This window comes from Bubalus kerabau, chromosome 23 (assembly GCF_029407905.1).
Source record: "Bubalus kerabau isolate K-KA32 ecotype Philippines breed swamp buffalo chromosome 23, PCC_UOA_SB_1v2, whole genome shotgun sequence".
In the NCBI taxonomy this organism is placed as follows: domain Eukaryota; kingdom Metazoa; phylum Chordata; class Mammalia; order Artiodactyla; family Bovidae; genus Bubalus; species Bubalus kerabau.
In genome coordinates this window covers 14359595-14647952 of record NC_073646.1, presented here as the reverse complement: position 1 = coordinate 14647952, position 288358 = coordinate 14359595, and the positions used below count along the sequence as shown (strand labels likewise).

Genomic DNA, 288358 nt, shown 5'->3' with positions numbered 1-288358 from the left:
TCTCTTCCTGGTATGTCAATGCTGGTCCCCCTCTGATGATAAGTAAGTCTGCCTTCCCAGGTGCCAAGGTCATGCTGCCTTGCTGTGTCCTTGCTGGAATATTCTTTTGTGACCCTGAAGAAATGTATCCCTAGCTTGTTAAATGTTCTTTGTTCCAAAGATATAAAACTGCTGAAAACCCTGCTTCTCTGGAGGAGTTTCTCAGTGTAATTCTGGGCTAGTCCTCAGTTCAGTTCAATAGCTCAATCGTGTCTGACTCCCTGCTAACCCATAGACTGCAGCACACCAGGCTTCCCTGTCCATCACCAACTCCTGGAGCTTGCTCAAACTCATGTCCACCAAGTCAGTGATGTCATCCAACCATCTCATCCTCTGTTATTCCCTTCTCCTCCTGCCTTCAATCTTTCCCAGCATCAGCGTCTTTTCTAATGAGTCAGTTCTTCGCATCAGGTGGCCAAAGTATTGGAGCTTCAGCTATAGCATCAGTCCTTCCAATGAATATTCAGGACTGATATCCTTTAGGATTGACTGGTTGGATCTCCTTGCAGTCCAAGGGACTCTCAAGAGTCTTCTCCAACACCACAAACCAAAATTCTTTGGTGCTCAGCTTTCTTTATGGTTCAACTCTCACATCCATACATGACTACTGGAAAAAACAGCTTTGACTAGACGGACCATTGTCAGCAATGTCTCTGCTTTTTAATATGCTGTCTAGGTTGGTCATAGCTTTTCTTCCAAGGAGCAAGCATCTTTTAATTTCATGGCTGCAGTCACCATCTGCAGTGATTTTGGAGTCCCCCAAGATGAAATCTCTCACTGTTTCCATTGTTTCCCCATATATTTGCCATGAAGTGATGGGACCAGATGCCATGATCTTTGTTTTTTGAATGTTGACCTTTAAGCAAGGTTTTTCACTCTCCCCTTTCACTTTCATCAAGAGGCTCTTCTTTTCCTCTTTGCTTTCTGGCATAACGGTGGTGTCATTTGCATATCTGAGGTTATTGATATTTTCCCCAACAATCTTGATTCCAGCTTGTGCTTCAGCCAGCCCAGCATTTCTCATGATGTCCTCTGCATATAAGTTACATAAGCAGGGTAACAGTATACAGCCTTGATGTACTCCTTTCCCAATTTGGAACCAATCCATTCTTCCATGTCTGGTTCTAACTGTTGCTTCTTGACCTGCATACAGATTTCTCAGGAGGCAGGTCAGGTGGTCTGGTATTCCCATCTCTTAAACAGTTTTCCATAACTTGTTGTGATCCACACAGTCAAAGGCTCTGGCATAGTCAATAAAGGAGAAGTAGATGTTTTTCTGGAACTCTCTTGCTTTTTCAATGATCTGACAGATGTTGGCTATTTGATCTCTGGTTCTTCTGCCTTTTCTAAATCTACCTTGAACATCTGGAAGTTCTCGGTTCACATACTGTTGAAGCCTGGCTTGGAGAATTTTGAGCATTACTTTGCTAGCATGTGAGATGAGTGCAATTGTGTGGTAGTTTGAACATTCTTTGGCATGGCCTTTCTTTGGGATTGGAATGAAAACTGACCTTTTCCAGTCCTGTGGCCACTGCTGAGTTTTCCAAATTTGCTGGCCTACTGAGTGCAGCACTTTCACAACATCAACTTCTAGGACTTGAAATAGCTCAGCTGGAATTCCATCACCTCCACTAGCTTTGTTCATAGAGATGGTTCCTAAGGCCCACTTGACTTTGGACTCCAGGACGTCTGTCTGTAGGTGAGTGATCACACCATTGTGCGATCATTAAGGTCTTTTTTTTTGTATAGTTCTAGGTCATTAAGTTTTTGTATAGTTGTAGGTCATTAAGATCTTTTTTTGTATAGTTCTTCTGAGTATTCTGTTTATCATGTGCTAATCTCAAACTCCCAATCCTGCTCTCCTGGACCCTCCTCCCCCTTGTCAACTAGAAGTCTAAGCAGAAGGAATTTCCAATTCACATAAAGGAAATCTTAATTTCAAGAGAAAAGTAAAAACAAACAAACGTCTAAATGACATCAAAGCATTTTATATGAAATTTTGATTTCACTAACCTACTATAAAAAGTATTAATGGCTCATAGACAAAAAATTAGAAGAAATTTAAGAAACAGACCAGACCTCCTTTAACCTTCAAGACAACCTATTTCTTCAGAGAAGAAACGTTCACCTTTGCTTCACCTCTTGCCTTTTAAAATCCTGGGGATGGATTGCCATTAATTACAACAACATGGATTTCTGGAGAGAAGCACTTTTACAACTTAGATTTATGGGACTTTTTTTTCTCTCCCAATTAAGCCTGTGGTTTCATTGCTGTTCTTTAAGGAGTGGAGGGTCACAATAACAGGGACTGTGAGTAATGCTTGTGGCTATAGGGCAGTGGTTCTCAACCTTCTTGCCCAGAAGAATCAACCATCTGAGGGGCTTTTAAAAAAGCAGATACCCCTGCCCTCCCCCAAACCACATGAATGAGAATAACATCCTGCATTTGGAGAAATTAAAAGCACTCCAGTTATCTTAAAGCTCACCCCAGGTCAAAAGCTACTGCTGTATTTATGTCTCCATTGCTTCCCTGCAAATAGGTTCATCAGTAACGTCTTTCTAGATTCCATATATATGCATTAATATATGATCCTTCTTTTTCTCCTTCTGACTTATTTCACTCTGTATAACAGGCTTTAGGTTCATCCAGCTCATTAGAGGAGGTGGGAGGGAGGTTCCAGAGAGAGGGGACATATGTATACCTATGGCTGATTTATGGTGATATGTGACAGAGACCAACACAATTTTGTAAAGCAATTATCCTCCAATTAAAAATGAATACATTTTTTGGACTTCCCTCGTGGTCTAGTGGTTAAGAATCTGCCTGCCAATGCAGGGGACACAGGTTCGATCCTTGGTCCGGGAGGATTCCACATGATGCAGAGCAACTAGCCTGTGTGCCACAACTACTGAGCCCCCTCAGTGCAACTACCGAAGCTTGTGTGACTAGGGCCTGTGCTCTGATACAAGAGAAGCCACTGCGATGAGAAGCCCGTGCATCACAACAAAGAACAGCCCCAGCTCGCTCTAACTAGAAAAGGCCCGGTGCAGCAACAAAGACCCAATGCAGCCAAAAATAAATAAATGCAATTATTTTGGAAAAAAGAATACATTTTTAAAAAACTGGCGTAAAGTAACTTGAACATAATCAGAAAATAATATTAATACATTGATTTTATACTACCCTCTCTTGGAGTTAGAAACCATAAATATTTCATTTGGCTTCACCTGATGCAATTTGACACAAATGTTACTCCTAAATAAAGGCTGCGTGCGTGCTAAGCGGCTCCAGTTGTGTCCGACTCTTTGCCACCCTATGGGTGGTAGCCTGCCAGGCTCCTCTGTCCGTGGAATTCTCTAGGCAAGAATACTGAGTGGGCTGCCATGCCCTCCAGGGTATCTTCCCAACCCAGGGATCAAACCTGCTTCTCTTATGTCTCTTGCATTGGCAGGCGGGCTCTTTACCACTAGCACCACCTGGGATGCCCAGATGAAGGCTACATCTAAGCTAGGGCATTGGTTCTCAACCAGCAGCAACAGCGTTACCTGGGAACTTATTGGAAATGTAAATTGTCAAGCTCTACCTAGACTTGCTGAGTCCGGAGGGTAGAGCCCAGCAATCAGTGTTTTAATAAGCAGCTTTAATGCACCCTGAAATTTGAGAACCACCAAGTATTGTAATGCTTTAAATCTAGGGCTGCCAGGTTAGATATAGGACACAGTTAAATATGAATTTCAGATAAACACTTTTATCTGAATATTGCCTCAGTCAGTTCAGTTCAGTTGCTCAGTCGTGTCCGACTCTTTGCAACTCCATGAACCGCAGCACACCAGGCCTCCCTGTCCATCACCAACTCCAGGAGCCTACCCTAACTCATGTTCACCGAGTCGGTGATGCTATCCAACCATCTCATCCTCTGTCATCCCCTTCTCCTTCTGCCCTCAATCTTTCCCAGCATCAGGGTCTTTTCAAATGTCAGCTCTTCGAATCAGGTGGCCAAAGAATTGGAGTTTCAGCTTCAACATAATTCCTTCCAATGAAAACCCAGGACTGAACTTCTTTAGGGTGGACTGGTTGGATCTCCTTGCAGTCCAAGGGACTCTCAAGAGTCTTCTCCAGCACCACAGTTCAAAAGCATCAATTCTTCTGCGCTCAGCTTTTTTATAGTCCAACTCTCACATCCATACATGACTACTGGAAAAACCATAGCCTTGACTAGATGGACCTTTGTTGGCAAAGTAATGTCTCTGCTTTTCAATATGCTGTCCAGGTTGGTCATAACTTTCCTTCCAAGGAGTAAATGTCTTTTAATTTCATGGCTGCAATCACCATCTGCAGTGATTTTTGAAGCCCGGAAAAATAAAGTCTGACACTGTTTCCACTGTTTCCCCATCTATTTCCCATGAAGTGATGGGACTGAATATCATGATCTTCATTTTCTGAATGTTGAGCTTTAAGCCAACTTTTCAGTCTCCTCTTTCACTTTCATCAAGAGGCTTTTTAGTTCTTCTTCACATTCTGCCATAAGGGTGGTATCATCTGCATATATGAGGTTATTGATATTTCTCCCGGCAATCTTGATTCCAGCTTGTGCTCCTTCCAGCCCAGCGTTTCTCATGATATACTCTGCATATAAGTTAAATAAGCAGGGTGACAATATACAGCCTTGACGTACTCCTTGTCCTATTTGGAACCAGTCTGTTGTTCCATGTCCAGTTCTAACTGTTGCTTCCTGACCTGCATACAAATTTCTCAAGAGGCCGATCAGGTGGTCTGGTATTCCCATCTCTTTCAGAATTTTCCACAGTTTATTGTGATCCACACAGTCAAAGGCTTTGGCATAGTCCATAAAGCAGAAATAGATGTTTTTCTGGAACTCTCTTGCTTTTTCCATGATCCAGCAGATGTTGGCAATTTGGTCTCTGGTTCCTCTGCCTTTTCTAAAACCAGCTTGAACATCTGGAAGTTCACAGTTCACGTATTGCTGAAGCCTGGCTTGGAGAATTTTGAGCATTACTTTCCTAGTGTGTGAAATGAGTGCAATTGTGCGGTAGTTTGAGCATTCTTTGGCATTGCCTTTCTTTGGGATTGGAATGAAAACTGACCTTTTCCAGTCCTGTGGCCACGGCTGAGTTTTCCAAATTTGCTGGCATATTGAGTGCAGCACTTTCACAGCATCATCTTTCAGGGTATGAAATAGCTCAACTGGGATTCCATCACCTCCACTAGCTTTGTTCGTAGTGATGCTTCCTAAGGCCCACTTGACTTCACATTCCAGGATGCCTGGCTCTAGGTGAGTGATCACACCATCGTGATTAACTGGGTTGTGAAGATCTTTTTTCTACAGTTCTTCTGTGTATTCTTGCCACTTCTTCTTAATATCTTCTGCTTCTGTCAGTTCCATACAATTTCTGTCCTTTACTGAGCCCATCTTTGCATGAAATGTTTCCTTGGTATCTCTTATTTTCTTGAAGAGATCTCTAGTTTTTCCTATTCTATTGTTTTCCTCTATTTCTTTGCATTGATCACTGAGAAAGGCTTTCTTATCTCTCCTTGCTATATTTTGGAATTCTGCATTCAAATGGGTATATCTTTCCTTTTCTCCTTTGCTTTTCTCTTCTCTTATTTTCTCAGCTATTTGTAAGGGCTCCTCAGACAGCCATTTTGCTTTTTTGCATTTCTTTCTCATGAGGATGGTCTTGATCCCTGTCTCCTGTACAATGTCACGAACCTCTGTCCATAGCTCATCAGGCACTCTATCAGATCTAGTCCCTTAAATCTATTTCTCACTTCCACTGTATAATCATAAGGGATTTGATTAGGTCATATCTGAATGATTTAGTGGTTTTCCCCACTTTCTTCATTTTAAGTCTGAATTTGGGGGATTTTATTTAGGTCATATCTGAATGGTTTAGTGGTTTTCCCCCACTTTCTTCATTTTAAGTCTGAATTTGGCAATAAGGAGTTCATGATCTGAGCCACAGTCAGCTCCCGGTCTTGTTTTTGCTGACTGTATAGAGCTTCTCCATCTTTGGCTGCAAAGAATATAATCAATCTGATTTCAGTGTTGACCATCTGGTGATGTCCATATATAGAGTCTTCTCTTGTGTTGATGGAAGAGGGTGTTTGCTATGACCAGTGCATTCTCTTAGCAAAACTCTATTAGCCTTTGCCCTGCTTCATTCTGTACTCCAAGGCCAAATTTGCCTGTTACTCCTGTTGACTTCCTACTTTTGCATTTCAGTCCCCTATAATGAAAAGGACATCTTTTTGGGGTGTTAGTTCTAAAAGGTCATGTAGGTCTACATAGAACTGTTAAACTTCAGCTTCCTCAGTGTTACTGGTTGAGGCATAGACTTGGATTACCGTCACACTGAATGGTTTGCCTTGGAAATGAACAGAGATCATTCTGCCATTTTTGAGATTGCATCCAAGTACTGCATTTTAGACTTTTTTGTTGACCATGATGGCTACTCCATTTCTTCTAAGGGATTCCTGCCCACAGTAGTAGATACAATGGTCATCTGAGTTAAATTCACCCATTCCAGTCCATTTTAGTTCGCTGATTCCTAGAATGTCGATGTTCACTCTTGCCATCTCCTGTTTGACCATTTCCAGTTTGCCTTGATTCATAGACCTAACGTTCCAAGTTCCTATGCAATATTGCTCTTTACAGCATCGGACCTTGCTTCTATCACCAGTCACATCCACAACTGGGTGTTGTTTTTGCTTTGGCTCCATCCCTTCATTCTTTCTGAAGTTGTTTCTCCACTGATCTCCAGTAGCATATTGGGCACCTACCAACCTGGGGAGTTCCTCTTTCAGTATCCTATCATTTTGCCTTTTCATACTGTTCATGGGGTTCTCAAGGCAAGAATACTGACATGGTTTGCCATTCCCTTCTCCAATGGACTGCATTCTGTCAGACCTCTCCACCATGACTGGTCTGTCTTAGGTGGCCCCACATGGCATGGCTTAGTTTCATTGAGTTAGACAAGGCTGTGGTCCATGTGATCAGATTGGCTAGTTGTCTGTGATTGTGGTTTCAGTGTGTCTGCCCTCTGATGCCCTCTCTCAGTGCCTACCATCTTACTTGGGTTTCTCTTACCTTGGATGTGGGGTATCTCTTCACGGCTGCTCCAGCAAAGCACAGCCACTGCTCCGTACCTTGGACGTTGGGGTATCTCCTCTCTGACGCTCACCACTCCTGCCCCACGCAGCCGCCACTCGCTGCTTGCCTAAGACATACTAAAAATTTTTTTTTGCTTATCTGAGACTCATATTTAACTGGGCATGAAATCCCAAGGACAGAGGAGACTGGTGGGCTACAGTCCATGGGGCTGCAAAAGAGTCAGACACCACTTAGCGACTAAACAACAAAACAGCACCGTATCTTTATTTCCTAAATCTGGCAATTCTGTTTAATAAATCTTGCCCACATTGCTTTTAATTTTAGACCTGTAAAAGCAAGAGCAATGGGTCCTTTTTAGAATGAAATTTTTAAAGTAAAATTTCACAAAGAAAATGGAAAAAGATGACATAGTTGAAAGAAACAACAAAAGGAAAACATTCCATACACTGAAAACACGATGTGAAAATTACACCAAAATGTTTACAATGTCTATGATTCGCAGAATAGTATCATGAGTGACATTATTTACTTGTAGCCTTGAATTCTGAATAATTCAGAACAGTTTGAATTATTGAGAAGAATCATCTCCATTTCAATGATGGTAAAACCAAATGCAAAAGGATATTTGCAGTTGATTTAAAAAAAATAAAGCGAGCAAACAAAGTCTTACTGTATAGCACAGGGAATTATATTCAATATCCTGTGATAAAGCATGATGGGAAAGAAAATAAAAATAAATGTACAGTAGGACTTTCCTGGTGGCTCAGTGGTTAAGACTCCATGCTTCCAATCCTGGGGGTGAGGGTTCAATCCCTGGTCAGGGAACTAAGATCCTGCATGCTATGAAGTGTGGCCCAAAGAAGGAAAAAGAATCACTTTGCTGTACAGAAGAAATTAGCACAATGTTGTAAGTCAACTCTACTGCATTAAAATAAATATAAAAAAGAAAAACCAAGGTATTGCCTATTCAGAAAATCTGTAGAGAAATAGGGGGACAGTACCCTCCTGGTGCCTATTTTGATTAGACTCCATTTTTCACTGGAGAACTTCTGTGGGGAATGGTGCTGAAAGGTGGGAGAGGGAGACTGGGCATGGAGTTTGCAGGTGGAAGGGATGGTGCTTGTCTCCTGGCATTTTAAAAACATATTTAGGACTTCCTTCATGGTCCAGTGGTGACGAATCCACCTGCCAGTGCAGGGGACACGGGTTCGATCCTCGGTCCTGGAAGATCCCACATGCAGTGGGGCAACAAAGCCCTAGAGCCCACGTTCTACAAGAGAAGCCACCGCAATGAGAAGCCCAAGCACCACAGCTAGAGAGTAGCCCCCTTCCACTGCAACTAGAGCAAGCCCGGGTGCAGGAACAGAGACCCAGTGCAGCCACAAATAAATACATAAAAACGTATTTAAAAAAGACTTCTGTAACCTTTAGTCTAAGAATCAAGATAATGGTCTTGAAAATAGAATTATCGTCTTTTCTTAAAACATTTTTCTAATTAGTAAAGTAATACTTATTCTTTGTAGAAAAATTAGAAACTTATGAAAAACCACAGAGAATAGCAATCAATGGAGAAAATGTTAAAATTTGTACATAACCTTTGTAGCTTTTCCTCAATTCCCCATAGACATACGACAAATGTGGGCTGGATCACTGCACTTAGTGTTTTATAACCTAATTTCTTGCCCCAAGAACGTATTTGAATCTTTTCTTCAATCATTACATTTTTTCCCCCATATAATTTTGATGACTTAGAATTTAGTTGAGCTTCCCAGGTGGCGCTAGTGGTTAAGAACCCGCCTGCCAATGCAGAGACAGAAGAGACACGGGTTGGACCCCTGGGTTGGGAAGATCCTCTGGAGGAGGAGAGGGCAAATAGGGATGGCTACATAACAATCTAACCCCCTATTGTTGAATATGCCACTGACTAAATTTGAAGATCTAAATGACTCTGCTTTAATTTATTGTATAAAGGATTTTCACTGCCCTAAAAATCCCCTGTGCTCTGCCTGTTCATTCCGCCCCCGCCCCCACCACCACCCTTGAAATCATGCCCGTGCAATCAAGGATCATTTTGTTGTTTCCATAGTTTTGCCTTTTCCAGAATGCCATATAGTCGGAATCATTTGCTATGTAACCTTTTTAGATTGGCTTCTTTCACTTAGTGCTGCTGCTGTTTAGTCACTATAAAAGTGAAAGTCTTAGTCACTCAGTCTTGTCTGACTCTTTGTGATCCCATAGATGGTAGCCTGCCAGGTTCCTCTGTCCATGGAATTTTTCAGGCAAGAATACTGGAGTGGGTTGGCATTCCCTTCTTCAGGGAATCTTCCCAACCCAGGGATTGAAGCAGGTCTTCTGTATTGCAGGCAGATTCCTTACCATCTAAGCCACCAGGGAAGCCCTGTTTAGTTGCTAAATTGTGTGCAACTCTTTGCAATCCCATGGACTGTAGTCTGCCAGGCTCCTCTATCCATGGGATTTCCCAGGCAAGAATACTGAAGTGGGTTGCCATTTCCTTCTCCAGGGGATTTTCCTGACCCAGGAACCAAACCCACATCTCCTGCTTGACGAAGGGACTCTTTACCACTAAGCCACCTGGGAAGCACCTTTCACTTAGTGAGTGAAGTGAAGTCACTCAGTCGTGTCCGACCCTTTGTGACCCCATGGACTATAGCCTATCAGGCTCCTCCGCCCATGGGTTTTTCCAGGCAAGAATACTGGAGTGGGTTGCCATTGCCTTCTCCAGGTTCACTTAGTAGTATGCACTTATTTATGGTTTCTCCATGTTTTTTTCCTAGCTTAATAGCTTGTTTCACTTTAGCACTGAGTAATAGTCCATTGTCTGGATGTTCCACAGTTTATCAATTAACTTACTGAAAGATATTTGGTTGCCTCCAAGTTTTGGCTGGGCTGGATGAATCACAAGCTGGAATCAAGATTGCTGGGAGAAATATCGACAACCTCAGATATGCAGATGATACCACTCTAATGGCAGAAAGTGAAGCGGAACTAAAGAGCTTCTTGATGAGGGTGAAAAAGGAGAGTGAAAAAACAGGCTTAAAACTCAATGTTCAAAAAGCTAAGATCATTGCATCCAGTCCCATCACTTCATGGCAAATAGAAGAGGAAAAAGTGGAAACAGTGACAGATTTTAATTTCTTAGGCTCCAAAATCACTGTAGACAGTGACTGCAGTTATGAAATTAAGACACTTGCTCCTTGGAAGAAAAGCTATGATAAAAATAGACGACGTATTAAAAAGCAGAGACATCACTTTGCTGACAAAGGTCCATATATTCAAGGCTATGAATTTTCCAGTAGTCATGTAAGGATGTGAGAGTTGGATCATAAAGAAGGCTCAGCCTCAAAGAATGGATACTTTTGAATTGTGGTGCGGGAGAAGACTCTTGGACTGCAAGGAGATTAAACCAGTCAATCCTAAAGGAAATCAACCCTGGATATTCATTGGAAGGACTGATGCTGAAGCTGAAGCTCCGATACTTTGGCCACCTGATGCAAAGAATTGACTCATTGGAAAAGACCCTGATGCTGGGAAAGACTGAGGGCAAGCAGAGAAGGAGACGATGCAGGAAGGAATGGTTGGATAACATTACTGACTCAATGAACATGAATTTAAGCAAACCCTAAGGAGATAGTGAAGGATAGGGAAGCTTGGTGTGCTACAGTCCATGGGGCCACAAAGAGTAGGACATGACTTAGCAACTAAACAACAAGTTTTGGCAATTACAGCTAAAGCTGCTAAAAAACACCGCATGCAAATTCTTGCATGCACGGAAGCTTTCAGCTTCTTTATGTAAATGCCAAGGAGTTTAATTGCTGGATCTTACAGTAAGAGCACGTTCAGTTTTGTAACAAATTGCTGAACTGTCTTCCAAAGAGACAGTACCATTTTGCATTCCTTCTAGCAATGTATGAGAATTCCTGTTGGGGAATATCCTTACCAGCATTTGGTGTTGTCAAATTCTAGATTTGGGGCCATTCTAATAGGTGTATAATGATATTGTGTTGTATTTATTTGCACTTTTCTGATGACATATAATGTAGTGCATCTTTTCACATGCTTTTTCACCATCTGTTTATCTTTTCTGGTGAAGTGTTTGTTATGCTTCTGGGGTCATTTTTTTAAATAGGGTTGCTTGTTTTCTCATTGTTGAATTATAAGAGTTCTTAGTAAATTTTGGATAGGTGTGTGCTCAGTTGCTCAGTTGTGTTCAACTCTTTGATACCCCAGGGACTATAGCAAACCAGGCTCCTCTTTCCTTGGAATTTTCCAGGTAAGTGGGTTGCCACTTCCTACCTCAAAGGATCTTCTCCACCCAGGGATTGAACCCATGTCTCCTGCATTGGCAGGTGGGTTCTTTACCACCGTGTCACCTGGAGAGCCAAAATTTTGGATAGTAGTCTTTTATTAGATGTGCCTTTGCAAATACTTTCTCCCACTCTGTCTTATTTTCTCAGTCTCCCAAGACTGTCACACAGCAGAAGTTTTCAATTCTAAATAAGTCCAGTTTATTATTTATTTAATTCTTAGATCATGTTACATCTAAAGATTGATCATCATACCCAACGTCATCTAGATTTTCTATGCTGCCTACTGGGGTTTTATAGTGTTAAATTTTGCATTTAGGCCTCTGATTCATTTCAGTTAATTTTTGTGATCAGTGTAAAGTCTGTGTCTGATTTTTTTTTTTACACATATATGTCCAGCTGTTCCAGCATCACTTGTTGAAAAGACTGTTCCATTGTATTGACTTCACTCTTCTGTCAAAGATCAGTTGACTATAATTTTTTTAATTGGTCTATTTCTGGGGTTTCTATTTTGTTCTATTGACCTATTTGTGTATTCTTTGCCAGCATCACAGTATTTTGATTATTATAGCTTTAAAAGTCTTGAATCTGCCTGCAATGTGGGAGATCTGGGCTTGATCCCTGAGTTGGGAAGATCCCCTGAAGAAGGGAATGGCTACCCATTCCAATATTCTGGCCTGGAGAATTCCATGGGTCCATGGGATCACAAAGAGTCAGACACGACTGAGCAACTTTCACTCAAAAGTCTTGAAGTTGGGTAGGATCAGTTCTCTGACTTTGTTCTTTTTCAAAATCATGTCGGCTATTCTGGGTCTTTTGCCTCTCCACAGAAACTTTAGAAACACTTCGTTGATATCCACAAAACCACTTGGTGGGGTTTTGACTGAGACTTCATCGAATTTATGGATAAAACTGGGAAGAATAACAATGTGGCAATAGTGAGTCTTCCTATGCATGAACATGGAATATCTCCCGATTCATATAGTTCCTCTTGGATTTTGTTTATCAGGTTTGTGATTTTCATCCTATAGATCCTGTACATATTCTGTAAAATTTATACGAAGTAATTTCTGGAGTACTAATGTAAATGGTATTGTTTTTAATTTCAAAGTCTACTTGTTTAGCACTGGTATACAGGAAAATTTTTAACGTTTGTATGTTAATCTTGGATCCTACAATCTTGCTATAATTCCTTACTTGTTTAAAGATTTTCTACATAGACAATCATGTCATCTGTATACAAAGACAGTTTTATTCCTTCCCAATCTGTATACCTTTTATTTCCTTTTCTCATTTTATTTACTGGTGTCTTAGTCCATTTAGGTTGCTATAACAAATTAGCATAGATTGAGTGGCTTATATACAACAGAAATATATTTCTCACAGTCCCGGAGGCTGGGAAGTTTAAGATCAAGGTGACAGCAGATTTGGTAACTGGTGAGGCCCACTTCCTGATTCAAAGACAGCTGTATTCTTATCATGTCCTTAAATGGAGGAAGTGGATGAGGGAGTTCTCCATGGTCTCTTTTAGAAAGGTACTAATCCCATCGATGAGAGCTCTACCTTCATGACGGATTCACCCCGGGAGTCTCCACCTCCAAATACTATCACATTGCAGGTTCAGTTCAGTTCAGTTCAGTCGCTCAGTCATGTCCAACTCTTTGCGACCCCATGAACTGCAGCACGCTGGGCCTCCCTGCCCATTACCAACTTCCAGAGTTTACTCAAACTCATGTCCATTGAGTTGGTGATACCATCCAACCATCTCATCCTCTGTCGTCCCCTTCTCCTCCTGCCTTCAATCTTTCCCAGCATCAGGGTCTTTTCAAATGTCAGCTCTTCGTATCAGGTGGCCAAAGAATTGGAGTTTCAGCTTCAACATCAGTCCTTCCAATGAACACCCAGGACTGATCTCCTTTAGGATGAACTGGTTGGATCTCCTTGCAGTCCAAGGGACTCTCAAGAGTCTTCTCCAACACCACAGTTCAAAAGCATCAATTCTTCGGTGCTCAGCTTTCTTCACAGTCCAACTCTCCCATCCATACATGGCCACTGGAAAAACCATAGCCTTAACATTGTGGGTTAGATTTCAACATATGAATTTGAGGGTCTGGGAGGGGATGCAAACATTTAATCAAAGCAATTAGCTAGGACGTCCTGTATGATGTTTTAAAAAGAGTAGTGAGAGGTGACATCTTTGCCTTGCTCTTGATCTTAGCAGCGGGGTTCTAGTTTCTCATCATTCAGTTTGGTGTTAGTTGTAGACTTTTTGTAGATGTTCTTTATCAAGATGAGGAAATTTCCTCTATTCCTAGTTTGCTGTATTGATTTTATTTTAATACTTTATACCATTATCAGCATATTAAAAAGCAGAGACACTACTTTACCAACGAAGGTCCGTCTAGTCAAACTATGGTTTTTCCAGTAGTCATGAATGGATGAAAGAGTTGGACTTTAAAGAAAGCTGAGTGCTGAAGAATTGATGCTTTTGAACTGTGGTGTTGGAGAAGATTCTTGAGAGTCCCTTGGACTGCAAGGAGATCCAACCAGTCAATAGTAAAGGAAATCAGTCCTGAATATTCATTAGAAGGACTGATGCTGAAGCTGATGCTCCAATACTTTGGCAACCTGATGCAAAGAACTGACTTATTGGGAAAGACCTTGATTCTGGGAAAGATTGAAGGCAGGAGGAGAAGGGGACAACAGATGATGAGATGGTTGGATGGCATCACCGACATGATGGACATGAGTTTGGGTAAACTCTGGGAGTTGGTGATGGACAGGGAAGTCTGGCATGCTGCAGTCCATGAGGTCACAAAGAGTCGGACATGACTGAGTGACTGAATTGAACTGAACTGAACTGAACCATTATCGTTACCAAAAGCCCTTTGAACAATTTAGGATTTCTTGGTGTAGGTGTTTGTCTTTAGGATGTAAAACCAAAATATCATGTTTTAAAGTCTCTTCCTCTCTTTGTGGTTATTTACCAACTACTTATACAGACAGTCATTTGTTTCAGCTTAAAAAAAATTTTTTTAGGGATATTGTCCTTTTGATTTAATTTTATTCCTAAATTATGTAAAATTGTACTTGAATCCACAATCAAAACTTGTAAAAAAAATACATTGAGAAGTATATCATCTACTCTTTCCTAAATACACTCTCATAGTCTCCTGCAGGTAACCTAGGTAACTATTTTTATTAGCTTCCCTTGTAGCTCAGTTGGTAAAGAATCTGCCTGTGGTGCAGGAGACCCAAGTTCGATCCCTGGGTTGGGAAGATCCCCTGGAGAAGGAAATGGTGACCCACTCCAGTATCCTTGCCTGGAAAATCTCATGGACAGAGGAGCCTGGTGGGCTGCAGTCCGTGGGTTCACAAAGAGTTGGGCATGACTAAGCAACTAATACACAATTTGGTTTATCTTTTTATTGAACCAAATTCATGTCCACTTTCCAGTCACACAGCAAAGCCAGTTACGAACACCAGGTCCCTGTGAAGGAAACTATAGCATTAATTGCAGGGTACCAAGCAAGGGAGTGGGCTTCACTGGTAGCTCAGATGGTAAAGAATCCACCTGCAATGCCAGAGACCTGGGTTCAATCCCAGGATTGGGAAGATCCCCTGAAGGAGTGCATGGCAACCCACTCCAGTATTCCTGCCTGGAGAAACCCCATGGACAGAGGAGCCTGGTGTGCTGCAGTTCATGGGGTTGCAAAGAGTTGGACACAACTGAATGACTACACACTTCACAGCACAGCAAGCGAGAGAGTAGGAGACAAACATCAGATTCACTGCAATTAATCTTTGAGTTGGGGGTTGTCAAAGGTGAAGAACAATAGAAGTTGAGATTAATCATCATTTTGTGATGTTTTTCTTAATCATAGTTTCGAGAGTCAAGCTGTTTCTGGCTTTTGCATCTCTGACCAAGTGTTTCATGGTTCTTGGGTCTATGAGCTCGTCTTAGCCTGGAGAAACAATGTTGATAATAATATCTATGAGGGCAGTTTTAGTACATTAATGTTGTTATCGACAACAGCAATTTTAGTTACCTGACTCTAGTTGATTAGTGTTCAGTTAGCACAGGATTGAGGTAAAAGGGGACAAGAAAGAGAATAACGTTTTGGATTGAGAGATTAATCATAAACTCAGTAAAGGGAAGATGATTTTAGGAGGAATCAGTTTCAAAACCATCAAAGAGTATGGAGAATTTCTTGTACAGCTTATATCACCCAGCTTCCTCTGTCAATGTCTTACTTAGCCATAGTGTTGTTACTGAAAGCAAGAAATTCAAATTGATATAATGACCTAACTTACAAATCTTATTCAAATTTTTGTTTGCAAATATTTTGATAGGTCAAAATTGCTGTCCCTTGATGCCAGGGTGGTTGCTGCCATCGTATCCCCCAGCGCTAGTGAGAGACATGATGCTATATGTACATTTGCCTAGATATCTACCTTGAGGGAAAAAATAATCAGACATAGTGAGCAAACTCAGAGGCATGCTGATCTGGAAACATTTTATAGTCTATGCGTCCATGTGAGCTTGCTCAGTTGTGTTTGACCCTTTGCTACCCCAAGAGCTGCACCCCACCAGGCTCCTCTGTCCATAGGATCTTTCAGGCAAGAATGCTGGAGTGGGTTGCCATTTCCTCCTCCATTTATAGACTATACATTTAATCAATTAAACCAAATTGTCACACAAACATTGTGCCTGTTCTTTTAGTGGTAGACCTAAAACAAGCAGTGATACATGCCAGTAGTTATACTCTGTGAAAACTTCACCAGAGAATTTCTTTCTGTCTTGAATGCTGAGGGCAGCAGTTTGGTCAGAAGTAACCTAATAACTTTAAATATTGATAGGGAGACAAACATTTGGCAAACAGTTCAACTGAATTATAGCATGGGTTTTGCCTGGTCTGGATTCTTGGGTCAGTTGCCCATCACTGCTGGTGTCTTCTTCTCATCCTGGCGTGGGTGTCGTTTGGGGTCCGCAGGTCTTTCTATACAGGTCTTCAATGCAGAGGCCCTTATTAACTGGGAAATATGAATTCAAGAGTCAACTCCCTTCAGTTTCACTGTGCATGAGCTGGTTAGGAGAAGCTGCAGAGAGTCCTTTTATCTAAGTTGAAGGCAGCCCTTTAACTGATGCGTTTCCAGTGTGCACAATCTCCTGGCTGAAGGTCATGAGTCATCTGATCTTCATCCAAAGAAAAATTGCTGCGATAAGCTTCAGAAACAAACCTGGAGAGTCCTTTTAATAATTCAGTTTAACTATACTATAAGATCATGGCATCTGGTCCCATCACTTCATGGGAAATAGATGGGGAAACAGTGGAAACAGCGTCAGACTTGATTTTTCTGGGCTCCAAAATCACTGCAGATGGTGACTGCAGCCATGAAATTAAAAGACGCTTACTCCTTGGAAGGAAAGTTATGACCAACCTAGATAGCATATTCAAAACCAGAGACATTACTTTGCCAACAAAGGTCCGTCTAGTCAAGGCTATGGTTTTTCCTGTGGTCATGTATGGATGTGAGAGTTGGACTGTGAAGAAGGCTGAATGCTGAAGAATTGATGCTTTTGAACTGTGGTGTTGGAGAAGACTCTTGAGAGTCCCTTGGACTGCAAGGAGATCCAACCAGTCCATTCTGAAGGAGATCAGCCCTGGGATTTCTTTGGAAGGAATCATGCTAAAGCTGAAACTCCAGTACTTTGGTCACCTCATGCGAAGAGTTGACTCATTGGAAAAGACCCTGATGCTGGGAGGGATTGGGGGAGGAGGAGAAGGGGACGACGGAGGATGAGATGGCTGGATGGCATCATTGACTCGACGGACGTGAGTCTGAGTGAACTCCGGGAGTTGGTGATGGACAGGGAGGTCTGGCGTGCTGCAATTCATGGGGTCGCAAAGAGTCGGACACGACTGAGCGACTGATCTGATCTGATACTATAATGTAACATAACAGCAAATAGCTATCTGGGAAGTTGAGTCAATTGACAAAATTAGAATTTAATTTCCTTAGAAACATAATATTTTTCTGTCTAAAATTACCCTCATTTCTACAAATATACCTAAATGAAGACTATTTTGGGGAATTTCCTGGTTGCTTTCACTGCCAAGGCTCAGGTTCAATCCCTGGTTGGGGAACTAAGATCCCACAAGCTGTATGGTGTATCAAAAAACCCCAAAGACTAATTTGTTTGCAGCCTAAATCTGGTTTCAATTAACTTGGCCTGGTTATTTACATATGCATAAAAATATCACATAGGCTCTTTCAAGTGAACTCTGCTGGATCTTTTTATAAGGAATTTCAGATTGAACTTTGGTAGATTTATCCAGTGGAATATTAGTCAGCCACAAAAAGAATGAAATAAAGCTATTTGTAGCAACATGGATCGACCTAGAGATTATCATGCTAAGTGCAACAAACCAAACAGAAATATCATATGATATTGCTTATATATGGAACCTAAAAAATTATACAAATGAACTTCTATACAAAACAGAACTAAACTCACAGACATAAATAAACAAACTTATGGTTATGAAAGGGGAATGGATAGGGGGTGAGACAAATTAGGAGATTGGAATTAACGTAAGCACACTACTTATATATAAAATAGATAACCACCAAAAACCTACTGTATAGCACATGGAATTTTACTCAGTATTTTTTAATGACCTATAAGAGAAAAGAATCTGAAAAAAAAAAATGTATAACTGAATCATTTTGCTCTATGCCTGAAATTAACAGAACATTATAAATCAACTATACTTGAATTTTTTAAAAAAGGCCTCTCAAGGCTAGGAAAGCCATGCCAAGGTCTTACCATCAGATTCCACCTGTGATATCTATGGATTTGGGTGAATTCCTCTCTTTCCAAGTCCCAAAGTATCCTGAGATTCCTGCATCTACCAGGAGGTGGCCTTCTGTATTTACCTGGTAAGACTGCTGGGAATCTATTAAGCAGGGTACTGGGTTGTTTTTCCAAGAACTTTATGGTTTTCATAAAGTCCACATTAGCTCCATAAAACTGCCTGGTCATATTTGTTAATGATATTTGCTTATTTATTTGGCTGTGCCGGGTCTTATTTGCAGCACGCAGGCTCTTCAGTCTTCGTTGTGGCATGTGAGATCTTTAGTGGCTGCAAGCGAACTCTTAGTTGAAGTATGTGGGATTTAGTTCCCTGATCAGGAATTGAATCTAGGCCCCCTACATTGGGAGCGTGGACTTAGCCACTGGATCAACAGGGAAGTCCTGTCTGGTTATACCAAACTCTACAGTAGTACTGTTTAGTTGCTCAGTTGCTGTGTCTGACTCTTTGCAATCCCATGGACTGTGACCGGCCAGGCTCCTCTGTCCATGGGATTCTCCAGGCAAGAAAACTGAAGTCGGTTGCCATTCCCTTCTCCAGGGGATCTTTCCCACCCAGGATCAAACCAGAGTCCCCTGCATTGCAGACAAATTCTTTACCGTACTGACCAAGTCCTTTGATTCTATGCATATTCTCAAATATGTCATTCCAGTCAAAGCCATGGTAATATGACCAATGTTCACAATTCCGTACTGTTATAAGGCGAACACATTCTTATTGAACATACAAAAATAACTATATTTCCATAAAATAAGAATACTCAGTACGAGTTTCAAAATTCTGGAAGGATCTGGTAGAGAAAAAAGAGAAATGTTTCAATGGCTATTACAAAGATATAGATTACCATGTTACTATGAGCCGTGATTAGCTTGAGAAAGCTTTCCTAATAGAAAACACACATTAAATCAGTAATATTGCAGACAAAAACCATAAAAACTATAACCACATTCATCAGTGCCCTCAGCCCCACATTCTCCAATCCTTGTTGTGGTCATCTGTTAACCATTTAATCCCTTAGGGTTTCCATTAGAATTCTTTAATTTCTTACCCAGTTCAGCAGTATGACCTGAAAGTTTTCAGTAAACTGTGTACATATAAAAAACTCCTTTCTGTGAATCTTCCTGGAGATGAACTACATTTCTGCAAAAGCATCAGAGTACAGCAAGAACTACCTATAAATAATAAGACTTTAAAAGCCATGGTTCTACACCTGATTACAATGCAATTGGCAAATAGACTTGGTTACTGTGGTGGCATACAACATTTTAAGATAATAACAAGAATTATGACTGAAAAAATTCTACCAGGACATATTCAAGTCTTAGAAGTTTTGTATAATTTCTAGAACATCTATATTAATCACATTTACCCACACAGTAAGGTTTATCTCCAACCACTTGACAATGTTTCCCGTGTAATTTAACATACTTAATCATCCTAATTAGCTTAATCTTTGTCTCTGGGATGCCATACGGACATTCTGAAGCATCTCAAAGCTAGCTAGAGGTCAAAAGAACTTCAGGTAAATGTGACTGTTGGTGTGGGAAGGAGAGGGTGGAACGAATTGAGAGAGTGGCATTGACGCATAGACATTAGGCAGATTTGTTACCATTTGAGCTACCAGGTAAGCCTGTAAAATGGATAGCTAGTGGGAAGTTGCTGCATAACACAGGGAGCTCAGCCTGCCTCTCTGTGACAACCTAAAGGGGTGGGGTGGGGGGAGGGGGTTATAAGAGGGAGGGGTTATATGTATGCTTATAGCTGATCCACATTGTTGTGTGGCAGAAACCAACACAACATTGTCAAGCAATTATTCTCCAATTAAAAATAAATTAAAAAACAAAAGATTTTGACTCTTGGGAAATTTGTCAAAAATATTAAAAATTTCAAGACATTTGGTCAAAAAGGATCATAGGTCACTGTGAGACAATAGTTTTGTTGTTGTTCAGTTGCTCAGTCATGTTTGACTCTGCGACACCATGGACTGCAGCACACCAAGCCTCCCCGTCCTTCCCCATCTCCTGGAGTTTGTTCAAACTCATGTCCATTGAGTTGGTGATGCCATCCAACCATCTCATCCTCTGTCATCTCCTTATTGCACCTTCAATCTTTGCCAGCGTCAGGATCTTTTCTAATGAGTAGGCTCCTCTCATCAGGTGGCCAAGTATTGGAGCTTCAGCTTCAGCATTAGTCCTTCCAATGAATATTCAGGTTTGATTTCCTTTAGGATTGACTAGTTTGATCTCCTTGCAGTCCAAGGGATTCTCAAGAGTCTTCTCCAACACCACTGTTCAAAGGCATCAATTTTTCAGTGCTCAGCCTTCTTTATGGTTCAACTCTCACATCCATATACGACTACTGGAAAAACCATACCTTTGACTCTACAGACCTTTGTTGGCAAAGTAATGTCTCTGCTTTTTAATATACAGTCTATGTTTATCATAGCTTTTCTCCCAAGGAGCAAGCATCTTTTAATTTCATGGCTGCAGTCACCATCTGTAGTGATTTTGGAGCCCTAGAAAATAAAGTTTGTTAATGTTTCCATTGTTGCCCTAGCTATTTGCCATGAAGTGATTGGGACTGGATGCCATGATCTTCCGTTTTTGAATGCTGAATTTTAAGCCAGCCTTTTCACTCTTCTCTTTCACCTTCATCAAGAGGTTTGTTAGTTTCTCTTTACTTTCTACCGTGAGGGTGGCATCATCTGCATATCTGAGGTTGTTGATATTTCTACCAGTAATCTTGATTCTGGCTTGTGTTTCATCTAGGCCAGCGTTTCTCATGATGTACTCTGCATATATATTAACCAAGCAGGGTGACAATACCAGCCTTGACATACTCCTTTCCCAATTTGGAAACAGTCCATTGTACCATATCCAGTTCTAACTGTTGCTTCTTGACCTGCATACAGATTTCTCAGGAGGCAGGTAAGGTGGTCTGGTATTCCCATCTCTTGAAGAATTTTCCACAGTTTGTTGTGATCCACACAGTCAAAGGTTTTAGATTAGTCAATGAAGCAGAAATAAATGTTTTTCTGGAATTCTCTTGATTTTTCTAGGATCAAACAGATCTTCATAATTTGCTCTCTAGTTCCTCTAATCCAGCTTGAACATCTGGGAGTTCTTGTTTCATGTACTGTTGAAGCCTAGCTTGGAGTATTTTGAGCATTACTTTGCTAGTATGTGAAATGACTCCAATTGTTTGAACATTCTTTGGCATGGCCTTTCTTTGGGATTGGAATGAAAACTGACCTTTTCCAGTCCTGTGACCACTGCTGAATTTCCCAAATTTGCTGGTATACTGAGTGCAGCACCTTAACAGCATCACTTTTTAGGATTTTAAAAGCTCAGCTGGAATTCCATCATGTCCTCTAGCTTTCTTCATAGTGATGCTTCTTAGGGCCCACTGGACTTCACACTCCATGATGTCTAGCTCTAGGTGAGTGATCATACCATCATGGTTATCTGAGTCATGAAGATCTTTTTTTTTTTTTTTTGTATAGTTCTTCTGTGTATTCTTGCCACCTCTTTTTAATATCTTCTGCTTCTATTAGGTCCATATCATCTCTGTCCTTTATTGTGCCCATCTTTGCATGAAATGTTCCCGCGGTATCTCTAATTTTCTTGAAGAAACCTCTAGTCTTTCCCATTCTATTGTTTTCCTCTATTTCTTTGCATTGTTCACTTAGGAAGGTTTTCTTATCTCTCCTTGTTATTCTTTGGAACTCTGCATTCAGATGGGTAACTCTTTCCTTTTCTTCTTTGCCTTTTGCTTCTTTTCTCAGCTATTTGTAAGACCTCCTCAGGCAATCATTTTGCCTTTTTACATTTCTTTTTCTTTGGGATGGTTTTGATCACTGCCTCCTCTACAAGGTTATGAACCTCCATCCATAGTTCTTCAGACTCTCTATCAGGTCTAATCCCTTCAATCTATTCCTCACCTAGACTGTATAATTGTAAGGGATTTGATTTAGGTCATACTTCAGTGGCCTAGTGGTTCCCCCTATTTTCTTCAATTTATGCCAGAATTTGGAGTTCCTCATAAGGAGTTCATGATCTGAGCCACAGTCAGCTCCACGTCATGTTTTTGCTGACTATATAGAGCTTTTCCATCTTTGGCTGCAAAGAACATAATCAATCTGATTTCGGTATTGACCATCTGGTAATGTCCATGTGTAGAGTAGTCTCTTGTGTTGTTAGAAGAGGGTGTTTGCTATGACCAGTGTGTTCTCTTGGCAAAACTCTGTTAGCCTTTTGCCCTGCTTCATTTTGTACTCCAAGGCCAAACTTTTCTCCTGACTTTCTACTTTTGCATTCCATTCCCCTGTGATGAAAAGCACATTTTTTTTTTTTTTTTTGCTGTTATTTCTAGAAGGTTTTGTAGGTCTTGACAGAACCATTCAACTTCAGCTTCTTCAGCATTAGTGGTTGGGGCATAGACTTGGATTACTGCCATGTTGAATGGTTTGCCTTGGAAACAAACAGAAATCATTCTGTTGTTTTTGAGATTGCCCCCAAGTACTGCATTTTGGTCTCTTTTTTTTTTTTTTTTTTGACTATGAGGACTACTCCATTTCTACTAAGGGATTCTTGCCCACAGTACTAGATATAATGGTTGTCTGAGTAAAATCCGCCCATTCTCATCCATTTTAGTTCACAGATTCCTAAAATGTTGATGTTCACTCTTGCCATCTCCTGTTCAATTTACCTTGATTCATGGACCTATTGTTCTAGGTTCCTATGCAATATTCTTTACAGCATTGGACTTTACTTTCACAACAAGACACATCCACAACTGGGTGTTTTTTCCGCTTTGACTCAGCCTCTTCATTCTTTCTGGAGATATTTCTACACTTGTCTCCAGTAGCATATTGGGCACCTACTGTGGGGAGTTCATCTTTCACTTTTATATCTTTTTCCCTGCTCATATTGTTCATGGGGTTCTCATGATGCTTTGCCATTGCCTTCTCCAGTGGACCACGTTTTGTCAGAACTCTCCACCATGGCCCGTCCATCTTGGGTGGCCCTACACAGCATGGCTCATAGTTTCATTGAGTTAGACCAGGCTGTGATCCACATGATCAGTTTGGTTAGTTTCCTGTGACTGTGGTTTTCATTCTGTCTGCCCTCTCATGGATGAGGATAAGAGGCTTGGACAAGCTTCTTGATGGGAGGGATTGGCTGTGGGGAAAACCGGGTCTTGCTCTGGTAAGCAAGGCCATGCTCAGTAAATCTTTAATCCAATTTTCCGCTTATGGGGGGTGGGGTGCTGTGTTTCCTCCCTGTAGTTTCACCTAAGGCCAAACTACGGTAGGAGTAATGGTGACTTCCATCAAAAGGATTTATGCCAGCATGCCGCAGCTCCCAGGACTGTTGTAGTCAGTCCCCGGACCCCATGGCAGGCCACTATTGACCCACACTTCCACCGGAGACTCCCAGACACTCACAGTCAAGTCTGGCTCAGTCTCTTCTGGGGTCACTGCTCCTTTCTCCTAAGTCTTGGTGTGCACAGGGTTTTGTTTGTGCCCTCCAAGAGTCTGTTTCCCCGGTCCTGTGGAAGTTCTTTAATCAAGTCCCACTGGCCTTCATAGTCAAATTCCCTGGGGGTTCTCAGTCCCTTTGCCAACTCTTTGTGGCAAGAATACTGGAATGGGTTCCAATGCCCTCCTCCAGGGGATCTTCCCAACCCAGGGATCAAACCCAGGTCTCCTGCATTGTAGGCAATTGCTTTACTATCTGAGCCATGAAGGAAGTGAGACAATAGTTATTCACTTAATAAAAGTGACAATAAAAGATTTCAAAGCAAACACAGAAAGTTAAAATAAAGTACTTAAAGATTTTTTAAAAAGCTTACAATCTGTTATCAAAAGTAACTTGATATTAAAAAAAAAAAAATTGGTTCTCCTAACAGAGAAAAGAAGTTCAGGTTTTTCACTATCCTGCCTTTAATATTAAAATTTGTTTACTTGATTAAATTCATTCTAATCTTGGACAGTCCCGACCACACATAGAATTCCTTTCTAAAGATTCTTTTTAACCTTTTGTATACTATAACTTTCTATATTCATATTAATTTGTTCCTTATTTTCTTTCCCATTTAGAAGTAACCAGCTTTAGGGCCAAATTACTTTCTTTTCCTTAACAAAATGCATTTTTGTTCCTTATGCTTTCTCTTTCCTTGCATTCAAAGATGTCTTCTTTAGTAATTTTTAATTACATATATTAATTAGAATTCTCAACTCATAAATAAATAAACTTTTTATTTTCTAGTGAAAACTGAGAAGTAAGCATTAAAAATTTTTTAAGTAAATAAGTATACTTCAATTAAAAAAAAAAAAAGAGTAAGCAATTGTGAACTGTTTGTCATACCAACATGTCTTGACTGGAAAACTTATGAACATATTCTATAACCTCCTGAAATGTGCATTTTCTCATAGCATAATTTTTTTTCTTAATACGGTATAAGGTATGTATCTAATAAACCCAACATCTTTAATTTTTTCTTCATAAGAAGACAAAGTAAGTAAACTTATGCTTGTTCAGCAATGAATGCTTCAGCATTTTATATCTTATTTGAAATGATCTGGATAGTCAATGACTTTTCCATCATTACCTTAATTTAGCAAAACTCTAAAGTGGCTCAGATGGTAAAGAATCCTTCTGCAGTGCAGGAGACTTGGGTTCAATCCCTGGATGCAAAGGTCCCCAGGAGAAGGGAATGTCTACCTACTCCAGTATTCTTGCCTGGAGAATTCCATGGACAGAGGAGCCTGGTGGGCTATATATGGGGTTGCAAAGAGTCAGAAACCACTGAGCAACTAACACTTAAAGCGATAGACTTAAGTCTAAAGTTTTCACTTACAAAATCTGGAGAAACTATTTCTTTGGGGGGGTTTGGAAATCAGTTTGTTTTAATGAGACTTTAGCATTTTCTGTATTACTTTTAAAACAAAGGTCCGTGTGAGTCCCTGTTGTTGTTGTTGTTTAGTCAGTCAGTAATGTCCACCTCTTTAGGACCCCGTGGATTGTAGCCTGCCAGACTCCTCTGTCCATGGGATTTCCCAGGCAAGCATACTGGAGTAGGTTGCCATTTCCTTCTCCAGGGGATCTTCCTGATCCCGGGATTGAACCCACATCATCTATTTGGCAGGTGGATTCTTTACCACTGAGCCACCTGAGAAGCCTGAGTCACTTTTTAGAGAACTTAATATTAGAAAAAAAGTTTGCTTTTCTCCTCAATATTTGAAATGTTTATTTTAAAATTTATGTTATTGAAATAAAATTGATTGTGTTGTGTTAATTTCTTCTGTATAACAATGAGATTCAGTTAGACATATACCTACAATCTTTTTCATATACTTTTTAAAAAAATTATTGGTTTATAGTTGAGTCAGCAGGGTTTGATTTCAGAAATTCCAGAGGACTGGGGGAAACAGAGGCACTTGGAGGCCACAAACAAAACCTTGTGGACACCAGGAGCAGTGACCCCACAAGAGACTGAACCAGGCCTGCCTGTGAGTATTTGGGGGTTTCCTATGCAGGTGAGGCTCAACAGTGGCCTGCGGAGGGATCAGGGGCATTAGCAGCAGCTGTCTTGGGAGGTGTGGCATGTTGGCATACGTCCTCTTGGGGGAGGTTGCCATTAGCCCTACCATAGAGGCCATAGCCCTACCATAGAGAGTGCAGACTCCAGGACTGGGTCACCTCAGACCAAACAACTAACAAAGAGGGAGCACAGCCTCACCCATCAACAGAAAATTGGATTAAAGTTTTACTGAGGATGCCCCTGCCCACCAGAGCAAGACCCAGTTTTCCCAGTAGCCAGTCCCTCCCATCAGGAAGCTGGCACAAGCATCATCCATCAGAGGGCAGACAGGAGAAGCAATAACTTCAGTCTCATGGCCTTCAGAACAAAAAGCACAATCACAGAAAACTAACCAAAATGATCTCATGGATCATAGCCTTGTGTAACTCAATGAAAGCAGGAGCCAGACTGTGCAGGGCCACCCAAGATGGATGGGTCATGGTGGAGAGTTCTGACATAATGTGGTCCACTAGAGAAGGCAATGGCAAACCACTTCAGTATTTTTGCTTTGAGAACCCCATGAACAATATGAAAAGGCAAAAATAAATGACACTGAAAGATGAACTCCCCAGGTTGGAAGGTGCCCAATAGCCTCTTGGGGAAGAGTGGAGAAATAATTTCAGAAAGAATGAAGAGACGGAGCCAAAGTGGAAATGACACCCAATTGTGGATGTGTCTGGTTGTGAAAGTTAAGTCTGGTGCCTTAAACAACGATGTTGCATCAGTTCAGTTCAGTTCACTTCAGTCGCTCAGTCGTGTCCGACTCTTTGCGACCCCATGAATTGCAGCACGCCAGGCCTCCCTGTCCATCACCAACTCCCGGAGTTCACTCAGACTCACGTCCATCGAGTCAGTGATGCCATCCAGCCATCTCATCCTCTGTCGTCCCCTTCTCCTCCTGGCCCCAATCCCTCCCAGCATCAGAGTCTTTTCCAATGAGTCAACTCTTCGCATGAGGTGGCCAAAGTACTGGAGTTTCAGCTTTAGCATGATTCCTTCCAAAGAAATCCCAGGGCTGATCTCCTTCAGAATGGACTGGTTGGATCTCCTTGCAGTCCAAGGGACTCTCAAGCGTCTTCTCCAACACCACAGTTCAAAAGCATCAATTCTTTGGCGCTCAGCTTTCTTTACAGTCCAACTCTCACATCCATACATGACCACTGGAAAAACCATAGCCTTGACCAGAAGGACCTTTGTTGGCAAAGTAATGTCTCTGCTTTTCAATATGCTATCTAGGTTGGTCATTACTTTCCTTCTAAGGAGTAAGCGTCTTTTAATTACATGGCTGCAATCACCATCTGCAGTGATTTTGGAGCCCCAAAAAATAAAGTCTGACACTGTCTCCACTGTTTACCCATCTATTTCCCATGAAGTGATAGGACCGGATGCCATGATCTTCGTTTTCTGAATGTTGAGCTTTAAGCCAACTTTTCACTCTCCTCTTTCACCTTCATCAAGAGGCTTTTGAGTTCCTCTTCACTTTCTGCCATAAGGGTGGTGTCATCTGCATATCTGAGGTTGTTGATATTTCTCCTGGCAATCTTGATTCCAGCTTGTGCTTCTTCCAGCCCAGCGTTTCTCATGATGTACTCTGCATATAAGTTAAGTAAGCAGGGTGACAATATACAGCCTTGACGAACTCCTTTTCCTATTTGGAACCAGTCTGTTGTTCCATGTCCAGTTCTAACTGTTGCTTCCTGATCTGCATACAAATTTCTCAAGAGGCAGGTCAGGTGGTCTGGCATTCCCATCTCTTTCAGAATTTTCCACAGTTTATTGTGATCCACACAGTCAAAGGCTTTGGCATAGTCCATAAAGCAGAAATAGATGTTTTTCTGGAACTCTCTTGCTTTTTCCATGATCCAGCAGATGTTGGCAATTTGGTCTCTGGTTCCTCTGCCTTTTCTAAAACCAGCTTGAACATCTGGAAGTTCACAGTTCACGTATTGCTGAAGCCTGGCTTGGAGAATTTTGAGCATTACTTTACTAGTGTGTGAGATGAGTGCAATTGTGCGGTAGTTTGAGCATTCTTTGGCATTGCCTTTCTTTGGGATTGGAATAAAATCTGACCTTTTCCAGTCCTGTGGCCACGGCTGAGTTTTCCAAATTTGCTGGCATATTGAGTGCAGCACTTTCACAGCATCATCTTTCAGGATTTGAAATAGCTCAACTGGAATTCCATCACCTCCACTAGCTTTGTTCCTAGTGATGCTTTCCAAGGCCCACTTGACTTCACATTCCAGGATGTCTGGCTCTAGGTGAGTGATCACACCATCGTGATTATCTGGGTCATGAAGATCTTTTTTGTACAGTTCTTCTGGGTATTCTTGCCACCTCTTCTTAATATCTTCTGCTTCTGTTAGGACCATACCATTTCTGTCCTTTATTGAGCCCATCTTTGCATGAAATGTTCCCTTGGGATCTCTAATTTTCTTGAAGAGATCTCTAGTCTTTCCCATTCTGTTGTTTTCCTCTATTTCTTTGCATTGATCGCTGAGGAAGGCTTTCTTATCTCTTCTTGCTATTCTTTGGAGCATTCAGATGCTTATATCTTTCCTTTTGTCCTTTGCTTTTCGCTTCTCTTCTTTTCACAGCTATTTGCAAGGCACAGGAACTTAGAATGTTGCATTGGAACTTAGAATATCAGGTTCATGAATCAAGGTAAATCAGATACAGTCAAATAGGAGATGGCAAGAGTGAACATCAACATTTTAGCAATCAGTGAACTAAAATGGATGGGAATGGGCAAATTAAACTCATATGACCATTATATAAACTACTGTGGGCAAGAATCCCTGAGAAGCAATAGAGTAGCCCTCATAGTCAACAAAAGAGTCCAAAATGTAGTACTTTGGTGCAGTCTCAAAAATGACAGAATGGTCTCTGTTTGTTTCTAAGGAAAACCGTTCAGTATCACAGTAATCCAAGTTTATATCCCAACCACTAATGCTGAAAAAGCTGAATTTGAACAGTTTTATGAAGAATCAGAGGTCAAATTGCCAACATCCGCTGGATCATCAAGAAAGCAAGAGAGTTCCAGAAAAACATCTATTTCTGCTTTATGGACTATGCCAAAGCCTTTGACCGTGTGGATCACAATAAACTGTGGAAAATTCTGAAAGAGATGGGAATGCCAGACCACCTGACCTGCCTCTTGAGAAATTTGTATGCAGATCAGGAAGCAACAGTTAGAACTGGACATGGAACAACAGACTGGTTCCAAATAGGAAAAGGAGTTCGTCAAGGCTGTATATTGTCACCCTGCTTACTTAACTTATATGCAGAGTACATCATGAGAAATGCTGGGCTGGAAGAAGCACAAGCTGGAATCAAGATTGCCAGGAGAAATATCAACAACCTCAGATATGTAGATGACACCACCCTTATGGCAGAAAGTGAAGAGGAACTCAAAAGCCTCTTGATGAAGGTGAAAGAGGAGAGTGAAAAGTTGGCTTAAAGCTCAACATTCAGAAAACGAAGATCATGGCATCCGGTCCTATCACTTCATGGGAAATAGATGGGTAAACAGTGGAGACAGTGTCAGACTTTATTTTTTGGGGCTCCAAAATCACTGCAGATGGTGATTGCAGCCATGTAATTAAAAGACGCTTACTCCTTAGAAGGAAAGTAATGACCAACCTAGATAGCATATTGAAAAGCAGAGACATTACTTTGCCAACAAAGGTCCTTCTGGTCAAGGCTATGGTTTTTCCAGTGGTCATGTATGGATGTGAGAGTTGGACTGTAAAGAAAGCTGGGCGCCAAAGAATTGATGCTTTTGAACTGTGGTGTTGGAGAAGACGCTTGAGAGTCCCTTGGACTGCAAGGAGATCCAACCAGTCCATCCTAAAGGAGATCAGTCCTGGCTGTTCATTAGAAGGATTGATGTTGAAGCTGAAACTCCAATACTTTGGCCACCTCATGTGAAGAGTTGACTCATTGGAAAAGACCCTGATTCTTGGAGGGATTGGGGGCAGGAGGAGAAGGGGACGACAGAGGATGAGATGGCTGGATGGCATCACTGACTCAATGGACGTGAGTCTGAGTGAACTCCGGGAGTTGGTGATGGACAGGGAGGCCTGGCGTGCTGCAATTCATGGGGTCGCAAAGAGTCAGACATGACTGAGTGACTGGACTGAACTGAACTGATGGACACCTACAAGACCTTCTAGAACTAATGCCAAAAAAAAAAGATGTCATTTCATTCTTAGGAGATTGGGATGCAAAAGTAGGAAGTTAAGAGATACCTGGAGTTACAGGCAAGTTTGGCCTTGGAGTACAAAATGAGGCAGGGCAAAGGCTAATAGAGTTTTGCCAAGAAAACGCACTAGTTGTAGACATCACCAGATGGTCAATACTGAAATCAGATTGATTATATTCTTTTCAGCCAAAGATGGAGAAGCTCTATACAGTCAGCAAAAACAATATCAGGAGCTGACTGTGGCTTAGATCATGAGCTCTTCTATAGCCAAATTCAGATTTAAATAGAAGAAAATAGAGAAAACCACTAGGCAATTGAGGTATGACCAAAATCAAATCCCTTATGATTACATGGTGGAAGTGACAAATAGATTCGAGGGAAGTGACAAATAGATCTGATAGACAGAGTGCCTGAAGAACTATGGATGGAGGTTCATGACCTTGTACATGGGGCAGTGACCAAAACCATCCCAAATAAAAAGAAATGAGAAAAGGCAAAATGGTTGTTTGAGGAGGCCTTAAAAATAGCTGAGAAAAGAAAAGAAGCTAAAGGCAAAAGATAAAAGAAAAGATATACTCAACTGAATTCCAAAGAATAGCAAGGAGAGATAAACCTTCTTAAGTGAACAATGCAAAGAAATAGAGGAAAACAATGGAATGGGAAAAATTAAAGATCTCAAGAGAATTAGGGATATCATGGGAACATTTCATGCAAAGATGGGCAAAATAAAGACAGAAACAGCAAAGACCTAACAGAAGCAGAAGAAATTAAGAAGGGGTGGCAGGAATACATAGAAAAACTGTACAAAAAAGGTCTTAATGACCTGGATAACCATTATAGTGTGGTCACTCATCTAGAGCCAGACATCCTGGAGCATGAAGTCAAGTGGGCCTTAGGAAGCATCACTACGAGCAAAGTTAGAGGAGGTGATAGAATTCCAATTGAGCTATTTCAAATCGTAAAAGATGATACTGTTAAAGTGCTGCACTCAGTATGCCAGCGAATTTGGAAAACTCAGCCGTGGCCACAGGACTGGAAAAGGTCAGTTTTCATTCCAGTCTCAAAGAAGGGCAATGCCAAAGAATGTTCAAACTACTGTACAAATGCACTCATTTCAGATGTGAGCAAGGTAATGCTCAAAATCCTTTAAGCTAGGCTTCAGCAGCACATGAACCGAGAACGTCCAGGTGTTCAAGCTGAACTTAGAAAAGGCAGAGGAACCAGAAATCAAATTGCCAATATCCGTTGGGTTATAGAAAATGCAAGAGGGTCCCAGGAAAACATCTACTTCAGCTTCATTGATTACACTAAAGCCTTTGACTGTGTGGATCACAAAAAACTCTGAAAAATTCTTAAAGAGATGGGAATACCAGACCACCTGACATGCTTCCTGAGAAACCTGTATGCAGGTCAAGAAGCAACAGTTAGAACCAAACTTGAAACAACAGACTGTTTGAAATTTGGGAAAGGAGTATGCCAAGGCTGAATTTTGTCATCCTGCTTATTTAACTTATATGCACAGTACATCATGTGAAATGCTGGGCTGGATGAAACACAAGCTGGAATCAAGTTTACCAGGAGAAATATCAACAACCTCAGATATGCAGATAATATCACTCTAATGGCAGAAAACAAAGAGGAATTAAACTACCTCTTGATAAGAGTGAAAGAAGAGAGTGAAAAAGCTTGCTAAAAACTCAACATTAAAAAAACTAAGAACATGGCATCCAGTCCCATCATTTCAAGGCATACAGATGGGGGGAAAATGGAAACAGTGACAGATTTTATTTTTGGGGCTCCAAATTCCGTGAAATTAAAAGATGCTTGCTCCTTGGAAGAAAAGCTATGACAAATCTAGATGATGTATTAAAAAGCAGAGACATAGCTTTGTCAACAAAGTTCTGTATAATCAAAGCTATGGTTTTTCCAATAGTCATGTACAGATGTGAGAGCAGGACCATAAAGAAGGCTGAGCACCAAAGAGTCTATGCTTTCAAACTCTGGTGCTGGAGAAGACTCTTGAGAGTCCCCTGGACTACAAGGAGATCAAATCAGTCAATCTTAAGGGAAATTTACCCTGAATATTCACTGGAAGGACTGATGCTGAAGCTGAAGCTCCAATACTTTGGCCACCTGATTCAAAGAGCTCATTGGAAAAGACCCTGATGCTGGGAAAAATTGAAGGCAGAGAGGAGGGTGAGATGGTTGGATGGCATCACTGACTCAATGGCCATGAATTTGAACAAACTCCAGAAGATACTGAAGGACAGTTAAGCTTGGCATGCTTCAGTCCATGAGGATCTCAATGACTTAGCAAAGTGAACAACAGTTGATTCAGTCAGTGAAGAATCCACCTGCAATACAGAAGACACCTGTAATGCAGGAGACCTGGTTTCAATCCCTGGGTCAGAGATCCCCTGGGGAAGGAAATAGCAACTCACGCCAGCATTCTTGCCTGGGAAATCTCATGGACAGAGGAGCCTGGTGGGCTACAATCCACGGGGTTGCATAAGTCAGATGCAACTGAGCAACTAAAAACAACATACTTGACTTACAATGTTGTATTAATTTCTGCTGTATAGAAAATTGACTCCATTGTGTGTGTGTGTGTGTATTATATACATATATATTTCTTTTTATTTCCATTATGGTTTATGGCAGGATATTGAGTATAGCTCCCTGCGCTACACACTAGGACTTTGCTGTTTATCCATTCAATATATAATAGGAAATAATTTCAGAGTAGAGGTGGATCCAGTTTTCTGGCAGCGAGGTGGCTATGGGCCAGGGCAGGGATGCACTGCTGCGGGGTGGGAACTGATGTCATCCCCAAGAAGAAGCTTGCACGGCCAAGTATAGGGAGTGAGGGACTGTCTTGGCTGAGATGGATGTCCAAGCAGTTGGACATGTACAAGACCAATCTGAAAGATTACATCAGCAAGCCCAAGCAGGGGATCTGGAAGAATCCTGTGTCCCAGATGCAGTTCCAGGACTATTGGAACTGTGTGCTACTATTGGGGTGGATTCTTTGGCCTCTGGGAAAGGATTTTGGTCTGAGATGCTAGGCGTGGGAGATGTCTATTACAAGCTGGGTGTCTAGATTATCCATGTGTGCTTGGCCCTGAAGCAACAGAATGGAGACCTGATAACTCTGGAGGGACTACATGACATCAACAGGTGTTAAAAGGAAAGGTCACATTCACCCAGGATGTCAGCCAAGACGACCTGATTGGGGCCATCAAGACACTGAAGGCACTCGGCACTGGCTTTGGCGTTATCCCTGGGGGCGGCACTTACCTCCTTCGGTCTGTCCCGCTGAGCTAAATATGGATCAGGCTGTGGTGCTGCAGGTGACAGGGAAAATGGCTCTGTGACTGTCAGTGATATCAAAGTCAGTCTTTTATTTTTAAATTATTTATTTATTTTTGGCTATGCTGGTCTCTGCTGCTGCAGGAGCCACCCTCCGGTTGCAGTGTGGTGCGTGGGCTTCACGGCAGTGGCTTCTCTTGTTGCGGCTCCCAGACTCAGTAGTTGTGGTGCACAGGGGCTTAGTTGCTCCACAGCATATGGGATCTTCCCAGACCAGGAATCGAACCTATGTCTCCTGCACTGGTAGGAGAATTCTTTACCGCTGAAGCCCCTATCAAAGCCAGTCTTAAATGGGAGATGGAGCGAGCAAGGCAAGTGCTGCAACATCTGCTGAAGGAAGGGCTGGCTTGGCTGGATCTGCTGGGCACCAGGGGAGACCTACCACTGGGTGCCAGGTCTCCTCTCTGACCTCTAGACTCCCAGGAGTGTACAGCTGAGGCAACCAGAGAAGCCCACCCTTGACTGGGAATGCTCAAGGAGGGCACAGCAGTGGGCAGGGAGAAGAGAGAGGAGTTGGTGGTGAATAAAACCTGGACAACTTTGTTTTCAAAAAGAACATCCCTGACAGTCTATTGGTTAAGAGTCCGTACTTCCAAAGGAGGAGACACAGGTTCGATCCCTGGTCTGGGAAGATCCCACATGCTTCAGAGCAACAAAGCCCGTGCACTGCAACTCACAAATGAGCCCGCACTCTAGGACCTGGGAGCCACAACTATTGAAGCCCACGTGCCTTGAGTCTGTGCTCCCCAACAAGTGGAGCCCCCACAAAGAGAAGGCCACACCCCGCAACAAAGAGTAGCCCCTGCTCATTGTAACTGGAGAAAAGCCCAGGTAGCAATGGAGACCCTGCACAGCCAAAAATAAGAAAATATAGAAAATGAAAAACACTCCCTAACCCATCAGGAAAAAAAAAAAAAGAACAGGAGGACTTCCCTGATGGTCCAGTGGTTAAGATACTTTCACTGCAGGGGGTGAGGGTTCAATCTAAGAACTAAGATCTCACATGCCCTGGGATGTGCCCCCTCCAACTTTTAAAAATATACACATCTAAAACATTATTTCTAAAGAATTCATCTTAGAAGCTCTTATCTCATTTAGTCAGTTTCACTACTTATGACGTATCATCATACCAAGTTAATTTTTCTTCTCTTTGTTAAAAATTGAAGTATAGTTGATCTACAATGTTGCATTTGTTTTGGAGGTATAGCAAAGTGATTCAGATAAATATATATGATCAATGTATATATAATTTTCAGATTTTTTCCAATATAGCTCACTACAAGATAATTGATATTGTAGTAAGATAAATGATAGTGAATATAGTTCCCTATGCTATACAGTAGGACCTTGTTTATCTATTTTACATATAGTAGTTTGTATCCAGTATTTTGGTTATCTGATGTGAACAGCTGACTCATTGGAAAAGTCCCTGATGCTGGGAAAGCCTGAGGGCAGAAGGAGAAGAAGGCATCAGAGGATGAGATGTTTGGATGGCATCACTGATGCAATGGAGATGAACTTGGGCAAACTTTGGGAGATGGTGAGGCACAGGGAGGCCTGGCATGCTGCAGTCCACAGGGTGGCAGAGAGTCAGACATGACTGGATTGCTGAACAATAACAAGTTTGTACCTACTCATCCCTGCCTATGAGTAGCTATGGTTCAGACATCCAAGGAAATAACCAGGTGACACTATGGGTGTAATTTTAGACTAGTCCTTGCATTGCTAAGAACTTGAGTTTTCTGAGTTGTGTCAGACTTGGATGCCACCAGACGTTCTCAAAACAATGTCTGCCAGCAGCTAGTAACTGCAATCTTACTTTTTATAAAGCCACACAACTGGCTACTTGACTGTACGTCCAGAGTCAGTTTCAGGCCTATTCTTCTGAAAAGAAATGAGATTTATTTTGTCTATTTAGATTCCAGTTGTCACTTCCAACTATTTCTACTTGGGTCTGTTGGCCAAAAATGACAGACCAAGGGATTGAGGTTTTAATCATATAAGACTCAGGTCCAGGACTTGGTACTCAGAATCATACAAGACTCAGGTCCAGGACTTGGTACTCAGAAATACTTCCAGTTCAGTGTCCATTCTTCAAACTGAGGCAGCACTATGCCCCATTTCAACAGGAAGTTATCGGAGCCATAGTTGCCCAGTTCCCTGAATTAAAGTGAGCAGGAGTCTATGGGGTTTTGGGGTCTTTCTGTGTCTTCTGTTCTTGTTTGTAGGATACACACTTCATTCAGCCTCTTTGACATTCCCTGAGTTCCAAGGGCAGATTCAAATAGTTGCTGACCAGGGAAGGGATGGGATACAAAAACAGGAGAGGAACAGTCAAGTGAGTTTGCGTAAACTCTGGGAGTTGATGATGGACAGGGAGGCATGGCGTCCATGGGGTTGGAAAGAGTTGGACTGAACTGAACTGAACAAACAAGTGGTGGTACAGCCTTAGGGCAGGGTCCTGTTTCCTACTCAAGGAATACGCATAACAATATCTTTGAGTTCTTTGGCAGAACTGGAGCCCCACTCAGGTGGAGGATGGTAACTTCAGGCTGAGCGCAAGATTCCTGGAGCACCGCCCTGTTGCCTCACACCAAGCAATCAGAACAAAGTCACACACCCTGCAGCCCTCACCCCAGATTGTGCCTTCCTTCCCTGGGCCCTGTTTGGCCCCTGCCTATTTCAGGGTTCCATGCTAAATGGCTGTTATTAGAAGGGTGAATGCTGGTTTCAGACCCAGCTCAATTGGTAAAGAATCTGTCTGCAATGTGGGAGACCTGGGTTTGATCACTAGGTTGGGAAGGTCCCCTGGAGAAGGGAAAGGCTACCCACTCCAGTATTCTGGTCTAGAGAATTCTGGTCGCAAAGAGTTGGACATGACAAAGTGACTTTCACTTTCTTTTCTTTCTTTCATATCTAGATTTAGATTAGGTAGAGAGAGACTTTTGCTCTGCTAGGCAGGACTATGCCCATGCACAGCAGCAAGAAGTTACAGGAGAAAGGGACCTCCACCCCAATACCCAAAAAGTATCTTGAGTATGAAGTCTCAGGGGGAGTTAGGCGAAACACACTGACTGACTGCCCACCATAGCCAGGCACCATAGTAAGCATTTGCATGCGTTATTTTACAACAGGAGATCTTGCTAAAGAACACAGAACTAACAAGCCACCACCAACTGGAAGAGTTTCAGTTCAGTTCAGTCGCTGAGTCGTGTCCAGCTCTTTTCGACCCCATGTACCACAGCAGGCCAGGTCTCCCTGTCCATCACCAACTCCCGGAGTCCACCCAAACCCATGTCTATTGTGTCAGTGATACCATCCAACCATCTCATCTTCTGTCCTCCCCTTCTCCTCTGGCCCTCAATCTTTCCCAGCATCAGGGTCTTTTCAAATGAGTCAGCTCTCCGCATGAGGTGGCCAAAGTATTGGAGTTTCAGCTTCAACATCAGTCCCTCCAATGAATGCCTGGGACCGACCTCCTTTAGGATGGACTGGTTGTGTTAGGGGAAGCACACTGATTGAAACCGCCCACCCTGGCCAGGCACCATAGTAACCATTTGCATGAGTTGTTTTATGACAGGAGATCCTGATAAGGAATACATAACTAATAAGCCACCACGAACCGGAAGAGTTTGGGAAAGGTCTAAAGGAGACACCGCGTGTCAATCCACTTCCCAGAATCCCTCTCACTAGCATCCATCTTGGGTAAGCGATGCGTGCACCACCAGGAAAGACTCTGAATTAGAACGATTGGCCAAAGACCACCTGGAAACGAATCCCATCACCATAAAACCTGAGACTGCGAGCCACACGGCAGAGCAGTTCTCCTGGGTTCCCTTACCCTACTCCTCTCCACCCAGGTGCACTTTCCCAATAAAATCTCTTTCTTTGTCAGCACGTGTCTCCTCAGACAGTTCATTTCTGACTGTTAGACAAGAGCCCAGTTTTGGGCCCTGGAAGGGGGTCCCTCTTCCTGCAACAGTTGGATCTCCTTGTAGTCCAAGGGACTCTCAAGAGTCTTCTCCAACACCACAGTTCAAAAGCATCAATTCTTTGGTGCTCAGAGAAGACCACGTGTCCTACTATCTCCCAAAATCCTTCTTGCTGGCATCCATCTTGGCTGGGCAATGTCTGCATCACCAGGAAGGACCCTGAGTCAAAACAAAGACTTGGCCAAAGACAACCCAGAAACTAATCCCATCAACATAAAACCTAAGACTGTGAGCCACATGGCAGAACAGTTCTCCTGGGTTCCCCCATCCCGCTGCTGTCCACCTGGGCACCCCTTCCCAATAAAGTCTCTTGCTTTGTCAGCATGTGTGTCTCCTCAGACAATTCATTTCCGAATGTTAGACAAGAGCCCACTCTTGGTTACTGGAAGGGGTCCCTCTTCTTGCAACAAAAGTTTAAAATGAGGGTGCCATCTGCTCAGTCATGTCCAATTCTTTGCAACCTCATGGACTGTAGCCCACCAAGTTCCTTTGTCCATGGAATTTTCCAGGTAAGATTACTGGAGTATGTTGCATTTCCTCCTCCAGGGGATCTTCCCAACCCAGGGATCGAACTTGAGTCTCCGGTGTCCCTTACATTGCAGGCAGATTCTTTACCCACTGAGCCATCCATAAAGTCCAGCCTTGAACATACGCCATTTCATTTTTTTCCCAGTATATTTTTGTGATAGGTTCTTAGAATGGGATTCCTGAATCAAGAGGTACATGCATATATTTAACTATACTCATTAAACAACAACTCCTCTCTTTTTCCTCCCCATAGCCCATGGTAACAACAGGGATATAAAGTTTTTCAAAAACCACAAAACAGAAACCCAAAACTGATGGGTATCTTTATTCTTATATCTTTGGCTTTGAGTTTTCTGAATGATATCAAGATAACTTTTCAATAGACAAGCTTTCTTGAATCAAAGTTTATTAATCTTGTTTTGTTTTAATTTTTTTTTCTGAATCACAAAAGTTGAAGCTCTTATAGAAATTTGGAAAACAAAGATACAGATATAAAAGTAGGTGAGACAGTGCACTAAGTCATGTCCGACTCTTGCAACCCCATGGACTGTAGCCTGCCAGGCTCCTCTGTCTATGGGATTCCCCAGGCAAGAATACTGGAGTGGGTTGCCATTTCCTTCTCCAAGATATAAAAGTAAGAATCATGCAGTTCCACCAGCAGAAGATTACCAGTAACCATTTTGATACGTTTCATTCATTCTTCCAAATTTTCTTCTTCATTCTTTTGTTTGTTCCGGAGGAAGCTCCATGGAGTCACCAGGGAAGTCAACATGCATCAGATATGTTTATATATTGGGCTTCCCCTGTGGCTCAGCAGTAAAGAATCAGCCTGCAATGCAGGAGCCGCAGGATACATGGGTTCGCTCCCTGAATCGGGAAGATCCCCTAGAGGATAGGATGGCAACCCACTCCAGTATTCTTGCCTGGAAAATCCCCATGGACAGAGGTGTCTGGTGGGCTACAGTCCATGGGGTCACACAGAGTCAGGAATGACTGAAGCAAGTTAGCACACACACACATTTATATATGGCTCTCTGTAGTGTGATGTGTAATAATAAAGATAGGATTACACTGCCAATGCCTACTTTTTAAAGTATTTTAAAATGGCCATCACTGGCACAAAGACAGAAATATAGATCAATGGAACAAAATAGAAAGCCCAGAGATAAATCCACGCACATATAGACACCTTATCTTCGACAAAGGAGGCAAGAATATACAATGGATTAAAGACAATCTCTTTAACAAGTGGTGCTGGGAAATCTGGTCAACCACTTGTAAAAGAATGAAACTAGAACACTTTCTAACACCATACACAAAAATAAACTCAAAATGGATTAAAGATCTAAATGTAAGACCAGAAACTATAAAACTCCTAGAGGAGAACATAGGCAAAACACTCTCTGACATACATCACAGCAGGATCCTCTATGACCCACCTCCCAGAATATTGGAAATAAAAGCAAAAATAAACAAATGGGACCTAATTAACCTTAAAAGCTTCTGCACATCAAAGGAAACTATTAGCAAGGTGAAAAGACAGCCTTCAGAATGGGAGAAGATAATAGCAAATGAAGCAACTGACAAACAACTAATCTCGAGAATATACAAGCAACTCCTACAGCTCAACTCCAGAAAAATAAATGACCCAATCAAAAAATGGGCCAAAGAACTAAATAGACATTTCTCCAAAGAAGACATACAGATGGCTAACAAACACATGAAAAGATGCTCAACATCACTCATTATCAGAGAAATGCAAATCAAAACCACTATGAGGTACCATTTCACACCAGTCAGAATGGCTGCGATCCAAAAGGCTACAAGTAATAAATGCTGGAGAGGGTGTGGAGAAAAGGGAACCCTCTTACACTGTTGGTGGGAATGCAAACTAATACAGCCACTATGGAGAACAGTGTGGAGATTCCTTAAAAAACTGGAAATAGACATGCCTTATGATCCAGCAATCCCACTGCTGGGCATACACACTGAGAAAACCAGAAGGGAAAGAGACACGAGTACCCCAATGTTCATCGCAGCACTGTTTATAATAGCCAGGACATGGAAGCAACCTAGATGTCCATCAGCAGATGAATGGATAAGAAAGCTGTGGTACATATACACAATGGAGTATTATTCAGCCATTAAAAAGAATACATTTGAATCAGTTCTAATGAGGTGGATGAAACTGGAGCCTATTATCCAGAGTGAAGTAAGCCAGAAAGAAAAACACCAATACAGTATACTAACGCATATATATGGAATTTAGAAAGATGGTAACAATAACCCTGTGTACGAGACAGCAAAAGAGACACCGATGTATAGAACAGTCTTATGGACTCTGTGGGAGAGGGAGAGGGTGGGAAGATTTGGGAGAATGGCATTGAAACATGTAAAATATCATGTATGAAATGAGTTGCCAGTCCAGGTTCGATGCACGATACTGGATGCTTGGGGCTGGTGCACTGGGACGACCCAGAGGGATGGAATGGGGAGGGAGGAGGGAGGAGGGTTCAGGATGGGGAACACATGTATACCTGTGGCGGATTCATTTTGATATTTGGCAAATCTAATACAGTTATGTTAAGTTTAAAAATAAAATAAAATTTAAAAAAAAATAAAATAAAAAAAAAACAAAAACAAAACAAAAAAATAAATAAAATGGCCATCAAATATTCTTCAAAACACTATTAGAATGAACATGTATGAAAATCTTATAATGTTTTAATTGTTGTATATTTATGCTGTTTCTAGAGTTTTGTTGTTAAGGATCCATTTTGTGTATAAATCTTGTCTGAGAAATTTATTTTCTTAGTGTTCTTCCTAGAACTGGGTTTCTGGGTCAAAGGATGTACTCATCTGTATCAGGATTCACTGTTCTATTATTTGTGGTCTCACAAGTTGGAGCATGTACACAGATTCACACACTCCGCTGTATGTATAAAGTTATTTTATCTTCTGCAGTCAAATTCTCTTCCCCTGAGCTATACCTCCATTTTATCTTCTAATAGAAGAGCACTCACTTACAACACCTAAAGAAATTATTTTATTCATCAAACATTTGTAGCAATTTTTTGTCAATAGACCAGGATGAAACCTGAAGATTAGACTGAGACCAACTCTGTTGTTTAGTTGCTAAATCGTGACCAACGCTTTGCAACACCATGGACTGTAGCCCGCCAGGCTCCTCCCTCATGGGATTTCCCAGGCAAGAATACTGGAGTGGGTTGCCGTTTCCTTCTCCAGGGGATCTTCCTGACCCAGGGATCGAACCTTGTCTCCTGCTTAGCAGTGAGCCACCAGGGAAGCCCGAGGCCAACTCTAGAGTACAGTTAATTAATGTGCTTAACTCACCCTTAGGAAATGAGATGATTTGGCTCCATTCACGTTGTGGCATTTTCCCTCTCACTCAGCATGTTCAGTGGAGGCACCTCTGGACCAGACTTGTAATTTCAGTTCAGTTCAGTTGCTCAGGTGAGTCTGACTCTTTGCAACCCCATGGACTGCAGCACATCAGGCTTTCCTGTCCATCACCAACTCCTGGAGCTTACTCAAACTCTGGTCCATCAAGTTGGTGATGCCATCCAACCGTCTCATCCTCTGTCGTCCCCTTTTCTTCCCTTCTTCAATGTTTCCCAGCATCAGGGTCTTATTGAGTCAGTTCTTCGCATCAGGTGGCCAAAGTATTGGAGTTTCAGCTTCAGCATCAGTCCTTCCAATGGATATTCAGGACTGATTTCCTTTAGGATGGACTGGTTGGATCTCCTTGCAATCCAAGGGACTCTCAAGAGTCTTCTCCAACACCACAGTTCAAAAGCATCAATTCTTCGGTGCTCAGCTTTCTTTATAGTCCAACTCTCACACCCATACATGACTACTGGAAAAACCATAGCTTTGACTAGATGGACCTTTGTTGGCAAAGTAATGTCTCTAGTTTTTAGTATGCTGTCTAAGTTGGTCATAGCTTTTCTTCCAAGGAGCAAGCATCTTTTAAGTTACTTTAAATATATTAATTAAGGACAGAGTAGATCTTTAGTATATTTGGTGATGGGACTTCCCTTGAAGCTCAGCTGGTAAAGAATCCGTCTGCAATGCGGGAGACCTGGGTTTGATCCCTGGGTCGGGAAGATCCCCTGGAGAAGGGAAAGGTTACCTACTCCAGTATTCTGACCCAGAGAATAAAGAGTCGCAAAGAGTCAGACTGGACTGAGCAACATACACTCACTCACATATTTGGTGATGGTCTCGAAACTCCAGTTATTTAACATAATTGGAAACAAATTGTTTTGCAAATATTGCAGATATTGAGGATAACCAGTTAAAGCAGTAGAGTCTGAGGTGCAAAAGTTCCAATATTGAAAGCAGATTCCTAATTTCTTAATTATAATGGACCTAGCACAGATGGTAAAGAACCTGCCTGCAATGCAGGAGACCCAGGTTTGATTCCTGAGTCCAGAAGATCCCTGGAGGAGGCAACCCACTCCAGTACTCTTGCTTGGGAAGTCCCATGGACAGAGGAGCCTATTGAGCTACAGTCCATATGATAGGAAAGAGTTGGACATGACTGAGCAACTAACACTTTTAACAGTATAAATGAGTTTTCCTCCATGCATATTGATTGTGAAGCTCCTTGAAAGCAGAAGTCTTTTTCCCTAAATTTATGTGGGATATTTCATTCCCCATTGCCCATGAAGACCTTCAGAAGAAAGAAAATGTTTTTTATCCCATGTTTTGTAGAGTCTGAAACACATAATCTGTTTGGACAAGCCTTGACTGGATACCTGTTTTATGCCAGGCAGGCCAATGCTGGGTATTCAAGAGGAGAGACTTTGGTTTTGCTTTGAGAAGCTCACTCCTCAAAGCAAGGGGAGAGTGACCTCAGAGTATGGCAGGTGGATGCCCCGAGGCTCAGGTTTTCCTCGAAGGAGGCAGACAGGGGTTTGGCACCATGTAGAAATAAATGTGAACCTGGGCTCCCCAACTTCTTGGTTCTTAGCTTCTCTGAGCTTCACTTTCTTCTTGGGAAAATGAGAACATCAGGGGTCTGAAGTAAAATCGTGCACCCGACGTCCTTTCTACACTTAGCAGGTGAGAGGCGAGGTCACCTTAGTTGCCACCATTTTTCGGAGGGCTTGGGGAGGGGTTCCGCCCTCAGAACCGGTCATGACTAATTGGGTAGGGCTATCACCGGGAACAAAGGGGAACAGATGTGTGCCATCTATTTTCGACACGGAGCACCTACTGTGTACCTCTTTCGGCCTCGCGAGGCCTCTTGGAGGACTTGATGCCCTCCACCCGATGAAGAGCCTGAGGACGGGAGGGAGCTGGGGTGGGGGGTTTGCTGAGACGCAGCTGCAGCCTGGCTCCCCGTTGCCACCGCTGTTCCTCGGTCTTTTTTTTTTTTTTTTTTTTACCAGAAGCCACTCTGTGACCTTGAGCAAGTCTCGGTTCCCCTCCGTTTCCGACTGGCAGTGGGTAGTGGATTGCAGGGACAAGGGACAAGGACAGGGAGGCCAAGCTTTAGGGACATCTAAAGTTTTTAAGACCCTTCCAGTCCCTCCCCTTCCCCTACGTCTCCTCCCGTCGGACGCCCAGGTGAGCTCCGGGAGGGGAGGGGCTCGCAGGTAATGATAACAGCAACCGAGCACCTAGGGACTCCGCGACCTGACGCGCGCTAAACGCCTTTCGTCCGTAATTCTCCCCTAAGCCCGGGCCGGATTCTCCCTGGGGCCGGGCGCCCATCCGATGACCAAGACGCAGAGGTCGCGATGGCGGGCCGGCGCCTCCCCCGGCCCCTGCGGCCCCTGCGGCCCCTGCGGCTCCGCCCGGGCGCTCCGGAGACGGAGGCCGGGGGCGGGGTCGGGCGGAGCTGGGCGGGGCGTGGGGAGGGGGTTCGGCCCCGGCCGGGTGACTGCAGTGGCCCGCCAGACCGCTCCACACTTGCCTCCCTCCGACGGGTCCGATGGCTCCGCTGCCTTTGTGCCCGAAGGTAGGGCTGTTGCTGCTGCTGCTCCTGGGATCTGGACCCGGGCTCAGAGCAGGTGAGTGAAGGGACGAGCCCCCATCCGAGGACCCAGGGCTTCCTGGGACTCCTTCAGTCCTCCCCGGGATACCTGGAACCCTGCCTCCCCACCCATCCGCAAGAACCCCAACTCCCCAGCCCTTCCAGGGAACCCAGGAGCCCTACAGTCCCCGGTCCTCCTTTGTGCAGCCCACCTGCCCATTGCTTCCCGGCTTCCTGGAAGTCCTGTGTGTCGCCCCCTCCCCACCTCCACCTCTTCCCCCAAAGCCCCTGCCTCATTCACCCCTTCCAGGGACCCTGAAACCTTCTCCAGGGGGGTTCTGTGTCCTCCCCAAACATCCCCTCTGTCACCCTCTCCAGTGATCAGATCTCCCCATCACCTGACTTTTGATCCTGTGAACCCACCCTTCTCTGCGCCTGTCCCTGGGGTCTGCAGTGGGACCACCAGGGAGACACCAGAGCTTGGAAGGAACAGGGGAGAAGGGGCCTAACCCTACCTGGAGCCAGAGAAGGTGATGTCTCCTTCTCACCCACTCCTGGACATCACCCTTGGAGAGGTCCCCTTGGCAACCTCCCATTTACATGGATACCACAGGGAAATATGTGGTCATCACAAGCTCAGAGACACACAGGCATAGAACACCACCAGCAAAATCTGGGCACACAGGTGTTGGGCTCACGCATGGCCTCACACACATGCTGCATGCATGCTCAGTCACTTCAGTCGTGTCCGACTCTTTGTGACCCCAAGGACTGTAGCTCGCCAGGCTCTTCTGTCCATGGGATTCTCCAGGCAAGAACACTGGAGTGGGTTGCCATGCCCTCCTCAGGCTCACACACAGACACAGGCAAAGACACACGGAGGGGAACACACACACACACACACATTCAGGGATGCTGAGACAGCCCCATATGAGCACACACACAGACACACACACAGAATCACATGGGCACACACATGCACACACACACACATGCACACCCTCAGGCCCATAGGAAGCCTGGGCAGCCTTGGCACTCCCAGTAGAGGCTGTTGTGGGCAGACAGAGCAAACAGCCCCCAGAGTGACCTGCCCCACCTAAGTTGGCATAGAGGGAGTGTTTGCCTTGGTTACAAACCCAGCGCTGGGCATCCACCCATGCTCGGGTTCTCCTTAAGGCTGAGCCCCGGACCCTGAGATGCCAGAGTTGGGGTCAAGTCAGGGTAGGGGGACCTCTGGGGACAGCTTTGGGGTATGGGTTTGGAACGGGGGTCTTTTCAGATGTGCTTGTTATTATTTTTTTAAGTTTTTATTTATTTGTTTTTGGTGGATTCTTAAGTCCCCAGCCAGGGAATCAAACCATGCCCCCTGCAGTGAAAGCACAGAATCGTAACCTCTGGACCACCGGGAAGTCCCCAGATGTGCTTAGACTGGAAGTGTTCCATGGGGCTTGGTGGATCCAGGGGTCAAGGGACCTTTTCTGAAAGCCCACTCATGCCAGGGGATCTGGGGCTCCTAGGGCAGAGATCTGTCCAGGCTGGAGAGTCATTGCCGTGAGCAGAGAGTAGCACAGGGTGACAAGGGCCCCTGTGGTCACGTGGCAAGGAGGCAGATTCTAGAAGGAGGTGATGAGTGAGCTAAGTGAGGATGGGGTCAGGGCATTTGTTATACAGGGTGTATGTGACAGTGTGATGGGAAGTTTAATTGGAGGAATAGGAAATGATGAGTGGGGTCCATGTGGGGTCCATGTTGAGAGAGGGCGCCAGAGGCGTGAGTGAGTAAAGTTGCTCAGTCGTGTCCGACTCTTTGTGACCTCATGGACTGTAGCCCACCAGGCTCCTCCATCTATGGAATTTTCTAGGCAAGAGTAGTGGAATGGGTTGCCATTTCCTTCTTCAGGGGATCGTCCCGACCCAGGGAGAGGGTGGGCTTCTGCAGGGCCTCTGGCTCAGTGAGGAACCTGAGCTTTATCTGGTGGGGGTTGGTAGCCTGGGGAGGTTTCAGGCAGAGATGTGGTCACCTGGGCAAGTCCTGTGAGGGTGAGGGCTGGTCATCCAGAGAGGAGGGCAAAGCTTTTAACTCTAAACTCGTTGTTACATTTTGTTTCTATTTGCTGCTGCTGCTAAGTCACTTCAGTCGTGTCCGACTCTGTGCGACCCCATCGATGGCAGCCCACCAGGCTCCCCCGTCCCTGGGATTCTCCAGGCAAGAACACTGGAGTGGGTTGCCATTTCCTTCTCCTTGTTTCTATTTAGTTTATCTCTAATCCCCTAGATTGGAGAAGTCAATGGCACCCCACTCCAGTACTCTTGCCTGGAAAATCCCATGGATGGAGGAGCCTGGTGGGCTGCAGTCCATGGGGTCACTAAGAGTCGGACATGACTGAGCGACTTTACTTTGACTTTTCACTTTCATGCATTGGAGAAGGAAATGGCAACCCACTCCAGTGTTCTTGCCTGGAGAATCCCAGGGACGGGTAAGCCTGGTGGGCTGCTGTATATGGGATCGCACAGAGTTGGACACGACTGAAACGACGCAGCAGCAGCAGCAGCAGCAGCAATCCCCTAGATGAATATGCTCCTTTTCCACTGAGAAATAAGAAAATTGAGGGGACTCCCTGGCTTCCCAGTGATAAGAAAGACTCTGAGTTTCCACTGCAGTGGGTCTGGTTCAATCCCTGATCAGTGAACTAAGATCCCACATGCTGTGCCTTGCGGCCAAACAAAACCAAAAAAAAAAAAAAAAAACCAACCCAACAAAAAAAATTGAATTTGAATTTTGACCTGGATTCTTCAAAGAAAAGTCAGCATGATAAAATCTAGTTCTAGATTTTACAAATGTGAAAGGGAATCCACAAATCTCTGGATTCTCAGTCCTGGAGCCATGGGTGGAGAGTGAGCTCCCAGGAGTCAGGCCGACATGGGAACAAGTTTCTGTTCAGCAATTCACCTGCCCTGGGACCTAGGATGGGTCCTTTTGCCTCTCCTAGCCTCAATCTCTCCATCTTTGAATGGGAAACTAGCAGTCCACAAGACAAAGAGATTGACAACAGATGTCGCCTGTAGATTGGGGAACACGGTGCCTGGTGCCAGGTGAAGTTCAAGTGATAGCTTCTCCACGCTGTGGCTGATTGTGTGTGTGTGTTTTCTACTTGTTGACTGTGAGCAGCATGTGAGATCTTAGTTCCCTGACCAGTGATCGAACCCCTCCCCCTGCGCTGGAAGCACAGTGTCTTAACCACTAGACCTCCTGGGAAGTCCCTGATTGTGGTTTTTGACCAAACACCAGAGTGAACTCTTGGACCTCACCAGAAGGAGGAGTGGCTCTGGGATTCTCTGATGCCCAGTTGCAGTGGGTTTGACCACCCCTGACCGCAAGCAATGGACTCCTTGATGCCCCTTACCTCTGTCACCCCAGGCCTCCCTCTCCTGCTGCTATTGGGTGAGGAGGAACCACTGGATTGGGAGTCAGAAGCGCCCCCCCCACCCCATCCTGTGACTGTAGGAGTCGTGCTTCCCATCTGAGCTTCCTCTTTCTCCCATGTGAGATGCAGGGGTTCCGGTCGCACCAACTGTGTTCTGCTATGGTCCACAGCAACATGAGGATCCAGAGAAATGGCTGGGATGGGGTCACAGGGCCTCCCTGTGTGGCAGGAATCTGTGCCCTGGCAGTGAAAATAAGAGGTGATGCAAAGAATCTGGAAGGCAGTGGTGAGGGGGTGGGGGAGGTCCCTGTAGAAGATGGCAGGGACCCTGTTTGGTTCATCTCTGATGTCCAGTGCCCAGGACAGGCAACTAGACAGACATTAGACGTACAACCCACAATCCGACTATGTCTGAAGTTGACATTGGCAAAAGATCGAGAATGAGGGCATTCTAGGAAAAGGGACCAGCCAGTGCAAGGGCCTAGAGGTATGATTTTTTTTCAGATGCCGTGGCTCTGTGACCTGTTTTCTCCTTCACGGCTGCCTTGAAGATATTGATAATGATAGTTAGAGCTCATTGTGTGCTGGTAATTTATATGCATGATCTCATTCCATTCTGGGGAGAGATGTCCCCTTATTCCCCTGTTTTAAGATGAGGAAACCAAGGCACAGAGAGGTTGAATGGTCCAAGGTCACACAGCTAGGAAGAAGGAGAGCAGGATTCAGCCCTGAGATAGTCATCCAGAGGATGAGGTGGTTGGATAGCATCATCGACTCAATGGACATGAGTTTGAACAAGCTCCGGGAGACTGAAGGAAAGGGAAGCCTGGTGTGCTGCAGTCCACGTGGTCGAAAAGAGTCGGACACAACTGAGCGACTGAACAACAAATCATCCAGACACTTTTCAGGCTAGTGCCTGTCCCCAGGCCAGGCCAGCCCCCACCTGCAGCCTCTAACTTTTGTCCCCCTCCCCCACGCCCAGCTCCCCAGAGGTCACATGTGCACCGACGTGGGCTCATAGGACTGGCCGGGACTATTGACTGTGTTGGCCCTCGCCCTGCCTTGGTCTACGTGAAATACGGCTGCTTTTGTGGTCTGGGGGGCCATGGCCAGCCCCAGGATGCTATAGACTGGTGAGTGCATGCTGGGGGCATAAGGTCCCCACCCCCTGGGGTGGTTAAGGCTTATGAGGAAATACCCAAAACTGAGGTTGGGGTTTAGATACGAAGCCCCCAGAAAATGGTGCTCCTTGCAGGCAAAGGGTCTCCTGGGCAACATGCCCATGAGGCCAGACCTTGGTGCCAGCTGGCCCCCAGTCTGGCAGGGTGATTACTTTAGCTGAAAAAAAAAATCATACATCACTGATCAGACTTATTATGCACCAGAACTGTCCTGAGAGCCCCTTTGAGTTCTCACAACAACCCCATTTCAGAGATAAGGAAACTGAGGCCCAGAGAGATCAACTTGTCTAGAGCCACATACAGAGTGAGGGGTGGGGGCTGGGATTCGAGCCCAGGCGGCCTGGCTGGATTCATGCCCCTGATCACTGCCTTCTGCTGCTGGCTGAGAAGGGCCCGTTCTGTGCCAGGCTGTGGGCTTAGACCTTGCCACGGGCTCCTCTCATTTGTCACCACAGCCATGGCCATCCGATGGTGATCCCTATTTTACAGACCGGGTCCCACAGCCACTCATCCATTTCCAGAGTGGTCAGGGGGCAAAACGTTGATTGTCTCTTCCGGGTCTTGGAGGATATAGTTGTCACTGACAGGTCTCTATCCAGCCTCGTACCTCCAAGGCTCCTGCCACAGGCCCTGCCCTTCCTCCCACACTCTGGTTGTCTGGTTCCTGCACATCTTTCCAGATGTAGCCCCTCCAGGCATCACCCCCTCTTGGAAGTCTTCTCTGAAGCCTAGCTGGACCTGGCATCCCCTCTGGCTCCCAGAATCCCATCACTTGCATCCTAGGGTTTCTCGCCCATGCCCACTGCATCTGGAGACTTGTCTGCCTCCCCCCATCCTGGGGTTGGGGGCTGGTGCTTGGGCTGAGACCTCAAGCAGGAAGAGTGGGCAGGAAGTTTTCCCAGGCAGAGGCAGACTGGGGGCAAAGTCAGGAGGCAGGGAAGGTATGGCTGGAAGGGACCAGTGTGGCTGGAGCTCAGAGGCTCAGAGACTGAGGCAGACAAGGGCCAGACTTGAGCATGGAGGAGAGATAGAGGTAGGGCAAGACACACTGGGGTCGGTGGAATTAATTCCCAGGACAGGGATTCTCAGGAACAAAGCCTGGACCAGAAGATGCTCTCCCCTGTGGGTCTTCATTCTCCTGAAGTTATGGCACAGGAGGATGGCCAAGGGACCATCCTTGCCCTCGCTCACCCCTTGGTCTGTCCATCTGCTATCCACAGGTGCTGTCATGCGCACGACTGCTGCTATACACATGCCGAGAACTCCGGCTGCAATCCCAAGTTGCAGCCCTACTCCTGGAATTGTGTCAATCAGAGTGTCAAGTGTGGTGAGTTCCCAACATAACACCCAGCAGCAGCCATTGGCTGGAACATAGAGGGGCTTCCCGCTGTAGGTAGGGCCATTCTCTCATCTGCCCCAGTCTCCACCATGTCCTATTGTCTCTCCGACATTGTGGCCAAGGGTCAATTACCATAGTTCATTTCTCCTGTGCTGTTGATTTTGTTAAGGAAAAGGAATTTTTCTGTCAAACCTAGGAAAACAGAAGGTAGGTCCAAAGGCTGAATGATTTGAGAAAAATGAGAGTGGTGAGCGAGCCCATTTATTTATCAGAATGAAGAGTATGCTTGTGTCTAATGGATCCCCTTTGTGTTAGGACTGCCAGCTCAGGGGATGTCTGAGTTTGCAGATCCTGGCCTGTGGCTGACAGCTTGGTCTGTGATTCAGATTCTGTGACGTCACCAAGCCCTGATCTCCTGGGGCCTCAGTTTCCTCACTGGTAAACTCTGGGGTAGAAATCAAGCTGGCCTGTGGTGAGGATGAAGTGAGAGTGTCATGGCATTTCATGCCTAATAGATGTCCTTAATGGTCTTTTCAAGAAATGACCCAACACAGAACCTCCAATGAGCAAGACCAGGCACAATTTTATGGAGCCCAGGATTTAGGGAAGGACATGAACACAGTTCTGAGTAACCCTGAATGCCCTCAAGAGAAAGTGATTTCTTTCAATTTCCTTTTAATCCTTCTAATTTTGTGAAGTTAGAGTCAGTTTTAATTTAGCTAAAACATCTGTGGGACCCTCCCTGAACCTTTTGAACAGAGAGAGGAGATTTCTGGCTTATAACGTTATTCAAAAACAGTTCTATTCTTAAATTTAATTCTGGCTTTAAAAAAATCCTTCATATCTATCCATCTGTCATCTATCTGTCTGCTACTTCTCTTTAACCACAAGCAGCATGTATTTAATGAGGATAATTGTAACATAACTTGATACCACTGTACATTTTACATGACTAGCTACCTGTAAAGCTGAAAGAAAAATAAACCTGTGGTTAAAAATATTTTGTCCCTCAGGGCAATCTTACTGGTTTTCAAAACGAACCAGTAAGAAAAAGAATGAGGTATTTGTTTTTAGGATTATCTTCTGATGGATGGTGTTTTCCATTTACAGTTTCTGTTCACATAAATTTAAAAAGCCGGATCAAGGGAAGAAACAGGATGTGAATAATTGTACAGGCACGATGTAGATAAGGCTGGGATTTGGGCAGTGAGACTCCAAGTTATCTGAGGAGCTAGAAATGAAACACGCAGACAACGGACTCCATAACTATTTTTTTCTTTTTACTTTTAACTGAGCATAACTTAAAATTAGCCATTTTAAAGTGTACCTTTCAGTGATATGTAATGCATTCACGACGTCCTCCAACCATAACCTTGGTTTCCAAAACATCTTCTTTTTAATTTATTTTTGGATGCGTGGGGTCTTCTCTGACATGCGCGCTTTCTCTAGTTACAGCAAGTGGGGGCTACTCTCCAGCTGTGCACAGGCTTCTCCTTGCGGTGGGTTTTCTGGTTGTGAAGCAGGGCTCTAGGCCGTATGGGCTCAGTAGTTGTTTGACTCGGGCTTTGTGGCTCCATGACATGTGGCATCTTCCTGGACCAGTAATGTGTCCCCTGCAATTGGCAGGCAGATTGTTAACCATTGGACCACCAGGGGTTCCCAGAACATTTTCATCAACATTCCCCCCAAAATCATGTACCTGTCAAGTGCTCAGCTTCTATTCCTCCTCCTTCCAGCATCTGGCAACCACCATTTGCTTTCAATCTCTATGGATTTACCTATTCTAGGTATTTCCTATAAATGATGTCATACAATAAGCCTTTTGTGTCTGACTTCTTTCACTTAGCCTCATGTTTTCAAGGTTCATTCATGTTGTAGCATGTATCTGAACTTCATTCCTTTTTATGACTGAATAATATTCCATTGTAGGTATATACTACATTTTGTTTATCCCTTCATTCATTGTAGGACATTGTATTGTTTCTGAAACCGTTTGCCTCTGATTGGGACTTGAACCCACATGCTGGGACTTGAACCCACATGAAGTGAAATGAAGTGAAAGTTTCTCAGTTGTGTCCAACTCTTTGCGACCCCATGGACAGTCCATGGAATTCTCCAGGCCAGAATACTGGAGTGGGTAGCCTTTCCCTTCTCCAAGGGATCTTCCCAACCCAGGAATCGAACCCAGGTCTCCTGCACTGCAGGCAGATTCTTTACCAGCTGAACCACAAGGGAAGCCCAAGACTACTGGAGTGGGTGGCCTTATGCCTTCTCCAGGGGATCTTCCCGACCCAGGAATCAAACCAGGGTCTCCTGCCATGCAGGCAGATTCTTTACCAACTGAGCTCACATGGCTGGGACTCAAACCCAGCCAAAACCCATGGTACCTGGTTTCAGGACCTAATGAAGCTCAGGCTCTTGATGTCTCATTGCAGAAAGAACTCAGTGAGAGACAAAGTGATAGGTGGGAAGTGGATTTATTCAGATTCAGAGAGAAGCACACTCCACAGAGTGTGCGCCATCACAGAGGGTGAGTGTGGCCGTGAAATGTGGTGTGGTTGGTTTTTATAGGCTGGGTAATTTCACATGCTAATGAGTGGGAGGATTATTCCAACTATTTTTGGGAAGAGGTGGAGAGTTCCAGGATTTGGTCCACTGTCCACTCCTTGGTCTTTTGACAGTGCCTTGGAACTCTGATGGTACCTCTGGGTGTCATGTGTCATGACACTTGCTGATTGAGGATCAAGGTCTAGTGTTGTCTGCGATCTTGGTCCCATTTGATTCTAATCGGTTTATGTTGTGTCCTTGGGTTATGTCATTCTTTCACAAGTTGTGCCCTGCCCCTTTTCTTCCTGTTACATTCCCACCTTTTAACTACTGGGAATAGTGCTGCTGTGAACATTTGTGAACAAATATTTGTTTGAATACATGTCTTCATTTCTTTGTGGGCATATACAAAGGAGTGGAATTGTTGCATCATCTGGTAATCCCATTTTACTTTTTGAGGAACCCTTCCCTGGTGGCTCAGATGGTAAAGAATCTGTCTGCAATGCAGGAGATCTGGGTTTGATCCTTTGGTCAGGAAGATTCACTGGAGAAGAGAATGGCTATCCACTCCAATATTCTTGCCTGGAGAATTCCATGGACAGAGGAGCCTGGTGGGCTATCGTCCATAGGGTCACAAAGATTCAGACATGAGTCAGTGACTAACACTTCCACACCAATTTTTGCTATAGGAGCTGCACTGTTTTACATTCTTATCAATGTATAGGGTATTTCTCCACAGCCTTGCCAACATTTGCTATTTTTATTTATTATTTAGTGGAGATAATTAGTGTATCTCATTGTGATTTTGACTTGCCTTTTTCTCATGAGTAATGATGTTTAACATCTTTTCATGTGCTGGTTGGTCATTTTTCCATCCTCTTTGGAAAAATGTCTATTCAAGTCTTCTGCTCATTGAGTAGCTTGTCCTATTGTTGAATTGTGAGAGTGTCTTATTCTGGATACTGGACTCTATCATGTATGTGATTTGCAAAAGATTTCCTATCATTCTGTTGCCTTTTTATTTTCTTGATAATGTCTTTGGTATACAAAAGTTTTAATTTTGATAAAGCCTGACCTATCAATTTTGTCTTTTTTATTTTGGGGCTGCACTGGTCTCCGTTATGGCAAGTGGGCTTCTCCTGTTGTGGTGCCTGGGCTCCGGAATGCCCAGGCTCAGTAGTTGTGGTGTTAGGGCCCCAGAGCGCATGGTCTCTTTAGTTGGGGTGTGCAGGCTCAGTTGCTCTGCAGCATGTAGGATCTTAGTTCTCCAGTCAGGGATCACACTCACCTCCCTGCTTTGGAAGGCAGATTCTTAACCACACACAACTAGGGAAGTCCCAATTTTGTCTTTTGTTGATTGCTTTTCTGGTATCCTATCTAAGAATTTGTCACCAGATCCAAGGTCATGAAAATTTACCCCTATATTCTTCAAACAGTTTTATAGTTTGAACTCTTTTATTTTTAACATTTTATTGAAGTATTATTGATTTACAATGTTGTGTTAATTTCTGCTGAACAGTGAAGTGACTCAGTTATATATTCTTTTTCACTGAACTCTTAACTTTAGGTCATTGATCTACTTTGAGTTGGTTTTTGTCAATGGTGGGTGGTAGGAGTCCACGTTTATTCTTTGGCATATGGATATTCAGTTGTTCCAGCACCATTTGTTGAAGAGACTCTTTTGTCCCCGTTAAATTGTCTTGGTACTTTTGTTGAAAATCACTTGGCCCTTAGATTGGTGTCATCTCTGAGCCTGTTTTCCTACCTGGAAGATGGATGTTGCAAAGATGAAAAAAAAAGAGTTTATAATGTGATATCCAGATTGGATGGAGGTTGCTACTTTCTCCCCTCCTCTCTCCTCCATCCCTCACCCTTATCTGAACTTCTCTCTGATCCCCACTGCCTCCACCTCAGAGAACTGAATGTCTGGTGTGATTTTTCACTGAAACCCCAGCTTCTGCAGACTTGGTCTGCTCTAGAGGCAAGGAGGCTATACTAAGGGTTACATAGAAGGATATTGTTAGATATGCACAGATTCCTAGCCATGTCGTCTTAGTCTACATTAAGAGTTGACACAGAGCAAAGCTGAATTAATATGGAGACATTAATACGGAGTCCTTAATTCAGTCAATCAAGGACTGAAAATGTCCCAGACATCATCTCATCCAACCATCTCACTTAGAGCTGCAGGGAAATGAAGCCCAGGGAAAGAAGTGACTTGCTTAACCTGGTGATGATAAGCCCACTTCTGGGCATATTCTCTGTCCCCACACTGCCCCCTTCCATTGTGAGTGGAGAGGAGAAGTGGACCTTGAGTGGAAAATATGTTAAAGACCTTTCTCTTCTCCCTTCAACCTGCATGTTCTGCTGCCCCTAACCATGTGAAAGGGCTTCCCAGGTGGCACAAATCGTAAAGAACCTGCCTGCCGATGCAGGAGATGCAAGAGACGTGGGATCGGTCCCTCGGTGGGGAAGATCCCCTGGAGAAGGGAATGGCAACCCACTCCAGTATTCTTGCCTGGAGAATCCCGTGGACAGAGGAGCCTGGTGGGCTACAGTCCATGGAGTCACAAAGAGTCGGATACAACTGAGCGTGTGCACGCGCGTGCACACACACACACACACACACACACAACCATCTAAAAATGATATTTGTGAAATACTTATTAATGTGTCAGCTAGTGGGGCTGTGCCTATTTACAGAACTGCTTTCCCTGAACCGAATGAAGAGAACCAAAATATCTATTATGCATTTTTTTGGCTAAAAATATTCTCTTATTCTGTTTGGAGATATTCTGAACTTAGCTGTTTGCTTAATTACAGGTGTGGCCCATTTTCCATTTATGGGCTTGACAAATATATTTTTTTTTAAATGTTAAGCATATAATAATATTTACCAGCAGGCCTTTATTTTAAACTTAACCCTTGGGAGCTAGGTTTCCTTTTCAGTTTTTTATTATTCTTGAATAACATGAATCTGTTGGGCTTCTGAGGCCATAGAATAGTGAGACCAAGCCTTGTTTTTCAAAGGATTTTCTTGCTCAGGGAGAAGTGGGGAGCATAGCGGAGGGACAGACACTGGGTCAGGAGATGCTGGGCTGGAATCCTGGTATACTCTTTCCCAGATCTGTGGCCTTGGACAAGTTACTGAATCCCTCAAGCCTCACTTTCCTTTTCTTTAAATGGGAATAATAAAACTCTGGTGCTGGGTTTGTACAAGAATTGGAAATGATGTATGTTTTTTCTATATTCTCCCAACAACCATTATTGAGAATCTATTCTGTGTCAGGCTCCCTGATGGGCAAAACAGAGGAGCAAGGCTCTGTGGTCGAAAAAGAGAGCAGGAAATAGTGTCCATGCCAATTGCTTTTATAAGCGCTTGTTGGAAAAGAAATCAATGAGGTACTATGCGTGAAAATGAAAAATGAAAGTGTCAGTTGCTCAGTCATGTCCGACTCTGCGACCTCATGGACTACAGCCTGCCAGGCTCCTCTGTCCATGGAACTCTCCAGATAAGAATACTGGAATGGGTAGCCATTCCCTTCTCCAGGGGATCTTCCACTCTGGTTGCTGCAAGGAATATAGCTGGAGGGAACAAGGGTGGCAAATAGGTCCCCCTGTGAGGCTGTTGCAGGGATCTGGGTGAGAAGTGCCTTGGACAGATGACATCAGTGGAGGTAGTGGAAGGTGGAGCCGGGGGACTCCCATGGACAGGGGAGGGAAGCGGAAATGGCTGGAGTGTTTGTGCCCGTCCCCCTGTCCTTAGACAGCTGTCCTTTGGCCAACTCTGCAGGAACAGTGCAACCTTGGAGCTTCAGTGGCTCTTCCTCAGAAGTCCCTAGCCCACCAGGTCATGTTCCAAGGGTGTGGCCCGTGGAAATTTTACTGGTAAGAGTGCTGGCTCTGGTACCAGCTGGTTCATTTACCAATTTTTACGTATTAGTTTTATCTATCTGTCCATCTGTCCATCCATCTGTCTGTCCATCCATGCACATGCCTTTTCTGATTCAAACCTAATCCATGTTTGTTGTGGAAAATCAAAACATCCCAGAATCATTGTAATGTAGGAAGTTAGGCTCCATCCACCAGTGTTAACTAGCTTCTGTTGCTTGGCATGTTGTTTTCCTCCAGATTTATGCATGTGTAAACAGACAAACAGGAACAAATATCAGGACTTCCCTGGTGGTCCAGTGGTTAAGAATCTGCCTGCCAATGCAGAGGATGCAGGTTCGATCCCTGGTCCGGGAAGATCCAATATGCCCTGGAGCAGCTAAACCCGGGTGCCACAACTATGGAGCCTGTGCTCTAGAGCCCGAGAGTTGCCACAGAAGGCACCGCACTGAGAAGCCTGCACTGCAACTCGAGAGTAGCCCTGCTTGTCACAACCAAAATCCACTCACAGCAACGAAGACCCAGCACAGCCCAAAATACATAAAATAAATAATTTAAAAAAAAAAGAACAAAAATCGGATCACATTATATACATCATGTTTTTTTTTTTTCACTTAATATTGTGTCTTGGACATCTTGGAACATCTAGGTTGGCCTCATTCTTAAATATATATTTATTTTATTTATTTATTTTTGGCTGTGGTGGATCTTTGTTACTGCATGGGCTTTCTCTAGTTGCGGTGTGGAGGCTTCTCACTGCCGTGCCTTCTTTTATTGCGGACCATGGGCTCTAGGGTGCGTGGGCTCAGTAGCGGTCGCTCTTGGGCTCTAGAGCTCAGGCTCAATAGTTGTGGCTCATGGGCTTAGTTGCTGCGTGGCTTGTGGGATCTTCTCAGACCAGGGATCAAACCCGTGTTTCCTGCATTGGCAGATGGAGTCTTTACCACTGAGCCACCAGAGAAGCCCCAGCCTCATTCTTTTAAAGTCTGACAATCACCTGTGGCAGAGTGTCTCTATCTTGACACTATGGACATTTGAGGCTGGATCTCTGGTGTGGGAGCCATCCTGGGCATTGCAGATGTTTAGTAACATCCCTGGTCTCTACCAACCAGATGCCAGTAGCAAACCCCCTACGCTCTGCATGGAACAGCCAAAGATGTCTCTAGACACTACCACAAGCCCCGTGGGGGACACAATGGCCCGCAGCTGAGAATGGCCAGTCTGTGGCACCAATGTACTTCATTTTGCAGAGACTGTGGTTGTTTATCAGGCTTTGTGCACCTGTGAGAGGCTTTTGCAACATGGAGTCTTAGAATTGTAGGGTCAGATGGTGTATTTGAGGCACCCTTAGAATGAATGGACTTCCCTTGTAGCTCAGTTGGTAAAGAATCTGCCTGCAGTGCAGGAGACCCAGGTTCAATCCCTGGGTTGGGAAGATCTCCTAGAGAAAGAAATGGCAACCCACTCCAGTGTCCTTGCCTGGAAAATCTCATGGACACAGGAGCCTGGTGGGCTGCAGTCCATGGGGTCTCAAACAGTTGGGCATGACTGAGCGACTAGCCTACTTACTTACTAGAATTTATATGTAGAAAGGGCTGGCGGGCAGCCTGAAAGGGAGATTGGAGGACTTGTCCTGGAGGAGTATTTACTCTGCAAGGGCATTTAAACAATGTAAATTGTATTTATTGTAGAAGCTGGGGAGGTGCTAACTGGAGGCCTGGTGAAGATTAGGGAGGAGGAGGGCCATCAAAGACCCCACAAGCCACCTCCTTTCATCACTGAGTGGTATAGATATTTTAAGTCTAATAAGTAATGTAAACTAAATTCAAAATAGCGGCCGCTCACATTTGGTTAATTGAGATCACTTTTCCACAATGAAAGCACTGTATGGCTCAAAGTAGAAAAGTTTCAAATTATAACTTTTCCCACAAAAGTTTTGTGGGAAATAAAACTCCTATTGACATTACCCAGACCTCCATTTGATTAATTTTCTGGTGCTGTTCTTGTTTTGTCTTTTTTTGAGTGCATAATACATAAAAAATATAGCAGTGTGTTTTGTACCCCCTAAGTTTTCTTAAATGTAAGTTGCTTCCCATGTTATTAATGGCAAAAACCATCACAATATTGTAAAGTAATTATCCTCCAATTAAAATACATTGAGTAATTAAAAAAAGCTCTATTAAAAGAATAGATTGTTGTTGTTCCGTCACCAAGTCGTGTCTGACTCTCTGCGACCCCACTGAATTGCAGCACGCCAGGGTTCCCGTCCTTCACTATCTCCTGGAGTTTCCTCAAACTCATGTCCATTGAGTCAGTGATGCCATCCAACCATCTCATCCTCTGTCGTCCGCTTCTCCTCCCGCCTTCAAGGGTTCGACTCCTTGTCAGAAAACTAGATTCTACATGTCGCAATTAAGACCAGGTGCAGACAGATTCATTGATTGATTTAAAAATCCTGTCTTAAAACTTGAATTTGTAAGGGCAGATGAGTCCCCTGAGTTGACACCCTATTCCCTTCTGGCAGACAAGCCAGGAGGCCTGGGATCAGGCAGAGCTGAACTGGGGATCAGTCCCTATCCCCCTTCTCTGGATTTTTCTTCTGTAAGGTTGGGGTACTGATGCCGAAAGCTCAGCTTCTCTGTACACCGGTGCTGAATCAAATCTTGGAGGCAGAATTTTGGGCAAAGTAGAAAAGGATAGGTTTTTTGCTTTGTCAGGCAAAGTGGGGGACAGAGCAGGCTTATGCCCTCAAAACCCACTTAGGAAGATAGTGAGAAGTTTTATAGTAATTGTCCAAAGAGGGAGTGATCAGCTCGAGGACGTTCTTCTGGTGGGTTGGTGGTGAGGTAAATAGTTGTCAACATCATCAACCTTCAAGTCCAACTAGCCTGAGGCCTATGCACTTATGGGCAGCATACTTCTGATAACTTCTCCCACCTGGAAGCCTTTCAGTATCTGCAAAATATCCCAAAGACATTCTTGTGTGGATCTGTTGGTAGGAAAACAGGACCTTGCCCCAAGGCTGCTCTTGACTTTCTCCCTGGTCTCCCATCCTCTCCCTTCCCTAGATAACAACTGCTTGACTCTGCCTCCAAGTACTGCATTTCGGACTCTTTTGTTGACCATGATGGCTACTCCATTTCTTCTAAGGGGTTCCTGCCCGCAGTAGTAGATATAATGGTCATCTGAGTTAAATTCACCCGTTCCAGTCCATTTTAGTTTGCTGATTCCTAGAATGTCGACTGTGAAGAAAGCTAAGCACTGAAGAATTGATGCTTTTGAACTGTGGTGTTGGAGAAGACTCTTGAGAGTCCCTTGGACTGCAAGGAGATCCAACCAGTCCATCCTAAAGGAGATCAGTCCTGGGTGTTCTTTGTTTTTTTGTTTTTGTTTTTTTTTTAAAAAACAAGCTCTGGCCAGTTTTATTAAAGAAAAATTGTACATGATTTACTTTTCACCAGTCTGTTCTGGCATGCTTCTAATAATATCAGAATCACCTGGATCAATGATAGCCAGTGTGCATACTCTGTAGTGTTTTCCACATGCTGTGCCCAATTCAATATTATTGCCACTGTAGTGATGGACACCAGTTTTGGCCAATATGGCGCAATACTCTGTTTCAGATTTCCTCAAGGCTGGGCAGTTGTTGGCTAGGATGACCAGTTTCGCTTTGCCTTGTCTGATCATTTTGAGAGTCTGTTTGTACCCCAGCACGTACTTTCCACTTTTCATAACCAGCTGGAGCCTAGAGTTGATCGACTCCAGTGACTTTTTCGTCTTCTTTGCGGCCACCATCTTCCTGCCTTAGATGCGGGATGCCCCCAACCAAGAGCAGCCACCAAGATGGCCAGGGAGCGAGAAAGGCCTGGGTGTTCTGTGGAAGGAATGATGCTAAAGCTGAAACTCCAGTACTTTGGCCACCTCATGCAAAGAGTTGACTCATTGGAAAAGACTCTGATGCTGGGAGGGATTGGGGGCAGGAGGAGAAGGGGACGACAGAGGATGAGATGGCTGGATCGCATCACTGACTCGATGGATGTGAGTCTGAGTGAACTCCGGGAGTTGGTGATGGACAGGGAGACCTGGCGTGCTGCGATTCATGGGGTCACAAAGAGTTGGACACGACTGAGCGACTGAACTGAACTGAACTGAACTGACTCTGCCTATTGGAATTCAGGGAAGGAGTTGGAGGAACTCATGGAGAACTCATGGAGGCTGAAGGAGGGCTGTTTCCTATAGTCAAAGAAGTGAGGGGCACAAAGGCCTTGTGCCCAGGAGCCCCAGAGGGCTCTGCACGCCTCCAGTGCCAGTGGCCCTGCCCTGAGAGGACTGGGTGAGATGGGGACCAGAGAGCCAGCCCTTCACGTAACTGCACAGTTAACTCAGGCTTCCATCATCTCGACTTTTTCAAGGCAATTTTTTGTTCTGTTTTTTAAAATTTCGTTTTGTATTTTTGGCCTTGCAGCATGGCTTGGGATATTAGTGTCCTGACTAGGGATCCCGTCTATGCCCACGGCAGTGAAAGTTTGGAGTCCTAACCCCTGGACCACCAGCAAATCCCCAAGGCAGAGTGTTTAAACACAGCCTCTTGGAGTTGGAGGTGTTTGTGTTTTGCCTTCTCTCTCAATAGTTTCCCAGAGAAGCTTAATAAATGAATTTAAGTGAGAAGGATTTTCCCTTTCAGTCCTTTGTTAATTTTTCCAGTTAGGCAAGGAGGAAGTATCGACTGCATGATGGTCTGACTGCTAGAGAGGGTAAACCTCTCTTACACTTGCTAATCTTCCTTTTTTAAAACTAAGACACTCCATTCTGGGGGCTCATAGCCTTCAGGTATGTAACAGCATTTAACTAGACTTTGATATTAGAACTTTATCTTCACTGGCTTTTATTCTTAGTCAGTTTTATATATTTGTGGTCTAAGATTTTGGTTTTCCATTTATGTCAGTGATGATTTATTTAATGCAATTTAATACTATTTAATATAATTAAATCATAATTTATTTAATAATTGACTATTAAAAATAAAGGGGATTTAAAGATATCCCTGGTGGCTCAGTGGTAAAGAATCTGCCTGCAATGCAAGAGACATGAATATGGTTACCTTGGGTTGGGAAGATCCCCTGGAGAAGGAAATGGCAACTCACTCCAGTATTCTTACATGGAAAATCTCATGGATAGAGGAGCCTGGTGGGCTACAGTCCATGGGGTCACAAAAGGGTCAGACAAGACTGAGAGATTGAGCACACATAAAGCTATCATCTTGAAGGTGCCATGGGCCTGGGTTTGGAAAACCCTGTGTGCGGTCATGCTGATAAACACCTTTAATCAACTCATTACAGGGTCAGAGGGTCTCAGGCCCCCTGCCTCCTGCTTGACATCCCCCAACCCTGCCCCTGTTCATCACGCCAGGTGCTGCCAAGCTCTCTGACTGTTGCCCTGAGACAGAAGCTGAATTTTCTGACTCTCATGCTTCATCTTGCTAGGATCTCTAAGGAACCTGTGCATTTTAAGAGGAGATCTTTAAGATTAGCTGGCAGTTTAAGGTCAGCTACAGCTCATAAGCACCTGCTGTATGCCCTACATTTTACTGACTTCATCTCTTTTCATTCTCCCAACAGCCCTTAGAAGTAGGTACTTTTAGTATCCTCATGTGGATCCTGTGGAAGCAGCCTGGGAAGGATGAAGTGATGTGTCCAAAGGAACTATATCCATGGCTGAGCTGCCTACCTCCAAGCTCATGCTTTACTGTGCCTGTGGAAGAAATTTGGAAGGATTTAATAGTGGGTGTCCCCTGCCCTCCCCCCACACTGCTCACCTCCACCGCCCATTCTGTGAATAATTAAAAACTCACAAAGGCAGGTGACGTATCCAGAGCTGTTATATCTTCTAGATTAATAGATACAACTTGAAGATCACAAAATCTTTCGAACCCAAAGGAATGATTCTGTAGCAGCAAAATTCCCAAGGTAGAGGGAGATTTATCTTTGGATGGCAGCCTTTGCATCTTTGTATAAAGTAGGCCCAAGATGGAAGGGAGAGATGGAATATACAATTGTTACCTAAAACAAGCTGTTTTTTTATATGGTTATCATGTCATCTGCATATAATGACAATTTTACCTCTTCTCTTCCAATTTGGATACCCTTTATTTCTTTTTCTTATCTGATTGCTATGGCTAGGACTTCTACTACTATGCTGAATAGGAATGGCGAGAATGGGCATCCTTGTCTTGTTCCAGATTTCAGTGGAAAGTCGTTCAGCTTTTCACCACTATTATGTTGGCTATGGGAACAAGCTGTTTTCTTGAAGGAGCATCTGAAAGAGACTTGGAGAGAAAAGGTAGGGAAGTGCAGGTGGAACCAACATTGTTGGTGTGCATGCCTAGGGCCAAACCCCTGCCTGGCACTTTATATATGCTTTCTTACCCAGGCTTCATAATAAACCTGCAAAGTGGATAGTGCCCCTTTTTAAATGAGGACTTCGCTCAGAAAGTTCACAGTAAGATCACACAGAGCAGGGCTCCAAAAAAAAAAAAAAAAGCCTGGATTCCCAGGCACCTACTGCTTGTCTAACTGGATCCTCAAATGCAATAGTGTAATACTGATACAGAAGAGAAGCTTTATAAAAGGGCGTATGGACTTTGGACTTTTCCTCTGAAAATATTACCCTGGTGACTTCAACTTTGTTTTCTGTAAAATGAACTGAATATCACTTTCCTTGGGAGTTGTCATGATGAGGGAGATCACTGCGGTGAACTGTCAAAGTGTTACCCGGATGCAGTTTATGACCTTTCCTGTTTCCTGCTTTACTAGCTTCCCTTGTGTTTATCTTCAGGTCTCTGCAAATCCCTGTTCTAACCTCAGTTTCTCCACTTCTTCCAGAACCAACGGAGGACAAATGCCAAGAACTCATATGCAAGTGTGACCAGGAGTTTGCTCACTGCTTAGCCCGGGCAGAGTACAACATTAAGTACCTCTTCTATCCCCATTTCTTGTGTGGGAACTACTCACCCGAGTGTGACTGACTAGCCTGACTTGAAACGTTTTTGCACAAGGGAATAAAACTCCTTTTTGCTCATCAACAGCCTCATTCAGTTCTTTGCAGAAGGGAGCTGAGGCCAAGTGTCAAAGCAGCAACCCTGGTGTTTGCTTTCTCTCCTGTCCCGGAACTTGGGCTAGAGCCAGTTTGGTTTCCAGTTTGATTACTGTCAAAAGTCCCATGCCTGTTGAATAAAACCACAACTGTGCTTCTGACTGTATTGGGTCTGATACCATTTTTGACATTCAGCCTTTGTGAAAAAGGGCTAGGCCTTCCTTATCTTCTAACCTGCTGTTGATGGCAGGTAGTTAAAAGAGAGCAAATACATACCATGTGTCTAGATTCTGGGTAATAAAAAGCCAGCCACACGCTGCCCAAACTTGTGAAGTTCAAGTCTAGTAATTTTTAGCTCAAGTCTTCTTTCCATATCCCACTCCACTTTTAACAGTTAAAATTTATTTCCTGATTACAAAAGTATAATAGTACCTAAGCATTGCTAAAAAAACAAAAGAAAATAAGAGAAATATAGAAAGAAAAAAACCCACTCCAATTCTCACAGTCCAATATAACCACATTTAGCATTTTGGTGTGCTGCCTATCAGTCTTGTCGGCAATGTTCTAAAAATGTAATTGAGGCAGTTCCCTGGTGGTCCAGTGGTTAGGGCTCTGTGCTTTCACTGCAGGGGGTGTAGCTTCAATGCCTGATCAGGGAATTAAGATCCATTTCATGGTATGGCCAAATCAACAAATATTTAAAAACCTCACTCAATTAAAAAAAAAAAACGTAACTGAGACTCCGTACTGTATGACTTTTATAAGCTTTTTCCCATTTCTCTGTGTCTTTAAAAAAAGCTGTGAAAACTTCATTTCCAAGTGTTATTAGATACTATTTTATAGACTGCTAGCTTTCTGACATGGGCAGCATTTCCTATTCTTATCAATAACTAATGTAGCGAGGATGCTTGTGAATCTTTACCCTCTCCCACCTTTTTATTATCCCTTGAGATTTGCAGAAATGGAACTCTTGCATTAAAGGGTCTGTGCAGTATTTTAAATAGACACCTCATTTGGAGACACCTGAGCCTGCTCTGAGAGGGTGGCCCTCGCTCTGCTATGCCCGTTCCTCCCGCAGGTGATAAACAGGGAGCACCCCGCCTCTCCTGTTTGCGCTTGGCTGTCTGCCTTGTACTCCTCCCTGGAGCACATGTATTACTCATCTCTGAAGCACGATTTGGGGAGCAGGTAAGGACAGTGTGGGGAGGCCAAGGGGCACAGGTGAGAAGCACTGGACAGGGAGTCTGGCCTGGACCCCAGGTCCAGTAGTGCTACCCAGCCTCCATTTCTGCATCTAAAAATAAGAGGGACTTCCCTGGTGGTCCAGTGGTTAAGAGCTCACCTTGTAATGCAGGCAACGTGGGTCTGATCCCTGATTGGGGAACTAAGATCCCATATGCCACGGAGCAACTAACCCTGCACACCGCAACTACTGAACCCACATACCACACAACTAGAGCATCCACAAACTGCAACTAAGACCTGAGGCAGCCCAACAGATCAATATTTTAAAAGCTAAAAAAGAGAAGAGTAACCTTGTGAGGCACCAGGCCAGGGAGATGTAGACACTGCAATGTCCCTGGATCCACTGGGCTGGCAGTGTCTCTGGCGTATCAAGTCAGGCAGGAACAGGGCCTGATGAGGAAACACAGGGCTAAGGAAAACACTCTCTCCCCTTTCACTTAAGATCTCCTCAGTGGCTCCCCGGCTGTGGGGTGGGGTGGGGCGGGGACGGGTGTGGTAAGCGTGACCAGTAGGTTGTACTGGGCAACATAGATTTTCTTCATGTTTCCTAAACAGTCAATTTTTCTCTATGTAGAAGTTTTATCTGTATATATATATAAACTTTATTTTTATTTCAAGTCATTTCTTCAAACTTTCAGATGTAGTTTGAGGGAAATCTTCAAAGATACAAAGGGTTAATGAATGGTTCATAGACTTGCAAAAAAACACTTTGGATGCAAGCTGATTTCTGTATAAATATGGGGCCGATCTTCAGATTGATAGCCTTTCACACCTGCTACTGTCACACTGGCAGGAAATCAAAGGCCACAGTTCATCTCATATTTACAATTACAGCACTTGGTGTAATTACACATCATTTTATACATCAGACAGGACAATAAAGATTATACAGTGCGAGGTCGATGTACAAGGTATTTCCTTAAACAAACGGACTGGCTTGCATTTTATAGATTACATTCTTAAAAACAAAGCAAACCCCCCAAACAACAATTTTACATAGCATGGAAGCAGCTCAGCCTGATGATTAAACTGCCTGACGTCCCACTCAACAACTCCAGCAAAAAGATCCCAACTTTCAATGATTCCAAGTAGAAAACAGTGGTGGCGAGTCTAACCACCATCATTCTAACCTCAAACTGACTGCTTTCAGAGGTTTAACTCTAAACCTTCTAGCAACTCTTACACAAGACAGAATCGTCAACTAGATTGTGGTTTTTCCTCCTTATTTTTTATGTGCAACTGCCTCTGCCTATGACAACATCTTCTCCTGTTTTCCTACCCTTGACTGAGGACAGGCCTGGCCCTGGGCTCCGACCCGCCCTGGGAGCCTCTTGTCAATCACTGAGGTTAGAGCAAGCGGGGATTGTGACCCACCGTGTGTCCTCCGAAGACCCGGAGTCCCTGCCAGCCGTCACGGGCTGAGCCTCCCAAGTCCCGGCGAGGAAGGCGGCGGGTGGGAGGTGCGGCCGCCGTGTCGGCCAAGCCCTGGGGCACCAGTCCCTGCTGCTACGGGCCGAGGCAGGGGACCTGGCTGTGGCCTCTGACGGACAAAGCAGCGCCTTGTTTACTAGGGGCGGAAATAGGAAGTCCGCTTCCCCTTCTCCCCAGAGCTCGGTGGGCAGGGAGAGTGCAAGGGTCTCTCCGAACCTCGGCAGTGTCAGTCATAAGACCTGGGTTTCCAGCCGTCGGACTTCCTTGACCACGAGATCAATGTTAATAATTGGGTTAAAGTACAGGGCCCAGTAAAACAGACAGTTGCAAACAAACTGAGGGATGAGGGGCCAGAACATGGCCACAAAAAGCCCCTGTGTCGACACTTTCCAGAAATGGCTCCACATCCTCTGAGGCACGGTCCTGCAAAAGGAAGAGAGGCATGGGAGAGGTGAGACCGAGGCGCTCAGACCCTGCCTGGGCCTTTCCCCGCCACAGAGTCTGGCCGCTGGAGCCGCAGGAGACCCTGTTTCCTGTCCCCTGTGCCCAAGACACACCTTTCCTGACCATGCCACCTTCAACTCCTGGGACGGAGCCTGGAGGGGGCCTCCTCAGGGAAACGTCACCAGGTCCCCTCAGGTGAGGCCTTCCCAGCACTGCCCCAACTCCACCCGCTTCTGCGCTGAGTCACACTTGTATGTGTTTAATATAATACAGACATATTCTAACTTGTTTATTTATTTGTGGCAGTGTTGGGTCTTCGTTGCTGCGTGGGCTTTTCTCTAGCTGTGGCGAGCACGGGCTCCTCTCTGGTTGCAGTGCACAGGCTTCTCACTGCAGTGGCTTCTGGTGTTGCAGAGCATGGGCTTTAGGGCGCACGGGCTTCAGTAGTTGTGGTTCCTGGGGTCTAGATCACAGGCTCAATAGTTGTGGCCCATGGGCTTAGTTGCTGCTGGGCATGTGGGATCTTCCCGGATCAGGGATTGAACTAGTGTCTCCTGCATTGGCGGGCAGATTCTTTACCACTGGGCCACCAGGGAAGCCTCTTTAATTTAATATTAACATAATATTTTCTCTGCTAGGCTGTAGGCCTTCAGGGTATAAACTATTCTCTTGACCAACACATCTGTGCTGTCCAGCAGAGAAGCAGGGGCACAGGAGAGTTTCAATCAACTGGGCATGAATAAGCGGAGTCACTGAATTGAATAAATAATGGAGATTCCTGTCAGGTTCTCACTATTCACCTGATGGGTAAGGCTAAGAAGCCTTCGTGTCACAGGCTGTTTCAGGCTAAAAGGGGTGCAGGCGTGCTGATACATTGTGTCTGCCTGCCCAGCAGCCGTCCTGTCTCCTGGAAGCATCTTCTGAGTTTCCCTTTGGGGTGCCTCCCTCCCCTATTCTCTTCCATGTGGCCCATGTAGGGCTGAAGCCAGCCCCTGGATGGGGGTTGAGTGCATGCTTGTGTCTGGACAAGGGGAGCCCACAAAGCCCTGCACTTGTGACAGGTTCAGGGGGCCTGTGACCCAGGCTGGGTGCATCCGAGCAAAGGCATGTGAGCCCGAGGCTAGGCTTTCACAAGTGCTATAGGGAGAGAAGTGTCTCTTTCCTCTAGGGTTCCTAAGCTGTCGGTCTCTACCTGGAGGGATCAAGGGCCCCTGAACACAGGAGCTGTTGAGGTGAACAGAGGACAGCTGTGAGAGGGAGAAAGACAGTTGGCCCTAAGGACAGTGTTCGGGTCTCTGGGTCCAGCCACGCAGGAAGCCATCACTGGGCATGGCCCCTGGTACGAAAGCCAACCTAGGTTGGTTTCTGCCACTTGCAACCAAGAGTCCTGACTCAGCGATTGTCTAGTCCAACTTTTTCATCTTACACATTAATCCAGAGAAATGATTACTGTCCCAGTTGGTGGCAGAGCAGGGTAAGAACTCAGGCCTACAGAATTTCTCCTCAGATCTCTTTATGTTCTACCACACTACTTTCCATAAAGCACCCTCTTCTTCTCGCTTGTTTATTCCTCAGTTATTAAACTCCTTCATGTACACCTCACCCTCCAGGAATTATCTGGTGTATTACATGGGGAAAAGGCACCCGGAGGCGCCCTTTAACAATGAGCACCATGAGAGCCTCCCCATCCTGAAACAAAGTCGTTTTCCTGTTCGCTGCTTAAGCAGTGTTTCTAAACCAGATCGCTGGGTGTCTTACTAGAGTCTGAAAAACACGCCAGAGGACTTCTCCACTTGTTATTTCTTCCCCACTCTCTGTTGCTCCAACCATCTCCAACATAAAAACATACTTACTTCAGTTCACTTCTTGACCAGATCCTCCAGAAGGAGAATAATTCCAGAACCGAGAGTAGCATGGCATTGACGATGAGAAACCGTGATGTCCAGTAATGGACCTCCAGCCAGTCCCAAGCAAACTCAGCAATCAGCTGGTACGGAAGGAAGGAGTACTTGATGAGGAATTCTCGCCACTGCTTCCATGTGGGCTCTCTAAGATCCTTTAGGAGTAGAACACAAGTAAATAAAAGTACATAAAAACAAACACAAAAAATTATGAGGACTGACTTTTACACAAGATACTGTGATCAGCCCAGCGAGTTTTACATTTATTAACACACACACACAGACATACACATCCAACAATCTCAAATGAGATCTCCATCCATCAACTAACCTTGTAATAACTCATCTTACACTAAATAAATGTTACCAAAGAGACTGAACCTCTTACATTGTTATATGATTGTGGAAGCTCAGAAGAAAAAAAAAAAAAAAAAAAACCTAAGCATGAGATATTAATCAGAAGGTTGAAATGGATAAATATTAACCAGTTTTAAAATGTCTTCAGCACTGCAAGAGCAGCTCAAACAATTTCCCAAATTCAACCTCTCACCTGTGGTGGAATGATCACAGGTCATGGGAAAATTAAACGTGTACCTTTAAAAAGTAATTTTGGGAAAATGAAAAACTTTAATGACAAACTTAGCAGGTAATTTATAACAAGAGTTTTTAAACAACTCATAAGCATTTGGGACTTTCTTGGTAGCTCAGACTGGTAAAGAATCTGCCTGGAATGTCGAAGACCTGGGTTTGATTCTTGGGTCAGGAAGATTGCTTGCAGAAGGGAATGCCAACCCACTCCAGTATTCTTGCCTGGAGAATCCCTTGGACAGAGGAGCCTGGCGGGCTACAGTCCATGGGGTCGCAAACAGTCAGACACAACCGAGCAACCAACACTTTCACTTTCTTTCAGGCATCCAGAGGCCAATGAAAGCTGAGCAAGACTGTGTACAATGGAGCAGACACTGAGCATCCCAAGAAAAAAGCCAGCCTGATGAGCAGACAGGGATATAGACAGGGCTTATTACAATACCACGGTCAGGGGTTCTCTGTGCTCCCAGTCCAGCAAGGGCAGAGAACAGCTGAAAATTGGGTAATTGGAGAAACACTGTGCAAAGGGGCCAATGAGCAGGCTTAAAGCGACATCAAGGCTAAAGTCCGTCAGGCAGGCACTTGATCCAATTCTGCAATATCATACACAATGATTCCTATAACCATGTGACTTTTGATATAAACAGATCAGAAGGACTGCCCCCAAAAGTACCAATGTAAAGGGCAATACCCTCCAGTGACACAGAGAATCACTCTGAGTCAGTGCAATCAACTATTCTGAAGGAATACAAGAGAGCCGGGGTGGGTAACCAGCCCTGCCAAAGGCCTGGTGGTCAGCTAACAGGATGACTGCCATCCGTGAGCAGGATGGTGGCTTCCTATTCTGAGGCCCACAGGACATATACTAAACCGATTTAGAAGATCCCGTTAAGAGATCCATTACCAAGCTCGAGGGCCCATAAATCTAACCCTCGGGCAATCTGGAACTAGGCTACCTTATTTTATAACAGAAGCAATACTTTTTTTTTTCCCCCCTCTAAATATTTCAAGTCTAAAGAGTAACCCCTCTTGCTATGCAATGCAGGAAACAAACAGCCTTCTAGGAGTGGGGAAGTTCCTGCTCTGTTTTCTTGGTAAGGGCTCTCCTTGCAAGATTCCAATGAAGACTTGTGCTATTTGCTCTTCCCTGCTAGGCTACAGCCACGTATCCAAATCCATTCCACGATGGGCAGTGGTGGCGTGATGCCCCTCAAGGCCCTCTGCAGACCCACCAGGAGCTTGGATATGATGTCGTCCCCAGAGCCGTCTTCTTGCAGAGGACAGATGGTGTGAATGAAGGGCAGGAAGGTGTCGGTGTAGTCAAACAGGTAGAGGTACAGCAGACCGAGGCGCGGGGAGCTCTTGAGGGCGTACAGCAGGAACAGGGACCTCCCGGGGTTCACGGCCTGCAGAGCACAAATATTCATTACAACCACGGCTGCATTCTGCCAACTCATGCTCCTTCTGCAGTCTCACACCCTCTGCCATGTGGTTTGTGCTAACAATGAATGAATGAATGAATGAGAAGAGCAGGCCAAGCAATTCATCTGATGGGCTACATTATATAAAGATCTAGCCTCTCTCCACGGCTGGGGAGAGGAGGGGGGATGAGAAGCAAGGTCCTAGGCACAGTTAAAAGAACACAACCTTTCAGGAAAGTAGATGAGTGAGTGGGTGGGTGTGCTCAGTCCTGTCTAATTCTTTGCAACCCCATGGACAGTAGTCCATCAGGCTTCTCTGTTCATGAGATTATCCCAGCAAGAATACTAGAGTGGGTTGCCATTTCCTCCTCCATGGTACCTTTCTGATCTAGGGATTGAACCTGTGTCTTCTGCATTGGCAGGTGGATTCTTTACCACTGAGCCACATGGGAAACCCCAATTAGTGGGCACCACTTAATAAAAATAATCTGAACTACAGGTTTCATGCACAAAGTATCTTGTGTTGCACTGTATATAACAGAGAAAAAGTGAAATCTGTGACTTTTGTCCTGAAGTTACAGTAGATATTTAGCCCAGAATTCATACAGCCATTGAGGAATGCAAAGGAGGAGCTTTGGATAATGCTCACGTTAAAACATTAGGTGAAAAAAGTCAGCACTGTTGAAAGCAGGGCCTGACTCGTTCAAAGCTGAGATCCTCTTCTAAAAGATCACCTGGCTCACAAGAGATGTCAATACATATTTGTGTGTGTGTGTGTGTGTGTGTGTGTGTGTGTGCGCGCACGCACGCACATGCTCAGTCGCTCAGTCTTGTCCTACTTTTTTGCAATTCCATGGACCGTAGCCTGCCAAGCTCGTCTGTCCCTGGGATTTCCCAGACAAGAATACTGGAGTGGGTTGCTATTTTCTTCTCCAGGGGAATCTTTCCAACCCAGGGATCGAACCTGTATCTTCTGCATTGCAGATGGATTCCTTACCACTGAGCCACCTGGGGAGCCCTATAAACGTAGTCAGAATAATCAAAATGGTTGTTGAGAAGAAACCTCCCATTTAAAGATGTGTAAGTGAAAAAGAAACGAGAGTTATGATATCACCATTTGGCAACCCTTAATGAAGGCAGAGATTTAAACAATCAATGATCGTGGGACGTTATGAGCCTCCTGATGGAAGAAGAGGTGACACCACAGAGAGACAAGTGCCAAAGTTCAAGATGTCAGAAACCACAGGAGAAAATGATCTGGTTTCTACAACAACTAAGTGCAGGGTAATGAAAAGAGGGAGGCAGAATCTACAGACCGAAAGAGATGTAAGAGATGTGTGTGTGTGTGCGTGCATGCACGTGTGCTCAGGCATGTCTGACTCTTTGCAACCCCATGGACTGTAACCCGCCAGGCTCATGTGTCCATGGAATTTTCCAGGCAAGAATACTGGAGTGGGTTGGTCATTTCCTTCTCCAGGGGATCTTTCCACCCAGGGATCGAACCCATGTCTCTTGCATCTTTGACATGACAACCAACACACAACCCAATATGCAGTTCAATACCAGAAAACCAAACAACCCAATCAAAAAGTCAGAAGAAGACCTAAATAGACATTTCTCCAAAGAAGACATACAGCTGGCTAATACACACATGAAAAGATGCTCAACATTGCTCATTATCAGAGAAAAGCAAATTAAAACTATCACCTCACACGTCAGAATGGCCATCAGCAAAAAATCTACAAACAATAAATGGTAGAGGGTGTGGGGAAAAGGAGACCCTCTTGCACTTTGGTGGGAATATAAATTGATACAGCCACTGTGTAAGATAGTATGGAGACAAAACTAGGAATAAAACTACTATAGCAATCCCACCACTGGGCATATACCCTGAGGAAACCATGATTGAAAGAGACACACGTACCCCAATGTTCACTACAGCACTGCTGACAATAGCCAGGACGCGGCAGCGACCTAAACGCCTGCTGCAGGATGAATGGATCAAGGCTGTGGTACTTAGTACAACATTACGCAGCCATGATGCGACAGTGATTCAAACAAGTACAGGCACCCAGAGCCTATTACATAGAGTGAAGTCAGAAAGAGAAAAACAAGTATCATACATTAACGCATATATATTGAATCTAGAAAGATGGTACTGATGAGCCTGTTTGCAGGGCAGCAACGGGGATGCAGACACAGAGAAGAGACTTGTGGACACAGCGGGGGAAGGAGAGAGAGGGACAAATTGGAAGAGTAACATTGACACATACACATTACCATGTGTTAAATAAGACAGCCAGTGGGAATTGGTTGTGTGATGCAGGGAGCTCAACCCGGGGGCTCTGTGACAACCTACAGGGGAGGGATGGGGCGGGAGATGGGAGGGAGGTTCAAGAGGGAGGTGACATTTGTATACCTATGGCTGCTTCATGTTGATGTATGGCGGACACTAACCCAATATTGTAAAGCAATTATCCTCCAATTAAAAAAGAAAAGAATCCAGAAGACCCGAATAGACATTTTTCCAAAGGAGACATAGAGATCGCCGACATGCATGTGAAAAGGCACATCATCATCGCTAATTATCAGAAAAATGGAAATCAAAATCACAATGAGATATCACATCAACCTGTCAGAAAAACCAACATCAAAAAGATAACAAATGCTGGAGAGGGTGTGGCGACAAGGGAAGCCTTGTACATTGTTGGTGGGAATTTATATTGCTGCAACCACTGTGGAAAACAGTATGGAGGTTCCTCAAAAATCTAAAAATAGTCCTTCCATATGATCCAGCAATTGCACTCCTTGGAATATATCTGAAGAAAAAAAAACATTAATTCAGAAAGAAACAGACAACCAATGCTCATAACAGCATTATTTATGGTTGCTAACCTATGGAAACAGCCCAAGTATCCATCAACAGAAGAATAGGTAAAGATGATGATAATGATATAATATATATGGAATGGAATACTGCTCTTCCGTAAGAATGAAATTTTGCCATTTTCAACAACTTGGATGGACCTGGGGGTATTATGCTTAGTGAAAATTAAGTCAGATGCAGGAAACAAATACATATATTTTGACTTACATGTGGAATCTAAAAAATAAAACAAAGAAATGACTATAAGAAAACAGAAACCAACTCATAGGTTTAGAGAAACAACAAGTGGCTACCAAAGGGGACAAGGAAGTGGGGAGGGGCAAGATAGGGGTAGGAGATTAAGAGGTACAAAGTACTACATATAAAGTAAGTCAGCCCAAGAACATATTGTATAGCACAGGCAATATAGCTGATATTTTAATAACTTTAAGTGGGGTATAATCTACAAAAATACTGAATCACTATGTTGTACACCTGAAACTAATATAATATTGTAAATCACTTTTCCTCAATTAAAAAAAAAAGATATAACAACCAAATGTGGACTCTATTTGGACCCTGGCTGGAACATGTCAACTGGGAAAAAAAAAATATATGGGATATTGTATACTGATAGATTGTTTGATAACATCAGAGGATTATTCATTCTGGGGTGTACACTGTGATATTTTAGTTTTGTTTTTTTAAAAAGTCTTTACTTTTTAGAGATTCAGTGAAATATTTACTTCTGAAATAGAACTATCTCAGATTTTCAAGATAATCAGGAGTAGTAGGAATAGGTATTACTGTGAAGTAAACATAGCCACGAGTTACTGTCTTATGGGCGGATGGTAGTTTTGTACTATTATCTTGTCTTTGTGTGTATTCAAAATTTTCCATAGTAAAAGTTCAAAAAAAAGTTTAATTTCTGAAAAATATATCTTTATATCGTAATTTAGGTGAGACACAGAAATATGGAAGTAGTTCTTCACTTTAAAGCAGCTTTTCCCAATCTTTTTTACATTATTACCTCTTAAGGATTCTTTTAAAGACTTTCTCATAAACCTGCCCCTGCCCCAGAAAATGTTAATACCACAGAAATACTGTGTATTTGTTTATGTACTATGGTCTCTGGAGCCACAAGTCATTGCAATACGTAACGCTCTTCACCCCTCCAGAACCAACGGCCTTGGGGGCAAAAACCACTCTTTTGAGTGTGCGTTCTCTAAAAGAACACAGGTCCCAGAAACGGAGCCTGATGGTGTGCAGCCACATTGTGGTAAGGACGAGAGAAGGGACGATGACCGCGTTAATGTTTGTAGGTCTGGGGTCAGCTGGGCCAAAATATCCCAACTCTGGGCTCCTCTCTATCAGATGAGGAGGATGAACCAACCTCCCAGCGAGGGGATCATGATGGCAGGGCTACAGAGGGGAGCGAGCCGTCTCTCTCAAGTCCGCCCAGAACAGTGGCACTCAGGAGCAGCTGCACTTGGACTCCAGGGTCAAGGGAGTCCTGTCACACAGCCCATAGTGTGGGCTAAGTCACGTCAGTCGTGTCTGACTCTTTGAGACCCCATGGACTGTAGCCTGCCAGGCTCCTCTGTCCATGGGATTCTCCAGGCAAGACTACTGGAGTGGGTTGCCATGCCCTCCTCCAGGGGATCTCCCCAACCCAGGGATGGAACCTGTGTCTCCTACATCTCAGGCTTTGGCAGGCAGGTTCTTCTAGCACCACTGGGAAGCCTATATGCACAACATCAAACGACCACCCTTGAGGAGATCTGAAGGAACAAGATTCTGCTTGCCTTTTATACCAGGACCAGAATCCCAATTCCATTCACTCCAGTGAATATTAAGTTTACTTTGACAGACTCTAAATAGAGGGTCATAGGACCCAGAAAGGTTCTGTCATATATTAAAATCCACCACAGGACTAATATTGGCTACAAAAAATCCAGAGTTTGACTGCATTAACGAAACTAATAATTTATGACAAAAGAGAAGTAGGGATTTGAAAAAAATTGACAAAGGAACAACAGTAAAACAGTAAAAAAAAAAAACCACAAAAAAATAGTAAAACAATAAATCTTCTATCTTAGGACCCCTATCCCCATTCTTCAAAAAATTTGAAACTAGTGTTTTTCAGTTTTAAAGTAATACAGGCACACACTGCTATATTCAAAATGGGTAACCAACAAGGACCTACTTATGGCACATGGAACTCTGCTCAGTGCTGTGTGCCAGCCCAGAGCGCAGGGGGGTTTGGGGGAGGATGGATACATGTGTTGTGAAGGGCTGAGTCCCTCTGCTGTTCGCCTGAGACTACTGCAACATTGTTCATGGGCTATTCCCCGATACAAAATATAAAGTTTAAAGTTTGAAAAAAAAAAATAAAGTAATACATGCATATAATAAACACAATCTTCTTTTTCAAATGGCACAGAATTGAATTGAATGACAAATACAATTCAGCCTTTCACCCATGTCACAATCCCGAGATGAGAACATTGTTAGCAGTCTGTGTATCCTTCCAGAGATTCTCTATGATCCACACAAACATGAAGGTTTTCTAACGTGCTTTTTGTTTTCAGTTAACAATACCACTTGGGCGTCCTTTCTGGTTGGCGCACCCCAGTTCACCTCCTCCTTTGTAATGGCTACAAGCGGGGCTGAGCTGTATTTACTCAACTTGCTCCTAACAATGGGCATTGAGGTTGCTTTCCATGTGCGACTGCCAGTGATACTGGCGTCAAATCTTGTTTAATGGTTTCTGTGACTCGAATGTACAGCTATCACTGATTCTCTGAGGTCACTGGCTGAGAAGGAAAAGGGACCAGGAGGCCCAGGGTCGTGCTGACATCCCCAGTGTGTCCTGCAGGAGCCACAAGTCACTGCAACACATGCCTCATTTCACCCCTCAAGAACCAATGGCGAGGAGCCCAGGAGGCAGGCTCCCAGGTCAGACCACTATGCTGCCTGTGCGCTCAACGCAAAGAAGTGAAATGAAGATCAAAGAGTAAGTACCGCTTAAATTTGAATAGTTAGTGACAAACTGCTCTCCAAAGAGACAGAGCCAATTTAGGATCCGCAAATACGAGCGCCTCTTTGCTCGTGTTATGATGAAATGTTCTCATCCTTGACAATGTCAGAGTTGAGAACAACACAGGGGGTTGTCTCAGTTTGTACTAGAATTATCAGTGAGCATTACCCCCAACCCCAATCGACTTAACTGGTTATTTGTATTTAATTTTCTCCATGATGTCTTGTTTAGGGTACAGGTCTGTGTATTTCAGATATTCTATGACTAATAAAAAATAGAGTGTTCCTCCTATAGTACGGTACTCCCTACACTCTCCCTGTAAAAGAGAACGAGGTACCCAGCGAAGAACAATTTATCAGAATCGAGTAAAGTTGATGGCGTGCATTATTTGCGACCCGGTAATCCCATTCCTCAGTGTACAGCACTGAGAAGAAAGAGTGGCCATCAACGGGAGAGTGGACAGATGGTCACGCTGGTGAACAGGGGCCAGAGAGAAAAGCTACTTGCACAAGCATCAGCTTACTTCATGCCTCTTAGGTTAAGGTTCAAAATCTAGAATGTTGTTCCTACTGCTGTGGAGACACACCCGTAACACAAGTAGGAGAGCAGGCCCAGGAAGGGTTCACAGCCTGACAGGGGCTTCAGCTGTGTCTGCCATGTCTGCGAGCAGTGGGCAGACAGATAACTGCTATCTCATTCTCAATACTTTTTTTTTTTCCATTGAAGAAATTGAGTGTCCACCTTATATTCCCAGAGGTTCTGGGGGGGCTTCACGCCCAGGGCTTTCACGCGCTCCAGCTCCATGAGGATGGCTCTTCGGTGGCTGCTGCTTTCTATGGTATACGGTGCCTTAGAAAATTCTTCCTCTGTCAGAGTTAAAAGCAACCTGGGGGGATAAGGGTGGAAGCAAACTTTTCAGTCAGAATCCACCTTATCAACACAAATACACACTTTGGGCTTGAGGTAAGGCACCTAACACATGAAGTAATATGACAAACAGCAAACAAGTGAAAGCTTAAAATTTGCCAGGGACTCTCTGAAAACGCTTTGCTATACTGTCACTGACCCATCTACCAATTCTGCAAGGTAGGTGGTATCATGTCCATTTTGTGGGTGAGAAAACTGGCTTAGACAAAAAAATGACTCACCCAAGGCACACTCAGGAGGACCATTTTGCTCCTACTCTTGATCTTTCAGCTATGCACTCTGACCTTACTATTTTTCAAAGTATATGTGTATGTGTGTGTTTGTGTGTGTGTATAGGGAAAAAAAAACCTAGAAAGAAATCCAATGAAATATCATGATAATTAGAGTAGCTGTTTGGGGGTAGTGATTAAAGATGACAACAGATACATTATCTGTTCCCTTTCATCAGAAAATGTGAAATCACCGCCAGTGATTCCTCATTAAAGTACCCCATAAAGGTTTATTCTCCTTCACTCAGCAAAGCCAGTTTAGGAAGCTCTCCTCTGGAAGGAAGACAGTTATGCAAAGTACATTGTATTAATAAGGCAGAGAATTCCAGGAGGGAGCAAGGTGAGGTGGGAGGTGCTGCTGCTGCTGCTGCTAAGTCACTTCAGTCGTGTCCGACTCTGTGAGGCCCCATAGACGGCAGCCCACCAGGCTCCCCCATCCCCGGGATTCTCCAGGCAAGAATACTGGAGTGGGTTGCCATTTCCTTCTCCAAAGCATGAAAGTGAAAAGTGCAGGTGAAGTCGCTCAGTCGTGTCTGACTCTCTGCAACCCCATGGACTGCAGCCCACCAGGCCCCTCCACCCATGGGATTCTCCAGGCAAGGGTACTGGAGTGGACTGCAGCCCACCAGGCCCCTCCACCCATGGGATTCTCCAGGCAAGGGTACTGGAGTGGGCTGCCACTGGAGGTGGTGCTACTTTTTACAAAAAGCAGAGTGGGGGCATTTTGCTTCCTCAATAGAGAGTCAAGTGTTGAAAGTTCAGTTCAAGGGGAAAAACAGAGCAGGGTGCGAGGTGGGGTACCAGGTAGGTTACCTGGGGACACCAGGTAGACAGCCTAGCAGTGAGGACCACATGTCTGATTCAAATGGGTTAGAGAACAGTGGCCCGGTGGTCTAAGTACATCCCTATGTGATCCCTCCAAGGAAGGGAGGGACCCAGTAAAAATGGACAGGGCTTAGGAAGGGGCAGGGAGCTTTGCTGATAGGCAGAAGCAGCCTGCCCCATCGCTCGACAATGAGTGAGTTCTGCAAACTAATGGCTTCCTCCATTTGCACCAATGCAGTTTGGTACTATCTGGAGCAGAAAAAAAAGGACCACCACAAATGTGTGTTCGTAGAGGTTGATTAATAGACTCTAGCATATACATACACATATAAACACACACATATACATATGTATATATATACATATAAACACAGGTCTGCTTAGAACAATCATATTTTCCATTTAAATAAATAATCCACAGTTCTATGTGTAGAACTGTATAAACATCGAAAAAAATCTGGACAGCTGTCCAGCAAGTGGTTTTTTCCTCAAGAGCAGGATGATGAAGGTATTTCATTTCTAATGTCCTATAGTCCCACATTATTATTTTGAAATAAATAAACACGTTACCCTTATATTCGGGAAGCAACAAACAATTAAGATGTCAACCAATGACATAAAACGGGATGGCTGCTTTAGAAATGTTTAATGGTTCGCTAAAAGGTAAACACAGAGTTACCTTATGACCCAGCAATTCCGCTCCAAGAGTATTGAGTATTGAAAATACAAGTCCACACAAAAACCTTTATACAAGCGATCACAGCAGCAGTGTTCCTAACAGCCCCCAAATGGAATCAATCCAAATGTCCATCAACCGAAGAATGAATGAAGGAAGAACGGAAATACTCTGAACAGGCAAATCCAGGAGACAGAAAGTAGAATGGTGCTTGCCGGGGGCTGAGAGGGGGGAAAATGAGGACTGACTGCCTTTGGCAGGAGCTTTCTTTTGGGGGGTGATGAGAATGTTCTAAAGCCAGACTGTGGCCATGGCAGCACATATCTGCAAATATATTAAAAACCATGGATTATACACTTCAAATGGGTGAGTTTCAGGGTATGTGGACAGTATCTCAAAAACAGTTTCAGAAATGTCAGTGATGCAGCGGCAGATTTTGCTCCTCACCTTCCGTTTACTCTTTCAGATAAAAACCTGTCTCTGTAGAGGGAGGCCCAAGGGCCTAGCTGCTCCAGCCAGAGCACAACTTCCTCCGCTGTCCATCTGGCCACGGCCTTGTGGACCAGGAGGTGCCGCTCGGATTCTCTGCTGCTCCAGTGGTACACCAGAAGGACCACCTGGGGAAAAGCGACAAGGACCTTATCGCACAGAAAGACCAGAGATGCCAGCTTCCGAATACGCGAGCGTGGGGCCGGGGAGGGAAGATGCTGCGCTGGGAGGAAACGATGCCAAGTCTGTCAACATGGAAACCAGGCCACACCACTGCCACAGGGAGCTGAGGAGCACGACCCTCGGTGGGCTCACCTCTGCTGATTTTCGGGTTGTTGTCGGGGAACAGAGACAGAAATGGGACTCACTACAAGGCACCTGGGAGCACTGCACCCTCGACCCCATCAATTTGGCCAATGTGACTGACTCATGTGCCTTTGCTATTGGAAAATTTGTTAACAATAAGATTTTCATAGCATGGATAGAACTTCAAAAGAAAAAGAGTCTCTAAGGTTTGAAGTTAGTAAAGTGCTGTGCTCAAGACATGGCCTCGGTTCCAGCCCTAACACCTTTCTGCACCAGTTTCCTCCTCTCTAGAGCAGGAATAATGACAGTGTCTATTGCATAGGCTGTGAAGATGAAATAGGACAAAATTAACAGTTACTGGGTTCTGAATACCAGACTCTGTAGATACTTGTATAGGCAACATCCCAGGTTCCAACTTACACAGTGAATTACCATGTGCGATCACTTAGGAGTATTTCAACAGAACTGACTTCAGTGAAAACCATGGGACATCCACTTACTGCCACCCCAGTTAAAGCTGTGAGCACTCCGGAGTAGAAACCCCCTCCCCTGTGCTGGTTCCCTCGGCCGGTGTGGGGAGCTGAAGGCGTGTGATCATTCCCTAACTTCTGAAAGGCTGCAAGACTCTGGACTATGTCGTTATTCTGCTGAATGTCTTCAAATCGCATTCTAATGGCATCAGGAAATAATTTTTCAACGGCGTCCCTATGAAGAAGAGAGAGAGAGAAAAAAAAGACAGTTAACTAAATACACTTAAAATGTTTTAGAGAACAAAATAACACTGATGTCAACATTTAATAATATACCAAGGATTTCCCTGCTCGTCCAGTGGTTAAGAATCTACCTTCCAATGCGGGGGATGTAAGTTTGAGACGAGGAACTAAGATCGCGTAAGCTATGGGGCCATTAAGCCCATGTACCACAGCTAGTGAGCCCACATGTCCCAACGAAGACCCGATGCAGCCAAAAGTAAATAGATATTTTTAAAAATACATATACCAGGATTCAGAAAGAATGGACAAGAAGGTTGGTTATGGCCCTATTGCCAACAACAACAAATCAAAAACATCTACATGTCCACTGTTAGGGAAGCAGCTAAACAAAACATAGCATATTTCTACAGAGGAACAACACATTGTTTTAAAAATAAGTTTACTGGATATCACTGGGTATCAAGATAAATAAATTTAATTAAACATATTGTTTGAATGAAATAGGAAACTGCGGAAACACAGACCTTACACAACTGACATCAGAAAATATTTGCATTTCCTGTTGGCACATAAATGTATAAAAGTATCATAACTGAGACTACTCCCAGAAAAAGGAAGAACTGTAAGATGGGGGGAGGCGGAGTCGAAGGGGTCTTTATCAGCAACAATCTGATTATTAAAAATTAACTCATAAAAAAAGAAAAAAGGTGAAGTTCAGTTGTAAAAGTTAGACCAACCATCAGGCCATGCTATAGGGCTCTTTATGTTGAATTATACACAATTTGAGAACTCCCCCGCCACCCACCAAAGAGAACCCTTCTTCAATTTAAGATTAACCTGCAGATAAACCAAGACTGACAGGTCAGAGCAAAGTGTTTGTAAATACGCTTCTGTGAAAAAGAGAATGCTGGATTAATGTTTTAACCTTCCTGGTACTCTGTTTGTCAGAAAGGATTAGCCTCATAGACCTCCCAGGAACAGGATGAACATCATGAATAGAAAAAGGAAAAAACCCACCATCTGAAGGTCTTATCTGCCGTGTGATGCCACGCATGAGAAACTTTATGAATGTGGTAAGTGCAACAGAGTTTAGTCAGAGACTGTGAAAATCAGCATCATACTAGTTATTCAGAATCATACAGTTAGACCACTTCCTCTATTCTAGGGTGTTCTCAGTGAACACACATCAGTCAGAAGTATTATGTACCAAGGGTTACAGAAAATGGTCTGGTAACCAGTTTCTTTCTTTCCCTCATTTATAATAAATAGTAAACATATCACGGTCACCTGTGAGGAAGGGAGTCAGGACTGGCAGGCCCTTGAGCCCCCTGACTCACAGCGGACCAAGAGTGACCCCGAGGCAGCGGGCTCCACGTCTCTGGCCTTTCCAGACGTGGCTGCTCCCAGTAAGAGAAACCACGCTGTACAAGCCCAGTGAACTACCCGTATGGACTTGAGCATTACCTGAGGAGAATATTGACTTTGGGGAAACCTTCCCATTTTTCTCTGCATTCTGGACACTCTGTTTTCTTCGAAGAGGCCCACCACAGAGCTAGGCAGTGCCGGCAGAAGCTGTGCCCACAGTTCAAGGTGGTGGGGTTAACCAGGATGTCGTAACAGCAGTGGCAGGAGAATTCATTAATGGAAATCTGAGGGCTGGCGCTCTCGAGCGGCTCATTTTTCTCAAGGCTTGCTGCATCCAGATCATTCTGTGGAGACTCCTCCATCTCTTAGCAAATTCTGGAATCCACAGACATAGAAAATTACAGACTCAGCAGACCTATGCAAGATGACATTAAATCTAGGGGAAAAAGAGAGACAAACAAGAGAAATAGGTCAAATAATTTAGCAGGTGTTTGAGATGACAGATATTCTATTAAAGCTCTGATTTTTAAATGTGACAAATTTGGTTTCTAAAAATTTACATTTCGTAAACCACATAAACATCACTAAATTTTTCGACTTACTGTCACACTTTTGAAAATTAGGTAAAGCAAAAGAGTGCAAAGGAAAGTTCAGTGGGCTTGGGTGGGGGGAGGCTGGAGAATTCTAGATCCTTCCCTGCTAATGTCCTTGGAAAATTTAATTTCTCTGGCCTCAGTTTTCTCAATGAAATCTGTGACATCCTTTCAATGTACAAACTTTAAATAAACCAGATTCTTGGCCCACTAAAATGTCTGGAGTTGGCAATAACAGATGCACTTCATATAAACAACAGATTTTATCCAAACGAATCTGCCTTCCCCTGAGGTAATTATTTAACATCTGACTTCAGAGGCTCCCATAGGGAGGGTACCTGGAAGAGAGGCCTGGTTCTCTGAGATGCCCTATGCCAGGCTTACTCGCCTGAGGCTAAACATCTCTCCTCTCTCCCCAAATCAACCCAAACATGCACATCCTGCCTACTGGATCCCGCTAGTTTGGTGTCACAGAAACATGCTAATGTCACTAATAAGCTAATGGCAAAGGACCATTCTCTTCTCATTCTTATCTGGGTCTTAAGGGATTTTTATTGAGAAGCAGTATGATGAGGGCATGGAGTTAGAAGTTCAACTCTCCATCTCTGGGACTAAGGTACCTGGGCTCTCCCAGCCCTACTTCCTCAACTTCACAGTGTCTTATGAGGGTTGTGCTGTGCTAAGCTGCTTCCGTCTTATCCCACACTTTGCAACCCCATGGACTGGAGCCCACCAGGCTCCTCTGTCCATGGGATTCTCCAGGCAAGAATACTGGAGTGGGTTGCCATTTCCTTCTCCAGGGGATCTTTTCAACTTCAGGGATTGAATCCATGTCTCTTACGTCTCCTGCATTGGCAGGTGGGTTCTTTACCACTAGTGCCACCTAGGAAGCCCTTGTGAGGGTTAGAGATGGTGAACTAGGGTGGCAGATGGTGTACACAGGGGTGAAAGAAATTATTATTCATAATGCTACTGGAATTAGCATGCACAGACACTGGTGGGGATGTTTCTCAATCTATTATTACAGGAAAGAAAGTAAGTTGCTGTCGATCACCCACACTGGTCTCGCAGAGAAGGACTCTTTGCAGGCAGAGTGGTTGAGAACACAGGTCCCAGGGCTGGGCTGCCTGCGTTCTTACCCCCGCTCTGCCCTCTGGATTTGAGTCTCAGGTCTCTCATCTATTAATAGGGGTGGTAATAGGGGCTTCCCTGGTGGCTCAGTGGTAAAGGATTGTCTGCAATGCAGGAGATGTAGGTTCGATCCTTGGGACAGGAAAATCCCCTAGAGAAGGAAATGGCAACTCAATCCAGGATTCTTGCCTGGGAAATTCCATGGACAGAGGAGCCTGGTGAGCTAAAATCCATGGGGTCACAGAGTCAGACACGACTTAGCAACTAAACAACAACAATAATCAACAATAGTGTTTAACTCATTGGGAGGTTTTGAGAGTTAGGTAAGAGAATGCAATGAAAGTGCCTGGCATACTGTAAGTAGACCTTAAATGCTAACAATTTCTCTGATTTTCAGGGAATTGTATCACTTTTTACATGGTACAAATTTTAAATTAAGCATGATAACACTATTTTAAACAAGAAAATCTATAAACACAAGAATACAAACCATGGCCACTGTTTCGTGGTCTGCTGCCCGTCTGATCTGCTACAGCTTTCTGAATCCCTAAGAAACAATTCCATCCGAGAAGTATGCTCAGCAAATCAATGAGATGCACTGAAAGCTGCAATGCCTACAGTCAGCATTGGTCAACACAAAGGGCCCAGTTCTTCTCCATGACAACGCCCAGCAACCAAGGCTTCAAAAGTTGAACAGATTGTGCTACGAACTTCTGTCTCATTGACCATATTCACCTGAGCTCTTGCCAACCGATTACGGCTTCTTCAAGCATCTCAACAACTTTTTGCAGGGAAAACGTTTCCACAAACCAGGAGGAGGCAAAAAATGCTTTCAAAGAGTTCGTCAAATCCTGAAGCACAGATTTTTATGCTACAGGAATAAACACAGTTATTGCTCGTTGGCAAAATTGGTGTTGATTGTAATGGTTCCTATTTTGATTAATAATGATGCATTTGAGCCTAGTTATAATGATTTAAAATTCACAACTTTAATTAAACCACAATTACGTTTGCACCAACCCAATGTTAGTAGGCTATGGTCTTTCCAGTAGTCATATATGGATGTGAGAGCTGGACCATAAAGGCAGAGAGCTGAAGAGTTGATGCTTTTGAACTGCAGTGTTGGAGAAGACTCTTGAGAGTCCCTTGGACAGCAAGGAGATCAAACCAGTCAATCCTAAAAGAAATCAACTGTGAATACCTTTTGGAAGAACCGATGCTGAAGCTGAAGCTCCAATACTTTGGCCACCTGATGCAAACAGCCGACTCACTGGAAAAGACCCTGATGGAAAGACTGAGGGCAAGCAGAGAGGGGAGTGACAGAGGATGAGATGGTTGGATGGCATCACTGATTTAATGGACATGAACTTGGGCAAACTCCACGAGATGGTGAGGGACAGGGAAGCCTGGCATGCTACAGTCCATGGGGTCGAGAAGAATTAGACATGACTTGGTGACAGAACAACAATAGTAGTTGCTTTGTTGGGTGGGACGAGGATGATTTTTTTGGTTTTGGTTTTCTGTATTTACTAAGCTGTTCTTAATGAAAATGAGGTTATAACTGCAAAAATACAGAGAAAATCATAAAAATAAACCACATTTGCTGATTATTTGTATTTTTTAAAAAATTAACTGAATTTTACTTATTTTTGGCTGCACTGGGTCTGCATTGCTGTGTTTGGGCTTCCCCTAGCTGTGGCAAGAGAGGACTTCCTCGTGTGGTGTGCAGGCTTCTCCCTGTGGTAGCTTCTCTTGTTGCCAAGCTCAGGCTCAAGCTTGGCAGGTATTGTGAGTTTCAGTAGTTGAGATTCATAGGCTCAAGCTGCCCGGTGGCATGTGGAATCTTCCCAAACCAAGATCGAACTGGTGTCCCCTGCATTGGCAGGCAGATTCTTAACCACTGGACAAGGAAGTCTTATCTGTATTTTTAAGAAACATTTAAACATTTTCTGCTTTCCTCTGGGAAGTCTCTTCAAATTACTTGAGAGAGCTCATATATACAGGTTTTCAGAGAAAGGAATCATGATTTTGATAAAGCGATTCCTTTATTTGTCCAATACTAATTAAACAACTACCATGGGGACAGAGTTATACCAGGAAATAATCATTGGACCATTTTGAGCTACTGAGCATCACCAAGGAGCTGGGCACTGGTGGGCACTTGAAGTGCATTCACGAGCACATCGACATTCACTGTCGGAGGCAGGATACAGAGGCTTCTGGTGAGGGCTGCACAGGGGTGAGAAGAGATGGGCCTGATCTGGGTGCTGTTCTTGGTGCTTCCTGGGGAGCAGTGAGCGACACACCTGGAGATACAGGTCTGATACAGAGTCCTGTGTTCCATGCCTGGTTCATGACAGGTGGGCAGATGAGGGCACATAAAGGTTCTGGAGGCAAATGAAATCAGTAAAGCTGTGCTTGAGGAGTGGGCTTCCCTGGTAGTTCAGCTGGTAGAGAATCCACCTGCAATGCAGGAGACCCTGGTTAGATTCCTGGGTCGGGAAGATCCGCTGGAGAAGGGAGAGGCCACTCGTTCCAGTGCTTGAGGATGATAAATCTCATCAGGAAGGTGGGCTGGGCTGGGACAAGGTAGAAGGGAGGTGCTGTTACTTCTGCGACTATGGTGACAACCATGAAAGTGCAAAGAAAGCGATCAATCTATGCAAGAGATATTACAAGAGTTGTTTCTGAGCTTTGGTGACTAGAGAGAAGAATGATCAAAGAGGTTGTCTAGGTTCTAGAACTGGGGAAGTAGACGGGTCTGCTGATAGAAATGGGTCACAGCAGGGACTTTCCTCGTGGTCCTGTGGTTAACATTCTGCACTCCTGATGCAGAGGGCCCCGGTTCGATTCCTGGTCAGGGAACTAGATCCCACATGCTCCAACTAAGAGCCTGCATGCTGCAACTAAAGCTCTGGCACAACTGAATAAATAAATTTTTTTTTAAAAAATGAGTCCCTGTAAACTAATGCGGCCCAGCTTGAAAAGAAGGTAAGTCGAATTTTGGAAAAGTTGAGTTTGAGGTGATGACAAAATTTCCAAGAACTGCCTAGTGAGCGTGTGCAGATATGAAACTGTGGTTGTGCGGTTAGGGTGAGGCCAAGTGTATGGATCTCAAAGTCATTTGAAATGGCAACATATATGGAAATAAATCTCTCACAACCTTTTAAAACGAGAATGTACCAATAATTCTTAGTTTATCAGATCTGAAAGTTATTTCTCATGAGAGAAAATAAGGTAACAAAAGTGTATTTTAAAAGTCATGTTTGGAAAAGCTGAAGTGGCCACTAACTCTGTTTTTTAATTGTCTTCAACAAACTAGAAACTGCACGGACTTTGATTACTTCTTAGGAATTCTGTTCATTTCATTTTACTCTAAATTGAAAAACCGGAAGTTAACAGAGAAAGGGTGCACAACTTAACTGAATTCAACTGATCTTTTCTGCTATTTTTGTATAGGTATTTGGGTTTTTTTCCATTAAAGAAAGCAACAGGAAAGCAAAAGGAGGAAAGTGCCTCCTAGGTGATAAAAATGTAGCTCAGATACTAAAGTTCCAAGCTGTGGCCTTTTGACTTGGATAAACACACTGTCCTGCACTGCAAAGGCCTCTTTTGAGGATGTTTATGACGATTCTCTACAAACTCGGCAGACACAGCAAGGGGCTACAACTGAGAGCAGCTTTGCTGGCTGAGTTCCTTCACGGGGAAGTGTGTGTTAGACGCACCCACAGCCTGCTGCTCTTCCTGTCGCGGTCTCAGAGGAGTCTGGGGCATGTGGTTAGGACAGGGCAAGAAGCATTCCAGCCCCACTCCCAGTGCCCTGGCCACACGGAGACACTTAGGTTTGTGCTTAATCACTGCACGACAAGACCAGTGTTGATTACCTTGCTCAAAACAAATGGGGAAAATGCCTGAGTTGGGAAAGCCTGCAAAACTGCAAACAGAGACAAGCTAAAAACAACTGCCTGGATACCACAGAATTGAAGACCTCTGCTCTGAGTCACTCTGAAGAGCTGCGGTTTCTGGCAGTTGAAGCTGGCTCTTCAGCTGACGTCTGTGTACATTCTTCAAGGGGTCAGGGCACACTCTGAAATCATGGGCCAAGTTTGTGTTTGTCTACACAAGCGTTTTCCTGAAGGAAATCTACATTTTTATTTACTCTCTTGGGGCTTCTCAGGTAGCACTAGGGGAAAAGAACCCTCCTGCCAGTGCAGGAGACATGGGTTCCATCCTTGGGTCAGGAAGAGCCCCTGGAGAAGGAAATGGCAACCCACTCTAGTATTGTCTGGAGGGCTACAGTCCATGGGGTCGCAGAGTCAGATATGACTGCAGCGGCTCAGCATGCACACATAGCATGCAAAGCGGACCAAGACCCAGATAAGGCTAAGAACCACTGATTACCCAGAGAGATAAGGGCTTTATTAATGTGACCCCCGCTGCTCCCCAGTGACCCAGCATTACTGTCAAGAGCAGCCATCCTCCTCGACTTGGAAGTTTCAACAGTGGCACCATCTTTTTTTTTTTTTTCTTCCGGCCGCATAGCATGTGGGATGGCCAGGGATCGAATCTGTACTGGAAGTGCAGAGTCAACCACTGGACCACCAAGTCCCAACATCTAGTCTTCAGACAGGCAATTTTCACGAGGTGCTTCTCTTTCTCCTTCCCCTCCCCCACTTTCTATTGAATTTGATGCCAGCATTTAAAACAATCTGATGTCAAAGAAAAATCCAGATTCCTGGCTGCTTCTGAAAATTCAGAAGATCTGGCAACCCTGGGCGCTCCTTGTGCGTGTTAAGAATCCACTGAAGCTGTGGATCTGAGCAGCTGCCCGCTTCAGAGGGAGCTGCAGTCGTCACCCAGCTGGTTTCCTTACTTCCATCAGCTGCCAGATTTCAGTGGATATTTCTGTTTTTCATAACTTGTTCCGTAAGGTGCTGCGTTCTGGGTCCAGCATGAGAGTGTGACATTTCTAAGTTGACTGGCCTTTTAGGCTAGAAAGCTTCTGGAGATCTATGGGCTTATAATTTTTCTCTTTCTCTGCTGTCGGGTGGTTACTTATTGCCGGGAAGGTGGTTACTTATGAGGTCTTCCTCACATTTTTCTACGTTACCCCTTCTATTCTGCTTTAGACTCAGAGGTGCAGGAGATTCCGTGTGTGAATGGCTGTGCATGAGGGCAGGTTGCTAAGTCGCGTCAGTCGTGTCTGACTCTGTGCGACCCCATAGACAGAAGCCTACCAGGCTCCTCTGTCCCCAGGATTCTCCAGGCAAGAACACTGGAGTGGGTTGCCATTTCCTTCTCCAATGCATGAAAGTGAAAAGTGAAAGTGAAGTCGCTTAGTTGTGTCCAACTCTTAGTGGCCCCATGGACTGTAGCCTACCAGGCTCCTCCGTCCATGGAATTTCCCAGGCAAGAGTACTGGAGTAGGGTGCCATTGCCTTCTCCAATGAGGGCAGGGGTCAAAAGTTTAAAAATCGTAAGCTGGCTTTATTCTCATTATATCCTCACAGACCTAGCACCTATTTATCAAATATTTCAGTAGAGGCCTTTAAAACACTTAATTTTTTGGAGGTCTTACCTATTCCTGGTTCTGAGGGACAGAGTAATACACCTCAGTTTTAAAATCAGAAGACAGATTCTGATTCCCGGCTTCACTACCAGCCATGAGATCAAAGGCAAATTATTCATCCTCCCCAAGGCTCACATCACCAGACATAAGCAAAGGGGTTACTGCTGCTGATCAGACAGGACTGGCCTCAGAATTAAGAGGACAGCACACGGGAAGCGCTCATGGTCCCTTCTTCTGCATCACGTTCCAGCGGGTGACATGTGTCAATCCATACAAGTGAAGAATTGCTGAGGTGGTGGCTTTCCCGCCCATGCCATATAACCAACTTACTCTACCATGTAACTTGTATTTATTAAAATGACCACACGTGCTTTTATTGCAAGACACATGGATGTTTTTTTAAATTTTATATTACGTTTTTGGCTGCATCTCACAGCATGTGGGATCTTAGTTCCCCAATGAGGGATTGAACCTGTGCCCTCCGCAGTGGAAGCACCCAGTCCTAACCACTGGCATGCCCGGGAATTCTCTACCCTGTAACTTTTTAACACCTGGAGAGACACGACTTCCTGAGTAGCACACCATCTTTAAAGTTGCCATGTCAAGAAATGGCATAAAATCTTAGAGAGCATTAATATGTGAAATATGACATGAATATAAGCACATGAACCAACGGCACAGCTGACATTTTCTAAATGTTCATGGGTGAGGGCTGTTGGCACAACAGATAGGAAACGATTGCTAGAAGATAATCATCACAAGATATCTATCACCCCAAAGCTATGCATGTTCTCCCCAAGAAATACCTAACTGACAGGGTACAACTGTCTGAAAATCCATGGCGGGAGAAAAAGAGCGGGACACATATAATGTCCCAACGATTCTATGGAACTAAAGACCCTGGAATGAATTTGGCTATTCCATCCCTGGAAGGCAATGTTTGTCAAGTGCTTATCTATGGACTTATCCAGAGGCCTACTCTCCAGGAGGAGGCCGGGGCCCTGCCATAGCCTGCTTCATTCTTTAGTCCCTCAACTCACACTGAAGAAAATTAATATAATGACTTTTATTGAGTTTATTGAAGAAGAATGCATTAATTTTCAGTTTAAGAATTTTTATACCTTAGCTTCTGAAGACCTCACTATGTGATGACCGTTAATTCTTCAGAAAGCGAAATTATCAAGCTGCTTAGTTCAGTGAAATTATGGTTCTACTTCTTCACTCAACAAAACACTGACTGTGACCGTAATACATACCGAACGTTTTAGGAATAAGTCTTTGAAGAGCTAATGTATTGGGATTCCAGCCTGAAAAATGTGATCTCAATTATTTCTTAGCAGAGATGTTGGCTGCAAGAATACAAAGATTTTGGCTTTAGACTGGTCTCTAGTTAGGTTATTTCTTCTCATCACATACTGCCCAACAACAGAGAATAATGACAATTGCTAATATTGATTGAGCCCTTATATAATATGAGAGGTATAATAATCTTATGGGATAATTATTATTATCATCTCCATTTTACTGACGAGAAACTGGAGACCTAACTGGTATACGACAGAGTCCGGTTTTTTGTTTTGTTTTTTCAAACAACACAAATTTCTTTTCTTTCTTACTTTTTCTGTTTTTTGGCTGCACGGTGGAGCATGTGGGATCCTAGTTCCCCGACCAGGGATCAAACCCATGCCTCCTGCAGTGGAAGCCAGGGAATTCCAGGTCAGGTTTTAAATCATGGTCTCATGTAAAGCCTGTCCTCGTACACTACGCCAGTCTAAGCCACAACATAGAGGCGCCCCTGCGAGGCTGAGAAATTCAAACCAGAATCTGACAGTACTGCATTTCGGAACGAGAACTGCAGCTTGAGGCTGTTAGGGTGACCATGCTCTTCCACCTAGGAGATAAACAAGCAGAAATATTCACGAGAAGTAGGGGTGATGGTGTTTGGGTGTACCTCATTTCTGGCACCCCAAGTCCACCCCCAGGGACACCACTTAGACACTAGCAGAACACTACAGAAATTATCAAATGTCCAAAGACCAAACACACCCATTTCTAGTAATTATGAGATACACAGAAATGAGTCCAAATGTAAGCAAAGCAAAGATCAGAAGTGGCAATAAAAAGAGAATGTGGTAAATACTTCTTGCAGGTGGTGGAAACTGGCTTTCATTAACATAAAAGAAGAACTTCCAGGCTCTTATTGTATAAAACTCTGTATTTTTCCAACTTCAAAGAGACAGACTTTCTTTCTCAACAGGGTCAGGAATCACTAGAGCAAAGGTAGCCAGCCAGCTCATGGGTTAGGTCCGTTGGTACAATTGATAGAAAACAACTGCTAGGAAATAATTATCACAAGATATCTATCACCCCAACTGTATGTATATTCTCCCAAAGAAATACCTAACAGGGTACAACTGTCTGAAAATCCATGGGGGAAAAAAAAGACCTGGGACACATATACTGTCCCAATGATTCTATGTAACTGGACACTGACTTGCTGCCCACACTCGGAGGCCCTGTGATTTACTGCTCTGGAGTGCTGTTGTGCAAGACAAGAGCACACAGCGAAGGGTCTGTGTGCCTTATCTTGTGTGAAACACTGGTGACGTCCAATAATTTAGAAAGTGATCAAAAACTACTGGTGGTCACCACTAATCCACACCTTAGCTACTGGTTTTTAAACTATCCCATTATGACTCACGCATTTCTAAACTCATGAATCCTTTTCAGGTTTTGCACACTGCTGCTTGAGCAACCTGTGCCTCTCCAACCAGATCCTGAGCTCTTGAAGGTCAGGAACCAAGTCAGAGAATTCTATCATTGTACCTGAGAGTGACTGGCACAAAGCTGAGTTCTAGTTATTTGGAGCTGAGAATAGAACCCACAAACCTTTGATTTCTATCATAGAAATTTCTTAGAACCTCTGTTGGAATCACCCCAGAAATTTGGTAAATTCAAACAAAGATATCTGGCAGAGAGGACCAGGAATCCTCCTTTTAAAGAAGCCCCTTAGAATATTCTTTACAAAAAAAAAAAGTTACTTTTAATTGAAGGATAATTGCTTTACAATATTGTGTTGGTTTCTGCCATACATCAACATTAATCAACCATAGATTACGTATGTTCCCTCCTTCTTAAACCTCCCCCCCACTTCTCACCCTATCCTGCCCCTCTAGCTTGTCACAGATCTTATTTACATGGATGTTTGGGAACTGAGAGCTGTTACATACAAATAAACACTTACAATCCTAAATATATGTTTCACATAAGGTGAGGCAAGACAGTAACGAAATCAAGCTTAAATAACATTTCCAACTTCATTTCCTCCCCTCTCAATCCTTCCTCTCACCACAGTCCCAATCACCCTCCCGGAGCAAAATCCTGATTAAGTCCTTCTTTTACTCAAAACCTTCCCAACCGTGAGAGTATAAAACCCACAGTCATTAAGGATCTTTATGGCCCAGCTGCAATCAACAGAACTTTTTAACTAAGAGCACAGACTCTGCAGCCAGAATGACTGCATTCAAATCCCAATGATTCCAATTATTAGGTTGTGTTAACCTCGGCAAGTTACTTAACCTGTCTGTGTCTCAGTTTCTTAATCCGTAAAATGGGGATATGGGTAGTACCTGCCTGATAGGATTGTTGACAGGATTAAATGAATTAATGTACGTATGGCACTCAGAATAGTGCCTGGCACACAGTAAGTGCAATTAAGTGTCCGTTTTTACTATTTTCCTGATCACCTCCTGCTACTCACCTACTCATAGGTTATACTCTAGTCGCACCTATTAATTCCTGCCGTTTCCCCACATTGTTCTATCTATAACACAGATACACACCATCTCTGGGTCAAAAGTGTCCAACTGACAAGACCCAAATCAACCATCACTTGAAAATCTTTAATGACTAACCTTCCTCATAGCTCATATTAATCCTTCCTGCCTCTGTGCACTAATGTAACTTTCATTTGTGCATGTTTTCTCATCTCCTAGACTATGATTTCCCTGGAGACGTTAGTATAATTGAAATAGTACCGTTTTAAGAGTGACACAGTCCATCTATCTCCTCTGAGCCTCTATTTGCCATTTCTAAGCTCAGGATAGTAACAATTCCTTTGAAGGAAGCTTAAATGACTAATTTCTATCTACAGATAGTCCGAAAATCTGCTGTGTGATTGATTGGCATGAGCAATTATTAATAGTGGTGTTTATTTAGTGCCAGCTAGGTAGCCACCAGGGTGGCTCAGAGGTTAAAGTGTCTGCCTGCAATGCGGGAGACCTGGGTTCGATCCCTGGGTCGGGAAGATCCCCTGGAGAAGGAAATGGCAACTCACTCCAGTATTCCTGCCTGGAGAATCCCATGGACGGAGGAGCCTGGTGGGCTACAGTCCACGGGGTCGCAAAAAGTCGGACGCGACTGAACGACTTCACTCATTCACTCAGGTAAGTAGTACCGGTGCCAAATACCAGAACTTCAAAACAACAACAACAACAACAACTGCCCTGGAGCAGCACAATTTTCCCATCAAGTTTATAGAGATATGCAGGGAAACACTGAGCACATGGGTTTGTATATCCCTAGGCGGGCTTGTTTATAAGCCAGCTGTGACAAAAACAAACCCAACCCAACCCAACCCACACTTGCATTCTTGCGGGTCAGCTCTGGGACGTGCTCCAGGAGAGGGAGGTAGTAAAACTCCTTCCCATTGGCATCGAAGCAGGGCAAAGACTAATAGAGTTTTGCCAAGAAAATGCACTGGTCATAACAAATACCCTCTTCCAACAACACAAGAGAAGACTCTATACATGGACATCACCAGATGGTCAACACCAAAATCAGATTGATTATATTCTTTGCAGCCAAAGATGGAGAACCTCTATACAGTCAGCAAAAACAAGACCAGGAGCTCGCTGTGGCTCAGACCATGAACTCCTTAACGCCAAATTCAGACTGAAATTGAAGAAAGTAGGGAAAACCACTAGACCATTCAGGTATGACCTAAATCAAATCCCTTATAATTATACAGTGGAAGTGAGAAATAGATTTAAGGGCCTAGATCTGATAGAGTGCCTGATGAACTATGGAATGAGGTTCGTGACATTGTACAGGAGACAGGGATCAAGACCATTCCCATGGAAAAGAAATGCAAAAAAGCAAAATGGCTGTCTGGGGAGGCCTTACAAGTAGCTGTGAAAAGAAGAGAAGCAAAAAGAAAAGGAGAAAAGGAAAGATAAAAACATCTGAATGCAGAGTTCCAAAGAATAGCAAGAAGAGATAAGAAAGCCTTCTTCAGCGATCAATGCAAAGAAATAGAGGAAAACAACAGAATGGGAAAGACTAGGGATCTCTTCAAGAAAATCAGAGATACCAAAGGAACATTTCATGCAAAGATGGGCTCGATAAAAGACAGAAATGGTATGGACCTAACAGAAGCAGAAGATATTAAGAAGAGAGGGCAAGAATACACAGAAGAACTGTGCAAAAAAGATCTTCACGACCCAGATAATCACGATGGTGTGATCACTCACCTAGAGTCAGACATCCTGGAATGTGAAGTCAAGTGGGCCTTAGAAAGCATCACTACAAACAAAGCTGGTGGAGGTGATGGAATTCCAGTTGAGCTATTCCAAATCCTGAAAGATGATGCTGTGAAAGTGCTGCACTCAATATGCCAGCAAATTTGGAAAACTCAGCAGTGGCCACAGGACTGGAAAAGGTCAGTTTTCATTCCAATCCCAAAGAAAGGCAATGCCAAAGAATGCTCAAACTACTGCACAATTGCACTCATCTCACACACTAGTAAAGTAATGCTCAAAATTCTCCAAGCCAGGCTTCAGCAATATGTGAACCGTGAACTTCCTGAGGTTCAAGCTGGTTTTAAAAAGGCAGAGGAACCAGAGATCAAATTGCCAACATCCGCTGGGTCATGGAAAAAGCAAGAGAGTTCCAGAAAAGCATCTATTTCTGCTTTATGGACTATGCCAAAGCCTTTGACTGTGTGGATCACAATAACCTGTGGAAAATTCTGAAAGAGATGGGAATACCAGACCACCTGATCTGCCTCTTGAGAAATGTGTATGCAGGTCAGGAAGCAACAGTTAGAACTGGACATGGAACAACAGACTGGTTCCAAATAGGAAAAGGAGCACATCAAAGCTGTATATTGTCACCCTGTTTACTTAACTTGTATGCAGAGTACATCATGAGAAACGCTGGACTGGAAGAAACACAAACTGGAATCAAGATTGCCGGGAGAAATATCAATAACCTCAGATATGCAGATGACACCACCCTTATGGCAGAAAGTGAAGAGGAACTCAAAAGCCTCTTGATGAAAGTGAAAGTGGAGAGTGAAAAAGTTGGCTTAAAGCTCAACATTCAGAAAACGAAGATCATGGCATCCGGTCCCATCACTTCATGGGAAATAGATGGGGAAACAGTGGAAACAGTGTCAGACTTTATTTTTCTGGGCTCCAAAATCACTACAGATGGTGACTGCAGCCATGAAATTAAAAGACGCTTACTCCTTGGAAGTAAAGTTATGACCAACCTAGATAGCATATTCAAAACCAGAGACATTACTTTGCCAACAAAGGTTTGTCTAGTCAAGGCTATGGTTTTTCCTGTGGTCATGTATGGATGTGAGAGTTGGACTGTGAAGAAGGCTGAATGCTGAAGAATTGATGCTTTTGAACTGGGGTATTGGAGAAGACTCTTGAGACTCCCTTGGACTGTAAGGAGATCCAACCAGTCCATTCTGAAGGAGATCAGCCCTGGTATTTCTTTGGAAGGAATGATGCTAAAGCTGAAACTAAAGACTCTGATGCTGGGAGGGATTGGGGGCAAGAGGAGAAGGGGACGGCAGAGGATGAGATGGCTGGATGGCATCACTGACTCGATGGACGTGAGTCCGAGTGAACTCCGGGAGTTGGTGATGGACAGGGAGGCCTGGCGTGCTGCGATTCATGGGGTCGCAAAGAGTCGGACACGACTGAGCGACTGATCTGATCTGATATGATTGGCGTTTCAGAGCGTGTCATCAAGACCATCTACAAGGTCTGGCCAAGGACTGGCCAATGGGCTTCGGTGGGAAGGACCCAACGAGGACTACGGAGGGCAGGACAGCACCTGGTTCCTTCTCCCCACCAAAGTTGGAGGGCCGCCTTCTGCCCCGCCAAAGATCTCCTATCAGACACGGCCTGATTCTCTTTTGCCTTTTTTTTTTTTATTATTATTACAGAGAACTCTATTTTGCATAAGTCCAGATTTCTAAGCCATGAAGTCACAATCACAAGAGCTGGGAGTGTGACTCTGGGTTTCACTTTTCCTTTCGGCGAGTCCCTTATACTCTTTTAAAACGGGTTCATTCGTTCAGCCCTGGGGCCAGAACGCACCCGGCTAGTTAGATCTGAAGCCCAGTCTGGGGTCTATCAGGAGCCCGGTCAATTCTGCACGCGCTGTCGCAGGCTGTGACCCGCGCTCCCGGGGGCAGGGTCCCGGTCATCTCCCTCCGAGGTGTGAGGCAGCCACGTCCTCTCCGTCTCGCCCTGGGGAGGGTGGAGGCGGAAATCCAGAAACTACAGGCTCGGACTGTGACCCGGGAGAGAACACACGTGAGGTCCAGTAACCGGCTTGCCGACGTGGGGCTCTCGGGAAAGATGGAGAAGCTGGCCAAGTAGGGGTCCACGCCTCAAAGCTAGGGCTGAGGCTGCACAGAACCCAGGTCTGGGAGGGGAGATCCCGCCCACCTCCTCCGACCCCGTCCTCCACCTCCTCCTTCCACACCCTAAGTCGAGCCCGGCCGCACCCTGGCTACCCTCCGCCAAGCCGCTTCTTACCTCCGCGCTCATGGCCAACCTGGCCGTCGACCCCTTCCTGGGCCCCTTCGCGGACACAGAGGAAGAGGTAGCAGCTCCACTTCCGGAAATAACCTTGGACTCTCTGCGGAGGAGGGTACCCCGCCGGCCCGCGACCATAGAGGAGAGGCCGCAGTTGTTCCCCAACCTCCTGAACCCTGCGCCCTCCCCGCTGCCTAGAGCGGCCACTCCCGCGCCTGGGGGTCCGCGCAGGCGTACTACCTCTAGCCCCGCCCCTTCCTCTTGGGTGGACAGACCTTGAGCGGAGGGCGTTACACCCTGAAGGTGCTCCCGCGGGGTGTGTGTTTTGTTAACTGCGGGAAACAGCTTTGCCCGGAAATTAAAATAATATTACAAGACCGTACTGTACTCGCCACGATTTTTTTTTGGCGGTTACATTGTATGCAGAAATCAGAGCACCGTCGCTATATTTCCATTTGCAGTATTAAGAATCGGATTATTAAAATATCTTTCTTATCGCCACGTTTTTTTCTCACCCAGCGTCTTGGTTCGTTAAACTGTGCTGTGGTGTGCTTAGGCGCTTAGTCGTGTCCGACTCTTTGCGACCCCGTGGACTGTAACCGCCAGGCACCTCTGTCCATGGGGACTCTCCAGGCGGAAATACTGGAGTGGGTTGCCATGCACTCCGCTAAGGGATCCTCCCAACCCGGGGATCGATCCCAGGTCGATCCCTGCTGCTGCTACTGCTGCTAAGTCGCTTCAGTCGTATCCGACTCTGTGCGACCCCATCGATGGCAGCCCACCAGGCTCCCCTGTCCCTGGGATTCTCCAGGCAAGAACACTGGAGTGGGTTGCCATTTCCTTCTCCACAGGTCGATACCTAGATGGTAGTTATCAAAGGCTGGCGGGTTCTTCACTGTCTGAGCCACCAGTTAAGAATTCATTCTGATTATCTGCTTTAAGTCACTGGCCTGGAGATTGATAAAACTGATCATTTTCCCCGCTAGTAATCAAATGTGCAAAGAGTAAAAAGACTGATAGTTCTGTGCTAGTGCCAGGAGTGTACGAACTCATTTTCTGGAGGATAGTCTGGCAATAGGCAGCACCATATTTTTAACATTGCAGTGAAAGATACATGACAAAATTTACCATTTTAACTATTTTCGAGTGTGCAATTCACTGGCACTAAGTGTATCCACATTATTGTGCAAGCATGACTCACATCCATCTCTAGGACTTTATCATCTTCCCAAACTGGAAATTCATATTCATTCAACAATTCTCAATAGTTTTCCCCAGCCTCTGATAACTACCATCTAGGTACCACATGTAAATGGGATCATACAGTGTTTATCTTGTGACTGGCTTATTTCACCCACCATAGTGTTCTCCAGGTTCATTTACTTTGTAACATGTGTCGGAATTTCCTTCCATTTAGAGGTAGAATAATATTCCATTGTATGTATACACGACATTTTGTTTATCCAGTTTATCTGGTGACGGATACTTGGGTTGTTTCCGCTTTTTGTCTATTGTGAATTATGCTGCTATGAATATGGGTGTACATATACCTATTCAAACCTCTACTTTCAGTTAGTTTGGGTGCATGCCCAGAAGTGGAATTGCTGCATTACATTTGATAATTCTATTTTTAATTTTTAAAGACAGGCCATAATGTTTTCCATAGGGGCTGTACCATTTTACATTCCCACTAGCAGTGGGCAAAGTTCCAATTTCTCACCTAATAGGTGTGAAATGAAACCTCATTTTGGTTTTCACTTGCATTTGTGATGTTCGGCATCTTTGCATGAGCTTATTGGCCATTTATATCTTCTTTGAAGAAACATTTAAGTCCTTTGTCCACTTGAAAAATAATTTTATTTATCTATTTATTTCGGCTGTCCTGGGTCTTTGTTGCTTTTCTCTAGCTGTGGTGAATGGAGCCTACTCTCTAGTTTCGATGCTAGGGCTTCTCCTTGTTGTGGAGCTCAGGTTCTAGGGTGCGCAGGCTTCAGTAGCTGTGGCTCCTGGGCTCTAGAGCACAGGCTCAATAGTTGTGGTGCCTGGGCTTAGTTGCCCTGTGGCATGTGGAATCTTTCCAGACCAGAGATCAAACCCCTGTTTCTGGCATTGGCAGGCAGATTCTTTACAACCGAGCCACCTGGGAAGTCCCACTCCACATGTCCATTTTTATACTGGATTGTTTGCTTCTGTGTTTTTGGGGTTGTAGGAGTTCTTTTTGTATTATGGATATTAACCCATTATCAGACATATGGTTTGCAAATATTTTCTCCCATTTTATGGGTTGCCTTTTCACCTTGTTGGTAGTGTCCTTTGAAGCACAAAAGTTTTAAATTTTGATATAATTCAATTCATTGATTTTTTTTCTTTTCTTGCTTGTGCTTTTGGTGTCATAGCCAAAAAAATCATTGCCAAATCCAAGGTCATAAAATTTTGCCTATGCTTTCTTCTAAAACCTTTATAGTTTTGGCATTTGCATTTAGGTGTTTGATTTACTTTGAGTTAATTTTTATACAGTGTTAGGTAAGGGTCTAACTTCATTCTTTTGAATGTGGATATTCAATTTTCTCAACACCATTTATTGAAAAGAGTATCCTTTCCTCATTGAATGACCTTGGCATCCAAATCATTTGAATGTATATTCAAGGGTGTATTTGTGGGCTGCCTACTCTATTTCATTAGTCTCTATGTCTATTTATGTCAGTGCCACACTGTTTTGATTAATGTAGCTTTACTCTAACTTTTGATAATTATTGAACTTAAATTACTTAAAATTTAAGTGGCCATATGTGGCCACTACTTTCTATCTAGGACTTTCAAAGCTGATACCAGTAGGCAGAGAGATATTTCAGATTTTAAGTTTGACTACTTGTATTGGTTTTCACATTTACACAGACACTGCTGCTTACACTAAGAATAGAGGACATAGCTAACTATATATAAATTTCCTATGAATGAGGAGCGGAAAATGGACTTGTGGCACCTGGTGGGGATAATATGGTCACACTCTTACTTGTTCTTTAGGGTACGTAATATTTTCTTTTGGGGGAAAATGGTTATTTTCTTTTCAAAAAGACCAACTGGTTTATACTCAGCATTTCTCCCAAACCTAAGGGGTGAATTCAGGGAAATGTGACAGCAGGTCAGAACTCTGATCATAGCTTATTGACATATTTATTTCTACAGTGCTTTACAAGTCACATACATTATCAACACTGATCCTAAAACTGATTTAGTGGAAGAGAAAATCGAAGCTTAGGAATATTGAATAATTCCATACCTAATAAACAGATAGTAAAGAATCTGCCTCCAGTGCAGGAGACCCAGGTTTGACCCCTGGGTCAGGAAGATTCCCTGGGGAAGGGAATGGCAACCCACTCCAATATTCTTGCCTGGAGAATTCCATGGACAGAGAAGCCTGACAGGCTACAGTCCATGGGGTCACAAAGAGTCGGATACAACTGAGTAACTAACACTTTCTCTCTGACCACTAACATCTTGACTGAGCCTTAGAAGCCAGATCATGTAACCAACTTCATACAGCTTTTGTGAAAGACCAAGGAGAATTCTCAGACAGCCATTTTCCTTTTTGGCATTTCTTTTTCTTAGGGATGGTCTTGATTCCTGTCTCCTGTACAATGTCATGAACCTCCATCCATAGTTCATCAGGCACTCTGTCTATCAGATCTAGTCCCCTAAATCTATTTCTCACTTCCACTGTATAATCATAAGGGATTTAATTTAGGTCATACCTGAATGGTCTAGTGGTTTTCCCCACTGTCTTCAATTTAAGTCTGAATTTGGCAATAAGGAGTTCATGATCTGAGCCACAGTCAGCTCCTGGTCTTTTTTTTGCTGACTGTATAGAGGTTCTCCATCTTTGGCTGCAAAGAATATAATCAATCTGATTTCGGTGTTGACCATCTGGTGATGTCCATGTATAGAGTCTTCTCTTGTGTTGTTGGAAGAGGGTGTTTGCTATGACCAGTGCGTTCTCTTGGCAAAACTCTATTAGTCTTTGCCCTGCTTCATTCCGTACTCCGAGGCCAAATTTGCTTGTTACTCCAGGTGTTTCTTGACTTCCTACTTTTGCATTCCAGTCCCCTATAATGAAAAGGACATCTTTTAGGGGTGTTAGTTCTAAAAGGTCTTGTAGGTCTTCTTAGAACCATTCAACTTCAGCTTTTTCAGTGTTACTGGTCAGGACATAGACTTGGATTACCGTCATATTGAATGGTTTGCCTTGGAAACGAACAGAGATCATTCTGTTGTTTTTGAGATTGCCCCCAAGTACTGCATTTTGGTCTCTTTTGTTGACTGATGGCTACTCCATTTCTTCTAAGGGATTCCTGCCCACAGTAGATGGTGATTACAGCCATGAAATTAAAAGATGCTTACTCCTTGGAAGGAAAATTATGACCAACCTGCTGCTGCTGCTGCTGCTGCTGCTAAGTCACTTCAGTCGTGTCCGACTCTGTGTGACCCCATAGACGGCAGCCCACCAGGCTCCCCCGTCCCTGGGATTCTCCAGGCAAGAACACTGGAGTGGGTTGCCATTTCCTTCTCCAATGCGTGAAAGTGAAAAGTGAAAGTGAAGTTGCTCAAGTCCTGTCCGACCCTCAGTGACCCCATGGACTGCAGCCCACCAGGCTCCTCCATCCATGGGATTTTCCAGGCAGGAGTACTGGAGTGGGGTGCCATTGCCTTCTCCTAGACAGCATATTAAAAAGCAGAGACATTACTTTGTCAACAAAGGTCTGTCTAGTCAAGGTTATGGTTTTCCTAGTAGTCATGTATAGATGTGAGAGTTGGACTATAAAGTAAGCTGAGTGCCAAAGAATTGATGCTTTTGAACTGTGGTGTTGGAGAAGACGCTTGAGAGTCCCTTGGACTGCAAGGAGATCCAACCAGTCCATACTAAAGGAGATCAGTCCTGGGTGCTCATTGGAAGGACTGATGTTGAAGCTGAAACTCCAATACTTTGGCCACCTAACGTGAAGAGCTGACTCATTTGAAAAGACCCTGATGCTGGGAAAGATTGAGGGCAGGAGCAGAAGGGGACGACAGAGGATGAGACGGTTGGATGGCATCACCGACTCAATGGACATGGGTTTGGGTGAACTCCAGGAGTTGGTGGTGGACAGGGAGGCCTGGCGTGCTGTGGTTCATGGGGTCACGAAGTGCTGCGAGGTTCATGGGGTCGTGAAGAGTCAGATACGATTGAGCGAATTAACTGAACTGAAGGTGAATTCTTTTGACCAATCCATGTTTATGGAGCATCTGCTCGTGTCAGGAGTGTTGTAGGCTCTGGGAATCAACAGCAAACCAATAACCAACATAAAACTCCATTATGCAGGACCTCATCAGTTTTGCTCACCATCGTATTCCCAGTAGCTAGTGCCACAGCTAAGGGTCTCAGCTTTGCGTTCCCTGTCGCCTCTGCAAATAACCCTCTTTCCCATTATTCTTATTGCAGCATTCTGCTCTTTCTCTTTAAACAGATCTTCGGATTTCCAAGTGGCAAATTTGAATCTTGCCTGACTTTCCGCTCGTCCCTCAAGTTAAGCTCCAATAGGGTTGGGCATCTTGTCTTTTCTATTCACCCCTGTATCCCCACACCATACAGGGTGTCTGGCACATAATTGGAACTCAGGAAATATTTCCTCATCAATCGGATGGCTGTCAGGTCACTCAAACTTCTCAAGTAAAAGGCCCAAGTCTGGTCGTCTCCAGTGAGACCACGCCTTGGAGAACTTCGATAGCCACGCCCCTGCTGCCTCCCGGGAACGAAACCAACCCTTGGCCCCGCCCCCGCAATGACGCAGGCGCACGTGACGCGCGCCGGCGCGCGCTGTTTCCGGAAGTCGCCCCCGTGATCGCTGCCGCGGCTGCCAGCGCTGTCGCCGCGGAACTTCGCGAGTGGAACGGTCGAGGCGGGCCCGGGCGGGGCCGGAGGCCTGGCCACTCCGCAGAATGGAGATAATCAGGAGCAGTGCGTGTCCGCTGTACATCTCCCCGCCTACTCGCGGCAGTTCCTCACCCGGCCTGCTAGGCCCGCACCGCGGCAGGTCTACTTGACCCGGCCTTGGGCAGAGGCAGTCCCCTCAGGGGTTTGCTCCCCTTTTGCGCCTCTTGGGGCCTTGTTCGTATCTGGCCAGTGCACCCCTCGGGGCTTATACCCCTCTGCTCTGTGCACCCCTTAAGGACTTGTCCTCTCATCCCAGGATCCTTGGAAGCTCCCCCTCCCTCCTTCCCTATCCCCCTAGGAACTCGTGGGCAGGAAGCCAGGCCACCGATTCTGAGCCTCTTCTCGGTTTCTCCGCAGATTTTAAGAGTAATCTTCACAAAGTGTACCAGGCCATAGAGGAGGCCGACTTCTTCGCCATCGATGGGGAGTTCTCAGGTATCCCTCGCTTGCAAGCTCGAGGCTGGCACCCTGCAGTGCATAGCCCAGCCTCCTCCAGCCCGCTACCCCTACCCCCCACCCCTCAACCCCCACCCCCGCGCCCTCCTGACCTCTGGCCTGGGCTTATACCTGCTGGTCGCTCTTCCCTGTTTGAGTTTTCTGGGTCAGGGTGCATGAGTCTCCACGTTTCCTCTTAAACGTTTCAAAAGCATGAAAGAGGTGCAGTGGGTTTCCTGACTGGGTTTGTGGTGGTTCGAACTCTTGAGGGTTGCGGATAAGAGACTACGGTTTTGATGCTGCTGAAAAACAGCTGGACAAAGTGTGGGACAGAGCTTGAGAGTTAGGGTCAGGCCTTTTTTGGTTTGTGGTGAAATACACATAGCATAAAATGTATCCTTTCAACCATTTTTAAGTGGTTTTAAAAGTTAAGTGACATGTAGGACATTCACACTGGAATGCCACCATCCCCACCGTCCATCTCCACAGAACTTTTTCATTTTCCAGAACTGAAATTCTACGCGTTGAACAGTAATTCCCAGCTCCTTCCTCCCCTCTGCCTCTAGCAATCATTGTTTCCATCTCTGTGAATTTGACTAGTTTAGACATTTCCTCTAAGAGGACTCATGCAATATTTGTGCTTTGTGACAGACTTGAGGGTTGGACTTCTGCAGATAAATGAGGGTATTCCTTTAGGCATTAATGAAAGTGTTCATTGCCTGCCCACATGTATCTAGTACTTAGATTGGTATAACTAAGGGTTATAATTGCAAGGTTCTTTTTTTTTTTTTTTGGATCAAAGGTATCCAATTTTTGGTAAAGATAGCCATTTTTGCTACAAATTGTACATGTTTCAAAGACTTCAGCTCTTTCTAAAGGAATCCATGTTGGGCATAATCTTTTTTACTGGGCATAATCCATTACTGGATTATAATTGCTTAATTATATAGTTATATATATTGGAGAAGGCGATGGCACCCCATGTGTACTCTTGCCTGGAAAATCCCATGGATGGAGGAGCCTGGTAGGCTGCAGTCCATGGGGTTGCTAAAAGTCGGACACGACTGAGCGACTTCCCTTTCACTTTTCACTTTCATGCATTGGAGAAGGAAATGGCATCCCACTCCAGTGTTCTTGCCTGGAGAATCCCAGGGACAGGGGAGCCTGGTGGGCTGTAGTCTATGGGGTCACACAGAGTCGGCCACGACTGAAGCGACTTAGCAGCAGCAGCAGTTATATATATAATTGTATATAATTATAATTACTGAATTATATTCAACCAATTGTATCAGTTTCAAGTGTAGAACATAGTGATTTGATATTTTTATACATTATGGATTGGTTACCTTGCTAAGTCTAGTTACCATCTGTTATCATACAAAGTTCTTGTCAGATACATTATTGGCTATATTCTCTGTGCTGTGACTTACTTATTTTATAAGTGAAAGTTTGTACCTCTTAAACCCCTTCACCTATTTGGCCCCCCCCACTCCCCCCCCCTACTCTGGCAACCATCAGTTTACTCTGTATCAATAAGTATCTTTGTTTCTTTCTTTTTTTTTTTTAAGATTTCATCAGTAAGTGAAATCATCAGTATTTGCTTTCTTTGTCTGACTTATTTCACTCACTTAGCAGAGAAGCTATGGCACCCCACTCTAGTACTCTTGGCTGGAAAATCCCATGGACAGAGGAGCCTGGTAGGCTGCAGTCCGTGGGTTCCCGAAGAGTTGGACACAACTGAGCGACTTCACTTTCACTTTCCACTTTCACGCATTGGAGAAGGAAATGGCGGCCTACTCCAGTGTTCTTGCTTGGAGGATCCCAGGGACGGGGGAGCCTGGTGGGCTGCCGTCTATGGGGTCGCACAGAGTCGGACACGACTGAAGTGACTTAGTAGTAGTAGTAGCATGGTACCTTCTAGGTCCATCCATATTACAAGGTTTTTTTTCTTTCTTTTTTGTGGTTGAGTAATATTTCTTTACACCAATTCTTTGCAATCCCATGGACTGTAGCCCGTCAGGTTCCTCTATCTGTGGAATCCTCCAAGCAAGAATACTGGAGTGGGTAGCCATTCCCTTCTCCAGGGGATCTTCTCAACCCCTGGTCTCCCACATTGCAGGCAGATTCTTCACCATCTGAGCCATCAGGGAAGCCCCATGTATGCATATATATGTGTGTACACACACACACATATATAGCATCTTCTTTACATATATATAGGATCTTTATCCATTCATTTATCCTTGGACACTTAAGTTGCTTCTGTCTTTGCTATTGTAAATAATGCTGTAGTGACTTAGGGATGCATATATCTTTTTCAGTTAGAATTATTGAAGAAAAAATAATTTTTGTTTTCTTCTGATAAATATCCAGAAGTGGAATTGCTGGATCATATGTTCGTTCTATTTTTAATATTTTGAGGAAGCTTTATACCGTTTTCTATAGTGTCTGCAGCAATTGACATTCCCACCAACAGAACATGACAGTTTCCTTTTCTCCACATCCTCGCCAGCACTTGTTATTTCTTGTGTTTTTGAGAATAGCCATGCTGACAGATGTAAGTTGGTATCTCAAGATTGCTGTGATTGTTCGGGGTCTTTTGTGGTTCTATACAAATTTTAGAATTATTTGTTTAGTTCTGTGAAAAATGCCATCAGTTCAGTTCAGTTCAGTTCAGTTGAGGCACTCAGTCATGTCTGACTCTTTGCGACCCCATGAATCGCAGCATGCCAGGCCTCCCTGTCCATCACCAACTCCCGGAGTTCACCCAGACTCACGTCCATCGAGTCAGTGATGCCATCCAGCCATCTCATCCTCTGTCGTCCCCTTCTCCTGCCACCAGTCCCTCCCAGCATCAGAGTCTTTTCCAATGAGTCAACTCTTCGCATGAGGTGGCCAAAGTACTGGAGTTTCAGCTTTAGTATCATTCCTTCCATAGAGATTGCATTGACTCTATAGATTGTTTTGGGTAATATGGGCATTTTAACAGTATTCTTCCAGTTCATGAGCATTTCTGTTTATTCATGTTTTCTTCAATTTCTTTCACCAGTGTCTTATAGTTCTCAGAGGACAGGTCTTTCACCTTGGTTAAATATATTCCTAGGTATCTTATTCTTTTTGATGCAGTTGTCAATGGGATGGTTTTTATAATTTCTCTTTTTGATAGTTTGTTATTAGTGTATAGAAATTTACAATGGATTTCTGAATATTAACTTTGTATACTGCAACTTCTGAATTCATTTATTAGTTCTAATAATTTTTTGGTGAGATATTTGTAGGGTTTTCTTTATTTGAAATCTGTTTTAGATACTGAAACTATCCATTCTCAAATTGAAACATTTGTATTTCTGAATTCTTTATTATAGGGTTTGGCTTGTTAGCCTGCGAAATTCGTGCTAATTTTGAAAAAGTGAAGTAAAGAGCACTTCCAATTAGTTTTAATTCATAAAAATATGAAATTATAGAGCCATTGAATAGTTGACTGACATTTTTCCAATAGCATTTACTAATAGGTTAAAACTTTTTTTCTTAAAATCTAGGAATCAGCGATGGACCTTCAGTCACCGCATTAACAAATGGTTTTGACACTCCAGAAGAAAGGTATCAGAAGCTTAAAAAGGTAAGTGGGTGTGCTAGAAAATCTTATTTTTTTTCCCCATGTTGGTCTTGCATATGTTAAATTATAGAGGAATAAAATCATCAAACTTGTTTATTAACTTCTCAACCCCAGCTATGAAATTATATTTAGTGGTGTTTAAAACAACAGCAAAAATAATTGTTTGCTGGAAAACATTTTGGGGAAGGTTTAGTATTTTCATTGTTAATTTGATTTATAGGAAATATGATGTGGTTATTTTAATCATTTGGAAATAGGTTTACTATGATGCTCTGGATGATGCATAAATACTTAGTTGGGAAAATATTAAGAAATGTATATAAATTAATAATGCTTCTGATAGATAATCTGTAATCTGTTTGGATCAGAAGTATTCTGCCAAAGTCAAGTAATCAGAAAACCTACCTGATTGCAAATACTGTTGCTCAATGTCGACTATACAGCACTGTTTTGACAGATATTTTATTTCCCTTTTCCAGCATTCCATGGACTTTTTGCTGTTTCAGTTTGGCCTTTGCACTTTTAAGTATGACTACACAGATTCAAAGTAGGTTGTTTTAACAAGTGGTGGGAATTCTTGTGTCATGGCATAATGTAACACCCTAAATCTCCTTTTATCTTATTTTCTCTAGGTATATAACAAAGTCTTTTAACTTCTATGTTTTCCCGAAACCCTTCAATAGATCCTCACCAGATGTCAAATTTGTTTGTCAGGTTAGTAGTATAATTGAGGTTTTTTTTTTTTTTTTCTGTTATGAGTCCCTGATGAAGCCATGTGGAAACATGGAATCAGAATTCTCTTTAAAATTTGGTTCTATAACCAACTTTGCACGTTAGGCAAATCAGTTTACCTCACTGACCTTCAGTTTTAGGGTTATAAATAAATCATACTCCCATCTTTTCTTTGACCTGAGAGTGAGTTAAGGAATAAGATGTGAGAGACAGGCAGAGGGAACATGAACTTTATTATAAGTAAAGCTGAATTTGAGACCATGACTTTGTACTGTGGCTCTTTGGGGGATTTTTTTGTCTTACCCCTGAACTGAACCTACAGATTAGGACTTGCAGGTTTTTTCCCACCCCATTCTCACTGCATGCCTCTCCAAGGGTAGACCTTTATTTTCTGGAGGAGCGGAGTATGTATGTATCCTCTTTGAAAAGAGCAAGCCTAGAAGTGAAAGTATAGTCACTCAGTCGTGTCTGACTCTTTGCGACCCCATGAACGCAGCCCCCAGGGTTCTCAGTCCATGGGATTCTTCAGACAAGAGTACTGGAGTGGGTTGCCGTGCCCTCGTCCAGGGGATCTTCCCGACCCAGCGATTGATCCCAGGTCTCCTGCATTGCAGGCAGATTCTTTACTGTCCAAGCCACCAGGGAACCCAGAAGGGGCTAAGTTATATGTGCTCAGTTTCTTTTCCCAAGCTTACCAGTTAGGAAAGAGAGGGTAGAAAAAGACCACTGTTACCTACTGAGGAGGAGAGGGCTGACTTTATGAGCCAAGGGAAGGATACAGGGAGGGTCCCTTTTAGAACAGCCAGTTCAGAGTTGTAGCTGATCTGGTGGACATTCAGTGAATGTCAGCTTCCCCTTTTTTCTCTCTTAATAATCTGATTAATGGATAAGGAGATCATTGATCTCCACTGATAAGGAGAATGTCAATTAGTGTCTACCATATGGATATGTGATGAAGCCTGAGTTTTGGTCTTCTCTTCCTTAGAATCTTATGCCTGAGCTTCTCTCCCCAGTAACATTAGTTCCTTTGAGTCTTCCCATCTGTCCCCTTTCCTGCATCTAAGTAGTAACGCAGTTAAGAAAGCCTGGAGGGTAGGCTTCTGAGTGACTGAGTCATGTCAGATTCTCTCTGTAATGAGGATGTAAACAAATGAAACAGCATTCATTGTATGTCTGGAGCTGGAGAGAAGGTAATTTTAGTCTTGAAACCAGCATTTTTCTTAAATTAGCAGATAAACTATTGTTGATATTTCTTTACCTTGTAATAAGTTCAGTTCAGTCTCTCAGTCATGTCCAACTCTTTGTGACCCCATGGACTGCAGCACTCGAGGCCTCCCTATCCATCACCAACTCCTGGAGTTTACTGAAACTCATGTCCATTGAGTTGGTGATGCCATCCAACCAATCTCATCCTCATTTAACAACTATTTACCAGTCACCTGCATATAGAATACTTCATTAAACAGTATTTGTAGATTTTCTCTGAGAAAGATAGGTTCAGTTTGGACATTTGTATGGATGTAGTTTTCCAGTGGTAGCAGCAAAAGACAGTTCCTTAAAGTGGATTCCATGGTTTTAGCCAGGGATTAATCAAATGCACACAGTGGCAGTGAGACATCTTAGGGATGACAGTATGTTCTAAAAGACCAACACAAACACAGTTACTCTAGGAAATCAACTGGAGACAGATCAGGAGAACCCTACCCATCATACAAAACCATCCTGTGACTACACCTGGAACACTTCATACAGTTCTAATAGCCCGCCACTCCTTAAAAAAAAAAAAAAAATCATAGACTTGAAGACAGGCCAGAGATTAATGGGCTCAAATGGTGCAGTTCTCTATTCTGGAAAAACAAAGGCAGAGAAGAGGTTGAGAAATAGTAAGTAAACTTGGCAATTGTATGGATAAGGTAAATGATAGTATCTTTGAATTTTTTTTCTTGTCCTCCATCTAAGGTGGATTTTGTCTTGTTTAAAATTCTATGCCTACAGCAGAGTTGCATCTTAAAAGGAACTTAGCTTCTAGAGTCAACGAGTAGGGTGAAGATTGTGTCTGGTTAAAAATCGATCTCGAAAAGCTTTTATTATCCTTAAAGCAGGGAGAATTGGGGGGCAAAACAACTTACTATGCTACCTGAAAACTAAGTATCTGTACACACAATGATCCATGCACACTAGGCAGGATGTGGAGGAATGGACCCCCTGTGAGCCATGCACACTCCCGGACCACGTGCCCATCCAGGTGAATTGCAAGGCATCTGCATTGTCTTCACTTCCTTTTTCTTCTGTTCTTTTTTCTGGCTGAACATCTGTAGTTGAGTTCATGGAGGAAAATATATACATGGTCATGAAAAGTCAAGACACTGCAGCTGTCTATAGAGTAAAAAATGTTTCTTTTTTTTAAATAGCCTCTCTTCCCCCATGCCACTTCTTTCCCTGTTTCACTCCTTTTGTGCCATATATATATATACTGCTGTGTCTACATATGTATATACACACACACACACAAACACAATTTTAGGTTTTTCCTTTAATATACGCAGAGTCATAACATTCATATTTTATATAACTTGCATTTTCTATTTAACACAATGTCTTCATATTTCATAATACAGATGTATTATAATCGATCTAATTGGAATTGGCAAGTTTTCCAGTGGCTCCCTATTTTAAACAGTGCTATAGTCAGTGTCCATGTGCATGTGTCTTGGTTGTATATAGGAATTTTTTTTTTTTGGCTGAATCAACATATGTTTTTTAAGCTATTTTTAAAATTTATTTTTAATCGGACGATGGTTGCTTTACAGTGTTGTATTGGTTTCTGCCATACAATAACATGGATTAGCCATAGTGTACATATATCCCCTCCCTCTTGAACCTCCCTCCCCTTCCTCCCCCACCCCATCCCACCTCTCTAGGTTGTCACAGACTAAGTTTCAGGTTAAACTCCAGGAATGTTTTTATTGGATGGCTTTCCCAGGAGGGGAATTAATGAGTCATAGAACTTTCAGATTTAAAATTTTGATAGATGCCTCAAATTGTCTCCCCTAATATCTATGCTTATCTTTTGATTCTTGAAAATGGTACATTTAGGACAAACCAAAGATAGTGTTTAGTATATTACAAATAAAGTTTGTTGGTTTGAAGTGTTTTTTCTTTATTATGGTAAAAAAAAATCTATAACCTAAAATTTACCATTTTAAAAGGCTTGAAGTTCAGTAGCACAGAGTAGATTTTTTGGTGCAGTCTAAAGAGTATTGTTTGAGTAGAAAATAAATAGCTTCAAAAAGGGGATACGTGATCTCTGACTCTGATTTTTAAAGAAGAAAGTTAGGATATTTTGGAGTCTAGTGACAGGAGGGGTAAAAATGCCTTTCCATAACCCATCTTTTGGTGTCTCTGTTGGTGATGGGTATTAGGGGAGCAGAGTTATAAGAATACTGAGGCATGGAAGGTAGAGGGGCTTGTGGCCTAAGTCAGAAGGCACTTGGTCTTATTTCAGAACAGGATGAAAAGGGAAGATATAGGGGAAATGGTTGCTTACTTCACACCACAGAAAACCTGGACAAGATAGAAAATGATATGCCTGTATCTATGTGTGTGTGTGCGCCCGTGCACATACCTATGTATATTTGATTAAGTTGCTCATATTTTAAAAGAACTTGTGTCAGGTAATAAAGATACATAAAGTACATAAAAGTATATACAATATATAAAACCTTTTAACCTAAGATTAAAAATAAGTAAGTGAAAAATTGGAAGAAAAGAAAAATGAGGGTGTGATTACTGTGTTATGATTAGAACACAGAATTCATGCCAAAGAAAGTCTTACTTTTGGCTTACCTCAGAAGCTTGTCTCTGAGCTTCCTACCAGGCAAGACAAGGGGGAAACACACCATCAGTTCTGCGGCCCAAAGGATCAAAACGGACCAGGACTCAGGACCAGTTCAGCTTTCCTCAGATTAGAGACCCCAAGACATTTCCCTTTCTGTATCATCATATTAGTTGCTCAGTCATGTCTGATTCTTTGTGACCCCATGAACTGAAGCCCGCCAGACTCCTCTGTCCATGGAATTCTCCGGGCAAGAATACTGGAGTGGGTTGCTGTGCCTTCTTCCAGGGGATCTTCCCGACCCAGGGATTGAACCCAGGTCTCCTTAATTGCAGGCAGATTCTTTATCATCTAACCCATCAGGGAAGCCCTCTGTTATCATAAAGAAGTCATTAATGTAGAAGACGTTGTCTTCAGCAGCATCTCTAAAGTGAATACGGTAATGAGCTTACTGGAACTAGGAGAGCATCCTCAGTCTAGACTGATGGTGTAACATCAAGTACGGCTCAGGAAGGGCCGCTCTATAAGGGGTCAGATTTAACTGTTCTGAATTTAGTTACTTCAGTTGCTCAGTTATGTCCGACTCTTTGAGACCCCATCGACTGCAGCACGCCAGGCTTCCCTGTCCATCACCAAATCACGGAGCTTGCTCAAACTCACGTCCATCGAGTCGTGATGCCATCCAACCATCTCATCCTCTGTTGTCTCCTTCTCTTCCTGCCTTCAGTCTTTCCCAGCATCAGGGTCTTTTCTAATGAGTCAATTCTTTGTTATCAGGTAGCCAAAGCATTGGAGTTTCAGCTTCAGCATCAGTCCTTCCAATGAATATTCAGGACTGATTTCCTTTCAGATGGACTGGTTGGATCTCCCTTGGACTTGCTGTCCAAGGGACTCTCAAGAGTCTTCTCCAGCACCATAGTTCAAAAGCATCAATTCTTTGGCACTCAGCTTTCTTTATAGTCCAACTCTTACATCCATACCTGATTACCGGAAAAACCATAGCTTTGACTAGATGGACCTTTGTTGGCAAAATAATGTCTCTGCCATTTAATTTGCTGTCTAGATTAATCATAGCTTTTCTTCCAAGGAGCAAGTGTCTTTTAATTTCATGGCTGCAGTCACCATCTGCAGTGATTTTGGAGGCCAAAAGATCATGCCATGATCTTCATTTTTTGAATGTTGAGTTTTAAACCAGCTTTTTCACTTTGCTCATTCACTTTCATCAGGAGGCTCTTTAGTTTACTCTTGCCATTTCCTGTTTGATCACTTCTAATTTACCTTAATTCATGGACCTAACAGTCCAGATTCCTATGCAGTATTGCTCTTTACAGCATCAGACTTTACTTCCATCACCAGTCACATCCGCAGCTGGGCATTGTTTTCTCTTTGTCTCAGTCTCTTCATTCTTTCTGGAGTTATTTCTCTACTCCTCTTCAGTAGCATATTGGACACCTACCAACCTGGGAATTTCATTTTTCAGTGTCATATATCTTTTTCCCTTTTCATACTGTTCATGGGGTTCTCAAGGCAAGAAATTGGAGTGGTTTGCCATTCCCTTCTCCAGTGAAGAACTCTCCACCATGACCCTTGCATCTTGGGTGGCCCTTTACAGCATGGCTCATAGTTTCATTGAGTAAGACAAGGCTGTTCTGACTTAAAACAAGAATAAAATTAGGGAAGCTCAGTGATGTTTTCCACTCTTCAGTCAGTTGAGTAAGGATTTTGTGAAAATTTTCCCATTCTTGTGTATTGTTACTTGATATTTTTGCTACCTTTACTTTTGTATTTTGACTTTGAAATAGGTGTTTAATAAGTCTCTTTACTGGGAATTTTTCTGTATTATGATGTTGAATGTAAAGAACATCCAATTAAGATTTTGGGCTTCCAGAATCTAAGTTGAAGTGAATATTGATACCTTATAATTTGCGCATTTGTTCCCTTAAACTTGAACCTGGGGTGAGATAATAAATGTTGGGTAACAAAGGATATTTCTCTTATAAACTATAGGGGAGAAGCCCAGATAGTTGAAGTGAATGAATGGACAGTTCAGCAGCCGTGGCGTAGAAACCCCTTGTCCTCTGACCCGTGGCATGCTGCCCCCTTGCCTGGTTGCCTTCATTTACTCCCCAGAGTTCTTTCTCTGCTTCTGTTCACACACCTGCCATGAACATCACTGAAATGCATGTTCTATTTACTCTTGTTTCAGAGCTCAAGCATTGACTTTCTAGCAAGCCAAGGATTTGATTTTAATAAAGTTTTTCGCAACGGTAAGATTACATGTGACCTCTCTTCAGAGCTTGTAAATCTGGATTCGTTTGAGAATTATCTTTCTGTGCGTACTGTCTGAGACAGAGTCTCGGATTTCCATTCCAGCCTATGCAGCCGTTAAAGTTTTTATTGTGCCCCACTATTGAAGGCCTGGTCAAGCATGAATGGCACAGGAGAGGAGCTGCTGCCTCATTTAGCTCTAATGAGGCCTCTTGAGCCCCAGATTCATTGAGTGGAGCTTGTGCTGTTACTGGTATGACTCAGTCGCCTGGCAGACTCCCTGTGGGGTATGTGTCCCTGTTATCTTTCACTGAGACAAGTGCTGCAGTGTCGCATTTTCAAAAACAGTCATGTTTCAGTAACACTGTGATGGTCTTTGGAGGAAAAAATTCAGTTCTGACGGCTAACTTGCTGGTGTGATGCACTGACCAGCAACCTGGCGGGGTGGGGAGACCAAGTCCTAGTCCTTATCCCCAGCATAGGGCACGATCCCTTAGAGAGGTGATTGTTAAATATTTAATTAATGAACCCTGGACGTTCAAGTACGTCAGAGTGGCTTTTTTTCCTCCATTCATTTATTTCCTGGAAAGTGCCTGGGAAAGCCTCTAAGCCTGTCTTGGTCCCAGCAGTATTAAGTGCCTGCTGCTCTAAGGTCAGTAACTACTTTTCACGTAATTATTCTTGTAAACTATGTTCTTTCCCATGGTGGATGTGTTACTGAGTGAGGTAGGGAAGGAGATATTTCTCAGCAAAGGTTCTAGAACATAGGCTTCAACTACAATCTCTCTCCCTCAGCATGATCTCCTTGTAGGGTCTTTAGGACCATGTCATGTTGTTTGTTAATTGCTTCAGTGGTGCTGCGTCTTCATATCTACTGATGATTTTGATTTTTGGAAATGCTAAAAAAATTTTGAATCCAAACTGCTTAACGTAGTGGGTAAACCTGCTGTATAACACAATTTGGGTATAACAAAGTAACTTTATTTCCTGTGGCTCATGCTTGACTCTGAAAGCCACTATAAAATACAAATTCCACATGTAATTAGAGCACTATGATGGAATGTGTGCAATTTTTTTTTTTGGTGCACTGTGTGGCATGTGGGATCTTAGTTCCCTGACCAGGGATCGAACTTGTGCCCCCTACATTGGAAGTATGGAGTCTTAACCACTGGACCATCTGGGAAGTCTTATTGCAGAAATGTTTTGAAGGAACTACTTTAACCAGATTCCTATGAATGTGTTTTCCAGCCTGAGGATTTTATTTTCATAGAAGGAGAGAAACAGCTAAATAGGAGGATGCTTCATTTTCTAGTTTTGTACTCAGACCTTGGAGTATTTTAGTCACAACTGCATCAGAGCTCCCAGGCCATCTGTTATTACTGAGGCTCTTATCCCTGTGCTTTAAATCTGACCCAGACCTTCACTTCTCTTCCTTATTAAATCTTTCCACTCTAGGGTTTGCGCATGCCAGAACCTTTCCTTCTGGCAGTCTCCTTGGAAGTACCTCTGATTTCCTTGTCTGAAGTGGAACCAGGTGACTGCGGTCACCATTCTCCCAAGCACAGATGGTTTCAGCTCTGTTTGTGCAGCCGGGCAGTAGGCCCGCCACCTTCAGTCCATCTGAGTTCTTCTCAGGAGCCACAGCTCTTACCAGGGCTGTGTAACCAGCTCCGCCGTCCCCCTTCTGCTGACATCCTGGGCATGGCCTTCACCAGAAGCCTAGACTTTGGCTCATCTTGCTTTCTATTCCTATCTCTCTCCTTTCAGATGACTCCAGCATCCACACAGAGCACCTGCAAAAGCTCTGTCGCATCTGCTCCCGGGAGGTCAGCAGTCCTCGCTTCTGCCTCCCCTTAGCTGTCCACTCCTTTAGTGGCATCATGGGTCTTATCAGCAGGCACTGTGCCCGCCTCCATCATTTCTCCTTGACAGCGCCTCCTCTCGTCCTTCACATCCACTTGGCTGCCTCATTTCAGTGGTTGGTTGATCTCCGTTGCTTTCTCACTGTCAATTACCTTCTACTCTCTGGTCTAGACTTCTCTCCTTGTCCAACTGGTCCATTATTATCCTTTCTTCTTCCCCTTGCTCCTCTCCGCATATTGAACTCGTCTAGCTAAGTCCTAGGGACGGGGGAGCCTGGTGGGCTGCCGTCTGTGGGGTCGCACAGAGTTGGACACGACTGAAGCGACTTAGCAGCAGCAGCAGCAGCAGCAGCAGCAGCTAAGTTCCAGCCTTAGTTGGTTCTGATCGTTCACTTTCTTTCTTCCTGAGCATCTTCGTATTGTAGTAAAATGGGACATACCTGAGCTCATTTGTCACTTTAAATTTATGAGCACAAGCATCAAGTAAGGACTCCATCATGCTCAGAAATCCTACTTTTCTGACTTAGAAATTCCCTTTCCGACTTTCTACAATATCAGTATTTTTACCATCTCTCTCCGGGCCTCCCTCTCAGCTGCTGGTCATGCCTCAATGAAAATAGAAGCCAGCAGGCAAGAGCCAGTTTGTGTTCTTACCACCAGACCCACAGGTCTCCCCGCCGAGCCTGGGCCCAGCCTTTTCACAGGTATTCCTTAGAAGGCTAGTCCCTCCCTCTGTGTCAGACACTGGCTCTTCAGGTTTGCCCTTCTCTCTGCTGGATGTTTTCCCTTCTCTGCTGATCATACCATCAACCTTTGTAAACATTCTTTTAGTGCAGAGCTCCTTAATCTAGTCCATGGGCCGCTTTCCTGCCATAGATAGAGTTCCGGAGTCTGTGAATCTGGGGAAGGCGGTGAGGAGTTGACATCTATATTTTGTCTAACCTTTAACTGAATTTGTTCATTTCTTCTGTTAGGAATGTAGGCAACCCAGCCACATTAGCAGTAGCAGGAAGTTTGTCCTCAAGTGAAATCCTAGGTATCTTCAAATGGCATTTTCGTTTTGGTCGATATCTTGAATATTGTTTGCCTTCATCAGTACTTTGAAGTTATCATAGTTATTTCACCTGCCATTAGGTCTTTAAAAAAAATTTATGTATTTAATTTACTTATTTGGCTGCACCACGTCTTAGTGCAGCACTTGGAATCTTCGATCTTTGTTGCAGCATGTGAACTCAGTTATGGCATGCCAGATCTAGTTCCCTGACTGAGGGTTGAACCCGGGCCCCCTACATTGGGAGCACAGAGCCTTAGGACCAGTGGGGAAGTCCCTGCCGTTAGGTCTTCTTAATTTCATATGTTGACCAGGAAGCTGGTATCTTATATTACTATATCATAGATATAAAAAAAAGTTCTTGGTAACTATTTCAATATAATTACTTTTCTTTATAATCTTGTGTATTTTATTTTATGCATTGGAAAACATCATTTTGAGGAAGGGCCTGTAGATTTCACCCGATCACCAAAGGAATAGGTGGCATGTGAAGATGAATCACGCCTGTGGGAATATCTCTATTTCAGAATAACTCTAAGCAAAGCAAACCCATCCCCCTCACTTGACTCCACATCCCCAGCGTCCCTTCTGGCCTGTGATGCTCCCACTCGGAGGAAGGCATCTTGAATGAGGTGTTTGCTCTCGCCGTTCCCGCCTCTTCCCCTCTGGTTTTCTCTTCAACCGCTGGAGCCAGTCTGCTGTCCTCAGCCCTCCTTGGACTTGAGGTTGGGTCATATGCCAGGATCTCACACCTTGTGGATCCTTTTTTGTCCTCACTCCGCCTGTGGCGGAATTTGACCAGGCCCATTGTGCCCTCCTCCCCTGGACACTCACCCCTGGCTTTCAGACTCTTGGTTCTGTGCTTTTCCTCCTGCCTCCCTCTGGACTCCTCCGCATTCTGACTGACTCTTTTTCATCTCACCTGTCTTCAATGTTAGTCTCATACATTCCATGGTTTCATTTACTTTTTATTATTAAATTCTTATTTTGAAATAATCTCAGGCTTTATAAATGTTGCCAGAATACCTTGGGGAATTCCTGGTACCTGCCCTCCAGTTTCCCGAATGTTGACATTATACTGTTTGCCTTGTCGTCCTTTCTCGAATTACATGCGTGTGTATAATTTTTTCCCCCCAAACCATTTTCGAGTAAGTTCCAGACATGACGTTTCTTTATTCTTAACTACTTCAGTGTGCATATTCCTAAAAACAAGTACCTTCTTTTACACAGTACAGTAATCCAAATTAGGAAATGGATGTTGCTCCAGTACTGTTACCACATTTACAAACCTAATGTATATAAGTTTTGCTACTTAGATTAAAAGAGAAAAACAACTACTCCCCATCCAGATTCAGTCTGGGCTCACATGCTGCACTTAAGCTGTTGTAATCCAGAACAATTTCTCAGTCTGTCTTTGATTTCAGTACCTTGACAATATTTTGTAGTGGAGGCTAGTTTGTGGCATGCCCCTCAATTTGGACTTTTTTGATGTTTCCTCAGCCAAGTCTACAGGCATCCATTCGTCTCAGGCAGAGATACTGCAGATGTGTGCTGCTCAGTACATCATATCAGGAGAATGTGGCACCAGTGAGCCGAGTTACTGATGATTATAGCTTTTCTTTTTACTTTTAGCAAAACACACGTACATCATGTGTTAACCATTTCTAAGTATACAGTTGGCTGGTATTAAGTACATGCATATTGTTGTGCAGCTTTTGGTGTTTGTAATGTTGATCAGACTTCTTCAATTAGGAGCAACAGGCAAATTTGGCCTTGGAATACGGAATGAAGCAGGGCAAAGACTAATAGTTTTGCCAAGAAAATGCACTAGTCGTAACAAACACCCTCTTCCAACAACACAAGAGAAGACTATACATGGACATCACCAGATGGTCAACACCAAAATCAGATTGATTATATTCTTTGCATCCAAAGATGGAGAAGCTTTATACAGTCAGCAAAAACAAGACCAGGAACTGACTGTGGCTCAGACCATGAACTCCTTATTGCCAAATTCAGACTTAAATTGAAGAAAGTAGGGAAAACCACTAGACCATTCAGGTATGACCTAAATCAAATCCCTTATGATTATACAGTGGAAGTGAGAAATAGATTTAAGGGACTAGATCTGATAGATAGAGTGCCTGATGAGCTATGGAATGAGGTTCGTGACATTGTACAGGAGACAGGGATCAAGACCATTCCCATAGAAAAGAAATGGAAAAAAGCAAAATGGCTGTCTGGGGAGGCCTTACAAATAGCTGTGAAAAGAAGAGAAGCAAAAAGCAAAGGAGAAAAGGAAAGATATAAACATCTGAATGCAGAGTTCCAAAGAATAGCAAGAAGAGATAAGAAAGCCTTCTTCAGCGATCAATGCAAAGAAATAGAGGAAAACAACAGAATGGGAAAGACTAGGGATCTCTTCAAGAAAATCAGAGATACCAAAGGAACATTTCACGCAAAGATGGGCTCGATAAAGGACAGAAATGGTATGGACCTAACAGAAGCAGAAGATATTAAGAAGAGATGGCAAGAATACACAGAAGAACTGTACAAAAAAGATCTTCATGACCCAGATAATCACGATGGTGTGATCACTGACCTAGAGCCAGACATCCTGGAATGTGAAGTCAAGTGGGCCTTAGAAAGCATCACTACAAACAAAGCTAGTGGAGGTGATGGAATTCCAGTTGAGCTATTCCAAATCCTGAAAGATGATGCTGTGAAAGTGCTGCACTCAATATGCCAGCAAATTTGGAAAACTCAGCAGTGGCCACAGGACTGGAAAAGGTCAGTTTTCATTCCAATCCCAAAGAAAGGCAATGCCAAAGAATGCTCAAACTACTGCACAATTGCACTCATCTCACACGCTAGTAAAGTCATGCTCAAAATTCTCCAAGCCAGGCTTCAACAATATGTGTACCGTGAACTTCCTGATGTTCAAGCTGGTTTTAAAAAGGCAGAGGAACCAGAGATCAAATTGCCAACATCCGCTGGATCATGGAAAAAGCAAGAGAGTTCCAGAAAAGCATCTACTTCTGTTTTATCGACTATGCCAAAGCCTTTGACTGTGTGGATCACAATAACCTGCGGAAAATTCTGAAAGAGATGGGGATACCAGACCACCTGATCTACCTCTTGAGAAATCTGTATGCAGGTCAGGAAGCAACAGTTAGAACTGGATGTGGAACAACAGACTGGTTCCAAATAGGAAAAGGAGTTCGTCAAGGCTGTATATTGTCACCCTGTTTATTTAACTTATATGCAGAATACATCATGAGAAACGCTGGGCTGGGAGAAACACAAGTTGGAATCCAGATTCCCGGGAGAAATATCAATAACCTCAGATATGCAGATGACACGACCCTTATGGCAGAAAGTGAAGAGGAACTCAAAAGCCTCTTGATGAAAGTGAAAGTGGAGAGTGAAAAAGTTGGCTTAAAGCTCAACATTCAGAAAACGAAGATCATGGCATCCGGTCCCATCACTTCATGGGAAATAGATGGGGAAACAGTGGAAACAGTGTCAGACTTTATTTTTCTGGGCTCCAAAATCACTACAGATGGTGACTGCAGCCATGAAATTAAAAGACGCTTACTCCTTGGAAGTAAAGTTATGACCAACCTAGATAGCATATTCAAAACCAGAGACATTACTTTGCCAACAAAGGTTTGTCTAGTCAAGGCTATGGTTTTTCCTGTGGTCATGTATGGATGTGAGAGTTGGACTGTGAAGAAGGCTGAGCACCAAAGAATTGATGCTTTTGAACTGTGGTGTTGGAGAAGACTCTTGAGAGTCCCTTGGACTGCAAGGAGATCCAACCAGTCCATTCTGAAGGAGATCAGCCCTGGGATTTCTTTGGAAGGAATGATGCTAAAGCTGAAACTCCAGTACTTTGGCCACCTCATGCGAAGAGTTGACTCATTGGAAAAGACTCTGATGCTGGGAGGGATTGGGGATAGGAGAGAAGGGGACGACAGAGGATGAGATGGTGGATGGCATCACTGACTCGATGGATATGAGTCTCAGTGAACTCCGGGAGTTGGTGATGGACAGGGAAGCCTGGCGTGCTGCAATTCATGGGGTTGTAAAGAGTCGGACACGACTGAGCGACTGATCTGATCTGATGAGTCTTGCTTGAGACAATTATTGTTGCTGACAAATGATGATTTTTCTAACTTCATCATTTGTTCCACAGTTCGTTAACTGTCCCATGACTTGTAATGCTCCCCTTCATCCTGATGACACCTAAATTTGTATCTCAACACCTTTCTCCTGAGCTTTAGGCTTTTATTTGTAGCTCTTCATTTATATGTGCATCCCTAGATGATTTAATATATCCAGGAGGTAGCTTTTGGCTTTATTGGGACAACCATGTCCATTTATTTACCCACTGTGCATGGCTGTTTTCATGTTAGAAAGATGTTGAGATCTCATGCTGCCACAGAGATCTCCACGTGGCCCATAAGCCTAAAATGTCTATTGTTTGTCCCTTTAAGGAAAGGTGTACTGATCTCTGATCTAAGCGGTTATCTCCTGCCTGGACAACCACAGTGGACAGTTCTTTCTGGCTGACCTCCCTACTTCAATTCTCATAGGAGTCCAGATGGTCTTTTAAAAACATGGAGCAGGGCTTCCGTGGTGGTCTAGTGGTTAAGAATCCGTCTTGCAATGCACATGGGTTCGATCCCTGGTCCAGGGAGATTCTGTATGCAGTAGGGCAGCTAGCGGGCACCTCACAACTACTGAACCTGAGTGAGCTCTAGAGCCTGTGCCTGCTGCAGCTAGAGAGTAGCCCCTGCTGTCCGCAACTGGGGAGAGCCCGTGTGCAGCAGCGAAGACCCAGTGCAGCCAAAAATAAATAAATAAATATTTTTTAAAAAGCACATGAAGATGTGGAGCAGATAATGTGATTATTGTGCTTAAAACCTTCCAATAGTATCCTGTTGTTCCTAGAGTAAGTAAATTCTTACCGTGGCCTCTAAGGGCCCGTGTAATCTTGCCCCATCCTGTCCAGCCTGACGTTACTCCGTTCTCCTGCTTACAGCTTCCTTCTTCTGGAACTGTTTGTGGAACAGTCCAAGCATTTCTGTCCTTCAGGCATTTATGCCTGCTCCCTGCCTGAAATACTCTTCCCCCGGCTCTTGCATGTCTGATCCATGCTCACCTTTTGGGTCCTCCTGCCCGGTGGCCCTATCTGGTTGTCCTAAGGTGTTCCCTTCACTAGCGAGCAGGAAGCATCCCCCTTGTTCATCATTAGCTCAGTGGTACCTGGTACAGTGCCTGGCACAGTGTGCATGCCAAGTCACAGCCTGTTGAGAGATGAATGAATGAACGAGCTCATGGAATGAAGGAAATAGACATACACGTTTCAAAATCACTTGCTTTTTCCATTGGATTTTTTTTTTTTGAGCTGTAGTCAAATATGGTCTTTCCCGAGTCTTTTAGTCTCTGTGGTTTGTTACAAAATTTTTTATGATAAACAGTGACCTCTGCTAATGCACGCTTTTAAAAATTCTGTTCAGGAATTCCGTACTTAAACCAGGAAGAAGAAAGACAGTTAAGAGAGCAGTATGATGAGAAGCGTTCGCAGTCCAACGGTGCAGGTGCTCTGTCCTACACGTCTCCCAACACTTCAAAGTGTCCCGTGACAATTCCTGACGATCAGAAGAAGTTTATTGACCAAGTGGTGTAAGTTCCTAAACTGAAACCAGACGTGTGATTAGACGTGTGTCTTGGGGCAGGATTGATGCCTGTATCTCAGGCTTGTGCTACACACAGAAGTGTGATGTGAGGGCAGGATTTAATTGTGGCATACCTGAGTTTGTGTTACATGTTGTTGTTCAATCGCTAAGTTGTGTCTGTCTCTTTGCGACCCCATGGACTGCAGCATGCCAGGCTTTTCTGTCCTTCACTGTCTCCCGAAGTTAGCTCTAACTCATGTCCATTGAGTTGGTGATGCCATCCAACCATCTACTGTCAGTTGTAAATTGAGCTCTGTGTACTGTACGCAGAATTGCAATGTGTCACCAGGCCAGAGACTGCCTTGGCAAGTGGGCAGACCTCTTGTGTGGACCACAGGCCTGACAGCCACTGTTCCCCCGAAAGCAGAGGCCCATCCAGATATTGCAACATATCCATGTTTGTTTTTCTGTTGTGGTGAAGTTTCTGACAAGCACATGTGCCACGGGAGGAGCATCTGGTTTTGCTCAGTTTAGTTATCAGTATAGCTACTGACTCATTGGAAAAGACCCTGATGTTGGGAAAGATTGAAGGCAGAAGAAGAGGGTGACAGAGGATGAGATGGTGGAATGGCATTACTGATTCAATGGACATGAACTTGGGCAAACTCTGAGAGATGGTGAGGGAGAGGGAGGCCTGGAGTGCTGTAGTCCATGTTGTCGAGAAGAGTTGGACATGACTTGGTGACTGAACAACAATATTACTTTACTAGGAAAGTAAAAATGTAAATCACTTGTATTGATGAATTCTTGAGAAGTTGTCACTAACTCATTAATAACAATGACAAATTCAGGCTGGGGAACACATGTACACCCACGGCAGATTCAAGTCAGTGTATGGCAAAACCAGTACAATATGGTAAAGTAAAATAAATAAATAAACAGAAAAAAAAAAAATACCAGAGGGAGGAAGAAGATGTTAAAAGAAAAAAAAAAAAAAAAAAAACAATGACAAAAAAGAATCTGCCAAAGTAAAGTATTTTAAGCCTTACTGAACTAAAAAGTTATGATTTGGTAAATTTACATTGTCATACGTTATTGCTTTTGAGTATGATGGTTCTGTTGATTGACGACTTCATTCCTTAATGATGCTGATGGTCATGTTTTTATTCTAATTCTTCAGAGAGAAAATAGAAGATTTATTACAAAGTGAAGAAAACAAGAATTTGGATTTAGAGCCATGTACTGGGTCAGTTGCCTTGAATATTTTTACTTGTTCTTTTTCGGGAAAGGTGGATGATTTCTGGCATGTGCTCTCCTTGGTGTCTTAAAAACATTCATAAATAGTCTTTTTATTATAGGTATGTTCCCAGGATTTCAGCACTAACTTTAGCTTTAATGCAGTGGGGACCATGGTATATTGAGACTGAGTGCTTTGTCCTGTCCTGGAGGGAAGAAAACTGTTGTGTACCTTTGCTTTAAGTCATGCTCAAGAGTGGCGTAACTATTGTAGCCTTGATGTGTGCTTCATACAGAAAGGCTTCGGAAGAGCAGAGTCCATTGTTAGGCTATTTCTGTCCTTTTCATTTCTCTCTGCAGTAAAAAGCATTGGTGTTTCAAAGAGTCAGTAACTGAAACAGCCTGCTTTCCTTCCTTTTACTTTGTGACTAGCTTCATAGAAGTGTTAATGCATCTGTCTACTTAAAATTCTCTTCATACAACCACAGGAGGTAATATTTTGGTTGGATAAGGACTTCTGCCTCTTCTATAAAGGCAGTATAATAATGGCAGTGATAAAGAGCATTTTCAATTCATTAATTCTCTTGGAGAAGAGAATGGCTACTTCAGTATTCTGGCCTGGAGAATTCCATGGACTGTTCCATGGGGTTGCAAAGAGTTGGACATGACTGAGCAACTTTCACTTTTATGTTCAATTCATTAATTAGGCTGTGTGGTGACATAGTTGTGGCACACGGGCTTCTCTGGTTGTAGCTTGAGTGCATCTCTCTAGTCGTGGTGTGTGGGCTGAATTGCCCCTTGGCATATAGGATCTTACTTCCCTGACTAGGGATCAAACCCGAGTCCTCTCCATTGGAAAGTGGACCACCGGGGAAGTCCCAGTAAAGAGCATTTTGATGAAGAAAAGTGGTGAGGAATCCTCCCACCTCAAGCATCCTCTCTGTTCTTTTTTGCATATTAACTGTCACTTCTAATGAAACCTCTTTTAAAACTGATATGGTCTTTCCCAATCAGTGCTTGGTCAGTTTGAAATTTCCTTCAGTGATTGCAAATTAATACCTTTTCACTTGTTTTCGTAGGTTCCAAAGAAAACTGATTTATCAGACTTTGAGCTGGAAGTAAGTGTTTATACTATACATGAGGGTTCTGTGAGGGACCCAGAATTAAAAAATTAAATGCAGTTTTTTAGCCTTTATTTCATTTTTGATGTTCTGCTGGTTTTGGTGACTTGACCATACCATGTTCTTGGGCAGTGCTTCATTTTATTACTGTTTCCCCCAATTTCTTAAGTTAAATACCCGCTTAATTTATCTGCTCTTGCTTCTTAGTAGCTGCTGTAAAGGCTTTACAGTTTTCTTTCAATGATCAAGTTGGCGAATCCTAAATTGTAGTATTGTTTTTGTTCTTTGAAGGTATATGATAAAGATTTGGCTTTAAGACCTGGGAAATACTCAGGTGAATGCTCTTTGTTTTTCTTTTTTGAAACAGGATAATTTTTATTTAGATTCTTGTCATATAAGTTAACTTTTTAATTTATGCAGCTTAAAATATTTAATTATATTAGGCTGCCTTCTTTACTATACTTCAGTAGCATCGTACACAGAATTTTTAATTTCATACTTTTGCTGTTTATAAGAAATATTGAAATAAATTAGATTAAATGAAAGGCGAATGCTTTTTCTAAAGCAGGGACTAGATCATGGGTGGGTTTCAGGATACCTGTGAATCTCCTGAAAAAATATCCAAAATTTTGTTTGTGTTTTTTTCTGGAGGTATTTCCATTAGTTTAATTATATTTTCAAGTGCATCTCTTAGCAGTTGAATGTCAGGATTGGACAGATGGATGTTTGCACTTGACTTTGGGGTTTTTGTTCTTTCGTTAGAATCTGCCAGTGGCATGTACACTGGGAATTTAGTTTGACCAGACTAGGAAAAGGGCCATTATTATTTGATCAGGCTCCTTTCCTCTCATGTTATCCTTGCAACATACTCCCCATGGATTCCAGATTCCTCTCCTTGGCAGATGCCAACTAGTGTGCAGCTTACCACAGAGTTACTCATCTCAAACCTCCCCTGTGTGTGCCCCAGACCATCCAAAGAGACCTTCAAATTTTTTCACTTAGGAAGTAAGCATTGTGACATTTAGAAGCAAGATTTGACTGTGGGGTAATGTGTTGACTGTATTATATGATGCCTGACATTTCAGAAACTGCCTAAGTCCTAAAAACTTAATTTGAAATCAGATACATTGCTGTATTCTAAGAGCAGAGATAGGGAAACATTTGGAAACTGAAATATTATGGAATAGGCTTACTCTGCAGTCTTCCTTGTAGTAATATTTATTGCATACTTAATAAAACTGATGTAATGAAATTATAGCTATAAAGTTGTTTTAAAAGTCCTTTAGGGTCTTAGCTGTCATTAGCTCGTCTACTGATAATCATGTTTTATTTCTTTTCTTTAGGTATCCCAAAGGCATTCATGTTGAGACTTTAGAAACCGAAAAGGTAACCCCAAGGCTTATCCAGGGCCAACATTAAATGCATTGAACCAGTGCCACAATATTCAAGTACAAAGTGCAATCAGATCAAGAAGTTGAAAGTCAGAGTTGGCTCCCATACGTATGAGCTGGGTGACATTGGACAAGTCATTTCCCCGCTGCCAGCCTCAGTTTCCTCACTTGTAAATCCTTGCATGAGCGTGGTAATGATGAGCTCCACTGTCTCACAGCAAAGTAGTAGATGGAACTGAACTTTGTAAACTTGAGAGCATGCAAATGTTAGTACACGTTCTCATCATCACAGAAAGCTGATATGCATGGTACTCATGTAGTAATTTCTTCTTGTTACATGGGCCACTAAAATTGGGTTTTAGAATCTGGGGCATCAGCAGTCTGTCATCATGTATTCCCGGAGAGCAGTGATAGAACCGAAATGGGTAGTGGTGGGCTGATGGTGGGTTCCTTTGACAGAACTATAGAATTTTAGAATTTAGTTCTTGTTCTTAAGTGAGATGTCTAATTAAATAAGAGATTACATAAATTAAATCTTGCTAGAAGATAAGTCTCAAACTTTGACACAGGAGATTTTGTGGTGTTTGATTGATCCAGAATGCAGTGTGAGAAAGAAGATGCTAGTTATCTGACAGGTTACTGGAAAATCCAGGATTTTTCTTTTATGTTAATGAGAAATGATATAGAAATTTAAAAAATTGAGGTATGGTTGACTTATCAGTATTAGTTTTAGGTATATAATATGATTCAAATTTATATGGGTTACATAGAATTTTTATTTCAAAACCAACTACTTTGAAATCCGTGTTCAAATGCAACATCTTAGTGTCCATTATGAAGTGTCTTACTGACACAGTCTCTTGATATTTATAATTGACTCTGTTGGGGTGAATTAATAAATCATAGGAAAATGTCGTGGAAACAGGGGAACGAATTCTAGTTTGTAAAGCAACAACTCAACTTTTGGTGGCATTTCAAGATACTTTGAATGTGTTTAGCCCCTGAAAGACTGTGCACTGATAAAAATTATAACTTCTAATGGTGGCAGAACCTGAATTTCAGAGGGTGAGGAGGGTTAGGTAGCTTCCAGAAAATTGTATATCTCCTTTATGTCTTTTAGAAAGAGCGATATATTGTTATCAGCAAAGTAGATGAAGAAGAACGCAAAAGAAGAGAGCAACAGAAACATGCTAAGGAACAGGTGATTGAACTACACTCATTTCCTTTGGGTGAGAAATGGCAACAGAATTGTAGATCCTATGTTGGATTCAATTTAGTGACTTATTTTCTCCCGTAGAAGAATTGAATTCATAGCAAAACCTGAAAGAGAGTGAGGGAAATCTAAGAGTAGGTATTTAGACGTAGCCAGCAAAGTGAGGATGGCATCGTGGTGGACCGTCTTCACCTTCATGAAGCCATCTCAGAGCAAGAGTTAGTGGTTAGCATTCAGACTTTGTGTCACTGAGCGTCTCGGCCCATTAAGTGGTCTCACTGTGGCTAAATTCAGGCCCGGTTACCTAGTTTTCCTAAAACAAAGTTAAGACAATATGGGCCTACAGATGCATGCTCATAGTTATGTTGGAACCTCACTTTGGTTGTCCTCTGGAGAATGGATTCTAGCAGGAAGACCAGTTAAGCTGAAGAGTAACCAGCTAAGAGACACTGGTGGCCTTAAACAGGAGAAAGTGAAGTGGAAATGTTAAGCGGTCTTTCGTGTCCAACTCTTTGCGACCTGATGGACTATAGCCCGCCAGGCTCCTCTGTCCATGGAATTCCCCAGGCAAGAATACTGGAGTGGGTTGCCATGCTGTCCTCCAGAGGGGCTTAGCTTTGGGAATAGGTTTTTTTTTCTTTTAAAAAAATATTCTATTAAAAAATTTAATTCTGGGAAAGTATGTAACATGAAATTTACCATCTTTGCCAGTTTGAAGTATTCAATTCTGTACTGTTAAATACATTCACATTGTCCTACAACCATTACCACCATCCGTCTCCAGACTGTTTTTATCCTGCAAAATTGAAACACTATACCCATTAACTAATAACTTCTTATTCCTCCCGTCCCCCCAGCCTCTGGTACCCACTGTTCTGCTTTCTGTCTATGAATTTGACTCCTCTCAATGCCTCACATAAGTAGAATCAGATAGTATTTGTCTTTCTGTTACTGGCTTCGTTCATTTAACATAATGGCATTTTGGGTTCATCTTTATTGTAGCATGTGTCACAATTTCCTTTCTTTTTAAAGTCTGAATAATAATATATATACCACATTATGTTTGTCCATTTATCTGTTGATGGACTCTTGTGTTGCTTCTGTCTTTTGGTTCTTGTGACTAATGCTGCTCTGAACATGAGTGTCAAGGACTCTCTTGAGTCCTTGCTTTCAATTCTTTGGGGCGTATACCCAGGAGTGGAATTGCTGGATCATACGGTAATTCTGTTTTTAATATTTTGAGGGACTACCGTGCTATTTCCCACGTGACTGTACCACTTTACATTCCCACCAACAAAGTACAAGTCTTCCAGTTTCTCCACAAAACCATCAGTGTTTTTTAGACTCGAGTAATTTAAGGAAGTGAACAATTTCAATGAGGGTGAAACGGGAGAGCAGGGGACTTGCAGGTTCCTGGGAATTAAACTGGACCTGGTGAATTTTTTTTTAATTTAAATTTTTGGCCATGCCACACAGCATGCAGGATCTTAGTTCCCTGACCAGGAATAGAACCCATGCTCGTTGCAATGGAAGCACAGTCTTAATGCCTGGACCAGGGACATCCCAGGAGAAGAGTCATTAAGTAATTTAGCTGTGAAGAGACAAGGAGAAGGAGAGTGGTTCCCTAGAGCTTAGAGTTAAGGAAAGGATTTCAAGATAGGAAAGAAATTGAGTCTATTTAAGCACCATCATGAAGAAAACAGGAGGGAAGAAGCTGAGTGGCAGTGAGTCTCAGTGTGGTGCTATACAAATTTTATAAAAATGCATTTGACCAGGAAAAAAGAAGGTGGCGGGGGTGGGGGGCGGGCGGTGCTTCCCTGGTGGCTCAGTTGGTAAAGAATCCTCCTATAGTGCAGGAGACCTAGGTTTGATCCTTGGGTTGGGAAGATCCCCTGGAGAAGAGAATGGCAACCCACTCCAGTATTCTTGCCTGGAGAATCCCATGGACAGAGGAGCCTGCTGGGCTACAGTTCATGGGGTCAAAAAGAGTCTGACATGACTGAGCAACTAAGCACTCACTCAGGAAAAAAAAAATCAGAGAATTCTTGATTTAACAGTTGGTCTGAGTGGTCCTCCTAGGAATGGAATGCAGTATTAATTTGGCCAGCAGGTGGCAGCTTTTAAAAGTCTCTGTTTCTAAGGCAACTTCTTGTTTAGTCCTTAAGTTGTATCGGATTCTGCAACCCTGTGGACTATAGCCCACCAGATTCCTCTGTCCATGGGATTACCCAGGCAAGAATACTGGAATGGATTGCCATTTCTTCCTCTAGGGGATCTTTCTGACCCAGGGATTGAATCCATTTCTCTTGCATTGGCAGATGGATTCTTTACCGCTCAGCCACCATGGAAGCCCTCAAGGCAGCTTGAGGGATGTGGAGATTTCAACAGTTGATTGGAAGTGATGGGTATACCCTAGCACTGTTAGCTTAGTAACTAATGAATAGTTTGCCACTTGCTCATCCCTCTCTCTGAAACAGAAAAATGGTACATGCAGAAATCATTTCCAATGCAGTTGTTTGGGGGTGATGGACTCAAAACATGGGAAACAAAAGTTATCTAACTGGGTATAAGATTTCAGCCTCTGTTTTTTTTTTTTTTTGCCTAGATTTTAACTTATTCAAACAAGGAACATATATATTTCAATAGTTGGTTTTTTGTTTTGTTTTTAAATTAGGAAGAACTGAATGATGCTGTGGGATTTTCTAGAGTCATTCATGCCATTGCTAATTCGGTGAGTGAAACAAACTTTGTAATTAGTTTCCTGAACATAACATTTACTGTGAAATGCCAAGTTATCATTACAAATCCATCATCTGGTCACATTGATATTAGAATGTTTTCCTGGTCTGGAAGGAGAAGTTAGAACTTAATAAAGATAGCTTGTTGTCATAATGCGCTCAGCGTGACATTATAATTGCTGACTTACATCCAAACCATTTTTTTAGAAAGCATTTCTATTAAAACGCAGAAGAGGATTATACTGTGATGGCCTTATGTGGGTCCATGAAACTGATATTTATTATTCTCAAAACCAACAAGTAGCAGAATAGCAAACTAAAGAAGATGAGGAGAAATAATCTAGTGTTTGAAACCTTGTATTCCTTCATTAAAAGAAATCTAGAGGATAAAAATAATTGTGTTGAATTCCTCCGCTTAACTGAATCTTGTATGTTTGTTTTTTAAATAATTTTATTTATTTATTTAGGCTGTGCTGGGTCTTTGTTGTCGTGAGGGCTTTTCTCTAGTTTTGGCGAATAGGGGCTCCTCTTCCGTTGCAGTGCGCAGGCTTCTCATTGCGGTGGCTTCTCTTGTGGAGCGCAGGCTCCAGAGCACGTGGGCTCAGTGGCTGCGTCTCCTGGGCTCTAGAGCACAGGTTTAATGGTTGTGGTGCATGGGCTTAGTTTCTCCCCAGCATGTGGAATCTTCCCCAGCCAGGGATTGAACCTGTGTCTCCTGTATTGGCAGCTAGATTCTTTACCACTACCCCTGAGAATCCCTGAATGTTACATTTTAATAGCATTAGATACATTTAAAAAATGTGTCAACTGTTTATGTAAATGTGCTGGAGGGTTCTGTGATAGATATAGTAGATATTTTCCCTTGTTTCTTACATCCTTTAAGAAAAGAAGCACGCCCATCTTGCACAGAGAAGCTGGGTCTTGCTGCTGGTTGTTCTGTTGAGTTACCCATCCAAGTCACACTGCTTGCCTGATGTTAAACTTCCTGGAGTCTAAGACCTCCTTGTCCTTGAGTAGCTGGCCTAGGGAGAAGGCATTGTCTCCCTCAAGGAGTCGTCTTGTCCCTTAGATGCTGAGCTCCGCATCGGGGGAGCTTGAAGGCGGTGCTCCAGGAGTCCATGGTTGTCTCAACAGCAGGTGTAGCCTTGTCAAACAGGAGCACTTTCGGGGAGGCAGCCACTGTCCCCAGCAAGGGGTAAACAGAACTTAGACCTTGAGAGAGAGAAGGGCTGGCTTCTTAGGAGCTCTTTCTCTCAAGTAAATGATGTTACCGAAACAGAATAGAACCAGGGATAAGCCTGGAGAAAAACAAAGGTGTGGGTCTCTTGAGAAGTAGCTAAAAAGCTAGTTTAAAACTCAACATGTCAAAAAACTAAGATCATGGCCTCTGGTCCCATCACTTCATGGCAAATAGATGGGGAAACAATGGAAACAATGACAGACTTTATTTTCTTGGGCTCCAGAATCACTGCAGGTGGTGACTGCAGCCACGAAATTAAAAGACACTTGCTCCTTGGAAGAAATGCTGTGACAAACCTAGATAGCGTATTAAAAAGCAGAGACATACTTTGCCAACAAAGATCAATATAGTCAAAGTTATGGTTTTTCCAGTAGTCATGTATGGATGTGAGAGTTGGACTGTAAAAAAGGCTGAGCACTGAAGAGTTGATGCTTTTGAATTGTGGTGTTGGAGAAGACTCTTGAGAGTCCCTTGGACTGCAAGGAGATCAAAGCAGTCAGTCCTAAACTAAAGGAAGTCAGTCCTGAATAGTCGTTGGAAAGACTGATGCAGAAACTGAAGCTCCAAAACTTGGGCCACCTGATGCGAAGAGCCAACTCATTGGAAAAGACCCTGATTCTGGGAAAGATTTAAAGCAGAAGGAGAAGAGGGTGACAGAGGATGAGATGGTCAGATGGCATCACTGATTCAATGGACAATAACTTGGGTAAACTCCGTGAGATGGTGAGGGACAGGGAAGCCTGATGTGCTGCAGTCCAAAGAGTTGGGACACAACTGATCAACAGCAACAAGATTGCGTGTATCCAGAGAAGCAGAGAGGGCTTCCCTGGTGGCTCAGTGGTAAAGAATCTGCCTGTAATGCAAGAGAATTGGGTTTGATCCCTGGATTAGAAAGATCTCTTAGAGAAGGAAGTGGCAACCCACTCCCGTATTCTTGCCTGGTATATTCCATGGACAGAGGAGCTTGCTGGGCTACAGTCTGTGAGGTCACAGAGAGTTGGGCTTGACTGAGAGACACACACACACAGAAGCAGAGGGGAGTTTCTGGTCTTGTTTGCTTACATTATACACACTTAACCAGCCGTCTTCAGAGCAGTGGTGGATTGATTGAAGCTGTCCCTGAAACAGATGTGGGGCAGCAGTTGGCTTTGAGCTCCCATAACCAGCATGATGGTTTAGGGGGCTTTTCCAAGATGGGGGCATTTATTTGCCTTGTACAAACAATTCAGATCCCTTAGCCAGCTGTGCCTCTATTTATTTTTCCTCTCTGTGGTCCCTCTTCAGCAGAGTGATTCATAGCATGTTGTGGACCATCCGAAGTGCACGTCACGGAACATACCGTGATAAAAATTTAGCCCTGTTTATTAGTGATCCAGACTTTTAAAATTTAAGTCACGTACTTCGAAACTACTAACATAGTTGAGCTCTGTATAGCCAGTGAACAAGTAAACACTCTATATTAGACCAGGTTCTTTCCCTGTCACTCTTAGTAACGAATCTGTTTTCTCTAGTTTTAAAAAAATTCGTATTAATTTTTCACCCACAGAAAAGTTGCAAAACTGGTACAGGATTTCTATACACCCGTCACCTAGCTACACCTAATGTTATTATCTTGTATAACCATACAGTTGCAGAACCATGAAATTAGCATTGGTACAATACTATGAGCTAACTTGAATTTAACCTGTTTTTCCTCTAAGTCCTTTTCCTGTTCATGGTTCTATCTAGGATCCCACATTGCATTTACTTGTTATTTCTCCTTAGTCTTCTGCAGCCTGTAGTTTACTTTGTCTTTCATAACCTTGATGTTTTTAAAGAGTGTTGATTGTAATTGTGTCAGGTGTCCCTTGGTTTGGATTTGTTTGATCTTTTCTCACGTTGGATTGAAGACACAGTTTGGGCAGGCATGCCACAGAAAAGATGATTCATGACGTTGACCCCCATCCCTCAGTTCAGGTGGTGTCTGCTGGGTTTATGCACTGTAGAGTTACTGTTTTCCCTTTTGTAGTTAATAAATATATTGGAGATATTTGGAGGTGCTGAAAATCCTGTTTTTTCTCGAGCTTTTGCCAGTGACACAGCATCTGTCAGTGGCTCTTGCCTGCAGCCATCATTACTGTGGTATTCTAGTGGCAAGTTTGTGTTTCCCTCTTTCTTTCTCCTTTGTTTCTGGAAATCTTTTAGAAGAGCTGCCCCTGCTCCCCTTCTGTTAATTCTTTTTTTTTTTTTTTTTTTTGGACTCAGAGAAATTGATTTCATTCTACATATCTTTAAACAATTGATTTATTTATTTGGCTACATCAGGTCTTAGTTGCAGTGTGCAGGCTCTCTAGTTGTGGTGCACAGGCTTAGTAGTTGGGGCTTGCGGGGTGAGTTGCTCCAAGGCACGTGGGATCTTAGTTCCCTGATTAGAGATTGAACTGACATCCCCTGCATTGGAAGATGGATTCTTAACCACTTGGCCACCAGGGAGGTCCCCACTGTGTAGAGGTATTTCTTAATTTAAAAACATTATCTATTTATTTATTTTTGGCTCTGCTGAGTCTTCACTGCCGTGTGTGGGCTTTAGTTGCAGTGGGGCAGGGGCTACTTTTCTCTAGTTGCGGTGTGCAGGCTCCTCGGTGCAGTGGCTTCTCTCGTGGAGCATGGGCCCTAGAGCATGCAGGCTTCCGTTGATGTGGCACACAGGCTAGTTGCCCCACAACCTGTGGGGTCTTCCTGGACCAGTGATTGAACCTTGTCCCCTGCATTGACAGGTGGATTCCTAACCACTGGACCATGAGGGAAGTCCCTCTACAGATTTTAATCTAGTGTTGTTATTTTGTTCTTATTTATTTTGTTGCTCGGATGGTATCACATGGGCCATTGGCGCTTCTTCAGGCTGACTCCGCTGGAACAAGCCCCATCCTTTTCTGAGCACCTCCTTACTTTCTGACATCACAAGATATTCCGCACTTATCTTGTATTTTCCCTTCCTCAGCTCTAGAATCAAGGACTTCTCCAAGGAGCCCTGGTTCCTTTTAGAAACCAAGTTCTGGTGCTGGGCTCCTGCTGTAGTGTTACTACTTCTAGTTCCCCTCCCTGCACAGAGCTAAGAATGATACATGTGTAACCATGCATGTATACACATGTTGCTATTTCCATGTCAGACTTAAATGCACAGAGCTAAGAATGATACATGAGTGTAACCATGCATGTATACACACTTTGATATTTCCCTGTCTGACTTAAATGCACAGAGCTAAGAATGATACATGTGTAACCATGCACGTATATACATGTTGATATTTCTGTGTCTGAGTTATATGCATATTTTAAAAAATGAATTTATAGTGATATATGACAGATTCTAGTCCAATACCACAGGGTTTACTTTTAACCTACTCTCTTTTCTTATTTGTAACTTTCTCCCCTCCAACACTGGGAATTGCAGTTCTTGTTATCTGCTGTGTTGATGTTAGTTCTGTTCTTCCCAACCTCTTTCAGTATGGTCGAGGGCTTCATTTATAATACAGTTAGGTTTATCTTTTAGGGTTTCCATTTTGGGTTCCTTCCTTCTCTGTGGTTTCAATCAATACTTGGTATCTTAGCATTGCATAGATATTCAGAATGGCCCACACACTGAGCTGAGAGAATAGCTCATCTGTTGGATTTGGGAGATTTTTGTATAGAATTATTTATTTCAGAGAATTATGTTTAGCTTTGTGAGTCAAGGAGTATTGCTCTGAAGGTCCACTGGGATGTAGCGAAAAGCTCTGGATGCTTTATGTTAAAAATGCTGTCACCTGGCTAGCTAAATCTAAGTTGATGTTCCATTTTTTGCAGTTTTTTTTTATCAAAATGGACTAATTTATTGCATATATATTGTACCTCATTGGTTGAGGAGCAGTAAATTTCATTGGAAACAATATTTCAGAACAAGCCCTGTGGAATTTGACATACATGATGAAGGAAATGAAAACTCGTTCTTCTTAATAAAGTTTGTTATACACCTTCTAGCATTGTTATGAGTGTGTCTTTTGAAAATAAGTGAGTTGTTTTGAAGAAAACATTTCTGAAATAGATATTCGGAGTTTGTTCACAAATTATTTGACAGTTCAAGGTATCTAGCATTTTCAGTTACTTTTTTGAGCTCTTTAATAAACATTTTACTACTTCTGATTCTTGTGTTAATAAAATTATACTACTTCTGATTCTTTTGGGTAGAAGATGAATAAAAATCAGAGAAAGAGATCAATGAAATCGAAGTCATTTGGAGCTTTTACTTTGCATTCTGGATTTTACACCAGAAGAGGAATGAAGCCAGCCCAAATTTATTTGCATATCTTTATACATTTTTTTTCCCCTTAGTGTCAAAAAGTAAGTTTAGTACAAAATCCTCATGGAACCAAGCCATACATTTCAAGATACTTAGCATTTTCTGTTAGTTTTTTGAGCTCTTCAATAAAAAGCCCTGATACAGTTTTACACCAAGGAGTCTTTCTTAACCTTGACTTTTTTTCAGGGGAAGCTTGTCATTGGACACAACATGCTCTTGGATGTCATGCACACGGTTCATCAGTTCTACTGCCCTCTGCCTGCGGTGAGTGTCTTGTCAGCCTGTGTTAAGAATTCTCGTCTTCAATACTGAGAAAGCGTTCTCTGTGGGGTTCCGTTCCCTTGTCCGCAGCTGTCCCAGAGGGACAGTCTCCTGCACTTGGTTGAATGTTTTTGAAGAGATTTTAAAGGATCTTGGGATGGCTGCCATTGCTGGAGTGAGGTTAAACATTTGTTTGGTCTTGATGCCAGAGGTTTGTTTGCTCAGTACTGAGCAGGGGTTGCTGAGCCGCACATTTGGTCTTCAGGTTTGATACTGCCAACATGAGCCATAGCAGGGCATTGAAGCGGTGGTGGCTGGGGTTGGGGGATGGGCGGGGGTGGGGGGTGGGGCTAGAGGTCTGTAGACTGGATCAGGTTGTGTAAACGTCTTGGTTCCCTCTTGTGAGGCTGCTTCCCTTAGATTCTTTGTGGACCTTGGTGTTTTTGGACTCTTGGAGCCATGCTATCTCTGTGCACCAAAGCACGAGCTCCAGGTAAAGGGCTGCTCTCTGTCTCCTCCTCTTCGCTCCCTGACTGCCTGGGGCCTCATCTCTCTGCTGCTCATCACTGCAGTGTCTCTCCTTCATTTTCTCCCCATATTTTCTGTCCTTTAGTGATCTCACCCACCTTCTAGGACTTCAGCTGGAAGACACTGACATCTTCCTCTCCAGCTGGGATCTCTCCTCAGATCCAGGTCACAGTTGATGCTGACCCCGCACGTCTCTACCTGGGTAGCTTTCAGGATGAGTGGGGTTTAAAATTCATGTGTCGCAAATAGGGTGTGCAACTTAACATAACCTTCCTCTCCTTCTGTCTCCAAACCCATTCTTTCTCCTGATTGCTTTACTGTAAATGATGCCCAGTCACCAACATGGTTTTTAACATCCGTTTTGGCTCTTCTCTGTCCCCCAGATCTGGCCAGTTACAAAATCCTGCCAGTTTTGTCTCCAGGCTGTCTCGCACATCTGGATTCTTTCCATTTCAAGTAGCAAGTAGCCTTATTCCTCATCTGAAGTTAGCAAACTCCAGGCAGGATTCCCTGCCTCACTTTAACCTTCAGCTCACCCTTTAAACAGAGGTTGGCAAAAAAGGGTCAGATAGTAAAATATTTGGGGCTTTCCAGGCTGAATAGTCGTTGTCAGGACTCTCAACACTGCCACTGTCACCTGAAAACTGCTGTGGAATGCAGCGCGTCAACAAACGGATATGACGTTGCCCCAGAAAAATTTTATTTAAAAATAGGTGATAGTCCAGATTTGGCCCGTGGCTGTGGTTTTCCAGTCTCTGTTTTAAACTATTATACCACCAGATTTTTTTTTAATTGGAAGATAATTGCTTTTCAATATTGTGTTGGTTTCTGCCGTACAACAACTCGAATCAGCTGTAATTATATATATATATATATATCTCCCTTCCCTCTTGAGCCTGTCTTCCCTACCCTGAACCCCATCCCTCTGGGTCATCACAGAGCACCAGGCTGGGCTCCCTGTGTTATAGAGCAGCTTCCCGCTAGCTAGCTGTTTTACACGTGGTAGTGTGTATATGTCAGTGCTACTCAATTCGTCCTACCCTCTCCTTCCCTCTTCCTGTCCGCAAGTCCATTTTCTATGGCTTTGTCTGCATATACCACGAGATTTACCTTTTTTTTGGTTTGTTTATTTATTTTTTGTTTTATTTATTATTTTTTTTAAATTTAAATTTATTTATTTTAATTGGAGGCTGATGGCTTCTGGATTGGATAATACCTACTTTAGAGTTCACTATCATTTATACATCTGCAAAGCCTCAGTTACTTCATGTTTCTCACAATGCATCATTCCTTCAGCATCTTGATTACTTTTCTTTGGAAAATTCCGACTGTTGGGAAGCCTGTTCCTATTTCTGCAGCCTTAAGATTGTCCTTGCTTTTCATAAAAACTGCATCACCCTCAGGGACTCAAAGGCATCATAGTTGTGAGACTCAAACATGATGGGTGTGAATTTGCATTCTGTAAATCTAAAGAGCTAATGTTAATTTCAGATTCGTCACTCCTTATTGACTGAATAGTAGTAGCCTCTCTCACGGCCTTTTGACCTTCAGAGCTTCAGTGAAGTTATCTGTAAGGAAAAGTGTATTTAATGCTGGGTTTATAGGTGTTTTAAACAGCAAACAGAGCTTGGCTTGTAAGAGGCATTAAATACTGATTTAACAAATGAGAGTCTTCCGACTGTGTCAGCTTTGTAATCTCCTGATGTATGGCTCTGTCCACATCACTGACCCTGAGTTAAATTCTGAGTTAATCCCATGTTCTTTGTTTTTCTATACAGTTGATTCTTTTTAGCCTGCATTATCAAGCCTTCTGTGATCTGGCCCAACCTTCTTGTGTAGTCTGGACCTGTTTTTGTCCTTCTTCCCAGCCAGACTGGCTTGTTTTTTCTCACCCTAGAAAACGTTGTGTGCTTTTGCACGTCTGTAGTTTTTGGTATATGAAATCCTTCAATTTGAATTTCCTCTGGCTTTTCTGAGTGTTTGCTATTTACGGCTTTACCCATCTTACCCAGGTACAGTGTATGCCTCTTTGGGTGTACACCTTTCCCTTGCCTGCTGCCTTGCCCGAGTGATCTTTGCTTTCTCTGAACTGTCAGAGAACCATGTACCTCTTCTGTTGCATAATTTTTGCCTTTACATCTTACTCTGCTTTTCTCTCTAAGTGATTCCCTCCTTGGACAAGGAGTGTGACCTTTTTATTGTCTGTGTCTAAATGCCTAGCATAGCGCTTTGTATGTAAGGACTTAATAAATGTTATCTTGCATGTAGCTGGTTTTCAATCAGATTGTCCTGGAAAGAGCATATGATTTATTGCACAGTAGAAGGTGGGTTAGGGTAAGTGGTTTTATCCTTGCTTTATTACTAGGCCCGGGTATGTTATGTAGCTTCTTTGTGTTCTGTCATTGTCAGAAGGAGAAAATGGTTTTCTTCCATCCACCTTTGGAAGAAGTGATGACAGGAAAGGAAAAAGCCTAATTAAAATGATAGAACTTTTACATACACAGTTACCAAATGTATTTAAAAGTACAGTAAAGAATCTACATTTTGGGGCAGGTTTTTAGGGGAAGAGTCTCTTCTTAAAAGTCTTGCTATTCTTTCTTGCTTGTGAGGCTTTCTAATGGTACTGAGAGATTACAGTCTTTATTGTCTTTTTGTTTGACTTAGCACTGAAACCTCTTATTCATGTATTGTTCATTAATTTAACGATAGCCATTGAAAAAGCTGGTAAATACTTCAAGCTAGCTAAATACAGACTGTATTTACAGGCTCGAAAAGCTAATGGGAAATGGCAGTTTCCTGTGAAGCATGAATAACGCTGAAGAGAACTGTAGTCGCAGTGGATCAGGAGTATGAGTAGGCGGTGTGGTGTGGCAATTATGTATATAAATAACGTTAATTCAAAATGAGAGCAATCTCATTCCAGCTCTAGACTTCCTGATCAGATAAACTTGGGAAATGAATTGCCTAATTTAGGCGTTTGCTATTGGTGCCACTTAAGCAATTTTCTGAGTAGTTAAAGCAAGAATCATGTGTGTTGGAAAGTCTGTGTTTTAATGGCCATTTTAACCAATATTTCAATGGTGTTTCCATTAAAAGTATGATCCAATTTACAGTATGTCCATTTCCTGCATGAACCACTTTATTTTATTTTTTTTTAAATTTTATTGAAGTATAGTTGATTTGTAGTGTTATGTTAATTTCTGCTGTACAGCAAAGTGACTCAGTTATACATAAATATTCCTTTTCATATTCTTTTCCTTTATGCTTAATCACAAGATACGGTCAACCATTTTGTTTAAATAATTCTAAATGTCTCACTTTACAATGAGTTGTGTAATAGAAGTATTAGTGATAGTTTTCTACACATAATAAAAACCTTTTCCCCCAAACTCTTATGTTTCAGCCATAAAATGCTCATATATCTATTTTGCTTATGCAGAATTTTAGTATCAGGTCATATGATTCCCAATCAGTGAGGAATTGCCAAAATTTTTAGATATTAGTGAGAATTGGAAGTTTAGCTTCAAGGGCCTGTGTTGGTATCATGGTTTGAGAAAAGAACCATGGGACTTGAAATATTTGTTTTAAATATTGCAAATATACCAGTAAAATTATAACAGGTCACATTCTTATTTTTTAGGACTTAAATGAATTTAAGGAGATGACAACATGTGTTTTCCCCAGGTAAGCTTTCTTTGAGGATTTGCCTTTGGTTTAAAACAGCCATCAGGGCATCCATAATTACACATAGGTATAAGGCAATGGCACCCCACTCCAGTACTCTTGCTTGGAAAATCCCATGGATGGAGGAGCCTGTTAGGCTGCAATCCATGGGGTCTCTAAGAGTTGGGCACGACTGAGCGACTTCACTTTCACTTTTCACTTTCATGCATTGGAGAAGGAAATGGCAGCCCACTCCAGTGTTCTTGCCTGGAGAATCCCAGGGATGGGGGAGCCTGGTGGGCTGCTGTCTATGGGGTCGCATAGAGTCGGACACGACTGAAGTGACTTAGCATTAGCATACAGTAGTTTATTAAAACCATTGGATCATGGTGACAATTCAGTTTGCATAAGCTGGAAAATGGCTTAATAGTTCCACCTTGCTGATGTTTGCTTTTACAAATGATGATTATGTTTGTTGTTAAAATTTAAAAATCAGAATTTGATCCAAGGGTGAAAATGGACAGCAGCTGCTTTTTTCTCATCCTGTCTCCCACTGTCTGAGGGACCTGGGAGGTCTGCTTGAGTTGGTGTTTGTCTCTCTTGTCTGTTGGGTGAACCTTGTCACAGTGAAGCATCCAGTTGAGGGTATTCAGTTGAATATTGAAGATGGTTGAATATATAGTTGGATATGTTGAGAGTATTCTGTCGTCGGTCAAAAACTGTCTGGCTAGAGAACTCCTTTTTCGCAACTTTGTCAGTGCCTTAGCCTGTTGGTATTGTCCATGGTTAGTGTGGTGTGTTCTGATAGATCCCACATCAGCTGCATGGAGCCCTCAGAGCAAGAGTCTACATCTGAGGACGTGTCTGCAGAGGACTTGGAGCAGTTGCTCTTTCAGCCAGACTATTTCTGTCCAATTATCTGCAGTACTCATATTTATATGAGAGGAAATAGTATTTTTATATGAGTGTGTGTGTGTGTGTGTGTCTCTCTCTCTCTCTTTTTTCTATTATTGCAATCTCTGAAGCAGAGTAGTGAGAAATAACAGTTGTATGAGACTGCAAATGCAGTTTTTGACCCTTCGGGATGTTATATTGTACAGATCTGGGTAGTGGTAGGAGATGATAAGAGCTTGGGAGCATCAGGCCTGCCGCAGTGTTGGAACCACGTGCAAACGCATGAGGATGACTTACCCTTGATGTCAGTGTAAGCCCGTGCCCTCTAGAACTTGTGCTCTGGGTGTGGGCTTCCCCACAGCCTCCTGATGAAGTGCCTGGATGAGGGGACCGTGTCCTCAGTCTGACGTAGTAGAGATGTAGATGACTGATGTGCCTAACGCCCCCATCCACAGTTATTCATTGGAGTAAAGTACATTTTGAACATTGCTATCCATTTTGTTTACCTTTTTAAAAAATTCTGTTTTTAGGCTCTTGGATACAAAATTGATGGCCAGCACACAACCTTTTAAGGTATTTTCAAAATCAGAACTATTGTTGATAAGTTATAGTTTGAAATTTTCCTGATTGCTGCTAACAGCTTTAGAATTCTGGTCAATTAATGTCACTTTCCAATACAACTTCCCCCCTTACCCGCCTCTTGTTCTCTGAAAAAACAAAAAAGATAAAAAAGAAATTGAGGAAAGACTAGAAATAAATAGGTCAAAATGTGAATAGCAGTTGTCTTTGGGTAGTGGAATTGTGGGAGTTTTTTCCTTCTGATTGTAAATTTTTAATGTTAAAACATATAATGAAATTTTGAATAGATTACAGATGCATACACTCATTCCTTTTCCTTATTTTACATATTTTGGATATATAGTCTAATCAAGAGAATTCAGGTAAAAATATAATCATTTGCTTCTTTCTGAAGTGAGTTTATATGGCTGAGTGAAATGAATGCCAGAACAGTATAGCTTTCTGGCCAAAGGTCTGTAGATACTTAACACATCTGTAAAAACTTTTCATATGACTATACTTCGCATACGGTGGGAATTAAACTTGTGGTTTCTCTCTCACATTGAAAAGAAGGACTCCTGTGTTTCTTTAAAGAACACAAGGGGGCAGTGCTAGATACTTTTTTTGGTCCTGATTCTTGGTGACTCTGAGCTGACGGCAGCTCCTCCCTGTGCTTCCTGTTTGTAGGATTTCATTAACAACACAGCCCTTGCAGAACTGGAGAAGCGGTTAAAAGAGACACCTTTCAACCCTCCTGAAGTTGGTAAGAATATAAACGACCCCAGAAAGCTCCACACTCTCAATAATTATGGATGTCTGTTATAGAAGAAAGGTAAAACTGTTTTAGAAACTACATATGTTGTACATTTATAAATTTTGGCTGAATTAACTTGCTCATACCCTTGGTTGAGTTGCTATTTTCTGAATGAAGATGATCTTCTAATCCTACCTCTGTTTTGCACGGGTAGGATTGGGTAGCCTGTTCGTTGAGAAGTTTAGCAATTGAATCTTCAGGGCTTTTTGTTTCTTAATGCTTGGAATTGTCCCCAAACTTTATGTGTCTTCCTTTTGGTTTAAGCAAAGACAAAAAGCTGCTGATTAATTGTCAGCGGTAGAGTGAAAATATACTTTTTGTCTCAGGGAAGCCCAAGAACTGGGTTTACAGATGAGGAAGGTGGGGGCTCCACCTCTGCCTCCTTCAGAGGTAGCTTAGGCACTGCACAGCAGTGGTGAGGAAAACCAGAGGAGGGAGGGACGTTTCTCAGGCGTGCAGATGTCCGCACCTCTGGCCGTGGGCCCACCCCCGTGTTTGGTGAGCCTTCAGGTGTTAGTTGCGTCCTGGTTCCCCTTGGCCTCGGTTATGCTGCTAGTATCATAATCAACATCCCACTAGCTGTAGCCTGCAAGCTTCCTGAGAAATCGACGATGGGACTGATGGCTCAGAAACTGACAGTGGAAGGTACTAAAGCAGCCAAGATGGCAGTCATTTGCTTTCCTTTCTGGAATAGTCCAAAAAAGGAATTAAGAAAGGGGTGGGGGGAGAAAACCTAGACCTTTCCTCTAACAATATAATGGACAGTATAATGGAAATAATTGATTTTGGAAATAAGTGTTTCAGCTGGTGGTAGAGTAGAGGCCATGACTTAGTTGGCTATCATGTTAAAAGACTTTTCTTTTAAGCTTAAAATCTAATATTCGATACTTACTGAGGTTAAAGAATTCTTGCTTAAAGAGCATTGTATTGATATAAAAACAATTATAGCTTTTTCATTGTTAATTTCCACTCATGCTTTTGATTCTGTTGTAACCTTTTTGATACTCATTTACAAAATGGTTCTAGGAAAGAACTATTTATGAATTACAGTTTTATCCCGTTATTTCCATATAATATTCCAGTAAGGAGAGTTTAGTCTAAAGCAGGTTCAGTAAAGCTCATTCTCTCAGCATCTGTGTATATCACTGTGACCAGAGAGGCATGTCATAAAACGGTTTCTCCCATGAAGATGTGCCATGTTGCAAGGGCAGCGTTACAGCAAATTCTGATCTGTTTTTGGACTTGTTTGTGCTTTCCATTTTTATATCTGTGAGCTCGGAGACATAGTGAAGGACACTGTTGACTTGAGCTGCCAACCTTGATGGGAGTCTTTGGCTTTTGGGGCGGGTGAGCTGGCGTATTGTCAGATAACAGTTACAGAGTGTTTACCACGTACCAAACGTGGCATGAGAGCTTTACTTACTTGAGCTCATTTGATCCTCCAAAAGCCTAACGAGGGAGCTCTGATTGTCATCGCCCTTCTACCATGGTGGAGGCCCAGAGGGGGCAACATGCCCAAGATCACATAGCAGCTAAGTGATGGAGCAAAGATTCAAACTCAGACAGTGGACGCCGGGGGCCATGCTCTTAGCCGTTGCTCTGAGGTCCCCAGCCTCCAGGATCTAATGCCTGATGACCTGGGGTGGAGCTGATTTAATAATAATAGAAATAAAGTGCACAATAAACGTAATATGCCTGAATCATCCCTAGACCACCTCCGCCCCCGTGGAAAATTTGTCTTTCATGAAACTGGTCCCTGGTGCCAAAAAGATTGGGGACCACTGCTCTGAAATACCCCTTGCATCCCAGTCAGAGGAGGAGTCATGGTCACAGGAGTGAGTTATGCATGGTTGTAAATAGCATCCAACAGCATGCAGTTGGGAGGCGTGTGGCTGAGTCTTTGATAACGTAACCAAGACACTTCTCTAGTCTAGACCAAAGCCCTCATTTTCAGTGACTCTGTTATCTCAAGATCTTGTGTGGAGAGAATTAAGGAGATAGGTTTCTTTTTGCTTATTTAGGGTGTTTCTGCCACACAGACATCTGGATTTGGCAGGGCAGCATGCTTACCAGTCTTCATAATTTGTGACGACCTTGGGAAGACTGTGTTTTCTTTTTTCTCTTTAGAAAGTGCAGAAGGCTTTCCAAGTTATGACACGGCTTCTGAACAGCTCCACGAGGCAGGCTATGATGCTTATATCACAGGACTGTGTTTCATCTCCATGGCCAACTACCTAGGTACACACTGTACCTGTCTCTGTCAACACACATGGCCCAGGGGGATCTTCCCTGTCTACCCTTTCCCTGGGATCCACTCACCCAGTAGGAAGTGGGAGGGTTTTGAGGGAGGAGGGGGAGGGGGTTGGGAGGGGGGATGGGGAGTGCACAGAAAGAACCATCAGACGCTTACCTGGGGTTGTGGTGCTTGGTCCACATGAGCACTTATTTTACCCTTGCAGAACCATACTGTTGATTGCAGGATATTTTTTTCAGGCTTTGTTTTTCCTTGACTGTATGTGATATTCTGCTTCTTTTCTTCATTAGGTTCTTTTCTTAGTCCTCCAAAGAGTCATGTGTCTGCCAGATCAAAACTCATCGAACCTTTTTTTAACAAGTAAGTAATCAGAGTCCCAGTGCCCCAGCATCCTCTGCTGGCGGACGAGCCCAGTATCTGGGATGTCAGTGAGGGGTGACTGGGAGCTCTCGGCATTTGTAGATAAGACATTTCTCATCACTGGTGACTCAGATGTTTTTTGAAAAACAGAAATTGACCTTTTCGAAAAGAATGTATTCAATATTTGCTAGAAAAAAAAGAAAGAAAACATTATGAAAGGTAGCACGTCTCTTTCAAGACAAAGGACAGGTGGCTTCAGAATTTAAATGACCCACGAGGGAGTCTCTGTGTATGTGTCTGTGTACACAGTCAGACCTAACTTAACGCCAGCAGGCTTTACGAGTGAGATTATTCATGCTTGCATTATTACCTAATTAAATAATGTCCTTTCTGAGAAGATGTTGGTTATACAGATGACTTCTGAGATAACCTGTGGAGCAGTTTTGATGGTCATTGCATCCTGAGCCCTCATCTGAATGGATCCGGTGAAGTTGCACCTTCACCATTGGAGGAAGTCAGTGTGATTGCAGGGAAATGTCTACTTTCAGAGCATTTCCAAAGAATCTCTAGATTGTTACTTCAAAGTGAGGCTGGTGCTTTCTTGGCACAGTTGAGACTAAAGTTGTGAATGTGATCATCAAGCTGGCCACAGCATGGCTTTGTGCCAGGGCCCCAAGCCTTCGTCTCTACCCCAGGGCTCTTCACAGGGCTGGTTCTGGGAGGTTTAGGTGAGCCAGATAGAAGTGGGAGCCCACATCACTCACCACTTCTGTGAGAGCCATTTCAGGGTCGGCTTGGTGACATCATTTCCTTATATGTGGCGTTTTACATTTCTATCAGTGCTCTCCTGAGTAAGAATGCCGTCTCCTCCAGAGTCTGTATAAATTCTGGTATCACAGTGCTTGTTCATAGGTGCCATGCTGCAGTCAGAAGTTAATTCCAAACATCTGGATTCCTACAGGCTTGCAGTCTGTGTTGAGTTAGTGAATTCTGTCATCCTGTGGCTTCTTCCTTTTTAAATCTTTGTTCTTTTCTGTGGAAGTTCTTTTCTGTGGAAGTTCAGAGGTAAATGTGTTTGACTTTTCAAAAACATCTTTCACGTCAAAAAAAAAAATCTTGCAAAGAGGACTGGGTAACAATGTAGTGTATATGGAAAATTAAGTTGAATTTTTCTGCATGGAAAATGAATTCTGCCACCAGTTGAGTTCTTGCTATCTATCCAGTTCAAAATGGGATTTTCTAACCCCTTAATTCTACATTCGGAGAAGGCAATGGCACCCCACTCCAGTACTCTTGCCTGGAAAATCCCATGGACGGAGGAGCCTGGTAGGCTGCAGTCTCTGGGGTCACTAAGAGTCGGACACGACTGAGCGACTTCACTTTCACTTTTCACTTTCATGCATTGGAGAAGGAAATGGCAACCCACTCCAGTGTTCTTGCCTGGAGAATCCCAGGGACAGGGGAGCCTGGTAGGCTGCCGTCTATGGGGTCACACAGAGTTGGACACGACTGAAGTGACTTAGCATAGCATAACTCTACATTGGGGGCAGTGTTTATCTTTGTAAATCTTTGGACCTCTTATGGCATCAACCATGGAACCTGTGAGTGACACTAAATGCATATGGATTGTGGCCTTTCTGGCATTTTTACGCATGTGATGTTAAGTTTGTCATTCAGCAGTATTTTGCAACTGGGGAGATGTTTACTGCCGTTTAAATATTTAAAACAACAATCCTGCTTCTGCACTAAAATCAGCTCCTAATAAAGTCAGGTGATGGTTGCAAATGGGGGTGGATAGAGGCTGTCTCTTGTTTATCAGTCATCTGTGTGGCCAAAATGAAGGGCAGTCAAAGTAGGCTTTGGTTTCTAAGTTTAAGTGAAGTGAAAGTTGCTCAGTCGTGTCCAACTCTTTGCGACCCCATGGACTATACAGTCCATGGAATTCTCCAGATCAGAATACTGGAGTGGGTAGGTGTTCCCTTCTCCAGAGGATCTTCCCAACCTAAGGATCGAACCCAGGTCTCCTGCTTTGCAGGAGGATTCTTTACCAGCGGAGCCACAAGGAAAGCCCTTTAAAAGTTTAAATAAGACTTTATATATTTCTAGATCAATTTAGTATTGCTAATTATGTGTGAAGATATTTCTCAGAAGAACTGGGCAGTAAACACATAACTTCACTTTTAAATGGGGCTGGTGTCCATTCAGATTATTTTTTTTGCTAAAACCTAGATGCATACCAAAAATAGTTGAGGTTTAGGAATCCTCCTGTGATATTGCACTGAAAATTCTTGCCCAGTTTGATTTTTTCTCTATTTTTCCCTATCTGTGAAGGAAGAATTGTTTCTTTGTCTTTGAAGGGAAAAAATATTCTAGCAGGATTTAAAGTGCAAAATAAGGACTATTTTTATTCTATATCGGACTAGTTTGGTTAAGTACAGCCACCCATTCTGAACCCATTAAGAAAATGGGAAAAGCGGTTGCTTTTGATGTTGTAAGTGGATGCGTATTCAGTTGCTCAGATGTGTCCAACTCTTTGTGGCCCCTTCGACTGTAGCCCACCAGGCTTCTCTGTCTATAGGATTTCCCAGGCAAGAATACTAGAGTGGGGTTCCATCTTCTCCTCCAGTGGATCTTCCTGACCCAGGGATCAAACACGCATCTCCTGCATCGGCATGTGCCTTCATTATCACTGCACCACCTGGGAAGCCAATATTGACCTCATTCTTACTTAAATGCAGGTTTCATTTAGGATATTAAACCTTGATTTTGTTACTTTTCTTCAGGATTGCTCTTGTAAAAAGACGTCCAACAATTGCTATCAGTATTATCTCAACCGGTTGATTTTAGAAGAATCTAAATTTTTCTGAGGGTTTATTTGTTTTTGTTGTTGTTCAGTCACTAAGTTGTGTTGGACTGTTTGTAACCCCATGGAGCACAGCATGCCTGGCTTTCCTGTCCTTCGTTATCTCCCAGAGTTTGCTCAAACTTGTGTCCACTGAATCGGTGATGCCATCCAACCATTTCATCCTCTGTCACCCTCTTTTCCTCCTGCCCTCAATCTTTCCCAGCATTAGTGTTTTCCAATGAGTCAGCTTTTTGCATCAAGTGACCAAAGTATTGGAGCTTCAGCTTTAGCTTTAGTCCTTCCAATGAGTATTCAGGGTTGATTTCCTTTAGGGTTGACTGGCTTGATCTCCTTGCTGTCCAAGGGACTCTCAAGAGTCTTATCCAGCACCACAGTTTGAAAGCATCAATTCTTTGGTGCACAGCCTTCTTTTTGGCACCTGGCTTTTCTCAGTGTAAGCTTAACCAAACATGCATAGCCTTAATACGAATTTGGGTGGACATGAGACGACTTACACGTGCAAATAATATTTTGCTCTGCTCTCACAAGATTTATGTTTAAAAAGTAAACCTTGAGTGAAGATAAACCCAGTATTTCTGCATTATTTTAAATTAGCATCTGACTGCCTTAGGTGTTTCTTTTGGGGAAGCTTTACCGAGTCTGCTAATGAGAAGATCCCAAGACAGTTGTTGCTTGAGCAGATTGCAGAAATGGAGTGTAGTACAGGGCACTTTGTAAGCCCAGTTTGTCCAGGGAAATGTCCCAGTAGGACTTTGCAAGGTACCACTTTTCTCTTTCCTTTCCTGGGCACCTTGCGTGTTTCTCCCTTCCTTTTTGGACTCAGAATGAAAGTCCTAATGTTGCTGAATGATGGAAATCGGGCTGAGACCACTGCTAATGACTGGCTGTGTGCAGCGTGCTCTTCCTCTGTGTTGTGGGCTCTCTGCTCAGGAATTGGTTTGCCTTCTTTTATGACCTTGGTCAGTTTTCATCAATGCATAGAAAACCAGACTTAGAGAAGATCTTTTGGTCAAATCCTTTTAGGCCCAGAAGGAGCTAAAAATACTCTCTGCTTATTCTTTTTATTGCACGACAGAAAGCACATGATCAGACTTTAGTGTTATGTTTTATTAACAGCCATCTGTTTCTGCAAGACCCCTTGAGCTCTCTTGTATTAATAGATAACCTTTTATGAAGGGTTTTGGGGAAAGGTTATTTTCGATTTTCCTCAGTTCTTAGAAGGAGGAAGGAAATGAGCACGTATCTTATTTTGGCCAATCTCTAAGTAGTGGGATTAAAAAGGAAGAAGTGCCTGCACTTTACTATATAGGACAGCTGCGTCATGCTTGGCACAAGTGTTCTGAATTTTTTTAAAAGTCTCTATTGAATTTGTTACAGTATTGCTTTTGTTGTTTATGTTCTGGCTTCTTGGTGATGAGGCATGTGGGATCTTAGCCCCTGGACCAGGGATTGAACCCACACTGCCTGCAGACCACCAAGGAAGTCCCGTAATGTTCTGAATTTCAACAGGAGTCTTCCTAGGATGACAGGGCCATGTGTTCCATCTAAGCTGAAGATAAGACAATTCATTTCCTCCTCTGTAAAAACAGGACTGGAACTATCCCCCTCCCATGTAAGTTATAAAAGTCACATGAGATGCAAAAGGACTTTGATAGTTTCTCAGACTTAGTAGGTGGCCAGGGTCTATTATTTTCCTTTCCTGAAGTACAAGAGAATTTGACATGCTGGGAAATTCAAAACAGTCGATATCGTAGCAGCATGAGTTTTTATGTTTTTAGTTTCATGATAGAGAAGAAAATGGATTGAAGTGCCGATTTAAAACTGGAGCAAATGTGAAGCATCCACTTTCCCTGTACACCTTTTAGTGTTTGCTTAAGAAAAATCAGAGGAGAATGAAGTATGTCAGATTGGTACATAATAGAAGCAAGATTGCTTTGATTTGAAACATTTTAGAAAGTTTTGTTATGCAGATGAATCCAGCAATTTATGGAAGGTTGTGTAGGTACACAAAGCAGTGATAAGTGGCGAGTGGGAGGAATGATTACGGCGCCTGAGATAAAGCACACTGATGTCTTCTCCCTTTTCCTCCATGGAGAGCAATCATGTGCGGGCAGTAAGTTCTTTCTGCTAATATGCCTGTGCTTCCCCTTTAACATCAGAGAGATTTTTTAAACTGAAGGGTTGTAGAAAAACAAAATACTTCAGATCCGTGCGGAACCTCCTTTCGCTGGTGCTGGACGTGAGCCACGCTTATTGTCTCAGTTACCAGCAGCCACGCTTCATGTTGAACCCTGTCGTTCACTGCGTGACCCACGGGTCCGAAAGTGCAGACCCTGCTTGTCTTTCATGAGAGCAGTACCTGCACCCCTGCAGGGCAGCCCTCAGCTTACCTTCTCCTGTCCTGCCTGCCCCTTCTCATACAGAGGAGTAAAAGGTGCTGGAGCAACAAGAAGGCAAGGCCAGTCTGTCCGTGTGTGCTCAGTCGCTCAGACAGAGTGTCCAACTCTTGTCACCCCATTGACTGTAGCCCACCAGGCTCCTCTGCCCATGGAAGTTTCCAGGCAAGAATACTGGAGGAGGTTGTCAATTCCTCCTCCAGTGGATCTTCCTGACTCAGAGATCAAACCCAAATCTCTTGCATCTCCTACTTTGGCAGGTGGATCTTTACTAATGTGCCACATGGGAAGCCTCCCAGCAATTGCTGTCAGGTTTTAGCATCTTGGGGGATGCAGCCAATATGTCTTTACTGAGAACCTGTTAAGCTTGGGTATCAATTAAGTCCATTGTGGTTCTTTTTTTAAAAAATAATTTAATTTGTTTATTTTTGGCTGTGCTGGGTCTTCGTTCCTGCTCTGGCTTTTTCTAGTTGGGCTGTGTGGGGGCTATTCTAGTTGCAGTGCTCGGGCCTCTCATTGCAGTGGGTTCTCTTGTTGTGGAGCCTGGGCTCTAGGGTGCTCAGACTTAGTAGCTGTGGCCTGTGGGCTCAGTAGTTGGTGGTTCCCAGGCTCTCGAGCACAGGCTCAGTAGTTGTGGTGCGTGGGTTCAGTTGCTCCGTGGCATGTGGGATCTTCCCAGATCAGGGATGAAACCCTCATCTCCTGCATTGGCAGGTGGATTCTTTACCACTGAGCCACCAGGGAAGCCATTCCATTGTTTTAAGTGTTAGAGTAATTTCCCCAAGAGCTGTCCAGCTTTACAACATAAGCGAGAGTGCAACACAGTTTGTGCTGTTGGGAAGGCCTACCTGTGAGTGTCACAGTGCTCAACATAATGGGTTTCCATATGCGTTTCACGTGTTAAAATCACTTGGTTAATTTCTCTGGTAGAACTGCTTCACTTCAGGGCACTGTGTAATAGAGAGCAGTTGTGGTCTCTGGGATCGGGTACCTGGATTTGAATCCCAGCCCCGCTCCCTACACCTGGACGCCCTTGAGCAAGTTACGCTCAGCTTCCTCATCTGTAGTTGAGAACAGTGGTACCCATTGGATAGGGTTGCCATCAGAGTGACACAGGAGAATGTATGTAAAATGCACAGTGCCTGACATGTCATAGGCCTCAGTCAGCTTGTCACTGCTTTGCGGACATTTATACTTTGAAGACGTGCTTCTGTTGCCCGAATGCTGGGAACAAATGGAGAGCTTTTTGTTTTTAAAGAAAATACTGTATAATCATATCTTTGGTACTGTAGGCCTCCTGTAAGGTGGGCTTTGTATTCAGTTATGAGCCTTGATCAGAAAAAAGAGGGAGAGGAGGATAAAGCGTGCTTGTAACTCCGTGGTGCTCAGGAAGATTTGCATGTACATCTTTTTTGCTTTTTATTTCCCCCTTTGAGGCATATGGTCATATCTCAGTCTTTGGGCTGGGCAGCATTTCTAGTTGTAGGTTTTTACTGGGAGAGGAAAGTAAAGAAGTAGCATTTACTAAGTGACCTTTTGAAAGTGGTTTCTTTTTGTTTTTTTTTACCAGCTTTATTGGGATATAAATTTGCACACCATGCAATTCACCCATTTAAAGTGTACAATTCAGTGGTTTGGGGTATATGACATTATGCATTTTTTAAAAAATTATGGTAAACTATATGTAACATACAATTTGCCGTTTTAACGACTTTTAAGCGTACAATTCAGTGGCAGTAAGTACATCCACAGTGTCGCACAGCTGCCACCGCTGTTTCCAGAACTTTTTCCTCACCCCAAACAAACTCTGTGGTCATTAGGCAGCAATTCCCCATCCCCCTGCTCCCCTCAGCCCCAGGTAAACCTCTCACCTGCTTTTCTGTCTACAAATTTGTCCTTTTGTGAGCTGTTTCTTCTTGAGCAACTCATTGCTCCAGTGAGGTCTTAATCTATTGAAACAATACCCTGGGTTTCCCAAATCAGCGTTGGCTTGGTTTGACTGCCCGGAAAGTGAGTGCCCTGGTTTTCATAAAGGTGAAAGACAAGGTGAGTCTCGAGCACATGAAAATAGCCTAGAGTGTGGGGCTTCTTAAGACTAGAAACTAGTGCTTGTTTCCAAACCAGTTGTTGAGTTCTCCAGGCAAGGGGTGCTTGCCTCAAACTGATACTGCCTTATCTAATTTCTGCCTTGCAACCTTGTTTTCCCAAAGATTTATCAGGCAAGCTGCTTCTATGGCTTTATCAGAAGCCACTTTTGATGTGGGCATAGGCCACGCCACATAGCTCTATGCGGTGTGCTAGCCCTGTGGGCCCCCAAGGGCTGTCTACATGTGGGCCCGTTCTAGCCGTCGATTGGCTCTGGTTACTTTAAAGTACATGTCTCTCTAGCTTAATAACTTGTTTATCATTACACTTTGTAGAGGTTAGAAAAAATCAGTCCCTGGGTATATGTTTAAGCAGCCTTCCTCCTTAGCAGGATATCATCTCAGTTTCCTGTGATTCCTATTTGAATCTCCACAAGCTTGGTAGGTGACCTAAAACAACAGACATTTATTCTTTCACAGTTCTGGAGGCCAGAAGCTTGAAATTAAGGTATAGGTGTGGCTGTGCTCCTTCCACAGGCTCTGGAAAGGATCTGTTCCTCGCCTCTCGAGCGCCTGGCGATGCTGGCACTCCTTGGCTTGTCACCGTGTCACTCCGGTCTCTGCCTCCCCTCTGTGTGTATCCCGTCTCTCTCTCTCTTTTGTAAGGACAGTTGTGATGGTATTTAGGGTTCACTTGGATAGTTCGGGATACGTCCTCATGTAAGGTCCTTAACCTGATTTCTAGTTCCATCTGCTAAGATCCTTTTTTCAAAGAAGACAGCATTCAGAGGTTCTGGGAATTAGGATGTGGACCTATCTTTTTGGAGGCCCATTTATAGGTATGTTGGTAGTAAAGTCAGTATTCAATTTAGGTAGTCCTTGCCTTGCTTTGGCCCTGGCTGTAAGCAAGTAGGTCATAGTTACTTCCAAGACTGTTTCACAGTTTATTTATATGAGTCAGAGGTTAGCAGGATACCCTAAGAAATTTAGAAGAGAAGAAGTGAAGAGAAGTGAAGTCACTTAGTCGTGTCCGACTCTTTGCAACTCCATGAGCTGTAGCCCGCCAGGCTCTTCTGTCCATGGGATTTTTCAGGCAAGAATACTGGAGTGGGTTGCCATTTCCTTCTCCAGGGGATCTTCCTGACCCAGGGATCAAACCCAGGTCTCCTGCATTGCAGGCAGACTCCTTACCGGCTGAGCCACGAAGGAATTTAGACTAGCTGTCAAGTATCTTCTCCACTGAACATCTTCCATGGTTCAGAGTATTTCACCCACAACGACTATAATTTCTGACAGCATCCCCGCTGCTAAGTCGCTTCAGTTGTGTCCGACTCTGTGCGACCCCGTAGACGGCAGCCCAGCAGGCTTCCCCGACCCTGGGATTCTCCAGGCAAGAACGCTGGAGTGGGTTGCCATTTCCTTCTCCAATGCATGAAAGTGAAAAGTGAAAGTGAAGTCACTGAGTCGTGTCCAACTCTCAGCGACCCCATGGACTGCAGCCTATCAGGCTCCTCCGTCCATGGGATTTTCCAGGCAAGAGTACTGGAGTGGGGTGCCATTTCCTTCTCTGACAGCATCCCTGAGGAGGTAGGTAATAAGGTCTCTCATTTGCAAGCTGAGGCCATCTGCTGAGGGCCCCAGAAACAGTTGAGTCTGGGATAACCCAGGTCTGTCCTCAGCTGGGGGTAGGATTCTTCCTCCAGAGCATCAGTCTGTAAAAGAGACAGCTTGACAGTTAGTATGATGTTCTCTTAAGAGACAATGCTGCTACTGCTGCTGCTAAGTCACTTCAGTCGTGTCCGACTCTGTGCAACCCCATAGACGGCAGCCCACCAGGCTCCCCCGTCCCTGGGATTCTCCAGGCAAGAACACTGGAGTGGGTTGCCATTTCCTTCTCCAATGCATGGAAGTGAAAAGTGAACGTGAAGTCGCTCAGTCGTGTCCGACTCTTCGCGACCCCATGGACTGCAGCCTAACAGGCTCCTCCGTCCATGGGATTTTCCAGGCAAGAGTACTGGAGTGGGGTGCCATTGCCTTCTCCGAGACAATGCTAGTGTCACTGAAAGATTTCTTTCTCTGCATGTTTGGCTTGAGCAGTGATGCTAAAAGATGTTGACTTGGACCACCGGATCACGTGCTACCAGTTTCCTCTGACATTTTACAGTCTGCTGTTTTATAGGTCCAGCAGACGTTGCCTTTGTACAATGTTTAGTTTAACACTTTTATTTGATGTAATTTGATATGGTTCATTTGATGGAGACTGTTTAAATGAGCTGCTGACTTTCTTTCCTTTTGCCTTTCTTCCCCGCACCCTGCTTGTTTCTTGCATTACATCTGTGAGAAGGAAAATGAGTTGGCTTTGGGACAAATGTTGGGTAATGCTCTATTTGTCAAGACATCAGGTGACTGGACTGGAAATTGCACGTGCACCCCTCTCCCCAGCCCTGAGTGAAATGAAAATAGCTGGTGCCGCAGTGACTCCTCTACCCGGTGGTTGCCCTCTCATTTTACACAAGAGCTTTAGTGAGCAAAATAAACAAGCTTATTTTGTGAGTGATGTCTGCATGCTTCCTACCCTGGATGATAAAATTAGTTTTTTATGGCACATAAATATGTATAATGATGAGCCCTTGCATATACGGTTCTCATGAAGTACTTTTTACTGCTGTGCCCTGAAAGAAATACCAAGACCATTTGCAAGAACAGTAGAGCTGGCAGTCGTTAAAGGTTTCAGTTTTCCTCTGGAAGGCTTGGGACTTGGAGTTAGGTGCAAATTAATTCACCACTCAAATCGTGTTGAGATGAGATTGTACTCGGCATCTCCGTATTCCGGTCTGCAGTGGCATAAGAGGAGTGCAGTTTTGCTTGGAAATCTGTTCTTTGAGGTAAAGCTTTTTAGGAAGAGACGTGTGGTCTTGAACAAATGCACATGTTTACTCTTTAAATGAAATACTGAGTTTCTAGGTGGAAGAATGAAAAATTTGGGGGCTGGAGGGTTTTCCTTTTGCTCAGGCAGAACCAGAGTAAGCACTATCCTCTTTTATGAAGACAGGCTGTAACATCAGAAATCCTTCTAGATCATTCAGGCCGGTGTGTATGTGTACAGATCTGACCTTACAGAAAATAAAGCTCTTGTATTCAGATACCTCATTATCTCACTCACCCCTAAGATGCGCCGATTCACAGGGTTTTCCTGATGGTGATCATGGTGTGTGGGGTCGTGTGTGACCGCGAGGCCCGAGGCCCGGGTAGCAGCTGCTTCTGCACTGCAGATGTGGAAGGGTTGTCCTTTGACCTGCAGCAGCGTGGCTGTCTTCTCTGCTCCTTCATCCTGGTTGCCTTCCTCAGTCCACCCAAAGCTCTTCTCAGAAAGCAACCTCATTTCTTATATCTGGACTCTGCCCCATTGCACGAAGCTATAATTTAATCAGCCCTTAGAGCATTGCCAAAAAATACCAACAAAAGCCTATGTCTGAGATCTTACATCTCGAGTTCTTGCACTAGAGGTGATTCAGGACGCGCGTCCTCATTTGTCCCTTGGAGGCTCCTGCGGGGACTGAGGCTCACTGTTTCACATGAGGCTGTGGGAGGAGCTCAGGTTAAAAGCCCGATGTGAGGGGTTATGGGCTTCCCAGGTGGCACCAGTGGCAAAGAACCCGCCTGCCTGCCAGTGCAGGAGAGGTACAAGACGTGGGTTCAGTCCCTGGGTCAGGAAGATCCTCCGGAGGAAGAAATGGCAAGTTGCTCCAATATTCTTGTCTGGAGAATTCCACAGACAGAGGAGCCTGGTGGGATTGCACAGTTGGACACGACTGAAGTGATTTAGCTCACATGCACGTGAGGGGGTACCTGGCAGAGAGAAGGTGAGGCCTTTAGTGTAAGACTAGTAATGGGGAAACTTTGGGTCTGAATCTGTCTCTGCTCCCATGATGGCCAAGGGTAAGCCACTGGAGCAGGAAAAAGCTGCTTCCTCGTTCCCTGTGTGATAGGACCTGGTGCCTGTCCCCCAGACACCAGAGGATCAGAGGAGGCTGAGTGTGCCATAACAAACACTTATTTTAGTCAGGAACCTTGTCCTTTTAAAAAGTAATATATTCTTATCCTGATTGAAGCACAAATTACCCACTTGTAATTCCACCAGCCAAAATAAAACTGTCATTTGGTGTATTTCCTGCTAATGTGTTTTCTATCTGTATTTCATGTATTAATTGAGATTGTACTGTTATATAATTTGGTAACTTAAAAAAATTCAATAAAGGATTTTTCAAAAGACGTTAACGCCAGTGGTTAGCAGCGTGGCGTTGCTGGTCTTCAGTGGCAGGTCTGGTGAGCATCGTGTTCCGCTTACAACCTAACCCGTGTGTCTGGCCTTCTGTCAGCTGCACACCCACTGCCCTGCGCTGGGTATTACTGGTTTTTTGCCAGTTGTCTTTTTTTTTTTTTTCTTTTAAATTTATTTATTTGGCTCTGCTGGGGCTTCATTGCGGCATGCGGGATCCTTAGTTGAGGCATGTGAACTCCTGTGGGATCATGAGTTGCAGCATGTGGGATCTAGTTCCCTGACCAGGAATTGAACCCAGGGCCCCGCTGCACTGGGAGTGCAGAGTCTTAGACACTGGACTACCAGGGAAGTCCTGCCAATTGCTTCTTTGAGTGGCCCCGAGTGCAGGTCATTGATCCACTGTCTTTTTCTGCCATCACTTAGCAGCAGTGGAAACCATGCTGCTGCAGGAGCAAAACGAAATATTTCCTTTCATTTCTGAATAGACTTGTTGGCTTTACGTTGTAGACTTGGTCATGCGGAATTTTAATGAACCGTAATGATCTTTTTGGTTCCCAGAGGTTTCCGCCTCTGCAAAATATTCCTGAGTCACCTTCAGGACTTCCTGTCTGCATTTTTGAATGTCACCTTTGCCCTTTATGTTTTCTTGAGCACAGCTGCATAAAGCAGGTTAATACCAGCACTGTTTGCCATCCATTTTCACATTGGACAACTGCAAATGATTCAGTAAGCCACAGTCCAAGACAAGCTCTTGTGTCATCAGAGAATACCCTTTGACCTTAGTGTACCTCTTTTGAGCTGCTCAGTGTGTCTTGTGCTTGCCAGAATCTGGGTCTGAAGCTTGTTGGTAAGGTCGGAGAATTTTGACAAGTTTGGAGAGTCTCTGTGTGTGTGTGTACCAGCCTTGGGGGCCGTATTTGTGGCTAAAGCTTGTGATGCCGGGGGGGCTGCTTTGTTGCCAAGTCATAGAAAGGGTTGGACTTTGGCCAGTGAGTTGCCAAGAGAGTGGTTTATGCCATCTTTTTTTTACTTTCTTCTTCAAAATGAGGAAAACAGTGGTCAGCAGTTGTTTCCCCCAGTTGACCTCCTGCAGAGGACTGAGCTGTTTGCCACAGTTGATCTCCTGGTTTCAGGAATGGTGGAAGCCTACGTTATCGCTGCCTGGATGTTAAGGTAGTCCTTGACGTTTGTTGTGGTAGTTTTGTGTTTCTCTTAAGTCAAAATAATTTACTGCAAACAAATCATTAAGACTAATACCTTTTTGGAGAAGTTGACACAAGTCATTATTACCCAGCTGATCGGTGAATCACCATTTGTGGAAATTAACACAGTCTTAAACATACTTTTTTTGTGTGAACCCAGTGGTTTTCAGTTCCCAGGTTCTGAGTCAGTAGGATTTAGGTGGGTGGGGCCCAGGAATTTGCATTCCTATCAAGATGCCTGTCTGGGGAAACACATTTTGATAAGTGCTCAAGGTTCTAGGCTCCTAAGAAGCTTTATGTCTGAAATGAAATTCTTCTATGACTACAAGCCTTCTAACATAGTCTAGGCCACAGTGTCATACCGCCATGGTCAGAAAAGAACGTCAGCAGATGACTTTCCATGAGTGCCATGCAGCAGATGGGCAGCAGAGCTGGGTGGCTGTTTTGGACACAAAGGCATTGTCCACAGCCTATTCTGTGTAGCCTATTAAGAGGCTGAGCTGAAGTCACCCAGTCTGCTGAGTGAATGACCCCAGAGTATGGTGTGCTCCACCCTTGGATCTGTCCGGATGTTTGAAAGCCACTCTAAACAACATCGCCAGTGTCATCATGAACGGTAAAAAACTGACAAATGCCCCAAAGGGTAGAGTTTATTTTATAGCATCTAGAATGTGAACATGAGTCACGTAGTGTGCTGGGATAGAATCCCAGTGTACGATTGGCCCTTGTATCAGGTGGGAACTTTAATTTTAGTCTTTGACAGAATCATTGTCAGTCCTTCAGAGAATAAGTGCAAAAATAGTGTTTCATCAGGAAGCTTGCAGGAACGTGGCCAGGGCCCCACACAGTCTTGTGTGTCTCTACCAAATTATAGCCGCCCTGAATCTTCACTGAAATAAAAATAACATTTCCTGCAAGCAATGGTGCGAGTGTGTTTCCAATATCTGCAGATGAAAGGCCTTCTGGGAGAGACTGTTCTTCAATACAATTCACAGGGAAGGAGCATCCTTTCATGTGCTTGTCAGTATTTCTGCTCGCCTAGTGCATTTCTCATACGTTAAAATGAAAACTGTTGGGTCAGATGAGCCAAACATGACGTATTTTATCAGATCATCCCAGGGTGTCAGTGTAGGCCATCTGACAGCCAGTCAGTATGAGGTGTGCATGCAATGAAATGTTTTAATTTTCCTTCAAAAGGGCAGGCGGGGATGCTTCCAGAGCAGTGGCCTGCAAACCGTCTGGCCTAAAACGAGAGGGAGGCCCTCGGCGAGTTGACTTTGGGTCTGTTCCACAGACGCTCAGCTCCAGTTTTAGAATCGGTTTCCCAGTTGCATGGGGTACAGTCAGCCAAGTCACACACAGAATTGGTTTGCGTGTTCTTCCAGGGTTAGGGGTGATTTGCTTCTCTGTAAAGCCCAAACATGAAGGTGGAGGGATGAGTGAGAAGGGCTATTAATATAATTCATTTGGAAGGGGTTTCTATTTAGTTAAAGTATTGAGTAAGCAAACAAGGTAGTGTAGGATTAACTAACTTAAAAAAAATCTTTTGTTTCTGCTGAGAATAAATTTTTACTGAGTTTAAACAGAAATGACAACTTATAATCGAGATGAAATATTAAAGGACAAAGAGCCAGTGTAATGCTTGACAAAATGTATCTTTAAAAGTAAGAAAATATATATTTACATGGCAAGAGAACTGGGGAAGCCTGCTTTTTAAATGTCATCCTTGTTTGTATTTATAGGACAATAGATTTTTAAAAGAAATAAAGCAGCTGCACACTCAAACTTGTGATTTTACTTTATATTCGTCTCCCCACAGCAGGTGGGGTAGTGCACAGGATATACAGGATTGATTCTACTGGTGTTTTCAGTTGAACTTTCTCTAAGAAAATCTCTAGTTATTACCCCTGGGGCTCTCAGTTCTGGTAGCCTCTGTTTTCTTTTTTAAGTTTAAAAAATAATCACAAAAGGATTTTTGGAGAACAAAACTCAGTTTCCCAAAACCATTGGCTGTTTTTTTTTCAGCACAGGGAGTGGGGAGTATTTTTTATTTTTGGTTTAATGATATTGGGTGTCTAACAAAGCTGTCACAATAGTATAAAATTTTGTGCTTTTTTTAAAAATTAAAAATTGTCCTGCAAGTTACTGATGTTTTGAATTTTTTGAAAGTTATCTTGAAATTAATTCTGTTGGAATGATGAACTATAATTTACCCAGCCATACATGTTGTTGCATCTGGAGGTTGATTTTGATTACTGGTGTCTTTGAAGGTATAGCAGTGAACATCTTGTTGATTCAGTTTTTATTCTTCTGTTGAAATTTGGGTACACTATTTTTATAGTGGTTGATATGTTTCTTCAACTTTTACTGAAAGTTGTTTTGGGTTTTTTTTTTGGGTTTAGAGTTGGGAGCCATCTCTCAATTTACTAAATGGAGAATTGAGAATTATGTGAACCATAAAAATATTGATCCTTCTAACCCAGGACTAACCCATCAGGTTCTGGTTGCAGTAGTAGTAACAACCACTTTCGAGGGGAATCTGTGCTTTTATATGTCTCATTGTTTTCTGGCATTGCAGGCGGTATCGATTAAACTGGGTGAACCAGCTACCAGATCCAGAATAGTACACTTGAACCTAAATTAGTGAACTAAAAATAAATTTGGTTTCTTAGCCATAGGATTTGGTTTATTAAATTGTAGGCTAGGCAACAAGTCCTCAAACCGCAGAGTACCAGGACTTTGTTTTTTCTGGCGTTCACAGAACAGTGGTATTCATGCTGATGGTTCCATTTGTAAACTGGATCATGCCCTGCCTGGCTTTTGAATGCCTGGTAATAATGTGCCTTAATTGCAGGTCAGTGAAGCCAAACTAATTGCTTGTTGGGCAATTGGATTGCCTTTTTAATTTGCTGTATAATGCAGTCCCTACCAGAAATGCACAATATGCCGTTATCTAAATAAAACTCATTAAAATCATCTTACAGACAACAGAATGCCTGATATTTTGCCCACAATTTTGCAAATAAAAGCAAATTGAATGGCATTATGGAGAGCTGTAATTTAGAAGCACTCTTTTAAAAAGTGCCTTTGTATCCACTTTAAAAGTAGACATAAATGACTGCTATGGTTTCTATCAGTGTGATAGGTTTTTTGTTTGTTTGTTTTTACCGAGGATTATTTTCTTCATGCTTTTAATATGTTTTAGATGGGAGTAATGAAAGTTTACCCAGTAAAATTAGTACTCATCCAATGATGGCATTTCAGTTTAAAAAAAGAAGAAAAGAAAGACACTGCTGACACATTCCTAGCTCACAAAACACCGGTCCGTAGGGATTACCTTTACGATTTGTGGGGACAGTTGTTCAAGGGGGTTAAGATGGTCGGCGCGCTGTAGGACTCGTTTTCTCTCAGTTTCTCTGGACTAACAGGGCAGTTCAGCAGAGGACTTGGTTTTGACTCTTTGATGACTAATTTTATTCATTTAGCTAATATTTATTGAGTAGCTCCTGAGTGCCAGGAACTGTTGTAGGTGTTGGGGATACCAGTTTTTGTTTTCTATTTATAATAAATACTTTAGACTCAAGAAGTATGCTCAGTCGTGTCTGACTAATATTTAGCTCTAGAGAAAGATGTGAAGTGGATCTTAAGACTCTTCAAAATGATTTTAGACATAAGGTAATATAATTAAGGAGCTTCTACGAAAGAATTTTCTAGATGTTTATATCAGTTGCTTTTTTTTTTTTTTAAATAGAAGTTAGTCCATTATCCATTTTCCTTTTCTTTTGGTAGGTTGTTTCTTATGAGAGTCATGGATATCCCCTATCTAAACTTGGAAGGACCAGACTGTAAGTGAATTTTTATTTTCTCATTGCATCTGCACATTTAAGTGTGTGGTCTGGAAAGGATAACAGGAACAGAATTACTGAAGAAAGAGCTTTATTCACTTAAAAATAGCCAGTGATTTTGTGGTTGATATGAATAGTATGCTTAAGTTAATGTTACCCTTGGGCCTTGATTAACCCATCTCTTTACTTACATTTTCCAGTTTATACATGAGTTGAATTTAAAAATATATATATCTTCTCATCATTACTTCATTTTCACTCAGCACTCTGAGTTCATGATTTTCTATAAATACATTGTGTATGTAATTGATTTCAAGATGTACTAGCCGTGACAATAACAGTACATTTTCTATTGTCCAGGTATTTGAGTATGTATATATTTAAGTTTTGTGGTTAGGTTTTTTTTTCTCTTTGAAGACCTCGGACAACCATACTGTTTGAGAGGTAGTTGTTGCTACTTCCGATTGTTCTTTTCCATTGCTGTTTTTGTAGCCTTGGTAAATTGCCTTAATATATGCCGTAGGCATATAGAAACAGAGGAATTACACTTTATACAAAATGATAATAATCACTGCAGTAGAAGTTTGAGGACATACTGTGTTGCACTTCGTATTAGTTTTAATGCTCAAACCTGTCATCCTTGCAACAACTCTGTGCGCTGAGTCTCGTCATCCCCAGTTTATAACCATGAGTGGTTAGGTCTCTCGCTCTGAGTTGCACAGTCAAGTGGTAGGTGTGGGATTAGAAAGCAAGATTGTGACTCGGGACTGCGTCTGTTCAAACAGTCCATTCAGTTTGGACAGTGCATTTTTTTTTTTTGTTTAAGTTAGATAAACATGGACATTAGGGCTCATTTGGTAATCGCAAGGGTTTCATAATGATTCTCCAAGTTAGCCTGGGCTCAGTTTCACTGACGAACCACTGGCCAGCTGTCCACTTTTCAGCCATCAACCTTTCATCAAAAATTTGTTTTGTAGTGCAGCCTAAACGTGATCATGTCCTCCACGTGACATTCCCCAAAGAATGGAAAACCAGCGACCTTTACCAGCTTTTCAGTGCCTTTGGTAAGTGAAGCACAAGTATAGATGTGCTTTTAGGGTCCTGCTCCTCTTACAGTCTAGGTGGTCACAGTATATAGATAGCTTTAGCTTGGACATAAAAGAGGATTACTTTGCAAAGTTTTCATCTCAGAGAGTTTTGGGGGCTTGGTATGCTGCTTTCTTATTCCAATATGATCTGAGGACTTTTTGCTAGCATCCCACAGTAGAGCACTGTTACTCATCTATATCCATGGAAATCAAGAACAGTTAGCCCCTCACTGACGACCCATGGGGAGGAAGTCTAGGCTGAATCATTGTTAAGGTGAAATGGAAAGAGAACACCTGTTCCATAAGGGCAGGCAATTGCTGCTTGATATCGAATAGTCCAGCAGACAAGCACAGGTGTTTGAGAGGGCCGAGTATGAGGTAGTTTCTTCTGTTACCTTTTTTATCAGGTCAGGCAATTAGATTAAATTGAACAGTCTTCTGATTAGGGTTTATAAAGTCCATTCTGATTGTAAGTCTTCAGCAGTGTCTCTTAATTTTAACAAATAAAGTATTTAAACTGTCATCTCTGGAAATTCCTGATTAAAATGGAAGCAGCAAAAACCTGAATGTCCAATAATAAGCATGTTTAGTGAATGTTAATGTGTCTCCCCAACAGCTTAGTATGTAGCCATTTTAGAAAGGGTTGAAGAGTTTGTTAAAAGGTAGTTAAGTGTTTGTATTTTAGCATTCAGAGCAAAAAGCAGATACAAAGTAGAATTCCTATATAACTAACATCATTTTTGTTGAAATCAAACTGAAAGGATGCACCGTGCTCTTATCACTGAATGTTTTAGATAGGATTTTTTTCTTCCTCTTTGTGCTTTTCAATATTTCTTAAAATAAACATATATTAGCTTTTATAAGTACAAAACGTTGCGCAATTTTTAGGAACGTAAGTGTATGCAAGTATATTTCTGGCAAGTTATCCTAATCTTTGTACATAGTCTAAATGACTTCTGAAATTCTAGCCCTGCTTTTTAATTTAAATGCAGTTAGATTTCACAGTACATTCCTTTGGTAAGCTTTGGATGTTGTCTCCCATCTTGTGTTGCTCTTACCCCTATTCACTTAAACTTTAATTGGCTAAATTCAGCAGGATTCTCTGAGTAGAATATTTTTCATTTTAATTAAAGAAAGGTTAGCGGTGTGATATTGAACAGGTAACCTCTCTGTGTTTCCTCCTTGGAGATGATGATGGTGATGCTGCTGCCTATTTAATGGGCTTGTCAGGATGATCAAATGAGCTGATCCATGGAATGCATTCAGAATAGTATGTAGCCTAGAGTAACTACTTGAGAAATGTTAAATATTGTTGTTGAGTCTCTAAGTCATGTGCAGCTCTTTGCAACCCCATGGACTGTGGCCCACCAGGCTCCTCTGTCCCTGGGATTTCCCAGGCAAGAATACTGAGTGGGTTGCCATTTCCTCCTCCAGGGGATCCACATCTCCTGCACTAGTAGGTGGATTCTTTTCCTGAGCCACCTGGGAAGCCCCCAAATACTATTTGTCTAAAAAAACACATACAGGGTAGAGAGCTAAGGAAGTAATGGTAGTGACTTTCGTAATTGAGAAAGTCCTGGCACCCCACGGTGCAGCAGGAAGTGAAAGTTCTTTCCTGTGAAGGAGACTCAAAGCAATTTTCAAGTATTCCGAAGCCTTCAAAAATTTTAATAGATAATAAGACATTTTTTCATCACTAAGTTTTGGTGATGTTTAGCCATTTAAAAAAAATTCCAGTCTTCTGTGTTTTTTCAGGAAGAGGGTAGTGGGTAGATCTCTGCTTGCCCCTGGGTTTTCTCCAGCTCCCGGCCCTCTGCTCCTCTCCCGCCTCTGTCCGCTCTCCTGCATTCCATTCTGTTTGCATTTCGCCTTTGCAGAGGACTTGTCTCTGGGTGTGAAAGTCATTTTGTGCCACTGTACTGCTCTCTGTCCCTCCGTGTTTTTCTTTTCTGTATTAGTCTGTCTTGGTCTCCTCTCTCTGACCCCTTCTTCTCGTCCTTTATCCCCTACCTGTTTTTCGTTATTTGAGTTCTTTCCCTGGCCTTGAGATCAGCATTGACTTTTTCTTGTTTCTTACACACATGTTCTCTGGTTTTTACTAGTGATCTTTTTTAAAATATACCAGGTTCATGGACTTTTAGTCTTTTAGTAGGTGAGCCTGGCATAGTCTTTCATTTATTTAAGTCTTCATTAGTTTTCGTTTGTTTGTTTATTTTCAGTCCTGACCCCAGCAGTGCAAGTGCCGAATCCTAACGACTAGACCACCAGGGAACTCCCTACTAATGATCTTGATTGGGAAAAAGTCTCTAACCCTGGCAGGAGATTGGGTTGAATGATAAAACTGCCTCAGGATTTAATCCAGAAGGATCTTTTTTTGTTTGTTTGTTTTTAAAACAAACTTTAGAAGATTCTTCTGGTTTTCCTGGTTTATCTGCTTTCTTGAAGTTTTAACTGTAGTAGCTACTATGATAGATTTAAGTTTTATTTCTCTGTAGTGCTGAGATTTTGATCATCTTTTAAACTTACACCTCATTTCTCTTTAAATTGATGGATGTTCTGAAATATATCAGATATATAAATGGAATCTGATAGCTATCTAAATGGCTAAATGCTTGCTTTGCTTTTAATTCAATATTTCAGGTAACATTCAGATATCTTGGATTGATGACACATCAGCATTTGTTTCTCTCAGCCAACCTGAGCAAGTTCCAATTGGTAAGTGTGTTGGGCCTTTGTGTGTTGATTAAAAGTGGGAGCTTGCCCACTTCCCAGTCTAGATGCTGTGGTGTTCAGTCAGCTGACTCACAAGCACTGCTGCCTGTTTTGTTTTGAGCTTGTCTCTAAAATAAAGGAAGTAATTAGTAAGTATCGCATGTAGATGAAAAAATAAGAAAAATGTATAGCTTCTTTAGATATACTTTATCATATATTTTTCATTTTTCTGTTCCCTTCCTATAGCCCTTTTTCAAAAATGATTTGTATGTTTACTTTGAAAGAAGTAGCAAGTTGAGAGGAATGGGGAATACCAGATGGTGATTCCTATATTGACCTGTTTGCCTCTATACTTTTCCCATTTATTTTATAACTTTTTGTGATTCACTTATTTCATTAAACTGGTATCAAATACTTGCTTTTACAAGCAAATAAACTGAAAGATACTCTAGTTGCTTCTAAATTAGGATTGTAAAAAAGTCAAATACCAACTCTCTTATTATTGTTGGACCCTAAATAATTTTGATTTTAACCATCACAAAACATCCTATTTTCTTAGGATGCAAAGCTATTGAAGAAAATATGTATTGTTCAGCTACTTCTTCACATAGATTTCAAGTTCCCTGGTACAAATAATAAAAATGTATGAAAATGTTATGTATGCTGATTAACATTTTCTTCTTATTAAATGAAGTGCCACAGGCTAAAAGTATATAATTCTGACTGATGTATGAGTAGAATATAAGCAGTTCTATATGAAAATTTCTACAAATACACAAATTCAGGTCAAATATTTTTGGTATTTAAAAAAAAAGTATATAACCATCACAGGAATATATGCCGTGTTATAGAAATGGAAAGTTTAGGCTCTGGAATCATATTGCTGCACTACCTATAGTGTGACCTTGGGCAAGTTCTTTAATAAGCTTCTGCTTATCTTTATAAACTGAGGACAATGTTACGGATTTTCTAAGATTGTTGTGAGGATTACATGAGATGATTATATATATAAAGCTGGCATTGCTTTGAACTTTTATGGTGGTTATTTCGAAGTAGATTTCCATATGAAAGGCACTGCAGGAGCTTATGACACCAGGAACAGTACTGGATACAGGGTGTGAATTATATTGCTATTAATAGTTACATGTTCTCATATTTGCTTATTTGTGACCCATCCCCCCACAATCCTTAGAAAGGCAGTTTACATGGAATCCGAAGGGAATGGGTTATTAGAAAGCTAAGGATGACTTCAAGTGTGGGGCAGGGACCCTGAGATTAAGATGGTTGTGAGACTTCAAGGAATTAGGCCGTGCAGTGGGAGCGAAGGGGATGCACAGGCTTTAAAGTCACACTGACATGGGAACTAGCCTGCCTCTGCCACCTGTCAGCCACGCACCTCAAGGCATGTCACATAAATTCTAAGCCACAGGTTCCTCACTTGAGAGATGGAGATGTTGATAGTTACTTTGTAAGATGATATCACACATCTGTCTATTTAATTTGGCTGCTCTGGGTCTCAGTTGTGGCACTCAGGATCGCTGATCTTTGTTGTGGCGTGCAGGATCTTTAGTTGCAGCGTGTGAACTCTTTGCAGCTTGTGGGATGTAGTTATCCAACCAGCGGCTCTCCAGCCCCTGCATTGGGAGCTCGGAGTCTTAGCCCCTGGACCACCAGGGAAGCCCCAAGATCACAGATTTTAAGTTCCCAGCAAAGAGCCTGGCACTCCACCAGCAGTGCCTGACAATTGGTAGTAATTATCTGATACTGCTTGGCCTCCATTGCTGTGAACAGTAAACATAAGTGTGTGTAAATCTGGAATCTGTAAGGCACTAGTGAGTAATATTTACTTGAAAATGCAAGCATAATTCCTTGTTTATGGGTAAGAGGTGTCAAAGCCTCTTTTAATGTTCCTGTTATACTGTATTTGATGTCCTGATATGATTATTCCCTTACTTATTTTTGCATCTTTCAATAGTACAGTAGCTTTTAAGCTCAATATTTTATTCAGTGATAGCTGAAATCAGGAAGCTAGATTTCAGAATCACATAGCCACAGAAGTCCTCTGATTTGTTCATTGCCCATCTTATTCACCACTGGGGACTTCCCTGGTGGCCCAAATGATGAAGAATCTGCCTGCAATGCAGGAGACCTGGGTTTAATCCCTGGGTCAGGAAGATCCCCTGGAAAAGGGAATGGCTACCCACTCCAGTATTCCTGCCTGGAGAATTCCATGGACAGAGGAGCCTGGCGGGCTGCAGTCCATAGAGTTGCAAAGAGTCAGACATGACTGAGTGACTGGACACAAACACATTCACCACTGATCTCCTTCTCATCCCTGGCATGTGAATGGGCCATGTAGGGAATTGGCCAAGATGAAATTGTGACTTTTTACCTTTTTTCCTCCTAGGTTAAGAAGTTAGGTGACTGTTTTTTGTTTTGTTTTGTTTTGTTTTAATTCCTTCTCTTCTTTATTTTTTATTTATTTTATTATGATGATTATTTTTATTTTGGGGATCTTTGTTGCAGCCTGTGGGCGCTCTCTAGTTTTGGCACACTGGGACTGCTCTCTAGTTGCAGTGTGCTCACTCTTTGCAGTGGCTTCTCTTGTTGCAAAGCATGGGCTTTAGAGCCTGAGGGCTTAGTAGTTGTGGCACGTGGGCTTAGCTGCCCAGCCAGGGATCACACATGCGTTCCTCCTTTGGAAGGCGGATTCTTAACCACTGGACCACCAGGAAAGTCCTGTGACTTGTCTTTTGACACATGCAGCTTTACTAAGCAAGTCTAATATTCCACCATAGTCTCTCTTCTGACAGAAAAGACAACTGGTAACGTAAATACCTGGCCATTTGCACGTACTGTGCCTGTGACTGCAGTTTTCTTGGCCAGGAGCCGTCTTGTACTCAACCATCCTCTCCCTCCAGCAGCCTGGCTCTGTGCTACCTCCATCCTCAGCTCAGCCTCGACAACCGTGTCTCCAGGCTCCCTTTACAGCGGTTTGGACCCTGTTCCCTGTACGGAGCCTGGTACCCTTTTTTAGCATACCTTGCTTCCCTGGTGGTCTTCCCAGATGGACTGCAAACTCTGAGAGCAGGGACCTTATCTCTTGTTTGCCATTGTGTTTTCAGGGCTTCGAGTTGTAGTGTCTGATGTTAGAAGTGTATGTTACATAGTTGTTGAGCTGAATAAATGCCATTCAAGGTGTCATGACTTAGAAATACCTTTCTGCACTTGCTGGGTGTATCTCGTGTCTCAGGCCTTGCACTGTGGTTTCTGAAACGATGCAAATGTTTCACTGAAAAACAGTGTAGAATTTGTTTTTTATCATGGTGATTTTACCGATGAGCGAGACCCAAGGTATTTAATATGCTGCAAATCCTGTTAATGTTATCTTAAACAAATTACTTATTCATTTCAGCGGAAACACAGGGCCTGTTAGATCAATAACATAACATTGGAAAAATCATTAAATGCCTATTTATATAGCAGCTCATAATGGCTTCTTTGGCTCAGTTACAAACTATTTTTGATTTACATTTAAGGAGTTGCTTTTTTACTGACACCTGTCTTTTTTTTTTTATTTCTTCGTCATACTGAGTCTAATCAAGATTTCTTCAGAGCATTTTCATGACTATGACAGCTCTTTCTCAGGTCTATCAAAACGATTAAAACTCTTCTCCTGAGTGTCATTTAGTTTGATTCCTGTTGCTTTTTGTTTCTTCACATTCTTCCCCTCTGTCTGGGAAGACAGCCTGTGGCCAGTGTGGGACTTGATGCCATGGAGGAGATCACTTAGCCTCATTGTTTGATAATTTTTCTCAGAGTCATTGAATAAGAAATCACCTGTAATGGTCACATCTGAATAACTCAGACATATTTAGGATTTTTATATACCTAATGCAGTCTTGTTAAATGGGGGAAAGAGCTCAACAATATTTCAAATGTACTGGCTCTTCCTAGTCTTAGTCTCAATATTTAGACATTGTCTTATGTGTCCTTAGGCTCCTCTGTCCATGGAATTCTCCAGGCAAGAATACTGGAGTGGGTAGCCATTCCCTTCTCCAACGGGATCTTCCTGACCCGGGGATCGAACCTGGATCTCCTGCAGTGCAGGCAGATTCTTTATAGTGTGAGCTACCAGGGAAACTCCTTAAATACATTGTAAGGCATTATCCCTCTGCCTATAATTGTTATAGAAATAGCTTGAGGAAAATTAGCTTTTCATTTGTTTTGAAAATCAGAGGTTGGAGCACACCATGAATACTACAGAGAAATGTTAAAAAACAAAAATTGATGAAGGCCCTAGGTAAAAAAAACCCAGTGGTTATTTTGTAAAGCTAGCCCCCATTCAGGGATTTACAGAAATTCCTGATACGCTGCCTTACGAGCTTGTTCACGATGAGTTTATGGGGATGGGTAGGTACCTGGCTTTACAGCTTCACTCAGTCCCTAGTATGAGTGTGTTTATGTTAAATCATCCTTTTAAAAGCCCAGCTTGTGATTGTGCTGAACAGATAAACATCAGAGTTGTGATATGGTTTTTGAGGTGATTATTTAGTACTGGATTTCTGAAGAGGCTGCTTATAACTTTAAACTTCACCTGTGCTTTTTGTTAGCCTTTTAAAGTTTACCGAATCTGTAGAGGTACTCATCTGTGGGATTGATTTGTGTTCTCGTTTTTCCTCAGTCACTCTAGGTTCCTGACTTTGCTGCTTTTTTCAAAGAACCAGCTTTTGGCTGACTTCATTTTTCTCTGTTGTTTGCTGGCATCTATTTTGTTGGTTTCTGCTTTGTTGTTTTCTTTCTTCTTTTTTTTTTTTTTTAAGTTGCTTTGGATTTACTTTGCTCTTCTTTTCCAGTTTCTTGAAGTAGAGTTATGTGCTTTTTTTTTCCTCCCCTGTCTTCTAAAATATTTTTGAGCCTGGCTTCCAATAGCTTAGCAGTACAGCCAGTGATCAGTCAGATGTGCTTGAGCACCTTGAGCCATTAAGGCTTTCTGCTTTTGCCAAGAAGGTTTGGGAATGTTCGGCATCCCGCCTTCAAGCAGTTCAAAAGTCTGCCCCAGTGTTCACTTTGGGGTGGACTTTCTTTCTCCAGTGTGAGTGCAGAAGGCCTCACGCCCAGCCAACAGTGTGTATGTAGCTAAGACCCTGTCCCAGTCATTGATTTTGACCTCTTTTTGGTTCTAATACAAGCATTTAAAGCTATAAGTTCCCCATTTCAGGTACATCCATCAACTGTACTTTGTGTTTGCATTATTGTTAAGTTAGACACGTTTTCTAAAGGCTCCTTTAACCAGGGATTATTGGGAAGGCTGTTGTTTAATTTCCAAGTACTTCGAATTTTCCTAGATTTCTTATTGTTACTACTTTATAATTTAATTGTGTTGTGGTTAGAAATTTTACTATGATTTCAATCCTTTTAAATGCAGTGAAATTTGCTTTATAGCCTCACATAAGATATGACCTGTCTTGCTGAACGTACTTACTGTGTACACTTGTAAAGAATGTAAATGCTGCGGGATAAGGTTTGATCTATAAATATCATTGTTGTTCAGATATTGTATCTTTACTGATGTTTTATTTAGTAATTCTATCCATTTTTGAGAGAAGGTGTTAAACTCTTAAATGATTGTGGAAGTGTCTATTTGCCCCTTTCATTTTATCCTTGTTCACGTCATATATTTTGAACCTGTTATAATTGTTTTGAATTTCTGGTAAATTCATTCATTTGTCATTATGAAATGCCTGTCTTCATCTTCTGTGTTACTGTTATTTTTAAGTCTAATCTGATATTAATATAGTTAGTCTTTTTTATGTTTGGTAAATCCTTTGTGGTGTATCCTTTTTCTTCCATTTACTATGAGCCCATCTATGTATACATAAAATAATCTCTTGTATTTGCAGACAGTGCATACTTGGGTCTTGCTTTTTTAAAAAATCCATTCTGATAACTCTGATTTTTTATTGGAGTATTTAGTCCATTGATGTTTAGTGTAATTATTTCTATGCTTAGGCTTGTCATTTTAAAGTTTGTTTTTTGTTTATTCACTCTGTTTTTTTATTCCTTTGTTTCCCCCTTTCCTGTCTTCTTTTGGATTATTTGAAAAATTTAAAAGAATTCCATTTTAATTTTTCTGTTGGCTTTTTAGTGTTATATACCTATTTGCTTTAGAAATTTCAACATACATTCATAACTTTTCACAGTCCTCTTAGAGTTCATGTTATATAGAAGGTGGAAACCTTACCTATATATAGGTAGAAACCTTTGTATATATATTCCACAGAATTCAGTACATTTAAATAGGCCCATTTACTCTAATTCCTACTGTCTTTCTGACTGTGATTGGCATAGGTATCATTACAAGTGCTCTGATTATAAATCCCACAGAATGGTGTTATAGTTTTGCTTTAAGTAGTCATATGTATTTTAAGAAATTAAAAGGATGAATTTTTGTATTTTCCCAGATAGTTACCATTTCAAATGTCTTCATTCATTGCTGAAGATCCAGGTTTCTTTAGGGTATCACTTACCTTCAGCCTGAAGAACTTCTTTGGTATTTCTTATAGTGCTGGTGTGGTGGCAACTATTTCTCTTTTTTTTTTTAATCTGAAAATGTCTTTTTTTGCCTTCATTCATGTAGAACATTTTAGCTAGGTATAGAATTCTGGGCTTTTCTTTCAGCATTTAAAGATGTTCCACCATCTTCTGGCTCCCATGGTTTCTGATGACAAGGTTGCAGTCATTTGAATCATTGTTGCCCTCTGTGTAATGAATTGTTTTTCTCTGACTACTTTAAAGATTTTTCTCTTTACCACTGATTTTTTTAGAGTTTGAGTATGATGTACATAGGCATGGCTTTCTTGAATCTATAGATTTATGTCATTTATCAGGTTTGGGTAGTTTTTAGACATTATTTGAATATATTTTTCCTGTTCTGTATTCTCTTACCTCTTCTTTTGGGGCTTCAGTTACCTGTATGTAGGAGACCTTTTGATTTTGTTCATATGTTTCCTGATGCTCTGTTCATTTCTTTTCTACCTTTTTTTCTCTCTTCTTTAGATTGGATCATTTCTGTTGACCTACAAGATCACTGACTCTTCCTCAGTCATCATTATTCTGCTATTAAGCCCATCCAGTGAATTTTTAATTTTATATATTTTTTAGTTCTGTATTTTCATTCAGTTTACTTTTCACTTTTTCTACTTCTCTGTTGAGATTTTTTATTTTGAGCCTATATACCTTTACTTTGATGAACATATTCAGAATAGCTAGTTTAAAGTCTTTGTCTAGTAATTGCAATGTACTTGTAATTGCAATGACACACAATAACCTGTGTCATCTAAGCATTGGTACCTGTTGATTACCTTGTTTTTGAGACTGGGTCACATTTTCCTGACTCCTCATATATTCAGTAACTTGGGATTGTTTCCTGGACAGTGTGACTATTCTTTTGTGGTGACTTTGGATTCACTTATATTCCTCAGAAGAGTGTTGCTGTTTTTGTTTTAGTTTTAACAGGCAGTTAGCCTAAACTTCAAAGTCTCTCATGCTTGTGGTGCGAAATAGCTTAGATATTAGCAGTTCAGACTGCTTTCACTCTGCCAACATGCATGGCCAAGGATCAGCCAGTTGTGCTGTGTGTGCTCAGTCACTTTTCAGTCATGTCCGACTCCTGGGCGAGGGTATGGATTGTAGCCCACCAGCCTCCCCTGTCCATGGGATTCTCCAGGCAAGAATACTGGAGAGGGTTGCTATGCCCTCCTCCAGGGGATCTTCCCGACCAAGGGATTGAACCTGTGTTTTTTATGTCTCCTTCATTGGCAGGCGGGTTCTTTACCAGTAGTGCCCCTGGAAAGCCCCACATTGGGGTGCCCATACCCTGGGTTCCTCTTTTCTAGGATTCCTTCGTCATTCTGTATTGCCACTGGTTACCCCTTGCTCCCTGCCAACCCCAGCCCCCTGACTCCTCCGACGAGAAAGACATGGGATTCCTTTATCAGAATTTTAATTCCTCTTTGCCCTTTTTACTGCAGATTCCCTCTAGGGCTAAGTCACATAAAACAAACAAACAAACAAACAAAAAAAAAAACCCCAAAAACCCAGGAAATTCACTGTGCTAGTTTGCTTCCTTCAAGTTTTGAATCCCCTCCAGTATCTCTCTGTTTCTGTCCTAGGGCCCTTAAATACTTGTTTTTAGCATTTTCCCCCAGAGCTTATGTTGTCATCAGTGGAAAGGTCAGCTTGTTAGGAGCTTATTCCTCCGTCTTGGAGGTGGAATGCTTTTACCTTTGCTTTTCGCTTGTTGCCCCTATAGCATCTGCTTTTGATGCAAAACTTCCTGCTGTACTATGCCATGCTTGAACTACCTCTTTCTCTTAGTTTAATAACATTTTAAGAGAATCTAATGTTAGTGCAGTAACAACCTGTCACTTACTTCATCTAATCAGTTAAAAAGTTTCAGTTCAGTTCAGTTGCTCAGTCATGTCCGACTCTTTGCAACCCCATGGACTGCAGCACGCCAGCCCTCCCTGTCGATCACCAACTCCCGGAATTTACTCAGACTCATGTCCATTGAGTCGGTGATGCCATCCAACCGTCTCATCCTCTGTCGTCCTCTTCTCCTCTTGCCTTCAATCTTTCCCAGCATCAGAGTCTTTTCAAATGAGTCAGCTCTTCGTATCAGGTAGCCAAAGTATTGGAGTTTGGGCTTCAACATCAGTCCTTCCAGTGAACATTCAGTACTGATTTCTTTTAGGATTGACTGGTTGGATCTCCTTGCAGTCCAAGGGACTCTCAAGAGTCTTCTCCAACACCACAGTTCAGAAACATCAATTCTTTGGCGCTCAGCTTTCTTTATAGTCCAACTCTCATATCCATACATGACTACTGGAAAAACCATAGCCTTGACTAGACAGACCTTTGTTGGCGAAGTAATGTCTCTGCTTTTTAGTATGCTGTCTAGGTTGTCATAACTTTTCTTCCAAGGAGTAAGTGTCTTTTTATTTCATGGCTGCAGGCACCGTCTGCAGTGATTTTGAAGCCCCCCAAAATAAAAAGTTTAGTTCCTTTTAAATACCACGCATATACTGATAGACAATATCCTGACAAATGATTGGTGTTTTTGCTTCTATCTGTGGTGCTTTTCATAGTTGGCTAGTGTGTTTCTGTATATTTATTCTTGTCAAAGAAGAAATGCACAGAATAGTCAAGAACCAAAAAGTAAGTGATATTTTTCCTTTCTTGATAATTTTCCTAATCTTAAATGGTATGTAGGTTCAGTTATCTTGAATTATAAATTATGGCAATAAATAAATGAGTTCAACTACAACATGCCTTTTTAAAATAAAAATTCTTTTAAATAAGCTTGTTCTGGAGGGAGAGGATAGATGACTTAACTTTTGGTTAAAATTATACATGATTTTTATGCTGTAAGTACTGGATCCTGAAAGCAGTGTTCTGTTTTATTTTTTGACCACACCACGCAATATGTGGGATCTTAGTCCCCTGACCAGGGATTGAACCTGTGCTTCCTGCAGTGGAAGTGGGGAATCCTAACCACTTCCAGGGAAGTCCTTATATTTGTTTTTATACAAGACAAGATTTTTTTTTTTTTTAATAGTAGTGGCTTATTGAGTACTTCAGTTTGGTAAAGGGAAATCATTATTAGTATGACATGCATGTCTAGGGGCTGTGGCCAAAATCTTAAAATTAAAAAAAAAGCATGCATGTCTGTATGTTTTGTGTTGATATCTTCTCCTTTGAAAACTTGTAAGAGCAACTAACTCTTTTTATTCCCCCTGTAAATCACTTAATCCACAAAAGGCACTGTGGAAATTCTTAATAATATTTATTAGGAACCTTCTTGTTTGCCTAATTCCCTCATGTGTTTAATCTTGAGAGTTAGCGGTCTTATGCACCTCTGCTGTGAAATCTGTATCAGTCAGATTTATTTAAGAGCGTGACAGTAACTTGGACTCTTCCTAATTAAGGCATTAGCTGGTGTAAGAATAGGGCGGAAAGTTTCCTGACTGCCAGATAAGGCTTCCCAAGTTCTTAATAGAATGACCAGTGTTAAAGCAAGCAGTGAGGAAATGAGTCCTGTGGCAGTGAGAATGTCACCAGGAGAAACGCAGTGCTTATGCCTCAGAGGCTGGATCTTTATCTTCTGTTCACCTGCTTGTTGTTCAAGGAACTGGGTTCGACCTTTGTGTTTAAGGGGCCATGTTATATCTGGTTCGAAGACTTTGCTTTGTGATGCACTGGCTGAATATTCAGGAAACCCATCAAATTTAGTTGTCATGTCATTTGTTAAAATATTGCTTTTGTTTTGCTCTCCCGCTTCCAATTTTAGAAGTAAATCAAACTCACTATAGAAAATGTGAGAAATATCTGAAAATATAAAGGCGAAAACAGTTCAACCATGGTCTCACCATCGAGATATGAATGCTAGCAGTATTTTGGTTAGTGTTTCCTGTCAGTTGTTGTACTCTGTCTGGGTGAGTATTTTTATAATGTTTTTAATACTAGAGACCTGACTTTAAATGCATTTTTTAAAAACAATCATATATTTATTTTAGATTTTTGGCTGTGCTGAGTCTTCCTTGCTGCACGGACTTTTCTCTAGCTGAGGTCGCGAGGCTACTCTCGAGTTGTGGTGCGTGGCTTCCCGTTGTGGTGGCTTCTCTTGTTGCAGAGCACCGGCTCCAGGGAGCTCGGGCTTCAGCAGTTGCGGCTTGAGGACTCCAGAGTGCAGGATCAGTAGTTATGGCGCACGGGCTTAGTTGTTCCGTGTGGGATGGGATCTTCTTGGGAGCCCATGTCTCCGGCCATTGGCAGGTGGAATTTTTACCACTAAGCCTCCAGGGAAGCCCTAAATGGCTTTTAGGTCTGCTTTTTTATTTAACATTATTTCACAAGCACTTCCCATGCCATTACACATTTTTCTACAAGTTTCCTTTTAATGGATGCACTATATTTCATTGTATAGATATATATAACTTATTTAACTGGAATCCCTTCTGGATTGTATAAGTTATATCCACATTTTTACTATTTTAAATAGCTTCTTTAATGAGCATCTTTGCCTTTATCTCTGATTATTTTCTTAAAAGAAATTCTGAAGACGTGAAATCGTAATGATGATCTTAAAGAAAAAAATCTAAAACAAGTCGTTTTTTCCTCTTATTGAACAGTGATAATTTTTGTTAATAGAAAAGTTTTAAAGTACCAAAAAATTAAGAATTTGTGTAGCACCCCTCTCATTATTAACAGATAATGCAGTAGCATTTGAGATGTACTTTTGAATTGTGTATGTTTAAGTATATATTCACCTTATAGTATTTTATGCTTTGTGTATTGTTTTACTGTGTTCTTTTAACTGTGCTTCATGTCTATGTAATAAACTCTTTATATTTTTTTGTGTTTAGTTGAAGAACATTTCATCATGAATATATCATCGTTTATTTAACCAGTTCTGTGCTGGACATTTATACAGTTTTAGGACTCTTTACTCCTATTTCAAAATAAGCTTTTATTTATTCTTCAGATTGAGATTAGAATTGTTCTGGTAGGGTCACTCAAAAAGTCCACTTGGATTTTTCACTGCTATTTTAACAAATTAATTCCATTGATGTCTTTATTTTGACATATTCAGTCTCCAGTGAGGTATATGTATCTTTTCCTTTACTCAGATGATTTTGTGCATCTTTGAATGTAATTTTGTGTCTTGTGGTTCTTGTGTTTATCAACATACTTTTCAGGGTTACACAGAATAAGTTAGAAAGCAGGTTCCATTGCATCTGTCCCAGAGAACAAACAGGCTCCTTTGTCCTCTATGTCTCCCGGAGTTTTCTCAAATTCATGTCCATTGAGTTGGTCATGCTGTCTAGCCATCTTATCCTCTGCTGCTCCCTTCTCCTTTTGCCTTCAGTCGTTCCCAGCATCAGGGTCTTTTCCAATGAGTAGGCTCTTTGCACCAGGTAGCCAAAGTGTTAGAGCTTCAGCAACAGTCTTTTCAATCAATATTTAGCATTGATTTCTTTTAGGATTAACTGATTTGATCTCCTTGCAGTCCAAGGGACTCTCAAGAGTGTTCTCCAGCACCACAGATTGAAAGTGTCAATTCTTCAGCCCTCAGCCTTCTTTATGGTCCAACTCTTACATCAGCATATGACCACTGGAAATACCATAGCTTTGACTAGATGGACCTCGACAAGCAAAGTGATGTCTCTGCTTTTTAATATGCTGTATAGGTTTGTCATAGCTTTCCTTTCAAGGAGCAAGCGTCTTAATTTCAAGGCTGCATTCACCATTTGCAGTGATTTTGGAGCCCAAGAAGATAAAATCTTTCACTGTTTCTACTTTTTCCCATTCTGTTAGCCATGCTATGATGGGACCAAATGCCACTATCTTAGTTTTCTGAGTGTTGGTTTCAAGCTAGCTTTTTCAGTCTCCTCTTTCACTCTCATGAAGAGGCTTTTTAGTTCCTTTTCATTATCTGCCATTAGAGTGGTATCATTTGCATATCTGAGGTTGTTGGTATTTCTCCTAGCAACCTTGATTCCAGCTTGTGATTCATCCAGCCCAGCATTTCACGATGTACTCTGCATATAAGTTAAATAAGCAAGGTGACAATATATAGCCTTGTCATACTCCTTTCCCAATTTTGAATTGTTCAGTTGTTCCATGTCTGGTTCCAACTGTTGCTGCTTAACCTGCATACAGGTTTCTCAGGAAACAGGTAAGATGGTCTGGTACTCCCCATCTTTTTTAAGAATTTTCCACAGTTTGCTGTGATCCACACAGTGAAAGGCTTTAGTGTAGTCAGTGAAGCAGAAGTAGATGTTTTTTTGGAATTCCCTTGCTTTCTTTGTGATCCAGTGAATGTTGGCTATTTGATCTTTAGTTCCTCTGCCTTTTCTAAACCCAGCTTGTACATCCAAAACTTATTGGTTCACATACTGCTGAAGCCTAGCTTGAAGGATTTTGAGCATAACCTTGCTAGCATGTGAAATGAGTGCAGTTGTATGGTAGCTGGAAAATTCTTTGGCATTGCCCTTCTTTGGGATTGGAATGAAAACAGACCTTTTCCAGGCCTTTGTCCACTGATGAGTTTTCCAAATTTGCTAACATATTGAGTGCAGCACTTTAGAGCATCTTCTTTTAGTATTTTAAATAGCTCAGCTGGAATTCCATCAACTCCACTAGCTTTGTTGGTAGTAATGCTTTCTAAGGCCATCTTGACTTCACACTCCAGGATGTCTGACTCTAGGTGAGTGACCATACCATTGTGGCCTTCCAGGTCATTAAGACCTTTTTTATACAGTTCTTGCCACCTCTTCTTAGCATCTTCTGCTTCTGTTAGGTGCTTATTGTTTCTGTCCTTTGTTGTGCCCATCCTTGCATGAAATGTTGCTTTGATTGCTCTAATTTTCTTGAGGAGATCTCTAGTCTTTCTCACTGTATCGTTTTCCTCTATTTCGTTGCATCATTCATTTAAGAATGCCTTCTTATCTCTCCTTGCTGTTCTTTGAAAGTCTTCATTCAGTTGGGCATATCTTTCTCTTTCTCCTTTGCCTTTCACTTGGCTTCTTTCCTCAGCTATTTATAAAGCCTCCTCAGGCAACCACTTTACCTTCTTGTATTTCTTTTTCTTTGAGATGATTTTGGTCACTGCCTCCTGTACAGTATTTTGAACCTCTGTCCATAGTTCTTCAAGCACGGTGTCTACTAGATCTAATCCCTTGAATCTATTCATCACCTCTACTATATAATCATAAGGGATTTGATTTAGATAATTTCTGAATGGCCTTATAGTTTTTCCTATTCTCTTCAATTTAAGTCTGAATTTTGCAATAAGGAGTTTGTAATCTGAACCACAGTCAATTCTAGGTTTTTTTTTGTTTGTTTGTTTTTTTTAACTGACTGTATACAGCTTCTCCATTTTTAGCCGCAAAGAACATAATCAGTCTGATTTCGATATTGACCATCTGGTGATGTCCATGTGTAGAGTTGTCTCATGGGTTGTTGGAAAAGGGTGTTTGCTATGACCAGTGTGTTCTTTTGACAAAACTCTGTTGGCCTTTGCCCTGCTTCATTTTTTACTCTAGGGCTGAACTTGCCTGTTACTCCAGGTATCTCTTGACTTCCTACTTTTGCATTTTAGTCCCCTATGATGAAAATAACATCTTTTTTTTTTGATGTTAGTTCTAAACGGTGTGGTAGGTCTTCATAGAACCAGTCAGCCTCAGTTTCTTTGGCATCAGTGGTTGGGGCATAGACTTGTATTACTGTCATGTTGAATGGTTTGCCTTGGAAGCAAACCAAGATCATTCTTTCATTTTTGAGATCACACTCAAGCACTGCATTTTGGACTCTCTTGTTAACTATAAGGGCTACTCCGTTTCTCCTAAGGGAGTCTTGCCCACAGTAGTACATATCATGGTCAGCTGAATTAAATCCACCCATTCCTGTCCATTTTAGTTCACTGATTGCTAAGGTGTTGATATTCAATCTTGCCATCTCCTGCTTGACCACGTCCAATTTACCTTGATTCATGGACCTAACATTCCAAGTTCCCATGCAGCATTGTTCCCTAAGGCATCAGATTTTACTTTCAATACCAGGCACATCCACAACTTAGTGTTGTTTCTGTTTTGGCCCAGCCACTTCATTCTTTCTGGAGCTATTATTAATTGCCCTTTGCTCTTCCCCAGTAATGTGTTGGAAATGGTCCATCCTGGGGGGTCTCATCCGGTGTCATATCTTTTTGCCTTTTCATACTGTTCATGGGGTTCTCCAGGTAAGAATACTAGAGTGATTTGCCATTTCCTCCTCTGTTGGAGGAGGAGGAGGAAACGTTTTGTCAGAAGTCTTCACTATGACACATTTGTCTTGGAAGGCTGTGACCCATGAAGGGGATGAAAGATGTTGCCAGTGAAATCTTATGGGATGGTGAAACTACAGGTAAATTTCACTTTATTGTGTGTGTGTGTGTTTTTTTTTTTTTTCCGTGTTTTCTGATTTTTCTGTAGGACAGGTATTACCTGTAAATTAAAATTTAATAATGAAGGCATACTTCTTGCATTTTCATATGTGCAAGAAGACAGCAAAAGGAAACTTCTTGCTTCTAAAATTCTTAAATGTCTAGCATGTGGTTGACTGTAGTTATTTTATGGTACTTTTTCCTGATCATGAAATTTATGGAATTAGTTCCTCTGAATTTTCCTTCTTCAACTTTTTGGTGTAAATCTGCTATTCTGGGAAGGTAAGTATGAAGCATTTTTGATTTGTGTTATTTGTTGATCATATTTCCACTGTTGAGTATTTTTACAACCTGTCCTTTCTTGTTTATCCCGGAAAGAATCCCAAACATCACTTTTGTAGCAGGATGAATGAGACTTCATTATGTTCAGCAAAAATGCCAGAAAATATTAGACCGTTGGAGTGTTAAGTAATTTGTAATTGACGGTGGTGGTGACCCTGGCACTTCAGACCAGGGTTTTGCCTTAATTTCTACACCTCAGTATCAACATATCTAGGTATTTACTAGTGTGTTTCAGGTTGCTTGATTATAAAAAGCAAGCACAGCTTAAAATAAGTGTTCAGTAATAAGGCTTTATATTACACTGTCCTACTAGTAGGAATGTCCTTTATTCCTCATTAATTGGAGCAACATGGGGAATTTCATGGAGGTTTGTTTTCTAATTGCGTCACAGGCCAAAGAGCAAACTGCTACATTACTCGGGAAAGGAACAGAAAAGAGGGCTTCCAGGTGGCACCGTGGTAAAGAATCAGCCTGCCAGGGCAGGAGACACTAGAGACTCGGGATTGATCCCTGACTTGGGACGATCCCCTGGTGTAGGAAATGACAACTCACTCCAGTATTCTTGCCTGGAAAATGGCATGGACAGAGGAGCCTGTGGGTCACAGTCCATGGTGTTAAAAAGAGTTGGACATGACTGAGGAACTGAGCACACAGATGACATAGAGGAGACACCAACACATGAAAATAAAACTTTGAAACTGAGCTTTTTTCCCTTCAAAAATCCTTTATTGTTATTATGTAGATAATTTAAAGGAAAGGGAAATAAATTATTATAGCATATTATCTAGCAAAACAGTGTGAACTACTTATAGGATGGATACCTACTGATTTTAGTAATTATTGTTTCTCAAAATATGAATTGTGTTATAGTATGAGCTGGGTCACATTTAGATGTGCATTTTTATAATCATATATTCAGATGGCATGTAAGCCTTATTGATTTACCACTGTGTATTGGTAGAAACGTTGTATTTTTATGTTCGGTGTTCTTCATAGTCATGGCAGAGAAGAGAATAATTATGAGGTGGTTTGCAAGGTTTTTTAAAAAGATGAGTTTCTAGAAATTCCCTGGTGGTCCAGTGGCTAGAACCCTGAGCTTCCACTGCAGGGGGAAGGGGTTCCATCTCTGGTTGGGAAACTGGGATCCCATAAGCTTTGTGGCGTGGCCAAAAAAAACCAGAAAGCTGGGTTTCATTTGAAAGCTGCAGTGTTAATCTTTACATAAATATTTGCCTGTCTACTGTTGAAGAACCAAGGTTCTGAACTAAGAAATAGAGATGAAATAACAGGGGTTTCCACACTGAAGGATTTCATGGTTTGGTGATGCAGATGGGGATCTAGACCACCAGTACATCACTAGGGGCTTGGATAAGGTACGCTGCTCCGAGAGAGAGAACCGGTTCAGACTGTCATGGAGACACAGAAGAGGGTCAGCTGGGGAGGCTTCCTGGAGTAGGTGGTGCTGCTCCCAGTTCTGAGTTGGATGGAGGTAGCCTAGTAGAGGAAACCTGAGAAAGTTCTGGCAAAGAATGGGACCAGCACATCCTCTGATTTGATTGGAACGTGGGTACACGTGGTGGAGTGGCTGGAAAGGAAGTTAGAAGGTCAAAACATGAAATGTGTGCATTAAAACTAGGAGTTTGCATCTGATCCCTTGTACAGGCCTCCTGTAATGGTGATCTGGGGTAGTCTTTTCTTTTTTTTTTTGGCCACACTGCAAAGCCTGCTGAATCTTAGTTTTCCTGACCAGGGATGGAACCTGGAGTCCCCTGCAGTGGAAGCACAGAATATTACCCACTGGACCACCAGGGAAGTCCCCTTGAGGTAGTTTTTAAAATCAGGTTTTAAAATAATATATTGCATCTCAGTTTGGTTTTTTTGTCGTTGTTGTTGTTGAAGTCTGGGGCTTTCAAAAGAATTTGCAGGTATGGAGTGCTTAGTGTGTCAATTTGAGCTGCTCCTGCACAAGCCTGGATGCTGTCAGAGGTGGCACAGCCCCCCGCCCCCCATGGTACTCCTTCATATGTGTTGGTGTCATTGTAGTACAAGGTCAAAAATAGGCAGATATATTCAAGCAGGTTCTGTTTATTTTTAAGTGTCTAGGAGGTTGGTCTTTGCTTCAGAGCCTTCTCTGAGACTGAGGCCAAATTGAATTTATCTGGGAAGCTGCCACGTCTATAAATGCTACACAGAATAATAAATGGGCCAATGGCTTCCAGGAATCGGTGACAGAGCACTTCAGATCCTAATTTAGAGTTCATAAAAATTATCTCTTGACAAACAAGATTGCAAAAAAAGGAAATCCTACCTAGTGGGCTCGTCTTTGGACAAACATATAAACATTTATACAAAGGATACTGAAGCGAGTCAAGGTAGGAGAGAATAATTGAATGGGTGAGTGAAAGAAGGTATACAGATGGCAAGTGTTGTATGCCGTTTTACATCCTTGGTATATGGGGTGGTTGCTGGGATGAGTTGGGAAGGCTTTGAGAAGACGCCTCAGTGGGGTCCTTGAAAGAGGGCTGGCTGATCCTGAGTTAACAGAGAAGAGAGAGAATGGTGCAGGCGGGGCTGTAGGCAGCAGAGTGGATGTTTACGACAGGGTTTGTCAGGCTGGCTCCCTCTCACTGGGCTGTGAAATCGTTTTAGTGATTGAGTGTGACCAGCCTATTTTTTATAAAAGGAAAAAAGTTAGAAAATGTCAGAGTCTCATGTGATAATGATAGGTTTGCTTTTTTTAATGTAACTTTTTTCCAGGTATAAATTTGTACGTGTGGGAGTGTGTGTGTGTGTGTGTGTGTGTGTGTGTACTGGGTTGTAATAAAAATGTAGTGTTGCAGGTCATGGCCAAAAAAGTGAATTCAGACAGTTTAGGAGATAAGCAAAGCTTCCATGTAATGGAGAGTCTCCTCTTCCGTGTGCAGAGCCCTCTGGCAGGTGAGGGTGACTCTCACAGCGATCTGCGTCCTCAGGTGCTCCCTGTCTCTAGCGGGGCTGGGGATCGGTGTGGACAGCAAACGGCAGGAAGGCTCGTTCCTTCACTCAAGTCTCCGTAAACTGGGTGGAGACCTCCATGTTTCTCAACCCAGAGAGGGATACTGCGGCTAAAACGTCTCACCCCTTTCCATCCCCCTTGCTCGCTCTTCCTCGTGGAAGGCAGCTGATGGTGAAATTAGAAAAAGGCTGACATCCCTGGGCCAGTGGGAGGGATCATTGTACTGAAGAAGGCCGGCTTGGAAAACCAGCTGCTAGGGTCTCTTCCTAATCTTGAGATTAGGAAATAGTTTAGATTTTAGAGGCTCCGAGCAATTATCAGGTCTTTTCACTGATGTGGGGTGGGGGTGGGGGAGGGTCACCTGGTCTGAATTTCCTTTTTTTTTTTTTTTTTTTTTACTTTTTATTTTATTGGGGCATAACTGATGATCCTGGTCTGAATTTTTTGTAGGGGGTGGCATTGGCCATGGTAGGAAGCCCTGTTTGGGCCTCAGACCCAACATCCGTCTCCAACACAGGGAGTCTCATGCTTTTGGGGAACCTAAAGATGATACTGTGTCGTCATCCATTCCCCCATCTGTCCCACAACTTGTTGAGCCTGTAAGAGGGTGATGCTCACTCACTGCCAGCTGGGACCAGTGGGAGAGATGGTTGGAAAGGACCAGATCCTGAGGGTTCCTGGTACTGCTGCCCAATCAGATGTCGACTTTGTATGTGAGCACCGGAGAGCCTTTCTCTGCACCCAGAGGTGTGTGGGTGTGAGCGTGGGTGATGACATATTAAGAAATTTCTTTCCTCACATTTCTTTCCTGCATGATAAGGAATTTCTTTCCTGTCTTTCCTGTTATTTCTTTCCTATAGGAACAATGGGTTACATGCTGTGGGAGAGCTGAGAGATTGGGCATGACTTTCCAGAAGTAGAAAGTCGACCAGTAGTGAGCTACAGTTAAATTTTCTTCTATTCCAGGATTGGTCCTTGAGGGTGTTTGCTTACTACTGACATTATTTGGATTTTGTGGAAACTAAAGTTTCCTAGTTTGCCACTCTTCTGAGTTACCAAACTGTTAAAATGCTTTTTAAATCCAGGTGTGACTTTCTGTCTTGTCTTCATTCCATGTCACCGACCAGAAGGTGGTGCTGTCGTGCTGGCAACTAATCCACCTTTCCATCTCCTAGTAAAACCTATCATCTAAATGCTTATTCACACTAAGTAGTGTGGACAGATAGAGCGTGCCGTTTGCACAGCGTAACCCCCATGCAGTACGGCAGTAGTTAGGCAACATTTGTGGGAGCAAAAACCTCAGAGTCTGGAGCTTAGAGAAACCTGCCGCCAGGGTCTCCTTAGGTGCCTGCTCAGGGCCACTTTCACCCTCAGGGTGAAGTGCCGCTCTTCTAAGAGTCGGAGTGAAGACTTCTGTTATTTGCTGTTTGATCTGTGTGCAGTCTTCCGTAGTTTGGTGTGAAGATTTATGAATAGGAGAGAAGTTTCCACAGAGAGAAAACTTCCTCTCTTTTTGGAAAAGATCTGAGTACCTGGAGAAAAACTCCTGAATCAGGTTTGCCAGAAATACTGTTCTCAGTTGATTGTTTCATTGGATACACAGTTAATTGAATTACCCAGCTTACTGTAACCATTTGAAAGAAACCCGGATGCGATGATGAACTTGGAATAAAATTGGCTGTGTGATCTTGGGTGCTTGACTTAACTTCTCTGAACCGTCAGCTGTAAAAGCAAGATGAGAAAATATACTTTTCAGTGCCGGGAAGAATTGATGGCAGTAAGAAAGGTGATGGTCTCACGCTAGCTGGTTAGCAAACATGCACTTCTTACCCTATCCTGTCCCCATTCAGAAATCCAGACATTAAAATATTACCGAACTGATGCTATAAAAAGTGTGCATCGCCGCATCATGGAGACTGGTGTAAAGCTTGCAGAATGATGTACCTCTCAGATAAAAGTACCCTCCATGTGCACCTTTTCAACATGAGACCAAAACTGCTGCTAAAATGATTTTTCATCGTCTGTCCCTTTCTTACCCATGGCTTCCTGCCTTGCTGTTCTAATTCTTCATTTACCCACTTTGTAGTTAGGGGTTTCCCCTGGAGCCTACAAGGGGGCCCCATTGCACTAGCTCCTGGAGCCCCTTCCTGTTAACAGAGGTCAGCTTTTCAGGAGCTTGGCAAGTAATCCGAGGACCCTACAGACCCAGAAGTCAGTAAGATTGCTATAAGGTTGGTCTACGGATTTATTCCCAAAGTCAGTTCAGGAGGCTGGTTTGGGCATGGTCTTAAAAGTACAGTCAGTCCTCATCATGCACAGATTCTGTGTTTGTGAATTCACCTACTCGTTAAAATTTTTTTGCAACCTCAAAATCAGCACTCAGGGAGCTTTTATGGTCATTCACGGACATGCGCAGAGCAGCAGAAACGTGACTCTCCAGACACACACGGTCCCCAGTGGAGGTTGAACAAGGCGATGCTTCTCGGTGCAGCTCATACCGTAAACAAGGATCCTTTTCACCGCCTATTTATTGCCACTTTTTGCACATTTTTGTGCTTTCTGTTGGTGATTTTTGCCATTTGAAATGCCCCCGCCCCCAGCATGGGGCCAAAGTGCGGTCTGTATTCCCGGCACGACAAGACCAATGTGCCTTGTAGTGAGAGAAGCTGCATTCAGGCATGAGTTACAGTCCCTTATTGCTCAGTTCAGTAGTAGTGAGTCAGCAACGTGTGTTAAATAAGGTATCTTTACACAGAAGTACACGAACGACAAGCGTGTGTGTTGATTGGCTCAAGAAAGCCCAAGGCTCGCAGGGACCCGGCCCTGGTCTCCCCCGGGGAGTGGTGGCAGTGTTGGAGGATTCTTATGGAAACACGAGACTTGACTCTTTTCATCTCTACCTTCCTTTCTCCTCCGCATGTTCCGTGCAGCACCCTTAGGGAAAAAGGATTTCTGGGCTGCCTACTTGTTTTTCAAGGAGAGCTGTGAGAGGTTTTGGTTCCTGCCTAACAGGAGCCCTGCCGCAGAGACGGGCTTGCTGCAGGGGGCCCAGCCTCACCAGTGGTGACCTGTGTGGTACCTGGCACGGGGACACCCTGAGTGCTGGGTCATCAGGTGGATGGACACCGAGGAGCTTCATGTAGTGAGCTGGGTTACCCGGAGCCATCTCCTCAGAGTATCGCAATTTTGGGCATTTGTTCTTATTATGGTTGTATAGCTAAAGCATCGAGATTGTATGTTGGACATGTGTGCCTGTAATTCCTACAACTCTTGCATTTGACTTTTATTGAAGATGATTTGTCTTTCTTTTTTCTTTTTTCTGACACCTTAGTTCTGCAGATGAATCCTCTTGTGGATTTCCACGTCACTTTTTTCATTGTGTGGTGAGGTTTGAGAAAACCCGGATGTGTGGTTCACCTTGCCAGCCTCTTCATATCCGCAGAATTTAGCTTGCATGTTGGTCCCTTTTAGAAGGGAAGGGGCCTGGGGTGGGAGAAGAGTAAAAGACTGTGGAAGACTCACTTAATCCCTTTGCTAGGTACTTAGAGAAAGTAACGTGCGGCAGATTTGGTTGAAAGGGGACTTGCTGTCCCATTACACAATCTTTCACCTCTGTACACAGAACACGAAGTCCGGTCTTCCCTGAGTGGAGCCCATAATTAAAGTGTCACTTGTAAGTCTGTTAGGCTAATCAGATCCCCGGATTCACTGAGCAGCTCTGACCGGTTGTGTGGCACGTGGGATGCCTTCACGGCTGAGCGACAGTGAAGACAGGCGGCAGTGGATTTGGTGGACAGGCTGTGCCCCAGCACACGCTCGGCTGGCACGTTGCTGCCTTCGCGCACCTGCCTGGGAGCTTGTTGCACACACAGCCGCTCTTGACTTTTCTTGTGGGTGGGGTGTATGCACCCTACTTGTCTGAGAGTGATGGATGCCCCGCCTCGCTGGCTGGGAGGATTTGTCCCTTCTGTGACCGCTGCGTTGACGGGACCATATCAGTATGAAGTATTGAAACTGACAGGTCTTGGACAACTTCAGACGTGGCTTCCTGCACTTCCCAGACACATCCTTATCTCACAGATGGGTGGGGGTCATCTGTTTCACTTCTTGGCAGAGAATAGCCTTTATCCACTGGTGCATTTACTTCCTCATCTGTGGAGGGTCACATTTAGTAAGAGAGGCAAGGCATAGGAACTTAATCTGTGTGTTTTCCTGAGAAATCTTTCAACTGAAATTCTGCAGTGAGTTTACCTCCGAGTCTTCTGGATAACTTCAGACCAACAGAAACAAGGAACTGCTTCATTTGTGACCCCCATGTGTGCATATATATTTTTAAAAGTGGTGCTAGTAGTGTTTGTTCTGAAAATATCTGTCATAGACTGTTTTTAAAAATCTGTTATTGTTTAAATTCTCCTCCTCTTTCTCATGAAATTACTGAGAATTAATTGGAGGGACCTGCCTTCCTTGCCATAACGTGTACTGTGTTGGGCCGCATTTAAAGGAGAGATTCATTTTGATGTACGAATAAAGTAAGAGTTGCAGTTTTTGCACATGTGTATAAAATTCTATGTTGTCTGGTAATAAAAAGATTTAATGGATCTGAATGAGGAAAGATACACACAAACACCACAGGGCAGGATCGGAATGGCAGCGATGGTTATATTTTGTTGATGTTAACTCCTTAGAGAAATTTTTACAAGCAGTTGGTAGTCATTTTTAGTATGACTACGGAAACATTTTAATGGAATACTGTTTGGAAAATTATATGTAAGTGGAGATAAAATGTTTTCGGTAAAGTATTTTAGGTACATTTAAAGACTTTTCTCTAAATTTTTGTTAGATTTCTAATTTGAGTAAAGGGAACTTTATCCCTCCTAGGCTTTCCTGGTGGCTCAGTGGTAAAGAATCCACCTGCAATGCAGAAGTCACAGGATCCCTGGGTTGGGAAGATCCCCTGGAGGAGGAAATGGCAGCCAGTATTCTTGCCTGGAGGATCCCCATGGACAGAGGAATCTGGCAGGCTCCAGTCCATGGGGTCACAGAGAGTCGGACACGACTGAAGTGACTTAGCATGTACGCATCCCTCCTAGTCTAGTCCTTCCCCTACCTTGTAAATGCTTGCAAGCATTTTGAAAAGTGATTATGTTAGAGCTTGATCTTTGTCTCCTTGTCTTGGTAAATCGAATACTCCTAATGCCTCAATTTAGCAGCAGCAGTGAACAGCTGCCCCTTGGAGTCAAGATCTTTTTTCATAATTCATGTTTGGGACAGGAACGTGTAGCTGGTAATGAATCGTGATTCTCTAAACTGCTCGGGGTGGACCAGGAGTCTGATAATATACTAGTTTGTCTTCAGGCCTCAGCTCTTCTTTTAGAGCTTCCTTTCTGATAAGGAAAAACAAAACCAAACAGAGAATTCATAACTAGGCAGTTGCCTTGGGAAGACAATAGCTCATGAAATGTTTTCAGTGTGTTAGGCTAAGGAAAAAGAGAATTTAAATAAAACTCACAGGCTACAATCAGCCCCTGTGTTGCATCTGGGCTCCCTTGAATGACTTAGTCCTTTATCTCCCTAATCCTCGCATCGCTCCCTGGAGGCACGCAGATGCAAGCAGGTTCCGTCTGGCCGTGCAGTTAGCTGTTTCTGTGTCTTTGATATTAAGTGGCACAATCATTCCACGTTCTTCAGAAACGTATAATTTTTCCTCAGTAGAGCTCACTCTCTACACATATACAATATTAACTTTAGGTTAGTGGGAGGGCAGATTCTCTGTATTGAGAGGAAAGGGGCAAAAAGTGGAAATTATTGTTGCCTGCACCCCCATCCCCACCAGAGCATTTCTGGTTCTGTGACTTCACGTCAGGAAATGTGGTTAAGATCATGCTCGGTTGTTCAGTCGTGTCCTCCTCTTTGCAACCCCATGGACTCTGTCCATGGGATTCTCCTGGCAGGAATACTGGAGTGGGTTGCCATTTCCTCCTCCAGGGGATCTTTCCGACCCAGGGATTGAACCCGCGTCTCTTGAGGCTCCTGAATTGGAAGGATAGTCCATGATATTTGTCAAGTGTTGCTCTGTGACCTGGTCACTTTTTACAATTATTCCAAGTGTGTTTGAAAGGAAAGTGCAGTTTTCCAGTTGGGAAGTATGGGGTAGCATATGGGCAAATCAAGGTTGTAAATATGTGGTTCTGATCCTTTATTTACTCATTCTTTTCCTTTGCTTGATCTGTAAGTTTATAATTGACTTTTTTTTTTTTTTTTTAAGCTCCTACTGTGGTTTTGAAATTCTTGGCTTCTCCTTATAATTCTGTCAGTTTCTGGTTTGGAGCAAGTTAGTCCCATTGTTCTGATTAGTGGTTTGTTGTTTTTGCCCTGAACTCAGTTTTGTCTGATACAGCTTTATTAGACCAAAAGTTCCCTTTTTTAGTTAGTATTTGCTTCATATCTTTTCCAGCCTCGTAGTTTCAACCTTTTTGGGTTGCTTTAAATGTGTCTTTTTAAAAAATACATATTTATTTATTTGGCAAATTCCTGCAATTCTAGAAAAAAATTAGAGGAATTTGACATAAGTGATAGCAATATGTGTCACTTATGTGGAATCTTTTATATATATATATAATATATGTAAATGAAATTATTTAAAAAACAAATAGACTCACAGACATAGGAATTTTATGGTTACCAAAAACGGATAGTTGGCGGCGGGCAGGGGATATGGGGAGAGAGGAGAGAGATAAAATAGAAGTTGGAGGGGGGGAAATTTGCAGGAATTTGGTCTGTGGTATGTCAGGTGCTCTATTTTACTTTGTTGTCCATACGGAAAAGGGAATATTTAGGTTTGTCAGAGTGTGTTGTTACAGCAGCTTAATAGAGCTGGAAAAGCAGTGGACTTGGAAAGGATGTTCTGTCAGATCTTTCACCTTCGTTAAGCCTGTTCAGGGAGCCAGACTAGGAAACCAGAGGGTAACCCATTGTGGCACCGTCACCAGACGGGGGCCCCGGATGGTGAGCCTAAAGGGATGTGGAGAGGGGTGAGGCTCCTGCAGTCCAGTCGTTGGTTTGGTAACATTTTTTAATTGCAGAAAACTTTTAAAGATAGACAAGAAGATGGAAGGGTGTAATGAATCCTTCTGTGTGCTCACCCTGCGCCTCCAACCCCAGCCACCAGAACAGCCAGTCCTGTTTCAGGTCTGCCGATACTCACTGTTCCCCTTTATATTTTGAAGCAGATTCTAGACACCACATTGTATTCATTGGTTTGTGTTTCAGTGTGTATCTCTCAAAGACAATTTTTTTTTTTTTCAAAGACAAATTTTTAAAAAAACAAAAACAACAAACAACCATGAGACTTCTCTCACGGTGCAGGTACGCTGCGCTCCCGGTGCAGAGGGCCAGGTTCAATCCAGGAGCTAGATCCCACACGCCACCACTAAGAGTGTGCATGCAGCAAATGAAGGTTGAAGATCATGGGTGCCCCAAGTATGGCCCAGAACAGCCGAATAAATAAACAAAACATTAAAAAAATACAATTATTGCTCTTAAAAAAATTAAATCTTTACTATCATCAAAAATTCACTGATTGTTAAAATTTCAAGTTATCTCACAAGTGTCGTGAGTTTTTCCATTTGAGTCAAGAGCCACACGAGGACCACACACTGATTGTTGAAATGTCTGTTAGGTCTTTTAATCTGTAGCTCTCTTTCTCTCACTTATTGAAGAAACAGGGTCATTGGTCCTGTAGAGTTTCCTTCAGTCCTGATTTTACTATGTCTCCTTGTGTTGTCTTATATATTCTCCTGTCCTCCTGTTGCCTGTAAATTACTTCTTAAATCTAGAGGCTTGACCCAAATAAGATTTGATTTGGCCAGGATGCAAGACCCCTTCATGGATGCTATTGTGTTCTCCCATCAGGAAGCCCATGATGTCTGGTGTGTCTCGTTTTGTGAGAGAGCTCACAAAACTGTTGTTAATGCTTAACCTAGATCCTTTATTTTATTAGAGATTGCAGTAGGGTGATTTTGTCATTCTAGCATTCCTGTTTCCTTTATTTGTTGGAATACATTTCTAAAGAGAAACTCACTTATCTCCAATGTGGTTTGCAGTTGATATAGGAAAAGCAGAATATGTGTTTGCTTCTTTCATTTATTGCTTTTTTTTTGGGTAAAGTGAGTTGATTTATTAGAATTGTCCATTTGTGACCAGTTAGCCATTTTGGTTTGGTATCACAATGAACCCTTGGGCCTAATGGCACATAAACATCTCTAATGTGACCCACTCAGGTACAGTTTTGACCCTTATCAATGATCCAGTTCTCCCAGCTTCACAAGCGAGAGCCTCTGGCCAAGTCCTTCTGACCTGCCCTGCGCCACGACAGGGTGTTCCAGGCGCACCTGTACGTGCTCTGCCCCAGGCCTGGAGTCAGCTCTCCTCTGAGGGGCACTGGTTGCTCTTCATGGAAAATGCTGTTTCAGGACCACAATCTGGGTGCCAGCCTGCTCGCTGGGCTGGATTGGTCATTGTTTGTGAGCCTTTACAATAGACAGAGCTAAGAAAAATGTCTTTTTCTTTCAGATAAAAATACATCGTGAGTTTAAACTGGTATTTCTGATTCAGGACTGAAGTTTTTCACCTAACCTTTTGTCTTACATATATCTTCTTTCTCCCGTATACCGGGAGAATACCAGGAAGGGTGAAAATAGAGGATCATGGAATTATTCGTCTGTTTTATCTCATGATATATATACCCAGAAGTCTCAGAACAGCCAGCCAGTGCAGTCAGCGCCAGTGTGATGGAGAACAGTTCAGACTTTTTGCAGTTGTTTGGCTTGGGCTCTTCCCCAAGGGACGAGGGACGCACAGTCTGATAGCAGTTCCAAAGCCTTTTCCATTAGTTTCTCTCTGAGTTTATGCCCCTAGTTGGATACACTTTAGGCTCATTTTTAAATTTTGCAGTTCTTAGGGATCTCTTTTAAAAATATAATTATTTTGTAATGATTTAAAATATCGTCGTGGTCCCAAAGTTGGTTTTAAAAAAGAAGGTATACTGTATTCAGAAAAGGCTAGTTTTTAGTAGTTTCCTCCACCCTGTTCTCTCCCTCCCCTTATAAGTAACTATTTTTAAAAGTGTGTTTTATCCTTCTTTTGTTTACTTTTCCTAAGATAAACAGATAAGTTAGACATATTTATATTCTATTTCTTAGATAAATTGCAATCTGTATTTACTTTTTTTTCAGCTTTGCTTTTTTCATTTCACAAGATATCTGGGAGAGAGCATCCCAGTCATATCATTATAATACAGCACACGGTTGGATTTTGCTTTGCTAGCCAATCTGAATTTTTTTCTTTTAATAGATGAGTTTAAGCCCCTTTAAATTTGTCCATATAACCAATATGCTTGGCCTCGAGTCTGTCATTGTTTTATATTATATATATAGTTATACAAATCTTTTATATGGGTAACCTTTCTCTGAATGATCTGTTTTATTTATTCTCTCTTGCCTTTAACTAATACGTTTTTTGACATTTTGTTTATTGTTTTTGTGGATTTAATAAAATTTTTATTTTATTTACTTATCTATTTTCAGCTGTGCTGGGTCTTTGATGCTGCACAGACTTTTCTCTAGTTGCCGCAGCAGAGGCTACTCTCTAGGTGTGGTTCTCAGGCTTCCCATTGTGGTGGCTTCTCTTACAGAACGCAGGCTCTAAGGCGCTCGGGCATCAGGAGCTGAGGCTCGCAGGCTCAGCAGTTGCGGCTCCCGGGCTCCAGAGCACAGGCTCAGTGGTTGTGGTGTACCAGCTCAGCTGCTTCGTGCCTTTTTTGATCCTCCTGGATCAGGAATCGAATCCATGTCTCCTGCTCTGGCTGGCGAATTCTTTACCACTGAGCTCCAAGGAAACCCTGGGTTTTGTTTTGTTTTTTAAAAGAACGACTTATATTTTTGTCTGAAGGGCTACCGTATTCTAATGCCATTATGTAATATGTTAGCCAAGCCCTTTTTCACTGTCCATGATTTCCCTGTTTGCATTTTGCTTGTTAACATCCCTTTGGCCAGAGGAGGTCCCCTGTCGGTCTGAAACTGAGGAGGAGCAGTGAACCCACTACCCCCGATGGGAAGAGCAGAAAAGTCACGTTTCACAGGATGTGCATGAACAGAAGGAAGAATTGGGGGCATTGGCAGTCTGCCACAACTCCCGTTATATAGTGTGTTTAATCTTGTCTATTTGTCATCATTATCTGTTGGTTCCCTACCAGTATAAGCAATCTTGAAATTAGTTAATAACCGCTTATTTTCCTTGCCTTCCCTCTCGTCTGCATCTGACTTGAAGAAATACCCTTGTACTCACCATTACTAACTATACTTATTCTTTTTTAAAAAAGTTTAGTTTGATTTATCTATTTGGCTACACTGGGTCTTAGTTACAGTGTGTAGGATCCAATTCTCTGACCAGGAATTAAACCCAGGCCCCCTGCATTGGCAGCATGGAGTCTTAGCCACTGGACCACCAGGAAGTCCCAGAACTCTTACTCTGCTCTTCTTGTATGCCTTCCTTATTCTCAGCTTTTCTCTTTATTAATATCTGCATTGTCAGAGCAAACAGCCATATGCACTATAATCTATCTCTTATAACCATCATTTAGTGTGAGTCCTACAGGTAAATATACATTCAGTGCTCACTATCAGTACTTACAATGATGTTTCTTAAGTCAGTTTGGTTTTCTGAAGCTTTTTCTCTAGTACATGTTTTAGGACGTCATGGGAAAAATGCTTCTGAAATTCTTGGGTGTTAGTTTGTCTGTAACCTTTTTGAGAGTCAGTTTAGCTTATCACGCATTCTTATATTTTTAGATGTTGGTTCAAATATTCTCTGAGTATTTAAAATAATGATGTTCCATTTTCTTCTGGCTTGAAGTGCTTCTGTCAAAGGCAGTCTGACATTTTCCCTTCTCAGTGTGTTGCTCTTTTTGATTGGATGCCCCAAAGATTTTTTTACTTTAAAGTCTACTAGTTTTACTAAAATATGTCTTCAGGCTAGATGTCTTGGATCTGTTTTCCCAGGTATGCGTCTTTTCCGTGTGTATTATTGTCTCGTTAAAAATTAATTGTTTTTGGTTACTTTAGTCATGAAGTAACTGAAGTAACATGAAGTAACATTAATTTTCAGTATTGTTCTGTGTATTGCTTTTATTTTTGTTTATGACAACTTCTGTTGTACCTGTCTGGATCTTCTTTGTCTGTTTTCTGTGTCATTTTCCAATCATTTTTAACCTCTGCATTTCTTTTTGGTTTAACATTTTTCCCTCCTTTTCATCTCTTCTGTCCCTTAAGACATTGGATTTGTTCATTCTTCTTTCTAATTTAGTCTTCATTTATAAAATGATTTCTTTTATGTCAAATTCTTTCTTGAGTTCTAATGTTTTCTTGAGTGCTGCCCCCTCATTTCTGAGTATTTCTAGGTCTCATTTTGTGCTCACATGTATTTTATCATTCTCTTAAATTCTTACAGTTCATTTCAAAGTATTAGACACAGTTTTCATCTCCTTGGTAGGCATGTCTTTCTGGCATGCTTTCATTGACCATCGGGATAGTATTTCTGCTACTTTTATAATAACTTCCTATGGGATTTGAACACAATCCCTTTTCTGTTACTCATTTTGGCGGTTTATTTTTTAACTATTAAAACCTCTGGAGAAACATGTTGGCAATGAAATATTTGTATGTGTATTTGAGTTTAGACGTCAGTCCTAGTCTGGAGAAACATGTTGGCAATGAAATATTTTTGTGCATGTGTATTTGAGTTTAGACGTCAGTCCTAGTCATCTCACAGCGGTGAAACATACCATAGAATTTGCTACCTGTGATGTGTTAAAGTCATTTCATGTTTGTACTGGGGACATTGTTTTAAAAGGAAGTTAACATCTCCAAGTACTTAGGTTCAGGTTCTATTTGTATTGCTATGACTGAGCTGTGAGAGACAGGAGTGGGTATATATTTTAGAATCTGACCAGCGCAGTAACAAAGGCAAGTTTGGTTTGAGGAGACAGTGAGGAACAGGGATGTGTTGATTTCGGGAATTTGTAGAGATGTTTGTTCTTTGTTCTGCAGACCATATGATGTGTTATTACCAACAGAGAAGTTATATGATAAAAGCTTAGCTTCCCCTTGGCATTTGTGATAATTAACAGCTTGATCTTATGCAACTTTTCGATGTCATCTCATTTATACAAAATATCCTTATCAAGTGCCCACTGTATGCCTGCTGTTCCAAGCCTGCTGTTCCTGCTGCAAGCCTTTCAACAAGGTGCATCCCCCACTTGGAATGCTCGTTCCCTAGATATTTAGTGATTCTCACTCTCAATTCACCTCTGTCACATCATTGAACCAAATCTCTTTGCCTTACCATGCCGTTTGACAGTAACTCTTACACACACACACACACACACACACAGTCTCTCTCTCTCTCTCTTTCTCTCTCACGTTAACTCTCTGAAGCACTGTAGTTGTTTGACTTTTCATTTAGTTTGTACACTTCCCCATGTCTGTTTCCTCTTATTAGAATCAAAGGTCCAGGTTAGATGCCCAGTGCTTAGAATGGTTCCTGACACACATGAGGCGGTCAGCAGTTTATTCAGTTAGCACATACATGCTGGACACTGAGGACGCAAGGGTGAGCAACACGGGCTTCCCCACCCCCACATGGAATTTAAAGTCTAGTGAGAGAGGTAGATGTTAGTAATAAAGTGTAGAAAGTGCTAGGTGAGAGGACAGGACAGAGGAAACAGAGGTAGTCTAGGGCAGTCGGGAAGGCCTCTCTGAGAAGAGAGTTTTGAGCTTAAGAAGCAAAGGTGTGCTGAGCACGAGCTTTGTGGTGGGAGTTGTCCAGGAGGATGGAGCACCTCTTTCCCGAGCTTATCAGTCGGAGGGAACCAGGTCAGCACTGTGAGGAATGGGCGAGAGGCGAGCAGGCACTGGGGTGGCTGGGCAGGGCCGCTTCTGGCAGGGCCCCCAGGCCGAGTCACAGATTTTGTCCTCAGTGAGCTGTCTAAACAGTAGTGCCCGTCACAACCACATAGGTTGGGTCTTAACTCAGACAGTGTGGTGTGTTCACAGTATGTATGGTAAACACAGGGTTTTACAGGATGCTCAGCAGGGAAGGCAGTGGCAACCCACTCCTGTGTTCTTGCCTGGAGAATCCCAGGGACGGGGGAGCCTGGTGGGCTGCCGTCTTTGGGGTTGCACAGGGTTGGACACGACTGAAGTGACTTAGCAGCAGCAGCAGCAGGGAAGTAGAGTGATTAGTAGTGGGATCCATTTGTCATGGCTCCCTCATAGCGATTTTGAGAGCCCTCAGATAAATACATGTATAGTAAATATTTGTATTATTTATTAGCAAGGTTACAGTACTATAATATTTTTGTTTTTAATAGTGCACTTTATTTGCTGAAGTTCTGAAAATATGTTTTAGGTTCTGGAAGAGAAGCATTTATTTTAGTTTTAAGACTTCAAAAAAAAGGAAGGGGGGAAAAAAAAGCCCTTTAAAATGGACAGTTCAGCTTCAGTCGCTCAGTTGTGTCCGACTCTTTGTGACCCCATGGACTACAGCACGCCAGGCTTCCCTGTGCATCACCAACTCCCAGAGTTTGCCCAAACTCATGTCCATCGAGTTGGTGATGCCATCCAACCATCTCATCCTCTGTCATCCCTGTCTCCTCCTGCCTTCAATCTTTCCCAGCATCAGGGTCTTTTCCAGTGAGTCCAAAAAGCTACCCTGGGTGGCAGTTTACAGCTTGAGGAGAATATGTTGTTTTATGAGGTTTTCCTACAGCTTCTGTTGGAAAAAACAGGTGAAACTCATTACCCCCATGCTTTGAAAGAGGCCCTGACCTTTTCCTTTTCCTCTTCACATCAGGTGGCCAAGATATTGGAGTTTCAGCTTCAGCCTCAGTCCTAAAATGTGCAAGATGACTGCTTTTAATGCCAGTTTCACCTGGAAAGGAAGGGTTTTTAGAAGTATATGGATAAAAAGAGACAGCAGATGGAGTAAGGCAGAGTGCAAAGAGCAGGATCTTTCTGGCATTCCATGGCCTCACTCTGTTTTCCACGGCTTGATTCTTACAACACTTAACTGATGTTGGCCAATTACTTTATCCAGACGTCTCTGAGCCTAGGTTTCCTCTCATAGAAAACAAAGCTGAGCTATTACTTTGCTCATCCGAGTCAGCGAGCCTCCTCCTCAAGAGGCCCCATTCGCCAGCCTCCCAGCATGGATGAGGTTGAGTGAGAGGATTGCTGGTACCACACTTAGCATACGCCTGCCGCTCAGGAAATTCTCCACTGCCTGGCAGCTCCCACCTCCAGTGTGGGAGATAACTTACTTGCCTTACGGGGGTTTTGTACACAATTAATGGCTTTTTAACTTACACTTCCTTCCAAGAGGAGGAAAGAAAATCACTTCTTTTTAGATCCCAAAAGCTTTTCAGAATTACTTTTGAGATGCATTTAACCCTCTAGGAACATGGATCCCTACTTGAATCTGTTAAGCCTGCTAATTCAGGAGGCAGAAGAGAGCCAAACAAAGATATCTCAGGTTCATATTTTTGTCATGATTTCAGGGTGTTGACTCAAACTTAGGTTATGTGCAATGTATTATTAGCTACCCTCTCTGACTCGTGTTGGAATTCGTCCGTTGCTTGAACATTTCCCAAGTAATTTTTTTTTCTGGTTTTTTTTTTTTTTTTTTTTTTTTAATGAGCCATCAAATAGGATGTGGCTTGGGGTTTTCTAAGCCATAGGAATGGATTTGTTTTAATCGTCTGGACTCCGTTTCCCTCTCCTTTGTGAAAAAGAACATTTTCATTTCTGAGCAGGGCATGAAGGGTGCAGGGTTTAGGCTTTGTCCCTAGCACAGACCAAGCTATTTCATCCTTGACCTTTGAAAGATAATGGAACCTTGGACTTATCACCCTGCGTCAGCTCACGGAGATAAGCAAGCTGTATGCTTTTAGGGTTTGAGCTAGCAGTGACTTTTAAATCTTGTTTTATTTTCTTAAATAAGGGACAACTAATGTACAATTTAAAGGAAATGCTTGTGTAGATTGGAGGTAATAGAAGAAAAAGAATTTGTCATCTGATTTTTGTGTTTTGTTGGAACTCAAGGGGAATTACTTCCCCTTGAGAAAAAAAAATCTCAGTTCCCCAACCAGAGGTTGAACCCAGCCCCTCAGCAGTGAAAGTGTGGAATCCTAACCACTAGACCATCAGGAAATTCCCTCCAGAAACTGCCTTTATTGAGCAATCTCACGATCAGTTGGCATCTAGAACTTTGGACATTAGTGATTTTTTCCATCCTGTGTGGCCCAGTTCTTTTCTACCATTTCTATTCTCTGTAAAGATTTTTTCTGTCTCTCCTCCTTCCTGGTTTAGCAGGCAGAAGAGCTAGCTTGGGTAGATACTGAGCGCTCTCTGCATAGCAAAGTCAGAACACTGCATCCCAGGGTGGTGGTAGCTAGGTGGTCTGCAGCTGTGTGCTTCTGTGGTTGTCAGTGAAGACCTCGGTTTAAAATGCAGTTACCTGGTATGGTCTTTGGAAACACAGAATGACAGATTAAGAAACTAAGTCCAGCTCAAGGTTTGGATTTCCTTAATTTGTCATTTTGATTAAGCAGTTGTTTTCTTTCTCTTTAAAAGGCCTTGATCATCATCTGCGTATCGCACAGATTCATCTTTCTTCTTGTGCTTTAAAAAAGTGAATTTTTATAAAACTTTCATAATTTAGGGTTCTATACAGGTACTTAATTATCCCTTAAGTAGATAGTTTTCCCAACCTTGGTTTCCCCCCACCCCGCCCCAAGAATTTGTGAAAATGTTCAAGAAATACAGTAGTGGTTAAGTTGGCCACTGCATAAATATTGGTTTAAAAAGCTACCCTGGGTGGCAGTTTACAGCTTGAGGAGAATATGTTGTTTTATTAGGTTTTCCTACAGCTTCTGTTGAAAAAAACAGGTGAAACTCGTTACCCCCATGCTTTGGAAGCGGCCCTGACCTTTTCCTTTTCCTCACAAATGAGCATATTCGTCCAGCTCTCTGCTGTTTGTTCTCTCCCGTGGGGAGAGTCTTGGGCCTCAAAGATGCTAGAAAAGCCTGCAGCAGCACCGAGCAGGTTAAGTTTAATTGTTGAGTGTCTGGGAATCTTTTCTGAAGAGGAATGTTTCCACCAGTTGTTCTTGTTGTTTTGCTGGGACGTGTTTGTTTGTTGGCTCTGCATGAAGATTTAAACTCTCCTCTGAAAGAAAACAGGCGTATGTTAGCACAATAAATTGTATATCTCTCCTCTGGTGAGTTGTGAAACCCTTTTCTTAGTGACCAGAAGTAAGAAGGATGTTTAACCATATTCTTCCTTCTTTACTAAAAGAAATACTATGCCAAAATGTTTATTCCTTTAAGAATAGAGTTCTTCCCCCAAGGGTTGCGAAATGCGCTTTTATCTATGAAGCAGGTTTCTACCTGAAACAGTTGCTTCTATAGGCTTTTTGCTCCGGGTATAAAAATCTCTGTCATTTAATGCACTTTGCTCTCACGCTTGTGTTAATGTTGTATGTAAAGATGCTTTTCAGATGCTCTTAGATTTTGGTAATATTTGATCAAGTATTTGATCTTCATATTTGTGAACTTTAAACAATAATGATGCCGTGAATTTCTCTTTATAATTTGTTATCCATTCGATGGGCTTCCCAGGTGACAGTAGTGGTAAAGAGCCTGCCTGCCAGTGCAGGAGAGACGCGAGTTCCATGCCTGCGTCAGAACGATCCCCTGGAGGAGGGCACGGCAACCCACTCCAGTATTCTTGCTGGAGAATCCCATGGCCAGAGGAGCCTAGTGGGCTGCGGTCCATGGGGTCTCAAGGAGTTGGACATGACTGAAGCAGCTTAGCATGCACACATGCACACATCCGTTTGATAGCTCTCTTAAGTGATGGGCGGGGTATAGGGTTTAAAATTTTCATCCCCCAAGTATCTCTTCACAGGAAAGCATATTGGTATGGAAAATAATGTGGAGGTTTCTCAAAAAACTAAGGACAGAATTTTGATCGAGCAATCCCACCCTTGGGAAATAGCCAGATAGAAGTTTAATTTGAAAAGATACATGTACCCCTGTGTTCATAGCAGCACTGTTTACAATGGCCAAGTCATGGAGCAACCGAAACGTCCATCGATAGATGAATAGATAAAGAAGATGTGGTGCATGTATATATATGGAATATTACTCAGCCACAAGAAAATGAAATAATGCCATTTTCAGTAATATGGATGGACCTAGAGAGTATTATGGCACCCCACTCCAGTACTCTTGCCTGGAAAATCCCATGGATGGAGGACCCTGGTGGGCCGCAGTCCATGGGGTCACTAAGAGTCGGACACTACTGAGTGACTTCACTTTCACTTTTCACTTTTATTCATTGGAGAAGGAAATGGCAACCCACTTCAGTGTTCCTGCCTGGAAAATCCCAGGGACGGGGGAGCCTGTTGGGCTGCTGTCTATGGGGTCGCACAGAGTTGGGCACAACTGAAGCGACTTAGGAGTAGCAGAGAGTATTATGCTAAGTGAAGTAAGTCAGAAAGTGGAGACAAATTTCATATGATATCACTTATACGTGGAATCTAAAATATAACATAAATAAACATATCTATAAAACAGCACAGACATAGAGAACAGACTTATGGTTGCCAAGGAGAGTGTAGGGGAGGAAAGGATTGGGAGTTTGAGCTTAGCAGATGCAAAATATTATATATAGGATGGATAAACAACAGGGTCCTATTATATAGCACAGGGAACTATATTTGATCTCCTATGATAAACCATAATGGAAAAGAATGTTTTATGTGTGTATAACTGAGTCACTTTGCTGTACAGCAGAGATTAACTCAATATTGTAAGTCAACTATACTTCAATAAAATTTTTAAAAGAAAGCATATTGGTAATTATACTGCTTTGTCATTTGTGACAGCATCTTAAAATAATCTGTTTACTTAGAGTCAAAGAAAAAAGTTACTAAATAATCATGTAGTAAGTCACATTTATTGAATTAAGCTCTTTCTTCCCCTTCTCTCCACCTTCAGTTCAGTAACTCTCAAGTGTACTGTCTGTGCTTTCTTTGAGCATGCACGACCAGCTGAATGAGAGAAGCAGGCTGAAAATCGTCATGCCCATCCATGCAGTAGGAATCTTGTCTGAAAGCATCAGAGGCTGATCGGTGAGGTTGAAAAAGCAGATAGATAAGCTGATTGCATCTTCTCTGTGGCAGCTTGTAGCCTTGTAGGGGAGGTTCCTTTCTGAATGCAGAGGGTTTTCTTGAGAGTCAGTCCAAGTAGGTGAAATCTCTTAAGTGGATTATTTCTCTCAATAATTTTAATCATTCAGAATAATTTTGTTTATAATTTAGCTTATTCTTTGAAAATTTTGCCTCTTAAAAATTTTACCTTCTGCATTCTCAGAATAATTTTTATCATTCTCAGAACACTTGACTATCAAGAATAATTTTTAAATTCTATCACATGTTGAAAGTTGTCAACGCAAGATGTTGACTTGCCTACCTTCAGAATGAAACCAAGATATTCATTTAGTTAGTGATAACTCTGTTCTCTTAAGGCTGCAGTTAAAAGTGAAGTGAATTGCAGAATTTGGGTTCAGCCTAGACTAGGATTTTTGAGGTTGAGCTATAGCCAAACCCCAAATTAATTAAATAAAATATTAAGACTGCTCTGTCTCAAAGAAAATTTGTTTGATCTTTACTGGCATTGAATCAGGCCTTTTGAGTAGAACATTTTCAGCGTATTAATAATATGTGTAAATAGCTCATAACCTTCCTCTGTAATTATCAGAAAGTATGCTGTCAGTTTAAAAGTTTTCTTTTTAAATAGAGCTCTCTCTTTATTGTCACAGAAGACCCAGCACCATGGGTCTATGAGCCTGCGTTCCCTTGCTCTCAGCTTTCAGATCGTCTCATCGGGTAACTCCAATAACAGAAAAATTCCACTGTGTTCTAGGTCTAAGAATGCCAGATTTTTTTGTCTTTTGTTTTTAAAGTATTTTTTTAAAATGAAATGAATACATGCTCATTATAGAAAATTGGGGAGAAATGGAATAAAGACAATCACCTAGAAATAATGGTAATAACCTTCTGGTAATTTTTTTCAGTATTTTGCCTCTTTATGTAGGTCTAAGTGTCCATCATTTAGCTTTTGCTATTTTCATTCATAGTTATGAGAGATTTTCTCAAGTTATTTAAACTTGTCGGGGAAGGAAAAAATTTCCCTCTATCCTTTTTAGATTCTTCTGGCTTGTCTAAGAATTATATTGACATGAGACAGATTAGCAGAAGAGAGACAAATATAGTTATATATATACTGGATATAGGGCTTCCCAGGTGACGCTAGTGGTGGAGAACCCACCTGCCAGTACAGGAGACGCAGGTTTGATCCCTGGGTCAGGAAGTTCCCCTGAGGGTGGCAGGGCACGGCAACCCATTCCACTGTTCTACCTGGAGAATCCCACAGACAGAGGAGCCTGGTGGGGTCTGATCCATAAGATCGCAGAGTCAGACACGACTGAAGTGACCAAGCATGCACACATGCACATTTAGGATATATACACACACATGTGTAAGCCTGGTGGCTCTGCAGTAAAGAATCTGCCTGCAGTGCAGGAGACTCGAGTTCTATCCTTGGATTGGGAAGATCCCCTGGAAGAGGAAATGGCTACCTATTCCAGTATTCTTGCCTGGGAAATCCCGTGGACAGAGGAGCCTGGCAGGCTACAGTCTGTGGAGTGGGAAAGAGTCCGACACTACTGAGCACAAAAGACAGATGTGTTTATACATACATATGTGTATACAGCGAGACCCAAGGATAAGTTAGACAGTTCAGGCTTATATGCCTTCTCTCTCTCTCTCTCTCTCTCTCTCTCTTTTGTGGAGTTGAGGGGTGGGGTGCTGCACTGAGTCTGTTGCTGTGTGGACCTTCTCTAGTTGCAGTGAGAGGGGCTACTCCCAAGTTGTGGTGCGTGGGCTTCTCTTTGCAGTGGCTTCTCTTGTTGCAGAGCACAGGCTCTAGGAGTGCGAGCTTCTGTAGTTGTGGCACACGGGCTTAGTTGATCTGTGGCATATGGGATCTTCCCAGATCAAGAGTCAAACTGGTGTCCCTTGTGTTGGTAGGTGGATTCCTAACCACTGGACCACCAGGAAAGTCCCAGAGGCTTATATTCCTCCAGGGTTTAGGAATTCAAAGGGGAGAAGAAGGTAGTTCACATGGAGATGAGAAAACAAATATTTGGTAATAAGCAAAGGTATGCTGGGCCCTGCAGAGACAACTCTGAAAAGCTTTTAACCAACTGCATTAGTTAAATAGACCCTCAAGTCAATGTACCATAATTTACTCAATAATATTCTTCTTGTGGAGAAGGCAATGGCAACCCACTCTAGTACTCTTGCCTGGAAAATCCCATGGACAGAGGATGCCTGGTAGGCTGCAGTCCATGGGGTTGCTAGGAGTCGGACACAACTGAGCGACTTCACTTTCACTTTTCACTTTCATGCATTGGAGAAGGAAATGGCAACCCACTCCAGCGTTCTTGTCTGGAGAATCCCAGGGACAGGGGAGCCTGGTGGGAGGCCGTCTATGGGGTCGCACAGAGTCGGACACGACTGAAGCGACTTAGCAGCAGCATTCTTATTATAGAATTTTTAGGTGATTTTTCATTTTTTAAAATTTATTTATTTTAATTGGAGGCTAATTACTTTACAATATTGTAGTGGTTTTTGCCATACATTGTATTTTCATTTTAACTACACTCACAATCCTCTGGGCACAATAATTTTGTGTAAAAGGACGAACTGCAAATGCAAAATTATAAAATCTCTGGGATTTAACTTGGCCTCTGTCTATAACATAATAAAGTCAGAGATTTGGTTTAAAAAATGTTAAGAACAATTAGAATTTCTCATATATTATCAGATTGCTCTGTATAAAAGTTAAGTAAGTAAGTAAAGTCGCTCAGTCATGTCCGACTCTTTGTGACCCCATGGACGGTAGCCTACCAGGCTCCTCTGTCCATGGGATTTTCCAGGCAAGAGTACTGGAGTGGGTTGCCATTTCCTTCTCCAGGGAATATAAAGTATAATGGTTATGTCAGTTTATAATCCACCCAGTGTCAAGTATTTCTCTTTTTAAAACTGTTATCAGCAGTTCTTTTTATTTTTGCAATTTTCTCTTTTTATTTTGAAAAATGTAACCTATAAACCTATAGGTAAGACGGCAGCCTTTGTTACTTTTCCTTTATTTCCCCCTCACTCTGCACATATACATATGTGCACACGTATCCATAATTTGTAAAGTTCAGTTCAGTCACTCAGCCGTGTCCAACTGTGCAATCCCATGGGTTGCAGCATGCCAGGCTTCCCTGTCCATCACCAACTCCTGGAGCCTACTCAAACTCATGTCCATTGAGTCGGTGTTGCCATCCAACCATCTCATCCTCTGTCGTCCCCTTCTCCTCCTGCCTTCAATCATTCCCAGCATCAAGGTCTTTTCCAGTGAGTCCATTCTTCACATCAGGTGGCCAAAGTACTGGAGTTTCAGCTTCAGCATCAGTCCTTCCAATGAATATTCAGGACTGATTTCCTTTAGGATGGACTGTTTGGATCTCCTTGCAGTCCAAGGGACTCTCAAGAGTCTTCTCCAACACAGTTCAACAGTTCAAAAGCATCAATTCTTCGGCACTCAGCTTTCTTTATGGTCCAACTCACATCCATACATGACAACTGGAAAAAAGAAAGCTTTGACTAGATGGATCTTTGTTGGCAAAGTAATGTCTCTGCTTTTTAATATGCTGTCTAGGTTGGTCACAGCTTTTCTTCCAAGGAGCAAGCGTCTTTTATTTTCATGGCTGCAATTACCATCTGCAGTGATTTTGGAGTCCCCCAAAATAAAATCTCTCACTGTTTCTGTTGTTTCCCCATCTATTTGCCATGAAGTGATGGGACCAGATGCCATGATCTTAGTTTTCTGAATGTTGAGTTTTAAGGCAGTTTTTTCAGTCTCCTCTTTCACTTTCATCAAGAGATGAGGAAATACAGTGTTAGTGTTAACTGCTCAGTCCTGTCCGACTCTTTGTGACCCTATGGATTGTAGCCGACCAGGCTCCTCTGTCCATGAAATTCTCCAGGCAAGAATACTGGAGTAGGTAGCCATTTCCGTCTCCAGGGGATCTTCCTGACCCAGAGATCAAACCTGGTCTCCTGCATTGCAGGCAGATTCTTTACTGTTTGAGCCACCAGTATATACGTATTATTATTTCTTTAATTACATTTATGATATTGATATGAGCTAATGTTCAGGCCATAATAAAATTTCTCCACATGTTCCAGCACTGTCTCTTACAGATTTTTATCTTATTTTTTGATCCAAGATCAAGTCAAAATCATATATTGCATTTAGTCATCATAGCTCTCTGGTTTTACACATGTCAAAGATTTTATTCAGCTCATTAATTAATGATAAAACCAATAAGATGTTAAAAGCAATTCAGATGAGAATTTAACACACTAGACAATGTATTTTCACAGTTCTCTGAGCAGAAATTATTTGCATAACTCTTGTATTTCTCTCAATTTTCTACAGTTTAACTTCTACAGGTTGTAAAAAACAAAAACAAACCCTGGTATTCATTTTCCGCTGCCTCTGACAAATTACCAGAAACTTGGCAGCTTAAAAACAACACAGACTGATTGTCTTGCGGCTTAGTTGGAGTGTCTTATAGTTGGAGGGCAAGTGTCCAAAATGGGTTTCAGTTGGTGAAATTAAGGTGTCAGCAGAGCTATGTTCCTTCTCGGGGGAAGGGAGTCCATTTCTTTGCCTTCCCCCCACCTTCCAGGGGTCACCTGCATGGTTTGCCTTCTTGTCCCCTTCCTTCATCTTCAAAGCCAGTGAAGTCACCTTAGCTCTTCTGTCTCCTCCAATTTAGAACAGTCCCCAGCCTGTTTTTGCTTTTCGTAACATTGACACTTCTTGGAAAGTTCAGACCAGGTGTTGCTTTGTGGTGTCCCTCACTCGGGGTTTGTCTCTGTCCTGGGATTCCACGTGTCTGACAGGAGCACTGCGTAGGTGACGTCGTCGTAGCACGTCTCCATGAGGGACACAGATGCTGTTTGTTCCATCATCACTGATGTTGTGTTTGGTAATTTTGTTAAATGGTGGCCTCAGAAATCTCCATTGCAGCTCTCCCCCTTGTGTTAACAAGCACTCTGTGGGTAATACTTGTGCAAGGATGTCATTCAGATTTTAGTTGATGTGCTGCGAAGTGCACACCAGAATTACTTTGAAGAGTTTAATTGGTTTGTCTCATTTTGTGAGTTGTGTGCTTTTCTTACTGATTTGTGAGTGCACTTTTATTATGATTATTCCTTTTCTAACATTTAGTGAGCCATTAGTTATTAGCTACTAGACACTGTTTTGAAATCTTCATAACGATTTTATGAACCACCTCCCCCCCCTCCCCGCTTCATTTTACAGAAGAAATTGAAGTTGAGAGAGATTAATTCTGGGTTTTGTATTTTGCAGATATTTGTCCCAGTTTGTTGTGTGCATCTTAAGATAGTCTATTTTGCTACACCGAGCTTTACATTTTATCATAGTAACAACTAGTAATTTATCCTGTTACAGTTTTTGCCTTCTGTGTTCTGTAAAGAAGCTGCTGCTGCTAAGTCGCTTCAGTCATGTCCAACTCTGTGCAACCCCATAGACGGCAGCCCACCAGGCTCCCCCGTCCCTGGGATTCTCCAGGCAAGAATGCTGGAGTGGGTTGCCATTTCCTTCTCCAGTGCATGAAAGTGAAAGGTGAAAGTGAAGTTGCTCAGTCGTGTCTGACTCTTCGCAGCCCCATGGACTGCAGCCTACCAGGCCTCCGCCGTGGGATTTTCCTGTATAGAAGCATTAAGTGTTAAATCCATCAGGGATGAGTTTTGCTCAAATGCTATCTTATCACTAAGTAGGATTAAGTTGCCAGATTTTGCTTAAAGTAAGCATGGCCCAAATATTGTGTGGGATATACTTATACTAAAAATGATCTGTTGTGTATCTGAAATTCAACTTTAACTTGCATACATGCAGAGATTTGTATTTTTAGGGTTTTCCAGGTGGCCAGTGCCAGTGCCAAGTCGCTTCTGCCGTGTCTGACTAGGTGCTAGTGGTAAAGAACCTACCTGCCAAAGCAGGAGATGTAAGCGAAGTGGGTTTGATCCCTAGGTCGGGAAGATCCCCTGGAGAAGGAAGCAACCCACTCCAGTATTCTTGCCTGGAGAATTCCATGGACAGAGGAGCCTGGTGGGCTACAGTCCATGGGGTTGCAAAGAGTCGGACAAAACGGAAGTGACTTAGCACACATGCACACACACACACGTTTTTCTTTGGTGAATATCATTAAGGCTTTCCCTGATCACTTTATTTAAAATTGCAACTCCCACAATCAGCTCTTCTTTTTCTCCAGAGCACTATATATAAAAGTGTATTTTATTTTTTTGTTGAGTGTCTTCAGTCTACCACTGGGATATAAAATCTATGATGCCAGGCATTTTTTAAACTTTTAAATGGAGATTTAACATACATATAGAAAAGTGCATGCATCATAAGTATACCACTCAGTGAATTTCCTCAAAGTGAGTACATCTGTATAACCACCTTCTGGGGCTGCCAGAATTTTTATTCTCAATGGATTTTCAATGCCTAAAGTAGTACCTGACACATAGTAGGTGATCAGCAGATATATTTGTTAAATGAATCAGTGATGTAGTCTGGGAGGTAGACATTCAAGAGATTACTTTGTGTCCAAATAACTAGTGAGAGAATTTATTGATTATTTATTGCTTGGTCCTTATCTCCCTGAAAAGCATAGTTTTGATGAATTTGAATAGCATAATTATTTAGCTACTCCCCTACTGTTGAACATTTTGGAGGCTTATGTTTTGCATTTTTAAAATATATATCCTTAGATAAAGATGTGAAAGGGTAATATATACATATATATACTCTTAATATATTACCCTTAAACAAAAATGTTTAATGCATCTTTGTGTATTAAAAATTAATCCTCATTTCAGATTGTTTTCATAGACTGGTTTCCTGAAAGAGTATGTCTAGATCAAAGGGTATGCCCCTTTCATTCAGACAGAACACCCACGACAGTCAGTGATCTGTCTGCTGAAAGTGGTACATGGAAAGGACTGACACCATGACTCTGTGTTCCAGCTTCTGAGAAGAGCTAGCAGACCCGTGGCCAGTGGCTGGTCACTTCTTTGATGTCATTTTTCCTGGTTAGTAGGGTGTCGGAGATGCCTCGGGTCTGAATGCCAACTCCCCTCCCTACACCAGCTGCAGGACCTGGGGCAAGTCATTCAACAGATTGCCGTTTTCTCTAGGCCATGATGGTAGCAGAGCCTATGGGGGTGTCAATGGGATGTAGTCTCAGGGGGTGGTAAGTGCAGCTTTAGGGCAGGTGGTCCTTGCTCCAGGCTCACCCAGTCCCTGGTCCAGATCACTTGGTAATGAGCTGACAGATGCGAGGCGATGACTTCATTTTGGCCTCGAAATACTTGTCTGGTGAATGAGGGTCAGGCTGTGAGCTTACAGGACAGGATTCCCACCGTCCCATTGTGACCACAGGGTGCAGGGATAGAGGAGTATTATCACCCTTCTGAGACAGATTGTCCTGACCTGTGAGAGCACGCCCTCTGAGCTGAGGCTACCCTCTTTTGCCTTCTCCTGCGTGATACTGACATTGCTGCCACCTTTGCTGGAAAAGGTGATACGGTATTATCCTTGTCTCACACCAGTCAGCTCTTTCCAGGATTGCTCCTGTCCACAAAAACAGCTCTGTGAGCATCCTGTGTGCATTGAGAGTGCAGTTGTCTGTGTAAACCACTCCACGTGGACATGACCTTTGCCACCTGGCTGCCAAGAAGAGGAGGACGGGTTTCTTCTCCCTTTTGGTGCTCTTGCTCCACCAGACGGAGGGGGTCGTTTGTTCAGTTACCATTTATCACAAAGGACCTGTGCAGTAGGGGGCAACTCTTAAACTCTACCAAGGATCCCTGACTCCAAAGGAGGGCGGACGGGATGCCCAAGGGTGGGGGTGGAGGCGGGCAGTGCAAGTTGGCATTTCTCTGCAGTTTTATTTAAACCATCCTCACACATTTGAAAAATCCCACTCTATAATACATCCATTTTATTTTAATATTAAAACGTTTTCAATGACCAGATTAATTATTTAACTTTTCCTCCCTGCTCTCCAGTCGTGGGTAGTCATGGTTATTCAGTGACTGGCAGTCGTTGCCATCCCAGGGCTCCTGGGGAACAGAGAGGAATAGCTGTGTTAGATACCCTCTCCTGGAGAAGTACCGCCGGTGACATAAAGTGGCTGCAGCACGCTGCTTGTCCTGAAGGACTTGCTGGGGTCTGTGCACCCAGAGGACTGCACAAAGGCCTGGATTATGTGTTCACTCGGTTCCAGCTAGAGAAGCAGCATAAAATGCTTCAACTTGTACAAATTTAAAAGTACTTGTTGAGGAAATTGTTTTTTTCAGTAGTGAGACCGGTTTTGCTTGTCACTCCACTCAGTGACATGAGTTTGAGCAAACTCGGACAAGGAAGCCTGCAGTCCATGGGGTCCCAAAGAGTCAGACACGACTGAGTGACTGAACGACAACCACCACCACGCAGTGATAGTGAGTCAGAGATGAAATGGGGGGCAGGGATATGCTTCTCCCACGAGAATATCCATTCTCACATTCCTCCTGGAGGGTAGACTCCTGCCGATGAGAGATTAAGTGTGCTCACCTGCGTGTGTGTTCAGTAACCTTGTCCTCATATGCCAGCCATCCCTTCCCCTGGCTGTGCAAGAGGTGAAACAGTGGGGTGCTCTGACACTGGAGGGGAAACAGCCACGTCTGATGCTGCTGTGTCCCTCCAAAGGGAAGTTTCAAGGGTAACTTCGACTAAACGGGGTTTTCCCCTTTAGCCTCCTCCCTGCCTGTCTGCTCCAGGTGTACACACTGTTGTGTACACACTGTTGTGTACACACTGGTGCAGCTCCACCACACTGACTGCTTCCCCTGAAATGACCCGTGGGCAGCGCCTCGGCTCCAGGACAAGGAAGCAGCTGCCCAGAGAGGTGAAGTGGGGGCCCCGTGGTAGGACTTTCCATCCCCACGGCGCATATGCTCACTCATTCCACTGTGCCTTCGTGCTCCTACAGTTGTATTACCATCTTTTCAACCATGAATCACTTACAAAAAAAATTTTTTTTCTTTTTTTAATTTAAATAATCCCAACAGAGAGTTCCCTAGCTGTCCAGTGGCTAGGACTCGGTGCTTTTACTGCCATGGCCTGGCTTCAGTTGCTGGTCAGGGAACTAAGATCCCACAAGCTGCAAAAAAAAAAAAAAGTCTCAGTGGTATTTAGTCCAGGCTTGCAGAGAACCAAGTACAGGGTCTGCCTGTGCTCTTTGTGGCAACAGCAGTGAACCCTGCTGCGTTCCAGTCTGAGCTGGAGAAGAACGGGCTGCGATTGTGTGGGTTTTGTGCCCCGTCCGTGACTTTCTGGCCACACTCAGGTAGCTGCTCCCTGTTGTGTGTGTCCAGTTCCGCACCACCCTCCCCCGCCACCACAGGGCGGGCTTGTGGGGCGAGTGTGTGCCTGGAGCTTGGGAGAAGGCATGACGCAGCATTCCAACCACCCTCTGGGGATCCTCACCGCTCTCGCTTTAATAAAATGTGGCAGGTTGCCTGGCAACCCGGGAGCTGGTGGGGATGTTTTTCCTACCTACTTTACCAAAAAGCCCTCTATCAGCTCTTGGCTGACCACTCAGGAGGGAGTAGGAGATAAACTTGGCTCCGCAAGCCGACTTTCTCCTTTCTTTTTCCCCATCCCTGCCTGCATCTTAATATCCGCTCACTCTTCTGCTCTTATCTATCACTTAAAGGTAGAAGCTGGAGAGTTTGACTCCCAAATCAAATCCCGAGGGGGATTCGTTACTGAAAACATGTTCCTTTTTACATTAGTCAGAGTGACTTCTTTTGTGAGTCAGACTTGTGGACTGTTTCACCCTATTGTATGTAGCAATGCACCTCTGTGCTGATTTTTTTTTTTTTTTTTCTTAAAAAAAAATTATTTATTTTAATTGGAGGCTTGATTTAGTTTTGAGAGAAGAATCCAGTTGAAGCCGTAGAAGCAAGCGTGGTTTGTGCGTTTCCTGTTGATGAAGGCCTCTAATGCTCCCTCCCCTAACCTGGAGAGGAGAGAGAGCAGTCTGTGAGTGTGCTGAAGAACCATGGTTTGTGGAGCTTTGCAGCTCTGTCCCATGCAGGTTGCCATCAGATACTCATATTTTTTCTTCATCGAAATCATAGTGTAATGCTATGCAAAGGCAGGATAAGTAAATTCATTCATGACACTTAAGTTTATGTGCTTTAAAATGAGACTTTGCTTACATTAGAGGCAGTAGATGTGGGCCTGCAGAGCTGTAATTTAAAGGGTGATAAATATTTTTCTAGGGAAAAATTAATGTAGAGAGCACTTTAAAGTCCCTGAACGCTCCATTATCAGTCAGAAAGCAGTCTGTGTTCCACTCTACCAATACAGGCCTTGCAAAAGTTGTTTTTCAATTTCTTAATTTGTGTTAAGCATTTTGACATTGCCGGAAACTCTTGGGCCATTGGAAATTTTAAGGTGTAATGTCATAAAATATTCCAGAATACTTTAAAACTTAGCAGTATCACAGTTGCCACTGTATTCTTTTTTTTTTTTATTTTTTGTTTTTTGTTTTCACATAAGTGCTTTAAAATGTAGCACTTGATTCTTTTTTTCTAACCAGTTGATTTTCCATCTGATGTCCAAACACACAAAAAGTTCTACATTTACATCTCCTTAGGATATAGAAAAAAAAATGATTGTTCAGAATAATGTAGCGATCTTAATAACTTGAGACAGGAAAGCTAACCAGTTGCAATATCACATTTTAAAAGAAAAAAAGCCTTCCTTACTCTCCTGCTGGCAAAGAATTTCAGTTTCTTTAAATGTTCAGGAGGGGCTTCCCTGGTGGCTCAGACAGTAGAGAATCTGCCAACAACGTGGGAGACCTGGGTTCGATCCCTGGATAAGGAAATGGCTACCCACTCCAGTATTCTTGCCTGGAGAATTCCATGGACAGAGGAGCCTGGTGGACTGTGGTCCATGGGGTTGCAAAGACTTACACATGACTGAGCGACTAACACCTTCACTCTAAACATGCAGGAGTCATGAAGAGCTTGTTATTTCTCTGAATTTGCAAGTTGCCACTTTCAGAAAGCAGCTCCTCCCTGAATGGGAGAAGCTCAGTCTGGCTGGCTTGCAGGCAGGCGCGCTCTCCTCGTCCCCTTCCTCTTCACGTCCCTCTCTTTCTCGTCTTTCTCCTTTCCTTCCTTCCCCTGCCCTCCTGTACATGTATGTGTTTGACCCTGAGCTGCTTCTCCTATTTCTTTTAGCTTAGCATCTTCCTGTCAGACCTGAATGCTGCCTGTAGGCCTGACCACTGATGTCAGGAACCTCTGCCTCCCGTAACAGCAAGACAGACTTAAGGATGAGGAGAGTAAAAGAGGTGGAATAGCCTTCCTAAAATCCCGACGTCTACAGGGAAATGGTTGGGTGACTTAAAGGGAGGAAAATACAGTCCGTCTCCTGCATACGATCCTTCGAGTTGCAGACTTTTCAAAGACTTGAACGTGGACTTGCATGTCCAGTTACGTCAGGCGTGAGACTGCAGCTCGCGCTCCATCTACTACTGCTGATGACCCTTCAGCCCTGCCGTCTCCCACCTCCTCTCCCTCCTCCAGTCTGTAACTCCTCTTGCCTGTTCACTCGATGCCAGTCCTTGTATGCCAGCTGCTGTACTGTACTAGGTACTGTGTTGTAAGATTAAAGTGTTTTTTTTTGTGTGTGTTTGTTTTTTTATGTATTATTTGTGTGAAAGTATTATAAACCTATTACAGTATAGTATTATATAGCTAATTGTGTTAGTTGGGTACCTGGGCTAACCTTGTTGGACTTAGGAACAAATTGGACTAACACATGCGTTTTTGGAATGCAACTCGTCCGTATGCAGGGGACTTAACTGTCAGTGTAGAATGAACGTGGTAAATGCCACGTTTAAAGTCCCTGGACTGGGACTTAAAAACCAAAGTAATTCTCGCTCAGTTTTGTGCTGCCCCTTTGGGCTGTTTGGTGAACTGTAGGGTTTTAACAGACAGAACCTATCAGTGGAAAAAAACTATTCGTTGGGCACATAGTCTCAGCAAAGGCAAAGAGTAAAATTGGTGTGGAAAATAAGGCTAACTTTATCATTTGTGGTTTATTTCCCCATTGGCGAAGCATGCGATTCTCTCTCTAGACACTCTTGAAGTCAGATGTTGCCGGTTATAACAAATACATTGCATGGTCCCAAGGCAACCTGTGGGCTGAAGAGCAGATTCCATTCGTTTTGTTGTGAATCAGTTCTCCCTGTATAGAGACTGGACTCTAGTACAGTACAGCAGCTGGCATACAAGGACTGGCATCGAGTGAACAGGTAAGAAGAGTTACTGCCAGTGAGGGCTCTGTGCAGGCACCGAGGCTGCAGGCCTGAGTGTTAGAGCAGGTTGTCTGGGCATTTTTTCCTGATCTTTTTTGTGGTGACAGGTCATATATGGGGTGTCCTGAAAACACTGAAGAGGCAAGTCACATCTGATGGGGATTTCAGAGGGTTCCACATCTGTAGGTGGATCACAGCGGTGGGGGCAAGGCAGGTGGAAGGGAAGAAGGCAGGACGAGGAAGAGGACTTGTTTATGGGTGGCATCACGATGCCCTTGGGAGAACCCTGAGAGGTTCCAGACGGGTAGCACGACAAGGAAGGGTTAAAGGGAACCATACACAGAATCGCCCTGTGTACACTTTATACAGAATTTCTGTGACTGCTTTCTGGGTTGGGAGAGGCCCCTTCGCTTTGGGGAACGGATGCCCTTCCTCCCAGGGGTGATGACTCACCCTGCAGGTGAGACAGCTCAGCCCTGCCCGCTGATAAGGGCCTGTCATTTTCATTCTCTCCCTCCTGCCCTCCTGGGTTTCACTTGGTTAATGAATAAGCTGAGTCATGAGGTGTAAGTAAATTCTTTTATCAAATGAAAACCACATCAAAACAGCCACAGAGAGACATGTAGTGAAAGTGTAAATATTGCGGCTCAGCATCCCCCACAGTATCTGGTTGGCTGATACACAAACAGACTTTTAAGCTTTTCAACTGTGAAACCTTTAAATCTGAAAACGTGCTGCTCTGTCAGGCTTTCTATAAACATGGTCTTGGGACGTAAAGAAAAGATGGTGCGTTTTTGTGTTTTCACAATAGCACTAATACTGTGGCAGATGTAATGCTTCATAAAGTGCCCAAACTGCCAAGGTCAGTAGTCCAAAAGGATTGTCCTGCTGTATGCGGGGGACATTTCTGTTTGGTGTATGTTTGCATCTGGCACCTGAAACATCACCAGAGAGAGCTAGTGAACCCTGCTTAACTCCAGCTGCACACCCAGCCACTGCCTCCAGCCAGCAGTTCAGTTACAGGCGAACTCTGGCTGGTGACTAGGTTGTGTCCTAAAAGTCCTTTTGTTGATTAACCTTTTAGAACACAAAGCGCATTGTTGCACAGAAATGCCACTTTGAATGGTGGGTGTCAATGAGCTGTGGCTTGTCTCAAACTTCGGGTCAGGAAATCAGTGCTAGTTGACACCAGAATTTAAAAAGAAGGGAGAAAAGAAACAATAGGAAGCATCAGAGTGGATTGGGTAGAAAAGGTAGGTCTCCTTTAGTGATACTGTTGCAATTTAAAACCCACTGTATAGACTGTGAAGGCGCCCTTGTAGGAGGAGGTGGTGTCAGCAGTGGTTAGAACTGGCTGCTCACCAGCACTCCGCACTGTGATGTCGGGCAGGGGACTTAACCCATCTGCGTCTCTTGTTTGGTCTTATTCAAAATAGGGCTGTTTTATAGAAGGTAGGATTAGACATGAAAGAGTCTATGTTAAGGTTAATATATTAGGATATTATAGACTGTATGGTAATATATTAGGACTCGAGCTCATATAGCGTCTGGAACACAGTAACCTCTCTGTAAACCACGATTATTATTTATTTGTACTCCTTTGTGAGATATGCAGGCCTTAAAGATACTGTTATAAAATAGTATAACTAAAAACATGTACTATTTTGTTTTCCCTAGAGTACAATTTATTCAGTGTTCCTGACATTTAGGATCTGCCATTTCGCACATTCTAGATCTTTGATTTTACTTTGAATTATTCCTGTGTAGTTGAGACATCAACCTTAATTTTTTCCCAAGAAGTGTGAAGAATGTTGCAAATTACCTCAGCTCTTTCAGCTGTCTGTCAAGTTTGTCAGGACTGCTAAGTATGGAATTGCTTCCTAACTTCCTATTTTAAGTGTTTTATCTTAAAAAAAAAAAAAATTCTCTCTCTCTCTCTTTTAAGTGACTCTCAATTCTAAACTTTTTTGGAGCTCCACCTGCTCCTGTTTGACTCCGTCATAAAATTGTCATTTTCTTGGCCCTCTGCAGGTTACTCAACCTCTTTAGGTTCTGTTTCTGTGTCTGTGAAAACAGAGCTCCTGCCCACCTTGCAGGATTGCTTTAAGGACAGAAAGAGCATGGGAGAGTTGGTCACTCTGCACAGAAGGCCACTGTCTCCGGTTGGACGCTTGTCACAGCGCCATGGCCTTTCCTGCCCCTCTGTCCTCCCAGCCTCAGCCCCGGGGCACTCAGGGAGACCCCCTCCCTCCACCCAGGAAGCCTCCAGCTTCCAGGTGGGGCTTCTACCCCGGCTTCACAAGGCTCTAACCCACTCGTCCCTCCACTCGGAAGTGGAGCCCCCACACATGCTCTGGGCCCCACCTCTTCTCCAGGCCTCACATGGGCCCATATCCTCAGGCCCACCCGCAGCTTCTTTCCAACACCCCGAAAACCTGCCGAATCCTTTCCATCTTTTCAAAAGGACTCCTCATCCCAGTGCCCTTTGCTCCCAATGACTCCTTCCCTTTTGCAAGTCCCAGGAGTCTGCACGCATCACCCTCACCATCTGCCCTCTGCTTCAGCTGTGGTCCCTGGTGACCTCTGTGTCCTGAAGCCCCAGGGCCCTGTCTTCCTGCCTGGTCCCCAGCACACTGACCACTCTTCCTTCCTGGGCCCCGCAGCCCCGGACTTCCTAGGTTAGTCCCCTTCCCCCTCGGGCCCTGCTCCTCCTGTCTATAAGGTGAGTAAGCATCTCAGTGTTTCTCAGTGTCCCACTGGGACTTCTTTTCTCACTCCGTGCCTTCTCCATTCCTCCCATTTTCCCCGTTGGTCGCAGTGACCTTGTGGACACACATTGGCTCACACTCGTACCCCCTCCAGGTGCCTGAACCCAGACTGTGGGTCCCGCTGCGCGTGGCGTGGGGTGCCCATCACCCGGCTTCACTGCAGGTCCTCCCCACTCCCTCTGCAGTCTCCACTGTTAATGTCGTGTTTCGGTTCCTCCGTCCGACTGTGTCTCCTCATCAGGTCGGTCGCTCCGTGCTCCTCCTGCCTGGAACACCCTTCCCCGTCCCTAGTGTCTTTTACACTGTCTGCTCTCTCACCTTCAGTCTCAGGAAAGCCCGAGTGTCTTTTTCTTAGAGGAACGGTCCCTGTGTCCCAGGCTTGACCAGCCAGCACTCCACTGGAAACTCCAGAGCGCTTTTCTAACCCTCAGCATATGTGGGGCTCTGTGCCCTGTCCTGCCCTCCCAGCAAATACAAGGACCGGATCTCCGATTCAGCTCCAGTGGCGCAGGCGTAGAAGATGATGTGTTTGTTCATCAATGAATGGATAGATGAATAAATGGACAAGTGAGAGTTCAGTGTCTGTATTCACGTACAGGTGGAAGGGTGAATAAATGAACAAGCAGGAGCTAAATATATTTGTTTGTAAAGCAGTCAGCAGAGTGCTTATATGTAGTAAGCACTCAATAAAGGGTGGCTTTATTTATTTTTAATTGACTTTTCAGCTAGGAACCATGAAAACAAAAGAACCTCCCCCCTGCCCTGCACCAGCCACCCCCAGCCAGGCTGGTTCATGGAAGCAGTGCTTCTTGGCGATGCCATTCAGTGAATGCAGAGGCAGTTGGCAGAGGCCCTGGGAGCTGGGAACTTAAGCGGTGGCCTCTTCCTCACTGTCAACCTTTTGCTCCTTGTGCTGAAATCTTTATTCCTCACCTAGAGCCCTGCCTCCTCGGTGCTCCCCTGCCAGTCCATTCCTTTCCTTTCCTCCTCCTCCAGATTGTGAGCTTCTTTTGCGAGGGGATCATCTGCCCCTTCCATCATGCCCCGGTGCCTGACACAGAACCAGGAGCCCGTGTTTGTGGAGTGAATGAATGAGATGCACGTTTCAGAAGCAGACTGTGGTGTCGCCAGGAGAGTTAGTGAAAATTAACTGACTAATTTTGGTTGCTTCAGTTTTTTAAAATTATGGTTCAGACATTCTGATTTCACACTTGTCCCGTATGGTTGATGTATGGGTTCCTGTATAATCTACTTTATTTTCTTGTTTTTTTGCATGGAAAAGACCCCAATTCTAGACAATAGTGCTATTGCACGAGCTGCTGCAGACTTGGGTGTGTGAGGCCCCCTCACTTCCAGCCCCCCGCGTGTGATGAGCTGCAGCTCGCTGCATCAGTGTCTCTGTAGGATGCTTTAGACACAGTTCTTTTAGTCTGAACTCTGGTTTATCCACAACAGCCTCATTAATTCAGCAGCTGCTGTGTGGTAGGCCCTGTGCTGAGAGCGCTGCCCTTCCTGATAGCTTTTTCTGAGATGGTAAATGGGCCCCATTGGACGGATAGAGAGGGAAGCCCAGGGAGGCCCGGTGACTGGCCTCAGGCAAGTCAAGATTTGGGCAGAATTCGAACCCAGGCCTCTGCGGCCTGTAACTTTCCCACTTGACTTCATGGCCTCCCTCTGTGTAGATTTCAAATAAATGTTGCCATATCTACACATCAGCATTCGTCCAGTTTGTGGAAAATGTTTTCTTCTCCACTTGCTTGGCCTTCATTAGAGACCGTGAGGTGAAAGGCACTGTGGGAGCCACGGGCAGAATGAGAGGGTGACGTGGAGGAGCACAGAGTAGGCGGGCTTGTAGGTGGTGGAACCGGGACGGGACCCACTTCCTCTCTGATGCCTGTCGAGTTTTGATGGGGCTCCCAGTGCCCGCCCTCACGGTGCTGAGGACCCAGTGTGGTGGGGTGCAAGCCTGGTTCTGTGAGCGCTCAGCTGCTCTTTCTCTCACGCTCTGCCCTTCACATCTTTTCAAGCATTGTGACCTGAGCCTGCTTCCCTGGCCCTAGTCCATTTCTTTCCTGAGTGTCTCATGTCGGGTGCTGTGATGGAGGACGGGGGAAAGCAGAGGTGGATGAAACCAGTGCCCCTCTGCCTCTTTTTTTTTTTTAATATTTATCTATTTAATTGGTTGTGCTAGGTCTTAGTTGTGACATTCAGAGTGTAGTTCCCTGAACAGGAATCAAACCCAGGCGCCCTACGTTGGGAGTGGGGAGCCTTAGTGATTGCACCACGAGGAGAGACTGACCACCAGCCCCTGTCCCCGCCTCTTACTCCATTATGTCCTCTGTTACAGGGCTTGCATCTTTTTCACGTGCCTTAGTATTCATTCTTTAGCCTTAGTACTTTATTTTTTATTCTACTTCATTTTTTTTTTTGGGCTGCACCGCAAGGCTTGTGGGATCTCCGTGTCCCAACCAGGGATCGAACGCAGACTCTCAGCAGTGGAAGCGTGGAGTCCTAACCACTGGACTACCAGGGAAGTCCCTAGCCTTAGTGCTTTAGAAGCAAGCAACAAATAGAAACCCTTCATTGGGTGAGTAGGCACTGTATGAGGAACAACGGACAGGGAATCACGGGTGCTGGGTCCTGACCCTGTGTCCGGGGCAGGTGCCAAGGGCCATCAACATCTGTTTCCCAGTGTTGGTGTGAGGCTCAGGGGTGGTGACGTGCGTGGGCTGCCACTGCCCAGAGAGCCAGCCCTTCAGAGTCAGAGTTCACTCCCCTTGTGTCCAGCCCAGGACTCTGTCCCCTGAATCAGCCTTCATCGTGGAACTTTTAACTGAAGATGTGAATATGTGTCCTGTTTCTGGCTTTCTTCTCTTGAAACAAGCTACCAACAGATACAAAAGCTGTGCTTCTTTCCTCCCTCCGTAATCTTCGTTTAAATTCCTGCCAGAGTACCATGGGAGAACCCAGGTGCTACAGATGAGTAAAGTACGGTCCCTTCCCTCGCAGAGCGCCTGGCCCGGTTGGGAACACATGTGGGAAGAAGTCAGAGTTGAGGGAGGGCTGCACTGAGTTAAACGCCCTGGCGTGCTCTCTCAGGCTGGCGCTTTATCTTGAAGACTCTGCAGGTTTTACAGACGAGGATGGACTGGCGAGGGGAAAACAGGGCTGTTTGTGTCTTGGGCGACTGCCCACTCTCACCTGTTGGACACCCTGGAAATAGCTGTACTGCGCTTGCTTCTGACAGAGCACCAAGTCCTGCAAGCACCTTATCTCCCCAGTTCCTTAGACGGGTTGAGGGGAAGTACACCCAGGAGCATTTTTTTGAACGTAGGCAAATGTTCCCACTGACCATTATTAGTGTTGAGTGTTTTCCCAGGTGGCTCAGTGGTAAAGAACCTCCCTGCCAATGCAGGAGACAAAGGAGACGTGGGTCAATCCCTGGGGTCAGGAAGATCCCCTGGAGAAGGAAATGGCTACCCACTCAGTATTCTTGCCTGGAGAATCCCATGGACAGAGGAGCCTGGCAGGCTATACAGTCCATAGGGTCTCAAAGACTAGGACATGACTGAGCTTGCACACACTTTTTTTTATAAAGTTGGCTGTCTCCTTGAGAACCCAAGGTAAACCCATCCCTTCTCTCGCTGGTAAAAGTGGGGAAATGGTCATGCTGTTGAAAACCCAAACTGGATCAAATTGTGTAGAACATGAGAAAACTTCTCAGTCCTATATGTTCTTATGTAAATAAGCAAGCAAACACAAAGCAGCATTGGGCGCCCTCCTGGTGCGGGTTGAAAGCCCAGAATGAGGACACAGGGGTGCAGGGCCCCAGGCAGGTGGCTGAGGGGGGCATCAGGAGAGGCCGAGAAGGGCATTGGAAGCGGGCACTGTCAAGCATTAAAGCACACATTGGCGGGTGGGGTGGAGGGTCCAGGTCTGCAAAGCTGGCAGAGGTCACTCTCAGCACACGTCACTTCTGGTGGGAGGTGAACATACCAGGTTATCACAGAGCGATTCCTTCTGCTTTGTACACAACTCTGTTGTATGGAGAGGTGGCCGGACTCTGAGGCTCTCGCAGACAGAGGCGCCTGCCTGTGTTAACTCCAAGTGACATGGTCTGGGACCCTTCCAGTGCGCATGGTGTCATGAAAAGAATGCAGCTTTGGTTTAGATCCCAAAACTTGTCATCTTCGGGACCTTGAACCCATCACTTCTTCTGAGCTTCAGTGTCCTTATCTATAAAGTCAGGATAATCCTTACAGGATTTTTCCATACCTGGCAGAATAAGGAACCAGTAAATAGTTCCCTTTCTCGTAACTATTGGATGGATAAGCATATAGGTAATTCCCTTAGAAACTGACTGAGAACCTAATGTTGGCTGAGGGTGGCCACTGCAGAAAACGCAGGGCTGATGGTGGTAACTGCTTCTGAAGTTTCCTGATGCTTCCCCCCTGCTGCCCCTCCTAGCCATTGCTGCAATAAAATGATTGCAGCAGCTTGATAACAGGCTTCACAAGTGTCCTCAGCTTCCCCGGGGAAGGTCTGAGAAGCCCGATGTGGCAGCACCCCGTGCTTGTCTACAGCACTCCAACCATTCAGGGACACCTCCTTATCACCGGAGACATTGAAACTAGAGAAACCCTTACCTCCTACAAGAGACCTTCAAACTTAGTCTCAGAAATGGCCCTTAGGGGTTGGACCGAGTATACAAGAGAAAACCTAACCAATTTGTTTACAATGTAGTGAACATCTGTGAAACCACTACTCAACCAGAAGAGCTAAAATACCGGTAATAAATTATAATGAGAATCTGTTATTCCTCCACATCCCAAACCCCTGATTCCTGGTGGGGGAGCGTGCAAATGGGGAACCACTCTCATAAAAGTCATGTTGATCCTTTTCTTGCCTTTTTGATGCTCTGTGCCTCTCTAGCCCTCAGACTCACTCTCGCTCTCCCCTCTTTCCCCTCTGTCTCCTGTTCCCCCTGCCTTCGTCCCCTCCTTCTCCCTCTACAAATCTACAAAATGACACCTTATTTAAGTGCTCGTAATTTGCCTTTGCCTGAGGTTGAGCAACTCCTTTATGTAATCATTGGCATTTTATGCTCCCTTTTCTGTGAAATGACTGGTGTGCTTTTTGTGTCTTTTGCCCATTTTTCTGTTGGGTCCTCTCTTACTGATTTGTAGGCGTTTTTATGTATTCTGGTGCTAATCCTCCATCAGTTGCACATGTTAGAAATATCTCCTCCCAGCATGTAGATTGTCTTTGCCCTCTTCAGAGTATCTTCTGATGGACACAAGTTTTCATATTAATGTAGCCAAACTTACTGATCTTTTCTTTATGCTTAACATTTTTTTGTATCTTCATAAATTCTTTCCTACTTCAAGCTCAGGAAGAGATATTCACTTCTATTTTCTTTTCAAGTTTTCAAAGTTTGCTTTTGACATTTAAGTGCTTCATCCATCTGGAGTTGATTTTTTGGCCTGGTGTGAGTAAGAATCCAGTTTTTTTCCCGTGGATGAACAGTTTTTCCAGCTTTTCCTTTTGCACGCCGTCAGGCTGCCTCTGTCAGATATCAGAGTTTCGTAGATGCCTAGATCTGTTTCTAGGCTCTTCTGTACCATTGGTCAGTTTGTTTATCTCTGTACCATTACGGCACTGTCTTAAGTACTGCAGGTTTACAATAAGCTTTTCAGCTAGCCAGGGAAGTCCCCCTTTCTTATTCTTCTTCAGAAACGTTTGGGCTATTATTGGCCCATTTGTCTTCCATTTAAAATTTGGAATCAGACCTTTCAAATTCCACAGAATGATTGAGATGTAATTTATATACCATGAAATACACATCCACTGTTCTCTTGGCCAGGTCTTTGTTTTAACAAATGTACACCATCGTGTAACCTCCACCACAGTCAAGACACAGAGGGCAGTTGCATCACTCCCAGAATTCCCTCGCCTCCTTGGTGGTTGACCTCATCCCCCCAGTCCCTGGCTACTGCTGCTCAGTGTTCTGCTGAGATTTTTCTTAATCTCTTTAAAATTTTTTTGTGTTTTTATTAAAATGGAATTTTTAAAATTGGAGTTGCATCACATCTGTAGATCAATTTAGGAAGGTCTCTATGTCTTACGTTAAGTCTTGTGAACGTAATGTAGCTTTCGACCTAGTTGGAGAGATCTTTTGCTTGATAATAGTGGGAGGTTCTACATTTTTAGAAAAAAAAAAATCTAAACACTGTAAGTAGTTCTTTAAAAGTCCTCTTCAAGGAAGCATTTTATGGGATAATCCTCAATCTAAATGGACACATAAATACACAAATATATGTCAGACTTGTGACAATGTTATATTTTTTAAAAAGCTCACATGTTGGTTCCAAACTAGCTTTGTCGCTCGTTCTACAAGACTGTAAGCAGACATGCTTGACTCCTCGGATGTTCAGTCTCTTTATCTGTGCGATGACTAGAACATCTCTTCCCTGTGGGGTGGTTGTGAAGATTAAATGCTTTGAGACAGGGCGCCCAGCTCAGCGAAGCTGTGGGTGGGTGAAGTCTGTGGGAGAGGAGGTGCTCTTGTTCACCCACAGGGAGCCAGGGAGGGCCCTCACCGTGTTTGGTTTTGCAGCAGCTTCAACAGAGTGGCATGGCCGAAAGATGGCCTTGAATCATTTCCCTGACAAATTTGGAAAAGGTTAGTGTTACCAAGCCTCCCGCTCCACGCCGCTTCTGACAGGCGAGCTGGAATCACTGAAGGACGCAGCTGACAGCCAATTCATTTTGCTGATTCATCCATTAGAGGGGTGGCTCTGCGCCAGAGCTGGCTTCCAGATTAAAGGCCGAGAGCTGCAAAGCTGCTGGGACTTGAAGGAATGCTGGTAAATTATTGCCATGTGAAGGCCAGCAGTGAAAAGGGGATTGTTATTTGTTTCCCCCTTTAAGCGCTCCTCGTTCCAAATGTGCTCAGATAAATTCCCCATCGTGGTCAGGGAGCTTTTGAAGCATTTGTCCGTGGGGCTGGGACCTACATTACTGGAAACAGTCGGATGCTGTTAAGTAGATCATCTTGGCTCCTTTAATGACCTTATCATCACCTTTGCTTTCATGGGGAATGTTGACTCAAGCCTCCTCTTTGACTCGGTAGTCCAGACTAAACTCGAGAGAGGTATTGCGGCAGATGTCTTCCCTGGGGACACGCTTCAAAAAAAACCTGCCTAAGTAAGGAGTGAAACCTAAAGAGGAAAATCCAGCAGATGCTCACTTGCCAATGACCGGTACAGAATAAGCATGTAGAATCTGTGGGTTCACATTATCCATCGCGCTGAGAGGTGAACCTGTTATATAGTAGGTAGTCTCAGGCTTCCATAACTCTGCATAAAGCTTGCCTGGGAGAAGGTGGGCTCGAGAGGTGGAGACTGTGTCTTGTTCTACCAGATGTCTAGCATGGTCCCTGGGATGGACAAACATTTAGTGAGCAACTGCTGGGTGGAGGCATGGATGGATGATGTTGGTTGGATGTACAGATTGTGGGGCAGTTAGATGAACGAGCTGAGAAAGTCAGACGTGCAGTCCTTGGGAAGCTAGAAAAGTAACTGTCCTGAGGAATAGGATTTTCAGCAAAGGATACTGTTTCTGCAGTTCTCTGATCTGAGTGACTTTGGTCGATAGCATATCTGCAGAACTGATTGCTTTCTGTTTATCTCCTTGTGAGTGAGTCAGAGCATGCTGTTTGAGCTTACATTTCACTAACTCACTCTACTTCCTTGGGACAGTGTGAAAGTTCTTTAATACCTTTAGGGTTTGTTCCTCCCCCAACCCTACCCGTCTTTAACTCTAGAGTGAATATTTGAAAAGTATAGCAAACTTCTTAATTAAAAAAATAAAACTTTAAATAAAGAGTGGGAGTCTTTGCTTATTTTTCTTCTTGTTTTTTTTTTTATTTTGCTTTTGCTCTTCAGATGGCTAAGCATTTAAGGCATGACATTCTATAAACTACTATTGTGCTGAGGAGTTTTAGGCAAATCCAGTCTGGTTGGAGTGAAGTTGGGTGCGTCAGATATACAGGGGGTATCTGCATCTCATCTAGGTGTCTGTCCCTGCGGTTCAAGGTCCCTGGAGTACTGGAGTCCTTTGTCCAGTTCTGATGTGTCCATCATCACTTGCTACCTTCATTCACATAATATTTACTGGGAACCACTCTGTACATGGCTCAGACAGTGAAGAATCCACCTGCAACTTGGGAGACCCCAGTTCAATCCCTGGGTCAGGAAGATTCCCTGGAGAAGGGCATGGCAACCCACTCCAGTATTCTTGCCTGGAGAACTCCCATGAACAGAGGAGCCTGGTGGGCTACAGTCCATGGGGTTGCAAAGAATAAGATATGACTGAGCAACTAACATTCACTTCCTTCACTCTGTACCAAGAAGTTGCTGAAAGTGGGTACACAGACTACTTCAGACATCATGGTGCTTTTCTAGCAGCACAGGTCCCAGGTCTGCTCCCGCAGCTCCCTGCCAGCACGGCCCAGCCCTTACTGTCTCGCTGCTAGTGGGGGTAACAACCAGTGGGCAGGGAATGTTTGCTCACACTGCAGAAGCCAGAGCAGCACAAGGGGCCCATCCACACAGTTTTTGTGGGTCCTCTCTCCCAGGCCACTCCCATGTTCTAGCCCCCAGCCTCCGAGAAAGAGGCAGGAAGACAGTCCTGGCCTTATCACCCATTAACACCAAAAAGGGAACAAGCTCTGGCTCTCAAGAACTCCTGCCAGAAGCACATTACAGAGAATTAGCAGGCTTTAAGCAGAGAAAGAGAAGAGGCAGGTCTCAAATATTGTGGGACTGTCTTGAATCTGCAGAGTCCAAAGTAAAGCACAGAACTTTGGGAAGGGCCCTGGCCTTAGGGTCCAAGCAGCCTGGTTTGCTCCCTGCCGCTGGTGCAGTGTGGCCTGCGGCAGCCCCCCGCCTCAGTGCCCCAGCTTGCTTATATTCAGCCAAGGTGACTTCTCCCTTGCAAGTGTGCCGTGAGGTTAGACATCGCGTATGCAGAGCACCAGGCACAGGCATGCGGTAGACCTACGGGAACCAACACTGCTGTCCAGATTGCTTTTCTTGTCATCTTTATTTTCACAACAGTTTTCCCTTGGCGGTTTTGTTTTGTTTTTCATTTTCTTACTCTGAAAATGAGTACTTTTCAGGCAGTGATGTTACCTGCAGATATTCTGAAAATTAATGTCTTGCTTACATTTTTCTGGTTCTGTGTAGTTTATAGAGCACTTTCACACTGTAAGGGAGGCTGGGGAGCAGGACTCTCTTCTCCAGGTGAGGAGACCCAGATGGGGAGAGCTGTGGGATGTTCCCAAGGCCACCTGGCTTCTAAACGGCAGACCTGACCTCAGGGTTCCTTTGATGACCTCAAGCCACTTTTCCAACATCCTGGGGCCAGGCCAGACCCTTTCTTAAGGACTTTTTATTTTCCTTGTAGCTGTCAATACCAGCAAGTATGCAGAGAGTTATCGCATCCAGACCTATGCTGACTATGTCGGGAAAAAACGAGAGGAGAAGCAGATGAAGAGAAAGTGGACAGAAGATAGTTGGAAGGAGGTTGAGCCAAAGCGGCTAAACACGCAGTGTGTCTCCTACAGTTTGCAGAATCACCATTACCACGCCAACAGGTAAGAGTTCTTTACTGTTGATTTGAAGAGCTTTGCGTCGTCCTAGCAGAATTCTTATTTGTTTCTCGTGGGACTGAGAGTAGTAAATCTGACTTGTGAGAAAGGCTTTTTTTGACTTTTCACATAATATCAGAAGTTACTACTCCCTTAATTATTTCTGTGCTGTATAGACCATTTCAGCTAACACCCACAAAACCCCATTGAGGCAGAAAAGGGGATATATCTTATTTCCATCTTAGGGGTGAAGAAACAGGGGCTCCGTGACTTGGCCACCACTCAGTGAGTGAGCTGGGGTCAGGGCTGAACTCTCCCACGTCGGACCTCTTCCTCTCCCCAGACTGCCACGGTGCTTCTGGCTGAGCTTCTGAGCCCCTTCTGTGTCCCACATAGACACCAAACCACATGCCCGCTGTGGAAGGAGAGCTCGACACACACTTCTGTTACTTGCCTGTAATCCTATAGTACTTTCAGAAGATGAATACTGGTGACATTTTAGGATCTTTGTGAAACTATAAAACATAAATACCATAGAAAGTGATGGTGGGGGAGAAGGGGGAGTTCAGTATAGAAAATTATAAAGATGAGAAAAGTGAATCAGCAAAGAAAAAATTAGCCATAATCCCACCTCCCAGAAGCAGTCTCTGTTAATATTTTGGATTGCCTTCCATACTTTTAAAACGGTTTTTTTAGAGATTTTTAAAATTGAGGTATAATTAACATATGATAAAATGTGCAAATCTAAAATACTTATTAGTTCAGAGTTTTAATAGTTATATATACTCATGTGACCACCACTCAAAGCAAGATGTTAGAACATTTCTATCTCCCACCTCAAATTTTTGTTGTGTCCCTTTTAAGCAACTCCAAGCCCCACTATCCTAAGCAACTATTTCAAATTTCTATCACTGTGGATTAATTTTGATTATTCTTGGAATTTATAAAAAATGTAATCACTCAGTGTTATAGTTGGCTTCTTTCACTTAACATCTTTTTAAAATTCACCCTTAGTGTTGTATGTATCAAGAGTTCATTAATTTTTATTTTCAGTAGTATTTCATTGTATAAATATACAGTATTTGCTTTTTCATCTGTTGGTGGACATGTGTTTTGTTTCCAGGTGGTACTGTTATAAATCAGGCTGCTATGAACATTTCTGTAAAAAAAAAATTTTTGTGTTTTCATTTCTCTTGAGTTAATATCTAAGGTTAGAATTGTTGGTTCTTAGGATATGTGTATGTTTAATTTTATAGGCGCTGCCAAACAGTTGTCCAAAGTGGATGCTCCATTTTATACTCCCCTAGCTGGAACGTTATATGAACATTCCAGTTGTTCCACATCCTTGGCAACACTTCGTATTATCAGTCTTTTTTAGCCATAAAAGAAGATAAGAGATGGTATTGCATTGTGATTTTAATTTGCATTTCTCTGGTTAACCACCTTTTTGTGTGCTTCCTAACCATTCAGATATCTTCTGTGTGAGGTAGATACTTAAGTCTCTTGCCTCTTTTTACTGTAGATTTGTAGGAGTTCTCTTATATATTCTGGATCCACACATCCTCTGTCAAATATTTGTGCTGCAAGTACATTTTATTTGAGTTTGGGGTAGTGTATTCATTTTTTTAGTGATGTATTTTGATGAGCAGATTTTTTAATGCTGATGAAGTCCTGTTAATAATTATTTTTAATGGTTGGTGGGTTTTTCCCTGTCCCTAAACTCTGCGTACCTAAGGTTGCAGTAATTTTCTAGAAACCTGTCTTCTGGAAGGTTTATAGTTTTAGCTTTTACATTTAACCTTGAGGCATTTCAAATGAATTTTGTATGAGATAGGAGTCAGGGTTTATTTTATTCCGTATGGACATCTAGTTGTTCTGGCAACATTTGTTAAAAAGACTTTTCTTTCCTTTTAAATTGACTTGGCACTTTTGTCAAAAATAAATTGACCACGTATGTCTAGGTCTATTTCTAGATCCTTCTGTTCCACTCATATTTATACCTGTTCTTATGCCAATACCACGCTTTCTTATTTCTGACTTTATAGTAAGCTTTCCTGATAACTCAGTTGGTAAAGAATCCACCTGCAATGCAGGAGACCCCTGTTCGATTCCTGGGTCGGGATAATCCACTGGAGAAGGGATAGGCTACCCACTCCAGTCTTCTTGGGATTCCCTTGTGGCTCAGCTGCTAAAGACTGCCTGCGATGTGGGAGACCTGGGTTCGATTCCTGGGTTGGGTAGATCCCCTGGAGAAGGGAAGGGCTTCCCACTCCAGTATTCTGGCCTGGAGAACTCCATGGACTGTATACAGTCCATGGAGTTGCAAAGAGTTGGACACAACCGAGTGACTTTCAGTTTCAAAATCAGGTAGCATAAACCCGCCAACAATTGTTCTTTTTTGTATTGTTTTGGCCATTCTAGATCATTTGTATTCCACAAAAAAGAATTTTAAAAAAATTTTTTTCTGTGCTGGATCTTCGTTGGGGCATGCAGGCTTTCTCTAGTTGCAGTGTATGGGCTTCTCTTGTGGAGCACATGCTCTAGAGCATCTGGGCTCAGTAGTTATGTTCATTTTCCCCTAAATATTTATATTATTTATATAATCATAAGTAGAATTGTTTGTTTCATTTTCAAATTGTCTGCTGCTTCTATATGGATATATAATTAATTCTTTAATATATATATTGAAGTCTCTCTCTATATATTGATCTTATATCCCTTCAGCCTTTTAAAATTTGCTTATTCTGATAGGTTGGGTTTTTTCTTAATATTCTGCAGGGTTTTTCATTTATGCAGTCATGTTGGCCTACTAATAACAGTTTTATCTCTTTTCCAATCTTTGTGTCTTTTATCTTTTTCTTGCTTTATTGCACCAACTAGCACCTTTAGTATATTGTTAAAGTGGGAAGAGTAGATATCCTTTCCTTGCTTACAATATTAGTTCAGTGTTGCCCCTTGATCTATGATTGTTAGGTTGTTCAAAAAGTCTTTTTTCAGGTTGAGAAAGTTCCCCTCCATTTCCAGTTTGCTAAGACTTTTGTATCCTGAATAGATGTTGGATATTTTCAGATACTCTTTCTGCCTCTTTAATTTTTTTACATTTAATTTTATTTATTTATTTATTTTGACTGCACTGGGTCTTTGTTGCTGCATGCAGGCTTTTTCTCTAGTTGCAGTGAGAGAGGGCTCCTCTTTATTGTGACGTGCAGGCTTCTCATTGTGGTGGCTTCTGTTGTTGCAGAGCACAGGCTGTAGAGCTCGAGGGCTCAGTAATCATGGCACACAGGCTTAGTTGCTCTATGGTATGTGGAATTTTCCTGGACGGGGATGAAACCCATGTACCCTACATTGGCAGGCGGATTTTTATCCACTGTACCACCAGGGAAGTCCTATCTTTCAAAATTGTCGTATGGTTTTGCCCTTTGTTAATATTTTGAATGACATTGGTTGGCTTTTGAAGGCTTAATCAGATTTGCATTCCTGAGAGAAATCCAGCTGGGTCATGGATTGGGTCCATTGGTCATGGACCCAATACAGCCACTGGGTTATGATGTATCAACACTCCTTTTTACATGTTGCTGGATTTTAATATATTGTTAATTATTTCTATGTCTTTGTTCATGAGGAATATTAGATTGTAGTTTGCTCTTTTTTTATATCTTCATCAAGTTTTGGTATCAGGATAATGCTGACCTCTTATAGTTTAGAAGTTCCTATTCTGTTATTTGGTGACAGTGTGTATTTGATTTGAGGGGAGGGGGGCATTGGTTAAATTATTGGTCAAGTTTACCTTTTAGCTCACTCGGTAAAGAATCTGCCTGCAGTGCAGGAGACCTGGGTTCGATCCCTGGGTTGGGAAGATCCCCTGGAGAAGGAAATGGCGACCCACTCCAGTATCCTCGCCTGGAAAATCTCATGGACAGAGGAGCCTGGGGGGCTGCAGCCCATGGTGTCACAAAGGGTCGGGCACGACTGAGCGACTAACACTTACTTACTTACACCAGTGAAGACATCTGGTCATAAGGGTTTCTTGTGAAAATGGTTTCTGATGGTGAACTGAATTTCTTTAATAGATATGGGTCTATTATTTCTTATATCGCTTTATGAATTTGTGTTTTCCAAGGAATATTCTGTTTTATTTAAGTTGTCAAATCTATTAGCATAAAATTATTAGCTGAAAATATTCCCTTATGATTTCAGTATCTGTAGGATCTATAATTATATCCCTTTAAAAACTTCTAATATTAGTAATTTGTGTTGTCTCTCTTTTTTTCTTGCTAGGTGTTAATTCTCAGTACCAGCATTTATCTAGTATTGCATTTGTGTCCTCTTTTTTCATTTATTTATACTCTTCTTATTATCATTTCTTCTGCTTATTTTGAATTTAATAGTTATTCTTTGGATTTCATATGTTATTCTCCCATTGTAAGGTAGGAACTTAACTCACTGAAGTTATGTTTCTTCTTTTCTGTAGAAGTATTTAAAGCTGAGAATTTTCCTTTAGTTTTGTTAGCTGCATTCCACATATTTTGACATGTTGTCTTTTCACTATCATCTATTACAAATATTTTCTAATTTCTCTTGTGCTTTCTTCCTTAACACATGAGTTATTTAGAACTTCTTTGATAATTATTGAGACTTGTTTTATGGCTTGACATGTGTCCTGTCTTGGTACATCATCTGTGTGCACTCGAGTGAGTGTGATATTCCATTAATATCATTTTAAGTTACATTGGTTAATGGTTTTGCTCAACTCTTCTATGTCTTTACTGATTGTGAGTTAGGTTTTTTTAATTGTTGTTGTTGGGTTTCTTTGGGGGGTGGGGTGGGTGGGAGGGTTGTATACTTTTTCTTTGAGCTACTGAGAGTGGTATTGAAATCGCCAACTGTGGTTGTAGATTTATTTCTCCATTTAAATCAGTTTTTTATTTATGTATTTTGAAGCTGTTTTGATAAATGTATGCCTGTCTTACAGATTGTTATGTCTTCTTAATGAATTTCCCATTTTATCATTGTGGAATATTTCTTCTCCGTTCTAGAAATAACTTTTTTCATGTTTATTTTATCTGGTATTCATACAGCCACTCTTGTTTCTTATGCTATATGGTTGCCTTTTACTGTCAACTTATCTGACTTTATAATTAAAGTAGGTTTCTTATAAACAGCTTATGGTTGGATCTTGCTTTTTTTTTCCATTCTGGCAATCCCTGCCTAATTTATTCTTAACCTAATTAATGATGCAAATGAACCTGTCTTCTATCTTGGTGTTGCTTTTTTGTCTTGATTGTTCTATGTCCCTCTGTACCTCTTTTCTTTTTTTGGATGAATTGTGTGTTATTTAGTGTTTACTGATACTATAGCCTCCCATTTTTATCTTTTATAAACTTTTTGCTTATATTTCTTTGTGTTATTTTTTGTTGTTGCTCCGGAGTAATGGTTGGCAAACTGTATTGTGTTAGTTGCTTCAGTTGTGTCCTACTCTTTGCGACCGCATGGACTGTAGCCCACCAGGCTCCTCTGTCCATGGAATTCTGCAGGCAAGAATACTGGAGTGGGTTTGCCATTTCCTTCCAAATCTGGCTGACATGTTTTTATTAAGTTTTATTGGAACACAGCATGCCTATTAATTTACATTTTGCCTCTGATTGCTTTGCATTATGATGACAGATTTGAGTAGTTACGACAGAGACTATGTAGCCCACACAACTCAAAATGTTTACTATCTGTTCCTTTACAGAAAGGTTTGCTGACCCTGCTCTAGAGCTAACTGCCCAGTATGGTAGCCACTGACCACACATGGCTAATGAGTCCTTCAGATATGTCTAGTCCAAACTGAGATGTTACAAATCTAAAACATGCATGATTTTGAATGATTGATGACATGTTGAAATGATAACATTTTTTATATATTGGGCTAAATAAAAATATTGAAGTTCATTTTATTTGTTTCTTTTTTAATGGTGACTCCTAGAAAATTTAAAATTGCATATCTGGCTCACAATATATTTCTGTTGGCCAAGCACTCCTCCGAGATTACAGTACACCTCTTTCATGAATCACACTTGAAGAACTTTATCTTCAAGTGAAGGTTACATAGCTTCATGAACAGTGTAAGATTATTTTGAGAGTGTATTTCCATCTGCCTCTGTCATCCTTTGTGAACTTTTTTCTCATATTTTACTTCTACATTCTGTAAACTTGATTATGTTGTTGTTGTTGTTCCTTTTCTCTCTCTTTTTCTTTAAAACAGTTAATACTCTTTAAAAAAAGGGGGGGGGCTGAAGTATGGGGAAAATAGCATTAGTATAAACAAAAATTCAGGCGTAATTAGAAAAGTCCAGTTAAGATTGTCAGGGCCCTTACGGTTGGCTCTGTGACTTGCTCCTGTTGGCTTTAGAGAATTGACCTGAAACCTTGGGAGACACCTCATGACTGCTGAGCTTCCAGGGTTGGCTGTCAGCGCTTTCCCTGGAGGTGATTGTCCATTTCTTCTTCTGTTTGCACTGATGTTGTGGTGGAAGTCTTTTCTGTAATAGATTCAGAATATTCAGGGAGTTTATAGTTGATAACTGGACAGAAGATAGGGCTTCGGTTCTGGGAAACTGTACTGGATTTGCTTGAGAAGGGAAAAAGGAGATTTGGGTTGGTGGCAAGAGATCTGAGTGAGTAAGTACAGGTTGGCATAGCATTTGAAGAATCCTCCCTTGCAGTGGATGTGAAACATCTAAGATCTCACTAATAGATACTTAGTCCCCATAAGCAGACACTGATGTCTAAAACAGTCTTAAAAAAACAGATGCTCTTTCCCTTCTCATTTTACTAAGGATGTTCTGTAATTAAAGAAAATGGTTTTCTAAAGCCACTTTGCCCTTACAGAGGTTTGGTCCATCATGTCTGTGAGTTGTTTGCTGTTTTTGGCTTATTTCAACTATTAGGAAAAAACCCTTTGGTGTGTCTTCCTTCTAGCCCTTCCTTTCTGTGAGACTGAATTTCAGCCTTCCTTGAAAATGTAGTTGTTGTTGTTGTCCAGTTGCTCAGTTGTGTCTGACTCTTTGTGACCCCATGGACTGCAGTACAGCAGGCTCCCTGTCCTTCACCATCTCCCAGAGTTTGCCCAAACTCATGTCCATTGAGTCGATGATGCCATCCAACCATCTCATCCTCATCTCAACCATAGCTCCTGCGAATTCCTCCTTATGTAGCAAACGCTAAAGCATACATCAAAGCTGTGTTTTTCAGATTTCATATAATTTTCATCTGAAGTTAACGGTTTTTGCAAGTAATTGAATGTACATATTTCATTAGGAAATGGAGGGAAAGCCCTTTAGAGACACAGAAGATTCAGATGAAGCAGACTGGGTCCCAGGACCCATTGCTCTGTCAGACTGCTTACGTGTTTATTCATAAATGGGTCTGTGGAGCAAGTGTTTTCTCTCCTCCGACTGAAAAAAAAAAAATGCCATAGAGACAGCAGAGCCCACAAAGTGAAAAGGGAACTGATTTATAGGCAGCTGGACAAGAAGTGTTCTAGCTTGCACTCTGCTGGTACCTTGGGAAAGACTATGTTCATTCTTCCCTTCAGTGAATACCAGCAAGAGCCCAGTATTTGTCTGTTTTTTCATCTTAAATGAGGCATCTTATTGGAAAGAAGGCCAAAGTCCCTTCTAGATCTTAAATCCAAGTGTTTTTACATTGTGTCCAGAGTAGGCAGGGCATGAAGAGGAAACTGATACAAACTCTCAAGACCCTTTGAGAATCTCTTCAAATAGCAGGTAGCTTCTTCTCAACCCAAAGAGGTAGATTTTTGAAAATCCCTGTAGTAGGAGAACTTTTGGTTAAGAGGAATATAATAAAAATAAGATTGGGTGAACCAGTATCTTAAGTGAGCCTATGAAATCCCTTTACCACCCTGAAATGTATAAATGTGGTTTCCCTGGTGGCTCAGACCATAAAGAGTCCACCTGCAATGCGAGAGACCTGGGTTCGATCCCTGGGTTGGGAAGATCCCCTGGAGAAGGGAATGGCAACCCACCCCAATATTCTTGCTTGGAGAATCCTATGGACAGAGGCACCTGGCAGGCTAGAGTCCATGTGGTCGCAAAGAGTCAGACATGACTGAGCGACTAAGCACAGCAGCGCACACTGAAATAATAGACAGGCACCCAATAGAGAAAAAACGGTTGACCCTTTCACTGGGTACTGCCTGTTTTCAAATTCCCACCTATCACCTGTGTACTTGAATTTCTTTGACACTCCTTCTCCCTGTGATCTCACGAAGATGGTTAGACAGCACTTGTCTGGAGCAGAAGAAACTTGTACTCAATCCTTTTTGTCCTCTATGTCTTGGTCCTCTCTTTGCACATTTGTTGCTTTCCAGCTTCTATGGCAGAGTGGTGGCCTCTCACTTCCAGACCCACCCCACATACTAAGTCACTTCAGTCATGTCCAACTCTTTGCGACCCCATGGACTGTAGCCCCCCAGGCTACCCTCTGTCCATGGGATTCTCCAGGCAAGAATGCTGGAATGGGTTGCCATGCCCTCCTTTAGGGGATCTTCGGGACCCAGGGATTGAACCCGTGTCTCCTGTGTCTCTTGCATTGACAGGTGGGTTCTTTACCACTAACGCCACCTGGGAAGCCCATCCCACCCCACCCCTCATCTCAGAATGAATCTTTGCAGCCTCAGCCCCACCCCTTTTACCCTGGAGGCCACTTACTCCCTCTCAGTGTTGACTTTCTCTTGTTTATTTTTTTTTGCTCCTGGTTCCACTGCAGAAATCTCCATTTAGTTTTGCTGCTTCTGTTCCTGGTTTTCAGCTACCTTTTCCTGGGGAAATTTCCTATTTTTTTTTGTTCTTGGTTCAATAGCTTAGGAACAGACTTTACAGGTGTGTCTTTATATTATCCAAATGACAGTGACACAATTTATATTTCCCTTTGGATAGACCCTTAGCTTCTGGAAAAGACTATAAAAGTTATCAAGTCTAGCTACCTTAATATCTTTCTTGTATTTAGGCAGACTAAATGTTGGAAAATTCACTGTAGAACTTGTAAGTTACACATATTTTAGCAGAAAAAGTGTTTCCCGTGACACTTTTTAAACCATTGGAGTGATAAATGCGCATAATTTTTAAAAATCTGCATGGTACAGGAGAATATAAAGTGAAGGGAGGAAGTCTTGGCTCCACACTCCCAGTTCTTTTTCCCAGTGGCAGCTACTATTATTATCATTTTCTTCATTTTCTGTTATCACTGTACTTTTAAATTATACCTCTGTTTCTCGTCTTACACACTTTGACCAATAAATCTTGATCACTTCTAAAAAAGATTAGAAATTTAACACTTGTATATTACCTTCTGTCTGTTTCCCTTCTCACTTTGCTGAGTGATGTTATTTATTTATTTTTACTACTTTTGTGTATCTGTCCTTTTGTGCTTTCTTGAGAATCTTGATTCCAAGAGATGATAGTAGGTATACAGCATCTATAATCCTTGAGTTGCTTCAGTCGTGTCTGACTCTTTGCAACCCTATGGACTGTACCCCCCCAGGTTCCTCTGTCCATGATATTCTTCAGGCAAGAATACTGGAGTGGGTTGCTATGTCCTCCTCCAGGGGATCCTCCCAACCCAAGGATCAAACCCGTGTCTGTTATGTCTCCTGCATTGGCAGGTGAATTCTTTACCACTAGTGCTGCCTGGGAAGCCTGTACACAGCATCTATAATATGATTGTGTAAATGCAATATTCTGAAGAGAAAAAGTAGCATAATGGGGCCCACAGAGAAGAAAATTGATTCCTGTGCCATTAAAGCTTTGCTACCCAAAGATAATTTCCCAAATATCCCAGCCTTTCATGTGTTGATTTTATTTTTGAGGGAAGTAATCTTTTCCTGGAGTGATTTTTTTTTTCCTTTTTGCATATATATATTAATAGTGTATGGTTAGTAAACTCTATAGAAATGTCTCAATTTCACTTTCGTAATTGGTAGTGCTGCTTGAATATAGAATTCCAGATCCGAAAGTTTATCTTTTCAGAACTTAAAATACATCGCTTTCACCACTATAATCATTAATTTACTTTCCTGTTTTCCTTCAGGGCTGGTGCCATGCTTTTTATATCTTGATTTCACTAGCACATAACCTAGAGTCTGACCCAGCAGATATACTCAGATGTTTGGTGAATAAATGAATGAATAAATTCCTGAATGCCAGTATCCCCAGTGCCTGCTCTGAGCTAGGACTCTCATATTTTTGTTCCTGCAATGCTCATGGCAGCTCTTGGCCGGGGGAAGGGGGAGGTTATCCCCATTTCATGGAGGCCCAGGGAGATTAAACAATTCTTGACAAAGAACTGGGGCCTGAAACCAGGTCAGCTACAGAGCCCCGTGCTTTCCACTGTCCATCAAACCCCCTGTACATTTGCCCAGGTCTGGTACGCCGCTTTATCCTCAAGGGAAGAAGGTACTCACACAGATTGCACCTAGCTACACGCCACATGGAGGACTGTTGTCTTTTTCATTTTTTTTTTACTTATTTGGCGGCATCAAGTCTTAGTTGCAGCACATCTTCACTGCAGCGCTCAGCATCTTCTATTGCAGCACTTGGGCTTCTCTCTAGCTGTGGCACACGGGCTCAGTCGTTGCGGCACGGAGGCTTAGTTACCCAGCTGCACGTGGGATCCCAGTTCCCCGACAGGGGTCAAACCCACATCCCCTGCGTTAGAAGGCGGATTCTTTTTTAGATTTATGTATTTATTTTTGTTTTTTCTTTAATTTATTTATTTTAATTGGAGGCTAATTACTTTACAATATTGTGCTGATTTTTGCCATACATTGACATGAATCAGCCATGGGTGTACATGTGTCCCCCCATTCTGAACCCCCCTCCTGCCTGCCTCCCTATCTCATCCCTCTGGGTTATCCCAGTGCACCAGCTTTGAGTGCCCTGTTTCGTACATCGAACTTGGACTGGTCATCTGTTTCACATATAGTAATATACATGTTTCAATGCTATTCTCTCAAATCATCCCACTCTTACCTTCTCCCACAGAGTCCAAAAGTCTGTTGTTTATATCCATGTTTATTTTGCTGTCTCGCATATAGGGTCGTCATTACCATCTTTCTAAATTCCATATATATGTGTTAATATACTGTATTGGTGTTTTTCTTTCTGACTTCACTCTGTATAATAGGCTCCAGTTTTATCCACCTCATTAGAACTGATTCAAAGGCTTTTTTTTAAATAGCTGAGTAATAGTCCATTGTGTATATGTACCACAGCTTTCTTATCCCTTCGTCTGCCTATGGACATCTAGATTGCTTCCATGTCCTAGCTTGTAAACAGTGCTGCAATGAATATTGGGGTATATGTTTCTCTTTCAATTCTGGTTTCCTTGGTGTGTATGCCCAGCAGTGGGATTGTATGGCAGTTCTATTTCCAGTTTTTTAAGGAATCTCCACACTGTTCTGCATAGTGGCTGTACTAGTTTGCATTCCCACCAACAGTGTAAGAGTGTTCCCTTTTCTCCACACCCTCTCCAGCATTTATTGCTTGTAGACTTTTGGAGAGTAGCCATTCTGACTGGTGTGAGATGGTACCTCATTGTGGTTTTGATTTGCATTTCTCTGATAATGAGTGATGTTGAGCATCTTTTCTTGTGTTTGTTAGCCATCTGTATGTCTTCTTTGGAGAAATGTCTGTTTAGTTCTTTGGCCCATCTTTTGATTGAGTCATTTATTTTTCTGGTGTTGAGCTGCATGAGCTGCTTGTATATTTTTGAGATTCTTTGTCAGCTGCTTTGTTTGCTATTATTTTCTCCCATTCTGAAGGCTGTCTTTTCACCATGCTTATAGTTTCCTTTGTTGTGCAAAAGCTTTTAAGTTTAATTTAGGTCCCATTTGTTTATTTTTGTTTTTATTTCCATTACTGTGGGAGGTGGATCATAGAGGATCTTGTGATTTATTTTAGAGAGTGTTTGGCTATGTTTTCCTCTAGGAGTTTTGTAGTTTCTCATCTTACATTTAGATCTTTAATCCATTTTGAGTTTATTTTTGTGTATGCTGTTAGAAAGTGTTCTAATTTCATTCTTTTACAGGTGGTTGACCAGTTTTCCCAGCACTGCTTATTAAAGAGATTGTCTTTCTCCTTTGTATATTTTTATAGAAAGCAGATTCTTAACCAGTGGACTGCCAGGGGAAGTCCTGGGACTGTTGTCTTAACTGTAATCACCACACATCTAAGAAAACATCCAAGAGCTTGTGTCTTTTCACTTAAAAGTGATACCCTAGGAAACAGAAGAGAGGTCCTTTTGAATTTCTGCTTTAATGAATCCTGAAACTTTTCATTACCGAAAAATTTCAAATACATACACAAGTAGAGAAAATAACATAATGAATGAGCATCTAGCTACCACAAAGTGTCAGTGATCGACGTATGGCCAGTCCTGCTTAATTAGTACTCTTTCTCTCCGTCTCTCCTTCAGGTAATTTTGTAATAAATCACAGACAGCAAGTGATTTCAGTCATGAGTCTACATATGTATGTATCTAAAAGATGAGCAACCATTTTTAAACAAAACTATAATACTCCTCCTACCTTAAGACATTAATAATGACCCTTCAGTATCAGAGATCCAGTGTTCAGATTTTCTTTTGTTTTTCACAGTATTTGTTTTTGGCCATGCTGGCTGTTCGTTGCTGTGCGGTCTTTCTCTTGTTGTGGTGAGCGGGGGCTACTCCCTAGCTGCTGTGCACAGGCGTCTCATTGTGTGGCTTCTCTTGTTGCAGAGCTCGGGCTCTAGGGTACCCAGGCTTCGGTAGTTACAGCACTTGGGCTCAGTAATTGCCACATGCAGGCTTAGTTGCTCTGTGGCATGTGGGATCTTTCCAGACCAGGGATCAATCCTGTGTCCCCTTGGTTGGCAGGGCAGATTCTTAACCACTGGACCTTCAGGGAAGTCTCAGATTTTTTTTTCACAGATTTTTTAAAAATAATTGTTTTGTTTGACCTCCAGTTTCTAAACAAGTTCACATATTACATTTGATTGATGTGTCACATTTCTTTCTTAATCTCTGAATTCCTCCTCTCCTTTTCCTGTACCCCCTGTAACTTTGCAGTAGATTTTAAAATACCAGGTTGTCTGCTCTGTAGAAGTTCCCATATTCTGGAACATTCTTGTAAGGTTGTATAACGTGTTACCTGACTACTGATCTATAAACTCAATCAGATTCAGGGCTAAACGGAATGCCAAGACTAGTTCCTAGATGGTGTTGTGTATTTCCTGTTGCATTGCATTGGGTGGCTCAAAAAGTCTACTTTTCTCTCCTTTTGTGATAAGATTGATCACGTGGGTTCAGATGTTGCTGGCCTGGTTCATCTAATATGAAGTTCCCCTATCAATTTTTTTTTAAATTTAATTTTATTTATTTTAATTAGAGGCTAATTACTTTACAGTATTGTATTGGTTTTGCCATACATCAGCATGAATCCACCACGGGTGTACACGTGTTCCCAATCCTGAACCCCGCTCCCACCTCCCTCCCCATACCATCCCTCTGGGTCATCCCAGTGCACCAGCCCCAAGCATCCTGTATCCTGCATAGAACCTGGACTGGTAATTTGTTTCTTATATTATACATGTTTCAATGCCATCCTCCCAAATCATCCTGCCCTCTCCCTCTTCCACAGAGTCCAAAACACTGTTCTATACATCTTTGTCTCTTTTGCTGTCTCACATACAGGATTATAGTTACCATCTTTCTAAATTCCATATATATGCGTTAGTATACTGTATTGGTGTTTTTCTTTCTGGCTTACTTCACTCTGTATAATAGGCTCCAGTTTCATCCACCTCATTAGAACTGATTCAAATGTATTCTTTTTAATGGCTGAGTAATACTCCATTGTGTATATGTACCACAGCTTTCTTATCCATTGTCTGCTGATGGACATTTAGGTTGCTTCCATGTCCTGGCTATTATAAACAGTGCTGCGATGAACATTGGGGTACACGTGTCTCTTTCAGTTCTGGTTTCCTCAGTGTGTATGCCCAGCAGTGGTGTTGCTGGGTCGTATGGCAGTTCTATTTCCAGTTTTTTAAGGAATCTCCACACTGTTCTCCATAGTGGCTGTACTAGTTTGCATCCCCACCAACAGTGTAAGAGGGTTCCCTTTTCTCCACACCCTCTCCAGCATTTATTGCTTGTAGACTTTTGGATCGCAGCCATTCTGACTGGCGTGAAATGGTACCTCATAGTGGTTTTGATTTGCATTTCTCTGATAATGAGTGATGTTGAGCATCTTTTCATGTGTTTGTTAGCCATCTGTATGTCTTCTTTGGAGAAATGTCTATTTAGTTCTTTGGCCCATTTTTTGATTGGGTCATTTATGTTTCTGGAATTGAGCTGTGGGAGTTGCTTGTATATTTTTGAGATTAGTTGTTTGTCAGTTGCTTCATTTGCTATTATTTTCTCCCATTCTGAAGGCTGTCTTTTCACCTTGCTTAGAGTTTCTTTTGTTGTGCAGAAGCTTTTAATTTTAATTAGATCCCATTTGTTTATTTTTGCTTTTATTTCCAATATTCTGGGAGGTGGGTCATAGAGGATCCTGCTGTGATGTATGCCGGAGAGTGTTTTGCCTATGTTCTCCTCTAAGAGTTTTATAATTTCTGGTCTTATGTTTAGATCTTTACATTTTGAGTTTTGAGTTTATTTTTGTGTATGGTGTTAGAAAGTGTTCTAGTTTCATTCTTTTGCAAGTGGTTCACCAGTTTTCCCAGCACCACTTGTTAAAGAGATTATCTTTTCTCTATTGTATATTCTTGCCTCCTTTGTCAAAGATAAGGTGTCCATAGGTGCGTGGGTTTATCTCTGGGCTTTCTATTTTGTTCCATTGATCTATATTTCTGTCTTTGTGCCAGTACCATACTGTCTTGATGACTGTGGCTTTGTAGTAGAGCCTGAAGTCAGGCAGGTTTTTATCTGATGATTTTTAGTAGCCATTAATGATCAATGGCTACACTCATTATTTCATTAAAGGTTGCAAAATAATAATATAGCTTGTTATTTCTTCATTTATTGTCCCAGATGCTCTTACTTAAAATGAAAAATCTCTTATCATCTATTTGGTTACCTACAGATATAGTTCATATAGGAAAAGCAGAATGGGACTTCCCTGGTGGTTCATTGGTTAAGACTCCACCCTTCCAATACAGGGCCTGAGGGTCGATCCCTCATCTGGGAATTGAGATCTCATATGTCACGCAGTACAGCCAAAAAAAAAAGCATAGTGAGTGATTTAATCTCTCCCCCCAACACACCTTTTTAAAACTAGTTTTCAGAAAAATTTGGTTTCCTAGCACCTTTCAAAGGTGAGCAATGAGGTTTATTTTGTTTGAATCAAATGCATATAAAATATGTATTTTATATATTTTAATATATTATAGTTATTGTTCTTTTTGATGCTCAGATTATCTTTGTTCCTGACTGATGGGAGCCATTTCCAGTTGTCTCTTGAGTCTTCTGTTGCAATCCCAATAGTTGTTAGTAGCTTCTTTAACTTCTGATAGTCTTAAGAAGGTATTCCAGACTCTACTTGTACATTTTCTACCTTATATTTGGAATCAACCATTTCTTTTTTTATTTTTTCAGTGTTAAGATTTTATTTGCAAAGCTTCTTTGTCAGGTAGAAAGTAAAAATGCTGTTACAATCTTGTCATAACTGATAGCCACAGACAGTTGGCTCACCGATCACAGCTATCCATGCTACAGCAAGAGTTCTTACATGAATACCTAACAACACTTATAATTTTGTTGGTGTGAAGTCCCCAGGTTTGGTGGTAAGTTTCCAAAAGGGACTATATGGAGGAAGGTGGCATGTCACAGGAACTATTCTTTGGCTGGATGGGTGTCCTGGGGTTTATATCACAGCTGCCATTAAAAAAAAAAAAAGCTATCAAATCCATGTCCATAGTCCAGCCAATACAAAGCAGTTCTTTTTTTGCAGGGTATTTGAAAGTGAAAGTGTTAGTCGCTCAGTTGTATCCAATTCTGTGGTGACCCCATAGACTGTAGCTTGCCAGGGCCCCCTGTCCATGGGATTTTCCAGGCAAGAATGCTGGACAGAGTAGCCATTTCCTCTTCTAGGGGATCTTCCCAATCCAGGGATTGAACCCAGGTATCCTGCATTGCTTCCCTGGTGGCTCAGACAGTAAAGCGACTGCCTACAATATGGGAGACTCGGGTTCGATCCCTGGGTCGGGAAGATCCCCTGGAGAAGGAAATGGCAACCCACCCCAGTATTCTTGCCTGGAAAATCCTATGGACGGAGGAGCCTGGTTGGCTACTGTCCATGGGGTCACAAAGAGTCAGACATGACTGAGCAACTTCACTTCACTTCACTTCATCCTGCATTGCAGGCAGTAGAATCAGCCATTTCTCAAGGGCTCTATTCCTTTTGATTGGAAATTGTATTTAGAAACCATAATTTGGTTTCTAAGGGTGTTTATTGATACTAGATTTGTCATTGTTTATAAACTTCTTAAATGTAAAGAGAAGTCTTCCCTCCTTTCTTTCCTGTTTCTGCTTTTAAGATAAATTTATAGTGATATTTCCAGTCGAATTAGACTCCAGGACTTAATTAATTACATATAAAACCTTTTTGTTAGATGGTAATGGACCACACATACTTTTCCCCACCTTCCTTTTCTCATTTAGCTGTGTATCTTGGAAGTCGCTTTTATTCTGTGTCTCTTAAAAAGTGATTCTTTACACTGCAGATGGTTTTTGTGTTCTTCAGTCTCCTTAATAAAACATACTAACCAGCTAAACCTGAATGTTTCATCCTAGTTTAAATGATCAACCATGTAGCAAAATTCATGAATGTTGTATTAAGTTGCTTTGTGAAAAATTAATTCACAACCAGTAGAGCCCTGGATAAATCATTAATCATTTATCCAGATAAATCATAAATCATTCTGATAAAGCATTCTTCTTTTACCTTTCTCCTCTTCTTATCTCTTTCTTTGTCCCCATCAGGATAAAGACGTAGAGCTCACTGACACACAGTATGCTTTTTGGAATCTCTGCAGAACAATGTGAAAAACGAGAAAGCTCATTTATTAAGCAGATTCTTCATTGCAGACACTGTGCTAGGTGCTTTATATCATTTCAAAACTCTAACAACTCAATGAACCCTTGGAATATTCCTAATTTATCTGTGAGAAAGCTGAGTCTCAGAGAAGCTAAATAATTTAGCTGAAGTTATGCAGGATTCTAACTTACAGGCCTTTGGGAGCCATAGCAAATGCATTTTGTTGCCTCTCAGGAAGATGACACGTATGCACCTAAGAGTGTGCATATTTCAGAAAGATGTCTCATTTTAACAAATCATGTCTTCTCTAAAAGAACGGTCCGCAACCTTTTTGGCACCAGGGACCAGTTTTGAGGAAGACCAGGACCAGGGCCGGGGTTAATGAGGGGGCGGAGAGATGGTTTCTGGATGATTCGAGCACATTACATTTATTGCTCACTTTGTTTCTATCATTGTTGCCTCAGCTCCACCTCAGATCATCAGCCATTAGATCCCAGAGGTTGGGGACCCCTGCTTAAAAAAAAAAAATCCTGTGTTAAAGAAGCCCTAAGGTTAAAACATCCGAATTTCAAACTTACTTCTTTGGGTAGAGGCTTTAGATATCTAGTCCCACAGATCATCAGTGTAAAACCCTTAGTTTGTAATTTCTGGCTTTTTTTTTTCCGAAGAAAGAGAAGTGCCTCTGGGATGTACAAGCCAATATCAGAAGTACTGGGGTGGCATCCTTCTAGGATGCTCAGCACTGGTCTTCCCCTTCGTAGTAGCCTTTGGTAGGTTGTTCATTTGATTTTAAGCAGAGAAACTGCAGCACAGCGAGGGGAAAGTGACCAGTGATGAAGGGGAGACATCGAGTCTCCTCAGCCCAGCTCAGTGACTGGAGGGAAGGGGCAATAGGAACTGTGGGCAGGATTATCAAACGTCGTCATCAGAAGAGCAGTGGGAGCTGCCCTGGGGGCTCAGTGCGAAAGAATCCACCTGCCGACACAGGTTTGATGCCTGATCCGGGAAGATCCCACACGCCGCAGAGCAGTTAAGCCTGAGCTCTAGAGCCCACGCTAGCAACAAGAGAAGCCATCACAATGAGAAGCCCTTGCTCCAAAACTAGAGAGTAACCCCCGCTGGTCACAACTAGAGAAACGCCCTCACTGCAGCGGAGACCCAGAAATAATAAATAAATAAATAGAATTATACATAGATTAAAAAAAAGAGCAGTGGTCCTTTCTCCAGGCAGAGGACAAGGGAAGAACCCCTGAGGAGGCCTAAGTCGCGTCGGTAGACCTGTCTCGCTGATAAGACAACTCAGAGAGAAGTGTCTTGCTCCAGATCACAGAGCTGGTGCCATCGTAGACACTATCATGTTTCATGATAGCAGTAATGTTTGAAAATTACTGTTTTCTTTCCTAATCTTCATGCTATTTATTTGATTAACCGTAATTAACAGTAATTATCTGTGTTTCTAATAATGAGTTCTGTATATTTGTGCTTGTCTTCATATAAGAGTGTAATTTTTTTCCTAATGCTGCTAACCATTGAAATTGCCCTCAACACACTTAGATGATAGGGAAGTTGAAATGCTGTTTTTCATGTTGAAATACAAAACAGATTTCCTGTTTGAGGTACTCAGGTTATGTGCAGTTAAGATTATTCCTGTTTGTAGTATAGTTTTCATTGAAATGAAGTATGAATTATGTAAATCCTGTATTTTAATTGCCAGGTGTAGAAATCTGACAGTTCACTTTTCTGGCAGTTCTTTTTTTTTTTTTTTTTTTGACCCTTTATGGTTTTTTAATATTCTGCTACTACACTGGAAGCCGGCAGAAGCCATGGCGTCCTTGTGTTATTTGAGGGGGGTGGGAGTTGTGAGGATGCAGAATGACTGCTGTGATCAAACACCAGGTTTGTCCTTGTACTGATAGGGCTCCATGTTTCAATTCCGTCTACAATTTAAGGTGTGTGTGTCCCTTTGTTCGTTCAGGGGTCACTGAAGGGTTTCATTTCATCCCGCTGCGTCGCTGGTAGTACAGAAGCCAGACCTTTGCCAGATAGGAGCCTTCAGATCCTTCCTTTTGTACCCACTTTTCCCAAATGCAGGAAGAACTAAAATCTGCTGTATATGTTCAAATCTCCACTTCCAAAATAGAACTAATATCCCACTCCAGCGTTCTTACCTGGAGAATCCTAGAGACAGGAGCCTCGTGGGCTGCCGTCTATGGGGTTGCACAGTCAGACATGACTGAAGTGACTTAGCAGCAGCAGCAGCAGCATACAATCTAAGTGATGCCTAAATGGATGTTTACTGTACAACTCTTCAAACTTTCCTGTGTATTGAAAGTTTTCCTAATAAAATATTGGCAGGAAGTGGAACTGGGCCTTCTAGAAACAGGAGTGGGCGGTTTGGGTAGTTCCTGATGATCTGCAGGTTCCAGGCACCTGTGAGTTAACAAATGGGGTGTCTGGGTGGTGGTTTCCCTGCCCCCCAGGGAAGCTGGGGAACACTCGCCTCTCACCCTTCCAGCCATGCAGACCAGGCTCTGCAACCTGCTTGAGCCACTCAGCACCTTCCTTGTGCTCTTCCTTCTCTCTGTCTCCCCTCCTTTCTTGATGCTTTGCAGAGCTTGGGGCCACTGCCTCTGAAGACTTGGATCAACATCATCTCTAGAAAATGTGAACTTTTTGCTCACTGGTCCAGAGTGGGAACAGAGGAGGCACTGGCATTCCAGAATCTGCTGTGTGCCTCTTACACCCTCACAATAATCTGTTTTATAATTGAGGAGGTGAGACTCACTCTTTTTCACCCAGAGTCACAAAACCAGTAAATGACAGCACCCAGATTCAAGTGCTCATCACTCTTTCATCCCAGATCCCTTTCACGCTCTTTCTGGAATGCCTCCTGTCTCCTCACATATCTATCTGTGAACCGTCCACATGCCCAGAAATACCCTCTGACGTGCCTTCCCTGCCACCTGGAATCCTTGAGAATTTTTTGCCGTGGGGACTCTGATAGGAAGTGAAAAGATAAAATTGGGTTTGTTGTTTATTCATATTAGCACTTGCTCCAGCACCTGATAAATGATGCCTTGTGGTCACTCAGAGAAAGGTTTAAACAAACAAGTGAACCCGTAAGACATTAGGAACGCATCTTCCCACCCAGCTTCTGATTGGAGAAAGCCATGCAGTCTGCTTTTTTCCTTTTGAACAATATGAGGCCATGCTTGGATACTTTCACATGCTTTGCTAAAGGTTAGGCAAGATGGAATGACATTTTTTTTTTCATAATCATACCAGCATCCAGCTTATTTTATTGTCTTACCTGCTGTTTCATCTGAAAGAGCCATATGAAGGTGGGAGGAGATTGACTGTAGAAGCCTTGGAGTATCTCAAGTCTGAAGACCTTTCACCCTTGACTTATCACATATTTTAAAGGAAAGTAATTTAAAAGGAAATCAAACTCCTGATGCTACAGGAATCAGTATTCAGACCACCATTTTTTGAGTGTTAACATCAGTTGTCAAATAGTTGATGTAAAGAATTGGGGACTTCTTGGGAAAGACCATGAAGTATATTAGTTCATCTTCCTAAATGAGTGATTCTATGTTCTTGGAAAGGATTAGTTTCTTAGTTTGCTGTAGTCACAAATTATCCCCAGAAGGATCTTCAAAAACCAAGCCAGGATGCACAAACCATGTGGTTTCCTGGTGTTGGAACCTCTTCTGGTCACTGGTTCTCTGCTCTCAGAGAGCTGAAACATGTTCTCCATGTCAAAGTTGCTTGCCTTGTTCTCTTCTGCTAAAACCATCCTACCCTGTTGATTCGTCAGACCAAATTGTTAGTGCTAAAGCACTAAATGGAGACAGTTTTTAAACTCCTACTCATTTGCATTAAAACAGTAGCCTTCTTTAAAAAATTGTTGCTAATGAATATTATAAAACTGTCCACACATTCCAATTCATCTTGTTTTCAGGTGTTCTGTAAGTTTAGTTTTGAATAACAATTATCAGTATTTCAGTCCACAAACCCTCATCGAAGCATCTGTCAGGCTAAACATCTGGAATGTATTTCAGTGGCAATATTTCACAAAGTAAGCACCAAATAAGAATATTCTGTTTTACCTTGTTTCAGCATAGTCCATTAGTATTCATAAGAATAATACTTTAGTGATGCTACTTTAGAAACATAGCTGTATTCTTTGATTCTTTCCAGTTGAAAAGTATAAATTCAGAGGTCTTGATTTGGGTCTTGGCTTTAATTAGTCATCTCATCATTAATTTGATAACTCTGTAATGTGAATGTCCATTTAGGATAGCTAAATTCATGAATATAATGATATTGTTAGAATTTAGAGTAGCATTGTCCACATGGTTGTTAACTTTCTATCCTATTCTTTCATCCCCACTTTCTCTGTCTCTGTTAGCTCAGATCTTTTGACTTCAGTGGGCGTCAGATGAAAGTGGGTGCCCAAGCAGAGAGAAGGAGTTGGAGCCTTCCATGAGCGTGAAAAAACCCCATCTTTCCCTTTCCTTTGTCGTCATTTGTGAAACAGTAGTTTACCTCCACATTTGAGCCTGTTCAGTTGACATTAATGGGGTTTATTCCTTTTCAGGTTGGGTTTACTGGGTTTGTGAGAAAAATAACCAAAAATGACAACCAAATACCAAAAATGACAATTTCCAAAGAAATTAAATGTCTTCAAAAACATATAGGATTAAGATACTCATGCTATAATTTGTTGTTTTATAGGTAACTGGCTTTGAACTTTTTCTTATGTGTCATTTCTACTTACAAATACTATATATATATAAGTTCTTCTTTATTTTATTATAGCAGCGCATATAACTGTATGAACAGAAGTGTTGCTGGATAAAGCCACGTACTTGTGGAAGCTGGAGGGGGCTTGGAGGTGATCTTGTACACCCTCCACTGTGTTAGAGAGGAGAACTAGGGAGTGAGAGAAGCTGTCTCTTACTTATGGTCATGAAGCCAATTAAGTAAGAGAGCTTACTCTTACTTAATTGGCAATTTAAGACAGAAAAGTAGCAATTTACTGTTGGCATGGTGATTTTTCACATACCAACTTCACTTTGTGAAGTTCTTGGCACTTGTTTTTCTTTTAAAATACTGTCAACAAAATACGTAAGCATTGTTTTTTTGAAGCCAAATAATATTTTTAAAAATTATAATAAGTGAAATTAAAAACACTGGAGGCAACAAATAGTAGAATAACAGAGGCAGAAGATAGGATTAGTGAAATAGAAGATAGAATGGTAGAAATAAATGAATCAGAGAGGATAAAAGAAAAATGAATTAAAAGAAATGAGGACAATCTCAGAGACCTCCAGGACAATATTAAACGCTACAACATTCGAATCAGAGGGGTCCCAGAAGAAGAAGACAAAAAGAAAGATCATGAGAAAATACTTGAGGAGATAATAGTTGAAAACTTCCCTAAAATGGGGAAGGAAATAATCACCCAAGTCCAAGAAACCCAGAGAGTCCCAAACAGGATAAACCCAAGGCGAAACACCCCAAGACACATATTAATCAAATTAACAAAGATCAAACACAAAGAACAAATATTAAAAGCAGCAAGGGAAAAACAACAAATAACACACAAGGGAATACCCATAAGGATAACAGCTGACCTTTCAATAGAAACTCTTCAAGCCAGGAGGGAATGGCAAGACATACTTAAAATGATGAAAGAAAATAACCTACAGCCCAGATTATTGTACCCAGCAAGGATCTCATTCAAGTATGAAGGAGAAATCAAAAGCTTTTCAGACAAGCAAAAGCTGAGAGAATTCTGCACCACCAGACCAGCTCTCCAACAAATACTAAAGGATATTCTCTAGACAGGAAACACAAAAACGGTGTATAAATTCAAACCCAAAACAATAAAGTAAATGGCAACGGGATCATACTTATCAGTAATTACCTTAAACGTAAATGGGTTGAATGCCCCAACCAAAAGACAAAGACTGGCTGAATGGATACAAAAACAAGACCCCTACATATGTTGTCTACAAGAGACCCACCTCAAAACAGGGGACACATACAGACTGAAAGTGAAGGGCTGGAAAAAGATTTTCCATGCAAATAGGGACCAAAAGAAAGCAGGAGTAGCAATACTCATATCAGATAAAATAGACTTTAAAACAAAGACTGTGAAAAGAGACAAAGATGGTCACTACATAATGATCAAAGGATCAATCCCAGAAGAAGATATAACAATTATAAATATATATGCACCCAACATGGGAGCACCGCAGTATGTAAGACAAATGCTAACAAGTATGAAAGGAGAAATTAACCAAAACACAATAATAGTGGGAGACTTTAATACCCCACTCACACCTATGGATAGATCAAATAAACAGAAAATTAACAAGGAAACACAAACTTTAAATGATACAATAGACCAGTTAGACCTAATTGATATCTATAGGACATTTCATCCCAAAACAATGAATTTCACCGTTTTCTCAAGCGCACATGGAACCTTCTCCAGGATAGATCACATCCTGGGCCATAAAGCTAGCCTTGGTAAATTCAAAAAAATAGAAATCATTCCAAGCATCTTTTCTGACCACAATGCAGTAAGATTAGATTTCAATTACAAGAGAAAAACTATTAAAAATTCCAACATATGGAGGCTGAACAACACGCTGCTGAATAACCAACAAATCACAGAAGAAATCAAAAAAGAAATCAAAATTTGCATAGAAACAAATGAAAATGAAAACACAACAACCCAAAACCTGTGGGACATGGTAAAAGCAGTCCTAAGGGGAAAGTTCATAGCAATACAGGCACACCCTCAAGAAACAAGAAAAAAGTCAAATAAATAACCTATCTCTACACCTAAAGCAACTAGAAAAGGAAGAAATGAAGAACCCCAGGGTTAGTAGAAGGAAAGAAATCTTAAAACTTAGAGCAGAAATAAATGCAAAAGAAACAAAAGAGATCATAGCAAAAATCAACAAAACCAAAAGCTGGTTTTTTGAAAGGATAAATAAAATTGACAAACCATTAGCCAGACTCATCAGGAAACAAAGGGATAAAAATCAAATCAATAAAATTAGAAATGAAAATGGAGAGATCACAACAGACAACACAGAAATACAAAGGATCATAAGAGAGTACTATCAACAATTATATGCCAATAAAATGGACAACATGGAAGAAATGGACAAATTCTTAGAAAAGTACAACTTTCCAAAACTCGACCAGGAAGAAATAGAAAATCTTAACAGACCCATCACAAGCATGGAAATTGAAACTGTAATCAAAAATCTTCCAGCAAACAAAAGCCCAGGTCCAGACGGTTTCACAGCTGAATTCTACCAAAAATTTAGAGAAGAACTAACACCTATCCTGTTCAAGCTCTTCCAGAAAATTGCAGAGGATGGTAAACTTCCAAACTCATTCTATGAGGCCACCATCACCCTAATACCAAAACCTGACAAAGATCCCACAAAAAAAGAAAACTACAGGCCAATATCACTGATGAACATAGATGCAAAAATCCTTAACAAAATTCTAGCAATCAGAATCCAACAACACATTAAAAAGATCATACACCATGACCAAGTGGGCTTTATCCCAGGGATGCAAGGATTCTTCAATATCCGCAAATCAATGTAATACACCACATTAACAAATTGAAAAATAAAAACCATATGATTATCTCAATAGATGCAGAGAAAGCCTTTGACAAAATTCAACATCCATTTATGATCAAAACTCTCCAGAAAGCAGGAATAGAAGGAACATACCTCAACATAATAAAAGCTATATATGACAAACCCACAGCAAACATTATCCTCAGTGTTGAAAAATTGAAAGCATTTCCTCTAAAGTCAGGAACAAGACAAGGGTGCCCACTTTCACCATTACTCTTCAACATAGTTTTGGAAGTTTTGGCCACAGCAATCAGAGCAGAAAAAAAAATAAAAGGAATCCAAATTGGAAAAGAAGAAGTAAAGCTCTCACTGTTTGCAGATGACATGATCCTCTACATAGAAAACCCTCAAGACTCCACCAGAAAATTACTAGAACTAATCAATGACTATAGTAAAGTTGCAGGATATAAAATCAACACACAGAAATCACTTGCATTCCTATACACTAATAATGAGAAAACAGAAAGAGAAATTAAGGAAACAATTCCATTCACCATTGCAACGGAAAGAATAAAATACTTAGGAATATATCTACCTAAAGAAACTAAAGTCCTATATATAGAAAACTTTAAAACACTGGTGAAAGAAATCAAAGAGGACACTAACAGATGGAGAAATATACCATGTTCATGGATTGGAAGAATCAATATAGTGAAAATGAGTATACTACCCAAAGCAATCTATAGATTCAATGCAATCCCTATCAAGCTACCAACAGCATTCTTCACAGAGCTAGAACAAATAATTTCACAATTTGTATGGAACTACAAAAAACCTTGAATAGCCAAAGCGATCTTGAGAAAGAAGAATGGAACTGGAGGAATCAACCTACCTGACTTCAGGCTCTACTACAAAGCCACAGTTATCAAGACAGTATGGTACTGGCACAAAGACAGAAATATAGATCAATGGAACAAAATAGAAAGCCCAGAGATAAATCCACATACATATGGACACCTTATCTTTGACAAAGGAGGCAAGAATATACAATGGATTAAAGACACTCTCTTTAACAAGTGGTGCTGGGAAATCTGGTCAACCACTTGTAAAAGAATGAAACTAGAACACTTTCTAACACCATACACAAAAATAAACTCAAAATGGATTAAAGATCTAAACGTAAGACCAGAAACTATAAAACTCCTAGAGGAGAACATAGGCAAAACACTCTCTGACATACATCACAGCAGGATCCTCTATGACCCACCTCCCAGAATATTGGAAATAAAAGAAAAATAAACAAATGGGATCTAATTAACCTTAAAAGCTTCTGCACATCAAAGGAAACTATTAGCAAGGTGAAAAGACAGCCTTCAGAATGGGAGAAGATAATAGCAAATGAAGCAACTGACAAACAACTAATCTCGAGAATATACAAGCAACTCCTACAGCTCAACTCCAGAAAAATAAATGACCCAATCAAAAAATGGGCCAAAGAACTAAACAGACATTTCTCCAAAGAAGACATACAGATGGCTAACAAACACATGAAAAGATGCTCAACATCACTCATTATCAGAGAAATGCAAATCAAAACCACTATGAGGTACCATTTCACACCAGAATGGCTGCGATCCAAAAGTCTACAAGTAATAAATGCTGGAGAGGGTGTGGAGAAAAGGGAACCCTCTTACACTGTTGGTGGGAATGCAAACTAGTACAGCCACTATGGAGAACAGTGTGGAGATTCCTTAAAAAACTGGAAATAGAACTGCCTTATGATCCAGCAATCCCACTGCTGGGCATACACACAGAGGAAACCAGAAGGGAAAGAGACACGTGTACCCCAATGTTCATCGCAGCACTGTTTATAATAGCCAGGACATGGAAACAACCTAGATGTCCACCAGCAGATGAATGGATAAGAAAGCTGTGGTACATATACACAATGGAGTATTACTCAGCCATTAAAAAGAATACATTTGAATCAGTTCTAATGAGGTGGATGAAACTGGAGCCTATTATACAGAGTGAGGTAAGCCAGAAAGAAAAACACCAGTACAGTATACTAATGCATATATATGGAATTTAGAAAGATGGTAACAATAACCCTGTGTACGAGACAGCAAAAGAGACACTGATGTATAGAACGGTCTCATGGACTCTGTGAGAGAGGGAGAGGGTGGGAAGATTTGGGAGAATGGCATTGAAACATGTAAAATATCATGTATGAAACGAGTTGCCAGTCCAGGTTCGATGCACGATACTGGATGCTTGGGGCTGGTGCACTGGGACGACCCAGAGGGATGGAATGGGGAGGGAGGAGGGAGGAGGATTCAGGATGGGGAACACGTGTATACCTGTGGCGGATTCATTTTGATATTTGGCAAAACTAATACAATTATGTAAAGTTTAAAAATAAAATAAATTGAACAACAACAACAAAAAAATTATAATAAAAAGCGGCAGTCCCCTGTCACCCCCATTCTGTCCCTCAGAGGCAATCACTTTCAGCTCTTTTCATTTGATAATTTACCTTCTTTCCAAGTGATATCCAAGTAATATGCTTATTGCTATGTCTTCATTTTTCTGTGTCCATTGACTTCCAAATACGGTAGTCTTGTCCAGTCACGGTAAGTTTCCCTCAGCTCCCTGCATTGTTTCCTCCGTTTTTTCTCTCTCAATACTGGTGTGTTTTGGGTTTTGTCTCTCAAAGACTTCCTTCAAAGGCTTGACTATTTTTATTTTTGGCCATCCAGTATTGTGGCACCAGTGGTAAAGAACCCACCTGCCAGTGTAGGAGACGTAAGGGATGTGGGTTCAATCCCTGGGTTGGGAAGATCACCTTGGAGAAGGGCGTGTCAAGCCACTCCAGTATTTTTACCTGGAGAATCCCATGGATAGAGCCTGGTGGGCTACAGTCCATAGGATTACAGAGTCAGAGACGACTGAGCAACTAACACTTTCACTTTCAATATTGTTTAAGAAAGAACTGAAAAGGGATGAGAAGTTCTTGGAGGCAGAACTTACTGATGGTTTCTCCTTGTAGAGTGGTGAGGTGAGAAGCTGGCTTTGTAATTGCGTATCTTTTCTCTGAGACTCATGCTTTTCTTTAGGGCTTGTGCTTTTTCCAGTGTACATAAGAAATCTTTGCCTAAACTAGGGTCATAAGGATTTTCTTTCTTTTTTTTCTGTAAGTTTATGTTTAGGCATATGATCTATTTCCAGTTGATTTTTATGTACAGAATGAGGCATGAATACAGTTTCATTTTTTGCATATAGGTGTCCATTTGTTCTGGCACCATTTTTTGAGAATACTGTCCTTTATTGAATTACCTTGATTCCTTTGTCAAAAACCAGTTGGCCATATGCGTGTGGTCTGTTTCTAGACTCTGTTATATTCCATTGATCTGCATGTCTTTCCTTATGCCAGTGCTACAGTGTCTCGATTTATGCTAAAGCTTTATAGTGAGCCTTGAAATCACACAGGAGATCCTTCAACCATTTTCTTCTTAAAAAAAAAAATGCTTATCCCAAGTCCTTTGCTTTTGCACAGAAAGTTTAGTCAATTGGTTTATTTCTATAAAAAGTCTGCTAGAACTTTGGGATTTTGTTGAATCTATTAATATAAGATCATTTGGGGGAGAGTTAACAGCTGAACTATATTGAGTCTTCTCACCCATGAACACAGTGTATATTTTCACTTAGGTTTACTTTGATTTCTCACATCACTGTATTGTAGTTTTCAGCATGCAGATTTTACTTATGCTTTATTAGAGTTGTCCTTAAGTATTTTACTTTTTGATGCTACAGTAAGTCATATTTTTTTTTGTAAGTCATACATTTTAAGGTTCAATTTCTGGTCATTCACTGCTGATATAAAAAATACAGTTGATTTGTCTATTTTGACCTTGTATCCTTGAATCTTACTAAATTCACTTTTTTAAATAACCTTTTTGTAGAGTATTTGGTGTTTTCTGTTTAGACAATCTGTTAAGAAAAAAAAAAGGCATTTGTATTTCTCTCTGTCCAAAGGACGTTATGAATTTCATTTCTTTTTCTTGCCTTATTTCTCTGGCAAGAGTCTCTAGTACAGTTTTGAATAGAAGTGGTGAGAGTCAATATCTGTGCCTTGTTCCTGATCTTAGGGCAAAAGCTTTCCAGGTTAAGTGTGATACTAACTCTAAGGACTGAGTTCTTTTAGAGATTGATTTTCTAATTTGTAGCTTCTGGGAGATGACCTGACTCCTGGTGCCCTGGAGGCTCACTTCTTAGTATACTAAGGGGGATATTCCTTCCTCTGTTGTGCTGTGCTTAGTTGCTCAGTCATGTCTGACTCTTTGCAACCCCATGGACTGTAGCCCACCAGGCTCCTCTGTCTGTGGGGATTCTCCAGGCAAGAATACTGGATTGGGTTGCCATGCCCTTCTCCGGGGGATCTTACCAACCCAGGGATCAAACCCAGGTCTCTTTCATTGCCAGCAGATTCTTTACCATCTAAGTCACCAGGGAAGCCCAAGAACACTGGAGTGGGTAGCCTATCCCTTCTCCAGGGGAACTTCCCGACCCAGGGATCAAACCCGGGCCTCCTGCAATGCAGGTGGATTCTTTACCAGCTGAGCTACCCGGGAAGCCCTCCTTCCTCTGTTAGTCAGTTCTTATTGCCCAACTCAGTCCCGCTCTCCACTCCTGGACCTGGTGCCTCTCTGAGGGGATCAGTTTCTCCAGAGCCAAAACCTCCTCCCCAGCTTCTGTTGACCTTGGGGGAATGCTGGCCCCCTGGCTTCACAGGAATGGGGTGGGGGTCCTAGAACAGCCTCTCCCTCTTGGCATAGCACAGTCCTTTTTACCTACAGGAATCTGGGGCCTGTTATTTGCCTATACTATGCGGAGCTCTATTGGGCGAACCAGCTTTTTATACAACACTTAGATTTGTTTGCCCCGCTATGCAGTGTTTTGTGGGACTCCTATCCTTACGTGTCATCTCCAAAGATCGTGTCTCCAAGGTGAGCACACATCGCATCCTCTCCCACTGCCTCTCCTCTTCAGTGCCTTTGCAAGGATATTTCTGTCTCTCTACGGATAAATCCTTGTGTTCAATTGGTCATGTTTAACTTCCTGGAAGTTGTTAAAAAGCAGTTCATTTTCTAAAATAGTTGAGCTTTTGGTATGGTGAGGGGAGTCGTTTAGGTTTGATTGTTGGTGCTCTGTGCGTGCTAACTTGCTCGTCATGTCCAGCTCTTTGTGGCCCTATGGACTGTAACCCACCAGGCCCCTCTGTCTATGGAATTCTCCAGGCAGGAATACTGGAGCGAGTAGCCATTCTCTTCTCCAGGGGATCTTCTCAACCTGGGGATCAAACCCAGGTTTCCTGCATTGCAGGCAAACTCTTTACCCTCTGAACTACCTGGGAAGCCCAATATTACTGGTATGATTAGTAAACCCTTTCATTGGAGGCAAAAGTAAATTTTAGTTGCAAAATTAAATTTTTTCCTAGCCCCTGAGAATGCCAAATATTCTGAATTCAGCTTCAATTAGTTGTACGTTGAGTCTAAATTCTTAAATTTAGGAGTTAGTATTAATGTTGTTTGTGTTTGTTATCAATCTTTTCTATATTGAATTAAAGTAAGTTAGGAATAGGGGACTATTTAACCAGGTTCAGGCTATGTTCTTGTAAAATGTATTTCTAATTGCATGCCATTCATTTTTTTGTAACCCAGAACCAATTTTTGTCTCCTTTATGCTAATTTATAAATAAACATTATGCCTAGGGCTGAGCACATACTCATGCAACACATTCATATATCCTCCCCACCCACCACCATTCATTCCACAAGTGACAGCCTTTATTCCTGGGTAGCCATCATACAGATGTACCATACTTAATTTTGCTTTTCAAACTCAAACTTCTTTTTTAGAAATAAGAATCACAGTTGATCAGCAGTTTTTAAGGAACTGCCTTCTGAATTGAGTCTAGGCTCTGTGGCATCCTCCTCTCATCCACCCGGACCATGCCTGCAGACTCAGAAACAGTCATGCTGCTGGAATTTGAATTCAGCCCGGGAGATTGTGAAAACAATAAAAATGCATTTTCTAGCTCCCACTTCCCCAGATTTTTCCAGTTCATTTTGCGGAGTGCGGTAGTTTGCACAGTGGGACACCTCTTCTTTCCCTTGGCTCTTTTCTTGTGGGGTGTGCGCTTTTTTCTAGGCATTCTGGGGAAGTTGACTGTGTACAGTAAGTCCCCTACATACGAATGAGTTCTTTTCCAAGAGTGCATTCACAAGTCCAGTTTGTTAAATCCAACAAAGTTAGCCTAGGTACCCAGCTAACACAACCAGCTAGAGTCCTGTCCTGTAACGGGTTTATAATACCTTTCACACAAATAACACACGCAATTTCACTCATTCCTGATGCTGACGGGAGGCACATTACACCTTTGAAAGTTCGCAACTTGAAGGTTCATATGTAGGGAACTTACTGTCCTAGACAGTAAACCATGTTAGTATTATGTATAATTCAGGACAGGATAAGCAGTCTGGTATTTATCACTTGGCTTATTAGTCTGGTGCAGGGAGCATTCACATATTTCATCCATTCAACACAGCTTGACTGAAAAGCACTGACTAACTCTGCAGGCCCTGCACAGGGTACTGAGAACCCTGAGGTCAGCAGAGAATGACATCCTGCTCTCGCTGAACTTACCTTCTAGTGGCAGAGAGAGAGAATAAGCAAGTCACGAAATCTGTATGAAACACAGGCAGAGATGTGTAGGAAAAGGAAAACAAACAGCTGCTTGGGCTCCTCAGGGGGGCAGGCCACACCTTTCCAAGGCGTCTCTTCTCAGTTGAGACCTGCACAGAAGGAACTGGCCCTGGGGAGCTGGTGTGAGGGGCAAGGCTGTGGAGCATTTCAAAGAGCAGTAGACTCGGAGAACACCCTCAGACCTATCCAACCAGCTACACAATCTGGGAGGAGTCACTTATTCTGAGGATGTGGTTTCTTGCTTGTGAAATGGGAATGAAAATACATGTTCAGCTTCAAATGATCATAGACAAATATCAAATGAGAGAATTTATAAACTACGCACCCTTTTAAAATGAAGGGGTGAACTTCCTGGCCAGCTACAGGACTTACCTTTGTCTTTAGGACTTACACTGAAGCTAGAGGTGAAAAGAGTGTGGTGCTGGCATAAGGAAAGACAAGCAGATAATGAAACAGTAGAGAGTCCAGTTTGTGATCAGTTTATTTCCAGTAGGGTTGCCATGCAGGAGTTCCTTTTGGCATTTCTAGGGACATCTATGTATTATTCCAAATCATAAGAAGTATCAGTTGAGAGATCAGGGTAAAGGGAAAACATCTGTGGGAATTAAAGTTCTAACCATCAACATAGGCATTACTAAAAAAAAAAAAAAAAAGCATAGGCATTACTAGCTCAAAGGAATGATCTGACAAGTCAAAAGCAAGAGTGGAATCAATGTCAAAGGTTAAGGTCAACATTTTTGAAGTAAGGACTAGAGCAGACAGGATGAACAGGGCCACCATCAGATTGGTCATTCTCACTTGTCATTGTTGCTTTGTTATATGTGTTTGCGGCCCTGTCTGCTATTAATACTAACTTATTCTTATAAGAAGGAATGTACTGGACTTCCCAGGTGGTCCGGTGGTTAAGAATCCTCCCTGTAATGCAGGGGACATGGATTTGATCTTTAGTCCGGGAAGATTCCACATTCTGTGGGGCGACTGAGCCATGTGCCACAATTACTGAGCAGTGCTCTGGAGCCCACGAGTCACGGCTACTGGAGCCCGTGCTCTGCAGTAAGAGAAGCCACCGCGATGAGAAGCCTGCACATCACAACCTGAGAGTAGTCTCTGCTTGCCGCAACCAGAGGAGGCCCACACACAGCAACAAAGACCCAGCACAGCAATACATTAATTTAAAAAGATATTAGTGAGATTACAAACAGTAGTACACTGTATAAAAATTCTGCAAATCTTGCTCCAAGAAATAAGTTTTGGAAGCAGTCTTTAATTTGGTAGTTTTGAACCATGTACTGTTTATAGGATATCTGAATGTTACGTTATCTTAATAGAATCCAGTAGTGTTCCAGTGTTTGAATATTTGCTGTAGGTTACAGTTCTTTGTAAAGACTTCTGCAGAAAAAATGCAGAGACAAAATATAAGTGTCATTGTGGAATATTCCAATGTGAAATCAGTTGATCTAAAATCTGAATTAGGACAAGCGGTATCAATTTTAGCAGCAAAACCATCAAGGCAAGCACACGAAGTATTTTCATCTCTAGAGAAGAAAATGAGTCTATATGAAGTAGTGCATAGTTTAACACCCAACTTGTATTTGCTTTGGACACACTCAGAATAGATTGATCAACATCAGCACTACCTGAAAGAATCTCTTCTCCATCTGGAACATTTGTCTTATGAAAAGTACTAATAATGCTTATGTGTTTTAAAATCTCATTTAAGAATAACTTTTAAATACAAAATACTTGTGGCATCTTTCTGTTTTTCAATGATATTTATTGGGCATTCATTTAGTGCTAATGTTTTATTATCAGACTTCTGTGTCAGGTGGGCATTATTTTTTACATGTATTGAAATATATGATATTGTCACAGTATATTTGTTCATAATAATAGTAACCCACACATTGATTATTACATCTTACTTTACCAAAGTAGCCCCTGAAACTTCTTTTTTTTTCCAAGATTTATTTCCTTATTTATTTTATTTTTGGCAGCACTAGGTCCTTGTTGCTGTGCGCAGGCTTTCTCTAGTTGCAGTGAGGAGGCTACTGTTTGTTGCGGAGCAAGGGCTCTAAACACTTGGGTTTCAGTAGTTGTGGCTCACCTGCTCAGCAGTTGCCTCGAGGCATGTGGGATCATTCTGGACCAGAGATCGAACCCATGTCCTCTGCATTGGCAAGCAGTCTCCTAACCACTGGACCACCAGGGAAGCCCCTGAAACTTCTTAATGTAACCCTATCACAGAAGTGATTCAGTGTTTCATGATAACTCATTATTACTTAAAATCATGTAAGAAAGTGTGAAAAATATAGAATAATATGTAATTTGGCAATTCAGATTTCTTGTTCTCAAATCCTAAGATTAATAACTGTCAGGAATTTGGAAAAATTAAAAATTTCTGATGAAACTGCTGAGGCAATAGGCAAAGGTTAGTTTTGACAACACATTGTTCTCAATCAAATGCAAAAAAAACAAACTTCCACTCTTACATCCACCATATATCTAATTAAGCTTAAAATGCCTTGCAGGCCTAAATGTAAGAATTTACATTTACTGTAAAACAGTAACACTTCTAGAGATGGAAAAAAAGACTTAGTGACCTTATGTTGTAGACTGAATTAAGTTCCCACCCCACCCCTGTATTCGTATGATGAAGCCCTAACTCCCAATGAGATGGGATTAGGAGATGGGGCCTTGAGAAGGTGATTAGAATTAGATGAGGTCCTGAGAGTGGGGGGCTTCATGATGGGATTGGTGCCCTTATAAGAAGAGGAATACAGAGAGGGGTGGGTCTCTCTTACCATCTCTAAAACATGACAAAAGAAATTAAAGAGCTAAATAAATGAAAACATATTCTCTGTTGATGAATTTGAAGACTGAATACTATTAAGATGTCAGTGATCTACAGATTCAATGCAATTTCTTTCAAAAACCTATTTTTTGTAGGAACAGAAAAATCCATCCTAAAATGCTTACAGAATCTCAGGGGATCCTTGATTGCCAAAACAATCTTGGAAAAAGAAAAGCAAATTTGAAGACCTAACACTTGCTGATATCAAAACTCACCATGAAGCTACAGTAATCAAAACAGTGTGGTTCTGGCCTACAGACATACACCAATAGTCAGATGATTTTCAACAAGGGTTGTTCTGAGACCATTCAGTGGAGAAGAGACAGTCTTTTGAATAAATGGTGTTGGGTAAACTCTATGCTGCTGCTGCTGCTAAGTCACTTCAGTTGTGTCCGACTCTGTGCAACCCCATAGATGGCAGCCCACCAGGCTTCCCCATCCCTGGGATTCTCCAGGCAATAACACTGGAGTGGGTTGCCATTTCCTTCTCCAATGCATGAAAGTGAAAAGTGAAAGTGAAGTTGCTTAGTCGTGTCCCACTCTAGCGACCCCATGGACTGCAGCCTACCAGGCTCCTCTGTCCGTGGGATTTTCCAGGCAAGAGCACTGGAGTGAGGTGCCATTGCCTTCTCCGGAGTAAACTCTATATCCACATGAAAAAAATGAAGTTGGACCCTAACGTAACACCATATACAAAAATTAACTCAAACTGGATTTTATATATATATATATATATAAACATAGGGGCTAAAACTATAAAACTCTGAGAAGACAACAAAGAAAACGTAGGGAGAAGTTTTCATGACATTGCATTTGGCAATGATTTCTTAGATATGACATGAAAGACACAGGCAACAAAAAACAAATAAAGTGGACTTCATGAAAATTAATAAAGGCTTTTGTGCATTAGAAGACACTACAACAGAGTGAAAAGGCAGTCCACAGAATGGGAGAAAATATTTTCAAACCATATATCTGATAAGGGATTAATGTCTAGAGTATATAGAGAATTCCTAAAACCCAACAGCAATAAGAATCAGACAGCTTGATTCAAAAATGAGCAAAGAACTTGCACAGAAATTTCTCCAAAGAAGATATTCAGATGACCGACAAGCACATGGTTCTCAGTGTCACTAATCTTCAGGGAAAGGCACAGCAAAATCATAGTGAGATACCACCTCATACCCATTAGGAAAAATACAAAACTAGAAAATAAGTATTAACAAAGATAGGAGAATTGGAACTTTGTACACTGTTGGTAGGAATGTAGACTGGTACAGCTGCTGTGAAAAACAGTATGCTGGTTCCTCAGAAAACTAAAAATAGATGTGTCGTATAATCCCACCAATTCCTCTTCTTGATATATACCCAAAAGAATTGAAAGCAGAGACTTGAAGAGAGATTTATACAGCCCATGTCAATAGCAGCATTTTCACAGCTAAAGTGTGGAAGCAACCCAAGTGTTCGTTGAGAGATGAATGGATAAGCAGACTATGGTATGTGTACAGTGGACTAAATAGTAGCCGTGCACGGGCTTCTGATTGCAGTGGCTTCTCTTGCTGTGGAGCTCGGGCTCGCGGGCTCACAGGCTCCAGCAGTTGCAGCACATGGGCTCAGTAGTTGGGGCTCCCAGGCTCTTGAGCACAGGCTCAATAGCTGTGGCCCACAGGCTTGGTTGCTCCATGGCGTGTGGGATCTTTCCAGACCAGGGATCAAACCCATATGTCTTGCATTGGCAGATGGATTTTTTTTTTCTTTTTTTGCCACTGAGCCACCAGAGAAGCCCTGTACAATGGGCTTTTATTCAGCCTGAAAAAGGAACAAAATTCTGACCCACACAACAACATGGATGAACCTTGTTTGACATTATGCTAAATGAAAACAAGCCAAATACTGTATGGTTCCACTTCTATGAAGTACCTACTAGAGTAGTCAAAATCATAGAGACAGAAGTAGAATGGTGGTTGCCAGGGCCTGGGAGGAAAAGGGAATGGGGTATTCATGTTTAATGGGTACAGTTTCAGTTTTACTAAGTGGAAAGAGTTCTGGGAAAGGATGGTGGTGGCATTTGCATAATATAAATGTACCTAATTTCACTAAGGTGGTAGTTTTATGTTGTGTGTCTTCTGCCACGATTTAAAAAAACTCAGAAAAGCCTTTACACGGATGTGCGTAGTATTCCTGTTTATAGTAGCAGAATATTGGAAGCAGCCCAGACGTCCATCAACTGGTAAATGAGTAAATGAATTGCAGTATAGCCATACTATGAAATAATATTATTTAGTAACAAAAGGGATAAAACATCAATCCTTCCAACTGTGTGGCTGGTTCTCAGAGTATAATGCTAAGCATAAGAGTCAAACAGAAAAGACTAAATACTATATGATTTCATTTATATGAACCATTAGGAAAAGCAAAGCTATGGGGACTGCAGGCAGATCAGTGGTCGCTGGGAAGGGAATTGAGTGCAAAGTGGCACAAGGAATATTTTTAGAGAAAGGAAACTGATATCTATCTTGATTGTTACAGTGCTTACAGGGCTACATCCAGTTTCAAAAATTAACCAAACTGGGGACTTGTCTGGTGGTCCAGTGGCTAAGACTTGGCCCGCCCAACGCAGGGAGCCCAGGTTCAATGCCTGGTCAGGGAACGAGGTCCCACACGCCACACCTAAGACCCAGTACAGCCAAACAAACAAATAAATAATAAAAATTGACTGAACTGTATACTTAAAATGAGTGGATTTAATTGCATGTAGATAACGCCCTAATTAAAAGTAAAGAGGGGAAATTTTTCCTGAGGCAGTCAAATTTTTGTGGTTTTACAGAAAAAGGCGTTTGTAGAAGCTCATAAATGTGACCTTTCTGTTAGCAAACCTTCTTTTCTACTAAAAGGAGGAAGTTAATGGAGATATTCACCCTCCGGAATTTGATTTGTAGTTGCTGCATTGTTAACGATATCTTGTAGCAGAATTCTAAGTTTGACCTAAGAGCTGTTGTAACCAGGCCAGCTTATCATTTGCATTCCCCCATATAGACACTAAGAAAGGTTTACTGTTCAGTTTTGACATACCATGTTGTTTCTCTAACATTTTGTTTTTTAAATTAATCACCACTTCTTTCATGGATTTAAATGTGCACTTGATATGCATTATAAAGTAGTTCACTTTGTGCGTTCTAGTTCTGCATGCGAAGTGAGCTCAGATTCACGGGAGGTTGTTTCACTGGGTTTTCATTCTGACTTTCGACCTTTAAAATCAATCTGTAATGGACTAGCCTATCAACTTGCATATATTGAGTGTCTACACACACAACACTGGGCCATAAGAATGGATAATCAAAAACTTAAAGGCCTTACTGCCTAAATCTTTTCAGTGTTTAATAAAAACTGTTTTTGATCCAAAACCGTTTTAGTTAAGCTATATGGGATACAGTCACAGTTTTTATTTTTAATGGAAGAGTAACAGTTGAGAAAATTTTATATTAGTGTAGATATTTCATACAAACGCACATTTAAACATCTGAACTGTATTAATTTCACACCTCAATGAGGGCTTTATCAGGCAAAATGTCCAGTAAACAGTAGCCCTTCCTAGGGAGCAAAGGCTTCTTTCTTATTCGAAGGCAGAAACTATAGATTAAGAACTGCCATGAAATTAAAAGACGCTTGCTCCTTGGAGAAAAGCTGTGACCAACCTAGATAGCATATTAAAAAGCAGAGACATTACTTTGCCAACAAAGGTCCATCTAGTCAAAGCTATGGTTTTTCTAGTAGTCATGTATGGATGTGAGAGTTGGACCATAAAGAAAGCTAAGCACCAAAGAACTAATGCTTTTGAACTGTGGTGTTGGAGAAGACTCTTGAGAGTCTCCTGGACAGTACGGAGATCCAACCAGTCCATCCTAAAGGAAATCAGTCCTGAATATTCATTGGAAGGACTGATGTTGAAGCTGAAACTCTAATACTTTGGCCACCTGATGTGAAGAACTGACTCATTTGAAAAGACCCTGATGCTGGGAAAGATTGAAGGTAGGCAGAGAAGGGGATGGCAAAGGATGAGATGGTTGGATGGCATCACTGACGTGATGGAGATGAGTTTGAGCACACTCTGGGAGTTGGTGATGGGCAGGGAGTCCTGGCATGCTGCAGTCCATGGGGTTGCAAAGAGCCACTGAGTGACTGAACTGAACTGGAGATCTTCCCTGGTGATCTAGTTGTTAAGAATCCATCTTCCAATGCAGGGGACGCAGGTTCGATCCCTGGTCAGGGATCCCACATACTGCAAGGCCACAACCAAGCCTGTGTGCCACAACTACTGAGCCCGTGCACTCTGGAGCCTGTTGTTGGCTCTACTACTAGAGAGAAGCCCATGCACAGCAACAAAGACCTAGTGAAGCCAAAAAAAAAAAATATGGGGACTTCCCTAGTAGTCCATTGGTTAAGACTCTTCACTTCCAATGCACAGGGAGTTGCTCTAATCCCTGATTGGGGAACTGATATTCCCACATGCTGCTGCTGCTAAGTTGCTTCAGTCGTGTCCGACTCTGTGCGACCCCATAGATGGCAGCCCACCAGGCTCCCCCGTCCCTTGGGATTCTCCAGGCAAGAACACTGGAGTGGGTTCCACATGCTGAGGGGTGCTGAAAAAAAAAAAAGAACTAAGAAATGTGTTGTAAATTAATTGGGGAAAATGTTTCTGAAAATGCTTTGTAAAATTAAAAGTCATATAAAAACAGGAACTTCCCAGAGGCAAGGTGCTCACATAGGCTGTGATATATAGTAGACTCTTAGACGTTTATCAAGAGGAACACTAGACATTCATGGGTTTTGTGGGCCAAGAATACCCCAGTGACCTATGATGAAGATAAAAATAATGTTTCCAACAAACACCTGCAAAATCATCATCTGCAAATTCAGGCTAAAATTAATGCAGTCAATCCTGATACTCATAGAAAACCTACCTAATGTTGAGGTCTAGTTCTGACAAAAGTGTATTCTGTATAAAGATACAGAGTATTAACATCACTCCAAAAGGTTGAGGTTCCTCTGCCTCTGCCATCCCCCATTTCCTCCTCGAGTTTTTTCCTCTGTAATTAAGCCTTTTCTGGAATTTCATATACGTGGAATTATGAAATACCCACTGTTTTATATGAAGGCTTTATTCACTTAGCATGTGCTTGAGATTCCCCCATGTTACTTATATGAGTAATTCCTTATTGTTACGTGCTGAATATCTTTCATTGTATACCCGTGTTGCAGTTTGTTTGTTTGTTCTCCTGTTGATGGACATCTGCATTGGTCCCAGTTTTGTTTATTATAGATGATAAGGATATATGACTTAAAGGCCCCTGGAGACAGACAAGCAGAGTGTTCCAAGAAGCATGGAGGAAAAGGAGCACTGAACAGAGGAATTAGGGAGCATTCTACGAGGCTAGTGGTATTTGAGCAGGAAGAGATGGACAATAGGCTCTTGGCACAAACAGCAATGTCAGAATGGGAAATGCAGGGTGTATTGGGGTTGATAAGCCCACTGGTGGACAGCAGACCATGTGGAAAACTGCATATCATGGAATTTATTAAGGTAAACAGATGCTGTCTTTGCAACTCAACTGCCTCGTGGAAGAGAAGGCTAGAAGGACTTTGCTGGTGGTCCAGTGGTTAAGAATCCACCTGCCAGTGCAGGGGACATGGGTTCAATCCCTAGTCCAAGAAGATCCCACATGCCACAAGGCAGCAAATCCCGTGAGCTGCAACTACTGAAGCTTGCTCATCTAGAGCCCATGCCCTGCAACGAGAGAAGCCACTGCAACGAGAATCAGCCCACACAGCACCACAAAGAGTAACCCCTGCTCGCCGCAGCTAGAGAAAACCGACTCACACCGACAAGGGCCCGGCGCAGCCAAAAATAAATAAATAAATAATAATTTTAAAAAAAGATAAGGCTAGGGAAACCTATGGGGACTCAATGACAGAGGAACCTGTCTGCTGCTCTAAGCAGTTACAGTTCAGTTTTGCAGTAGAAGCAGTGGAAGTCTCAGAGCTGGAAATATTTGATCAGATCTCTGCTTTGGAAGATGTTTGATAACATTGGAAGGAAAGGATTTGAAGGGGAAGGGAGACTGGGAGGAGGAGGAAAGGAAGGGACTAACCACTTCAGATCCTGTTTTAAGAATCGAGAGGCAAGATTGGGAGGGTGCACGGGCAACATTGTAGGAAGGAGCTGGAACCGTGTCTGAGAGTCAGCAAGCAGGACTGGACAGGGTTGGGAGGAGACCCATGGGAGATGCTCAACATGTTGATAGAATTTTGGTTAAATGAGGGGATGAACTGAAGGAACAAGGGCCCAGGCATTGAAGAACGAAAAAGCATGGATGCTGACTCCGGGGGACCCTAAAGGGACTCCACGGGTAACAAATCTACCTGCGATGCAGAGACCCTGGTTTGATTCCTGGTTGGGAAGATCCCCCAGAGAAGGGATAGGACAACCCACTCTGGTATTCTTGGGCTCCCTTGGTGGCTCACACAATAAAGAATCCTCCTGCAATGTGGGAGACATGGGTTTGATCCCTGGGTTGGGAAGATGCCCTGGTAAGGGAATGGCTACTTACTGCCATACTCTTATCTGGAGAATCCCACGGACAGAGGAGCCTGGCACGCTACAGTCCCTGGGGTCGCAAAGAGTCGGACACAACTGAGCGACTTTCACTTTCACTTGTATCAAATGAGACATTTTGTTACTGGGTCAGGGAGCTGCTTCCTTGTATTACTGGGTTGGTGGTATGTTTATCACTCGCGTGTAAGCACTCACACACCTCAGTCCTAGATGTGCTGCAGTAGACAGGCATCAGAAGATACTCCTTAGATGAAATCCACGTTTCCTTGTTTTTTTTTAAAGATTTTTTTTGATGTGGACCTTTTTTTTTTTTTTTAAGTCTTTATTGAATTTGTTACAGTATTGCTTCTGTTTTATGTTTTGGATTTTTGGCCACGAGGCATGTAGGATCTTAGCTCCTCCAGACCAGGGATCAAACCCATACCCCCTGCATTGGAAGCGAGGAGTCTTAACCACTGGACCGCCAGGGAGGGGCCTATTTTTCCTTATTCATTGAACCTCATGCTTCTCAAATACCTCCAGTAATTTATTTTGCTTTTATATTGGAAATAATTTCAAACTGTAAAAAAGTCCACTAATACTGCAAAGAGCGCCCATATATTCTTTATCCAGATACCTCTGTTGTTAACGTGTGCCGTTTTTGGTTTCGTGTGTGCATGCTGTCTCTTCTTCCCCTTCCTCTCTCTGTATGCACACTCTTCCCCTTCCTCTCTCTGTATGCACACTCTTCCCCTTCCTCTCTCTGTATGCACACTCTTCCCCTTCCTCTCTCTGTATGCACACTCTTCCCCTTCCTCTCTCTGTATACACACTCTGTCACTGCACTCCCTTTTTCTCTCCATACCCCACCCCGCAACACACTTGTTTTTCTCTTAGCCATCCAAGAGGAAGTTAGCGACATCATGATCTTTAATCCCTAAATACTCTAAGGGTATTGATATTCTCTGGTATAACTGTGGTATAGTTATCAACTTCAGTAATTTTACATTGATATAATACAGTAATCTCCTATTCATATTCCACTTTTATTTGATCCAATATTATCTTTGTAGCTTTTTTGCCTCTAGTATAAGATCCAGTCTGTGATAATGTGTTGCAACTAATTTTCAATGTCTCTTTAGTCTTTTTTATGACAATGACATTTTTGAAGGACACCAACTCTTCACCCCACTTTTTTTTTTCAATAAGGTATTTTTTTCATTTGGGTTTGTCTGATGTTTCTTCATGATTACATTCAAGTTATACGTCCTGACCAGAATACTGCAGAAGTGATGCTGTGCCCTTCTCAGGATATCAGTCTCAGGAGACACTTTAAGATCATGCAAATATCCTGCACTTCATCAAAGTATCTCCTCTGATTTAGCAACTCTTGATATTTTTGCATCAGTCATTCTTCATGTGATGGTTACCAATGGATAATTTACCAATTCCATCTCTTTCTACCTTTACCATTTCCTACTCACCATTTAACCAGAATTAAGAGCTCTTCCCTCCTCTTTCTATTATGTATTGATGCAGACCCATGGGTCCCTGTCTTTTTTCAATGGTTTAGAATGTATTGTTGACCCTTAAATCACTTTGGTGCTCACATGCTTGGTCAGTAGGAGCCCTTTCCTCCTGGTTCCTGTGTCCCCGTGACAGGCCACCATCATCTCCTGAGCAGTTTCCTACTTTCTTGTATAGCAAGATACTCTGGGCTCATTCTGTGCTTCTCTTACTCCAGCCCTGGAATCAAGTTCTTCTTTGAGGAGCCCTTTTTGTTTTCAGTGGGGTATGGTGTTAGACATTATAATGTGGACACTACATGTGCTTGTGACCACTGAAATTTTTTTCCTTCTATGTCCTTTCAGTGGGCAATACTGGGAGATATGTGCATGGATATACATATATATGTCATATACATGCATGCATGTAAACATGTACACATGTACCCATACTTCCTTTAGAGAGCCCAAGTCCAGGGACTTCCCTGGTATCCAGTGACTAAGACTCCGCGCTCCCAATGCAGGGGTCCCAGGTTCGATCCTTGATCAGGGAACTAGATCCCACATGTCACAACTAAGAGTTTGCATGCTTCAACTTAAGGTCCCACATGCCACAATGAAAATTGAAGATCCTACGTTGCAAGCAAATAAATAAATATTTCTTTAAAAAGAAATAGGAAACGTAATAGAAAATAGCCACTAAAAATTAAAAAAAAAAAAAAAAAGATATGCCACGCCCATACTCATATCTCCAGTTTCATTCCATCCCCACAGGGTCCCCCTTGCCTTCTCCCATTCCAGTATTTGCATATGTATCTTCCAACTACATCAGCACTTTCACTAATTTGCTAAATAAGCATTATCGTGTATCCAGACATTTTCAGAGTCGCTTCACTCATTTAACTACAGAAGCAAACCTACTGAAGGGTGTGGGATTTTTTTTTTAATTCCACCACCCACCCCAATATTCCACCCAAGATTGGGAATACAGGTTCATAAGTTGCTTGTTTGCACTTTGCTTTTCTCACCATTTTCACTGGAAATTATTCCATATCAGTTCTTTGAGATTATCGTTCGTTCTTGTAACTGCTTATTTACATTGACTGTACATAGCATAGTTAATTCAACCAATTTATAACCAATTATTCAACCAATTTCCTATACTTAAACATTTGGATATTTGGCAATAAAATATCCTAATAACAAATAAAGTGGCAATGAGTAATCTTGTACATAAATACTTTTGCATTGTTGGAGGTATATCTTCTGAATTCCTCGAAGTGGGACTGCTGGCTCAGAGAGTAAACAGATGCATAGTTTTGTTGAATACTGGCACATTTGCTTCTGGAACAGTTGAACCATTTTTCATTCTCACTAGTGGCTTGTGAGTGCCTATTTCCATAGTCTCACCAACAGAGTATGTCATCAAGTGTTTAAATGTTTTTGCCAATCTAATGGTGAGAAACAATATTTCCTTTTACTTTGCATCATGAAGGAATTGAACAACTTTTTATGTGTATAAGGGGTAATTGAACATTTTTTTGTGTGTTTAAGGGGTGTGTGTGTGTGTGTGTGTGTGGTCTATCTTTGTGTGTAATGAGCTATTTAGTCGTAGCTTTGCTGATTTTCCTATAGAATTTTGTTCTTTTTTTCCTTTAATTTTGAGTTTTACTTGTATACTAGGGACATTAGTCTTTTATCTGTGATACACTTTACAATTATTTTCTCCTGGTTTCTCATTTGTCTTCACTGTGCTATGCAATGGATTTTATCTTTAAGTGATCAGATTTATAAATCTTTTATTACATATGGATTGTGAGACATAGTGAGTCATAATGCCTCTGTCTACACCCAGGTTTTGGAGGAATTCATCCATGTTTTCCTTCAGTATGTGTTTAGGTTCATGTTCATTAGATATCTGATCCATTTTAATATTTTTTCTTTTTTATGGGTGAAGAATGGGTCTAGTTTATCTTTTTCCATTTGTCCCACCACCATTTTTTTGAAAGTTTATTTCCGCCCCAGTAATTTGAATGTGTGTGCTCAGTCACTCAGTTGTATCTGACTCTTTGCAACTCTTTGGACTGTAGCTCACCCAGCTCCTCTGTCTATGGGAATTTTCAGGCAGGAATACCAGAATTGGTTGCCATTTCTTCCTCCAGGGGAATTTGAATACTACCATTACCAAAAAAATTTTATTTATTCGACCGCCTTGGGTGTTAACTGCATCATGCAGGATCTTTTGTCACGATGTGCGGGCTCTTTAGTTGTGGCACTTGGGCTTAGTGGCCCCTCGGCATGTGGGATCTTAGTTCCTGGACCAGGGATCAAACCTGTGTTCCCTGCATTGCAAGGCAGATTCTTCACCACTGGACCACCAAGGGAAATCCCTGATTACTACCTTTATCATCCGCTAGATTTCTGTGTGCAGTTAGGGATATTTCGGGACTTTGTATTTCTTGAAGTACCGATGGTTCCATCAGAGTTTTCATTAAACATTTATGTCTCAGAGGCTGTCATGTTCCAGAGTTTATAGCACAGAGGAATATTTAGGCCTCCTACCCCTTTTGAGATGGAGGGATATGTCCTTATTATCTTCCAACTTATGCTTTCTGAATTTTTCAAAATTTCTTGACACCAACCAAAAATAGTTTCAGTCCTTAAGAAAAATGTAAAGGTATTGTCAGTTTTCAAACAACAAACTTGAGCATGAATTTTTAATACCCAGCCCCCCCCAAACTTCCATTGGTATTCTCCCTTTTCTTCATGTCCCCTCAATAAAAGATGTTTCTGAAAGCTGCAGATAATACAGGTGAAAAGAAGACAGTGGCAGGCCAGCCAGCCATTCTTAAGAGGCCATTTGCTCTGGGCTCTGTTCTGCTTCTTATGGCTTTTAAGTACCACCACCTTCTTCTTGTGAGTTAGCAAGTGTAGGGTTCAGGGAAGAGGGAAGTGCAGGAGTAACATTTCTGAACTTGAATAATTGAGTAGCCTGAGTGCTTTATAGGTAACATTTTTAAAGCAGCGGTGCCCCACCTTTTTTGGCACCAGGGACCAGGTTCATGGAAGACAATTTTTCCACTGACCGGGGTGGATGGTGGTTTCAGGATGATTCTCAAAAGGAGCTTCCAACCTAGATCCCTCACATGCACACTTCACAATGGGGTTCGCTGTCCTATGAGAATCTACTGCCCCCATTGATCCAACACGATGCGGAGCTTGGTCGGTAATATGAGCGATGGAAAGCGGCTGTGAATACAGATGAAACTTGACTTGCTGGCCCACCGCACACCTCCTGCCATGCAGAGGTTCATCACCCAGTACAGGTCCATGGTCTAGGGTAGGGGACTCCTGTTTTAAAGCAATCACTTCCTAGGGAAGGCTGACCCAGGGGCATGCTCACATTCTCTCTCTCGCTATCCACCGTTCTCTCTGGGCTGGAATGGCCTCCCTTAGGGGGAATGACTGGATTCTTTATGCTTTTCATAACGTGGGGCTATAGTTTTTAAAAAAAACCTGTAAGACTCATTTAGAGGAGACAGGACTCACATTGGTCATGTGGTCTCTGTTTTTATCAAGTTCTATTTCAGGGAACATACTTTCTTTAGGAAAATCAGGACATGTAATCTGATCTAATTCAACATGTCAAATCCTATAACGCTTTAAAAATGAAGCCAGGTTTAATGATAATCTTGACAAGTCACTTTTTTGAAACAGAAGAAAATTCTATGAAGGTGGGGTATGGTTGTGTCTTTGCGACTCTATGGATTGTAGCCTACCAGGCTCCTCTGTCCATGCGATTTCCCAGGAAAGAATACTGGAGTGGATGGCCATTTCCTACTCCAGGGATCTTCCCAACCCAGGGATCAAATCTGTGTCTCCTGCATTGGCAGGCAGACTCTTGACTGCTGAGCCACCCAGGAAGCCCCAAGGTATGCCCCTTAAATATATTCAAATACACAAGTAGTGTGACAGCAGACAGACTCAAGAATTCTCCTGTTTTCCTGTATATCTGTTAGGCAGGCATGTAAGTAACAACGCTGTTTTGTGATTTAATGTTATCCATACCACTGCTTTGTTTTGATTGCTCTGCTAGTCTGTTGTACTCTTTTGTTGCCGCTGCTGCTAAGTCGCTTCAGTCGTGTCCAACTCTGTGTGATCCCATAGATGGCAGCCCACCAGGCTCCGCCGTCCCTGGGATTCTCCAGGCAAGAACACTGGAGTGGGTTGCCATTTCCTTCTGCAGTGTGTGAAAGTGAAGTCACTCAGTCGTGTCCGACTCTTCACGACCCCATGGACTGCAGCCTACCAGGCTCCTCCGCCCATGGGATTTTCCAGGCAAGAGTACTGGAGTGGGGTGCCATTGCCTTCTCCGACTCTTCTGTTAAGATTGTTGTTTAGTCGTTCAGTCATGTCTGACTCTTTTCTACCCCATGGACTTCAGGGCACCAGCCCTCCTGTCCTTCACTATCTCCTGGAGTTTACTCAGACTCATGTCCATTGAGTCAGTGATGCAATCCAACCATCTCATCCTCTATCGCCCTCTTCTCCTGCCTTCAGTCTTTCCCCGCATCAGGGACTTTCCCAATAAGTCGGCTGTTCATAACTCTATCAAAATAAAGACCAGGGATTTTCGTCAAAACTTTTTTCTTTTAAACACTCTTAGATTCGTGTCTATCTGTGCACAAGTCTGGTACAGAAGATTCCTCTGAATAGGCTTGCTGTAGGTATACGTTTAGACTTCAGTTCACAGTGAGGTCTTTAACCTGCACCTCCAGGCAGCAGCTGCCTGTATTGTTTGATTGCTAGTTAAGTGTTAATGGAATTAAGAGTGTTAAAATATTTTTATAGGCTGAATCTTCCAGTTACTCTCAGCACCCTTCATGTCTTTCCTCTATTTGCATTTCAGTCTCACAGCCACCAGCGCAGTAGGAAAGAGAAACCTGAGTCCCAGTCGAGCAGAAGCCGGCCTGGAGGCCCGAGCATCGGGGGAGATTTCTGACACTGAGCTTGAGCAGACAGATCCCTGTGCAGAACCCCTCTCAGAGGGAAGGAAAAAAGCCAAGAAACTAAAAAGGATGAAGAAGGACCTTTCTCCAACAGGTTTGTATCGAGTCTCACCAAGGGCCTGGAGCTGAGTCCTCTACAGTGCTCTAGAAACTCTCACTGGGGGGAAGAAATTACATCAGGGCTTTAGTTGATGGCCAAACCCATGTAGCCCAAAACGGGACCAGATGTTTTTTGGATCATTTTCATTTTAATTTGAGGAATCCCTTAACAGCCCTGGCTCTGGATAGCGTGAGGCTTGGCAGGGGCCTCCTTGTTAAAGATGATCAGCCCATTTTGGTAACCTTCTCTCTCTCCTCCATTGTTTGGAGGTTTTGTGATGTGTGTAAAGTCACCTGAGTATTTTAAATGTGTATGTGAGTTTGCACAGAGCTCTACTCCTACACGTGTTATTTTTAGTAGAATTTTCACTGTTCCTAGCCCAACCCCAGGCAGCCTGAGTTTCTCTTGTAAGCGGAGTTACGTAAGAAGCAGAGGAAATGGGAAATGAACACATGTTGTGAACCCACTGTGTGCTAGACAGTGCAGGAGGAGCCTTCTCTCTCCTGGTTGAATTTCATTCTCACAACAGCTCTGACCTAGGAACTCACCCTTGTTTTAGTGATGGCAGATGTCTGAGTTCAGAGTGGCAAAGAAATGCGCATGTAGCTAGTAAGAAGCAGAGCAAGGACTTCCCTGGTGTTCCAGTGGTTAAGAATCTGCCTGCCAATGCAGGGGACACAGGTTTGATCTCTGGTGTGGGAAGATCCCACATGCTGCAGGGGGCAACTATCCCCCGGAGAAGAGATGCCACCACAATGAGAAGCCCATACGCTGCAGTTGGAGGGTAGTCTCCCCCAACCCCGCTGCAGCTAGAGAAAGCCCACACACAGCAGTGAAGACCCAGTGCAGCCAAAAAATTAATTAAAAAAAATTTTTTTTAATTAAGTATAAGTAATTTTTTTAAAGGAGCAGGAAAAAAAAAACCAAAAGCAGAAAGAAGCAGAAAGAGAAGGTGAGCTGAGTCCCACATCCCCTCCGTCCCACAGACATGCTTTGGAGGCCCCAGGAGCTCACCCAGCCCTTGGTGCTCAGACCTTCTGCAGGCCCGAGTGCGAGGCAAGGAAGGGGCTTGCGGGGCAGCCAGAGCCTGAGAAAGGCCCTGCCTAGGAGATCCGACCAGAACCTGCTCAGCAAGCTGTCACAGCAATAGAAAGGACAGCTGCTGCTGACTAAGTGCTTGTGGAGGGCCCGGCACTGCCCCTCAGACTTGACTGAAACACTTCCCTTCGAATCTCTGAGGTAGGCATCATGGTCCATTTTACAATGAAGAAAACGAAAGCCTGAGAGAAGGAAGTGTCTTCAGCAACTGGTGTTGGCCAAGCTGGAAAGCCTCATGTAAATCAGTGACATTAGAAGACTCCCTCACACCATGCACAACGGTAAACTCAAAATGGCTTAAGACTTCAGTATAAGACATGGCATCATAAAACTCCTAGAAGAGAACATGGGCAAAACATTATCTTAAGTCTTGGCAATGTTTTCTTAGGTCAGTCTCCCAAGGCAATAGAAACAAAAGTAAAATAAACCAATGGGGCCTACTCAAACTTATACAACCTTTTTACCATCTGAGACACTAGGGAGGCCCTTACACAGCAAAGGAAACTATAAACAAATTGAAAAGACAAAATCTATGGAATGGGAGAAAATGTTGCAAACGATGCAACTGACAGAGGCTTAGTTTCCAAAATATACAAGCAGCCCGTGCAAGTCAACAACAGAAAAGCAAACTACCCAATCAACAAATAGGCAAAAGACCTAAGTAGACATTTCTCCAAAGAAGGCATACAGATGAAAAGATGCTGCTGCTGCTGCTGCTAAGTCGCTTCAGTCGTGTCCGACTCTGCGCGACCCCATAGACAGCAGCCCACCAGGCTCCCCCGTCCCTGGGATTCTCCAGGCAAGAACACTGAAGTGGGTTGCCATTTCCTTCTCCAATGCGTGAAAGTGAAGTTGCTCAGTCGTGTCCAACTCTTTGCGACCCCATGGACTGCAGCCTACCAGGCTCCTCTGTCCATGGGATTTTCCAGGCAAGAGTACTGGAGTGGGTTGCCATTGCCTTCTCTAGTTGTTAGAAATGCAAATCAAAATTACAATGAGGTACCACCTCACACTGGTCAGAATGGCCATCGTCAAAAAGTCTACAAATAATAAATGCTGTAGCTGCTGCTGCTGCTGCTAAATCACTTCAGTTGTGTCCAACTTTGTGCAATCCCATAGACGGCAGCCCACCAGGCTCCCCCATCCCTGGGATTCTCCAGGCAAGAATACTGGAGTGGGTTGCCATTTCCTCCTCCAATGCATGAAAGTGAAAAGTGAAAGTGAAGTCACTCAGTTGTGTCTGACTTGTAGCGACCCCATGGACTGCAGCCTACCAGGCTCCTCCATCCATGGGATTTTCCAAGCAAGAGTACTGGAGTGGGGTGCCATTGCCTTCTCCAAAATGCTGTAGAGGGTGTAGAAAAAAGTTGGTAGGAACGAAAGTTGGTACAGCCACTATGGAGAACAGCATGGAGGTTCTTTTAAAAGCTAAAAATATACTTGCTGTATGATCCAGCAGTCTCACTCCTGGACATATATCTGGAGAAAATTAATTCTAAAAGATACATGCACCTCAGTGTTCATAACCACGCTGTGTACAGTAACCAAGACGTGGAAGCAGCCTAAATGTCCATTGACAGATGAATGGATAAAGATGTGGTACATATATACATGAGATATTACTCAGTCATAAAAAAGAATGAAATAATGCCATTTGCAGCAACATGGATGCACTGAGAGATTATCATACTAAGCCAAATGTCAGAAAGAGAAAGACAAATACAATATGATATCCCTTCTACGTGGAATCTAAAATACGATACAAATGGACTTATTTACAAAACAAAAACAGACTCACAGACATAGAAAACAAATTTACGGCTATCAAAGGAGCAAGGGGGTGAGGGAGGGATAGACTAGGAGTCTGAGAGTAGCAGATACAAACTGCTATATATAAAACAGATGAACAAGGTCCTGGTGTATGGAATGGGGGACCATGTTCAATATCCTGTAATAAACCATAATGGAAAAGAGTATGGAAAACATCTATATGTGTATATATAACTGAATCCCTTTGCTCTAGACCAGAAACTAACACAACATTGTAAATCAACTATACTGCAATTAAAATGTTTTTGAATAAAGGAGGGAAGGAGGAAGGAAAAGAGGAGAGGAGGAAACCGAGGCCTGAAGATTGTGTGACTGGCCCAGGGTCACAGAGTGCGTAAGTCAGGCCTGCAGGAAAGTGGGTATTTTTAAGCGCAGTTACATATTGTCTCCTTAGGATGGGGATGCCTGAGAGGGAAGTTACTCCTCCTGTATCTGACTTCATGACAGTCACCCCGGTTAGTTGGAACCAACAGTCAGGTCAAAGGGTAGGAGTGGAGCCCTGGAGGTTGATTCATACCCAGGCCAAGAATCCATTGTGTTTCAGTTAATTCCTCTTTTTACACGTGGCTTGATCTGCCTGCAGGGCGTTTTCTGAATCTCATTGATATTAATGAAATCAAAGACAGCGGAAATGTCACAGATGCCTTTTTATGCATTGTGCTGAAGCTGCACTTTAACTGAAAACGTAAGTTCTTATTTGAAGTCTGGGCTGTGTGTTTTCACTGTCTCCTGAGGCTGTGAGTCTCCCCTCGTTTCCCTCATGTACGTATTAGAGAAGTTTTTAATCTGTAACATTGTCTTCACCTCTGATGCCCGTTGCCCCTGACATGTTGTGCCTGCTCCACAGATGTTAGATACTAAATGTTAGCCTGGCTGGCAGAGCTCACCCAGAGCAGGGCCAGGATCCGGGGGCTTTTCCCTTGTATAGCTTTCTTCGCTTCTCAATCTCCTGAATTTTTTTTAATTGTCTGTTTCTTCTCAGGGACAGGATTTTAGGTTTTTTCCCTTCTGTCTCAGCACAGTCTCAAAGATATTAAAATACCTAATAATAGATTGCAGTAATAGATTACTCCTTTTATAACTTTCATCATTTTAAGTGAAAACTTTCTGTGAGTTATTTGGGGTTTTGAATTTATAACACCATCATTTAAATAGTCTCTTTTTCCTTCCCAATGACAGTAAAGCTGTCACTGCCACAAGACTTGAGCTTTTAAAAAAAAAAAGATAGATTTTTTTTTTTAGTTCTTTGTCTGTCCTGCTAAAGAAGAAAGAGAAACATCTTGAAAACTTTTAATTGAATCAGATAACTTAAGAGCAATGAGTTTTCTTCTGGAACACCATTCATTGGGTTAGATCTTCCAGCAGCTCAGGCCTGGAAGTTCCCTGGATCCTCTTTAGCTGGTTTGTTTTGAGCACATAGTCCTAAAAGTATCCACAGGATGTAGGTGAAGATACCAGGTACTGGGCCTGGCAGGTCAACCAATTTTGATTGCTCAGTTACTTTAAGGAGATCTTAAAATGAACAAGAGAAAAATTGATGTTTTCTAACTGTGGTGCTGAGAAGATTCTTGAGAGTCCCTTACACAGCTAGGAAATCAAATCAGTCAAGCCTAAAGAAAATCAACCCTGAATATTCATCGGCAGGACTGATGCTGAAGCTGAAGTTTCAGTACTTTGTCCACCTGATGTGAAGAGCTGACTCACTGGTAAAGACACTGATGCTGGGAAAGATTGAAGGCAGGAGGAGAAGGAGATGACAGAGGATGAGATGGTTGGATGGTATCATTGACTCAATGGACATGAGTTTGAGCAAACTCCAGGAGAGAGTGCAGGACAGGGAAGCGTGGCATGCTGCATCCATGGGGTCACAAAGAGTGGAACGTGCCTGAGCAACTGACCAACAACAAAGTTCAGACTGAAAGGTCTGTGTTAAACTCCCAAAGCTTCAGAGTGTCCCAGGAGCCCAGAGCTGGAACTGGCTTAGAGTGTTTGGTACAGTGTGGCTTCATTTTTCCTGCAGAGAAGGGTTCTAAGGCATCAAGCTGAGCAGTCCTACTGGGGACAGTATCTTTTTTGTTTTTTTTTCTTTTAACTATAAAGTGTTTCATCACTAAATTTAATGATAAATTCCAGAGAACACACTATTATCACTAGTTTTATTTTATAACAAGATCAAATGTTGTGGTGGTATATTTATCTGAATAATTATTTTAAATACATCCCTCTCACTATAGATTAACCTTCTATGCAGGGCTTTTGTCCTTAAACTAATTAGATACTCAATAAATATGTCTTCAATAGGTAGAATACATGAAAACATACAATGTGATAAGAGTATTTGCATGAATTCCTTTTATAAGGCCAGTGATGAGATTCTCACCAGGAATAACTCCGTCAGTTCTTTCGCATGCATGCATACTCAGCCACTTCAGTCGTGTCCGACTCTTCGTGACCCCATGGACTGTAGCCCGCCAGGCTCCTCTGTTCATGGGATTCTCCAGGTGAGAGAATACTGGAGTGGGTTGCCATGCCCTCCTCCAGGGTATCTTCCCAACCCAGGGATCGAACCCGCATCTCTCGTGTTGCAGGTGGATTCTTTTACCCACTGAGCCACCTGGAGAGCCACTGATGCTTTTATCTTGGTCCTAGTCCCCATCTTGTGCTCCTACTATCTAATTGTCCGCTTCTATGTGGACACTCAAATCCATAATGGCCAAGGCTTTTCTGATATAAATATGTATAGGATACTCGAAATCTTTTTATACTGAAGTCCCCAAATTCAGTGGAGACGGTACCTTGACAGGTGCTCCCATGACTCACTGGGGTGCATTGGGTGCCCAGAGCACTGCCAGTGAAGGCGTGGGAAACGTAGAAGACAGCCTTCCACCAGTAGGAAGTGTTCTGTTTTCCAAGGGGAAGGTAGCAAACAGTAGGACCATAGGATATCACATGGGTTTCCCTGGTGACTCAGATCGTAAAGAATCCACCTGTAATGTGGGAGACCCGGGTTCGATCCCTCGGTTGGGAAGATCCCCTGGAGAAGGGAATGGCAACCCACTCCAGTATTCTTGCCTGGAGAATTCCATGGACAGAGGGGCCTGGTACATGCAGTCTCAGAGAGTCAGAAACTACTAACTTTCACTGTTTTTCACAGGATATCATGTACCGTAGCAATTTCTGGCCAACTGATGCTCAAGAAATCCCCCACAAAACAGTGTCATTTTTCTTAGTTATACATCTTTAATATCAAAGATACACTGAGACTTAAGTACTGGATGCCTTCCCACAGAACAAAAGGACTTAAGTTGTAGAAAAATGACGATTTAATAGTATATACCAGACATTGTGCTAGGAATGTCCTTTATAATCTAGTCATTATAAAAACTGAGTAAAGTGTAGAGTCATTATCTCTGATTTATAGAGAGGAAAAAGACTCAAAGAATCACACATATGCAAAGTCAAATAACAGCTGCTATTGAGGGTGGCGGGGAGGGCTGTCTGAGCCAGAGCAAAGGCATCAAACCTCCCTGCAGTATGTGGTGTCTCCGAACTTCAGAGGACGCGAAGGGTTCTTCCCACAGGTGAATGTTTCTGGCAGCCGTTCTAGATCAGAAACAACTACCCACCCAGACTTTCTTGTGATGAAGTCATGTGATAAAAATCCAAGATACTCTTCCCTTTGGGAGATTTTTGTCTGCATGTCATGTGACTTAGTAAATGTTTTTCTCCTGAATGTAGTTGTTTCTATCCTGTTTTCAGGAAGCAAATGTATACTATCAATCCTCCCCCTTTTATACTCATTGGAGCTAATGGAGATTGATAATGCTGTCTGCTCTCCTCTGGGGCGGTCAAGGCATGCTCTCCATTGGTGCATAAAGGAAACAGCTCCGTGTGCTGTATATGCTGGAGTCAGCTATCTCTAAGAAGTGTTTCCCAGACAGTGCTTGATGGGTGGGTGTCCACAGCACCCTTGCTCTTGCTGAGGAAGTGAATTCATATTCCAGTGGCCTGATGCTGGTCAGACTAGCCAGTCTCAAAATACAGATTGACTGTCCAATAGCCGAGGTTCCACCTCTAACGCTCTTAGTGTTCACAGAGCAGGGCCGAGAGCTGTGGCTGTTCCTGGTGACTTGTCATGTAGCAGTGATGTCGTTCCAAGTCTCTTTTCCCCCTTACGTTTAAAACACAACACAGGAGAGCTTTCCATGTTTGCCAAGAACCGAGAGTTTTATTGGAGTCTTGACTAATCTGCTGATTTTTTTCCAGCTTCAGCCCGTAGGGTTCAGTGTAAAAATGGAGACTCTACTTGGAACAGCAGTCTCCTCTTGCTGTTAGAGGCCTCCTGAAGTCAGAAACGTGCTCTGCAGTTGGTGCTGTTGGTCACCTGAGTGGCCAGCCTAGGGAAGCCCAGGAGCTTTCTAATTACTCAGTTCAGATATGGATTTCAGCCTGTGCTCCGTGAGTGCCCTTCCTCTTCCTCCAGGCAGCCCTCGGGGACTCCCCACACCCCATCCAGGGGAGCCCTTCTCCGGGAGATCTTCCTGACCCACAGACCGAACCTGGGTCTCCTGCATTGCAGGTGGATTCTTGACTGAGCCACCAGGGAAGCCCTCAACTCTTAAGTAGGTGAAAGGCAAACAGCAGAAACAGTCACCTTTTGTTTCCACTTTTTACTTTCTTTTGTTGTTTTGTTAATAAAAATAATGGGCTTACTATGAAAATCAGTTAAATGAAGGAAAATAGAAGAATATACAGTCCCGCAGTTACTTGGTACTCTGTTAACAAGTATTTCTCTCTCAGTTCAGTTCAGTCGCTCAGTCGTGTCCGACTCTTTGCGACCCCATGAATCGCAGCACGGCAGGCCTCCCTGTCCATCACCAACTCCCGGAGTTCACTCAGACTCACGTCCATTGAGTCAGTGATGCCATCCAGCCATCTCATCCTCTGTCGTCCCCTTCTCCTCCTGCCCCCAATCCCTCCCAGCATCAGAGTCTTTTCCAATGAGTCAACTCTTTGCATGAGGTGGCCAAAGTACTGGAGTTTCAGCTTTAGCATCAGTCCTTCCAAAGAAATCCCAGGGCTGATCTCCTTCAGAATGGACTGGTTGGATCTCCTTGCAGTCCAAGGGACTCGCAAGAGTCTTCTCCAACACCACAGTTCAAAAGCATCAATTCTTTGGCGCTCAGCCTTCTTCACAGTCCAACTCTCACATCCATACATAACCACAGGAAAAACCATAGCCTTGACTAGACAGACCTTTGTTGGCAAAGTAATGTCTCTGCTTTTGAATATGCTATCTAGGTTGGTCATAACTTTCCTTCCAAGGAATCAGCGTCTTTTAATTTCATGGCTGCAGTCACCCTATCGTTTTTATGCATAGTTGGATCATACTCTGTATGCCATTTAGTATCTTGTTTTCCCCCCATCTAAAAACTCTTGGTCAAATAATTTAAATTATCAGCATATTTTATATTAAAATTTGGGTGTGGTTTTTTTTTTAAACAATATTCCTCATACCTTTTGCAGGGTCAGCTTAAGATTCAGTTTACATACAGTGAAAGTCATTACTTTGAGGTGTACAGGCTGATGAGTTTTGACAAATGTGTACAGTCATATAAGCATCCCTGTGCTCAAGAAATAAAGCAGCTATTCCAGAAGATTCCCTCGTGCCCCTTTGCAGTCGGCCCCTCCCCGTGCCTAGGTCCTGGCAGCCACTGATCTGCTTTCTGTCACTGTAATTTTGCCTTTTCCGAGGGTCATTTAAATGGACTCATTCGATAAGTAACCCCTTGGGTCTTGCCCTTAGCGTAAGGCCTTTGACGTTTGTCTGTGTTGTTGCCCGCATCACTGGTTCATTCCTTTCTTCTGTGGATTAACAATCCACTTTTCAGACGTATCACTATTTGTTTATCCATTTTGCCTTTTGGCATTTAGGTTGTTAGCAGCTGAGAATCTAGCAGATATAAACATTCTGTGTAAGTTTTTATGTGAACTAAGTGTTCATTTCTTTGGAATAAACACCTGTGGGTGGAATTACTGTGTCCTATGGTAAGTGTGTGTTGAATTGTACAAGCAGCTGGCCCGCTGCTGCCCAGGGCGCCTGCAGCGCTCCGCATCCCCACCAGGGCTCAGCGGCTCTCTGCAGTCGGCAGTGCTGGTGGTGTGCTGAGTAGCCCTTCCAGTGACAGGACTGGTATCTCTTTGTGGCTTTGGTTTGAATTTCCCTAATGACTGACAATGTTAAATATCTTTTTATGTGATTATTTGTCCACTGAAATATCTTCTTTGGTGAAATGAGTGTTTAAATCTTTTGCCTATTTTTTCATTGGGCTGTTTGTTTTTTCTTATTGAATTTTGAGAGTTCTTACGGATTCAGGATACAAGTCCTGTTGAGCGTTTTACAAATTCTTCTGGACGGTGCTTTTCATTCTCTTAGCAGTGCCTTTCAGTAGTAGATGTTTTACATTTTAATGGAATCCAGTTTATCATTTTTTTCCCTTGAATTATGCCTTTGGTGTCATGTGAGAAAGCTTTGCTTTATTCAAGATTGCAGAGTTCTCCTATGTTTTCTTCTAGAAGTTTTCCAGTTTCAGGTTTTACATTTAGATACACTGTCCATTTTGTATATGATGCAAGGTACAGTCCATCATAGCAGGAGACAGATGTCCTCAAATTTCTGTTGAAAAAGAAAAGTTGTTCCTGAGTAATTCTTTGCATTCTAGTTACCACACAGGGCTGTGAAAAGTGAGTTCCCTGGAAAACTGACCACGGTTTCTTATCCATTAGCTTTAAAATTGATCCTTCAACAGTCTACAGCTTTCCCTTTCTGGAAGGTGCTAGAACGAGCACCAGCACTAACCTTCAGCTCCCCTCTGGTCTAGGTCTCCTGCAGTTGGTTCACAAAATTCTGGTTGCTCTGTGTACACCATCCTTTCTCAGCAGCTGCACATTGTAGGCGGCTCTCTTTGACTGCAGGCTTTTGGCTTCCCCGGGCAGTAACCACATGCAGTGTTGGGCCGCCTTCTCCACAAGGGGAAGGGGCTAACGAGCATTCAGAACTGGCTCTGTGCCAGGAACATAGCTGAATCATGGAAATCCTCTGAGGCTCGAAGTAGCATTGAGTGTAACTTACAGATACGGGTGAGAGTTGCTCAGAGTCTTACAGCTACTGAGACAGTCCCACCACACTTGCCTCTCTCCCCAGTTTCTGCTTATTCCCTTGTTTCTCACTTGCTCTCCGCAGAGTCACTCCTGTGTGGTTTCTTTCTGTTTGTTTGTTTTGGGCCGCATCTGGTCTTGATTGTGGCAGGCAGGATCTTCCTTGTGGTGCAGGCTCCGTAGTCGCAGAGCTCGGGCTTACTTGGAATCGAACCTGTGTTCCCTGCATTGCAAGGTGGATTCTTAACCACCAGGCCACCAGGGAAGTCCTCCTGTGTGTGGGACGGCGTGCCACCAGACTCACATGCGTTCCCATCCACGTAAGGGCGGTGCTGTGGTAAGGACGACAGCACAGTCGCTTTTAGCCATCGATCTTTCTCCCTCTCAGTTTTATTTCAGCCCCTCCCCCCCGCCCCCCGCAACATTTGGCCTTGTGGCTTTTACCTTTAGACTATCTGATAGGCTGCTGTATTATTTCTTTGCTATGTGAATCACAAAAACACCCTTACTGATGTCAGTTTTCCTCCCTGTCATTAAGTACTCTGTGACTGGGTGGTTGAGAAGGGGGTCAGGCTAGTTTAATCTTATCCTGGGCCGTCTGCAGAATTTAGTTGTTCCCTGGAGGGAACTGTTTGTGTTTTGCTTTGTTTTCAATAACGTTTATTCCTTTTCCTTCCTTTTTAAGTTTTATGTATTTATTTATTTTTGGCTACACTGGGTCTTCGTTGCTGTGCGAGGGCTTTCCTTAGTTGCAGCAAGCGGGGGGCCACTCTCTAGTTGCAGCGCCAGGGCTTCTCGTTACAGTGGCTTCTCGTCCTGCGGAGCACAGGCTCTAGGGCACACGGGCTCAGGAGTTGCAGCTCATGGGCTTAGTTGCCCCACAGCATATGGAATCTTCCTGGAGCAGGGATCAAACCCACGTCCCCCACATTGGCAGGCAGATTCTTAACCACTGGCCCACCAGGGAAGTCCCACCGTTATTCCTTTTCTAACTGGATCATGGGAATCGGTCATGGGGACCATCTCCTGCTCACCTTCAGTTCTCTGGAGGAGTCCCGGGACACGTGTGTTCCGTGCAGCCATGAGACTCCCGACAGAACTCTTTAGATCACGTCCCCTCCTGCTCTTCTCAGCCTGTCTCTCTGGGTTTTATCTCAGTAAAGGAGGAGAGGGGCGGATTCTCACACCAGCACAAATCCTCGTGTTATTTCACGTTTGGACCCAGTTACCTTTACGCTTTCCTGTCACGGGCAGTAACCACCCTCAGTTGAACAAGTGCCCCTCTGTTTTTGAAAGTTACTCTCCGCTTCAGGCATCATCACAGACCTCTCCCCTTTTTCAGTCTTGGACTGTTAGCTGGGGCTGGCTTTGCCTGTTTGCCTACCAACCCTACCTTAGGGCTTAAATAATGCATGATGTCCCGGGTATGGGAGCACCTAGCTGGCCGCATTTTCCATCATGAACATGCCGTTTCCTGACTTAGTTCCCATGTATTTGGCTGTGGACATCGGTGGTCCAAGCAGTGACCCAATGGTGCTGCTGCTGTTGCAGAAAGTTTCTGAATGAAGAACAGCTTGTAACTTTGGGGTGAAACTGTTTGTAACAGAAGATGCTCCTTTAGGCCACGAAGACCGTAGCCAGTGTTGCTGAAATAGGAAAGAGCTACAAGCTGCTTTTGCAGATCTGTTTTGGGATGTCTGAACCCCCACTGGTCAGCTTCCCTCTAGCGACTGTCTAGCCACCAGCCCCTGAGACTTCTTGTCTGGTTAACAGCCACTGCAGCACAGAGAAACTCATCCTCCCAGGCCTTTGGCAGGGATCTCGGTTCTGGGGGGATCTGGACCCCCATCTCAGCCACTTGCTGTAAAATGGGCATATTAGTGCCACTAAACCGGGCTATTATGAAGGTTAAATGAACTAAGTGCCCGGCATGCTGGCTAGCAAAGAATATGGGAGTGTGTGCTCACTGGAGGATGCTTAACTCCTGTGAAGTCAGTACAGACGCCCAGGCAGGAGGCACTCCCTGGATCCTGCAGTGATGTTTCTGCAGCATGGCCTTCATATGCCGGGTACTGCTCTCCAGCGACAAGACCATCCCAGCCCTGGCCGTGGTCAGCGCTGTCTGGGCAGCTCCTCTTTCTTTCCCCTGGCCAGGGCAGCCCTCTCCTTATTCACCTTCTTTTGTCCTCTCCCACCAGGAAGCATCTCAGACAGCTCAGCCAAGCTCTTCGAAGTCCCCGACACGTGGTAACCAAGACCAGAGTGGAACAACCCTGCTGGTGCTGTTGCCCAGAAGGAAAGCAGCAGCTGGCATGTTTGGAAGCCATACCGCATTTCACTGAATCCACTGTGGTGTGGGAGGAGCCTGAAACCAAGTGTGTCTCCTGAAGAAACCCCAGTTCTTGTTTTCAAGGCTGTGTCCCTCCCTCCTCAGCCTCACCTGCGTGCTAGCTGGCGCTCAGCGTGTTACCGACTGTCGTGCATCCATGCTTCACCAGGTCATTAAGGTCATTACTTGTTGCTCATGTGAAACCCTCCAGTCACAGATCTGTGTGTGCGAATCCACCCGAAGGGGAAGGCCAACCGTGAGACCTGCGGGAAGAGCCGATGCTCTTGTGTGCTGTGACCATGAATTTGGGGTTGAACCTCTCGCGAGGTTCACGCTCAGGCCCAGGGGCACCCCGGGGTATGGTACGGCCTCCCGTGAAGAATTCGGTTGTGTCTGCCTGCTTCTCATCATTGCTGCCTGAAACCACGAAGCTCCCAAGCTTGTTTTCCTGGTAGCAAGATGTCTACCACCGTCAACATGCCTTGACCTTTGGGGCATATTTATTTAGAGGTGTTTTTTTTTTTCCCCCTAAGATGTGAGTTTCTCGTAGTGGGGTGTACGAATGAAAAGTTAATTTCTGTTTTCCCAGGTAGCGCTGCATTCTGTGTGTTAGCCAGTGTCTTGTCTGTTTGTCTGGTGGTGTCTGGGGGTGAGGTGGCCAGTGTGCGTACGTGTGCATGTGTGTGAAATCATAACAAATCAACACCATGTACCAGCCTTTCTCTGTCAAACCAGATCACAGCAGCGACAGAATCCCATGGATCTGCTTCCTACAGATCGTTGTTAGATATTTAACATTTTTGTATCATGGAAATTAAAAAAAATGAAAAATGTATTTCCGAAAGATGAAAATTAAAGAGATTTTCTTAGGATTCTCGGTTTTTTCTTTTGTCTCCTTTTATAAGTGAATGACATACTTAACCTCTGCATAGATGTATTTCTCTTTAAAGATCACCCCAGAAAAAGCTCTGCAAAGTCAGTAAGCCTGGTGCTTTTTTTCTTCTTTTTTCTCTCTCTCTCAACCTCTAACCCCTTACACCTGCCTTGATGAGTCAGGCGCCTGGTGCTGGAGGGGACCCGGCGGTCAACAGTGTCAGAGGGGGCATCTTCATGGTGGGAAGGTTCTGAGCAGAATTCAAGGTCTTGAGGGAATTCACATTTGTAAGATGCTTTCCCCAGTTAAGGGCCTCTTGACATTCCCAGTTCCCCGCGAGTTTGATAGCCCCCAAGCTACAAACCCAGGCTCCCCTGCTCCTCGCCGCTGTCACTGTGCACAGCCCACTGGGACAGCGTGACGGAAGGGTGAGGCCAGACAAAGGAGCATCTCCAGGAGGATTTAGAGGTGCTG

General features: G+C 42.8%; 4 protein-coding genes and 1 pseudogene across 20 annotated transcripts; 3 read left to right on the top strand and 2 right to left on the bottom strand.

Moving 5' to 3' along the window:
• The first annotated feature begins 32955 nt into the window (after nucleotides 1-32955).
• Nucleotides 32956-33991, top strand: LOC129637633 (vacuolar-sorting protein SNF8-like; annotated as a pseudogene).
• Nucleotides 33992-43936: 9945 nt separating this feature from the next.
• Nucleotides 43937-63512, top strand: LOC129637302 (group 10 secretory phospholipase A2-like). 2 transcript variants are annotated; one of them, XM_055561322.1, is made up of 6 exons: nucleotides 43937-44090; nucleotides 48458-48608; nucleotides 49877-49983; nucleotides 56336-56430; nucleotides 62052-62213; nucleotides 63315-63512. In XM_055561322.1, exons 1-6 carry the CDS (start codon nucleotides 44012-44014, stop codon nucleotides 63378-63380), a joined length of 660 nt encoding a protein of 219 aa, XP_055417297.1. In that variant the 5' UTR covers nucleotides 43937-44011; the 3' UTR covers nucleotides 63381-63512. The 2 variants fall into 2 exon arrangements, with proteins under 2 accessions (XP_055417297.1, XP_055417298.1); XM_055561323.1 differs by lacking the exons at nucleotides 56336-56430; nucleotides 62052-62213.
• On the bottom strand, nucleotides 59823-60304 carry LOC129637303 (60S ribosomal protein L30-like). The gene has a single exon (XM_055561324.1). It carries the CDS (start codon nucleotides 60226-60228, stop codon nucleotides 59881-59883), a length of 348 nt encoding a protein of 115 aa, XP_055417299.1. The 5' UTR covers nucleotides 60229-60304; the 3' UTR covers nucleotides 59823-59880.
• A 1835-nt stretch (nucleotides 63513-65347) lies between the features above and the next one.
• On the bottom strand, nucleotides 65348-97406 carry BFAR (bifunctional apoptosis regulator). 7 transcript variants are annotated; one of them, XM_055561316.1, is made up of 11 exons: nucleotides 97166-97405; nucleotides 87729-87842; nucleotides 86219-86334; nucleotides 84246-84932; nucleotides 82131-82467; nucleotides 80454-80658; nucleotides 79606-79775; nucleotides 77203-77347; nucleotides 70367-70540; nucleotides 68499-68701; nucleotides 65348-66624 (listed from the first exon to the last, which is right to left on the bottom strand). In XM_055561316.1, the coding sequence occupies exons 5-11, from the start codon at nucleotides 82391-82393 to the stop codon at nucleotides 66432-66434; spliced, it is 1353 nt and encodes a 450-aa protein (XP_055417291.1). In that variant the 5' UTR covers nucleotides 82394-82467; nucleotides 84246-84932; nucleotides 86219-86334; nucleotides 87729-87842; nucleotides 97166-97405; the 3' UTR covers nucleotides 65348-66431. The 7 variants fall into 7 exon arrangements, with proteins under 7 accessions (XP_055417291.1, XP_055417292.1, XP_055417290.1 ...); XM_055561317.1 differs by lacking the exons at nucleotides 84246-84932; nucleotides 86219-86334; nucleotides 87729-87842 and adding an exon at nucleotides 84957-85049; XM_055561315.1 differs by lacking the exons at nucleotides 86219-86334; nucleotides 87729-87842.
• Nucleotides 97407-102968: 5562 nt separating this feature from the next.
• On the top strand, nucleotides 102969-287882 carry PARN (poly(A)-specific ribonuclease). 10 transcript variants are annotated; one of them, XM_055562406.1, is made up of 26 exons: nucleotides 102969-103157; nucleotides 103491-103568; nucleotides 107108-107187; nucleotides 107664-107731; nucleotides 107817-107898; nucleotides 113958-114018; nucleotides 122458-122623; nucleotides 123797-123862; nucleotides 124932-124970; nucleotides 126317-126359; nucleotides 127485-127565; nucleotides 130252-130308; nucleotides 136060-136137; nucleotides 140303-140346; nucleotides 141750-141792; nucleotides 142465-142540; nucleotides 144719-144829; nucleotides 145136-145205; nucleotides 161825-161880; nucleotides 162858-162944; nucleotides 165609-165683; nucleotides 226885-227074; nucleotides 273654-273824; nucleotides 274396-274589; nucleotides 278107-278208; nucleotides 286880-287882. In XM_055562406.1, the coding sequence occupies exons 1-25, from the start codon at nucleotides 103139-103141 to the stop codon at nucleotides 278202-278204; spliced, it is 2133 nt and encodes a 710-aa protein (XP_055418381.1). In that variant the 5' UTR covers nucleotides 102969-103138; the 3' UTR covers nucleotides 278205-278208; nucleotides 286880-287882. The 10 variants fall into 10 exon arrangements, with proteins under 10 accessions (XP_055418381.1, XP_055418382.1, XP_055418383.1 ...); XM_055562409.1 differs by having other exon boundaries at nucleotides 102974-103233; XM_055562407.1 differs by lacking the exon at nucleotides 278107-278208 and having other exon boundaries at nucleotides 102970-103157.
• Nucleotides 287883-288358: the final 476 nt, after the last annotated feature.

Excerpts from the sequence above, each read along its gene's own strand:
- PARN (XM_055562406.1), top strand. Across the intron at positions 124,971-126,316 it reads TATCAGACTTTGAGCTGGAA|GTATCCCAAAGGCATTCATG; the intron begins GTAAGTGTTTAT and ends TCTTTTCTTTAG. Across the intron at positions 136,138-140,302 it reads TCTACTGCCCTCTGCCTGCG|GACTTAAATGAATTTAAGGA; the intron begins GTGAGTGTCTTG and ends CTTATTTTTTAG.
- LOC129637303 (XM_055561324.1), bottom strand. The coding sequence starts at position 60,228 with ATGGTGGCCGCAAAGAAGACGAAAAAGTCACTGGAGTCGATCAACTCT.
- BFAR (XM_055561316.1), bottom strand. The coding sequence starts at position 82,393 with ATGGAGGAGTCTCCACAGAATGATCTGGATGCAGCAAGCCTTGAGAAA. Across the intron at positions 70,541-77,202 it reads AGAACCTCTGGGAATATAAG|GCCGTGAACCCCGGGAGGTC; the intron begins GTGGACACTCAA and ends TGTGCTCTGCAG. Across the intron at positions 66,625-68,498 it reads TGGTCAAGAAGTGAACTGAA|GACCGTGCCTCAGAGGATGT; the intron begins GTAAGTATGTTT and ends TTCCTTTTGCAG.
- LOC129637302 (XM_055561322.1), top strand. The coding sequence starts at position 44,012 with ATGGCTCCGCTGCCTTTGTGCCCGAAGGTAGGGCTGTTGCTGCTGCTG. Across the intron at positions 44,091-48,457 it reads TGGACCCGGGCTCAGAGCAG|CTCCCCAGAGGTCACATGTG; the intron begins GTGAGTGAAGGG and ends CCCCACGCCCAG. Across the intron at positions 49,984-56,335 it reads CAATCAGAGTGTCAAGTGTG|GAACAGTGCAACCTTGGAGC; the intron begins GTGAGTTCCCAA and ends CCAACTCTGCAG.